The 288,358-nt window shown below is 40.9% G+C and overlaps 2 protein-coding genes and 2 long non-coding RNA genes across 5 annotated transcripts; 2 read left to right on the top strand and 2 right to left on the bottom strand.

Moving 5' to 3' along the window:
* Positions 1-22,072: 22,072 nt before the first annotated feature.
* Positions 22,073-67,963, top strand: LOC129145652 (uncharacterized). The gene is made up of 3 exons (XR_008551515.1): positions 22,073-22,100; positions 30,271-30,404; positions 67,769-67,963. It is a non-coding gene; the product is annotated as an uncharacterized LOC129145652 (long non-coding RNA).
* On the bottom strand, positions 58,576-96,720 carry NDNF (neuron derived neurotrophic factor). 2 transcript variants are annotated; one of them, XM_037509501.2, is made up of 4 exons: positions 96,428-96,720; positions 67,729-67,917; positions 63,275-63,399; positions 58,576-60,559 (listed from the first exon to the last, which is right to left on the bottom strand). In XM_037509501.2, exons 2-4 carry the CDS (start codon positions 67,914-67,916, stop codon positions 59,166-59,168), a joined length of 1,707 nt encoding a protein of 568 aa, XP_037365398.1. In that variant the 5' UTR covers position 67,917; positions 96,428-96,720; the 3' UTR covers positions 58,576-59,165. The 2 variants fall into 2 exon arrangements, with proteins under 2 accessions (XP_037365398.1, XP_037365399.1); XM_037509502.1 differs by lacking the exon at positions 96,428-96,720 and having other exon boundaries at positions 67,729-67,919.
* A 665-nt stretch (positions 96,721-97,385) lies between these two features.
* Positions 97,386-130,640, top strand: LOC119243589 (uncharacterized). Its single transcript, XR_005124765.1, has 4 exons — positions 97,386-97,532; positions 98,026-98,191; positions 106,211-106,325; positions 130,548-130,640. It is a non-coding gene; the product is annotated as an uncharacterized LOC119243589 (long non-coding RNA).
* An 8,251-nt stretch (positions 130,641-138,891) lies between these two features.
* Positions 138,892-236,253, bottom strand: TNIP3 (TNFAIP3 interacting protein 3). The gene is made up of 14 exons (XM_037508356.2): positions 236,239-236,253; positions 216,154-216,235; positions 185,696-185,816; positions 169,506-169,592; positions 166,428-166,508; positions 164,718-164,783; positions 162,788-162,940; positions 159,378-159,506; positions 154,062-154,178; positions 151,993-152,118; positions 150,470-150,520; positions 149,548-149,649; positions 146,712-146,772; positions 138,892-138,923 (listed from the first exon to the last, which is right to left on the bottom strand). The coding sequence occupies exons 2-14, from the start codon at positions 216,183-216,185 to the stop codon at positions 138,892-138,894; spliced, it is 1,158 nt and encodes a 385-aa protein (XP_037364253.2). The 5' UTR covers positions 216,186-216,235; positions 236,239-236,253.
* Between the last annotated feature and the right edge of the window lie 52,105 nt (positions 236,254-288,358).

Here is a 288,358-nt window from a genome sequence, read left to right as displayed (position 1 = left end):
ACCACAAATTCATAAATCAAGATATTTCACCTCACAGTCTTTGTCTGAACCTATCAGGTGCCCATTCTGACCTCAACGCCCTTAAAAAAAAACAGGGAGAAGGAGCCATAAGTCACTGCTTTTGGTTCAAAAGACAATAGTGCTCTCCTAAGAATTCTTGGATGCAAAATCTCTGACTTATGCTACTCTCCCTCTGTGATGAGTGGCAAATATGAAAATCTGTCAACTTTTCTTCCTTTTTTTTTAAACAAATGGCTTTAGCTTTTTAGATCATTCCCCCTTGCTATCTGTTAATTGTGTGTCTGTGACTGATCTTTGTGTATATAAAATAATAAATAGAAAGTTTTACCACTGCCCAGTCCTAAATACATCTTAGTTACACACTTAGAGGAACAGCTAACCTATAGTAGGAACTTGATCAGTATACCCAATTTAATAAAATAAAGAGTAAAATGTTTAAAGGGCTGTCAAATTGCCTTAAATTACATCTTCTCAAGAATATTCTGAACATTCATGAGAAGAATATGGTATAAAAATAATAAGCATTATTTTTTAGAAGTTTTTTTTTTTTTAAAGATTTATTTATTTATTTATACAAGCACTGGGTATAGTCAGAAGTGCGGGAGGGTGAGAGGATTCACCAGAGCCAGAGCAGGGAGCAGAATAGGCAGACTGATGAAGTACATTGCTGAGGGAAGCAGTGGGTGCGGCAGGAGAGGTCTGCTCTCCATGTGGGTTGCTCTGAGGCCGGCAGGGATCCAAACGGTACTGCAGAGGCTGTGGACAGCTTCACAGCGCTGCGCTCATCTGCCTGCGCCACCAGGGGAGGCCCTATATATGAATTTCTTGATCTGCCTTTCATGCTATTTGGACTTCTAGAAATTTTGCACATGAGTCATAAATAAGAGATGTGTCCAAAACAACAACAAAAAGGGCCTCCCCGGTGGCGCAGCAGTTGAGCGCTGGGTTGTAAAGCTGCCCGCGGCCTCTGCCGCGCCGGTTCGATCCCCGGCTGCTCCCCGGCCACTAGAGGAGGGTCCCGCATGGCGTGCAGACCTCTCCAGCTGCCCGCTGCTCCCCTCAGCAGTGTACTTCGGTCCTTCTGCCTGCTCTGCTCCCCACTCTGGCTCTGGTGAATTCTCTCACCCTCCCGCACTTCTGACTGTACCCAGTGCTTGTATAAATAAATAAATAAATCTTAAAAACAAACAAACAAAAAAAAAAAACAACAAAAATAGACGGTAAATTTATTGGTTAAAATAAATTTAGGTTAAAATAAATAAAATAAATTTAGGTTAAAATCCCATGTAGATTTTCTCACTTTTCGTTATAAACGTAAGGAACTTTAGATTACTTAGAAAAACTATTCAGATACCCAAAAAAATCAGCCATAACAATTACCTAAATGATTCAAACACTCTTAAAGATAATCATGTACATCTACAAAAAAAAAAACTATGCATTTTATTTTATTTTTATTTTTTAATTTTTTTCCCTATGCATTTTAGCTACATTTGTATAATCCAATAAAGTGAAAAATAGGTGTTTTGCCTGAATTATCTTGCAATTGTTTGGAATTTTCATCTCACAATCTCACTTCATAACAAAACCTAGTTAACCAGTAGAAAGTTAAAATATTTGCTCTGTATTTTACTTATTGAGGTTGTTGTGGGAAGTATATGAACTGATGGATATAAAGCACAGAATCAAGCACATACTGTGTTCAACAGATGTTAATTATTCTTACTATTTCCTACAGTATTGTAATCCAAGAGCACTTAAGGCTAATCAATGGTAGCTATTGATGGTTAAGATGTATGGGACTGTCCTCTCTTCAAAGTTGAATCATATTGTTTACTTGAAAAAAATCTGGAAGACATTATTTATGGGCAACTAGTCCATCAATTTACTGATGTCAAGTATAAGTTACCCAAAGAAGAGGAGAGGAACATGACTAGAATACAATGGAGAAGCGGCCAAGTATTAATAACCCAGTATAACCAACATAAAAAAAAATGAAGCTAAAATGAAAAATGTAGGACCATGTGCAATTTTGTCTTGAAAAGGTCAGCTTTACTTAGGTGTGGACAGAAGTGTGATGGGCAGATACTAATCCGTCTTTTGCAAAGACAAATAGAAGAAGCACATGGCCTCTGAATGTGTGGACAACACTTTGACAGTGTACTCAGGAAAGATAGGGCCCAGTACTTAATATTTGGCTTTAAAATGTTTTAATGTTTGGAAGTTGAATTAAATGAAAAGCCTTGGAATCTCAACTCTCTTGCCCTTTAAATATCTAAGGCCAGTGGCCTACATTCATATGGATATGTGATATAATATTAAGGGAATTAATTTGTTGTCTTTGAACCAGTGGAAGCAGGCTTTCTCCTCCTAAACTGAGAAAGTTCATATTAAAACAGTTTCTAACTCTTTGGGAGTCTATTAGTAGCTGAGAGTTAGTGATTAAAAAAATGTGAAGAGTTCCTAGACTTTAATTCAATTTTAATTTGCTATTCAGATGTATTTACTTATGCAAAACGTGTGAAAAATCCTCTGAAGACAGTAATCTCAAGTCAGGATCTTTAGTATAAATGACAAACGGTGAAAGATGTTAGGTTATTAAAATATACATTATACTATACATAATTTTTACTATTATTACTATTCATTATATAACAGTGACTGTCTCTTTACTGAAGTGCCCCAAAAACCTATACTCCAGAGACAAGTTATCCAGTGCCCAGAATCACAAGCAATACTGGATTCAAACTTTTCTCCTATATTTATAATTTCCTTTCATTTTAGTGATTGGGATGTTGCTGACAGAAAAAATCAAACAGGGAACATCTGATTCATATTCTTAAAATGCAGGCAGAGAAATTTAGTTACATGCATCTCCTTTTCAATATAATGAAAAGTATCAGTCCCTAACTCTTGAAAAATGATTCTTTTATGACACATCCAACACAGTGTTGTAATTAATATCTTCAGCAAATAAATGAATTACACCTCCTAACAGACTGATGTTTCGATCATCGGTCATTAAAACGGCAAGTGAAGTAAGGTCAGGAAAATGGTAAACTTGGAAGAAACTTTTAGAAGATTTAAATCAATATTGAAAAGAACAAAATTTGACACAGAAGCCACAAGACAAAGACTCCCTAAGTCTTTATAAGGGGTTGCAAATTTTCTGTGGGCTCAGGTGAGCATATGGGAAAGTGCTGAGTGGGTTTTTGGCTGAGTGTCAAGGTTTGGGTCTGGAAGGTGACATCCTACTTAATAAAAATTGTCTTTGACAGCTCTTATACTTCCTCAGCAATAGCTCAGTGCCAGGAGAGTCCCCTTGTGACTTTGGGAGGATGAGGATTAAGGCAAGGATGTGGTGTCCCTGTAAGGCCTGGGCAAGGTTATATGTGGTCTTATGTAGGACACTCTGCTTCTGGAAGAAGGAGCTTCCTGGCCCTTTTTTGCTTCACAGTCTGGTGTTGATAGGAATGGGACAGTTGTAGATATAAGAGCTGGAACGAATCACGTTGACATGAACTCAACACAAACCACATGTTCACTACTGATTTCAAACTTTGCGTTCCTCAAAAAAAATCAAAGACATAATCTACTTTCTTAAACAATTAAATGGGCCTTTTGTCAGTATATGAGGCCACTCCATCCCTGGGGAATCTGCTCTCCCTGATCCCCCAATTTCATAAAGTTGTTTTCTCTGTTTACACTTTTGATGATGAGAAAAACATATGTGTTTTTCCTCTCTAATTGATTTTTATTTACTACGTACAAATGATTTATAAAGATAAAGTGTGGTCACATTTACTTTGAGAAGTCATTTCAGAAACCTATGACTTTGATTAATATTTCAACCTAGTCCGTTCACTTCTTAAGCCTTAGAAACCATAAGCGAATGACCTCCCTCACTAAATTAAGTCTAGGTTTGGTCAGATTTGGAGAATTTTATTTCTGATCAGCAGAAAGATGCTTATTCAAGTCACATTGTGATGTCAGCTTGCTACTCCCATGGAAGAGGCTTTCATTAAAATTATTTCTCAATGTTTTAGTGTTTTCCCTCTATCCTATTCATAGTTTAATTAATATTGCAAAGAATATTGTTTTTCCTCTCATTCCATGGTCCAGAATCCCACTCAGCCTCACAAATCCATACATAAATAAAATTTTCAAAAGAACCAACTGTGTGGGTCATGGACACAGGACACACACTTTGCAGTTTTCATCTGACTTTTATTTTCAAACAAGCCCGCTCTCATTCACCAAACCATTTTGCCTCCATTCCAGGCTTTTACTCTATACATTATTAAAAAGTTCTGTTGTTCTTCCACCATGGGAACATAGACACTTAATTAATTACCATCCTCATTATTTCTTTAAATAATACCCAAAATTATAGGGCAATTTAATACAGGGACTCATCTTTAAAACACTTTACAAACCTAAACTAATTTGCATTGTAATTCCCCAAGAAAGGCTATTATCCTCTCTTTACAAAGGGTGAGCTAAAAGGTTAAGTGAAGAGCTTAAGGCTACTGAATAAGTTAATACCATTTCTGGGAGGAGATCACAGGAGTACCAGGTTCCTGCCTTTAAGCTCCAATTAGAATACCACATCCCCAAGAATGGCTCATTGAAAAGTTTGAATAAGGGTGTATTTTATTCATGGCACTTTCTCCTCTTTAAAAATAAATAAAATATATTGGATCAATTTAATCTTAAGGATTTTTTCCTTAATGAGTGCTTCTTGTAGAATACTTGGAATATACAGAAATAAAGGATGAAACAGTAACCATTCATAAAACTGTGTGTAGATGAATACGTTCTGCACATACTTTTGCTTTTATTTTACATAGTTGGTTATGCTTGAGTTGAGATTTGTAATTTTTTTCATTGAAACCTATATTATAGTCATAACATACCTCATGTCAATTTGTTTTTTTCTAGGTGACAGCAAAGGTAAAACGTCAATAGTGAACAGAAAATAGGTAGAACAGAGTCAAGGATACAACTTAAGCAAATGTCTGATAAAGACTCAGAAAAATGAAGATTCTCTATGTTTCAAATAAAACATAGGCTTGAATGAAGTTTAAAAAAGGTTGGGGTTAGGAGAGAAAAGGGAACTAAACTAGAACAAAAGTAGCAGAGAAGAGTTGCTCAAGAAATTCAAAGGGAAAGGAAATTTTGAAGAGAAAAAAAATGGGATGGTAAGTATAAGATAAAAGACAGAAGTATTGAAAAATAAAAAGAGACAGAAACTGGAGACTAGGGTAAGAATAAGTGCTTGAGGTAGAGGCAGATAAACTCAGATTTAGAAATAAATAGAGGGCCTCCCCCGGTGGCACAGCGGTTGAGCACTGGGCTGGGCTGCAAAGCTGCCCGCAACCCCTGCAGTGCCGCCAGTTAGTGGCGCGCAGACCTCTCCCGCTGCGCCCACTGCTCCCCTCAGCAGTGTACTTCGTCAGCCTGCCTGTTCTGTTCCCTGCTCTGGCTCTGGTGAATTCTCTCACCCTTCCGCGCTTATGACTGTACCCAGTGCTTGTATAAATAAATAAATAAATAAATCTTAAAAAAAAAAAAAAAAACAAAGGGGAAATTTAAAACAACCATGCGAATAGGAAGATGAGTGAAGGGAAACATTTAAAGAAGATATGAATGATTCAAAGAGCCCAATCCCTGGAGAGAATCAGAGTTAGGAAGTGAGAAAGAACATCTGAGTTTTTCAGAGCTCTTCTAACTATATTAAGTTTTTAAGAGTTGAGAATAAAGGGATTTTATTGGAGAATGTACTTGCTAGAAGTTTCATTAGCGATGTTCATGTGAGCATTTACAAACCCTCCTGTTCTTTACATTCACCAACTTCTTGAATATCTTTTTTTTTTTTTTGCATCAGTTGCAAGAGACACACAGCAATGTGAGGAATTATTTTCAATAAATATACCAAACATAAGGCTATGAGTGAAAAGAACACAACCTTGGGTTCTTTAAAGGCAGAAATTGTTTGTTTTATGTTTGCATTTTCTGAACTGAACCTGATAATACTATTAGAAGATGAAACCTATGTGGTATGTACTTAGAACTTACTACCTTTTTTTTTTGGTGTAGAACTGGGGTATAGGCCAGAGGTGCAGGGGGTGAGAGGATTCACAAGAGATGGAGTAGGGAGCAGAACAAGTAGATCTACTGAAATACACTGCTTAGGGGAGCAGTGGGTGAGACAGAAGAGGTCTGCCATGCCATATGTGGGTTAGCTCTTTGGCTGGGGAGTGAACTCAGGTCTTAGAGGTGATAGCTCTGAGACTTAACTCCTAGGCCACCAAGGAGGCCCAGAACTTACTACATTTGAGGTGACCAGTGACCAGCAAATGAATGACATGTGCCTAGTGAATAATGGAATGCTGAGTCAAAGAATCTTTGATTTCTCAGTGTTTTCTCTCCTGCATTTCATCTTACTGCCAGGACAACGACCAAAGTGGAAATTGGTGCTAGAATATTTTAAATACAGAGCGCCAGACAATAATATCAGGTTTAGGGAAGAAAATGGTCAAATAAACTATATAATGGAACATGTTAAAACTACCTCTCCACTTCCCCTCTACGCAGTAACTCTTCAGTGTGCATGGGCTCACCATTAAAATCCAGGAGTGAACTTTGATTGATACGTCAGGTTAATTTCATCTCCTTTGCCAAAGAACAGGTAACTGATGCTCAGGCCAGGTGAGTATAAGACATTTGCCTGGCCATACAGATTATTCAAGGATGGCCTAATCAGCATAAAAGTCAGGACATTTCCTGGGGATTCTGGCATCTCAGCTGACTCTCCTCCTTTTGGGATTGGGATTGAGCCATAAAGCAAAAAGCATAAATTGTCTGTTCGATGCTCTCTTTTATGGCTTAGTTTTCCTGAAGTTGGACCAATACATAGTATTCTGGAGGAGTGCAGAGGAGAGAAAATGATGCTTCTAGAATGAGAAAGGAATGGAAGTTGTTAGGTAGAGGGGAACTGTACTGTGCTCCGGGACAGAGCCCTTGGAAGGAATGTTTGTACAGTACTCACAGGGATGACAGTTTTGAGTCACTAGAACTTTCTGAAAATGTCCATGCAGTATGGCAATAGCAGGTTCAAAAAGACCAGTCCTCCTAGGGACATTTGGGCTATAGCCCTCACTGTCTTATCAGTAACCAGTTTGGAAAAATGGCCAGCAGTGACCCTAAAGAATCTTTCTGATGTGCTGGGATATATAAAAAACTCCAGGATACTTTCTCAGTTTTGCACAGAAGTTCCTAGTAATAACTGAAGCTGAATTAACTTCCAGCTCAACTGGATAAAGCCTTTAAAGAAAATAAACACTTTTTTTTTCATTTTGTTTACTTCAATTTGTGAACTAAAATCATACTCTCATCAGCTGTCTCCTACATTATGCTAAAATCCATAACACCCCAAATAGAGTAGCTTAAACACCTCAGGGACCCAATAGATAATGATGGATGCAGGGATGGATGGATGGATGGACAGGTAGATAGATGGTTATAAAGCATCTTAAACCAGACATGAAAGTAGAGGCTATAATGGTAACCATCCTATAACTTTGAGGATAATGACCAATGATTAAGATTATCCAGATTCTTAATAAGTCTGTAAGAGTCAAACCGAGGTGACTTCTACTGAGAATTACTATGATTAAATTATATAAACTTGTTACCCTATGTCTGCATCATCAAGGCCAAACAAAACTGAGTTGAAAAGAACACAAGAGAACTCTAAATTGCAAAGAGTTCTTGATGACGTGGGTCAGAGCTGTCTGGCCTGTCATCCAAGCACAGCAGAAGTGCAGGTGCAAGCAGGCGGACAGAAGTCAAACAAAAAGCACATGTGATCTTGAAAGACATTGAACATATTCACAGTGAACCAAGTGATTGTTTAACACGCCTTGGCTGATTTTCCCCCATGTAGGACTGTCCATTTGGAAACGTATAAATTAGGTTCTGATCTAGGGACCACTTTGGCCTATCTGTCAATTCTCTCCATTTGGGAGTATAGCTATCCAGTAAACTTATTATGCACTCTTGAAGGAGTCTACACAGTTTTGCAGATCTTAATAACATTATTGAAACTTCTTTTTAAATATAGAAGTTTAAATTCCACGTTGGAAAATTCCCAGAAAATTAAGGCAATTGTAGAACTGAAACTTTTCTAATTGGGAAATGCCAGCTGACCTATGTTGAATGTGAAGTGTTAAGTATTTAGACCCACCCATCATTTATTGAATTATATTAGATGTTGATGAATAACTATAGAGGATAGAAATAATTCTTAAGAGATGGCATTTTCAACAATTGCCAGAAAAGTAATATTTTTATTGGCAAAAGAAAGGAAACATTCTGAGTGTTTTCATAACTAACAGTACTTTGGAAAAAACATTTTCGTTCTTTTTTTTTTAAGATTTATTTATTTATGCATACAAGAGCTGGGGTACAGGCCAGAGGTGCGGGGGTCGGATGAGAGGATTCACCAGAGACAGAGTGGGGAACAGAACAGGCAGAATGACTGAAATACACTGCTGAGGGGAGCAGCGGGCGAGACAGGAGAGGTCTGCTGTGCCATGTGGGTAGCTCCTGGCCAGTGATTGAACTCGTGCTGCAGAGGCTGCGGATTGCTTCATAGTGCAGCGCTTAACCCCTTGTGCCACCAGGGTGGCCCAAAAAAACATTTTCCATACTGTACTTTAGGGCCTCCCCCAGTGGTGCAGGGGGTTGAGTGCCACCCTGTGAAGCTGTACGCAGCCTCTGCAGCGCTGGTTCGATTCCTGGCCAGCCAGGGAGATTCCCACATGGGGCCGCTGACATCTCCCGTCGCGCCCGCTGCTCCCCTCAGCAGTGTCTTCGGTCCCTTTGCCTGTTCTGCTCCCTGTTCTGACTGGTGAATTCTCTACCCCTCCTGCGCCTCTGACCTGTACCGCAGTTCTTGTATAAATAAATAAATCTTTTTTAAGAAAAAAAGAATGTACTTTATGTTAAAAAAAAAAAAACTATCTTTAAACTTTACTCTTTTCCATATATGATGAAGAGGATCATTGACCTCCAAGATGATTTCTCTAGATGACAGAGGAAGTAGAGTCACTACACACTGTCAGAGGAAACATTCTGAACATTCAATAACATTATTAAGACTTGTATATAACTCCACAACAGTGCTGAAGTGGTTGACACCTCTAAAACATATTGCAATTGAAAAGCAAACTTACTGTTGGGTTGTTGGGAAAGTCACGAACATTTTTCCTTGAAAAACATAGAAAAAATACATCACGACTTTTCCAAAACCCAAATATTTATATGGTTTTCAGGACAGCTTGCTCTGGGTCTCTTGGGAATAGCTGAAGAACTGCTACTTGTCTCCAGTTGGATGGTGTTTTTGAATCTTTGTCTACACGAGTCCACTCTGACATTTACCTTCAAACTATCCTTATTGTTCTTAGCCATGACTTATTCAGTTCAAGAGGTAGAGGTGATGGAACAAAAGCACAGTGGCAGGAAAGTGTGCATTATGCCAGCCCAACTAAAGGATCCTGTGTCAGGGAGTCCGTTCAATGTGGTGGGAGTGTGAACTTCAAAACGGTCAATGAGCAGAGGACTGAGGAGACAGGAGGGACTAGAAAAAGTTATATTTTCCTGCTCTAGCTGTGCTTTCAAACTTAGTCAAGGGTCACCTAGACCCCAGTTCTTGTATGCATAAATAAATAAAACAAATCTTTAAATAAAGGGGGGGCCTCTGGTGGCTCAGGGTTTAAAGTCTGAGTGCTACCAAAAGTAATCAAGGGTCAAGGGGAAAGTAAGGTCATACTGCCTGTATTTTCCTGGGAGTCAATTTTTCTCCCTCTCTCCAAGGTAATGGGGAAACTTCTAACTCCCTGAGAAGGCTGTGAATGTCCCAGAACAGGGTAAAGTCAAGTTGGTGGGATTGTAACAGTTTGTCATTTGGCTGCTGTTGCAACAGGGTGGTCCCCAGGAAAGGGGGAGGTTCCCTGCCCCACCCAAGGGAGGGTGGAGCTGAGCAGGAAGAGAGGAAGCTGCAGAAGAGACTGAGGAAGGAAGCAGGATGGAGCCAGGAGACCTGGAGGAGACGCATGGAGCCTAGAAACACGTAAAGAAACTGCGCTTGTCTTTTGGTCGTGGACTGGGTGACACAGATGTGGGTGAGACCTGTGTGGAGGTGACAATGGCAGCTTTTATCTTGATGTTGATTTTGCTCTTTTCCTTCCGGGCTTGTCCAGTTGTTTGTGACCCTTTTCTGTGGGTCCCCACTGGAAGATGTTTTAGACTTGTGGTAGACTTTGGGGCCTTGTTCTGGGCCGATCCCATATGGATGGACTTTTACCCACGAGGGGATGGGTAACTTTGGGTGCTTCATTTAGAAACTAGACTCTTTGCCTTACCTGTATTGTTTCCTAGTTTAATTAAAGTTCCTTCCCATTAAAGTCTCCTATGTTTTGTGTTGATGCGGCGGATGGCAGAACCCATGTAGAATAGGCAGGTTTGCAGGGTTTGGGCTGACCCTCTCCCTGTCCTATAACAGATTTGGCGACCACGAAGATTTAGGACAGAGCCATCCGTGGTTAGTCAGCCCCATGGGGAAATTGGGCTTCCCTATGCCACTGGCTACCATAAGCGCAAATGTGATTTTTGGTTTCTCCGGTGTGTTTGTTTCATATGTCGATTTGCTGTTGAAAAACTGGCTTGGGCTTTGTGAAGATCTGTGTGTCTGTATGTAATTTGTTTGTAGTGACTTGCTAAGACATTTGATTTTGTGGAAATTGTTCTGTGCCGGTTTTACTCAAAAGATTAGGCAGTACATTGGACCATGTGGCCAGATCAAAGATGGCGTCTGAGGCCACTTGGAACTTTTTTTTTCTTTCTTTTTGTAATCTCTGCTGTCTCATTAGCATTTCTAAAGGCAATAATGGTTCTTCAGTGGTATGTTGCTTTGTCTTTGGCTACTTCCTGCTCTCTGCCTGATGGATTTTGCAAGCCAATTGTGGAGCAGTGGTGTTTAAATTAGCAAATGTATGCCTGGGTGTTAAGTAAAGAGTAGCCTTAAGCAGTAACTGGTAATTGCTGGTATCCTTGATGGATTCTTGGAGATAACTTGAATTTTTGCAAAGTCTGGATCAGAAAAATTAACAAGATTTTGTCTGAGTCTGAAAGGATTTGCTATTGTGAATTTTGTCTACACAATTTGTTTTGGCATGTTTGCCATTTTGAATACTGGATTTGTTCAATTGCTGGTGTAAGACAAGATTCTAAGTTTCTGCTTCCTACTGAGGAAGGTCTGTTGTGGAAAGCACTCTTTAGGGTGCATCATGTAACTGTACCAGGTTTTCATACCTGTGTTGTTGTTGTCCCTCCCTAGTGTGGGGGAGGTGTAATCTGTGCTTAGATGTTTAATCTGCTCTTTCAGCTTCTGTCCCAGAGTGGCTAACAGAAGTAAGGAGATGACTCCTTTTAATTGAAAGTTAATTACTGATATTTTGATTTTGCTTTTTCAGGTTCTATTCCAGGAAACCAAGGAGTGCCTGCTTGGTGGCTAACAAGAAATGACTCCTTTTGCTTAAAAGTTAACTGTTACTTTTATTCTTTCAGTTGCTGTACAGAATACCCCAGGATTGACTTCTAATAAAAAGTCTTCAACACTGAAAGCCCTAAGATGATAAACAAGGTCGTGTAACCCTTGTGATTAATAAAACTTTTCCTTCCTATTTCCAAAGTCTTAGGTTTGCAGGATGACAACTGGAAATTTTTCTGCCAGCAACACTCCACATTTTTTTTGGACTTTGATATTTTTTTTCTGAGCCTATGGAGTAAAACTGCAGTTACATGACATATTCCACGTGGCATAACTAAAAAAAAAAACTGTCTTTGTCTATACGTTGAATGTCTGTATGTCCTTGTGTCTAACCGTCTTGACCTCTAGTGATTGACAAATTGGTATACATGGTGCCCACAGACATTGAAAAAAAAAAAAAAAAGTTATGGTTTGATTGTCAACATTGTGCTACTGAACTAAGCCGGTGCCTTCATAGAGATTGAATATTGTTGTTTCTGTTAATTTTCTGATATCTATGGCAAAGCTTCCCAGAAATCTAAATTCAAGTACAAATTTGGTAGCCTGTCATTTGACTGATGCAAGGAAATTTTGTGGAACCTCAGAAGAGCTCCTGAGACACTCCACGAAGTTTCTCCTTTTCCTCCTGGGAAGACATTACATGAATTTGTCCTATTTGGCTTTTACCTAATGAAGTAAAACTGGAAGGGAAGCATTGTCACTTGGGAAAATGGTAAAACTTTGGTATGTACAAAATGTTAACAGTAGTATCTGGTATGTATGTAAATTGTCAGTGGTGATTGTCACCTTGTAATATTGTATAATTCAATTGTTTCACACCTACAGAAATTGTTTCCGGAAATATAGGGAGAAAAGGTCTCAACAGATTCCTATTGATGGAACTGTTGAGAGAAAAAAAAAAAACTTTCCTACAAAGGACTGAATAGACCTGGAAATACACCTGACATTTACTAAGGTTTCTTTGACATAATACTGGAAATTTTTTATGCATTCTGTCCTGAATCCGTGAAGTTTTTGTTTTGTTTTGTTTTGTTTTGAGTAACCAGTATCTGCAGAAAGGTTGTAATTTTTTTTCCAGCAAAACTAACTTGTCACATTTTCTCTCCCCTTGATACCAACACAGCATACAATATAGTGGTAGTAATCTTTTACTACTTATCTCAGAGTCTGTTTTTGCATAACTTCCATAGGGATTTTGTCTGTTTTAACAAAAAATTGGACGTGGTTTGATTGTGTGGCTTTGTGTGGAGCTCTTCCAGAAAGTTGAAAAAGACCTGAATCAAGAAGAGGAGAACCTGTTTGCCTTGTTTGTAGGGTTCCAGAGACCTCCAAAGAAGGTGAGGAAGCTTGCCTCCATTGGCAGGACTGGACAGCCCAGCCAACGAAAATGCCCTGGTACCCTCGAGAAGAGGAAAGCCCAGGTGGAGTCTGATGAGACCAACTTTATACCTGAAGCCTGCATCGACCAGATGCCAACGGTTCGCTCTGATCCTGTATGGAATATTTCAACAAAGCCAGCTAAAATTGCTGTTAGTTATTTCTACTCTGTGATTTTATGCAAAAATAGAAAAATGGTTTAAAAGTAGATCTAGTTTGCAAATTTTTGCTATGCTGTTAAAGTTTGGAATCAAGGTTGAGATAATTCGTTTTTGCATAAGTTGAACCATTTTAACATTTTTTCCCTGTGATTTTGATATATTTGCTATCTTGTTTTAGCTAACGCTCCAATTTTTTTTTTCTTTTGGCTAGTATAATGGACTATTTTTCAGAATGGAAAACTGTCATACTGGACATTCATGGACAATGCTGCTGACTAATTGTTGCTTCTCTTACACACATTGTAACCCTAAAAAAGACTGTCTCCTAAGATTACACCCTGAGATCTGTGCCACCATAGATATGGTGGAATAAAAATTAAAAGGGGGGATTGCAACAGGGTGGTCCCCAGGAAAGGGGGAGGTTCCCTGCCCCCCCAAGGGAGGGTGGAGCTGAGCAGGAAGAGAGGAAGCTGCAGAAGAGACTGAGGAAGGAAGCAGGATGGAGCCAGGAGACCTGGAGGAGACGCATGGAGCCTAGAAACACGTAAAGAAACTGCGCTTGTCTTTTGGTCGTGGACTGGGTGACACAGATGTGGGTGAGACCTGTGTGGAGGTGACAATGGCAGCTTTTATCTTGATGTTGATTTTGCTCTTTTCCTTCCGGGCTTGTCCAGTTGTTTGTGACCCTTTTCTGTGGGTCCCCACTGGAAGATGTTTTAGACTTGTGGTAGACTTTGGGGCCTTGTTCTGGGCCGATCCCATATGGATGGACTTTTACCCACGAGGGGATGGGTAACTTTGGGTGCTTCATTTAGAAACTAGACTCTTTGCCTTACCTGTATTGTTTCCTAGTTTAATTAAAGTTCCTTCCCATTAAAGTCTCCTATGTTTTGTGTTGATGCGGCGGATGGCAGAACCCATGTAGAATAGGCAGGTTTGCAGGGTTTGGGCTGACCCTCTCCTGTCCTATAACACTGTGACCTCAGAGGTGACTGATCCTGAACCTGTAGGGCTCTTCGCAGTCACCCCTGTCAATTTTCCTCTTACTCCTCTTTATCAGGATCATCATTTTCTTTTTCTTAAAGATTTATTTTTTATTCATACCACAGCTGGAGTACAGTCCAGAGGCGCGGGAAGGTGAGAGGATTCACCAGAGACAGAGTGGGAGCAGAACAGGCAAACGGACTGAAAGCACTGCTGAGGGGAGCAGCGGGCGAGGCAGGAGAGGTCTGCCACGCCATGTGGGTATCTCCCTGGTCAGCTGGGAATCGAACCTGCGCTGCAGAGGCTTTGGGCAGCTTCACAACGCTGTGCTCAACCCGCTGGGCCATCAAGGAGGCCCCAGAATCATCATTTTCAAAAGCATTGTAAGACCTGTCACATTGCAGTGGTTACTGTCCAATCTGTGCCTGAAAGCAGTAAATTCACATGTGACAATAACACACCTGGGTTTAGGGCCTCCCCTTCTCACCCACAAAGCACTGGCAGCAGGGAGATGGGGTGTTCAAGGACATCTCCAGGAGACTCAAGTGCTCTTCCTTGACTCAATCTAGGAGGAAATAGCTCAGCAATGTCAGAGCGCTTCTGATGCAGCAACAAAGAATGTCTCTCAATTTACCCTCCAGGCTTAGCCAACTTATTTTTCTTATATTCCAAGGGAAAAGAGCATCCTTAGGAAGATAATGTCGGAACTTTTGACCACCAGATGATATCGAAAGCAAGCTGGCACGAATCAGAACCACCAGAAGAAGCTTGTGTTGTGAGGATGGATATGCTAACCCTTGCCCACCCCTCTCCTACTCACTGTAACGCTAGACAAACAGCCCTGCTTTCTGCGAAAAAGCAGGACAGTGGTCTTTCAGACACTAGTCTGCTATCTTCTCACACTGTCAACAAATTAAAATACTTTCCTTCTCTTCAAACTCTCCTTCCTTTTATTGCCCCAGGGAACATTCCAGTAACAATTCCACTGAGTTTTCCTAACATATCCCCATTTTTTTTTTTTTCACTCTACAAACTCATTACATACTAATGGCTGATGTTGGCAGCTGTCCTTAACAATTTTCTGAACTATATTTGGTCTAAGACTTCTTGATTTGTATATTAGCCCCTTCAAGACATTGCAGTCAAGGGCTGAGATGCATTAAGTCGATGGCACACTGTGGATCCTTTCAGAAGATCATTTTGGCTCAGGTTTGAGAAAAAATATTTTGACATTAGAGACTCCCAAGAAATTTGCTTACAAGCAAATTTGCATTGTTTCCCTTTGCTGGACTATGAAGAATGGACACAGAAGACTGTCTTTGAATGTATAAAGGAAGACAATGAGCCTTAAAATTGGACATGCATACCCTTTGTCTTGCAAACCCTCAGTTTTCTTCCATTGGTCTAAACTGAGGGCAATGAAAGGTGAATGTCACAATGACCCTAGTTCCCTCAAATCCGGGATGACTCTTTCTTTACAGGGACTGAGAGGAATTAGCAAGTAGCTAAAAGGCCTCAAAGGACTGTACTTCAGAAAAGACAATGAAATCCTTTACTGCTTTGTTAGCCTCTGGTTATTCTGTATAATTCAGCTGTGAAAAGTGTTGATCAAGGTTTTTGAACTCATGTGGAAAAGAATAAGGTTGAGAAGAAGAAGAAAACAGAGGACAAAAATCTTGAGGTAAATAAGGTACATTAATTCATTGTTTATCTTAATGATTCGTGGTTAGCTTACTCTGTTAACTGAACATAATTTTTAAAAAAATCTCTGATGGTGTTTCACTTCAGGAAAGACTGCTTCAAGGAAAGTGAAATCCAAATATCAGTTAAAGACTATTTATTATGGAGAATACAAGTTTCCTATTGTTTAGTAATCTAAAGTATTATTTTGTTAGCAAAATAAAGGCATATATTTGGGTTCAAGTAACCTATATATTTACGATGAAACAAGAGATGTAAATTGTTTTTGTTAAACTAGTGAGCCTCTTTGGAGCATATCTACAGAACTTCCAAAAGTGAGATTTTTGATAACTTGTGCTTCTGTGAGGGCTTGTTTATGTGGACCTCAGAGAGAAAAGATGACTGAGAGTGTCCTCAGGGAAGGGGGTGGTCCTCAGGGTGGTCCTCAGGGAAGGGGGAGGCCTCAGGTTCCCTCCCCCACTCTAAGGAAGGGTGGAGCTGGGCATGCAGGAGAAGATAGAAAAGAGAGAAGACCTGGCTCAAAGCTGGAAAGTGAAAAAGAGAGGAAGGAGACCTGGAGGAGACACATGGAGCAGAAAGACATGTGAAGAATCTGCGCCTGCTGCTCAGACTTGGACTTGTACTGGGGACTTGGGGGACATGGAAGGAGACACTTGGAACAGCTGTGAGTGAGAAACCCGTGGGGAGGTTAATAATGGCAGCCTTTATCTTGATTTTGATTTTTCTCCTTCCCTTCTGTTAGGGGGAAAAGGCTGTCCTAAAGCTAATCCCATACAGGCTTTGTGGACTCCACCCCCACCCCAGGCCAAAGCCAAAGACACTGGGAACTCCAAATCCCATCACCACCAAAGGGAAGGTGGCTGGGACCTGAGGGTGGGGTTAATCAGCCAGGTGGATATAAAAGGCAGACACGTGGGCTTTGGGGAATCTCCATTTTGGCTCTCCGCCAGCTCGCAGCGTGCAGCCAGCTCTGAGAGTGCCTTTGGGTTTCCAGGTCATCGGATCGGGTAGGACGCATTAAAGACTTTATTTCCCTATTTTCTCCCTGAGTTGTCCATTTTCCTTATTTCCTTTTCCCTTGTAAATAAACCTTTTATTAACCTTTTGTGTGTGCCTGTAGTGGAGTATTCATAAGTCCCTTTAAAGCGCGCGGGGGAGGACCCACAGCCAGGAACCCGTTTAATATCGGGGTTGCTCTATAACACTTCCAAACTTGCCTGACTCCTTCTGTCCCGTCCTATGGGTCTCCACCAGAAGGTGCCTTAGACTTGTGGCAGGCTTTCAGGCCTCAGAGGCCCTGCTTTGAGCCAACCCTGTTTGGGCAGTTACCTACCAGGGGATGGGTAACTTTGGGTGTCTGGTGTGATAACTATTTTATCTATTCTTTCCCTTCTCCTTATAGTGCACTAATTGTATTAAAGATCCTTCCACTGAAGATCTTACTCACCAGAGCATGTTTTGACTTTATGTGGCAAATGGCAGAATCTATTTAGTGCTGGCAGATTTGGGGGTTCCTGAGGTGCCCCTAACCTTGCCCAATAATAAGAGTATATGAGGTAATGCTAAGTGCTTAGCACCAAGCCTGGTGCATAACAGAATCTTGCTCAAGCTTAGTTATTGACATTGCTAGCACTGCTTTTTATCATCATTATCACCATTGCTCTCTTTATAATTATCAGAGTCAAAAACATTATTTCTGGGGCTTTTAGGTTTGCTTATTCCCTCACTCTCCATGGAGGGAAATTTTCCATTCTCTGAGACCACTCTCACTTTTTGTAAATGTTTATAACTAGAAGAAAATGGGACTAAGTAGGACTTTATTCTAATGAGTTATATAGCTTTTAGCTAGTAGCATCCAAGTAGGTGTTCTCTTACGCATTCAGGGAATGTTCCCTAGTAAAAATTCAGATCCATTTAGCACATGGCTGCTGCCTGAAAATGCACATATCTTAATGTTGAACTCTAGATATGTGGACTAGATTCTTTCTACTTATAGATATTACCAAAGAAAGGGAAGCTAATTTTTGGCACTTTTCCCTTTAGATATTAAATTGAATTTTAAATCTATCTTTACTCTTTAAATTATCCATCACATGTAAACAAATTGTTTTTGAATATTTATCTATTCAATTATTTGCATGTTTTAGCAAAGAATTTAAATCTGCCTTAGGTAATAGCAAGTGCTTTTTATTGAACATATTGAGGTACTTGCAAAGCAACAAGGAAGGCTTCCTCACCAACAGAGGATTGCTCCCAGTTCCTGGTCTCCCAAGCCCTTTTGAGAAGTTACCTTTTTTGTTGTTGTTCCCGACTGGCCAATGGAAAGTGACGGACAAGTGTAACTTATCATCCAATGAATTAACTTGTGCAGACAACCATACGACTGCCACAAGCCAAAGAAATCATTTGAACATTTGGATTCTTTCTAGAACTTTCTGAACTCTGTAAGAAATAGTTAATTTTCTTCAGGCTTTTGTGTTAGCTTGACCAAGAAGAGGAAAAGAATTAGGCCTTTGAGCTTACTTAGTAGTAAATGACAGACAAATCCTAGCCCTAGGAGCAATTCCTTTTCTATTTCCTAAGTCTGACACTACAGTGATATGGCCTCCTTCCCACCCTCCTGCATGAAAGTGCCTCTGGGAGTTACCTTATCCAAGTTCACAATAGAACACCTCATTAGTCATGAACAACACCTATTAAAAAGCCGAAGATTCCTAGAATTCCTCTATAAAATTACTCATCTCAGAATTGTTATTTTTGATTCAAATATATGTTCAGGAACCCAAATTCCAAGCCTACACTAACACCCTGTGATTTGGGTCCTTTAGCTTCTTAGCTTCCCTCATTGTTTAGTGGAACATCATAGGCATGGAGATTGCTGATGACTGTCCCCAGAAAATGCAGTGCAAAAAATGATATGTTTCTGCCCACGAAAACATGTTTGGCAAAAATGCAAAATTAAAACAAGGACGGAATATTAAAATATTTAATTATATCTGCTTCACAGTTAGCCATATGACAGGGAGCATGGCTGTGAGGTGAGAAATGCATGAGGTTGGTACACAAGTCCAGCTGGTTCTAGAAACAGCAATCCTGACCACACACTCTTCAAGGAACTCTGGTCAGGCCTTGTCCACAGCAGGACACGTTTAGATGATGAAGCTGCCAACTAGCTAGCCAAGGCCCTAGGAAACAACTAAGGAAAATATCCTTCAATCTTTTTTTGACTGCAGTGTGTCATCATTAATTTTGCTCTCAGGTTTAAGGAGAGCATTTTTCCCCACCCCATCATAAATCCAACTTTATGTATTTAATGTTAGGTTTTTGGAACTAAAAGAAAATTTTAGTGGCTATCCCTGAAGTGGAAAACTCGCAGCTTAGGGTTTTGACATGTAAAATCTGAGAGAAGTTTTCTAATCCTCATTCTACTTAAAACTCACTTTCCACCAGTATTGTGCTTATGCCCAGGATTGCTTTTGTTCATCCCTCACTGAAATCTGAAAATAACAGAAATCAGAACAGAAATGGAACTAAATCTATGTTATACAGAAATGAGCAATCCTACTTATTTCACCAGGGACACCATAATATACTATTACTACACAGAGAAATTATATGTAATTAATGAGATGACTGGGTATCCTGTCAATGTTGCACTGGACTTATGTCTGATATTCTGGGAATTGCTACAGCTCTTATAAGAGCAAAAGTTAACTTGCAGATTTTTGCTCCTTAGAGATATGCATTGTTTCTATCTGATGGCAACAGATTATGATGAAAGCTAATCATCCTGGGCCTCCCTGGTGGCGCAAGGGGTTGAACGCAGTGCTGTGGAGCTGTCCACGGCCTCTGCTCTGAGCATTTGATCCCCAGCTAGGGAGCTACCCACATGGAGCAGCAGACCTCTCCTGATTTGCCCGCTGCTCCCCTCAGCAGTGTATTTCAGTCAATCCACCTGTTCTGCTCCCCACTCTGTCTCTGGTGAATCCTCTCACCCCTCGTACCTCTGACCTACACCCCAGCTCTTGTATGCAAAAATGAATAAAATAAATCTTTTAAAAAAAGGGTTTTTTTACAATGAAGGTTTTACACACTAAGAGTATGCTTTGTCTTTATGTGGTGGATGGCAGAACCCATTCAGAGCAGGCAGGTTTGAGGGTCCTGGGGTGCTCCTCATTCTGCCTGCTAACATTGATCTCATCGACACCCTGGTGGTAAAATAACAAGAAAAAAATGTGGACCTCCCTGGTGGCGAGGGGTTAAACAATGCACTATGAAGCAATCCCGGCCCGCCAGGGAGCAACCCATATGGCGCAGCAGACCTCTCCTGTCTCGCCCACTGCTCCCCTCAGCAGTGTATTTCAGTCAATCTGCCTGTTCTGTTCCCCGCTCTGTCTCTGGTGAATCTTCTCTTCCCTGCATGTCTGCCCTGTACCCCAGCTCCTGTATGTATAAATAAATACATCTTTAAAAAAAAAAAAAGAAAAAAAAGTCCTTGTCTCTTCCACTTCACCTACCTTTCTGTTAAAAAAAAAAAAAAAAAAAAGAAAAGAAAAAAAAGAAAAAATCCCTAAATTCTGGGAATCCTACCTCCTTTTTACTGCTTAAGCAACATTTCATGGAACCCTCAAGCCCAGGCTACCCGTCTCCCTCTTACATGGCACAGGCCTCGAACTAGCTTCCCTATTTCCGTTTTTGTCTCCCTCTGTTGAGTACATAAACACCCGTGTGCTCTTTAAAAACTATCCTGAGGGCCTCCCTGGTGGCACAGGGGTTAATGACAGAGCTATCAAGCAATCGACAGCCACTGCAGCAAGAGTTCGATGCCCCGCCAGGGAGAAACCCCCATGGCGCAGCAGACCTCTCCTGCCTCGCCCGCTGCTCCCCTCAGCAGTGTATTTCGGTCAGTCTGCCTGTTCTGCTCCCCACTCTGTCTCTGGTGAATCCTCTCACCCCACCACACCTCTGGCCTTTACCCCAGCTCTTGTATGCATAAATAAATAAATCTTTTAAAAAATAAAAAATATTAAAAATAAAAACTATCTTGCTATGGCATGCCCTGTTTAAATTTTTCAATGGCTTTCTGTGTGTCCCCCGACATGAAAACAAACCAGTGTGACTCACCTTTTCAAGACTGTTAATTGAACAAGACAGTTACTTCACCGGCCCCATCACCGATGCTGCCTTTCCAGCCTGGAGGTCAGGATTTAGCGCACATTTCTCCCTTCAGGACAGGTAATGAATATTTTAGGCTTTTCAAGACATCAATCTCTTCTGCAATGACTCACTCTGAAACCAGGGTTCCTCGGCAGCAGGGTGGGCCCCGGGGCAGGAGAGCTGGGAGCTGCTGGAAAAGCAGTGGCTGTTTCCCCTGAAGCACCAGAAGCTGCTGCTGTCGGGCTGCTGGGCCTGGGGCCGGGAGCTCCCGCTGGCTGCCCCCTCCCGCCTCGGGCAGCACCCAGGCCTGCAGGGAGCTGCCCAGGCCCGGGCCGCCTGCTGACAGGGCTGCGGACCGGACCGGACCCGCTGGGCCTGCTGCTGCGCTTCCCTCTGTCTCTTCTGCGCAGGCTCCACAGAGGCGCCCAGGAGGCGCGAGCTGGAGGGGCAGCCGTGGGCAGCAGCTCCTCGGGGTAACTCAGCCCCAGGGGGTCTCGCTGGCCCTCAGGTGGTCCAGTCGTTCGGTAGAAGTGAAGGGGGTCCAGTCAGTCAGGGACCGGCCGGGGAACCTGGACGAGCACAGAAGGCGGCAGGTGGCGGCTGGGGACTCTCGCCGACTGTCCCTGTGCTCTGAGGAGGACAGAAGAAGCCACGGGGCTTGGCACACACCGGCTGCGGCTCCTGCCTCCGGCCCTGCTTCTGACCTCGCCAGAAAGGGGCGCCGGAGGCCCCGGACCTGGCGTCTCAAAGGGCTGCTGTGGTGTGGGGCGGCCGCTCACACAGGGCTGGGCACGCCGGGGCCCCCTGCACGTTGCCGGGCGGCCAGCACTGTGTCTGGGTCACCTTAAGAGCCACTGTCATCCGGCAGCGGCTCCCAGAGCGGCTGCCTCCAGGGCTGTCGGGTCCAGCGTGGGGTGCTGGCCATCCTGACCTTCAGACTGGATGGGGCGGCTGCAGGGTCCCCTCAGTGGCCCCTGGGAGTGCCCCCAGCTGCCATGCACTCCAGCCCTCATTGGCTGGCCTGCGCCATCTTGGAGGAATGACCTTCACTTTGGGACTTCTGGACACTGTGGACACTATCTGAGGTGAGATATCCAGCCACCTATGGCCTTAGAAACTTTGTTTTCCCTGTTTGTTCTATTTATTTCTTTGTTTATTTATGCCTACAAGAACTGGGGTACAGGCCAGAGGTGTAGGGGGTGAGAGGATTCACCAGAGACAGAGTGGGGAGCAGAACAGGCAGACTGACTGAAATCCGCTGCTGAGGGGAGCAGCGGGCAAGACAGGAGAGGTCTGCCGTGCCATGTGGGTAGCTCCCTGGCCGGGAATCGAACTTGTGCTACAGTGGCTGCGGATTGCTTCATAGGTTGCGTCTTATACCCTTGTGCCACCAGGGAGGCCCTTTTCCTGTTTGTTCAATAAACCCCATTGTTTCCTGAGCCTGAGAACCCTGAGGCAATGTTCTCAGGCATTTGTGGCACCTCAGTAGCCTCTTCTGGAGCCCTCTTTCAACTCTGCCATCATAGAGCAAAACAAATCCATAGCCAACCCCATAACAAACCCATAGCTTTAGCTCATACTGCTCTTTCAGCACTGTCAATAGGGTGAACATTTTTCTGCCTCAGGGTTTTTGCAAGTACAGTGCAGTGCCTGGCTTACTTTGAAATAAAAAAAAGCTTGCCATTATTCCCTCACACCTGGCCTGCTTCACACACACACATATATAATTGTACGCCCCCTTCAGGCTTTTGAGAATATGATGCTTTGTGAGAGGTTCACTTCTGGAATATTCTAGATGGAGTGGAGTCCTGGCCTCCTCCCAACCTGGAAAGGAGAACACCTGCCCAAGTGCAGGGAGGTCTGGTGTGGAAGAGCCCTCTGTTGCCAGGCTGGGTAGGAGAGAGCTTTGGAACAACTGACTGTTTGGGATTTCCAAAGGTGGATTTTGGCTTTGAGCTAGGAAATGAGCCACTTTGCGTATGTCTCTGAAAAACTTTTCCGAGTCAGTTTGATGAAACTAGTAAAGCCAAACATTTTTTAATTTAAAAACCATCCTTCATGTTTTTTTTTTTTTTTTAGATACAGTAGTTTTATAATTTTTAAAGATTTATATATGTATTCAACAGTTGGGGTACAGGCCAGAGGTGAGGGGGGCAAGAGGATTCACCAGAGACAGAGGTGGGAGCAGAACAGGCAAAATGACCAAAGCACACTGCTGAGGGGAGCAGCGGGTGAGACAAGAGAGGTCTACCGTGCCATGTGTGCTGCTCCCTGGCTGGCTGGGAATCGAACTTGTGCTGCAGTGGCTGCAGACAGCCCCATAGGTTGCGTCTTAACCCTTGGGCCACCAGGGAGGCTCCATCCTTCATGTTTTAAAAAGAGAAGCACCAGATCTCCTTTCCTGCAGATACAGGGAGTAGAAGATTCCTCCTTGTGGTAACCCTTTTAAGGAAACCAAAGTTAAAACAAACATAGGGCAAGAAACAAACAAATCCCTTTCTAGATCAGGGCTGATGCTCTTTTCAATCATTTCAATGTTGGTTTATCTGTTTTGGTGTGAATCTGCCAGTTCTCTGTTGTCCTTCCACATAAGTTTGTGCCCAAAAAGCTACCACGTTGCAGTAAATGCCAAACATTGATGTTAAGATCAGGTCCCTCTTTGGAAACAAGTCTCTGGCAAAAAGCTGTATGTTCACATGCATATTGTTGCCATCCAAATTCTGAGATACACAAGAATGAAATGCTGTTTGGACTTTTATGCCAAACATAAAGGCTTTTTGAAAATGCTACAGCCAAGACTCTACAGAGCCCATTTTTTAGAGAGGAAACAATGGTTATGCCCTGGAAGGGCATGTTTCTTTTTATGCTCACACACCAGAGGTTGGAGGTTTGCTCACACGGCTCTGTGCTGTGAGTTGGGTAAATGGAGCAGCAGCCCCCAGTCCTGTATTTGCTAGACAAGGAAGCAACGCTGCTATAGAAACCAGTGGGCACTGGGTGGGAGGGGAGTGAGAGAGCGGTTGGTGTCAACAAAAGACCTCAGGGAATGAGGTTACGAGAAGGGCATGGAAGGTAACCCCATTTATAAAGCTTTTTTTAAATTAGAAGTTCTCTTTCTTTAGTTTTAAAAAGATTTATTTTATTTATGCATATAAGAACTGAGGTGCAGGCCAGAGGTGAGGGGGTAAGAGGATTCACCAAAGACAGAGTGGGGAGCAGAACAGACAGATCTACTGAAATGCACTGCTGAGGGGAGCAGTGGGTGAGACAGGAGAGGTCTGCTGCACCATGTCAGGGATCGAACTCATGCTGCTGTGGCTGGCAACAGCTTGATAGTGCTGAGACTTTAACCTCTGCACCACCAGGGAAGCCCTCTTTATAATATAAAGAGACTGCAAAATTACTGCAGTAGCGTTGGTGTACAGCTCTGTACGCGTTCACACCTCTTCACTGAGATGGCATCACACCACACCCACTGCCAAAGTTCCTGAGACCCTCCGCAGCCCACTGGACTTCCCCACCCCCTTTGCGGCCACTACCCCTCTTTTTCTTCTAATTTTGACATTATTGATCATTCTGTTATAGAGCAACCCCGATATTAAACGGGTTCCTGGCTGTGGGTCCTCACCCGCGCGCTTTAAAGGGACTTATGAATACTCTACTTCAGACACACACAAAAGGGTTAATAAAAGGTTTATTTACAAGAGGAAAGGAAATAAGGAAAATGTACAACTCAGGGAGAAAATAGGGAAATAAAGTCTTTAATGCGTCCTACCCGATCCGACGACCTGGAAACCCAAAGTCACTCCCAGAGCTGGCCGGAGGCTCCACGCTGGCCCAGAGCCCAAAATGGAGAGCCCCCAAAGCCCACGTGTCTGCCTTTTGTATCCACCTGGCTGCTTAACCCCACCCTCAGGTCCCAGCCACCTTCCCTTTGGTGGTGATGGGATTTGGAGTTCCCAGTGTCTTTGGCTTTGACCTGGGGTGGGGGTGGAGTCCACAAAGCCTGTATGGAATTTGCTTTGGGACCGCCTTTTCCCCCTAACAATTCCTTTAAGTCAAAATTAACCTATATGGTTTTTAGAGGTAAAAGAGTAAAGTAGATATAGGGGGCATCATTTCCCTGTCCCTCCTTAGAAGACCATGTTCCAACTGAAGGTGGTCCCTAAACCACAGACTGGATTCCACTGACACCCATGATTTTGACATGCGTTCGGGGTGGTAATTATTACAGAGGTTGTCCTCTATAATAACAGGGTGTTCTCCAGTTGGGACAAACAGAATGACCAAATTGCCTTCAGCTGGAAATTGTTATGTCAGAGTGATCTTATGTGATCTTGTGTCTTCTTCATCTGTGTGATCACACTCTCTGCAGCCCAGTCATGTCTCAGGAGGACTTTTGCCACCAGTCCAACATTACCCCCCACCCCCAACTCCTCACTTCAGAAGCCTCTTCAAAACCACCATCAAGAGACATCACTGCCTTCAGGGATGAATGCAAGGCCTCTGAGATCTGCCATCCATAGGCTCTCTAGACAATAATGCTCATCTATTTTTTTCTCTGCCTCCTTCCTTCCATATCCTCTGGCTAAAGATGATTCTCATCCTTAAGCCCTGTTGGGTCTCAGCCCATGCTTTGTAGCTCCTTCTCACAAGGATGCTATTCCCATCTGGGACTGAATATATTCTAAAGATCTCAAAATCTGGGCCTCCCTGGTGGCTCAGGGGTTAAAGGCAGTGTTATCAAGCTACATCACCAGCTGATGCAGCAAGAGTTTCATCCCAGGCCAGGGAGCAATCTACATGGTGGAGCAGACCTCTCCTGACTCGCCTGCTGCTCCCCTCAGCAGTGTATTTCAGTAGATCTGTTAGGCGGAAAGGATGTCCTAAAGCTAATTCCATACAGGCTTTGTAGACTCCACCCCCCACTCCAGACTAAAGCCAAAAGACATTGGGAACTCCAAATCCCATCACCACCAAAGGGAAGGTGGCTGGGACCTGAGGGTGGGGTTAAGCAGTCAGGTGTGGTATAAAGCCAGACATGTGGGCTTTGGAAGGGGTCCCCCATTTTGGCTCTCCGCCAGCTCGCAGCGTCCGGCCAGCTCTGAGAGTGACTTTGGGTTTCCAGGTCGGCGGATCGGGCAGGACGCATTAAAGACTTTATTTCCCTATTTTCTCCCTGAGTTGTACATGTTCCTTATTTCCTTTCCCCTTGTAAATAAACCTTTTATTAACCTTTTGTGTGTGCCTGCAGTAGAGTATTGATAAGTCCTTTGAAGCGCGAGGGTGAGGACCCACAGCCCGGCAACCCGTTCAATATCGGGGCTGCCCTATAACAGATCTACCTGTTCTGCTCCCTGCTCTGTCTCTGGTGAATCCTCTCACCCTCCATGCCTCTGGTCTGTACCCCAGTTCTTGTACGCATAAGTAAATGAATATTTTTTAAAAAATGTCAAAATCTGGCCCCACTAGCTTCCCAGGATGCTTCTCTTGCAGCCTCTGCCTGCGATAATACCTCTTGCACTTTAATCTGTGGTGGTGGGGAGGGATTTCTACATCATCTGGTATTATAGAAAATGCAGTTTGTGGGAATTTTGTGTTTAGTTTCACACCCCCTCTGCTCCACAACATTATTTCTCTGTGTAGCTTTCAGGGGGACAGGGAAGTTTCACAAGTTAATTGCCAAAGTTCTTCCAAGAACTAGAAATCCTGAAATGCATTGAAAATATTTTTTCATTATAGAAAACCATTTTCCCCCCTGTAGTGGATATAATGGATTGCAATTAAAGTCCATTTAACCCTGTGGTAGGGAATCTTCCTGTATTCCTTGCAATAGTGTCTGGAGCCTGGTTTGAGTTTCTGGCTATCAGAAATAGTCAAACAGGGTTTTGATGGCCAGAGATGCAAAAGCTTCTGCCTGTTCAGCTTTCTGCCTGGAGGCATAATCTTTGAGACCTTGGAGTTTTCTTCACAGCCGATTCAGTCACTTTGTGAGTGACAAAATGTAGCTATAACAGTGACAATGACACTGCCTTCTCCCCTGACCTCAGCTCAGGCAAAGGACTTTGTGAATCTAACATTTTAATTGTGGTAAAATATACATAACATAACATGTAGCATCTTAACCATTTCTAAATATCCACTTCGCAGTATTGAGTGTATTTACACTGCTGAGTCCGCATCCGGAAGTTTTTCTTCTGAAATTCTATACCCATTGAAAACATCAAGTCTCCATTTCCCTCCCACTATAGTTCCCAGCAACCACCATTCTGTTTTCTCTTCCTGTGTCATTAACTGTTCTTGATAGCTCATATAAATAGATTCAGCCAGCATTTGTCCTCTTGCAACTGACTTATTTTACTTAGCATAATGTCCTCAAGGCTCATCCCTGGAGCCTCAAGCAGAATCTTCCTCTTAAAAGCTGAGAATAGCCTATTATATGTAAATACCACATTTCTGTGTCCTTTCATCTGTGGGTGGGTTGTTTCATCTCTTGGCCATCTGAAATATTGCTGCCAGGGTATGGGTGTAGACTTTGTGGTCTCAAGTCCCTAATTCCCCTGACAGCCTTCTCAGCAGGGTCCCACAAAAAAAAGGGGGGAGGGGAAAGGATTTTAGGTTAGGTGAGAGAGGCAAAATGACCTGGCAAAGACTTCTCACTTCATTTTGCCTCTCTTACCTGACCTAAAATCCTCCCCCCCCCTTTTTTTTTTTTTTTGTGGGACCCTCGCTGGTGGCCGGAGATTGAACTGGTGCCTCACAACCCAGCGTTCAACCGCTGCGCCACCAGGGGAGGCCCTCCTTCCCCTTTTTAAAAAAGATTTTTAAGAGTTTATTTATGCATACAAGAACTGGGGGACAGGCCAGAGGTGCGGAGAGGTGAGAGGATTCACCAGAGACAGAGTGGGGAGCAGGACAGGTGGATCCACTGAAACACACTGCTGAGGGGAGCAGCAGGTGAGTCAGGAGAGGTCTGCTGCGCCGGATATGGGTCAGCTCCCTGGCCTGGGATCAAACTTTTGCTGCAGAGGCTGCTGATAGCTTCAGAGTGCTGAGGCTTAACCCCTTCCACCATGAGGGAAGCCCAGATCCTTCCCTTCTTTCATCTTTTCTCCTTTCTTCCCTGTCTCCATTTCTTCCTTCTCTCTCCCTTAATCTTTCTGACTCTTACAATATTTTTTTAATTCCTGCAATTGTACCTTGCCTCACTCTCTGGTTAGTTTCAAAATAGTTGCAAGCAACTAAACCTGACTGGGGAGACTAGGACTGGTTATGGTCCTTTTTTGTTTGTGTAGGGACAATCCAGTTATCAATGGAAAATGGGACATGGCAACAGCAAGCGTGACCTAAGTTAGCCTCAGGAATAAAAGTCCCCAAATGCAAGGCTGGCAGAATCTGAGAGGCTGGTGAATGGGCAGAATGGAGGGAATGCAAGGAGTAGAGGGTGAGCTGGTTCTTTCTGATTTCCACAGAGATTTGAAGAAAGATTATAACATTCTGGGCTTTAAATTCTCACTTCAATTAAGTGCAGAGAACCAGGGGCCTCCATGGTGGTGCAGCAGATTAAGCACAGTGCTGTGAAGCTGTCTACAGCCTCTGCAGCGTGGGTTTGATTCCCTGCTGGCCAGGGAGATACCCACATGGTGAGGCAGACCTCTCCTGTCTCGCCTGCTGCTCCCCTCAGAGTATATTTCAGTAGATCCACCTGTTCTGCGCCCCCACTCTGTCTCTAGTGAATCCTGTCAACCTCCTCCGCCTCTGGCCTGTACCCCAGTTCTTGTATAAAAATAAAAAAAAAACTTAAAAAAAAAAGAGCAGAGAACCAGGGGCCTTCTGTGAGTGCTTTCAGAGAGTAGTATCTCTTTGTGTTTCACAGATTATGAAAAATCAGATATAGAGTCCAGCCTGACAAAATAAGTTAAATTCATATTCTTTCCTGGTATATTACATGACATTTAGAGACTGGTTGAGAGCAAGGGAAGCTGAGAATTGGAATGTGGATACTGGGGAATTTAGATTAATCAAAGCGCCCCCAATTTAAGCTTCATTGCACCTTACTTGTCCAAAAAAGAGAAAGCGCCCCCTCCTCTTTCCTAAGGATGAAGGCAGAAAATATTGCTGTTGAGATGGACTTATTAAATTCAATGCAGATGATGCAAAGCCTGAATGGGACCTTCAGAGAGCTTCAGCAGAGCTAAGACAGGCAGGGTTACTGGAGCAGGCAGTAGGCTAGGAGGGGTGATCAGAAAGGCCTGACCTTTCCTGCAGGGAACTCTGACAACAGCTATAGGATAGGGCCTCCCCTGGTGGCGCAGCGGTTGAGTGCTGGGCTGCAAAGCTGCCCGCAGCCTCTGGAGCTCCGGTTGGATCCCGGCCAATCGCAGGCGAAGGTCCCACATGGCGTGCAGACCTCTCCTGCTGTGCCCTCTGCTCCCCTCAGCAGTGTACTTCATCAGTCTGCCTATTCTGTTCCCGGCTCTGGCTCTGGTGAATTCTCTCACCCTCCTGCGCTTCTGACTGACTGTACCCAGTGCTTGTATAAATAAATTAATTAATTAAAGAAAAAACAGCTACAGGATAAATGGGGATCCTTCAATTGAAATAGAAGGGCAAGAGACTAGTTTCTAAAATGTCAGAATTAGCAAACACAGCAGCCTAATTTGACTTATCAGAGGAGAGAGGCATGGTTTCCCACGCAATTTCTGGAGTCCCTTACTGTGGAATGCATTTAAGGAAGTTTATTATGTAGATATTTCTGCTGCAACTAAAGTTGCTATGTATTTAGACTTTTCGGAGATTATTCTCCTTAGCTAACTAAGGCTTATCACATAAACTTGTACAGTCTGGGCTTATGGAGCTTTGGTGACAGTTTTGGCTTGAGATTGTCTCATAGTACACAGAGCAGCTCTCAAACATAACCTGGCTATTTCCTCCATTTATACATACAGATTTTAACAAAATACATGGCTACTAGTAGTATATAAACATTACTAACTGATGAAATAAAGACTATTTTGATGCAAGTGCCAAGAGGAAGCACTTGGAACCATCCTTCCCCGTCAAAAGAGTCAACCAAAAGCAATATCACTTTTCTGGGTGAATGATAGACATTAATGTCATCTTCGAACCTTGAAATCAGTGGAGGTGCTATTTCTTATAATCTTCCCTTTTAACTTTATTTTTGGTCTTGGAAAATAAAAAGGAATTTTTCTGAAATTAATAAGGTGGTGACTCAAATCATAATTGCTGTTCCAGATGTGCTCTATTTACAACACCGCTCCCAGCATATGGTATGCAGCTATTGAGTTGGAAAGTGCTTACACTGCACCAGCTGGAAAGACTTCTCGTGCCCAGAGCCAATCACAACTGGCAGCTTTATGGCTTATAAGGTAGAGCGTAATGTTTATATTTATACACATATGTATATACACATATATGTGCATACACATCTATGCACGTAGATGCATGTATGCATACAGTGTCATATACGGGCCGTAAAAGTGATATATGCTACTTTCAGTACCCTCAAGGCAAATCCCTGTTCTTATGGCTGGTAGCTGAGAAGGAGGACAGGTTGCAGCAATTTATATTTCAGACCATTTTGGAAATCATATTCTGATGTGTCCCAGATTTCAAAAGATCTCTGAACTAGAAAGACTAAACGTTGCTAGGTATCACTCTTTTTGGCACGTAACTATTTTACTAAAGTGTCCAGAATGTTTGCTACTTCTTGCTCACAATAGCCTATCGTAATGGTATCATCAGCATAGTGGACTAATACCCTGTGTGATTCCATGAGGATGAGTTATTTTTTTAATGTGGGGCACAGACATTAACTGTTGTAAGTTTTTGTTTGCTTAGTTTTTTTTAAGTTACTGATCTTAAAAACTCACATTAAATTTACCATCTTTAATCATTTTTAGGTATCCATTCAGTAGTGTTAAGTATATTCACATGGCAGCACAACAAATCTCTCCAACTTTCTCACTTGCAAAACTGAAACTGTATACTCACTAAGAACTTACTCTCTCTCCTGCTCCCCACAGCCCTTGTCAATCATCATCATTCTGTTAATATGTTCTTGATTGCTTTTAATACTTATTATTAATGGAATCAGATATGATTTATTCTTTTGTGACTAGCTTTTTTTGGGTTTAGCATAATGGTCTCAAGATTCTTTCAGGTTGTTGCTTCTGATAGAGTTTCCTTCTTTATCAAGGCTACATAATATTCCCTTGTATATATATATATATATATATATATATATGCACCATATTTTCTTCATTCATCTGACAATGAACATTTGGGTTATTACCACTTCTTGGCTATTGTGGTTAATGCTGCGATGAACATGTAGGTGCAAATATCAATTTAAGATCTTACTTTCATTCTTTTGGTTGTATACCCAGAAGTAGGAGAACAACATTATATAATAATTTTAGGAAACTCTTTCCAGTTTTCCATATTAACAAACACACTGAAATTACCCTATTTCCAAAGATGATTTTTCTTTTCTGTGATCATTATGACAGATGGACTTTATGCTTTCAACGCCTTGGTATCAAGAAGGCTCCCTTGCTTGAGAACCCTTATCTTTATTGTGGTAGAGAGGAAATGTCATGCATTGTAGGTCCACTATTCATTGAGTGGCCTCAACTTTATTTCTTAATGTCTTACTTAATGTAAGACACTTAATGTCTTCACACCTCAATTTGTTTTGCTGCAAATTTAGCTTTTCTGGTGAGGATAGCATGGACTAATACATGTGAAAATGCTTCATAAATGAGAAGGAATTATAATTTATTAATCCATTCATGTATATTTGTGATACTCACAAATTTCTTCAGTCACAGGAGGACTATCCATACCTATCTTCATGGATCTCAATGTAAATAGATTGCCTTCTGTGACTGGAGTTTTAAAAAAAGATAATTTTTAAGGCTCACTAAGAAACTGGAGATAATCATGAAGGAAAAAAGAGCGAGAATGAGTCCTTGTATGTATTTATTTTCCCCACAGAATAAGGCCCTTCCTTACATTCCTTTTTGTGATAGAGTGGGTGAGTCATCTGATGCTGCAGTGGTTGTCTAGTAGCATTTAAGATTCAGGACAGTTCACATCTGCTAAAATACAGACAATTACCAAAGCAAAATGATTATTATTCATTAAAATGACAGAGAAGTCAGGAAACTAGATGAATGCATCTAGGCCATGAAAGCAAGACCCATGATACAGCAGGGTCTGTGTTCGAGAGACAGGTGGAATTTTCCTTCATTGTAGTCCCAGAATTCCCTGCCCAGCTAATGGTATTTATATAGGTGCAACAGGACTGTTAGTTATGACACCTCATGCCCCATGTAGCCAAGACAAATCAAGGGTTAGATGATTATCTGTGATAATCCTTGCTGGTCAATTTGAATTAATTTTTTTGGGGGGAGACTGAAGCGCATTTGCAATGTTACTAACAATATCTTCCTATGTTAGAAACAAATTTCATCCATTTTCTCTCATTCAATTATGTCTCTACTGTTGGAATAATAGTCCATGCTCTATGAATGTTCTACGTTAAGTCAGACCACTTCATGTAGTTCTCTTGAGAAGTCCTTATTCTGTTCACTTTTCAAGTATCTAGCTATCCTCTGAAAGTCTCCAGCTATTATGTTGTATACACAGGAGAATTGTATATTAGTTAAATAGTTATTATAAGTCTGGCATCCCCATGAGTAGTATCTTAGTAGGGTATAGATCATCACAATAGGACTAAGTCATATGTTGATCCCCTGCACTGGCTGCAGATTTTTTGAGTGGAATTAAACAATTTTTGCAAAGCAAGCCAAAGAATCTAAAGAGAAAAGAAACAAAGGGATACAAAATGATACATCTGGTATCTGTAGTCAACTCTGGTGAGGTCAATGCTACTGACATGGCTGCAGAGATTTCAGTGTAATTATTTGATTGACATGTGGTCTGGGTCCAATTTCCCTAAAGCTGAAGATTGCCTTATAAATGTGAGGAAAATTCAGATCCCTGAAGGTACTTGACTAAATTCTGTGACTAGAATGAAATGAAATATTCCTTCTGATATTTCAACTGGTCTATTAAATTTTTGTTAGTAGGATTAGGTGGGAAAATGACAAATCCAGTAATCGACTAGTTCTCTTTTGGTGATAGAGAAAGCTTATGGGAGGTCAGTCATTTAAAATGACTTATATGTGTGCAAACACATTGATGAACCTTTTGGGGCAATTTTAGGGATTCTCAAGGTCTATATCATAATAAGTAAGATTAACAACCTGGCTCCTAATACCTTCTGTTTCTGGGGAATTCTTAAGAATCCCTGGCTAAAGATAGCCTGATAAAACATGTTCGACCAATGGTCAAGGGAAGATGACTTGTGTTTTTTAAATTAGAAAACATGGATTCCAGGGTCAATGCCTAGGATCTGAAAAGCTTTGTTTTTTTGTTTTTCTAATCAAAGTTTGAGTGTCATCTTTTTCCAAAGGACTCAAATTCTGCATTGGAGAACATTCACAACTGCCTAGTAGAATGTTATGGGGGAGCTCCTTACACTTGTTGATAACCCTGGGTGTGTGTTGTAGTACTTGTCCATCTCAACTCGCAATGGAGACTGGGGTGAGGGTCTTAAAAACATGCTGCAGCTGGTAACTTAACGCATAAGGTGAATACTGATAGAACCCCAAAAGTAGTTGACTTCATTGTCTTTAAAGCTAATGAAACACCTTTGGCAAAGTGAAAAGTGAAGTTGAGTATCTATGAAAGCACTACTGATTTTAGTTTTAGAATTTCATTTATTTTCTTTATTTTTCCTGAAGATCAAGAATTAGTAAAAGTCAAGGCTTTGCAAAGTTCATGAATATGAGTCCTTGGAATTGTCTGCCCTGTCACTGGAGAGATGGGCTAATTTTCCCTATATCAGAAATAAACAAACAAAACCCGAAAGTTTTCACTACCACCTTAGTCTTCTTTTCCAGCAACAAAAAGCATCATGAGAATAACCAATGACCCAAAGATCCTACCAACTACTTGTGGGGTTGAAGAGGGCAGGAGCTTGGAGGCTTTGATTTCTGTTCATGCCCCATCTTCACAGCCTTGCAAGAATTATGCCATTGACAAGACATACACTGGGAACATCCTTAGCAATTCTTTCAAAATCATCCAGCCAGTGGTGATTCAATAGCATGACCAATTTAGGTACATGACTACAGAAAAATTAATGCAGCACTTTTCTTGACTGCAGATCAGTTTTGTGACTGCCTTAGTTACCTCCCCAAGGCTTTCTTAATCAGTCAATTCATGGATGTCTTCCTTGACTCTCTCCAAGACTTTTCTTCTTTGAGTGGCATGGCTACAATAATTTTAGTTAATGCTGCATGTTTAGCCCAGCAGCACCTAGGTCATTATCAGGATGTTCTGGAACACTATGCTTTGAATGAGCCTCCCATTTCATCATAACTAAAGTTTGTTTCTATTTTTTATACGCGTTTCTGTAGAAATCAGGACAGCACTTTGATTCTGAAGCATTACCTCCAACAGAGCCCATTTTTCCAAGCTTCCCTCCAGCCCATGTACATCTTTGCCTCTTACTTGTTGCAACCTGGTTTTCTCAGAGGGGAGTGATCATTTTCAATCTGTGATACTATAGCCTGCTTAACATTTTTTATTTCTTATTTTTATGTACAGATAAAATTAAATTAGGATTACCTAAGAGATTTTCCAATAACTTCTCCCACAAAAGTCAAACAATGAAGGGATCTCCTTCCTCACTTAGAGGGTTGTTGGGTTCTGGGTCCTACAGAAACAGAGATATTCAAAAGGGAAAGCCATAATACTCCAGTAGGAAGTCACTGTCAATAGTGCTGACAGTGTCAGAGAAGTGCTGACACTCTGCCCTTTATGAGGAACCCTCAGATTTGTGGAGACCTTTAGAACTGTGTCAGCTGAAGATTTTACTAGCTCTGTTACTTCAATGCCAGGATGCATATGCACCCGCCAACAGGTGATAGTCCCAACGGGTTTCTAATCATTCCTTGTAGCTGAGGCAATACTCCAAAGCCTTCCCAGGACACTCATGGTCAAAACTAAAAGACTTTGTAATAATTAAATATACCTAACATTGTGGGTATTGAAGAGCCTTCCTTTGTTTGCCAAAGAGGTGTGTCTGAAGCTCCCTTTTGATAATTAATCCAGCAACTTCCTAAATCATCTAAATGACTTTTTCTTTACAATGTCCACAGAGATCCTTTGTAAGAAGAGTCCATGCTTTTCTATTTTTACTATTAGTTTCCTCTTGGTAGCCATTTGGGCTGCTTCTGATCTTTAGCTACTAAAATAATAACCTGTGAATCACTGAGGCTATTAAACACAAGTGTCAGTCTGTCCAGAAATGGAATTGCCTTCAGAAATTGCTGGATCTGGGGCAAAAGAATGCTGACAGGGCCTGTTTTACTGTCCATGCCCTGCTCTCTTTTACTTTACTCTAGGTACTCATTTTAAAAATGGAATAAAGAAAGATTTCTATTTTAAATGTGATTGTTCATGTAAATCATTAATACCTACCTACCTATGTATTAATATTAGCTTTCCTGGAACATAGTAAGCAATGAAAAAAATGCCAACTATTATTTTTGTTTTCTTTCTGTTACTTTCAGTAAATTTTATTTATGAGGACTGAATTTGAATCTCTATCCAGAAAGCAAGAACACCTGCATTTGAACAGTGGACAGTAGTTTTTGTGGGCTCTTGCCCCATCATAGCCTGTCCTGCCTTCTCTGGCTTCATATCCTTTTTTGTGACATACATTACAATCAAACCAAACAACCTCTCAATGCCCCCGGCAATGTGAGGGTCACCCTCTCAAGAAACTTCCTAAATTGCCCAGTTAGAAGTACTGTCCCCAGTCCAGTGGATGAAGTTCTTTCTGATTTATGCTAAGGTTTCCTCCATATATTTTCCCTCCTTCTGCCACATGACAGTGGGTCTTGGATGAAAAGGAAGACCATTATTTGAGAAACTAAGGCAGACATAAGAAAAGAACTTCAGCGCCTCCCCTGGTGGCGCAGCGGTTGAGCGCTGGGTTACAAAGCCTCTTCAGCGCTGGTTGGATCCCCAGCCAACGGCAAGGGTCCCACATGGCGCGCAGACCTCTCCTGCCGCCCAGGCCTCTCCTGCTGCCCGCTGCTCCCCTCAGCAGTGTATTTCATCAGTCTGCCTGTTCTGTTCCCCACTCTGGCTCTGGTGAATTCTCTCACCCTCCCCCGCTTCTGACTGTACCCAGTGCTTGTATAAATAAATCTTTAAGAAAAGAAAACTTCAGAGCTTAAGAAAGCAGAATCCAAGTTCTTGTATGCATAAATAAATAAATCTTAAAAAAAAAAGAATGCAGAGATGAAGATCATGGGGGAAAAAACAAACTAGTAGTACATTACAATGTGCCATTCCCAAAATACTGGTGTCTTTTGGAATGATGATTGAACCAGCCACACCACTAGGATTAATAGTAATATAATAAATATTACATTCAATAAAATCTTACTGAGTGCCTGAGCAAGAACTCAAACTCCCTGCCCCGTGGAGCTCACAGCTTAAGGGCAATAATTTTAGTAAAAGTGAAAAGAGAGGCCTCCCTGGTGGCGCAGGGGTTAAAAACAGTGTTCTCAAGCTATGGCCAGCCGAGTTAGATCCCTGGCCTGCCAGGGAGCAACCCACAGGGCGCAGCAGACTTCTCCTGTTTCTCCCCCTGCTCCCCTCAGCAGTGTATTTCAGTGGATCTGCCTGTTCTGCTCCCCATTCTCTCTGGTGGATCCTCTCACCACCTGCACCTCTGGCTTACACCCCAGTTCTTGTATGCATACATAAATAAAATTTTAAAAAAAGTGAAAAAAGAAGCAGACCTGGGTTTGACAACAGAATTGTTGCCACAATTCTGCAGCTTTAGCTCTTTGACCTTCAGGAAGTCACTTACTGTCTCTGAGTCTCTGTGTCCTCATCTGAGAGGTGGGGACTAAAGACCCACCTGACAAGGTCACTGTGAGAACTAAGCATTGGCTCTGTGAGTGCAAAAAATGTAAATCATTGTGCAAATTGGTATAATTATTGTGGGATTTTCTAAGTTACGAAGAATACTGTCAGATTATTTTTATGACAAATCGTTTCTCCCTGAAAGCTATAAATACAGTATCGAAATCCTTTTCGTTTTTTTTATCAGGATTGCTTAATAGTACAGTGCTATCTATATGTAATAACTGTGTCTTTAGTTTTACATGATGAAGAAATAGGACTTGAAAATATCCAAGATTGGGCCTCCCTGGTGGCACGAGGGGTTGGGCACTGCACTATGGGGCAATCCGCAGCCTCTGCAGCGTGGGTTCAATCCCCTGCCAGCCAGAGAAACCCACATGGTAAAGCAGACCTCTCCTGTCTCGCCTGCTGTTCCCCTCAGCAGTGTGTTTTGTCAGTCTGCATGTTCTGTTTCCTGCCTTGACTCTGATGAATCCTCTCTCTCCTCTCACACACACACACACACACACACACACACGCACACACGCGCGCGCGCGCACACACACACCCCACCCCCCACCCGCATCTCTGGCTTGTGCCCCAGCTCTTGTATGCATAAATGGATAAATCTTTTTTTTAAGATTTATTTATTTATTCATTTATTTGTTTATACAAGAACCGGGGTATAGGCCAGATTCGCGTGAGGGTGAGAGGATTCACCAGAGACAGAGTGGAGAACAGAACAGGCAGACTGACTGAAACACACTGCTGAAGGGAGCCGCAGCAGAGACAGGAGAGGTCTGCCGTGCCATGTGGGTATCTCCCTGGCCGGCCGGGAATCGAACCCGCGCTCCCGGGCTGCAGGTAGCTTCACAGTGCTGCACTCAACCACCTGCGCCACCAGGGGAGGCCCAATGGATAAATCTTAAAAAAGAAAGAAAAAGAAAAAAAGGAACTACTTCCTAGGCAGTATGAGAATTAAAAAAATGTATATATCCAAGATCTCTTACTTTTTTAAAATGGCAAGCATGAAAGAAACTTCAGATAAAACTCACAAAGTTTTTACTATCTAGGAAAGACTTCATTTCCTGAAAATTGTTTCCTAAATTCTGCCTAATTTGCTTAACATTATTAAATTTAAGCTATACTGTAATCCCCTTGATTTAAGTATCGTTGAAAACATAAAATGTTGCTTTTCTGTTCTGCCATTTTATTTTCACCAGATATTCTTTAGTGAGCTCATCCCAGCAAAGAGTTCATGGAGTTACATACCATTATGAATTTTACAATTTTATTATTGAAAAGAACATTAGGGTATGTCTGATCCACGCCCTCATTTTACAGTCCTGGAAGCCCAGCTCCTAAAAAGCTAAGTCCTTTTCACCCATGGCCAATGAGGTTAACCTCTGAGCAGGACCTCTGGTTTTCTGACTCCAGCTTCAGTCCTACCAGCTTGGGGTTCACTGCACCTAGCCAGACCTCTCCTTGCCAAATCTGTGCCCTTATATGAGTTTCCCCAGATCCCTGGCGGCTGGAGACATGGAAATGAAAACCCAGTTGTTTTATCGTTAGATGACATCATACTATTTTTCCATTTGAACTTGTCCTTACTCTTTCTTTCCCTTCATCCAGTTGCATTAATTGTCACCCACCATCTTTGAAACAGTCTAGCTCTGGAGTTCAAGAGCAGAAAATAAAGCCTCTCACCTTTGACTTCCTTGTGCTACATTTCTATTTTCATTTAGAAGGAACAGGAGGATATCTTTTGTATCTTAACCTTTTATATTGACTTTTATAGCAACTCATGCTGTTAGCTTATTGCTTGAAGTCTGATTTGAGGCACTATTCAGATTCGAAACCCCTGGGCAGAAAAAAACAACAGGGCAAACAACAAAACTCTCTAGTTGCTTCTTGCTTCTGACTGATCACAGAAGAACTAGAAACTCAAGCTAGCCCTGGGGGCATTCGAGGCTCCTGCTAAATCTACCCCACATTACTCCTGCTAATATTCCTGCTAATACTCCCCCTAAGACAGAGAATCCCTCACTGCAGAGACACTTGTGCAGGTGCCATCCTGCATTTGCTCTGCCCTCCCCGCACACCCCTCCCACTTCTCTGAGCGCCTGCTGCAAGATTCCACATGGGACAATAACTGCCTTCTCAGCACATCCTGATGCCACAGCAGCATCCTCCCTGCTGAGACCACCTTCTGCTTTCCCATTGTGGCCTGTTTCTGCCCGGCTTTGGCAATTATCAGACCTTCAGCTCTGCCTTCAGCTCTGCCTGGAAGTAATTTTCAGTAGCACTCAGAGGCCTGCAAACAACTGGTGTCGCCTAAATTTCATACAGTTGTTATCAGTGATCACTGAGCCTCAGCATGTCAGCAGTAAGAGTTGGTCCCGACTTGTTTCCATAAGAAAATGGACTTTGATAGACAAGAATGTCTTAAAGGACAGCTAAAAGAAGAATTGAATTGTAGGTTAAGCTCTCATCTTTCTATGGTGAATAATAAATGCTATTTTAATTTTTTAAATGACATACCTTTGACCTGCCACCCACAACATCCTCATCTCTCTCTGGTATACCTCAGTTGTATGGTCAGCTTTCAAGGTAACCACACTTTTCCTTCATTTATCGAAGCAATAAATTCTCCATGCTTATTTTGTGATATAGGCTATAGGAAGTCATTGAACTTTTACAGTTTCAAAACACATGTGCTTTCCAAGACCCTGTGGTAGCTGTTTTCCAGAGACTCCGTTCTGGTTTATAAGTAGGTGCAAGCAGTACCAGAGGAAACTTGAGTAAAATTAATGTCAACAAAAAGAAAAAAATAGAAAGGCTCAGGTTAAGTTTCTCGTGGTCTGACACTGTGTTTGCTTTCTTTATATTCCACATGCAAATGACACCATCCAGTACTTATCTTACTCCTTCTGGTTTATTTCACTTAGCATAACCACTTCTAGTTCCATGCATGTTGCTGCAAATTGCATTAGTTTGTTCTTTTTGATTGCTGAGTAGTATTCCATTGTGTATATGTACCACATCTTCTTGATCCACTCATGTTTTGGGACAATAACTGCTGTTTTTAAAGCAAAGCTCCAAGTCTGTATTTTTAATGATCAATATTATTGCAAATTGGAAACCTGCTGAGAAGTGGAAGTGTATGTCTCGATCATCACTGTTACTATTTAAATCTGAAATGCAGGAGGTTTTGATCACTGGAAATACTTTGGAAAAATGATTATGACCACCAGGTCAGAGTTTGTTAACTAATTTGGACTTGTGAATGCAGGAGTGAAACAATGTAGAGAAAAAGCTTTTGAGTAGGGATTGAGGTACCACCTCTGCACTTTGCATGAGCACTGACCACTGGCTTTATCACTCTGGACCTGTCTCCTTAACTTTGAATTAAGAAGCTTGACCGGATTAGCTGAGAGAGCTCATTCAGGATTAATTATGCACAGTGGTCTCTATCTCTGTAGTTTTATGACTTTCTAGAAATTACTCAGTATGGAGGGGTAAGATTGTTTCCTTTCTGTTTCTGAATTGTTGACAAGGTATAGTGTTCATTTTTCATCATTTGAGCCCATCTGTTTCATAACATTGCAGATTTATAACCCTGTTTCAAGGTACCCACTTTATCTCTATTGCAAATGTGGAAGGTCATAGACTGTTTTTAATAAGTTAGGACCAAAACAGCAGGACCATTCCATCAACTTCTCAGAACAGGCATGTGTTAAAGAAACTAATCACAGAAGCTCAAGTCATAACATTAAGCAGACCTCCGAAGAGGGGCATTTACCCTCTATTGCAAGCAGTCATTTTTAATTGGCCATTGGTAGCATGTAATGTTTGCTTAATACATTTAAATGGTATGGTTTGCCAGCTTCTGATGCATGAGAAATTATTAGCACACACTTTTCCTTCTTTTATCAAAGTGATGAATTCTCTGTGTTTATTTTGTGATATAGGCGATAGGAAGTCATTGAACTTTTACAGTTTCAAAACACACGTGCTTTCCAAGACCCAGTGGTAGCTGTTTTCCAGAGACTACAATCTGGTTTGTAAGTAGGTGCAGGCAGTATGAGAGGAAACTTGAGTAAAACTAATGTCAACAACAACGACAAAAAAGGAAGGCTAAAGTTTGCTTATCTAAAATCAGGCTTAGTTTCCAGGCAATTTCCTCTTTTGATCCTGATGTCCACGGTGGTGTCAGCAGCCTGAGTTTATTTATGGCTGCTTGGTATGATCTAGCTACATATAAAAGCCTGGTACCAGGCTTCCCCAAATGTCTGGGTGATAAAGGTTAGTCCAGAGCAGAATTAAGAGGGGAAAGAGCTCTCTTTACTCTGTTCAGCTTGACTTAGCCATAACACAAATGGCTAAAACTTCTATAAGGGATCAGCATGTGTACATAGTGATGTGGGCATGCATTTTATAGATAATAGACACGTTCTAGACAATCATCCGAACAAGGACTGGTAAGTTGAATACGGAAAGAGATGGCTCAGGTCAAAAACTATAAGAGTCTAAAATATTGCTATGGCTGCAGAGCAGCAACTTTTAGTTGTTTCTTAGTGTCTACAGTTAAGACAAAGGTGTAAAACCAAGGAAAGAAATCAACAAGGGAGGAACTTCTACATTCTTGAGTTTGTGGCACTATATACCTAATAGAAAACTCAACAGATTCTTAAACTTTTGTCTTAATATTTGAAAAGTTTTCTCAAGCAAAAGAGTCTTTACCTAAAGGTGAAGATCTAATAGCAAATACAGCAGCAACGGCATCCTTAAAGGTTTTTGCATTTAATAGCAGCTCTCTCTCTCTCTTTTTTATCAATTGGAAATGATGAGGCAATATCTTTTAGGTTTCTAAATTTCATCTCTGTAAAAATAACACTGCCGCCAAAAGATCCTAATGAAAGTTTCCCTGTGACAAGCCTAAACAATGATCCAATAGGAACAAAAATCCAAACTAATGAGAAAATGATGTAAAAGGCCAGCTTTCTGCTCTCCCCACAAAGATTTTAATTACAGAGAAATCAACAGCTGTGCCAGGGGTAACACAGGAGTGCTGGCCATGCAAAATAACACCTTGGAGTGGAATGAATTTAAAGTTAATGGGCTGGAAATATTAGCTTTCCAAGCAATCAACAATAACCCATAAGGGGAAACATGGAACCTTTAATTTGGTTAAGTGTGCTGACCCCAGACTTCTCCATAGCAGCTGATTCCGGGGTGTGTGTAGAATCTTGTGATCCTTGATTCAATGGAACATGATCTTTCACATAACCTGCCTGTCTCAGATCTGGAAAGCCAGGTGCTGTTCAGCCCAGGATCTCATATGCCAGTATATATTTTCCCAGTTACCAAGTCAGTGCTGTGTTAATCACTATAAGAAAGAGATATTCTTTATCATCATTGCCTTCTTCTACAGCTCAACTTACACAAATGATCTAACAAACTTTTTCTTCTAACTTAAAGAGGGTTTATTTATTTATTTTTAAAATTCATTTATTTATACAAGAACCAGGGCACAGGCCAGATGCGTGGGAGGGTGAGAGGATTCACCAGAGACAGAGAGGGGAACAGAACAGGCAGACTGACAAAATACACTGCTGAGGGGAGCAGCGGGCCTGACAGGAGAGGTCTGCCGCTCCTTATGGGACCCTCACCGGCCGGCCGGGATAGAACAGGTGCTTCAGTGGCTGCAGACAGCTTCACAGTGTGGTGCTCAACCACCTGTGCCACCAGGGGAGGCCCTAAAGAGGGTTTATACCTTTTTCTCTTCCTGCTCCTTTCTATATGAAGATTATAATAGAACTTAGATGACTTAAAGCATTTTCTTGTTCATCAGCCCACTAACAAGAAGCCTGGATACGCTGATGAGTACCTGATTTGGCACTCGATCAAAAAGTCAATTCTTTATTGACAATCAAGAATGCCAGAGGCTTCTCAACTGGATTCAACACTGTAAAATAACACAACATAGAAAGGGATGGAGCAGCTGTTTTCAGCTTTTGCAACTAGATAGTAACCCTTCAGCTTTTACCATTGCTTTTAATTTTTTATAGGAGTAGTATGTACACATGACCTATTTCTTGAATATTCTGTTGCACATTGCAAAGTGAAAGAGAATCTCTCCTGTTGAGGGAAGAAAATATGCACTTTGGTTCATCAGTAAGGATGGATTGGCCAGGGGTGGCCCTCTCTGATCACACGCTCAGGGCTTTCTCGTGGCACTCTGTGTAGTGACATGGCTCGTCCGTGAGGGTTTTCTGCCCAGGAGAGCAGCCTGGGTATGTGGAAAAGGCCTGGACACTGGAGTCAGACTTGAATTCAAAGCTCAGCTATATGATCTGAGCAGGTTACTCAGCCCTCTGAGCCTGGGTTTGTTTAACTAAGCCATTTGTCTAAGGTGACCTGCTTAGCAGATGGAGGAGCTGGCCTTGGAACTTATGGCTGTTTGCCTTGAAGCTTGTACTAATTTAAGTTTCATTTTTTTGATGAAGGGGCCTATCTCACATGCAGTCAATGTGGAAGGATATATATATATATATATATATATATATATATATATGGATTTCATTAGAAGGCTCTCTTTCCTTCCTAATGCTATGCAAATTTCTTTTTTTTTTAAAGATTTATTTATTTATTTATACATTTATACAAGCACTGGGTACAGTCAGAAGCGCGGGAGGGTAAGAGAATTCACCAGAGCCAGAGCGGGGAACAGAACAGGCAGACTGACGAAGTACACTGTTGAGGGGAGCAGCGGGCGGCAGGAGAGGTCTGCGCGCCATGTGGGACCCTTGCCCAGTGGCCGGGAATCAAACCGGCGCTGCAGAGGCTGCAGGTAGCTTCGCAACCAAGCACTAAACTGCTGCGCCACGGGGGAGGCCCTGCTCTGCAAATTTCTGGTTCACTTGGTAACAAGTGAATGACCTGGGGATGCCAGGGTCCTTGGCTCTGACAGAATGTGCGTTGTCTGAAGCTCCCATCTGTCCCCATGACCCAGGTTTTGCCAAGAGGTTTTGCCAAGTTGGTATGAAAATGCAGAAGGAAAGACCTTCCCCCTGTTCAATGTGTGCAAACCTCTGAGCCAGGATTTCCAGTTGAGTGAAAAACAAGGCTGGGTCTTGTTGGTTCTTAGTTCCTTTTATTTCATACTTAATGATTGAAATTTCTTATAAAGAATTGGGTGTCTTATTCTTTTCCTCCCCAAGCTAAAATACTCGGGACTCAGAAAATACTTGGGTTTCTCTCTATTGGTTATACATCACTACTGTGGAAGCTGGGAGCCACCTCAGGAGGCATTTACCTCAAACTAGAAAGGATTGTTGAATGTTCTCTGCACTGAAATTTCTGGGCAGTAGTTACAATGTCTGTTTTTTCCCTATTATATGCCCAACCTGTAGCATGATGACTGGTCCATGGAGAGCATGCAGTAAACATTTGCTGAAGGAATGGATAAGTAAGAAGATAGCATCTTAGTTTCAATATGGTTTATATACTTGTCCATTCATTCAAGAAGTATCAGGTAACCACATTCACTGAATACATTCATTTAGATGCTCAGGGGCATAATTTACACCTTGAACATTCTGGTGGATTCACTAGAAAGCTCTATTTTTCAACATTAGACATATGCTGGCAGCATTCTGAGATTTTTCTGAGATGTTGTCATGAGACACATTATTTCTTATAATAAATTTTGGTTTTTTTTTTTAGGACTACGTTAAATGTAAAGGAAAATTGTGAAGAGAAAGTTCCCATATACCCTACATCCAGTTTCTTTTATTTTTAGCATCATATACAAGTAGGGTTTATTTGTCACAACTGATGAATCAGTATTGGCACATTGCCATTAATCAGTGTCCATACTTGATGAGTATTTCCCTCAGTCATTTTTACCTAATGTTCCTTTTCTTTGCCAGAATCCTGTCCAGAACCTACTTTGTATTTGATCACTGTGTCTCTGAGATCACTTTCAACTATGCCCATTTTTCAGAGTTTTCTTGGTTTTTTGTTTTTAGATTTATTTATTTATTTACACATGCACTGGGTACAGTCAGAAGCGTGGGAGGGTGAGAGAATTCACCAGAGCCAGAGCGGGGAGCAGAGCAGGCAGAAGGACTGAAGTACACTGCTGAGGGGAGCAGCGGGCGGCAGGAGAGGTCTGCGTGCCATGTGGAACCCTCCTCCGGTGGCCGGGGAGCAGCCAGGGATCGAACTGGTGCTGCAGAGGCTGCGGGCAGCTTCACAACCCAGCGCTCAACCGTTGTGCCACCGGGGAGGCCCCAGAGTTTCCTTGTTTTTGATGATCTTGACAATTTTGAAGAGTACTTGTCAGGTAATTTGTAGAATGCCCCTCCATCAGAATCTGTCCAATGATTTTTACATGGTTAGATGGGGGCTATGGGCTTGGGGACCGAGGGGTAACGTACCATTTTCAATGCTTCACGTCAAGAATGCTATCAAGGTGACTTATCACTGTTGGTGTTGACCCTCATCTCAGCACCAAGGAAAGACTTGTCAGGTTTTCCTGCTTTCCTTTCTAGATTGACCCTTCCTAGACTGTACACCTTGGAAGTAACCATGGCCCATTCTAACAGTGACAAACTATGCTTTAATTCTGCCTGGGAGATTTGTCTCTTCTTACCAATTTATTTAATCATTTCTTTTTATCAGTATAAACACATGGATATTTCCTTCATACTTTGGGTTTAACCTAACATGACTATGTAATGTGTTTGCTTACCTTGTTCTAGGTTTGACCATGGGGAACGCTTTCAGTTAGCTCCTACGGAACACTCACATAAACTTTTTAAAGCACACCCTTACTTTCTGGTAGTGTAAGATATTCTAGGATTATCTTGTATATTTTCTGTCCCAGTCATAGAATCAGCCATTTCTATAAGAAGCCTTGATTCCATTTTGGAGAATGGTATTAGAAACAGTCTGATATCTGTGTCTCCCCAAAACTGCATGTGTGAAAACCTAATTAGCCCAAGGTGATGGAATTAAGATGTGCAATCTTTGGGTCATGAGGACAGAGCTCATATAAATAGGATTAGGGCCCTATTAGAAGATCCATAGAGCTAGCTTGTTCCCTGGCCACCTGCAACCCATCAGAGGACCCTCACTAGAACCTGATCTTGGACTTTCAGTCTTCAAAACTGTGAGAAATAAATCTGTGTTGTTTTTAAGATACCCAATATAACAAAATCATATCAGCCCAAATGGACTCAGACCAAAACCTAGATCTCAATGTTAGCTGTGCTTTATACCACTGGAGTGTCACACCTTCTAGACTCTCTCAGCTGACAGAACATGGAAATATATGTGTGTAAACTAGTCCATGTAGTTAACACATACTGATCACTTTTCCTATATGGAACCATCTTATCCGTATTAATCTAAGCATGAGTTGAGATAGGATCTTCAGCTCTATTCTGTTACCACACACATGGGTCTAGCCTCGTCTCCTTGCTTATTGGTAAACTTGGGATACAATGGTGAGAAATCTGTCTTCCCCATCTGCCATAACTTACCTAATTGTACAATTCCAGTATACAGGTATTGCACTATTAGAATTGGTAACCCTTAGCCCATGGAAAACAACTTTATGAACTGGTTACAGTGCTATGTACTGTTTCTTCTATCCTAAAACTCCATTCATTTCCAGATTTAGCTAGGTTAGCAAGTAGCTCACCCTCCACCCTTCCACCTCATCCCCTTTACTGGGATATTTCATACATTTGTCATACCATTGGTTTCATAGGTAAAAATCTATATTCTACCCAGGGAGCCCCCTGATCCTAAATGATTTCTTAAAATTTGCATACATAAAGTTATAATGTTATAAAATTTAAAAAATGTAACAAGATAAGTGATGCAGTTAAAAAACCAGTATAAATGCAAAGAAAGCAGAAGAAAGTGATAAAGAAAACAATTTAGACTAAAAAAAACCAGAAAATCTTTTCTTTGAGAAAAGTAAAACAATAGATGGGCTCATGATAAGATTTTAAGAAAATGATAAGACACAAATAATTTTGAAAATTTCAAAGGAAATTGTAAATATGTAGAATGTTTAAAGACCATAATATGATACTATGAACAACTTTGGAGCACTGCATTTAAAAATTTAAATGAAATGACAAATTTTAAAGGACTATATGAATACTGAGCATAGAGAGAGAGAAGAAAAGCATCCCCATTAATTTTGTGAAGCAAAGTTAATCCTTATAAGAAAATAAGAGTATGAGAAAGAAAAATCGAAAGGCCTTCTCATTCTGGAACATGAAATCACACATCTAAGAAATACAATTTATGGTTATTATGTTCCAGTTATGATTTTATAAATAACTTTACATGCTCCTTGCCATTCTATAAAGTACAAGTAATTTTGGGGTGAAAAAATATAATATCAAGATTTGTGTAACAAATCAGATGCTGACATTAAGTATATATTTTATCTTACCCAAAATGCTAATGCAATAACCATGAGTTGTTTCATTTTACTTTTTTAAAAAAAGTTTTATTTGTTTATGCATACAAGTACAGGGGTGTAGAACAGAGGTATGGGGAGGAGGGTAGTGAGAGGATTCACCTGAGAGAGTGGGGAGCAGAACAGGCGGATTGACTGAAATACACTGCTGAGGGGAGCAGCAGGTGAGACAGGAGAGGTCTGCTGCACCATGTGGGTAGTTCCCTGGCCGGGTATCGAACTCATGCTGCAGTGGCTGCGGATAGTTTCATAGTGCTGAGATTTAACCCCTTGTGCCACCAGGGAGGTGGCATTTCACTTTTTTTTTTTAAAGATATTTTCTTTTTTTTTTTTTAAAGATTTATTTATTATTTATAAAAACACTGGGTACAGTCAGAAGCGAAGGGAGGGTGAGAGAATTCACCAGAGCCAGAGCGGGGAGCAGAGCAGGCAGAAGGACCGAAGTACACTGCTGAAGGGAGCAGCGGGCGGCAGGAGAGGTCTGCGTGCCATGTGGGACCCTCCTCCGGTGGCCGGGGAGCAGCCGGGGATCGAACCGGTGCTGCAGAGGCTGCAGGCAGCTTCACAACCCAGCGCTCAACCGCTGCGCCACCGGGGAGGCCCCATTTCACTTTTTTAATGGTCATTTCACTGAGCCAGAATTTGAAATGAGCATGAAATGGGAATTATAAAGGTCTTTGTTCCACCTCTTGTCAGATGAGAGACTCATGACTTATAACCCCCAGAGTACCCAGTTAATGAACTTGAGGCCTCTTTTATGCTTGCTCTGTCTGCCCCTGTTTGGTACATTCCAAAGGTGGCATGAAGATGTTTAGTATTTCACCGTGACTGAATTATATGGGAGTAATGGTGGTAAACAAGTTGGCTTCCCCACTCATTTGACCCCAACCAGGGAACTGATGGTGGTTCCATATGATTGTAAAGAATGGACCTGGTTCCTACCCTTATTGGGTTAGGTGGGTGGAGATAGAGTTTTATGCAGAATATAGTAAAAGAGAAGCCAAGAGATGACCTGCTTTGAACTCACCCTCTTTCACATGCCATTTCTGCAGGGAATGAATGATATTGGCTTTACCTGTCAAAGGCTAACTTGATTGTGGTGGAGCAGAAACACAGCTCATCACCAAAGTGTTTAATATACATGTTAATATAAAAGTTACTTATACTGGGTGTGAGAAATGTTTTCTTTGAACTTGCATTTGAATGCATTGGTCTGATTCTTAGAATCATGTGTGCATTAACTCCTCTGCAATAATCCATATTGTGGTGTGAACATCCCCATAAAGATATTAGTGCAATTAAAGGTGAAGACAAGTTATGCGAGTTCTTTTTTTTTTTCTTTTAAGATTTATTTATTCATGTATACAAGAACTGGGGTAGAGGCCAGATGTGCAGGGGGTGAGAGGATTCACCAGAGACAGAGCGGGGAGCAGAACAGGCAGACTGATTGAAATACACTGCTGAAGGGAGCAGCAGGTGAGACAGGAGAGATCTGCGCCCTGTGGGCATCTCACCAGCCACCGGGGATTGAACCTGCGCTGCAGAGGCTACGGACAGCTTCACAGCGCTCAACTGCCTGTGCCAAGGGAGGCCCCCCTGGAAGTTCTTTACTTGTTTCAGCAAAGAAAATATTCTGATACTTATTAAAATGTAAGGCAGCTTTCATTCAGAAGTTCTATTACTACTGTAGGTACCACTGTAATGAGGTTTTTCAGCAGGGAGAGAGATTGGGTTCAACTGAATACAGCAAAGAAATGTCGAGATTTATAGCCAAGGAATAGGGACATGGGAATAGGGACATGGGTGGGAAATTACTGTGAGCCTGTGGTTACTCTTGCTAAACTGACCTAAGATAGATTATGATGAAAATATTACTTGGAGGGTGGTAAGTTTGTGAGAAGTTTATCAGCTTTGAAGAGTTATCAGATTGAAGATGGAAGATAAAAGGAAGATTCTGGCTAACGTGACTTAATAGTATTTTTTTTAAGATTTATTTTTATTATTCTATGCATACAAGAACTGGGGTACAGGCAGACATACAGGGGGGATAGTATTCAACAGAGACAGAGTGGGGAGCAGAACAGGTGGATTGATGAAATACACTGCTGAGGGGAGCAGCGGGCGAGGCAGGAGAGGTCTGCTGTGCCATGTGGGTAGCTCCCTGGCCAACCGTGCTGCAGAAGCTGTGGATAGCTTCACAGTGCTGTGCTTAACCCCTTGCATCACCAGGGAGACCCTATTTTTGCTAAAATTGGACTCTGTAGACCTTACAAGAGTGCACACTGAAGATCCAGGATTAACCAGCTCAGACCAGCCTGGCTGAAGTTAGGTCAAGGCAGGTCTTCGTACCTGTTAAGAGAGGAAGTTCACATGCATCAAGGAACACTGGAAGCAGGTGATGACTGAGCACTGACACTGGCCACAACCGTGTGTTTATACAGATACACACTTTACACAGACATCTGAGGAGAATGGCTGGGAGAACCAATGTTTAAAAAAACAAAAGAGATCAAGCTGACATGGAAAGTGCACTAAAATAAGTTCAAAAAAAAAAAAACCACAGTTCCAGACTGTGTATTCAGCATAATTCCATGTTTGATAAAAAGAAAGATAATAATAAATATTAGTTTATGAACAGAGAAGGAAAAAACATTGGAATGTAAACAGAATTGTTGAACATAGCATTTTTGGAGGATGGAATTATAGTGGAGGCCCAAATTTCATTGTGTTTTAGTAATGTTGTGGTGTTTGTTTTTTATTACAATGAACATCACCTTAGCAATTTGGAGGAAACTATTCCTTAGCCGTATCCAAGGAAGAGTAGAGCCCAAGCAGCAGCCTCCACCAACACACTGCCCCAAAGGGGATCCATGAATCCTGCATCGACTCCTTCTTCCCTACTCAAGGTGCAAAGTTCACCAGTTTTCAGCCTAAAACTAAGGTAGCTGCTGTGTGAGCTCCTTAAATATCAAGTTCATGGGAAAATTTGTATGGAACAAAGGTGTCAGTAAGTGAATTAGGAGAATATCAATACCAAACACTCAATGTGCAACAAACCAAGTCTTTCATAGAATGACCTTCCAATGCCTGCTTTATGACTTTGGATTCAATACTGAGCTGAGCCTCTTATAGCTGTGTGATATGGGGAACTAGCTTAACCTCTCTGATCCTTGGTTTCTTCATCAGTACAAACTGGAAAAGAATATTATATATGTCATAATGGTGTGATGCCTCAGCTCAGATGATACTCTCAGATCAGAGTTTGATATATTGAAGACCTAGAAGAATAAATATTTGCTATTAAAAAAACACAACAAAAGAAGGCAGACAACTCTTTATGTTAAAATACTAATGCATCACATTAAGTTTTATTGGCATTATATTGTAGATGCATTATATTATATGTGAGCATTCCAGCAAAATTGATATAATAAGACATTTAGACAAATTAGAAGCAAGGCTGCTGTAATGTTGTTTAAGACACCATTAAAATGGAAAATTTCTGCATAATAAGAGGAACTTAGCAATGCCTTGTGAATTCTCTTCCATCTCCAGCTCTCCATACTTAATCATGTCAGAGATAATTTGTTTATACAGACCCAGGGAAAACTTTGAAATGATTTCCACTTCTCCTCATTTTTATCAATCTACTCCTCATGTATTCTATTCTGGAGAAATTCTGGTTCACTAAGAAGCTCTAAAACTCACAATCAAATAAGTAGAAATGGAAAGACACTTTTCATTTAGCTCCAGACTTCACAGAGTTTCTGTCATTTCTTTATTCTTTGGGCTGCTTATCTGTCCAAAGAGATACAATTATATCCTCATCTCAGGGCTGTAAGATAATTAAATAAAGATACGGCACATGCCTGGCACCTTGTATATTCTTAAAAGTTCTGTTAGTTTCCCTGAGTTTTGAAAAGGAAACTTTGAGATCATCACCCTTCTCATTTTATAAATGTGAAAGCTCAAGGTCACCAAAGTTTAAAAAATCACCCCCCAAACTTCCAAGTCTACCCTCTTTCTATTGCCGTCCTTTCTCTAAGAGCTTGTTTAACTTCAATAGAGAAGAGAAAACTCAGTGTAATCAAAAAGTATTCTTTTCTTCTTTTTAATATAGGTAAACCCACAAGAGACTTTTAAAGTAGGAGTGACTTTTATGAAAGGTAATAAGCAGGCTAAGAACTGTTTTAAATCCTCAGAGATATTAAAAACAGAAGTTCTGTTCTTCCAACATTTCCATAGCAGAACATAAGTATTCTGTATGCTTTGGCGCCAAAAACTCCAGAACTAAGTATTTATCTGCACATTTCAACTCAGTCTCCCCGGAATGCAGGCCCATGGAATTGGCAAGGGAATTCATCTACCCTGTTTAGAGCAGCCCAGTTTGCCCTGCACACTTTGGAGGCACAGCTCTCTACAGTTAGCCTAGGGAATTTGCACTGAACAATGTAGATTCTGTGATTCTTCCCCAGCTTTCATATCTCTGTCATCCCTTTCTGTGCCAGAAGATTCTCCATGGATAACCCAAGAGGATTTGTGATCATATGCAGGATGGAAAATTCTGCAACCTCTAATTTAGATCTTGGTCTCTTTCTATGAGGAAGCTTTATTTGACAGGAAGGAGATATTCAATACCACCATTTCATATGAGTTGGCCAACAGAACCTGAATTCTTTACAAATATGTTTAAAATGAGATTTTATCATCACAAAACTGCTTAAATTCTCTTTGGTTGCTTTAAGCATGTATGTGGACTTGTTTGTCCCTCACTTGTCTTACTTGCTTCTTGTCTTGAGTTCTCCTGCTAGAAAAAGCAGGAGACATTACAAATGGCTAAGGCTAGGGTGGCTGCTACACTACCTGGGAACTCCATCATCGGAGATGGGCCTCCTCTGTGACTCCATCCATTGCTCTTAGCCGCCTGCTCATTGAGCAAGTTTTATCTGTTGTCCCAACTATGAAAGGGTTAAGCCACAAGCCAGGTATTTTTGTCATTTGGACCCACACAAGAGCACGAAATGGGTCAGACAAAAACAGAGGCTTCTTAGGCATTTCTATGGTCTTTGAGGATAAAACCCTGCTTCTAAAAACTGCCTGCTGATCTGGCATAGGCTGAAATTTTCCAGCCTGCATGGAAAGGTAGCTGATCCATTAATCTTATATAATAGGTTTGTGTTCATTTTATAGGAAGGCATGAGATGGAACAGTCCTACTGTGTATTCTTGCACTTGCTTCTGTTTATTAGAAACAATTTTTCTCAGAAGCAAAAACTCTGTCAGAGTTATAATTAAATATGGACATGATGGGGTCTTGTCAAATATATCTTAAAATGACTGTTTATATTATCCAGTGCTGCCCTAATTATACAAGTTGGAAGGGTTATACCAAGAAGTAACTATAGACAAGAAATGGATATCTGCTTATTTCCAAATCATGACAATTTGGATATTAATCTTGGCAGATAGTTATACAAAAAGACACTGGAAATATTTTGAAATCACTGTTTAAAACTCACCAGCTTCTGGGGCCTCCCTGGTGGAGCAAGGGGTTAAGACGCAGCCTATGAAGCTGTCCGTGGCCACTGCAGCATAAGTTCAATCCCCGGCCAGGGAGGTGACCCACATGGTGCAGCAGACCTCTCCTGACTCGCCTGCATATTCCCTCAGCAGCATATTTCAGTCAATCTGCCTCTGCCTGTTCTGTTCCCTACTCTGTCTCTGATGAATCCTCTATCCCCCCATACCTCTAGCCTGTATCCCATTTCTTGTGTGCATAAATAAAACTTTAAAAAAAAACCCACCAGCTTCTGACAGTAATAACAGGCTCCAAAACAAAGCAACACATCCATTATACCTCTTAGTTGTAAGATAGTCCTTTTTTTCTGCTCTGACTTTTCTGTTTTATACCTGGGTCTTGAATTCAAAACATTATTTCAGATTCCAAAGTCTTGGGACATATCCATATCCAGGGAGGCTCCTCATGTGTCCCTGGTTCAGAGTCTCAAAGTTCTCTTTTATAGCATTATGTGATGATGAGTTATATTCATATTTTTGTTTTTTCATGGCTCTTTTATTTTTTTAAAGATTTATTTATTTATGCATACAAGAGCTGGGGTAGAGGCCAGAGATGCGGGGGGTGGGGGGTGGTGAGATGATTCACCAGAGACAGAGTGGGGAACAGAACAGGCAGAGTGACTGAAATACACTGCTGTGGGGAGCAGCGGGTGAGTCAGGAGAGGTCTGCTGCACCATGTGAGTAGCTCCCTGGCTGGCTGGGGATCAAACTCGTGCTGCAGTGACTGCAGACAGCCTCACAGGTTGTGTCTTAACCTCTTGCACCACCAGGGAGGCCTTTCATGGCTCTTTTAGTAGGACTCAGTGCCCCTCTCTTCATTTCTCTCCTCCCCCTCTAACACTGAGAGGTACCTAAAGCCACCCCTGCTACATTAGTACATGAACTAGGACAACAGTCATATAGCTCTGCCAATGGTCACCGTGGGCTCTTCAATCATGGAACTGATTATTTGTCTGCAATAGCAATCAATAACTTTCTCTTTCTTTTACACATTGAAAGAAATTTTTTTAAAAGATTTATTTATTTATTTATACAAGATCCAGGGTACAGGCCAGATGTGTGGGAGGGTGAGAGGATTCACCAGACACAGAGCAGGGAACAGAACAGGCAGACTGATGAAATACACTGCTGAGGGGAGCAGTGGGTGTGACAGGAAAGGTCTGCTGCGCCATGTGGGACGCCCGCCGGCCCGCCGGGATTGAACCAGACCTGCAGAGGCTGCTGACAGCTTCACAGTGTGGAGCTCAACCACCTGTGCCACCAGGGGAGGCCCCACATTGAAAGAAAAATTTTAAATATTTCCAAAAGAGATGTACAGGTGGTTATAAAAAGCCACTCTAAGTAATTTCATTGCTAGACTTCAGTGACTAAGTTTGTTTCGCAAAGGTTGGAGAAGGAGAAATAGCAATAAACAGAAAAGTAGGTAATTTTACCCAGGCATGATGAACCATTCCTGGGAAATCAAATGTCAGAATTTTAATAGAGGGAGCTTTATTTTTATTTTACTTTAATAGAGGGAATTGTAATAGGGTGGATGGTGATCTAGGTCGAAATTTCCAGTGTGGGTTTGCATACAGACAGAATCCTGTACCTTCATAAAATGAAGCTATAGTAGATCTCTCATTCTCATTACCCCTCAGTCTCCTTAGAGAAAGAAATTAGATTAAATGATACTTTCTTCCAAGTTTCATTTCCTTTTGCTGTTTTCTCTTTCCCACTTCTGAACAAAACCCACATCCTAAACTACTGTCTATTTTTTGGGCCAAAATTCCACGGGAAGAACAGAAAGACAAGTGTGCCCTGATGCCTCCCAGGTCCCGCAGAAGACTACAAAGGGGGCCAGCTGAAGGCTGCCCGTGGTCACTCCGCACTGCCTGGGGAGAGGCCCAAAGGCTAGTTCCCAGCTGTCTTTATCTCTATCACACCATATCAAAGTGGGGAAGGAAGTGGTGGGAGAGACTCCAAATGACCTTGCTTTTCAAGTTGGAGGCTGGTTTGTTTGATTTTGCTTTGAATCCAGTCAATGAAGAGAGACACGGAACTACAATCTGGGAGAGTTAGGGCACACTCTGGAGTAGAGAAGCACTTAAAATGAAGTCCTGGAGTGAACCTTTTTTTTTTAAAGATTTATTTATTTATACATACAAGAGCTGGGGTACAGGCCAGAGGGTGGGGGTGAGAGGATTCACCGGAGACAGAGTGGGGAGCAGAACAGGCAGATCCACTGAAATACACTGCTGAGGGGAGCAGGGGCAAGACAGGAGAGGTCTGCTGGGCTGTGGGTCACCTCCCTGGCTGGGGATCGAACTTGTGCTGCAGTGGCTAGGGATCGAACTTGTGCTGCAGTGGCTGGGGATAGATTCATACTGTTGGGACTTAACCCCAGGCTCCACCAGGAAGGCCCCCCTGGAGTGAACTTTAAGCTGGGAGTATGGGAATCTGAATTCTAGTCTTAATAGGACCTCAATTTTCTCATCTTTCAAATAGAGTATTCCATCTAGATGACCCCTAAGAGGGGATTGGTAATGTTATGGATGGATCCTGATTGGCTTGTGGTCCATCAATCCCTTGAATTGTATGCAAAAGTTAAGCACAAGTATGTGTGGTTTCATCTGGAACTCAGAAATCTGAAAAGCCACTAAGTTGACTCCAAACTCTGAAGTTCAGCTAGATTTTTTTTTTTTAATTGAAGTCACTTGATTTGTCTTTTCAGGACACCAAAATCCTAATTTTCTTTTTTTTTTTAAGATTTATTTTATTTATTTATGCATACAAAAACTAGGGTATAGGCCAGAGGTGCAAGGGGGAGGGGTAAGGATTCACCAAAGAAAGAGTGGGGGACAGAACAGGCAGATCTACTAAAATACACTGTTGAGGGCAGCAGTGGGCAAAGCTGGAGAGGCCTGCTGCACCATGTGGGTTAGCTCTCTGGTCAGGGATTGAACTCAAGCTATGGTGGCTGGTGATAGTTTGATAGTGCTGAGACATTAACCACTGCGCTGCCAGGGAGGCCCCCCAAATCAGTCCCCTTTAGTACATTGCTCTTAATTTTCTCAAAGGCATTTCTGAATAAGGAAAATAAGGACAATATATATCCTTTCCAGCACTAATCCTTTAATGCATGTTTTAAAAAGTCATCCAGACATTGATTATAAAGTAATTTAGCCAAGAAAATCATCTGTTATAACTTTTTACAGATTTTGAATAGTATTAGATTTTAAAAAAATATCAGGCTCATCGTTAAAGTGATTGACTAATGGTCTTGGAGCCTCAAGTTTGTGTGTGCAAGCAAACCTAGATTAGAATACTTTTTCTCCCTCAAACCAGCAAAATTATCATAACCTTATTTTTTTCCTTACTAGATTGAAGCTGTCAGTTATAGTTTACACACAGTCTTAAGAAATTCTGAAATGGTCTTTATAGTAAGTTGCTTTGAAATCAGAAACAGGACAAAAATTTCCTTTGGGAAGATGATCCACAAGTAACTTTCCCTCCCAAGACTTGGTGAGTTATAGTTTGTACTGATTTCAATCTGGACAATTGTACCATATAACTCAACTCTGAGCATGCTATTTTTATTTTTCTGTTCTTCAGTTTCTTTTTGCACATGAAAAATAAGGATAGTAAACTTAAAACTAATTATCTTCAAAGATTCCTCCCTCCTTATTGATACTATGACTATTGCTGGGATCCTAAATGCCCTATACTCAATAGAACTACTCTGGAACTTATTGAAAACATGGCGGTATTTCCACATTAACTACTTTGGTGTTCTTTTGATAATTAAGAATGAATTTTTCTTTCTTGTTCCCAGTTCACCTGAATGCTCCTAAAACCTGAAGGTATTAGTAAATAAGAGAGCTTTATTTTTAATAGTTTTTCTCTCTTTGTGAGTGATGGAAGTTTCACAATGTGTATTTAATTTTCCTATAATTTTAAAAAGGCAAATTTCACTGGGGCCATGAAAGAATTCTCAGATTTATCCAGATTGTGTAGAAACCACCATCACAGCTGGCTGAAAAGCAAAAACTTGGTTAAATGGACTTGGCCTGGTTCCCAGGGTTTCCCAGGCATTAAGCAATATCTGAGAGTTAAGTCCATCACCTTCAGAAGCTGCAAGGACTCTTTGATTCACTGCAGTCTCCTTTAGTACATTGCTCTGTAATAATAATTATGTGAGTAATATGAGAAAGTTCATTCTCCTTCCAAAGGCATGACATTTATAACTTAGGACATAGCATCTCTGGGATTTTGTCAATTAAAGTCCATTGGTTGGTTATCTGGCCATTGGGTACATAATTCTTAAAAAAAAAAAAAAGAACTAAAAAAAATTATTTTAGTTTTATGTGTGCTATACAGATATGATCAATTTTGATCTGCTATCTGGACACCAAGGGGTTAGATAATCCACATTTAAGGGTAATGTTCTTTTCTAAGGTAAGCCAAACACCACTCATAAAGATAACCACCACCATTACCTTAGCCATAGCGATTCTGCATTCCATGGGAAAGCTACTCATGCATGCCTGCCACATGGCATGGGAAAACACATGAAGGGTCCACAGAGAGGTGAGAGATTCTCTCTGTCCCCACTTAAAGTCAAAGAAGCACTTTGTAATTTAGAATCAGAGAATTCTACAATAGGCAGTGTCTTCCGAGAGAAGGCACTATCTTCCAAGGTCACGTTACCCAAATCTCTCACTGCCTAATTTTATCAGTGTTTGGAAAGGGAAACAAAGGGAAATACGAGATTTTTCCAAAGTCATGTAGCTGAGCTTATCATAAATTCCAGACTTTTCTGAATTCTGGGCCTGTGTTCTTGTATCACCTTAGGGGTGGAAGAGAAAGAAATGACTGCAGAGAAAGAAATGATTTAAAACTGCATCGTTGTGTAGGATCTTTGATAAATGGTCTTTTCTTACTTGATTTATTTGAATGTATGCCTAAATTAATTTTTACAAAATTCACAAAAAATCAAAGTCAAAAGCAGCTGACTATTAATGTGCCAGTTCTCTTATCACTGATCAAAGCCAGGATGGGTCATCGCTAAGTTGCTTAAACTCTATTTTAAAATAGTTATTTTGCTAATGCTCAAGCAGATGGATAATAGTTGGAATATCCACTTTTGTAGTTCAAACATGCTTATTTTTAACACAAATGTTAAATAATTAGGTTGCTATGGACGATTTGTTGAATACTCATGGACTATCATGGTTGGCTTGTCCTGTGCTTTCACAACCAGTCTATGGAAGCTGTCTCCGTGCTCACCGTAGCTAGTTCCTACTCAGTGCCAAAATGCAGATTGTAGTAAGGATCTCTAATGCCATAGTAACTTTAGAGAGAAGCAGCCTGCCTTGTAGCTATGCAAAAGGGTCAACTTGGATACCAAATTACATAAAGGTACTGTGTGGGGGCACAGAATAGAAACTGAAAAACCAAGGTCACACCTTGGGAAAACGAACAGTATATAATCTAATATCTTTAATTTTATGTACACGAATATAATGTATGGCAACTTTGTACATGAGATACATACAGTATTTAAACATTTTACTCAACAGATAAGAATTTACAATAGCAATATAACTGACTAGAGGGCTGTCCACTTCATATACTTAAGATTAGATCTGTTTTTTTAACAGGAAAAGAATTTAATAGTTTACAATCATAGAAACACGGACATTTAAGACAAGACTTTATAAAATAATTTATATATATCCTAGCATCTATAGAGAGGATTTGTGGATGTGTGCAATGAATGGCATATTTTTAAATTGTTAGGTAATAAAATAATTTAGAAGCAGTTCATGCAGTGGTCAAAGCAAGGGATGGCAGTTCCTTCAAGATGTCCTCAGACCCATGCTGGGCATCACCGGGGCACACAAGGACAGGTCTCCTCCAACAATGACGTATACACAAGCTGATATCCTTCCTTCCACCGTACAAGTCCAGCTCACAACTTCGCGCAGCTGTGGGAGTAGTCAGTTTACAGGTAAAGTGATTTAAGGTCTGTCCGGAGTTCTAGGTAATACATTTCTAGACAAGGTAACTAACAGAACTTGCGGGTTTTCACGACTTTACTCTGATACTTCACGGAGTGGCCCCCGTGTCCTATGACATAAACATCCAGCAGGTATGATTTCCCAGGCTGGAGACCTTTGATGGTTTCTGTGGTCACTGCCTTTTGCAGGTTTTGACTGTGGAAATATTTACAGAGCACCTTCTCCGATTTCTTCCTGGTATCGGGCCCGAGGCACTGGTTTTGTTCTCTCCTCTTCTGATCTTCGTTGTAGTTCTCGTCCACTTCCTTTTTGTAGATGCAGAACTTGTTCCTTTCCTGTGTGCCCAGCCAAGCCACAGTGGCCGACGAGCAGGTCCGGAGCTTGTCGAAGGCCTTGATTCTGGTGTCCTCAGGCAGCGAGGGGAATGACTGCTTGGTGGGCCTCGTGGTGGCCAGGATTTTCAACATGGAAGCTCCCTTTTTGTTCCCCTTTAGCCGGATGAGATATTTTGCTTTGGGCTTTCCTCTGAGCTGAAACTGCCGAATGCCCTCCACGTTCTGAGCCAGGAGGAGCTGCCCGTCTCTTCTCACTTGGATCTGGACAGCGTCCAGACAAGAGTGAACGAAGAAGGTGACTTTCTGATGAGAAGAGACCGGAGCAAACCGGAGAAATTTCGCTCCCTTCCTTTTAACAAACACATCTGTCACCTTCCCGTCTTTAAGCTCCAGCGTCTTCTGCTTCGCCTCCTCCTTGGTCCTGGCAAAGGTGCCCACGTAAGCGGTGCTTGTGTTGCTGTTGCTGTTGACCACGAAGACGTCAAAGTAGTACTGCGTGTCGGGTTTCAGATCCGACACGGTGAAGATGTTCTTGTTTCCAATGCAGATTTTCTGAATGTCCACCTTGGGCCGTGTGTACACGTGCCGCCCCAGCTTGGGAGCTGGCTTGGCAAGGAAGCTGCGGTCCTTCCCTGAATTGTCCACAGGAAATCCAAAGTGGGCGAAGTCGAAGGGGCTGAAGTCCAGACCGGGTTTGGGTGCCAGCATGAAAGCGTCATCTGCGCTCAGTTTCGCTTCCACGGCACAGAGGCTTTTGAAATTGTGCTCCTTGTTGATGACCACACAGTACTGGATGGGCTGTCGCAGCAGAGACGCCGTGGGGCTCGGCTTCCAGGCCAGAGTGATGGTCGTGCGTCCCAGGGAGGTGACATCTACTCTTGGGTCATAAGGCAGCTCAGGGTAGGGCTGATCTGACTCCGGGGTGGTGGTGGCATAGACTTTGAAGTGAGTGTCTTTCTCTGTTGAGAGCAGCTCCAGCTGATACAAACCAGACGGCGAGCTGGAAGACAGGAAATACTCCACGTCATTGCCTTTGTAGGAGAACAGCTCTGTGCCCTCCTCATTTATGATCTGCTGCTTCTGCTGCTCCAGAGGCTCTGGGTCTCCTGGAAGACACAAGAGAAACAGGCCACGCATCAGCACGTGCTGTTACTTGTCAAGTTGTGCCTTTCAGAGGAGCTCATTTTTTCTCCATTATAAAAACAATACACATTCCTGTTGAAGATGAGGAAACAGATAAGAACCAGATAAGAGATCATTCAGCCATCCATTCATGATCCAGAGATGGTCCTTTTTTTTTTTTCTTTTAAAGATTTTTATTTATTTATGCGTACAAGAGCTGGGGTGCAGGCCAGAGATACGGGGGGTAAGAGGATTTACCAGAGACAGAGTGGGGAGCAGAACAGGCAGATCTACTGAAATACACTGCTGAGGGGAGAGCAGTAGGCAAGACAGGAGAGGTTTGCTGTGCCCTGTGGGTAGCTCCCTGGCCAGGGATTGAACTCGTGCTGCAGTGGCTGTGGATAGCTTCGGAGTGCTGTGTCTTAACCTCTTGTGCCACCAGGGAGGCCCCAGAGATGGTCCTTTATTAATAATTTGGTTTATTTCCATCCAGTCTTTACTTTACTTTTGCATATTTTGATGCCATTGATAAACTCTTTCAGTTTTTTCTAATTTAACATCTATTCTCATGCATCGGTTCCTAGCAAACCTCCCCTTTTGAATCCTGCCTTTTTCATTTAATGATATATCATCAAATAGTAGCATAGGATAGCTTTTGACCATCATAAAAAAGGCTCATATGTGTGTAAGATTTTCTGAGTTTAAATGATTTCTTCATGATAGACTCCAGTTAGGGGGAAATTTAGGTCAAAAACAATAAAAAAACCTTTTAGAGATGAATCCCTATTGTCCATATGCTTAAGGAAAGGATGCTATAATTTTGCATTAGATCAGCCAGGTATTTTACTAACTTCACTTTGGTTAGTAGGACTGGACAATCTCATTATAATACAGATCATGAAGCAGCAGTAAGAGCAGCTCATTTTCAATGTATAAAAGATGTGCTTAGGCATAATATGGGAAAAGTAATGACGCCAAATAATTTTTTCCATCTTTTATTACTGTAATGTCAGCTATTAAACAGACACCAGTGTATAGAGGTTTCCAAGAATGGGAGGAAGACTGGGTGGTCAGAGTTGGAATGAACCTATTCCAGGTATCACTGCAGGTCCACAATGAGGGATGCAGTTTCCTAACTCCAATCTATGAGATTATCACACTCATCACTTGGCTATTCATTGCTTCTCTCAGTCTCATGGCTGCCTACATGCACGTCCAGGGTTTTCCTGGTTGCAGTTCCCTCCTCGCTGTAAGCTCTGCAGCCCGCAAGCCCCCCTGCGGGACACCAGGTGTAAGCTTCCCCTTGAAGCACTGATGCCTCCAGTCCTAAAAGGGCACAGAAGCCCTTCAGGGCCTCCAGTGGACTCTCCTCATTTCCTTGTATCTTGTAATTTGCATCTTCTTTTTTCAGTTAATATATTTTTTTTGAAGTGCATCATTCTGTCAACATCTTGTGCAGTGCATTAAGTCCACCACTAAAAGTCTAATTCTAGCCCTCATAATACAGTTAATACCTTTTACCTGATTTATTCACCCACCACTTTCCCCTTCCTTTCTGGTAACTACTAATCTGGCCTTAGAGTCTAACATTTTTTTTTTATTTAGTTCATGATTGTTTCTTTATACATCACATATGAGTGAGATCATACAGTGTTTGTCGTTCTCCATCTGACTTAATTCAGTGAGCATAATACCCTCTTGGTCCATTCATGTTGTGGTAAGTAACAGGATTTCATCTTTTTTATAGCTGAGTACTATTCCACTGTGTATATGCACTTAGGTTGTTTCCAGTTCTTGGCTATTGTGAATAATGCTGCCATGAACAAGGGGACATGTATGTCTCTTCATCTACATTCTAACCCATTTTGCCTCCTGATTTTCTTCTCATCTTAGACTTTGCGTGATATGAAATGTCCTTTGTGGACCCCTCTTTGTTTCCACAATTTATTACGCAGGGGTGAGAGATTCAACATTGGGTGCATCATATAATCAAATAGGTCAGTCCCATATTCTAGACCACACCCTCAGCCAATTCAATCAGGACCTCTCAGGGAAGGATCGAAACATCAGTAGTATTTAAAGCTCCCCAAAGTAATTCCAGGGTTCAGGCAACATGGCAAACCAGAGCCAGAGGCTAGTCCAAACCTTTCCCCTTCTCCTTGCTTCTCACTCTCCACAGTTTACCACAACTACCACCATCTGATGCCATCCTCACTCCCTCATCTCCATCCCTACCTCCAGCCTTACATATGCACCTGTGCTGTTTTTGTTAGAAAGATGCATTTAAAAATAATTTTTACTCCAGTAAAATTGTTAATAAAACAGTCATATATTCAGGGGCCTCCCTGGTGGCCTAGGGGTTAAGTCTCAGCACTATCACTGCTACATCCTGAGTTCAAGCCCTAGCATGGAGCTGACTGACACGGCACAACAGATCTCTCCTGTCTGGCCCACTGCTCCCCTCAGCAGTGTATTTCAGTAGATCCACCTGTTCTGTTCCCCACTCTGTCTCTGGTGAATCCTCTCACCTCCTGCATCTCTGACTTACACCCGGGTCTTCCATGCAGAAAAAAAAAGGTCATACATTTATACTCCTCATTGTATTCACTAATTATGCTTCTTGCTACAAGTAGCTGTATGTTTCTCAAGCCTTGAATGCACTGGGTTCACAGGGCTGGGGCAGATATGCCAGAGCTTACCAGAGCCTTCCCCGCTTGCCTCCTCTGGCAGCTCCTGGAGGGTCAGCTTCCACTCCAAAGGTGCATCGCAGGGAGTCACTGTGACTGACAGTGGAGTATTGTCTTCTTCAACAACAAAGAAATACCTGTAGGAAAGTGGACCAATTCAGAGGGAGATCACACATTTGAACACTTAGAATCAAGACTTACAGGGAGAATCACTTGGTTACATTTATTCATTTCAGAGAATAAAACTGTATTTAACACAAATCATGATGCGGTCATCATTAACTGTGCAAGTTCACTAGCTGGAGGTTCTCAATTCACATGTGCCAGCAACACAGTATAAAATAATAAAGAGATATTGAACCACAACTATTTTGACTTAAGAATCAATACCCTTTGTGGGGTATTATTTAACATAAGCCCTGCCATTGTGAAGTAAGTTGTAAGCAGGAAGAATTTCCAGGTTCCCTACAGGAACTGCATTTTTTCCATATATTTGGTCATAAACCTGTTAAGTTACCCTGAGGGCATGCTGACACAATGGCCGACTATTTCTGAAGACACAATTCTAAAATGCATATTGGTTCCTGGCAAAATAACATCGTATTCACATCTTTCCACAAGTGACTTTTATTCATCGTTCTGCTTTTCTTATTTGTGGATAGAGGTGTCTGATCATCATTTAGGAAATATATTCATTTAAAAATATTTATATCTTTTATTTCCCTCCACCAAACCACCTCTGCCCACACCCCATCTTCCTTCCCACCCCCTCCTATTCCTTTTGGTAATCATTATTATCTTCTTTTTGTAAAGTTCACATTTTTATTCCTTCTGCTGTTTGCATGTAATTTTGGGGGCTGTGTATATGTTCTGCAGTTGAGTGAAACCATCCGAAGTCTGTCTTTCACTTTTTGGCTGATTCACTCAACATAATCACCTCGAGGTCCATCTACTTTGTAGGAAGTAATTTTAAAAAGTGAACTTCCCTGTGTCTGTCAGTGGCCAGACACATTTCTCTATCATTTTTCTGTCACTATGATTTTCTGTCGAGTAGGGTTGTGTCCCTGGAGAATTGATGGGTGGTGAGTGAGTCTTTTACACCCCTGGATTTGGACTTCCCAAATTTTATTGTTACATCAACTAGTGGCAAATCAATCAAACTTGAAAAAAAAAGTTTATGTTTTAAAAAGATTTTCTGTTGAATTAAATAATCCAGTGATTTTAAAACAAATTTAAAAAAATCAAAACATTCTGTTCCATGCTTCCCCCTTGGATTTTTTTTAGAGATTTATTTATTTATGCATCCAAGAGCTAGGGTATAGGCCAGAGGTACAGGGGGTGAGAGGATCCACCAGAGACAGAGTGAGGAACAGAACAGGCAGATTGACCGAAGTACACTGCTGAGGGGAGAAGCAGGCGGGCAGGAAGCAGGAGAGGTCTGCGCGCCATGTGGGACCCTCGCCGGTGGCCAGGGATCGAATCGGCGCTACAGACGCTGCAGGCAGCTTCGCAGCCCAGCGCTCAACCACTGCACCACCAGGGGAGGCCCTCAGTGAGCTTTTTTAAGAGTAGAATTTTGGGGCCTCCCTGGTGGTGCAGGCGGATGAGTGCAGCACTGTGAAGCTGTCCACAGCCTCTGCAGTGGGGGTTTGATCCTGGCCAGCTGGGGAGATACCCACAAGGTGCAGCAGACCTCTCCTGTCTCACCTGCTGCTCCCCTCAGCAGTGTATTGCGTCAGTCTGCCTGTTCTGCTCCCCACTCTGTCTCTGGTGAATCCTCTCACCCTCCCGCATATCTGGCCTCCTGGTTCTTGTATAAAAAATATCTTAAGAAAAAAAAAAAAAGAGTAAAATTTTGTTCTTGTTGGCTAGGTTGCATGGGAGATGCCACATAAACACAATTGAACCTATCTATATTACAAATAGGCACCCTAAAATACTTTTTTTTGTATGGAGTAAGTTAAAACCTACTCAAAAATTCTCATCTTCATTTGTTTTTATTTGATGTGGGTAGCAGAGCCAACGGATGCTTAAGCAGATACCAGTGTGCAGGCTCATCTGTTACCTTCTGTTCTCATTTCAAACAAGTAGTGTATTCGCCAGAGTTAAGTAACTGTGTGTCAGTAACTTAAATACAGGTCACAGGCAAACAATAACAAATAAAGCAATGTTTGCATTCCACTAGGTAATCATTATACATATAAAACAGCAGGGAGTTCCTCTAAGTCAACATCTTCATATGGAAGCACTTATGATGAGGGAGAAAAGATCATCTGAATAAACCTTAACAATCTGACAAATATTTGTTGTCTTCCATGCACGAAGCTCTTGCGGAAGTGAGTGGCCACCGGAAGCAACAGGGATGTCTCCAGACACTTACTCACTGGGGAGGGAGACAGATGTCGCGAATATGCCCCCAATTACAATGCCAAGGCTGAGAGAACAATATTTCATGAACTTAGCCTTTGGAGTTTAAGGATGAACATAAGAATAATTAACAAACTTGCTGGTTGTTTCTGTTTGTTGGGACTAAATGTTGTAACAAATGTTACAACAACAATGGGATCTCATCTTCAGTCCTAATACAGACAGTGCCAATGGGTGCCTCCATGGACTGTTTCACCCCTAGAAATGATATTTCTGTTGTGGCTGCAACTCTTAATGACTATAAATTAACATCTAATTCAGTCACTTTTTTTTTTTGTGAGAGAAGTCAAAAAGAATAAACAAAGGAAAAAAATAAAAACAAGGGAGAGAAGGAGCAAGTCCTGACTGCTTTGAAATGCCCTTTAGCAAAAACATGTCTTTTTAAAGACAAAAAAAAAATATGTAATTTTAAGTCACTTCTTAGAACCAAAACTTACTTCATTTTTAAGAGATTGGAAGAGCAAGGATAAATTATGTGACTGATAGAAGCATGTAAGGAGGGATACTGTATTTAAAAAATACTGCAAAGCAAATGCACAAATATATTTGGGAATTAAAGTAATTTTTAAAACTTTTGACGCACTCAAAAATTTCAAAACACCAAGTAATATGAAAAGCAAAATGTGCTCTGTAGGAATTCTGCTGATATGTAAGACTCATCTGAATTCTTGGGACTGACTGCTGTGTTCTTTCCTGTTTTCACAGACTGAGCCTGAGTAAGTGGCAGCAGGCCTTTAAGTTCCTTTATTCACTGTCATCATCTCTGCAATGTGACTTCACTCTTACAAATGTCCTGAGAGTGTCATAGCTATTTTACATGCCACTAACAAGTCAGTTCCTAATCTCATACATTTATTCAAACAAATAATTTAATGTACACAGTGCTGAACTGATACCTAAATTATAGGCTATTTCAATCAAACCAGGTAAACTGATCACCTACTAATCACAGAGGAACCTGATGGTAATGGGACTGGGCCATGAACTGGAGGAGGTTTAGAGCCCCACCTTCCATTATTACTGATATCAGAAGAACAGTGAGGAACAAATTCCAGACCACTGACTGATGTCTCGCCCGCTGCTCCCCTCAGCAGTGTATTTCATCAGTCTGCCTGTTCTGTTCCCCACTCTGTCTCTGGTGGATCCTCTCATCCCCCGCATCTCTGGCCTGTACCCCAACTCTTGTATGCATAAATAAATCTTAAAAAAAATTTAAAAACACATTAGAAAGGTTAAAATGGGATTTTTTTCCCTTAACAGGTTGGGGTGCCTGAGTACCCCTCAGTTTCACCAGGTTTCAATTGTTGTAATTGTTGACATGAACGGAGGTGACAAAAAAAGATACTCTAATGATGTGATACATCTTCTTTGGAAAATGGTTTATTGGTGATACATGACTTTTGTCCTTTTGGATGCCAAAGGCTAAAAGGATTTTTTTTTAAATATAATTATCTAAATCTCAACAATATGTTGTACACTTACAAAGGTAGTTAGTGTGAGGTTTGAGCACTGCAAAGGAAGTAACTTCATCTATATTTGTAATTTTTAAAGGTTAAAATAACTAGAAGTATTACGTGAACCCAGTAGTGTACCTGCTTGAGGAACCATAAATGAATAGCATCCGTTTTTATCATTTGGTGTGATTCTCTCACACCAAATGATATATTGGTCAAATAAATATTATCCTTATAAGACTTAATGCAGACCCTTGAAGACTCATATGCAGTCAATTAATTGCATTTTAATCCTATAGAATCCTCCTTAGAAACCCCTACTGTCCTAAAGCTATGAAAAAAATCACTCTAAAATGTAGAGGGCGGTTAAGGATCACGGCCTCTACCCAAAAGATCACAGTCAGAAAGAATCAAGGAGCCTCTATTTAAAGATGAAAGTTGCATGCCATTTCTTTTTCTTACTCAGAGGAAAAAAAAGACAATGTGATTCTGAGGTTGGTTGCAAGTCTCCCAAACTAAGTTCGAAAGGTGGCTTTCTTTTTAGAGGCAGACATTCTGATAAAAGGAGATCTGCAGAGAGAATACCTCTTAGGTGTGTCTCTAAAGAGATAACTGCTAATTTCAGCTCCATCTGGAATCACTGAGGAATCATGGAAAAATGCCTTGTCCCGGATCTGCATCTGAAAAAGCTCCTCGTCTCGAGTGGGTAACTTCTGGGTCCTTGAGCTGAGTGGTAAGAGCAGCCACAGCAGACACCAGTGGAGCGGCACCATCCTGCAGGGACAGAAATGATCGCTGAGGTTAGTTCTGTGAGCAGACACACTTGGACAAGGGGCAGACTTTCTAAAGATACAGAAACTTAACAGGCAAAACCTTAAAGGTGTATTATGTGTTTTAGATATATGCATGTATTCTTTTTTTACTGTATTGTTTCTTTATTGAGGTAAACTGGTTTACAAGACTGTGTGTGATTCAGAGGTATCAGTTCACAGGATGCTACCACATCACGCCACCAAAGCACCCATAATTCTCCACCATAGTCCACTGGGCCCCCTCCCTGCTCTGCTCTGCACCCCAGTCTTCTCTGGTAGTCTCAATTCTACAGGCAGATTTCTAGGGTTTGTTTCGGTTTAATTTTGTCAGTTCCTTTGTTTTGTTTCTCTCTATTCCACATATGAGTGAAATTATCAGGTATTTGTCTTTCTCTTTCTGGCTTTTCTAGCACTTAGCATCAGCCTCTTCTGTCCCATCCATGTCGTCACAAATGGCAAGAGTTCATTCTTTCGTGCACATACTCCTGAAGACAACTTTCCTTCTAAGTTTTTTTTCCTCAAACTATTTCATGAGGATAAGAATGAAATCACTAGAATTTCAGATAGATTTTGAAACAAAAGGACCCTTGGTGCATTAATTCCTGGGTATTCAGAGAGAAAATCTCCACATTATGGCCGATGCCTATCGGGTCCTTATAGGTATTTGTGTACAAATGTCGCAGAGCTTGAAACATAACAGAAGTCACAGAAACCCACAGATAGCCAGAAAATTTACCACTGCACAATTTTTTTTCATTCATTCTTAAAATTAACTAGTGATGACAGTAATGTAGTGTTATTCCCCATATCAGATTTTCATAAATCGGAGGTTTTTAGAGACTATCGAGTTTGACTCTATCATGGTTTAAGCCATTTTCTCCACATCACAAGTGTTATCTGCCCATGTCTAATTGTTCAATATGACCAGACTCTTCAATACAACATCTATATATAAACCTTGACAATAACAGAAAGTGAATGTGGCCCCCCATTCTCAGATCAAGTAAGATGACATGTATATTTAAGTTATTTGCCTTAACCTCCAACAAAGTATTTTCACTGAGAGAGTTGAGCACGTTTAGCTGACTTTCATCAAGGAGCCTTTAAGTAATTATGGGTCATTCTCTACAGCTGGAGGGATGATCTGCCACCTTGGTGCCCCCACAGGAAGGTGGAGTAGGCAACCTCTTCTCAGGTCAAGGGCAAGGGAAGGCTTGCTTCCTCTGAGAATTTAGTACATTTTTTTTTTTAGAAAGATTTATTCAAAGAGTTGTTTTCCCTTATTTTTTTTTGACAACAGACACGAGGGAAATCCAACCATGTTTTTCTATTTCAGTACTTTAAACACTGAGAAAATCAAATGCAAATATTTACGATGACTCAAAATAAGAGGAAGCCAGTTTTCTTTCTAAATAGATAAGACTGTGAGGTCACCTCAACTTGAAACATCGTTTGACTTTAATTTAGCATGCTTTCAAAAATAGATTTACGCAACTATTCTATTCTATTGTAAATCTATTTTTAGCCAACTAAATCTATTTTTGAAGGGAATTTCCCACCTTAGGAGAATACGAGAGAGCTTGCTCAAAAAGCCCGTTTAACTTTTTCAAGCAGTTTTCTTTTTTGCATTGTTCTGCAGTTTTCTGCAGTGACTCAGGGTTACTATGTGCAAAATGGGGTGATAAATTTACTAACTGCATTACTGAATTTATTCTTCACAATAATCATGTGAAGTAGGAATTGACCACAGAGCTCAAATATTTAGGGTCTAAAATACGTCTCAAGGCCTCCCCTGGTGGTGCAGCGGTTGAGCGCTGGGCTGCAAAGCTGCCCGCAGCCTCTGCAGCACCGGTTCGATCCCCGGCCGCCGGCGAGAGTCCCACATGTTGCGCCCGCTGCTCCCTTCAGCAGTGTATTTCATCAGTCTGCCTATTCTGTTCCCAGCTCTGACTCTGGTGAATTCTCTCACCCTCCTGCACTTCAGACTGTACCCAGTGCTTGTATAAATAAATAAATCTTTAAAAAAAAAAACTAACAAAAAAATTGTCTCAGGAGAGTCACAACAGAGCCTCCCTGTTGGCACAATGTGTTAAGACACAACCTGTGAAGCTATCTGCAGCCACAGCAGCATGAGTTCGATTCCCAGCCAGCCAGGGAGCTACCCACATGGCACAGCAGACCTCTACTGTCTCTCCTGCTGCTCCCCTCAGCAGTGTATTTCAGTCAATCCACCTGTTCTGTTCCCCACTCTGTCTCTGGTGAATCCTCTCACACCCCCACACTTCTGGCTTGTAGCCAGGTTCTTGTATGCATAAATAATCTTAAAAAAAAAAAAAAGCTATAACAACTGCTAAGTTCACTGCAGTACTTTTTCAATGGCTAAGATATGGAAACAACCTAAGTAGCTAACAATAGATGACTGGATATAAAAGATGTGGTTTGTAATCTCAATGGGATACTACTCTCGGGGATCACTGCAACTCAAGAAAGGAGGGTGGTTTTCTTTTCTTTTGATTTTTGTTTATTCATGCATACAAGAACCAGGGTACAGGCCAGATGCGTGGGTGGGTGAGAGGATTCACCAGAGACAGAGCAGGGAGCAGAACAGGCAGACCGACTGAAATACACTGCTGAGGGAAGCAGCGGGTGAGACAGGAGAGGTCTGTCGTGCCATGTGGGTATCTCCCTGGCTGGCCCAGATCAAACCAGCACTGCAGAGGCTGTCTGCAGCCTCTGCAGTGCTGCGCTAAACTGCCTGCACCACCAGGGGAGGCCCAAGGAGGGTGGTTTTCTCTGAAATGTTCCAGGACTTGGATTACTCAGGCTGCTTCCCCTCTTGTCTCCTTCACCTTCTTTGTCTGGCTCCCTCATCCCAGAGAGGAAAAGTGGAGGATAGGTATCATTTAAAATGGTTTTGCAGAAATAGCCAGTGAAAAGATATAAAGCATTTTTTTTTCACTTTTCCATATTGAGCAGATGATGAGTATTTGAAAAGTCCAATAATTTTCAGCAATTTCAACATTTTATCCTATGGAGCCTTTAGTGTAGCTAATGTAAAGTGGTCCAGCTGGCCTTGTTTGCCCACAAACCTGTGGAAATACTTGAGAATTATAAAACAGTCAAATAGCAAGTGAAGAAAATATTAAAGAGATCTTGGCTAACTTCCCAATACATCAACAAAACATCCAGGCTGACCTCCACTACCACAAAACACAATATCCTGAGAGTAAATTCTGCTTGTACATGTGCAGCAGCTCTGCTACTGTCATTGTGCAAAATTAATCTTCAATTACATTTAATTGGCCACTCAATTTACCAATCTTGTTTAAGCTACTGATTCCCTTAGTAAAAATAAAAAATTTCTATTTGAAGTTGTGTTAACAATGGCCACAAGTAAATAAATCTAGTGACTAACACAGCATATAAAAAATAGATATTGAATGAATTCAGTCATGAATCCTAACTGAGAACCTTATCTTAAGAGTAGAAAAATATTTTTTTAATCACTAACAAATGTGCTTTAGTTATCCTGCTTCACTAATGTAAGAAATTTGCAAACCTGGTGAATAAAATATTCCTTTAGGTTTTCATGTAACTGTCTGAAGCTCTCTGAATAGAAGGTATCATAGAAATTAAAATTTTTGCGACCTTCTCAGTAGCCAACAGGTCTATCTACAAGTGAGAAATATAATCAAAGCAAATTCCTCCATGCCACAACCACCAGCCATCAGGGAAGGTCCTACGGGTACCTTGCAGAAACATGAACATATGCGTAAACAATATTGGCCTCTTATATGTAGTACAAAGTATAAAACCTAAAAAGATCAGATTCATCAGCATAAATATGCCACACAAATTATACAATTAAAACAACAACAACCCGGGTCTCCCCAGTGGCGTAGGGGTTGAGCGCTGGGTTGCGAAGCTGCCCACAACCTCTGCAGTGCTGGTTCGATCCCCGGCTGCTCTCTGGCCACCGAAGGAGGGTCCCACATGGTGCGCAGACCTCTCCTGCCGCCCGCTGCTCCCCTCAGCAGTGTACTTCGATCCTTCTGCCTGCTCTGCTCCCCGCTCTGGCTCTGGTGAATTCTCTCACCCTCCCGCACTTCTGACTGTACCCAGTGCTTGTATGTATGTATCAATCAATCAATCAATCAATCAATCTTTAAAAAAAAAAACAACCCACAGTGTCATTATAATACACTTAAAAATATCATAGCACACAATCACATGTAGGCTACAAAGAGTAAGTACATTTACAGTGACTGAAAAGAAGGAATGGCATCCTGACTTCACTTAAGGCAAATGCATCTGGAATAAATGAAATCTAATGTTTAATTACAGAGAGTAGAAAGTACATGAGTATAATTTAGTGAGGATAATTTCAAGAAATGGCCTGCCACAGAGATTTCTGTTATTTTCTTTTCCTTTTTTAAGTGCAAATATTTAGTCTTTTAACTTCTATTTTTAAACTCGAGGGCATTTGTTTTTGTTTGAATCATCCGTGCCACATCTGATAATAAATCTGAAGCATTTGATCTAGCTGTAAAGAAAAAACACAGAGCCCTGATCGGGAGAAAGGCCCCTTGTCTCTGTGGGCAGAGGGGGTCTGTCTGGGTAGTTCCATAGCAGAATGACCAGCTTAGATAAAATGCCTCAAGACAGAGTTAGCTATAAAAAAAGCTCAAATCCAGAAGCTGTTTTGTTGTGTTTTGCAATGAAAATGTTAACTGAAATTAGTTGGATATTCTATACCCAGAAACATCCTCAGCTATGATTCAACATTGGCAGGACATAGACCATCTTGTGATCTGGTATGTTTCCATATTAGAAAAGTGTGAAATCAAGCAGTTGGAGATGCAGACTCCCAGCCACCCGGTAGCAGGGTCCACAGGCACAATTCCATGGCCTAGCGGAACAGAGGCAGCTCTGGGCACAAAACCCATCAACCCACTGCCAAAGTGCTCTACCTGCAGGCTGTCACTGCAGGATGGAATGATGGTCAGGGGGTTTAGAGGTCAGTAACCTCTGGGAACTTCATGTGCACTTCAGCTGCCATACCACCTCTTCCATCACTTCTTTAAAGGACTGACATCTTTCATTCTGGACAGAAATTCAGTTAGTACAAAAAAGCAATGTAAAATTGAAAAGCATGTCAAAGATCCATTCTGTCATCCCCACCCCTCTGATTCTCAGGGTGTGCAGTTCACAGCCTGGCCAGGACCAAGGTGCTCAAGCATGAAAGGTGGCCATTGATGGCCATGTCTGCAGAAGAAGTCCGCAGAAGAACAGCTTGAAAGAAGAACAGACTTTAAAGGAAGTAACCAAATTTTCCCACCATCATGATGTCCATGTAAAGAATAATGAAATGACCTAAATGGCCAAAATAAATGGTATATAGAGAGGCGTCGTCTTTGATCCAGGATGCCAGACCCAGTCTAGTGAAGGAAGGAACAGATCCCTTAAAGTGCATCTGATGGGTGATTGGAAGATATGATGAAATTCTAAAATCACTGGGAGAATCACGGAAAGCTAAACTGTAACAAAATATTGAATATCTTCCTTTACGGAAAACAAAAACCACCTCTGCATTTGCAACCAAGATAGCTGGGATAATTTCCACTATCTTAGGAGAAGCTAATGATTCCTGGAAGAATGAAATCCCCAGAGGGAGGAATAATATGCTCGGTTGCTTTTCTTGCTTTAGTTTGGCAACTAAGCCTTATTTCCTGTTGAACTGCAACAAAATGAAAATGACTTCCTGTGCAATGTTCCCCAAAGCAGGAAACAAATTGCATTCTTGTCCTCTGCTGAACATGGCAGTAGGCCAGAAGCATCTAGCAACACACACTGACCTAGATGGTACGATGGGAATTGTTATGCTCAACAGATACGGAATCCCTGAGGTGTGCACCCTCAAACCCCACTTAAAATACAAAGATATTTAATACGGATGCATACTCTCTGGCTTATTATCAGGCTGAGTGGACATTAACTATACACCAAAGTAGACTGCAATGTGGGGTGACATAGACCAGAGGGAAACAGTGGTTGGGATACTAACTGCAAGAAAGAGTTGAGGTGGAATGGCCAAGAGCTGGTAAAGAGAGAGCAGGATGCAGAGTTGAAGGAGGATAGGGGAGAAGAAAGAACAAGATTTGGGGAAGGGAGAAGGAAGTGGGGGGTCCAGGAGCTAAGACACCCCAGTCCAGCTGCACCAGTATCAGTTAAACAGGTGTAAATTGTGCATCTTCTCTGTGCTGGACCCTGAAGCAGGTGCCCGTAATCCAAGACATCCTCTCTCCTCCAGGTATTGATGGTCTAATAAGTGATGGAGAAAATATTCTTCTGCAGAGATGAAATCAACTGTGAAGGTTGGTAAAAGCAAATACTGCCTTGATAAACAATGACACAACTTAGAAAACGAACAGATGATGGTCTAATGTTTGCAGTCTGTGTCTTAGCAAGTGCTGAAATTCCTGGGAAGAGAGCCTATCAAGTCTAAGATCACGGAGGAAGGTTACTTTTTTAGAGATGGTATTTGCACTGCTTCTCTTCTCCATACCAAATTCCCCTGCATTCTCTTCCCACATCCAAGTTAGGAAACATGGCTCCCTGGAAAAATCATGGGGAGTGAAGACATTTCCTCTGTAGGCAGGAGAACCAACCATGTGGATCCCTTTTTGGCCCAAGGGTTTGCCAAGGAATCCTGTAGCTTCAACTCTTGAGAGACCTGGGTTATTTTATCATATCTTTCCAAAGGTAGAAGCCTAAGACTGAAATGAAGTGTCTTAAGGATACAAACAGGAACTTGAGCTCCTCTCTGTGTATATCTGAAATAAGAAAGAAAAACTAAGGACAGAAGAGAAGAATAATCAACCTACATCTATGGAAACATGTCCCTCCATTGCAAGTACTGAATAGCTGTTGTCACTTAACCTTGGGAGAGTTTGCCACCCCTGCAGTGACAGCACAGAATTGATACGAAATTTTTTAATACTTATTTATATTTACAAGAACTGGAATACAGGCCAGAGGTGCGGGAGGATGAGAGGATTCATCAGAGAGAGAGAGTAGGGAACAGAACAGGCAGATCTACTGAAATACACTGCTGAGGGGAGCAGCAGGCAAGACAGGAGAGGTCTGCTGCGCCATGGGGGTATCTTCCTGGCCAGGGATCGAACTCATGCTCTGGTGGCTGCAGACAGCTTCATGGGCTGTGTCTTAACCCACTGTGCCACCAGGGAGGCCCTGATAGGAATTTTTTTAGGGAGAAAAGACAATTCTTATTGTCTTGGAAATAATCATTAAGACACCACAGGTAAGTTGCTCTATACTTGCAATGGAGGGACATATTTCCATAGATGTAGGTTGATTATTCTTCTCTTCTGTCCTTAGTTTTTCTTTCTTATTTCAGATATACACAGAGAGGAGCTCAAGTTCCTGTTTGTATCCTTAAGACACTTCATTTCAGTCTTAGGCTTCTACCTTTGGAAAGATACGATAAAATAACCCAGGTCTCTCAAGAGTTGAAGCTACAGGATTCCTTGGCAAACCCTTGGGCCAAAAAGGGATCCACATGGTTGGTTCTCCTGCCTACAGAGGAAATGTCTTCACTCCCCATATACTTACTGGGGATGAAGACTATGGCAAGTCCATGATAGTTTTCATAGTTATTTTAGCCAGAAAGGGAACTTTTCAGTAAAAATGCATCAGAACTCTTAGGATACAACTACTATATATAGTCCCAGAAGTTGGAAATCTAGAGAATAAGCATTTGCCAAACACTGATTCTGTAATCCAAACTGAAGTGGGTGATAGACTAAAAGGAAATATCCTAGGAATTCATAATCTACTTTAAAAGACAAAATCTACATATCCAGGTAACAGAGTTGAATAATGCAAAGATATTCACTTATTCACTATTCATTCAACCTACATGGAGTCAGTCCTTGTTACATGCCACGCATTTCTCCTCTGGGGACAGGAAGGACCTCAGGAGGCCAAGATGGTGGAAGCAGCAGACAATGTCTACCCAGATACATAAACAAGAAAATGCCATGGGCTTCCCTGGTGGTGCAAGGGGTTAAGCACCACACTATGAAGCAATCCACAGCCTCTTCAGCCGAGTTTGATCCCTGGCCGGCCAGAGAGCAACCCACATGGCGCAGCAGACCTCTCCTGTCTTGCCCGCTGCTCCTCTGAGTAGTGTACTTTAGTCAATCTGCCTGTTCTGTTCCCACTCTGTCTCTGGTGAATCCTCTCACCCTCCACATCTCTGGCCTATACCCCAGCTCTTGTATGCATAAATAAATAAATCTTAAAAAAAAAAAAACACCAAAAAACAAGAAAATGCCAGAGAATCAAATTAGACCTGTATGAGAGAGAGCGTGATGATAGCCATATTTGATGGAATATTAGAGAAGCTTTCTGGGAGGAAATGATACTCATGCTGACGTATGAATCACAGGAAGCCAGACAAGTCAGGGAAGTGAATGTCAGGGGCAAGAATATTCTGGGCAAAAGTAGCAAAAAGGTCAGGTGAAGGCAACTGTCATCTGTGGGAGACAGGGTGATGCCTTCGTTCAGCTTCTCAGAAGAGATGGAGAGCCATGGGGAACTCAGGGGTGTGTTCTACAGGCAGGGCCCCAGAATGTGCAGGTGACCTGGAAGTGGGACATGAAAAAAGAGCAAATACAGCACTTTGGGAACATTGGTATAATAAAAAAGATAAAACATAAATAATGAAGAGAGGAAAGCAATCAGAAAAATGAAGTTAGTTGAGCAGAATTTCAAGGTGGGATCAAATAATTGATGAATTGCTGGGAAGTTTCTATGTAGTTTTTAAAATCCAGTTCTTTGATTATATAAGGTAATAGAAAAGAGCAGAGTATTGTCTGTGTTAATGGAAACACAGTTGAACACAGGCCAAGGGTGGAAATCTAAGATGGATGGTTTGAAAAAACAAAGAGGACATATCAATTTTTATGGTAGGAAATGGGATTTGTTGGACACCAAAGGTGGATGACATATACTGGTGAAATGCAGGAAAGACACACACACCACATACACACCACACAATTATCATACTACACAGACCATACCACACACACACGCATACATACACACACCAGTAGGTACTTCTTTGAACTTATATTCTGAGTGATGGATGCATAGTATTTGAGGCCAACTCATTTATCAAAAATACCCAGAGGTGGAAGAAGTCCAAAGTCATACTTTATTTCTGGTAAGGGGTTCTTTCTGGGAAGTGAGCAAGAAGCTGAGAGGCAGATATAAAAGTTTACATAGAAAAATCTGAAAGGGGGCCTCCCTGGTGGCGCAAGGGGTTAAGATGCAACCTGTGAATCTATCTGCAGCCTCTGCAACATGAGTTTGATCCCCGGCGAGGGAGCAACCCACATGGCACAGCAGATCTCTCCTGTCTCGTCCGCTGCTCCCCTCAGCAGTGTACTTCGGTCCATCGGCCTGTTCTGTTCCCACCCTCTGTCTCTGGTGAATCCTCTCACCATCAATACCTCTGGCCTGTATCCCTGCTCTTGTATGCATAAATAAATAAATCTTTAAAAAAAACAAAAAATAAAATCTGAAAGGAAAACCTGCTTTTTGGCATGAAGTGACCTGATGTCTTCCTGAGCTATGTCCAAATGGATAAGCTAAATAAAATGTACACAGCTCCTGAGAACCCACGTCTGCTAAGGGTCATGTAACAAAAGGTCAAGGCACCAAGATCAGCACTGTTGACAGAGGACTCTTCCAGGTGATGTGAAAACCTGAGAACGAGGTGGGCTGCACAGGGGTGGGCGAGGGGGAGGCAGAGATGAGGTCAGTGAGGAAAAGCCTAGAAGGGGATCGACTGCAGTCACCGAGATAGGCAGGAAATGGCAGGCCAGAGAAAGCAAAGTGGTGACTGGTGGGGTCCTGAGGATGGGCACGCTGTGAAGCCTGCCACTCTGAGGAGGAAATCCAGAGATCCTCCCTGACATTTTGCAAAGTATTAAGTGTTCACTAAATATTGACTGGTAGAGCAAGCTGATGAATCACTGCATCTTCAAAACTGAGATCATTACTGGTTTTGCTACAAGAATAAAACCAAAAGACAAAAGCAAAAAAAAAAAAAAGCAGAGACAAAAGATCGTAAAACAACAACAACAACAACAAAAAACCAATCCGGTCACTCACCAGTCAACAATGACCACGGCTTCTTACCCACTTTCCACCTCTCTCGGGTCATATGAAGCCACTTCTCAAAGGCTCTGCAAGATCCAAAAGGCTTTTTTGATTCCACTCACCATGCTAAGAAAACCTGGCACTTAAATGATTCAAGTTCAAAGATAGTCCTGTTCTTGTGACAAAACCTGGTTTAAAAAACGCTTTGGTAATGCTGCCAGCTGCGTCTGCAGAACACATGGGCTGCGTCTTCCATAAAGTTTTGATCAAAGAAATCTTTTATAACCCGGCTTCCAGCCACGCAAGATGAAGTGATGCCCGTCATCGAGGCAGTGACGGCAGAACCTGCTCTGATAGAGCCAGCAAGATGGGACGGCAGAGCTCACCAACCAACTCGACAAGTGTTTACTGGGCACCGACTCTGTGCCTGGCACTGCCTGGGACCCTGAGGACATGGCAGTGGACAAGGTATGGGCAGCACCTGCTTGCAGTGTCCTTGGAGAGCTGTGATTCTGCCCTCACACTTCAGTGGCGAAGAGAGAGGTGAAGAAGTCATGCGGGTTCCAGGGAGCAGCACATGCTGATGGAAAGCAAACAGGCATCCGGCCTAAAAGGAGCTCTAGGGAGGAGAACTTGTTGTCTGAGTGGACAAGGAAGCCCTCTCTGAAGAAGTGGTATCTCAGCAGTGACTTGAATGAAATAGAGTCAGGAGGTCAGGACTAGAAGGGACAGATATAGAAACTGAGGAAGACCTACTTGGTGTCCTGGAATTCACATCTGGAAATCTGCCTTACCTGGGAGAGAAGTGCAGCTCCCAGCCACCCTGAGAGACACGGCAGCTGGCCACGGGGACCAAAAGCCCAGAAGACTGGAGCTGAGTAACAAGTGGCCAGGGTGAAAGCCAGCGCCAGGGAGGGGCAGCAGCCGCCATGTTTGAAAGGCCATTTCCAGATGACAGGGAGGTTGGAAGCACTCTGGCTGGCTCAGCTGGTGCCGGTGGCTGGCCAGACATTGCAAGCCTAGGGCTGGAACTCAGTAAAACAGTCTTTTTTTTTTTTAAATATTTTTTTAATTATTATTATTATTTTTATTTATTTATGCAAGCACTGGGTACAGTCAGAAGCAGGGGAGGGTGAAAGAATTCACCAGAGCCAGAGCGGGGAGCAGAGCAGGCAGAAGGACCAAAGTACACTGCTGAGGGGAGCAGCGGGCGGCAGGAGAGGTCTGCGCGCCATGTGGGACCCTCCTCTGGTGGCCGGGGAGCAGCCGGGGATCGAACCTACGTCGCAGAGGCCGCGGGCAGCTTCGCAACCCAGCGCTCAACCGCTGCGCCACCGGGGAGGCCCAGTAAAACAGTCTTAACTGAAAATGCAGTTTAGAGAAGTAGGAGTTTAAACAGAGGAAGGAAGCCTCCTGAATTTCTGCAGTGAGATACCAAAAAGGAGGGAGGGAGGAGAAGAAAATGGAGAAGGAGGGGGGAGGGAAACAAAGGGGGAGAGAGAAAGATATCTCTGGGGAGATTCTTAATAGGATTGAGGAGTGTGGTGTTTATTTACATGGTCTGTTATCTGAGCTCTTGCCCTACACTGTCACTAAGGGAACTGGTGTTTATTAAGCGCCTTTTCAAAGTTCCCCAAGGGCCTCTGGCAGACAAGGCAGAATCCCAGCCCTCCAAGGACACCCAACACTTTGGTTCTTAGGGTCCTTTCTTATCTCATTTGAATTATAGCTATTTATTTATTTTTTTTTTTGGTGGGAGGACCCTCGCCAGCGGCAGGGGAACGAACCGGCACTGCAGAGGCTGCGGGCAGCCTCGCAGCCCAGTGCTCAACCGCTGTGCCACCAGGGGAGGCCCCAAATTATAGCTATTTTTATATTTTTTCTTGTCCCTACAAAAAAGTTTGTCATGTGGCTTACACGAGTTTACACAAGCAAGAGGCCCTTAGGTAGAAATTACTTTTTACTCATGTTTATATCCCTTACAAAGACTTTTTTAGTTCTTCCATAAAATAGACACTCAGGAGATAGATGCTGAATTATACTGCTTTCAAGACATTCATAGCAGAGAGGAAGGTAATCTGAAATCTTTCCCATCAGAAAAATCCCTAAAATTTGTAGTCTATTCAAAGAAGTTTGGGTTGCTTGCCAAAGCCTCAAGGCTGATTCTTAGCTCCAAACCCATTTCCTTTGGGGTCCAGGCATCTGAGCCTCTGTGGTATGAATGGTTCAGTCATGGCTTCTCCAAGCCAGATAGACGCAGGAGTCAGCCTGGAATGTGAAATTGGGCCCTGTTCTTTTCTGTACCAGCACCACTCCGTACCATTGTGGCTGTGCCAGATAATATACCTCCCTGTAAACCTCAATTTCTGTGCTTGTTGACTGAAAGATACCAGGAGTTCCAGGTGAGGCTGCTGAAGGAATACTTGAGATGCTGCAAGAAAACTCAGTACACATTAGCTGGTAAAGATGTAGAAAAAAAGGAAGGCTCATGCACTGTTGATGGAAATGTAAACAGGTACAGCCATGACTGAAAAAAAGTAAGGAGGTTCTTCAACCACATCTAAGTATCTACTAGAAGACTATGAAAACATTAATTCAAAAATACATATGTATCCTCATATTCACGGCAGCTCTATTCACAACAGTCAAGATATGGCAATAGCCAAAGTGCCCATCATTGTATGAATGAGTATAGAAGATGTGGCATATACACAAAGTGGAATACTAGGCCTCCCTGGTGGTGCAGTGGGTTGAGCGCAGTGCTGTGGAGCTGTCCGCAGACTCTGCAGCACAGGTTCGAATCTTGGCCAGCCAGGGAGATACCCACATGGCGCAGCAGACCTCTCCTGTCTCGCCTGCTGCTACCTCAGCAGTGTCTTTGGTCCGTCTGCCTGTTCTGCTCCCCAATCTGTCTCTGGTAAATCCTCTCACCCTCCCAAACCTCTGGCCTGTACCCCAGTTCTTGTATAAATAAAAACAAATCTTAAAAAAACCAAAGTGGAATACTACTCAGCCATGAAAAAGAGAATGTCATGTGTGACATAAAGAAGCCTTGAGAATATTATACTAAGTGAAATAAATGAGGAGGCAGACAAATACTTATTATCTCACTCATTGAGGAAAAGGGGGGGACAATTTAACAAACAAAACAAAACCAAGTTTTTAAACTCTGAGTACCAGAGAGGAAAGATGAAGCTGGAACAGGTAGAAGGGCTGATTAGTTGGTGTTGAACAGTCACATGGTGTGACATAGAGTGTTGTAAACTAATGTTGCCATAATAAAAAGAGAAACAAACCCAGTATATTCTAGTATTATTTCAACCACACAGTCCTGCCAGCTACTAAACTAAGAATTGCCATGGTGTTCAGTTTTTCAATCCCCATGTCCTATTAACTAAGTCCTGCCAATCTTCCTGGTGTGTATTCTTCCAAACTTATTCTCTTTTCTGTATTCAAACCATCAACACCTCAAGTTACCTACTTATTGCAGCTCACCTAGCTCACACACCCATTTCTCACGTCTCTCTTAAGTCACCCTGCACAGTGATGATGACACTGTTCACTTCATAAACATACACTTACCACTCTTCTGCTAAAAGAAAAAAAAGTCAGAGGGTTTCCCATGAACTGGAAGGTGAAGTCCTCCAGTGTAAAACTACAAGCCAAAATCCAAAGTCTTTAAAAAATAACTACAATCAAGGAATTAGAATCCAAATAAAATCCAGTTAGTCTTCTGAAAAAAATCAAGATATAAAATATAACACAAGACCCTTTTCCCTCACTTTTCACTCTACCAAACTCATTTCCTACAGCCTATCCCACAAGCTCATACACTCCCTCTGCTTCCAATGCCAGCATGTGCCTCCAGGCCTGCCACAGGCCACTCCCAGGAGGCCTTTCCTGCTTCTCTGAGTGGTAAATCCCTACTCTCTTCAAGACTCGAGCATCTTCAACCCCCAGGACCCTTAGATGTGTGCTCTGCATGCTCATGCTTCTATAGCAAACCATTTCATGGTGGTTGTTTTTTTTTTTTTTTTTTAATTCTCTTACATCATAGTTCTCCCACCATCATAGCACCTGTGATCTATCACCACAGTCCCTTGTGCTCTTCCCTCCTATTTTTTGACCCTTCTCCCTCCCTTGCTGTTTGTCTCAAGACTACGGTCAGCTTACAAGTTTTGTCCTTTTTTCCTCATCCTTTGTTCGGTTTTTACTATATTCCATCTGTAAGTGAAACACTGCAATATTTTTCTTTCTTGTCTGACTTATTTCACTGAGCATAATCCCATTCCATTCCATCCATGTTGCTGCAAATGGCACAAGTTTATCATTTTGATTGCTGAATAGTATTCCATTGTGTATATATACCACATCTTCTTGGTGAGTGTCCTCTGCACAGCTTTCCATAGTTTCAATTCTGTTCTTACACACTTGAGGTTACACTGGTAGAAAGCAAATCCTCCACATCTCTACAGCTGTTTTAATGCTGCTTGCAGTGCCCCACACCAGGCAGGTGCTCATGACACTTTGTGTGTAATGTGACATGAAGATGAAAACAAACTTGACAATGGTTACTGATTTATGAGATTTGGCTCCTAAGAGATTATATAAATGAAATAGGAAGTAGATGATGATGCTCTTGGTAATTTCCAAGGTGCTAAACTTATAATACTTTATTGTATGAAACCTAAAATGCTGGCAAGCACAGCTTCAACCTTTTGAGGTAGACGTGATGGACATCTTCTGGTGTGGCTGCCATAGAGAGGTGGTGTGTGCATGTATTCCAGGGGCCTGGTAGAAGGGCATATCTTCTCTGTCCTTTAGAGCACAAAAATGTCCTAGTAAGAATACATAGGGCAACCCTCAGGAGGAATCCTTTCCTCCAAAAACATGTCATATCTGAGATCATAATAAGAAGCTATCAAGAAGTCTTTTATTATTGCCAGAGTAATAAATATCATAGACTACAGTAGGAACATTTGAATCCATGAAATTAATCCTATAGTTTCTCAAATACTTGATGATTGCGACGCGTCACCTCTCTCCTCTTCTTCTGGCATTTCTTTCATAGGAGAGCATTAAAACCTACAAAAGAGGCTTTGAGGTGACCTCCAGTGTGAAACCACAGAACAAAATCCAAACAATCTTTTAAAAATAACTACAATCAGGGCCTCCCCTGGTGGTGCAGTGGTTGAGCGCTGGCTGCGAAGCTGCCCGCAGCCTATGCAGCTCCGGTTCGATTCCTGGCCGGCGGCGAGGGTCCCACACGGCACGCAGACCTCTCCTGCTGCGCCCGCTGCTCCCCTCAGCAGTGTATTTCGTCAGTCTGCCTGTTCTGTTCCCCGCTCAGGCTCTGGTGAATTCTCTCACCCTCCCGTGCTTCTGACTATACCCAGTGCTTGTATAAATAAATAAATAAATCTTAAAAAAACCCCACAAAACTACAATCAAAGTATTAGAATCCAAAAAACAAAACCCAGATAGTCATTTTAAAGTAGTCAAGATACAATTCGGATATTATAGTCCATAGATAGATGAGTACGATACATGTAGCAGAGACCTTACATAGTTAAAATGGTTAATTCCTCATGTGTTCTTATTTTCAGAGGTGAGGACACAAAGGTATGTTGTCTTATTTTTATAAAAAGAAGCTAAAGTAACAGTTTTCCAAAATGTACTTTTTCTACCATCCAAATTATAAAATCTAAGGCCAAAATCAAAGGATAAATGTAGAATGGTCGTGTCTTGGAGAGAAGAGAAAACATTTCCCAAGGACACTGGTCCCTGGTAACCTAGTAGTTCAGAGAACCTAGCAGAAAGGAGAATTGCCACATCTTTTCTCTTTTCTGTCTCTCACCCCGGCTCATGTCTCAGTATCTCAGCTCTTCCGCACTTTGGTTGGGTTCAGCCCATTGCATTTTCCTATAAACATATGAATTTATTTTTTGGTCTGTCCTTTACTCTTTTTCATCTTTTACTGTCAAGTAATTTTTAATCATTCATTTAATTACTCAATCATTCATTCTAGTTTGAGGATAGCAAAGAGGCTGCCCAGATCATTGGACTTAGTGTAAGAAGGTCTGAGTTGCAGAAGTTCTGATGGAACCATTATTGGCTTTCATTCTTTGTGAAAGTCTCTTAATCTTGTTTGCATCTCAGTTTCCTCATTTACAAAATGGAGACAATGACTCTCAGTATCCCTACACTGGGAGTAGGGATATCCTTACACAGCTCCCTGGCCGAGGCCTGACCCACATGGTGCAACAGACCTCTCCTGACTCACCCGCAGCTCCCCTCAGCAGTTGTTTCAGTCAGTCTGCCTGTTCTATTCCCTGCTCTGTCTCTAGTGAATCCTCTCACCTCCCACAACTCTGGCCTGCACCCTAATTCTTATATGTATAAATAAATAAATCTTTAAAAAATAAATTTTAAAATGTTTCCATTTATTGACAAGGAGTGTAAACTAGCTTTTCAAACATGTTGCAAAATTGTATTCAACAGCAAGGGACACTGTTATGACTTGCTCTTAAAACAGATATGAAAAGGAGGTTCAGCATCAGATTATATACTACTTGCACCTAAACCAACAGGTAAAGACTAGGTCCCTATTTAGACACAGATTAGAAGCACAGTGGACAGGCCAAGATGTTGACTTTGAAAAATTAACCCACATCATGAGTAGGAAGTTCTTAATATTCCCTTTGTTAGTCTTGATACAACATATCTGAGCACCTCAATATTGTTTAACAAACAGAGCTGGATTAAGGACTCTGGTTCAGAGGTGAGTGTATGCAGGCTATTTAGGCAAAGGATTTAAGATGCACGTGTTGAGATGACAAAGTCAAGGATTAGGCCCAGTTCCTGGGATGTTCTGCATTATTATTGCTGGATTAAGAGATGATTAAAGAACAGGACACTCAAAAGACAGACAATGCACAGAGAGCCTGCAGTCCCTGTTAATGAAGAGTTCTTAGCAAATTCTGATGAAACTATATAAGCATCTGAACCTGAAACAATTAGAGAGAGGTCGTGACACACACCACTGATTCGGTCTGGGAGTTCATGGACAATTCCTTCATCCCTTTGCCCCTGAAAAACTAAAATATATGGTTAGGTGTGGTTTATCCTCTTTTTAGGTTGTTGTTTGTTTGTTTGTTTTAAGAAAAGCATTAAGGAAAAGATGTGAGCTGGTGAAAGATGGGCCTCAACAATGTTCAGTGGTCCTCACAAGAGATAGAGCCTGTCAAGAGGAAAAGACTTCAAAACAGCCTCTGTGCCTGCATTGCTTTGTAAATGTGAATCATCATTAAGTGTAGAAAATGTTTGTCAATGATAGGATGCATTTGGTGGCCGAAGTGCCAATATGGAAGTATGTGTGTATAAATACATCAACTGCGTGGATTATTTTGTTTTAAAGGCTTTAAACTTTTAGAGGATTTGGAATACACTCTCTTATGTGTCAATCATAGCTTTCACTATTCTATTCACATCCAAATTCTTCTAATTTGGGGGGGAATTATTTATTTTGAAAACTTTAGAACAGACCTCACTTCAAATCTCACCTGTCAAAAATGTGATACTATTAATAGAATAAACTATATAGCTGAACTATATTAATTACCACTAATTTTAAAAGGGATCCTGCAACTCACTGATTTTTCAGTATTGCACCTGACATCACTGCAATATGTTTCAATCGACACATGGACTATCTCTTTCAAATATGAGTTATTTTTCTTATTCTTGTTTCTCATTTCTATTCTTATTGAAGAAAATGCTATATTATTTCCTTTTCTTGACAACTTGCCTGAGAGAGAGAGAGAGAGAGAGAGAGAGAGAGATAGAGAGAGAGAGATCAGACTCAACAAAGAGTGTGTTTTAGGGCATTTTAGTACCCACATTTGAATGACTGGCTAATTAGACTAATTAGAAGGAGGACAGAAGAAAGGAAAAGAGCTCTGACTTCAAGAATTGATCTCATGGCTCACTGTACAACCAATAAAGTGATAACACTAGTTTATCTTTTGTGATTAGAGTAGAATTTGTACAAATAGTGGTTGAGAGGAGGGAGACATTTACATCTATTCAGCAATTGATACTCCATTTTACTCTCAATGATTGCTATGGATACAAGCTAAGTGCCCAATACAGATGAATGGGCCAAGAAGATATGGTACATATTCACAACAGAATACTACTCAGCCATTAAAAAACAAAAACAAAAACAAAAACAAAAAAACTAATGCCATTTGCAGCAACATGGATAGAGCTGGAAAGGATTATGCTACATGAAAAATGCCAGAAAGAGAAAGATAAATACCAGATGTTGTCACTTATATATGAAATGTAGAGAAATCAAACAAAAGGTCAAAGACAAACTTAAAAACCAACTCTTGAAAGCTGACCACAGAAATGAGGTACCAAGATGGGGAGAGGGAAGGTGGTGAAAACTGGGGTAGGGAAAGACTACAATGGACTGTGATGGTAGACTACGGGTGTTTTGGTGGTGGGTGTGCTATGGTGACTGCACCTGAGACAGGAAATCCTATACTGTCCAAACACTGACAAGAACGTAAACCAATGGCATTTCAATAAAAAAAAAAAAAAAAGCTTTTGCCTTCTAGAATGAGAAGTATAAGCTTTATTTACTACTGCTCGCCCTTTGTATCATTTTGAGCCAGAATATTTTTTTTAAATGAATACATTTGTGTACCTTTTCTCTTCTTTTTTTTTTTTTTAAGATTTATTTATTCATGCATACAGGCCAGATGTGCGGGAGGGTGAGAGGATTCACCAGAGACAGAGTTGGGAGCAGAACAGGCAGACTGACTGAAATACACTGCTGAGGGGAGCAGGGGGAGAGACAGGAGAGGTCTGCTGCGCTATGTGGATATCTCCCTGGCCAGCTGGGATGGAACTCGTGCTTCAGAGGCTGTGGACAGCTTCACAGCGCTATGCTCAACCACCTGCGCCACCAGAGGAGGGCAATTGAGCCAAAATATTTTTACCCTCAAAAGCAAGTTGTTTGGGTATGACCTTAAATAATGATTAAAATGTGAAAAAGTTTAATTATTCTGTCCTAAAATACTCCCTACTAAGTTAACTATTACCAGAACAAATATATATTTGCCATTTAAGCACCTACAATTAAGAGTTTGTGAATTTTGACAAAATAAATGATATCTTTGAATTACTAAATTATAAAAGAAATTCTAAGCAGAAAGTGCCCATACAAATTAATTTGGCAAATAATATCAATTAAAAATTTAAGACATTTCTGTCAATTTTGCTTCTAAAACCAGAGTTACCACTTTTTTTAAAAAAAGTTTCTGTTAGAGATGTAAACCTATACCCTTAAAGACCTACATTGTTATATAAATCAGCATTACCTCAAGAAATACAACTTTACAAAAGAAAAAATAACATTGTATATGATAGCCAACGCAGGGAAAACCCCTAAGTGCCATGGATGGATGAATGGATAAAATAGATATAACATACTCATATGTATTTATTATTATTCTCTACTTAAGGAAAAATGTATACATGTCTATAAAGACAATGGAATATTATTCAGCATGTAAGAGAAGAAAATCTTTACACTTTCGATGACATGAATGGGTTGAGAGCACATTATGCTAAGTGAAATAAATCAGAGGAAAATGACAAATACTGCATGATTCCACTTATATGTGAAATCTAAAAAAATAAAAAAGGGATAGAAAAATGGATCAGATTTGTGGTAACCAGAGGTGTGAGTGGAGTGGGAGATTGGAGGAAGGTAGTCAAAGGACAAAAGGACAAACTTCCAGGGATAATACATAAGTCCTGGGGCTGCAATGTATATACCATGTTGACTGTAGTTAACACTGCAGTATATTTGAAAGTTCCCAAGAGTAGATCTTAAGTTTTCATCACAATGAAAAAAAAAATTTGGTAACTGTATGAGGAGATGGATGTGAACTTACTGTGGCAATAATTTTATAATACATGTATGTCAAGTCACTATGTAGTATATTGACTTATATAGAGCTTTATGTCAATTATATTTCAATAAATATAAAAAGTAACAAAAATTAATTTCACAGTTTCTGTGAAATTAGTAAGTTTTTTAACTGATAGTTAACTGCATCTCAGCTTACTGCAGAGTAGGAAGATAATTTCTTCACTGGGCTCCTTTGAAGGAAAATGAGAGACATGCAAGTACCTTGTAAATAATCGTGGGTCTACAGTTACCCCAATAAATTATTAATAAATGGAATCATTTCCTTTCACATTGTGAAATTCAGATCACAGAAACAACTGTAACATAATAACTGACAACTTTACTGAAAAACAATGAAATTTCAAATAAAAATTTTAAGATGTAATATAATACACATTTCCATGAGAGTTTTAAGGTCAGAATAACTCTTGAAAAACTGACATATACAGAACATAATAGGATATAACATCTATTGTTAACAGGAATTATGAACTGCTTATACAGATAACTAATACTTGTGAAAATAATAGTTCAAAGATCATCTGTTGTTTCAAATAAGAGTGTCTTTGTCAACAGATGTAGTAAGTGATATTATGAAAACTTATTGTCCTTTTTTTTTTAAGGTATTAGTATATTAATTAATTAATTATTTTTGTGGGACCCTCGCCGGTGGCCGGGGATCGAACTGGTGCTGCAGAGGCTGCGGGCAGCCTCACAACCCAGTGCTCAACCACTGCGCCACCAGGGGAGGCCCTATTGTCCTTCTTTATACATAAAGAAAAGTGTAAATAGATTTACAGGAATTTTTTTCTTACACCATAATGAGACAGAGGACACTCCCTCACAGAGACATGATCAAAAGCTGGGTTCCTCTTCAATATGGTTTTAGAGCAATGGGAAACCTCAACTCCAATTTTTCAAAAGACTCACCTTATCTTGTTTCACTTAGAAGGCAAGTGTTTTAAACACAACATTCAGTGGATCTAACCTTGCAAAGGTAATCTCAAGTGTCCTTTCTAATTCCTCAACTCAAGAATCTATGTGTTAAATTCACACCGATATGGAATGCAAAAGGGTGGGCTGCGTAATTTGTAGGACCCAGTGGAAAATGAAAATTGGTAGAACCCAATGGAAGACCCCCTTGTTCAAAAAAACCAAGAACTTCCTTAAGCGTAGAGTCCTTCGAAGTGAGGCTTATGAAGTGGGCCCTGAGTATAACTCACACTAGAGCATAAGAAATTCAGAACCAATTTCAGAGGCAGAGAACAAAGAGCAGGTATATACTAAGGTAAGTTGACCAAAGGAGAGGCTAAGGGATCCAAAGATCATCCATCCATCCATCCATCATCACTAGTCTCTAAAATTCTCTTAGCTTAGCCTCATTCCAATGTGGCTTTATCCAGCTATTGACATCTTTGTAAACCATTACCTGGTATCAGATTACCCTGTTTCCCAACTCAGGGTGACATTTATATATATAAGGGACACTAAAAAGCAAAACTACTTTAAAAATGAAAACCACCTGTTCTCAGATAGTACTGCATTAGTGCCATGAGACATCTGGGTGAGACTTGGGGTGGGTGGTCTCCCCAATTCTTCTCAGGCCATCTCTCCCAAGACCTGCCCTTTAGTTCACTAGTAGTTAATCTTGCTAATGCAATCCTTAGAGTATTAAATTTTTATCTCCCTTTTAAGGGGCAATTTTATTTTTCCATAAAAAATGTATTTTCTTTTTTTAAAGATTTGTTTATTTATGCATATAAGAACTGGGGTACAGGCCAGAGGTGTGGGGGTGAGAGGATTCACCAGACATAGAGTGGGAAGCAGAACAGGCAGATCTACTGAAATATATTGCTGAGGGGAGCAGCGGGCAAGGCAGGAGAGGTCTGCCACACCATGTGGGTAGCTCATGCTGCAGTGGCTGTGGATAGCTTCATAGTGCTGCATTTTAACCCCTTTTATCACCAGGGAGGCCCAAAATGTATTTTAATTGCACATTTTAGCAAACTTTGAAGGATGGCCCCTAGAATGGAGATAGGGGAGATTCAGGGAGGGTTACCAAGTGTTTTAGTGAGCACTGCTGGTTCTGATCTCTGTCACGGCTGTTGGCAACAAATTTCTCTTCCATGACAGGGTGCAGTGACATCTTAATCCCAATTTGAAGCTTTTGATAATGTCAGGGAATTTTAGTGCAGCTGTAATTTAATGTGAAATTAAATTTATTGAGTGCTATCAACGTGTGAATATTTAGAAGTAAATGATTAAACATAGGTATCCTTAGTGGTAAAAATATATCTATTATTTGACTTTGAATGTATTTATAAACGAGGTAACTAAAATGAGTCAAGTACATTTATATTTGTGCGTGGGGTTTGTGTTTGGTTGGGACTGATAATTTAATCAGAAACACATTTTATTACTGGAATAAAATGCAGAATGTTACACTTGGCAAAGCCTCGAGCCTTAGCGTACAAATGACCCGAACCAAAGAGAATAATCAAAGCCATGTCCTGGGTTCCTATGGCTGGCGATGGTTTACTTTGCACTACAGAGTGACATAAACTGTAAGCATCTGTACCCCAGGGGGCATCTAACACTTGCAGCACCTAAGTTGGAGCAACTAATTCTAAATCAATCAAGCACTTTTTTTTTTTAGATTTATTTATTTTTGTACAAGAACTGGGGTACAGGCCAGAGGTGTGAGAAGGTGAGAGGATTCACCAGAGACAGAGTGGGGAACAGAACAGGCAGACAGACTGAAACACACTGCTGAGGGGAGCAGCAGACTAGTCAGGAGAGGTCTGTCCCGCCATGAGGGTTTCTCCCTGGCCGGGAACCAAACTGGTGCTGCAGAGGCTGTGGACAGCTTCGCAGCGCTGCGCTCAACCCACGGTGCCACCGAGAAGGCCCCGATCAAGCACTTTTACAAAAAATTTTCCTTTTGAAACATAACATTTTCAAATGAGTACCAATATGTTGTCCCACATCTTGATTGCCAACCATCCACATACGGTATTATCTATCTTCATATATAAACACGTGCCCATAGTTTCCACATTATAACTTAAAACACAGATGTCAAAATAGTGATGCCGAAAGCAATAGTGCAAACTTGACAAATTGAACAATGAGTTCTGTTTTTGTGGATTTTCAAAATGATGCATTACGATCTCCTATTTTATCCAGCGTGGTGCATGAAAGGACTTAGCCTCAGAGGACAAGAAGTAGTTACGGCGATTTGTAATTGTTGATAAAACACCCACTTGAATGTGGTCCGTGCTTTTTGGCTAAGTCTTCAGAGTGTGGAATACATGCTGTCTAAGTACACAGCTGGAAGAGGGTGTTTACCCCGGTTTCATGTTAGGGAGAGGAAATTTGTATAATCCCCATCTACTTCAGTTGATCTCCACTATTTGCAATATTGGATGAAATCATTTAATAAGAAGAGACACAAATGCATGTCTCTAACTTAATTTTTATGTGGTTATTATGTTTAAAATCTCCACACTGCAGAGGCAGTGTCTGAGTTTCCCTCAAATGAGTTGATATCCAATCCTATGTAATTGTAATCACATTTCATTGAGCTCCTTCCAAACTTTGTATCACTCCATTATTTCTGAAAATGTTTCTTCTTTTCTCATAACTACATGAAATCCTTTCAAAATATAACCAAAAGAGATACTTGATAAGTTAAAGGAATGCATTCTGCCATACTTTCTCTCTTAAAGATTCATTTCAGATTTTTCATAAGTGAAACTAAAAATACTTCAGAGAAAGATATGAAACATAAAATGTGCCACGTTCAAATTTGCTACAGGAAAAATTAAGAAATGAAAACCAAAACCAATTCAACAAGTTATTGTAGTAAATCTGTTTCCAAAGGATCCAGAAATTGTTGAAGGAATAATGACATCTAATCTTGGATGTTCCTATGCTTTTCTTCTAAACTTGAGGTCTGCAGACGTTAAAGTGAAGTTTAAAGCAAATCTAGCTCAGTGAGTTCTTAAAAAAATTGACATTGTAACAGGACCCTATATCCAGCTGTTCTGTGGTCAACTCTGTCTCTTTATCCCAAAGGCAAAACTCTGCAGAAAGATATTGCTAGTTTTGCTTTTATTCCATAGTGGTCAAATATCTTACTCTTAATTTCTTAAATGTAAAACAAACAATACCTTTTACTTGGATAAGAGTATGCATTTCATATTTTCCAAATATTTCGAAAAGCTAAAATCATAGATCTGTTGGTTTGCCGTTTTTACTAAAATGTCAAAATGCAGCAGGACAGTGTGGATATAGCATTTTGGGGTTTAGATAGTAAGTTTAGGAAGGAAACAACCAAGAACACACCTGCCTTGGGCACTGGCTTGGGCCCTGGTAGGTTCCAGAACAGCAAGTGTCAGGTATCACTTCAGAAGAGATAACATGAATCTGTACACACATCCACACTAACACAGAAAGTAAAACAGAAATATAACTGAATTTATAGTCAACATACCGCTATGTGATGCAATAAAACATTAGCATCTTTGTTTTTCCACGTCATACTATGTGATTCTTTTTAGCACCAGTAATGAAGTACTTATATTTTTCCTAAAAGTTAACGTGTGTTGCAGAACTGCAAGCATCAAGGTGTCAATGTGCATTTGTAATGCAGTGGAAAAATAAAGCAAAATTTAGAACAACATCAGACTTTAAACTGCAAAGTATTTTTAAATAGAGCATTTAAATATTGCAGGAGTTTAACTTTGAAATCAGTTTTCAATACAAGAATTTGATGACGTTTACAATTCTATTTTAATTTGCTTTAGCCGCTCTGCCTACTAAATGATTGTGAACCAACAGGGGAAGAATAAATTATATTGCTCAGGATAACTGTTCCAAAGTAAATGTTTAGTTGTTCTAGATATTGCTTCAAGGTCAAATAAACAATCTGAATGATTTTTGTAGGTCACACTTGCCTGGGACCCACTGCAGATGCCTATGGAATATATTTTCTGGAATATATTGACTGGTTGACGGCAACTGACCCTGGTAAGATTCAGTCAACAGGCTATCATACTCTGGGTATATCTCTCCCCAAAGCAAGACCAGACAAAAAGAAAGGAAGAGAAAAAGACATAACTCTGAAACACTGTCTGGGCACTAAAGTCAACCACCCCATCACTGGGAAATCTAAGGATGAGAGATGAAAGTAATTTTAATCAGTGCAAAGTAGGCGGAATTCACACTACTCCCAAGCTACCGAGCTGAGCTATCAGTCAATTCAGTCACACTAGCTCCATTTCCAATACCTGTCTATTAAAATGAAAAGTACATTATGTCCCAACAACTGTGACAACCAAAACACAATCAGTTTTAAAAGCAAAATTCTGACTTCCAGATAGACTGAGCAGAACCACTGTAGAAAAAAAAAAAACAAAAAACAAAAACAGGAGGACAGTAAGGGACATTTTATTTCTATCATTCCTGTCTTCATTAAAAATAGCAAGGTAGAGATTACAGCATATTGCCCACCCCCACCCTCCCAATCCAGAGAGAGTCTGCCCATAAATCCAGATGAGATTCAAAATCCGAATCACCAGGTTCAAGAAGCAGATTGTAAAAGTCGCTACCCTGAGTTATCCGAAAACTTAAATTTGAAATGTAGTGTTCCTTCAGTCTGGTGCTGCCAAGTCATACTTTACCACATGAATGTTCCAGAGAACTGACACATAAACCAGGGTGGGGGCTTCCCTCATGCTTAGAAGGATATTTTTCAATTATATTTTCTGTTACATCCTAAGAGATAAAAGCTGTATCTGCAAGTGATTAAAGGATGTTTTATATTCATGGTTTCATTTCTGCTGCAATAAATGCGTAATTTAAACCACACATAATTCATAGCAATTTAGGCCCATTACAGAGGTCTAGCTTCTTCTTTTTTTTTTTTTTAAATGTTAGTTACTAATTAAAACTGAGTTTCACTGCTATGCCAGCTTGTGTCTTCATCATACAGGTTTAATGAGTTAAAACCTCCTTACATAAAAATGAAAACAGTAATAAGACAAAGCTGCAAGCTGTTACGTTTTCAGTGTGTGTGGTAAAGATTAAGGACGTTCGCTGGAGGTAGGAGTTTGCAGAGAAAGCACTTGTAATTTCTTTCTCAAAATGAAGAAGTGTAAAGGATTTTTGAGAGAAATGTGGAATAGCACTAATTTCTCATTCCCAGTTGACCCCTCCTCCCCCCAAGAATTTCAACTCATCAGTCACTTTTAAAAGGAGAACCGATGGGGTATTTTAATATAATCCTGAATATAGGTTTAGATTGAAAATGGGAATTGGGACCTTAATTAATTATGTTGCCGAGTGTTTTGAACTTTAAGACAGACTGAGGCCAATGAGGCCATTTCAGAAGTCTGCAGCCTTCTGAAAGTTCACGGATTAAAACTTGGGTAAAATGACAGTATCTTTCTGACATCTGATTAATCCCACATGCAGAACCAGTGTGAGGAATTAATACTTTTTTTTTTTTTTTTTGCTGTTTTCACTTTCTGAAACCACTGTAATAAGAGACTGACATAAAATCAAAACCAAATATAAACACAGTCTGCAGCTAGGGTTACAGCCTTATTATCACTCTTAATAAACAATAATGAATAATAACAAATACTGGCCGCCCCCAGAACACTCCGCTCTGGATGCATTTGCTCTCGCATCCATCCATCACAGCTTTCAGGATAATAAAACAATTCAATCCCATCAAATCCTCACAACCGCTCCCTCGGGAGGGATGTTTTATCTCTACTTCTGCGAGCCCGGGAGGATTTTTCTTGTTTGAAAGGGGCGGAGAAGGGAGCGGGGTCCTATTTATTTCCATTGAGGACTCTCCTGGTTCTCACAGGCGCTCAGGCCGGGGTGGGAGGCCAGGAGGAGGTGTGGAGGTCCCCTCTTGGAGAAAAGGAAAAAAAAAAAAAGGGTTCGGGAAGCCAGGCAGCAGGAGGAGGGGGGGGTAGCTTGGGCAAGAGAGCGGGCACTGCGACTAGATGGAAAAAAAATAATAATAAATTCTTCTTTTGTGGTCTAGCGGAATCGAAAGAAGAGACCTAAACAAACGTACCCACTCCACTAAGTCGCGAAGAAGAATTCTGTTCAAAAAAGATAAAATCCAACCCAGAGACATTTGCTCGGGTTCACTTCCCGCTCAAGGTCTGGGTTTCAGGGCGCTGCCAGCATCCCCAGCAGGAGGTGGACAGCGCCCTGAAGGGGACCTGGAGGGCAAAGCCACCTGCCCCAAGGACAGAGCCGCCTGCGCCCCAGTCCCGGGGCCTCGGCGACCAGCACGGTCTTAGCGCGGGGATGTCGGGGAAGGGGCGCTGGGAGTATGGGGGGACAAGGAGCGTGGTGAAACGAAACCGCACCCCAAATTCAGCAGTTCTCGAAGTGCCCCCAAGAAAACCGCTGGGGCCAGGAACCCCTCGTGGATGCCTGCGTGGCGGGGCCGCCCGGCTCTCAGCGCAGAACCGCAGGGAGCTCCAAATGGAGCGAACCCCGATGCGCCCAGACGGGACCGGGGCACGACGCCTTGTCGCCCCAAGCCCAGCGGGAAGGGCTGCGCCCACAGTGCTCGCTCCGCAGCCCGGGTAAACGCAGGGTCAGGTCCCGGACCGCCCTGCTCAGCTCGGAGAAGTTTCTGCACCGAGGTTTCCCCACCGCGCAAAGACAGACCAGGGGCCAGAGCGGCGGGGGGTGCTCTGGCGCGGCAGCTAGCGATCTTGGGGGGCCCCCGAGCTGCCCGGCTCGGGGGCCGCCGGCCCGGACCCCGCGCCCGACCTGCAGGCGACCAAGGCCCACGCGTTGTTCTCGCCCCCCGGGTTTCGCGCTGCGCGCAGACGCCCTGCCCCCCGAGACCCCAGCCCCGCGGACTCCTGCGAGCGGCGGGCACCGACCCGGGGACCTCGGCAGCTGCCCTCCCCACGGGCGCGCGAAGTTAACTGTCCAGACCAAGTGCGGGATAAAGGGAGAGCGGCTTCCCCGACCCCGCAGCTTGTGCGTAACCGAACCCCAGTATCCTCGGGGGGTGGGGGTGCAGGGTCCCGCCACCTCTGCTAGCCCGGCTCGAGGCCGCCGGCCACCGCGCCAGCCCGGGGAAGCGAGCGAGCCCTGCTCCAGCCCTCGCCCCGCCGCCGCGGAGCAGCCCCTCGGGGTGCCGGCCCGAGCGCCTCACCCCTTCCGAGGGGAGCCCTCGGGTGCGAACCCGCCTCGTGCGGGGCTCGCCGCGGCCGGCTGAGGCGCCCGGGGTGGCTCTGCAATCTGCACTTACCTTTAAAAACGTTTGTTTTGCCGCGGGGGAAGAGGAAAGACTCCCTCCCCTGGAGGTGGGGTGCGACACAGTCCAAATCCGGGGCGCGGGCCGAGATGCTGAGCACCCGGGCTCGGGAACCGCGGTCCTGGGGGGCAGGGGCGCAGGCAGATAAAAGAGAAAAAAAATGAAACCGTGTCCCAAGTGTCCCAACTTTGCGGTCGGCGCTGCAAACTTCAAAGGCGGGCGAGGGCTGGCGGCGCGCGGCCGCCGAAGTTGCCGCGAAGTGGAGCGGGGAGCAGCGCGGGGCTGGGTTTGGGGGGTCCCCAGGCTGAGCCGGGCGGCGGCGGGAGGTCCTTATAAAGGCGGGGGGGCGGGCGGGGGCCGGAGGATGCTGCGCGCGGGCGGGCGGGGGCTCGGCGGGCGGCCGCGCGGGGCTGGAGCGCGGCGCGGGGCTCGGCGGGCGCACGGGCGGCTTCGGCGAGGGTGCGCGGCGCGGCGCGGTCCGCTCTCCGGCGGCTCGGAGCGGGGAGTGTGTGTTCGCTCCCGAATGTCACCGCCGAAGCCCGGAGCCGCCCCCCCCGCCCGCCCCGGCGCTGCCCGCCCGCCCCCGCCCCCTGCCCGCCCCCTGCCCGCCGCGCGCCCCCGAGCGCGCGCACACGGACACGCACCCGCGCCCCGAGCGCGGACCCTCGCGGGCGGCCCCGCGGGGAGCGCCCGGCCTGCGGGTCTCCCCACCCGCCGCCGCGAAGCCGAGGGAGGCCCCCCCCCCGGCCACCCCGGAACGTCTCCAAAACCGGGGAGACCCGGGCGCGCCCTGTCGCTCGGTTAGACAGACCGGGGTGCACAATAGAGGGGCACTGAGGGGCTGAAGTGGGGGGCGGGGTGGGAAGGCGAGTTCCACACAGAAGGCTGGAGGCGGAAAGCAGGGTGTGCCAACTGCTCGCTGCCCCACTTTGGCACCCCCCGCCTGCCCACCGCAGCCTGCAGTCGGGGGCGCCACCCCCGCGCGCCCACCCTGCTCCACCGTTTTGAAACTCAGCAGCTGTTTTAACAATTGAAAAAGCGACCCTACAGGACCAGTGAGAGACGGGGCAGAGTGTGTGAAGCCATTAAGGCTGACTAGGTAATTATGAGAAGAAGTTACCTAATTAGGAACCTGGCCTGGGCACGGGAAAACTGGGGGTGTGTGTGTGTGGGGGGGTGGATGGGGGGCGGGTGGGGGGGCGGCGTGTGATTCAGTGATCTCATTTTCATCACCGCGAACCTAGTTTCCAGAACGGGAATTTTAAGTTTTCAGACTATATTAAGATATAGTGTCAATACTGAGAGCATGGAAAACACTTGCCTCCTCTCATCGCCACAGCGAAATGAAGACAAATGGGTTGGAAATCACCCTTCCCGCGGCCGTTTTAAAAACTCTAGTCTCTTGGTTGGATGCCTGCTCCCAGCACTTGTCCACCGATCCTCAAGTTTTATGGCCCCTAGATCAGTACCGCAGGAGGTGTATTTAGGAAACTGTTTATACTCCACAAAAGAGTTTTTGAAAACCACATTTATTTTTTTTTTCCGCACTGGCGGGGACGTTGGGATCTCTGTGCAAGCTTATTTTTTTGCAGATAAGCCCAAGAGCTACGGCAGGGGATCCCTGGATCCCAGCCCAGAAGATCCAGAGCTGGGGCTCCTGCACCTGAGCTAGGACCCAGAGTCAGTCGCCCTGGCACTCATGAACATTCATTAAGTACCTCCTGTGTACCCTGCATGGCTTGGTGCTGAGATTTAAAGGTAAGAAGTCACACTCACTCTTGGGTGCTCACAGCCTGGTGGGGAGCCAGAGGCATCAAGGAATATGTGACTAGCACTGTTATCAGTGTGCCTGTTCCTTGGGATCATGGAAAAGGAAGTAGCTAACCCCCCCCTTTAGCGGGAACTCTTGGTGAGAGGTCAGTGGGGAGTCCTGAAGGATGAGGAAGAAAAGGCCAAGCAAACAAGGCATGGGGGGAGGGAAGGGCATTCCACAAACAGAGGCAAGTGAACAAGTTAAGACAGTGTCAAAGTCCACGGTGTGTGCTGGGAGCCTGGAGAAGGTAGGTGTGGTTGGGTTGCAGCTGAAGTGAGCACGGCCAGGCCAGGCCACCCTCTTTCCTGCCAATGACCCAGAAATTTCCCAAAGGTTGTGCTAAGTTGAGAAGCCATTAAGGCAAGGACAGGTTTTAAGGTTTGTAAATGTCATCAGACTGAGTTTCGAAGTTACCTGTGGTATCATTGTAGAAGACAAAAAGAAGGTTGCTAACAGTGGAGAGGTTCTTTCCAGAAGAAGACATTAGGCCACAAAAGTGCCAGTGGGAGGTTGTGACAGCTTCTGGGATAGTTAGGAAATGGGATAGACAGGACTTAGTGATTGGATATGGAGGGTAATGATGAGGAGGAGTCGTCTAGACCGACTCCTGGGTTTCTGGCTGGGGCAAGGAGGCAGGTGATGGTACTGTTTGCCAAGAGAAACAACATACAGAGAGGAGCAGTTTGAGGAAGAATGTAAACAAGCTCTGATTTAAACTCATGTGGAACATCTGAAGGCAGCACTGTGTCAGCAGCTGGAAGGAGAACTCGTTGGAGAGAAGATCCCGGCCAGGGGGTTCCACCAGGAGTCATTAGCATTCTTAAGTGAGGGAGAGGATGAAGGCAGCCAGGGAGGGGAGACGTAGGGTGGCATGTGCCAGAGCACCCATGTTCTGGGGTAGGTGGAGGGACAGGAACATGCATGAGAAAGGTGGAGACCAGAGCAGTAGGAGGAGGCAGACTTGAGAGCAGAGTTGATGAAGCCAAAGAAGGAAGGGGCTGGTGGGCATGTGACCCAGCCAAGCAGGATGAAAAGCTCCTGCGATTCTTCCAGATCTCTGGGTGGTGGCCATGCAGCCACTGTGGTCCAGGCAGTGGAATCTTGGGAACAGAGAATGTAATCTCATTACCTAGCGGTGCAGCCTTGAGAGGAGGAGGGTGATGAGAAAAGCAAGTTTGTAGTACTTTGTGGGATGTTTTCTCATGGGAGGCTCTTGGTCCTCATTGCATGATGGGGAGGGAAAGCAGGCAGGGAGAGAAAGCGAATCTACTCTGTTCCTTTTTTTTTTAAAGATTTATTAATTTATGCATACAAGAACTGGGGTGCAGGTCAGAGGTGGGGAAGGGGTGAGAGGATTCACCAGAGACAGAGTGGGGAGCAGAACAGGCAGACTGACTGAAATACACTGCTGAGGGGAGCAGCGGGCGAGACAGGAGAGGTCTGCTGTGCCATGTGGGTCACCTCCATGGCCGAGGATCGAACTCATGCTGCAGTGGCTGCGGATAGCTTCATAGTGCTGTGTCTTAACCCCTTGTGCCACCAGGGAGGCCCCTCTACTCTGTTCTTGAGGGTCTAGTTTCCTCCTCACTACTGTGGGGGCAACAGTGATCCCCCACAGGATTGATGGGGAGTTCACATAGACCAGTGATTGATAGTGATAAAAATGGCCATTAGGAAGAGTCCAGAAGACATGAAAGTGACTTGCATTCAGCCTATCAGTGATAGCCAGGGTCTCTGGGAAAGGTTTTGTTAGCATTCTGTGAAGGATATTTTTATGAAAGTGCCTACAAATCTCCTTGTATTGAACATCAGGGTTTGCATCTATCAATATGCGTCGGGTGTCAGTATACCCATCTTTGCAAAAAATAGGCCATTGGTAAAAACCAGTAGCAACTGTGTATATTTATATCTATAAACGTCTTCATTGTGTTTTGAAAGACTTGGGTGATGTGCCATCTTAGAACATGCATTATTTAGTCACACAGACTTGCGTGTAATTCAAGACTCTGATAATTATTTGCCACAGGACAAAGAGCTGCAGTAGTTCTCTTTTTTTCCAATATAAAAATGGAACAAATTATAGTTCACTTTGAAGATTAGATACTTTAACATATTCAAGGGTTAGGCAGATATTTGATCATGTCTGAATTTACTTTTAGACTGTGATAGTCATGAATACGTAGGCAACTGGAAAAAAGAATTCCAACGTGATTATAAAATCAAGAGTGGAATCAAGTCTATTTAAGGGACCTTCTAGTTCAGTCCTGTGTTAAGGCCGCAGTCCTTCAGGTGTGCTCTGTGGACTCGTAGGTGTTCGTGAGACACCTTCAGGGAAGGTCCACCAGGCCAGAGTTACGATATTCACACTAAGGTGTCATTTGCACTAATAGTGCAAGCAATAGTGGGCAGAGATGCTAGCTCCTCACCAGGAATCAAGGCATCAAACGTTACTAGTTGTTCCTAGAATTTTTGTTGCTACAAGTGTTGGTTTCACTACAAAATGTCTTTGATGGAGCAGGAACAATTATCCATTTTATTAATTTTCAACTCTTGGCTCTGTCCTTTCAGTGATGTGTGGTGAAATGGGAGACACGCATAAACTTCTTTTGCTGTGTCTGAAACTACAGTGTGAATTAAAGCACTTCAGTAATTGAGTTGGGAGCTAAATTAGCTGCTTTTTTCAGGAATTATATTTTTACGTGAAAGGACAACCGACAGACAAATTACAATTATTCAGATGGGGATATTTGGCAGACTTATTTTTCTCAAATGAATGAGGTGGGTCTGTCACTTCAAGGTAAACAACTGGCACTATTTATTTTCAATGAAAAATTTGAGCTTTCCAGTAAAAAATAGAGAATTCAGAAAACTCGTTTTTGCCACTGAGAGCTTAACTGCAGCCCTAATAAGATCTCAATCTTTTTAATTAGTGTGGTTTGGGGATTTGTATAATGATATAATGATATGGACTGACATTTGGAAGAGCTACATAACTCAGTGCTTTCCAAGAGACCAATAACACGTGATGTTTTAAAGTCATTCATAAGGTAAAGGCCCACTCAAAATACAAGATGTTCCAATGAATTTAAATATAATTGAGTATGAAAAGTTAAATATAATCGACTATGAAAGTTACGGTTTCATATTCGTGTTATAGTTGCAGTTGTAGGGTTTAAGAAACTACCACTTGTTGAATTTTGTTACAGCATCAAAGAATATCTAGAATTATTTGAAAAGCTTATTAAAATACTGCTTCATTTTTCAGTGATACATCTGTAAAGATGGATAGTCCTCATTTACTTCAAATAAAATTGTACCAAACTGGGGACAGAAGTGACATGAGAATTCTGCTTCTACTAAGCCAGACAATAAAGAGATTTGCAAAAATAAAAAAAACAATATCATGTTTTCTCATAGGTAGTAGGTATACACTTATTATTTTTAAATGAATTAATGCTGTATTTTAAAATTTCTGCTTTAAATCTGATATATTTGATACTGCTAGAAATAACCCATAGAACAAAAGCTCCTTGGAATTCTCAATAATTTTTCAAACTTCCTAAGAACCACTGCCACATGAAATAGATTTGAAGATCATCAGAGGCTCATTGTAGTTGTCCATAATGAGACGTCTACAACCTCAGTTGTATTGCACAATATATTTATCATTTTATGCAAATATAAATAGTACCCCCTGGTGCATATACTTAACTCCACAGAGTGTTGTAGCTGACCCATCTCTACTCTGGAGACGGGAACAAAAGAACTGGCACAAACCATCAGACAATCCTGATGCTTAATGAAACTATATCCCATCCCCAGATTTCCTTGTGACTTAGCACCAACATTCCTTTGTCTATTGTCTCCATTTCAATCCATTCTCTGCCCCACCCTCTGCATGGTGAGGCATGCTACACAATTCTTGAAGTACTTCTCTAAATTTCCTTCAAAATTAATGATTACCTCTACTTGGATGACTCTTAACACACTTAACCGATGTAAAGCTGAGCTGTGAGCTTGTAGTCACCTTTCTTCCTGAGGGAGTATAGTCACTTAATAAATAGTTGTTAAGTAACTATAGGCAGGTGCTAGGCTAGCTGTGGGGAGTAGAAGAATAAACAGGGTCCTCGCTCTCACTAGACTGAGATGCTTTTTGTGTACTAGGCTCAGGAAATCCTGGGTGCCTGGGGAAGTTCGTCAGAAAGGTGGGCGAGGAGAAGTGGGGAGCCTTTTTATAGAAAGTAACATCTCAATAGAGACCCAAAGATGGGTCAGTCAGTGAGGGTTTGAAGGAAGCAAGATCAACATAGGTTATGACATATTCAGGGAATGTCACCAAATGGAAAGCCTTCATTGTAAACAATTGCCTTAATTTTAAACATATACATAAGATCAACATATCTTTACCATTTCTTCTTTAAGTTTCAGTTTGAGAAGTAGAATTTTAAAATCATTCCAATACATTTAAATGCCTTTAATTTAAATCAGAATTCCTATTTACTGTAACAAAAGGATTGGGCTAAAAAAGGAGTAAAGAGTTCATTAAAAAACAAGCTCAAACAGGATTTTGCACAGGTTCCCAAAGATAGTTTAATCTACTGAAATAATTTAAAAATTTTATTTTATCCCAGATTTATTGAGATATAATTGATGTGAAACATTGTGTAAGCTGAAGGTGTAGAGCATACTGATTTGATATACATGTATGTTGAGACATGATTACCAAAATATAAGGCTAGTTAACAAATCCATGACCATGAATTTACACTTACTTTTATTTGTGGTGTGAACATTTAAGATTTGCTCTCTTAGCAACATTCAAGTATACTATAGAGTATTGTTAACTAACATTAAAAAAAATATTTACATTGTTCAAGGCACTGAGTTCATTGCTAAAAGAGGTATGCAAACATTTCAAGTATAGTATTTGCTCAGGGAAACTCTGTACTAAGGGTTCAGACATATTTTCTTTCCTTCCTTCAGATAGTAAATATTTATTGATTGCCTATTATCTGCTAGGTCCTGAGGATATATTATTAAAAAGACAGATGTCATCCCCACTCGCAGAGAGAGTACGGCACAATAGTGACTTTCAAATACTGCTCACGACATCGGACACCAAAATATAACTGCCAAGGGAGTAGTAAAAATTATAGGATAAAACTTAGTCACAATGGGGGAAAGTTTGAATTAAAGGAGAAGGATATGAGAGCCACAGAAATGTCACTGGGAAGAGTCCAGAGGAAGGGACTACCAAGATGCATTCAGAGGCAGTGAATAGAACAGATTTGCTGGGGTGAATTTTGCTAATGGAATTAATATAGAAAAATACTGAATACGTAGGTTGGTCAGATTGGAGTCACCATATTAGAAGAGAGGTTTGGGCTTCATCCTTTTGGTAAAACCTAAATAAATAAAACTGAAAAAGCAAGCCTTGTTGGTCACACTTAAGAGGCACTATTCTGGCATGTCAAAGAGTCACTCTCGATGGTAATAAATGTGTTTTTCTTACATAAACCCCCTCTTTATTTCACTTTGAAGTATATTATCTGCTCATTTACTGCAGTTTCCATGAACGTTTTTATTAATTGATATAATATAATTTATCATTCATTGATGGAAAACTGAAGTGTTTTACAACGTAAATCTAGAAAGCATTTCCTGAGAGCCTCCTGGGTTCTGAAAGAAGGATCTGTTGATGACACTGACTCTCTACTGTGGCACCTACTTCTTACTATGGGTCTACGCTGGCCAAAGGCAGCATGATGGCTGTGTTCAGTGCCCTGCACCGTACCATGTGTCAGTCTTGTAGCAGTGACAAATGACATGATGTCACAAGCTAGCAACCATGCTGCCAGGGTACTGAAGCTATGTGCACACAAAAATTAAAGAATGAGACAAACTCTGGGACAGACTAGAGTAGAAAAAAGGCTGAACGAATCAGGGGTGGGGGTGTATTCTTGGGTATAATCGGGGGTCCAGGATTAAATGATTCCTATATTGCTATAATTTAGAATCATTTAAAGTTGCTTTATTTTCTACATCCCATGGTCCATTTGGCTAAATAGAGTAACTGGGGTAACTTGGCCCAAGAACCTGATAGTTACATGCCAGTGATATTATAGCACCTAAGGCTGCACAGACACAAAGCATGGTTGTTTGAAAAATGTTGTGAAGCTCAGTGGCACCAGTTCCAGTGGGAAGATTGGGGTGACAGGTCTTGCAAAAATTTTGCAAAAATTGCAAAAATTTTGCAATTAAGTGACCTTGAGTAGTTGTCAAATCCCTCTGAGGCTCTGTTTTCTCATCTGTAAAGTAGGGATAATAAAAATTTCCCAGATTAGGTTATTGTGAGAATTAAACTGTCAGTAGGCTCCAAATAATTGCTAGTTCTTGTTCCATGGATTCTCTTTGCCTTAAAATACATAAAACATTTGCCACTACCTAGTCAGAAAACCATTTGTAAAGCGAAAAAGTCAAATGAATGGAATCATTCAGAACCTGCTCACTAGAATGGCCAATATGAGTCATTTCGTGTTGACTGTGGCATTATACCTAATAATCTCTGTCTAACAGTGTTTCTTGGTTACACCTTAAATCATGCAATAGGGGCCTCCCTGGTGGCGCAAGGGATTAAGATGCAGCCACTGCAGCACAAGTTCGATCCCCAGCCAGGGAGCTACCCACATAGTGCAGCAGACCTCTCCTGCCTCACCCGCTGCTCCCCTCAGCAGTGTATTTCGTCAGTCTGCCTGTTCTGTTCCCCACTCTGTCTCTGGTGAATCTTCTCACCCCCCACCTCTGGCCTGTACCCCAGTTCTTGTATGCATAAATAAATACATCTTTTAAAAAAAAATGCACTAAAAAAGACTCAACACTCCACAGTTCACAGAAGAGGATCCTGAGAGGCAGGGTCTGAGTGACTAGGCTGAGCCTGAGTCTCATTCTGTCAGACTCCAAGCCTGTGCTCTTAGCCAACTTGCCCGGATGTTCTGAGAAATTACTCAGAGTCTCGCTATCAACTGTCTTCACAGTTTCATTTTCTTCTTTGTTGGTGTTGCTGTGTTATGAGAAGTTTTCAAAAGAGGATTTTACCACAGAATTTGAGTTGCTGCCTCTGTAAAAGCAAAGTTAACCACACATACTGTTTTCACGGAAGTATGCCAATTTATCAATTCCAGCCACAAGCCTCTCAGGTCACAAGTTTTGAAGCTTAAACCACAGGAAGGTGGAATTGTCCACACTGATTCAGCTGCTAGAGTCTTGCACTCAAAATCATTTAAATTCCATCCTAGGGACGCAGTGTCGGTCTTTCCTTAGTGCTAGTCCATGAAATAGCTAGTCCATGAAAAAGTAGATAGTATGCACGTGTGCACACACAAACCTCCCCCCTCACCCCACACACACACATTTTACCACACTGTCCAAGAAGATTCACCATGTCCATTTGTAGCTGTTTGCATTCTTAATCCCAGCCCTGGGAAAACACTAACTTGCTTTGTATCTCTGGACTTGCTTGTGGAGTTCAGAAGAGAGAGCCCCAAGTAAATAAGTGGCACTACCATTAAGAAGTGAGACTGTAGGCTCAACACCACTATATATCAATGAGCCTTATTCTATTAGGGTCAATGTGGCGACACTGATTGGGGACTTAATAATAAGGACTAGCATCATTTTAATAATCTTAATATGAGTTGTTTTCATACAAAGGAAACATATGTGTGTGTGTGTGTGTGTATCCACACACACACACACACATACCTTTGATTCAACTGGGTTCCATTACAAAGAACTCCTTAATTGTGGAGCTCAATTATTTAAAACAAAAATCCACCCCTTCATGCACCTTGGGACTGTTTAATCCCTGCTGTTAGTTGAGTGGTTTCCATGTGCCTGCTACTATGATGCCCACTCAGTTCCACAAAAGCCATCTTCAATAACTGCTATTATGATTCCCACTTCAGAGATGAAGCTACCGAGGCAGTCAGAACTCATCATATTTCTCCGTCAAGAAAAGATCTCAACCCAGGCAGTGCCTTTCACTGACCATCTTGCCTCACCTTTCAGAATGGAATCAAGGTAGGCCCCCATCTGTGTGGGGAGATAGCTAAAGCATTCAAGGATAAGCCAAGTCCTGTCATATTGACATCCATTTTTAACTATTTCTCAGTCATTTGATATTTAAAACCTTTTTTTTGAGAAAATAAAACTCTTCTTGATTAGAAGAGCATTATTTACAAATTCCCTTACACTTCTCTGTGTGTGTTATCAGACTCAAATGTATTCCAGATTGGATTAGAGGCAGTAACACTGAATTTTATCACATTGCTACTTTTAAATACCGCAACTGGGAAAGAAATGTATTAATATGTGCCTCATTGCACCAAATCAGATTCTATTATAAAAGTAGATCAAGTATATATCATTACCCTATAAAATTCAAAGTCTGTATGTGCAAGGTAATGAGAAACAGAGGCCGCCCTCATTTTCTGAGTATAACTTCTTAACTCTCATTATGCTCTGTTGAAGAAAAAAATTGCATTATTTTGGGTCATTTAAAAGGGGTTAAGTCATTTTTTTCTGCATAATAAATTATAATTGAATCACTGAAATTATTTTGGGGAAACAGCTCCCATTCCAGCAGTGAATGGAAGACGTGACTCTGAAAAGCTCCTGGTGTGCTAAGGGAAAAATTTGATTTTTTTTCAGAAATATTTCTTTTTTTTTTTTAAGATTTAGTTATTTATACAAGCACTGGGGTACAGGCCAGAGGCGCAGGAGGGTGAGAGGATTCACCAGAGACAGAGCAGGGAGAAGAACAGGTAGACTGACTGAAATATACTGCTGAGAGGAACAGTGGAGGGACAAGAGAGGTCTGCCGCACCATGTGGGAATCTCCCTGGCTGGCTGGGATCGAACCCGCACTGCAGAGTCTGCGGATAGCTTCACAGCGCTACACTCAACCCGCTGCGCCACCAGGCAGGCCTCAGGAAAAATTTGATTTTTGCTAATGTAAACTTAGACTATGTAGTCTTAATCTTCTTCATCCCTTCAGATTAATCCTTATATGACATTTATCTTCACAAATATAACCAATATAGAACCTTACATTTTCTCTTTTGCTTCCTAGCCTCTTATCAGTAGTTTTCTGTATTTTCTAACTCCGTAAATTTCTATTACAGTGATAATTGTAGTGGAATTATATAACTCCCAATCCCCTAACCTTGAAATACACAGTCACACTCTGAGGAAATTCCTATTTTGAAGGAACCACAAATTTAGAGGTGGGACACATTTCTGCAATTAGAAGAGAATAACATCATGAAAATTCAAAAAGGTTGGAACCTCAGAGGTCATTTGAAACACTCAACTGCAAAGATCTCATTTGTACATCTGTCAAAATGTACAAAAATCATCCTTGATTTTGAAAGAACTTTTCAAAGACCTTATCTGTGTGGGAAATTGCCCAGTAACCTATTAGGAATATTTAATTTGTGTTAAACACAGAGTGTTATTCAAGGACATGATATATCTTATATCCAATCAATTCTAAACCAGAATTTTGATAATTTATTGTGTATAAGAGTGTTCTAATGGGAATAATTAATACAAACTAAGTAGGATCCAGAAAGAACTTCAAGTACACTACAGTGCCTGACTCTCTTCATTCCTATATGACAGACACATTTCCACACTTCCTATTTGCTCTTCCTCTTAATTTTCAGGCATGTCCAGAAAGACAAAATCCCAAGGAAGAAACCCAATAAAACCCAGAATAAAGGTAGTGGGAAATAGAAAAGAGAAGAGAGGAAGAGATATCACTAAGAACTTAAGATCGAGAATGAGTAGAAAATAAAAGGCTGGCAGTTAAATCACTAGGGTTAAGAGTAGTGAGTAGAGGGTGTGGACTAGAGGATTTGAGAAGTGACACAGGAAGAAAAAGAGAAGCAAGTGCACTAGAGGACTCCAGAAATGTAAGAGAGAAAGAATAATTTCTGACTTGGCACCAAATCTATGGGACCTATAAGAAAAGGGAGTTGCCTTTTTTTCCCCAAAGATTGATTTATTTATGCATACAAGAACTGGGGTGTAGGGCAGAGGTGAGGGGGGTGAGAGGACTCACCAGAGACAGAGTAGGGAGCAGAACAGACAGAATGACTGAAATACACTGCTGAGGGGAGCTGCGGGAGAGACAGGAGAGGTCTGCTGCACTCTGTGGCTAGGGATGGAACTCTGCTGCAGTGGCTGTGGATAGCTTCATAGTGCTGAGACTTAACCCCTTGCGCCACAGGGAGGCCCAAAGGAGGTTACTTTTAAGTAGGAAGGCAAGCCAAAGATTAGGAAGTCAGACAAGAAAGCAAGACATGGTGTTGGGAAGAAAATGCTTCACTGCATTCACTGGGATAAATATATACAGACACATACCTCATGCAGCCAGTATTTAAGTAATGGGCAAACAAATGACAGAAGGATGACTGTATTTACTAGGGACCAGATTAGCCCATTTCCAGAATTTCTGTCTTGCCACCAGTTAGGAAAACTCCAAACAATTACTTGATTTTCATGAGCAATTTGAGTGAACAAGTCCTTCGGAAGCTGAAGCAGGGAGCATCTTGACGGTAGAGGTTTTTTTTGTTTTGTTTTGTTTTTTTGTTTTTATGTGTGTGTGTGTGTGTGTGTGTTTTGTAAAAGGAGAGAAAGCAAATTAGATTGTATATTTGCACCAAGTGGGCCGTGAGCCAAGAAACCTTACAGCAGATTTTCCCCAAAGTTTTCCATATTTAAACATAACCTCTACTCTTACTTGATTTGTTTAAACTGTAGGCCACCACCTTCTTCTTTTTTTTTTTTTTTTACTAAATAACTTATTTAAAAAGGAAATTAACAACCTAAACAGTAATATCTATTTCAGGTACTAGTTACGTTGTTTTCCCCTCATACTCATTAAAATAAATAAAATATTTGCAATGGAATCACTTAAAATAATATCTCATATCTCTGCTGCTTTGCATGCTTGGGGTGTGTGATAGTCCGAGACTATGAGGAAAGAGGAGGGCTTTTGTCTGGTGGGAGGCCCAGTGGTGGGAGGCCCAAAATGAGCTAAAGGAGGCGGGAAATATGGGAGAGAAAAGAGCATTGCACCCCAAGGTCTGGAAAAAGATAAGGGAAGGAGGCCTGCCTGGAGGGTGCATGGTTATTTGTCTCTTATTCTACTGATCAGAGCAACTTATAGAACCAATAAGAGATGGGGAAGTAGCTTCTATGTCTTGGTAAGACAAATTGTACAAAATTTGTGGCATTTTTTAATGCATCTCAACTCATATAATCACAGGCTCAGAGACTCAACAGAATCATCATAATTCAAAAAATGTAAGATTAATTTGAACTGTCATTTTCATTTTCTTTCAAAGCTAAAACCTGTTTGGGGCTGAGCTCTACAGAAGTAGGTCAGGATGGAGCGGAATCTATAGACAGTTTTATTCTCTCACTGTTATTTCGGGGTACTGATTCTCAGAGAACCTACTTGGCATATGTACACATGCTCACAACAACACACAGCCTCTGAGTCTGCTGTAGATTTCTTGTGCTACTTTGTGAACTAGGAGTCTGTTTTCATAATTATAAGTGTGATGAACCAAATGAAAGTCTTAATTTTATTAAAAACTTGATTTAGTTTAGCCTAAAATAAACATAACCTATATTGTTTTTATGTGGCATCTCTTGGTGGGTGAGGCACCTGATCCAAACATCTCAGGAGACAAGTATTTGCTTCAGATAGAGGAATTGTCCCACCTCAGAGAGGAGGTGGAGAAAGGATTTCTATCTCACTGAATTCATTCTGTGATAGTGTTTTATTGAGTACATGTAGTAGATTTTATTTTTAAAGATTTATTTACTTATTTATACAAGAACTGGGGTACAGGCCAGATTCATGGGAGGGTGAGAAGATTCACCAGAGTCAGAGCGGGGAACAGAACAGGCAGACTGATGAAATACACTGCTGAGGGGAGCAGTGGGCGAGACAGGAGAGGTCTGCTGCACCATGTGGGACTCTTGCTGGTCGACTGGGATTGAACCGGCGCTGCTGAGGCTGCAGACAGCCTCCCAGTGCTGTGCTCAACTACCTGCGCCACCAGTAGATTAATAATACATGCAGTAGATTATTGTTACTTCAAAAGTATAGAAGAGAATGATATGTCAACTGTAGTGACAAATGTTTAAGCAGCAGTGGCATGCACACAGGTCTTCTAACATTCCTTGAATATTTCAAAACATGTCATTGTTAAAATTTGGGAATGATTATGTTTTCTAAATCTAACCATGCATAAGTTTCCCCTTTGAAAATATATATATATGCAGATGGACAGATAGCGATAGATGTGTATGAAATATATAATATTGATGCACATACACCTCTATGAAGTGGAGGTGCCATCTTCCTCATTCCCACCTTGCATTACAAGTCTCAGCGTGCTGTAACCGGACTTCCTGAGTAGGGGGCAAGTGGGAAGGAGCAAGGTGTGTAGATTCAGGGAAGGGGACTTGGAAGACACACGTGGAAGAGAGACATATGCACACTTGGAAGAGATGCTTCATAGAGACGTGTGGGGAGGCTGCTCCTGGCCCTTGCCAGACAGTGGAAGCCATTATCCTGATTCCATGCTAGATAATTATGTGGTACATATTGAATTTTGAGAGTCTTCTCTGTCCCAGTTCTCTTGAAACTGCCTGCTTAACCCCGTACTTATGGTTCCCTGATGAATGGTACTGTAGACTTGTTGCAAGTTTTGGGGCATCCATGTCACTGTTTCAGGCTGACCCTGTTTGGTGAAACATTTTCCCATGAAAATGAGTAACTTGGGGTGTTTTAATGGGAAACTATTCTTTGAAGTCCTTTCTTCCCTCTCTACCCATGTATACCAGTTACATCAGAAGTCTTTAATGTTGGCCTCCCTGGTGCTGCAGGTCTTAAAGTCTCAGCACCATGAAGCTATCACCAGCCACTGCAGCATGAGTTCAATTCCCAGCCAGGGAGCTGACCCACAAGGCACAGCAGACCTCTCCTGTCTCACCCACTGCTCCTCTCAGCAGTGTATTTTGTCAGTCTGCCTGTTCTGTTCCCCACTCTGTCTCTGGTGAATCCTCTCACCCACCACACATCTGACCTATGCCCCAGTCCTCGTATAGATAAATTAATAAAAAGATCTTTGCTTTCACACTAAGAGGCAGCTTCCTTTGCCTTGATGCAGCAGATGTCCTGTTCTGTTTTAGAATATGCACCCCTTAACAGTTTGGGGTCTCTGGATATCCTTCCTTCATGTGCATATCTGTGTGTGTGTGTGTGTGTGTGTTTATAAAACATTTAGGGTTAAGCTCTTTTCACTGTACTTTGTACCCATCTTCTTCTCCCTCCCCTGCTTTGTGGTATTAGAGCAGTAACCCTGCAAATTCCATTTCTGCTTTGCCAGCTGCTCCTAGCCAGGTTCTACCTGGGTGAGGATAGGGAGGTGCATGGCTGGAGGAGGGAAGCAGCACTTACTTCCTCAGCACTTCCTGCTCTCTCTCACTGTGGCTATTTTGCTTCCTTGCTGCCTCAACAGGCACTACTTCTTTAGGAGGCCATGGCTGTGGTAGGATGTCAGATGTTGACCCCAGTTCTCACTGACGGCCTCCTCACTCTCCCTCAGGGACCCCAGCTCAGCATGGCAGCATCATGACCAACTAAGGTCATAATCAGAGATGATGTATCAGCCCCACAGAGCCTCCACTCCATGCCCCGGGGGTTTAATAATCCCTGCTCTTCTCTTCGTGCCACAGAACACCCCTGCTGTCTCAGTGCTACCTCTGTGGGACGTCTATGATCTCTCCTGGCCCTTGGTGTGCCCTGTTCAGTTCTCCCTTACCCCTAGGTATAGTATAGTACCCCTAGGTATAGTAATCCTTTGTGTTAAAGCACAGATGAGGGCTCTGACTTCTGACTGGACCCTGACTGATGCACATTGCACCCAGATGAAAACAGCTCACCTCTTTAGCTACCTTTCTGTGAGCTCCATTCACATGGAAGACTTTTTTTTTAAAGATTTATTTATTTATGCATACAAGAACTGGGGTACAGGCCAGAGGTGTGTGGGGGGGGTGAGAGGATTCACAGAGCCAGAGTGGGGAACAGAACAGGCAGACTGACTGAAATACACTGCCGAGGGGAGCAGCTGGCGAGTCAGGAGAGGTCTGCTGCGCCTTGTGGGTCAGCTCCCTGGCCAGGCATCGAACTCGTGCCACAGTGGCTGTGGATAGCTCCCTAGGCTTCATCTTAACCCCTTGTGCCACCAGGGAGGCACCATATGGAAGTCCTTTTTTTAATAAAGTGACTAAACAGTAGCAAAGATAATTTATGTGATTATAGAGGCTCACACATGTGCCTACCTGGAAAACTTTAAAGAACACAACCTTTAAGAAGTTTCGGGTTTATAGCACTCATTTACAGCTGTTTTCGAAGAACTCTCTAATATTGCAATCACATATTTAATGTAATGTGAACTTCCCCCCCAAAGCTTGAAGAGAACTTTGTAGTACTGACATTTTGAATTGATCTTTCCAATAATTTTGTGAGTCTTAGAAGATGTAAATATTATCCATACATGGTAGCCAGAGTTTAAGATGGTATCAAGTAGGTTGGATTCAAGCAAATAGAGGGGAAAATCCAAGTGAATCATTTTATATGCATCTGGGTTAAGGAAGGGCATTATGACTCTGAGCAGAAGACATAGCAATTTTGGGCTTTACCCCATACCCCCATGCTCCCTGGGGGAATGGTATGATGAGAATGATGACATTTTCAGACTTGGGATGGACTCTCTCTAAGTAGCAGGTAGCTCTTGATAGTAAACACAGTTAACAGCACAAGTAGGCCAGGGCTAGGTGTGCTGGCTTCCAAAGTGTTAAGTGGAACGTTAGGCTGGAAGAAGGTGTCAGGGACAGGTGGAGGGTATTATAAGATGTTACATAATAAATTGCATATAAATATAACATGTAGGAAAGGATAAACCAAAAAATGATAATATGCATTGCCCCCTAGGATGGAATCAGAAAGGCTGGGGAGCTAGAGTGTAGAAGAACCTGCTTTTCACTGTGTACCCATTTGTATTTTTTACATTTTGCATCAAGTTTATATATCATATGTTTACAATAAACAAAACAGGGCCTCCTTGGGGGCCTAGAGGTTAAGTCTCAGAGCTATCAGTGTAATGGCTTGAGTTTGATCCCGGCCAGGGAGCTGACCCACATGACACAGCAGACCCCTCCTGTCTTGCCCACTGCTCCCCTCAGCAGTGTATTTCAAGAAATCCACCTGTTCTGCTCCCCACTCTGTCTCTGGTGAATCCTCTCATCCATGGCACCTTTGGCTTCTACCCCAGTTCTTCTACGCAGAAAAAAAAGACAAAATAAACAAAACAACTAAATGTTAAATTTATATTTGTCTCACCCTTTACAGTTTCCAAATAGCTCTCACTTTCAAAATACCTGCTGCTTCTCACAAAAAGCCTATGAGGCAAAAGTGGCAGATTCTTGTTTTATGCATGAAATAACTGATCCAAGTGTCTGACCTCCTCAGTGTCAGTATAATCAGTCAGTTAAAGCTTAGGTAAAGCACAAGGATTTCTTGCTCCAAATTGTTCTTTCTCATAGCTCACTGCTGTAGGTGTGAGCTGAAGACTTTAAAACACACTGCACAGAAAGAAAACTCTATCTTTACAAGACAATTTCCAGACCAAGTTCTAAGCTAGGTGTCCCTCTATGCCTGGCAGAAAGTCTATTACTACAGACACAGTAGTGAACACATAAAAAAGCAGACCGGGCCTCCCTGGTGGTGCAGGCAGTTGAGCGCCACACTGTGAAGCTGTCCAGAGCCTCTGCAGCGCGGGTTCGATCCCGGCTGGCCGGTGAGAATCCCACATGGCATGGCAGACCTCTCCTGTCTCACCCGCTGCTCCCCTCAGCAGTGTATTTCATCAGTCTGTCTGTTCTGTTCCCCGCTCTGTCTCTGGTGAATCCTCTCACCCTCCCGTGCATCTGGCCTGTACCCCAGTTCTTGTATAAATAAATAAATGTTTAAAAAAAAGCAGAACAAAGCTCCAGCTATATGAACTTAACTAAATGCATTAATATTAGTTAAAAAGTGTATTAATGAGCTTTCCTTTACTAGTCCAGGGCTTAGGATCTTATGTGCCTTATTTGCAATTTCCACTGAAGAATCTAAGCAGATATCCACCCCATTTTGCAGATGGAAAAATTGAGGTATGAAAGTTCAAATAACAACAAACATAGTTAAAAAAAAAAAAACAACAAAAAACTAGGATTTGTCATCAATCTGTTTTTCCCTAAGTCCACTCTTTCTTCAAGGCACTGGGGCTTGTTGCTGTTGTGCATCATAGTACTGTCTCAGAAATAGCCATTTGCATCATGGGGTGTGAAGAGGAGTAGATGAGGTATAGTAGAGGGAAGTAGAGAGACAGAAGAGAGAAGACAGTACTGTGAAAACCACACAGCTGATGAGACTAAGTGTCATAAAAAAGTCCCAGCAAAACTGCTTAAAGGCTCAAAGGAGGAAGAAATCCCAGCCCCCTCTGGGTGAGTGAGCCATGGTTGCATGAGTTAGGAGGTGAAGTAAGCACTGAGGAAGAATTCAGAACTTGAAATATGGAGTCAAAGTGGGGTTGTGAATGGAGGTCATAAAACATGGCAGTGCCAATGTGTGGCTGTATTAAAGACAGGACAGTCTTTAAATTGCCAGTTAGGTACTAAATGCTTTCTAGGGTTAAAACATACTCCTTTTTGTTTATTTCTTCTATGCAGTAAGCCATTTTTGGACAGCTAGAAATGTTAGATTTGATATGAATCCATAAACTTAGCCAGAGAATTCAGTTGCATTTGTGAGGGACTGGAATGGCCCAGCAGAAGGCAAAATGCTTTCTCCAGTGTTGTGGTAGAGGATGAATTCCTTCTTCAATATGAATGTCATAATGTGCAAACACACACACAGGCTCGGTTTAAACTCATGGGATATACAGACTTCCCCCTCTGTGGTCAACTCTCTTATTCTTATTTTTTAAAGGTCAGAGTTGATGACCACAGAAGGAACCAAGTGCTGTGATTTGTCAGTCTGTGCAGACTTGCCCATCTATGCCTGTGTGAGAATACAATGTGATAGAATTTCCCTATCATCCCTTGGTATGATTTCTGTATATGAACATATAATTGACTGGTGTTGATGAAAGCATCATTATCTTATAGTTAATCACATGTGAAATAACAAAACTGTTTCATCACAGAAAGGTTTTGTATTCCAAATGTGGTAAGCTTGATTACTTTCTCAAGTTCATTACACATTATATCTATATCTATATCTATATCATATATATATATTATTGAACACCTATGAGACATCTTTTTTTTAATGGTTTTTTTTTTTTAAGATTTATTTATTTATTTATTTATACAAGCACTGGGTATAGTCAGAAGCGCGGGAGGGTGAGAGAATTCACCAGAGTCAGAGCAGGATGCAGAACAGGCAGAAGGACAGAAGTACACTGCTGAGGGGAGCAGCGGGCGGCAGGAGAGGTCTAGCACGCCATGTGGGGCCCTCCTCTGGTGGCCGGGGAGCAGCCGGGGATCGAACCGGCACTGCAGAGCCTGCAGGCAGCATCGCAACCCAGCGCTCAACCGCTGCGCCACCGGGGAGGCCCCCTATGAGACATCTTTTCAACATATACATGCCACTGCTTTGTACCAGGCACTGTATTAGGCACTGTGATTATGACTGTGCACAAAGTAGATACTCTTCCTGCATATCAACTCCTGAACATGCAATGAATTAAGATCTATAAAGTATAAGTTGCCATCAGCTGTATATAGGAAAAATAACCTGATCCATGTGGGGTAGGTTAGTTGAGATTTTTCTGGAGGAAGAGATGCATAAGCTCAAAGGCATGGTAGATGAGAATTAGCCTTGTGAAAGGGTTGAAAGGCAAGAATAAGGATAATATAGACATATGGGACAGCACATATAAAAGACCCCAAGTGAGAGAGTATGGCATGTTAAGGGAACTCAAAGATCTTCCAGGGCTGGGATATAGAGTTCTAACGGAGTAAACCATGGATGAGGCCAGAGAGGTGAGCAGCAATCAGATTATGTACACTTTGTAAACTCTCTTAAGGAAGTTGGACTTTGTCCTACAAGTCATTAGAGTGATTGATGTGTTTAACCAGGGAGATGATCAGATTTGTATTTGTCAAGTTTACTCAGCCTTTAGTGTGGAAAATGGATTGCCAAAAACTAAGACTCAGGCAGAGTGATGAGTTAGAAGGCCATGGCAGAAATCCAGGTGAGAAATTACAGGAATCTTAACCATGGTAATAAGAAAGAGCTTGAAAAGGGGGTGGAGGACCAACTTTGCGGTTGGTAGAATTAGCAGGGCTCAGTGTTTTATTGCATTTGTGGAATGAGAGAAAGGGACAATCCAGGGAAGATACTCTAGCTTCTGACTTGGGACGCTTGAAAAAATAGTACTGCCATTCAGTGCTATAAGGAACAAAAATAAGCAATCCATTTGGGTGGAGGGAGATAATGTGATGAGTTTGTCTTGGGTACACATGCAATGTCCAAACAGGAAGATCTAGCAGGCAAGTATGTAGGTACAAAGCACAGAAGAGAAATCTAGACCAGAGGCAAAACAAAGATACCTAAGTCCCCAGTATAATGGCATCTGAAGCTGTGGATTAGATAGTCATACAGGCCAGGGCTGAAAACTGACTGAAATCTGCAGTTTAAGAGCTGGGTTGAGACACAGGAGGATTTGCAGAAACATACAGTGTCCTAGAATTTCAATGGGAAAGTGCTCTTGAAAGAGGAAACACTGGTCAAGTGTTAGGTGACTTGGAGAGGCTAAATCAGGAAAGGGTGAAGATGTGCCCACAGGGTTCAGCAACTAGAAGGTCATTGGTGTCTTTTGTGGGGACAGTGACAGGGATAGAAGCCAGACCACACAGGGTTCAGAAAGTACTGGAGTAATGCACTTGGTGACAAGATATATAGAAAAATAGTCTCTCAGGTTGAAAAAAAAAAAACTGCATTAGGAGAGATTTAAGCATGGTTATATCCCCACCGGAAGAAGCCAACAAAGAAAAAGGATAGGCAGAGGCAGGTGAGCCCCAAGAAGGAAGGAAGGAAGTTAAGAGGTAGTGTCCTGTTGGAAGCAGTAGCCTTTATGAGGAGAATGCAGCCCTGACTTCAATTATCAGGAGGCTAGAGCACTGACAGTCCAGGGGAACACAAGGTGGAGATGGGAGATAGTGTGAGAAGAGCTTTCAAGATGCAAGGAGGAATATACAGTGTCTCTTTCATGTTTGAAGAGGGAGATAAATATCAGCAAATGATTCAGTCATTAAGTAGACAGTGGTAAGTGACATCAGAGACCTAAAGGCAGTGAATGACCACTTAGCCTCTGCTTTGGAGTAGAGTCTCATCAGGGAGGTAAAATCTGAGCAATGTCTTCAAGTAAGTGAGGAACTCAAGTGTAAGCCATCACAGGAAAAAAGAATAGTTTCAGCCAAAGAAAACTACCGAGAAAGATGAAGAGAAAATGCTTAGGGAATGGCAAGCAAGTAATGTTTGAACAAAACATGTGAAATAATAGGTGGTGAATCTCAATCTGCAAGTTGAAAGGACTTTGAGGAAAGGAATTCATGTCTGTCAAGGAGTTTTGACTTGGACATGATTTCATAGATGGTGGGAGGAGAGAGGGAGATTTTTTTGTTAATGCTTAAATAGTAGAACATTTAGAGCCTTCCGGTGGTGCAGCGGTTGAGCCCTGGGTTACGAAGCTGCCAGCAGCCTCTGCAGCGCCGGTTTGATCCCCGGCCACCGGGTGAGGATCCCACATGGCACGCAGACCTCTCCTGACGCCCGCTGCTCCCCTCAGCAGTGTACTTCGTCAGTCTGCCTGTTCTGTTCCCCGCTCTGTCTCTGGTGAATTCTCTCACCCTCCTGCACTTCTGACTGTACCCAGTGCTTGTATAAATAAATAAATCAATCTTAAAAAAAAATAGAACATTTAGGACTCAAGTTAGAAAGATGTGACAGCAGACTCAAAAAAAATAAAAAACCTGTGGAAAACACTGAGTACTAAAAAAGATATCAGAATCTGATAAATTTTGATTAATGATTGAAGAGTATCTTATCTAAATGTGTGGACAAAGGAGGGGGTCCCACGGTCATCCCAACACTGACATTTAAGCTGACACTCTCTTGCTTTTACTGCTTAAACGATGAGGCTGACTTCAGTTCCACCTCTCCTGTTTATGCCAGGCGTCAACAATGGGTTGTCATTTATCTTATAAACCAGCCCACTATCCCTTCATAGACTAATCAAGTTGTTTCATTTCCTAGGACTAAGGAATGAGCTTCTAGATGGTTCAAATTACAGAGGTGTTATAAATAAAAATTTACAGGGTGTGAACAGCATTTGTGTTTGTACACATAATATGAAGTTGTAAGCTAATGTTTGAAACTATATTTTGTCCAGTGATTTAAAGGTGAATATAAAATTCCATGTTACTTTTTGAGACCCTAACTGGTTTGCTACATTTTACGAAGTGCATTGTGTGAGGAAGAACGCTTACTCTCACAAATTTAAAAAATAATTTTCAGTGGTGAGGGCTTTGAAAATTACTTGGAGGAGGTATTCTAATGATTTCCATTTAATATAAGGAAAGAAAAACACTCCCCTCAGCTTCCACAAGGAAAAAAGAACCACAGTATTTTAGTGACGTCATGGTGACTCAGATTCCTTTATGAAATATGTATTCTTTGATATTTCCAGTTATTGCCTCAAAGAGTTTGCCAAGGGGCTGACTGATTTCTCTTATCGGTTATGTGGGAAGACATGTGGAGGAAGCTTGTCGCGAAGTTCGATGTTTAAGCTGCCAATAAAATGCATTTACAGTGCATCTTAATTTTGCTCCCTCAGGGCTGTAATTTTTCAAGACAATACATTAATAATGCATCCCCAAGCCATGTTTACTTATAAAACAATATGTGCCATAGGACATTAAGTAAATACTTTAAAATATGAGTCAAAACATAGTAAGAAAATGAAAAATTGCTTTAGAAGCTACCTTAAATATATAAAAGGGGAAACCATGACAAATTTCAGTTAATGAAGGGAATTTTTATATTCATGTCAGCAATGGCAAACAGGGATGGAATAGCCATTTTCAATGTTACTGTGACATTTGCATTAAAAAATGGCAAAATATGCATTTTAAATGCAGCTGTGTGTCCTGGGCTGGGAAAGACTCTTTGATAGACATACCACCTTGAAAGTTTGCGTGTGTTCTTCCACACTTGAGGTTTTATGATCTTTATGATAAGCACTTTAGCCATAAGGTTTTTTATTTAAATCCCTATGAATTGTGTTATTTTTTAAAATTTCTGACTCACTGAGCAAGTTCCCTGATTTTATAACTTAGATATTTCATTTGCTGGCATTAAACCAACTCAGCCTTAACACATCTTAACATCTGAGAGATGAAAGATTTTCAGAATGGAAGCTCTCAAATGGCATGCATTCTAACTGCTCATGTCATTTATATTTTTAAAAAGTTTGCATTCAACCAGGGTCTCTCAAAGAGGGGCTTTGTGGTGGTCTCAGTGGCTGGGATTTGCAGTATAGGCTTCATGCAGGTGACCCTTCACAGGGTCTGCAAAGTTTCCCTAGACATCAGCGTACCAGAATAGACTTGATTCGGAAATTACCTGTGCCAGACAAAATATAGGATTATTAGAGGAGAAGCATTACTGCGAGATTATGAGAACTCTACCTTGCACTTTAGGCACAAGAAAAAGGGATTGGAATATAGTTTACAAACTTTCATTGCTATCAAAATCTTTTGCTGCCATGCTGTTTCAGTTTTATGTGTGAGAGTAATCAATTTGTTAGGAGTGGGAGAGTGTTGGCAAGATTTCTTGGATTCATTTTGGCTCTTTAAAAAGGGAGGTTTTGAGGTTTTAGAAGTGTGAATTGTTTTTCATCAATGTGCAAATAATCGCAGTGTGAACAATCAGATTATCCTTCACCCTTTCTTCCCACAAGTCCTTTGCTGCTATCCACTGTGATTTTAATGCATTAAAAGCTGACTTCATGTGTACTCAACCCTAAGTGCAACTTACAGAATGTAAGAATGTTGTTTCTTTAAATGGCCCATTTTCTAAAGATAATGTTAAATAAAATGTCTGTGTGATAAAAAAAAAAAAAACTTGTTTTAAACAAGGGCATCTTCTATCATTATTTCTGATGTAACTTTCAGTGAGAAAGTTTTAGAAAAAGATTCTTTCCAAGACACATTCTCATTCTCTTGAAACAATAGTTCCATCTAGTGGACATTTTATTTAGAAACAAATCTTGGATTCCAAATAGCAGAGAGCTTTTTTTTTTTTCTTTTCATGAAATCAGCATGAAAGGAAAATATGAAGGATAATGGCAGAGAGAATTTGTTTAAGATATTAAGTCCACAATTAACAAGCAAGAAATTAAATGATTAAATTGGGAAACAAGCCAAGAGAGTTTCCCTGTCAATAAAACATTTGGTTCTGTTTAAGAACAACCTAGAAATTTGGGTTAAAAAAAGTCACTAATCAACGTAGAGGACCGAGTTATACAATGCTGGGGTGACTTTGATGATAAACAAACTATGGCATGATGTTTAAAAGAATTTGTTACAAATATTTTTAAAAAATACTGTTTGGGGAATCATTCATTTATTCATTTCAGCGGCGATATTTATTGACTTTGCCTAAGATACCTACTGGTCACTTTCTAATATATGGGATACTGGCCATTGCTACAGTGAATTTGCAGAAGAGGGGCCACCTCTCAATTTAGGGGTATCATCAGCAGGTGATGGATATGTGGTATACACAAACACACAATGGAATACTACTCGGCTCTAAAAATGAGCTCTTAACGTTTGTGACACCATGAGTGGAACTGGAGGGGATTATGCTAAATGTAAGTCAGAGGAAGAAAGTCAAATACCAGTCATATCAATGAAACAAAGCAAAAGAATGTGGAAGGACACATTATTTCAGGTGCAATAAGGGAAGGTCTTTTTGAACTTAGTTTTTTTTAATTGGAATTTGAACAAAGAACTTTATACAAAGAAAACGGTTTGCACAAGGTCCTTCGGGGAGGTATCGATTCCTGGCTTGGCAACAACCATCCTTTGTCTGTTTGCTCATTGGTGTCTTCCTTCTTGGCTTCCTTTCATGAGAACTGAGTGTTGTTTGTGGACCCAGCACAGCGCAATAGTCTATATCAAGCTGATCAGAGTATTTTTGAGTTGTGATTAAAACTGAATAGCCGGTGGGAGATTGTTTTGCAAAAAACAAGGTGCTTTGTTAAGACTTGAACAGCACAAAATAGACTTTTCTGTCATCCAATCAAGTGCACATAAAATCTGCTAAGTATATTACATGTGAAACCTCAACATACATCCAGACCCTGGGAGGGACAGTTAAAACAGCTCAGTGAATTGGCACCCCTGGGGTTTCTGATACAACTTTTGGGATGTGACTGGAGAATTTGTATTTCTCACAAGTTTCCTGCTACTGCTGATGCAGCTGATCTGGGGACCACACTTTGAGAACCACTGTTTGGGGGCCTCCCTGGTGGCTTAGGGGTTAAGTCTCCACCTGAGTTCGATACCCAACCAAGGAGCTAACCCACATATGGCGCAGCAGACCTTTCCTGTCTCGCCTGCTGCTCTCCTTAGCAGTGTGTTTCAGTGGATCCGCCTGTTCTGCTCCTCACTCTGTCTCTGGTGAAATCCTCCACCCCCAGCACCTCTGGCCTGTACCCCAGTTCTTATACTAAATAAATAAATCTTTAAAAAAAAACCATTTTTTGTAAAAATATAACCATGACATTCCTTAGAAGAAGGAAATCAGTGTTTAAATGACAAAAGTCACAAAGCATAGTGACATGTCACAAAACAGTGTGTAAAGCCACCAGGTGAAGATGACATCTACACCTGAGTAAATGCTCACTCAACCCCTAGGAGATGTAGCCAATTTTACCGGCTTACCCAAGATTTCATACACAGAATGACAGGTGTAATGTGGAAGCATTGCACAAATTTTATTTCAGTGGAAGAGAGCTGATAATATTTTTTCTTCTTTCAAAAAGCAAAACTCAAAACCACATTTTAAGAAATTAAAAACAAAAATACCGATCATCATCTCTTATGATTTCTCCTCTTGTCTCCATCCCCCCCACCCCCCGACCCTCTTCACCTCTGGTAGCTTTACCTCTGTTTGGTTATCACTGTCCTATAGTTTATATTTATTTTGCTGTGTCAGTTCATCCATTTACTTTCCTTATATTGCCCATGTAGGTGAATCAGCCAGTATTTGTCTTTAGATGAAGAATTTGACTTGCTATAATCTCCTTGAATGCCTTCTGTTTTGCTGCCTATGGCAAAATCTCACCATTCGCTGTAGTTGAGCAGTGTTCCACTGTGTATATAGACCACATCTTTCCCCAGCCCCCTATCCCTGGACACATAGACTATGTCCATATCTCAGCTGTTGCACACGATGCTGCAGTGGGTTTTGTATAGAACACGGTTCTTCAAGTTGAGAGCTGATTCTATTAGGCAAGGCTGATGGGGTCATGCAAGTACATGGAGGTTGTAAAAAACCTAAACAAGCTTCTTTTCAATTTTCCATTAAATAAAAAGAATCCTTTCGATATAATGTTGTAAACCAACACTTCCATGAAATTGTTTTAATATCCGAAAAATCAATTTGAGAGCCTATATGTACTCTAGTCATGAATCAAATCAAAGTGTGTACTACATAGATCTTTGAACTTCCCCTCCGTATTTGAAGAACATTGTCTGCTGGAACAGGCACAAAGAGAATAGCATAGAATAGACTTCCTGGTGATTCCACAGGCAGGTCTGGGCACTTGTATGGATCTTAAATCAAAAGCACCACCACTGAGATCCAGCCAGCTACCGCTCACCCGTGCATTATTTAAGCACTCCAAGATGAAGTGGCTTATTTGGCCTCAAATACATCACTGAAATAATTGGAAACAGAAATAGCTTTTGCACACTCTTCTTCTTTCTCTGACTACTGGACATATCTCTTTGGTAAACAGGTTTCACCCTGTGAAAAGATAAGGGTTCAGAACATCTGTAAAATGAACTCAAATTGGTGGAGTTTCCAATATTTATCTGTGAGTGACCAGCTTTCCTTGGTATATATTACTTACAAAAATTGGCCTATTCGTATGTCACCTTAAATCTACAAGCTAATTTGGGGAATCCGTGGGTGATGGGATCCCTATTTCAAATGGGATTAGTTTACAAGAACATGGTTATTCTGAAATATAACTGCTAGATCTGAACATAAAACATGTAGACCCTGAATAAGTATCATAGGAAAGCATTAGCGTCTCGTTAGGAATGCTGTTGGAGGGAGCTGGGGTGTGAGGGTGGAGCCCAGCTCCTTTAAGGGAAGGTAGGGACTATTGAGCTCCCCTCATTAAACAGGACTTAAATGCAGACTCCTGACTGCGAAGGGAGGCCAGCCAGGCTAGGTGAAGGAGGCGGCTCTGCTAACAAGCCTGGTATGGGGGCTTACACAGCAAATCAGCACAATCGACTTCCTTTCTTGTTTCCACTAGGGCTGTTATGTGGAGAGAAGGCCCTGATGGGTTAGTTAGGGATATCCCTTTTGAGGGAGCCCTAGAAAGAAGCCAGATGGTAAAATAAAGACTAGCTGAGATCAATGTGACCCAGCCTCCACAGCACCCTCTGGCTTCAGCTCTGGCATGCTAGAAAATACAGGTCTGTTCCCTTCTCGTTACACACTCTGCTTGTGTGGTGTGGGTATCTCGAATGTCCCCAAGATGTTACGAACAATGCTGAGTTTTATTCGGTTGGACACACACAGGCCCCTCAGTGAGCTCTCTTCCTATGGGGTGAGCATTTCCATGGTGTCTTTCTTCACCCATTGTACGGAGTTGAGAGCTGGGTGACCACAAACTCCTGATGGACTGATAAGGAATGCCTTGCTGTGGCCCGGTTCAGTCAGGTAGCTCATGTTCTTTGAAGCACTTACAGCCTGCTCACCATCTTTATGGTTTCAGAACTTGTGTCCACCTGGAGGATGACCTGGTCCCTACAGTTGCCTACTGCGTGACCATCCCAAAATGCATGTGTAAACGGAAAAGATCAGATTCAAAGCTAGAAAGTTAATATTGCAGGACTGTTTTCATGAGGAGGGTCTGAGGATATCATGTGCACATTTGTAGAGCCTTAGACGAAAAAATGTTTTGAAAAGTGCCATGGGAACAATGGAATAGTATGTGGAGAAAAAGCAGCAGCATGAGGGTCCCGGAGGCTGGAAATGACAGACAGTGAGGAGGTTTGCAGAGTCCACCTTCAGAGCTTCCCAGTTCTGGTTGCTTTGAAGGGATTCCGGAAAGAGATTTGTTTATTGCATCAAAGCAATCAACTTCTCAGAATATCTATTATCGACACTAATACCGGCTCTTCAATTTGCCAAACAAGAATTCTTGCCAGATGTTTGGCATCTGTAAAGTAGTTTTTCTTCTTATCGTCAATCAGTGCCACAAGTTTAGTGATCTGATGCCAATACATTGCGGGGTCTGAATGGCCTTGTCCCTGGTCTCATGTCTCCAACCATCCACTGTGTTTCCCCTCTGCTTTCATTTCATTTCATTTGTATGTCAGTGACACATTGTTGATGTTGTTTACTTTTTTCTTTTTCATATTGTATGATTTTTTTAACTGAGGTAACTGGATTACAACACTGCATATGATTTAGAGGTACAGGTTGATACCTCTTCAGATGTATGTTACCACACCACACGTACCACCAAAGCCCCTGTAATTCCCCATCACAGTCCATTGGGCCGCCTGCCCCTGTTGCCCTCTACCCTCAGCCTTCCCTTTCTGGTAGCCTCCATGCTGCAGTCACATTTCCAGGATTGATTTTGTCTGTTCTCTTGTTTTGTTCCAACTCTGTATCCCACTTGTGAGTGAAATCATCTGGTATTTGTCTTTCCCCTTCTGCCTTATTTCTTAATCCTCCCCCATTCCATCCATGTGGCTGCCAAGGTCAAGATTTTTTTCTTTTTTTTTTTGTAGAAAGCTGAGTAGGGCCTCCCTGGTGGCGCAGCGGTTGAGCGCTGGGTTGCGAAGCTGCCCGCGGCCTCTGCGGCGCCGGTTCGATCCCCGGCTGCTCCCCGGCCACCGGAGGAGGGTCCCACATGGCGCGCAGACCTCTCCTGCCGCCCGCTGCTCCCCTCAGCAGTGTGCTTCATCAGTCTGCCTGCTCTCCTCTCCCCTCTGGCTCTGGTGAATTCTCTCACCCTCCCGCACTTCAGACTGTACCCAGTGCTTGTATAAATAAATAAAATAAATCTTAAAAAAAACCTCACTTTTAGCATGGCGATCTTAACTTTGCTGTTAAAACATTTATAAGGACATCTGAAAAGATTTTTGTGTGGAGTGTTCAGAAACAGAACTCACAAAATTCACAATGGCAAGATCACATAGTCTTGCCCAGTGGTGCCATGTTGAGATTCTCTCAACATGGTTTTGGACACCTCTCCAATGGGCTGGAGCGCTGAGCCCCTGTGCTGTCACCTTAGGAGCACGCACTGCCCCATGACCTTCACTGACCTCTATCTGTTTCACCTTTCCTACTGGCAGGACTTCTGCAGAAGGAAAAGCAATCCCAGCAGAGGCCTGCTTCATACCTCTGTTCCCCTCTCTGGTATTCACCAGGTGTCTTAGCCTGTCCGTGCCACTATAATAAAACACCACAGATTGGGTAGCTTATAAACAACAGAAATTTATTTCTCGCAGTCCTGGAGGCTGGAAGTCCAAGGAGCCAGCAGGTAGGGTTCTGGAGAAGGCCCCTTTCTGGGTTGCAGAACTTTTTACTGCTTCTTACTCTGCTCTCATGTGGCATGAGGATGAGCCAGCTCTTTGGAGCCTCCTGTATAAGGCACTTCTCACATGCTTGAGAGGCCTTGTGACCTAATCGCCCCCTAAGGCCAGACTTCTTAGCCAGTCACCTTACAAAGTAGGAATTGGGGGAGGGACACAGCATTCAGGCCATAGCACCTTCAAGCAGGTTATCTGTTAAGTCAGAAAGGGACACTGATACAGGTTGAATTATGGCAGATGCATATGTTGAAGTCCCAACCTCTAGTATCTCACCATATGACTTAGCTTGGAAATTATACATGACAGGTGTAATTAGCAAAGTTGGGATGAGCTCATCTTGCAGCTGGATGACCCTGACTCCAGCATGACTAATGTCCTTTAAAAAGGGAGACAGTTGTACGCCCGGGGAGAACGCCACGGGAAGATGAAGGCAGAGGCTCTGTGATGCTTCTGCAAACCAAGGAGAGTCAAAAATGGCCAGTAACCCCCATAAGCTGGGGATGAGGCATAGTACAGACTCCTCCTCACAGCCCTCAAAAGAAACAACTCTGTGAGCCCCCATGCCTGGGCTGCAGAACTGCGTGACAATAACGTTCTACAGTTGAAGCCGTGAGGTCTGTGGTCCGGCATGGGCAGTCCGGGTAAATTGGGGTTTTGGGAGGAGGCCCAGAATCTGAGGACCTTAGGTGGGCTCTTTCTTGCTTCTTGTCTTGGATGAGGAAAGAATTCAATGTCAAGACCAAAGTTACAGAAAAGCAAGAGATTTATTGATAGATAGGAAGCAGGGCAGGAAAGTTTTTCTAGTGGAGTGGGGTCCTGAGTGAGTAGCCAGTGAGGAGGCAAAAAGAAGGTGTTTTGAAGTCCAGTGGGCAAGGAGTGGGGGTTTGCCCGCTGGGTGTCTCATTGTTGTCTCCCTTGCTAGACCCATGGGGATCTCCTAGGCTACTGAGACCCACTGAGGGTTCCCACGTTACCTAGCACACTTTTCTGAAACCAGAAAAGTGCCCACTGTTACTGTGCTGTTATGTTGCTGTTCTGAACATTCCTTTTTTAATTGAGTTGGGGCGGGAGGCACCCTCCTGTTCTGCAATTGTTTCTCAATCAGGCTGATAAATGGAGCTGGGGCTTGGGGCACCCTGTTCCTAACTGACTGCCTCTATCCATTTCCTGACTTCCCCCTTCACCAGCCAAGGGACGCAGGCACCAGTGCCTGGCAGCTCTTCCTCCATGCCCCTGCTGAGCTGCGGATCAGCAACCACCTGTCAGGGCTGGCTCAGCTGACGGTGGCTGTGGCTTGTAGCATTTGACAATCTGATGTCCTCAGTGGTGGGGCACGGTCCTTCCTATTAACCTTGGTTAGGTCCAGGTTGGCTAAGAAGTTTCTGAGGCAGGCACATGAAGATGTCATCTCTGCAGCTCTTTTTTCCCTAATTTTTCCAGACTTGGGAAATAGTCTCTCAGGAACTCTAGGCTCAAGTTGTACACCAGTCCCGGGGTAGGGTTAGGGGGAACGTTCTCTTTCCTCATTTTTTTCCACCCTTAACTTGACCCACAGGGATGCCCAGACCTGGGGGTAGTCGGTGGTGTGGGAGCAGGAGCTCATGCTGGGAGCTGTGGAGGGCCTTGCTTTGAGTTCTGTTTCTCCTTGAATTTTGAACTAAATGTTCACTTCTACCCTCAAATTTCGTCACCAGATTAACTCATCTAAATGGATTTGCAGGGTCCAACTAGCGAGTAAAGAATTTAGTTTGAAGTCTGATGTAGGAGGCCTGATGCAGAGCTGTGGTTGAGAAATGCAATGGCAGGGTCGTGTTCTTTGCTGTCTAGCTTCACCAGCGTGCTCACTTCCATCAGAATCATTTTGGGTGCTTGTTCAAAGATGTCAATATCTGGACCCACTTCAGATCTACTGAGTGGATCTCTGGGGAATAATTGTGTATTTGACAGGCTTACTGAGAAACTTCAATGCATGCAAGTTTGAGGAATCTTGTGCTCCACTCTGTGTAACTCTTTGTAGACATGTAAAGCTCTGAAATGTTAGGTTGACAGTGCATTTGAATAAATTAACATTAATGGTATTATTACCACCATGAATAATAACATTCAGCACTACCCTATTTATGCTGTGGTGATAATGTCATTTCTGAGTCTGCTGAATTATGACTAATTGCTACTGTTTTTTGAATGCCTCTTATGTGTCAGGTGATTTACACACATTATTAATATCTTCCTAAATCCTTCTCAGATTTGTAAATCTTGCAATTAAGATCTAGGGAGTCTGTGGCTAAAAAAATAATAATAAGCCTAAATAAAATTGCTCAAGATTGTGCAAGTAGCGAGTGGGAAAGAGCTGGGCTCACATTGGGATCTGACTTCAAATTCTGTGGGTTTCCATAACCCTTGGCCATTATTTTTTTTTTTTTTAAGAAGAAGAGAGATTTATTTTAATATATTTGGAAACAGCCTTACCTTTTTATTTTACAGTTTTGCAAGAGTTAGTAGGGCCTCTTCTATCATAATAGCAAGTTTGGTATTACAAACTCCAGCAAAATCCTGGATATCTTTCCAAGGGATGTAGTTGAGGGATACAGAATTTAACTTTCTCTAGTTTCCTGATGGAAAATGTCTCTACTTTAAATAAAACTACTTTATGGATCTTCTACATTTATGACACCACTTTTACATAAAGAAGCAAAACAAATGAATAAAATAATTTAAACATAAGTAAACTTTTAGAATATAAAACCAAATTAGTGGGTGCCAGAAGGGAAGAGGTAAGAGGGCAGGTAAATCTGGTAGAAGGGATAATTATAGGGTAAAGGGTAGAATTGAACTTTTAATAGTGAATTTACTATTGTATATGCAGTAATATAGGACATATTGAGGCACACATGAAACATAACATTATTTCAGTAAATATGCTTTAAAATGAATAAATATATTGTTCTAATTAGTTTATAGACATTAAATGAATTTCCACCTTCCAGTAAATTGTATTAAGTGGTGGCACCTACTGACCATGTATGATATTGCAATGTGACGTCATTAGAAGCAAAAGCATTTTAAGATTTTAGAGTAGAAAGAAACTATTCTGTAAGTTTGAAAACTAAAGAATGGACATTTCTGGAGTAATATGGTATGTCTGGAGTACAGTAACAGAATGTGTAGATTTCAACTCTAGTCCATAAGTAAGTGTATAAAAACATGTATCATGAGTTAAATTGTAAAATTGACCCGAATTTTTAATCTGTACTGGAAATCTTCCAGCGGATCTATGTTCAAATATATAGTCCCTATTGACATGTCACTGATGGAAAGCTTTAAGAATCTTTGGCTCTAGCTCACTTCTTTTGTGTGAAAGATAAAGAAATGTTCAGGCTCTGGGTCGAGAAGACAGAGTTACAGACTCTTCTTTGCGTCTGAATTCATCACAGGATCTTCACTTGTATTGAATATACCCAATCAAAAGTAGAAATGTTCAATTTAAGGAATCACAAACATGTGGTGCAAAGACTTTTGGAAATGTGGAGTTGCACAATTTTGAATTCATGCAAAATTGGTACTGGTATTAGAATAAACATCTCCCATCTAAGAAATCTTTGTAAGATCTCAAGGAACCGTGAACAACATGTAACAGTTCAAGAGCAAACATTTTTTTTTTTTTTGAACTGAAACATCGTTTTCTTTTTGCTGGAAGTTTTTCAATTTTGTTCTATTTGGAGTAGTTTCGCTCAGGAATTTTCCTTTAACTTCACCATGTACGTGAACAAACAAAACACCAGCACTAGCTTGGTAAAACAGTCAACAGTCTGAGAAATAGCTATTCCATATAATGAAGGATGCTCAGTTGGCCAAAATTTTTTTTAAAGATTTATTTATTTACACATACAAGAACTGGGGAACAGGCCAGAGGTGCGGGAGGGTAAGAGGATTTCCAGAGACAGAGTGGGGAGCAGAACAGGCAGACTGACTGAAATACACTGCTGAGGGGAGCAGCGGGCGAGACAGGAGAGGTCTGCCTCACCATGTGGGTATCTCCCTGGCCAGCCGGGGATGGAACCTGCACTGCAAAGGCTGTAGACAGCTTCACGGTGCTGCACTCAAACCCCTGAGCCCCCAGGAAGGCCCTGGGCCAAATTTTTAAGTTCATAGAATGACTGAATAAGATCATAGGTGAGGCTGTTTATTATTTGATTGCGGCTAGTTAAATCTCAGATTTTTTCTTAACATGCCTTTTGTTTTGCTTTGCTTTATTAGAAAACAAAGGGACTGTGAAACTTCAACAAACAATGAACAGATCATTTCAAAATTTCCAAACAGTTGCTCAAAATAAAGTCATAGACTGCAGTTCACAACAATATGAAATGAAAATGTGTAAAGATGCTTTACTATAACAAATAAACAAACCTGGCTCAAGAGTCTGCAAATTAGCTGCTACCATATTGCTGAGGAAGCTTGCCTTTGGATTGTATTGCAAATAAAATCTTGTCTCAGATAAGATTAAATCACTAAGCCAGAATCACATGACAAAATCGCTAGAAGACAACTTCTTAATCTTCTCTTTGGAAACTTGACAAACATGAAAGGTAAACCTCAAGAAAATTTTCTACTAGAAGACTGGTTATAAATTTTTCTTAGTGTCAAACAAAATGCTGCATCAGGGTATCTTCCAATGACTAATGTCCTAAATCCATATTTAGCTATACTAAAGAGAGCTCAGGCTCCAATCAAATCTGATTCTGAGAATTCTGTGATTCTGTGAATTACTTAACATGTGTTCTCCTCATTACTGAATATTTTCAAATGATATATGTATTCATTAGTTCAGTAAGTATTTCTTGAGGTCCTAGTATGTTTGAGGTTTTCTTCTGAGGCTTGGGTTATATTTGGGAACAAAATAGACAAGATCCAAACCCATGTGAAATTATATGCTAGAGGGGTATGGGGATTAACAAATACTCTAGAGGGAAAAAATCATGAATGATAAACGTAATAAACTAATAGACATACTATGATAGAAGGTGGCAAGTACAGTGGGAGAAAGAGCAGGTCAAAGACTCTGGAGCGTCAAAGATACTGTTTTTTCCCCCCTGTGGACTATAAATTTATGCTTTTAATAGGCCACATTATATACAGGATAGTATGACATATATAGTATATATAGGATAGTATAACATACATAGTCTATATATAGGGTAGTATAATGTACAGTATACACAGGATAGTATAATATACAGTATATATGTAGAATAGTATAATATATAGTGTATATATAGTGTAATGTCAAAAAGATGACAATCACAGCTCCATTATTTTCCTATTTGCCGGGTTGTATAGGAATGACTGGTGTCTTCTACAATTTTCTTTGTAGACCAGTTGCTATTTTTATCTTGGAAACATTCTCATCTAAGAATCTTTAGAATTTTATGATATGTTTGTAATATAAATTTGTCTTTCAGAATGTGTCTAGCTTTTCTTCTGATTCATTCTGTCTGGATTAAGATGAAGTTTGATTTGCATGTTTCAATCCACTTTTGGTCAAGTTGAATGCCATTGTTGCTCCTTATTGTATTTTCCTGGGTTTATATGTAGCTTTGTCTGCCTTTGTATCAATCACCTTCTATTGCCTATCACACCCGTTCCTCCTGAAGCTATGTCTGTGCCAGCAGGATCAATTGCTACCCACCCAGGGGGTATAATTCCTTTTCCTAACCTCAGATATGTCTAGCCTCCCCCTTGCCTGGCCCTTCTTACTGAAGCTAATCCTGTGTCTTCAGGTGATGTGTGATATGATAACCCTTTGAGGGTTTAGTCTCATCTCTTCATAAGCATCTATATAATCTAAATTTACTACAGAATACTCATTTTTTATGCTTCTGTCTTGCAGAGATGAGCCTTTGAAAGGCATCAGGTTTTTATGTCACTTCTATTTATGTTCTGTTTATCCACGTGACTTAAAATATTAACATGCTGGGAACAAGTCACAGTGTGATTTTGCAATTGACAATTTCACATGAAAAGTCTTGAGGTGCCCTACAGTAAAAGTTGGGTCAGATAAAGCATTGCTTACATTTACAAGGACAGGAACTCCTTCCCTGAACAGTTCCTATCTCTCTGCTATCAAATATCCTTTAGGAAGTGTTTGTTACCCTGGAGAAATCTCTTTAACCAGCACAGTAAACAGGAAGGCAAAAAATGTATGGAATTCCACACAAGCGCCAAACATTACACATTTGACTTGATTTTGTGATCTTTACAAAAATGGAGACTTTTTCATATTGTCCTTTGCACAGAAACTGAGGGTCACAAATACTAGACACAGTGGCTCATGGTCACATCTGGTACAGGCAGGAATAGCATCAATACCTGATTCTAAATCCAGTGATCTTTCTGCAAAATGTTGCTGCACACATGCATTATGTTCTTACTTGGGAAAAGTAGAATTTTTTTATGTATGTGTGTTTTTTGAGTTAATTAATTAAGGTAATATTGGGTTACAATACTGTATGTGATTTAGAAATATTGAAGACCACCTCTTCAGGTAAAAGTATATTGCTTGCAGGACTTGAGGATAAAAGCTCTTAAGCTACCTTGATTGCTATTGGTAAAAGAAACTTAATTTTACCTGATGAGTTTTCATCTTCCTGGCTAGCAACTTGTACACACCTTCTCTTCCCAGAAAGTAGAGGATGTGAAGGTGATAGATGCTAAATTATTTGGTAATGAGGCAAGGATGGGTATCCAAAGGTAAATTTCAAAACTTGACATTTATTGTTAATAATCACGTGGAAAACATATAAAACTAGAAGATCCTTAAATGAGTTAAGTCAGAAACATTTATCTTCTATTTCCTTCAATTAAAAAAATTCATTTTAACTTGTAAATTTTGTCAGTAATTAATCTGTATTCTGGGAGTAGCTGTTAATATAGTATAGGGAAAGATGAATTTTTGTCACATTGTTAGCAGCTTATAGAACTAGGAATAATACAAAAATAAAATCTATGTCCTTTTGGGAAAATGGTTCTAGATTTTGCTGATTGTTGTAATAACGTATTTTTGTTAAAAAAACTAACACCATATTGCTAGAATACCTGAATAATGTACTAGTTTTCTCAATTCAAACTGCCAAAATTTTCTGATTATCTCCTTATAAGGAAAATTATAATTCTAGACACATTGAAAGATATAGGATTATTTTAGAAATTTGAAAGAGCATCTGTCTCCCCTGGTCTCAGTGCATCCTCCCCAACTGATAGCATGACTTTTCTTAACAATGAAAACTCTGTTTCTTTTGTGTCACTCATGACTGTGCACATTATACAACCTTATGTCAACAAAGTAAATCTCTAATAAATATTGACAAATAATAACATCCACAAGAGGTAATTGATCAAGATAGAAGTCAGGGTATGTGTAGAATTAACCAATTCCACATTTTGTAATGTACCAGTTCACATAAAATTTAAAGCCATCAGGGATTTTTCCTTGACTTCTGTTTGAGTAGCTGCTTTGTATATGAATTAATATTTTGCTGCAGAATGAATTGTAGTTTATAATGCAAGAGTTTAACTTTGCTGGCAAAGAAATATCATCACCACCACTGACTTTTAAAGCATAATTCATTTGGTATAGTTCTTACACAAAGGAATTGTTTCCTATGACTTATTTATTAACAACCCATTAAAATGTAAATTATTGGTTATATGCAAGTAAGCACTTCAGAAAAAGAAATAAGGAAATGAGACATGGGCTTTGGTGGTTTTGTTTCATTGGAACCTTTCCCAAGGTTGCTTCATTAAAATATCTTCTTAAGGGACTTTGTCAAATTTAGGAGAAAATTCAAATGAAAAATTGTATTTTACTTTTAATCATGGCATTTCCCACTTTCAAGTATATTAAAACATACTGGACAATGATCTAAAGTAATGTTGTGCAAGACTGGCAAGCATAACATTTGAATTATTTAACTTGTCTAATTAAAATGGATCTAATTATACAATATAAGGTTACCGTCATACTACCTTCCATTTTCAAAGATACCTTAAGGAAAAGTATGTGTGTATATATGTGTAAATATAGACTCTCTAAGTTTTATATCCCCCATTTGCAAGTAATTATGATTCTTGTTTCACACTAAAGAAACTAATTGACTTAATTTTGGAGAGATACTGGCTTATTCACAGGGTTGACAGGGAAGCCTTATAATATGGAAAGTGTTTGGGGCTCAGGGAACCACCACTGCCTGCCTCCCCAAGACGCTCGCTGGTGTGAAGTTCATTCTAGCAAAGGATGATCCAGATGGCCTGCTTTATACTACATGGTTGTTCCTTCTTCGAGAGACAGCTGGGCACTTTTGATCAAACTGCATTTAGTAAGGAAAGAAACTTCCTAGAGGATATAGAGGTGCTATTCCAAAAAAAAGATGGAATGAATATTTGGAACCAAGAAAGTGAATCGGGGTTTTGGGAACAGGCCTGGAGTCCGAGGACTCCAGTAAGTGCTTTCTCAGTTCATGTCTTCAGCATGGAAAGAATTCATTGTCGAGACCATAGGTACAGAAAAGCAAGAGACTCATTGATAGACAAGAGGAAGAACAGGAACGCTCTCTCAGTAGAGGGTTCCAAGTGGGTAGCCTCTAATGGGGCAAGGAGTTTGTGCTTAGGTGAGTATAATGAGCAAGGAGTGGGGGTTCAGCTGTTAAATAGCTCCGCGTGTGTCTTTGGCTGATTGTTTGGGGCGTGTGGGGTCCCCTAGGCTACTGAGGCCCACTGAGTCTCCCAGGTAACCTGGTCTGCTTTCCTGAAACTAGCTTTGGTGTGTTGCTTTAGCACTGTGTTACTGTGCTGGTGTTCTGCACATTCTTCTCTTTACCATGTTGCAGGGGGCGGATGGCCCTTCCTGGTCTGCAATTCTCAGTCAGGCTGATAAATGGACTTGGGGGCTTGGGACACCCTGTTCCTAACAGACTGCCTCTACCCATTTCCTAACTTCATCCTTCAAAATTCCTTCTTCCTCTTTGATACTTTTTTTTATTTTATGTATTTTTTTTACATCATTTTTCATTTTTGCATAATGCATGCATTTTCATCTTGGTTACAGTCCCCATACAATTCCCACCCCCCTTATTTTGACTCAAATCCCTTCTTCCCCTTTGATATATATATATATTTTTTGAAGATTTATTTTTATTTATTTATTTATTTATTTATTTATTTATTTATTTATTTATTTATTTATACAAGCACTGGATACAGGCAGAAGCATGGGAGGGTGAGAGAATTCACCAGAGCGGGGAGCAGAGCAGGCAGAATGACCGAAGTACACTGCTGAGGGGAGCAGCGGGCGGCAGGAGAGGTCTGCGCACCATGTGGGACCCTCCTCTGGTGGCTGGGGAGCAGCCGGGGATTGAACTGGTGCTGCAGAGGCTGCGGGCAGCTTCGCAACCCAGCGCTCAACCGCTGCGCCACCGGGAGGCCCCCCCTTTGATATTTTTAATGGACCATTATGCTAACTCTGCTTAGAGGATCAGAAAATCTTCTATTTATTTTTTTGTCATTCTTTGACTATGCATATGTGATAAAAACTATAAAGATTTATAAGGAACAATATTGTCTAATAGTTGTGTTTAAAACATAATTCACAGAGGATATCAGGATATATCCAAAATTGAGATATGGGAACTATTATCCTACTTTTAAATGAAGTAGTTATTGTATATGTAACCCAAAGTTTTTTGTATATGTAACCCTATTACAGTATTTAGGAAAAATGGTGATTTTATTCACAAATATCCACTGGGAGATCATTCCCTTTGGAATCCTCCCCATTTTGCACAACTTATAACAGAGGCACTGGTTGATCTCCCTCTGGATTATCTTTTCAAAAACATTTTTATGGATAGAATGAGTATATCCTTCTGGAGTAAACAGCACAGAGGTTTACTGTCTAGCATAATAAAAACAATGTCTCCTCTGAGATCAGTCTCTCCCCGTGACCCCACAAATTTTCAGGAAAGACTGTACAAACCATGAGAAAATCACTGCAGGGACGAGATGCTGAATTTTGCATCCAGTCTAATCTGAGGTTTGGGGGTCACGGTGCGGTGGTAATACAGAGATGGCATCAAATAATACCACTCTCCTGCGAGAAATGATTACACTTATATGGTCCTTTTCCCACGTAGAACCATCAAAACAAGTATAACTTGCTCTGGTGACCCAGAATGCAGAATTACAGCAGGCACAGAACTGACTGGGTGGTTTGATTCAGTTTTCAATCACGGCTCTGGTATTTTCTTGCCATGAAATCTTAGGAAAAAGACAGAGGCTGTGGCATGGATTAATCATGTGTCTGTAACAAAGAGAATAGTTATCTCCCTCCTGCTGGGTGATGGAGAGCTCAGACTATTAATAAATTAAAGGAAATCATCTGGAAGTTAGTTCACACTTAATATTCACAATGTATTCCAAAAAGCATGAGTGAACCAGAGGCTGGCCTCACTCTCTGACCTAACTACGCCCCAAGGTTGGTTTTTCTTCTGACCTCACATCACAACTAAGACAGAGTGAACACACCTTTCTCTTCATATGAGACTTCAAGTCAAAGATCAAATTCTCCATGATCATCAAAAGCCTTGAACCTGTCTCGTCTTATTTCCTGATGTGGAGAGATCATGGGGTATGACTTTGCCTCCTTTCAAAGGGACACAGCTCCTCCTCACACACTGTGTGTAATAATGAGGCCAGTGCCACACCGAGGGCTGTGGCCTTATAATGAGTAGAGAGAGAAATCCCCAAACAAATGATTCAAGGAAACACAGGAGAGTTTGCTCCTCTCAGGCCGGAGTTGTAGGAATCTGACTTCTTGACATGGCAGCTGGACTCTGAGCAAGGCTTTCTCTGTTCCTCTTCCCCTATTTGCCATCACTCACTGGGAGTTCAGATTCAATTAAGTCCCACTTAAATTGGATTTTTCCCATGACATTAGCATTTGCACAATCTTTGGCAACTTGCTAATTAGTATGAGGGTGGCTTCAGTCATAGTAATAGCATGGCTAAAGCATGATGTCTTCCTGATGTTGAATTGCCCTAGAACGAACCTATAGAGGGATACTTGTGTGGATGTCTAGCTTTTATTCTGTGTGTGGAGGGGATGTGTGTATGTGTGTGTGTGTGGGGGGGGGGTGCAGACTTAATCCACTCTTGGAAGTCGATATTACAACTTTTTCACTGATTTGAGGGAAGGGGAATGAAACAAAAAATTGCCAACTTGTTCAGTGCCACGGACTTGTTAACTCTATTGTTTTTCTGGTTCACTTAGGCGGAGGGGTTGCCCAAGAATGATTTGTCTCCTTAATAAGTGGTAGCAAAAACAAAGCTTTGGAGAATTATTGTAATAGAGGGATAATTCTTTCTCAAGAATTACGTTTGAGTAGCCCAAAACTGAAGCTGAAAGCATTTAACTTCCTATGGTTCTTTCACCTTCCCATTCCAGAAATTGAAAAAAAAAAATAGTTTGAACTGGAATTAAGCAGCATGACTTCTGGAAATTGGAGCTAGGGTGTCAGGGTTGTTTTCTGTGACAGCATCTTAAGCTACAGTGCCTGCTTTTCCTTAGATACTTCTAGAAGTGCAGACATCCCAGAATATGACACTCCCGATGTATCTTCTGACAAAGAGGATTTCCAGTGGAAATCCATATTAAATAATATGGCAGAATCCATATTAAAAGGATGGAGTTAATGCTTTTCCATCTGTTTAGTCTTTGAACATCTGTCAGGCCACTGTGTCACTTAATTGCAATAAAATTTGAGTGTATTCATTTTCCACTTGAATTGGTTTGAGAAGTCAGAGTTATGTTTTTCATTATTACTGAAGCCCTTAGAAAGGAAATACCCAGATTTAATTCAAATTCATGTATCTCTGAACTACTGCTCTATAGTTGAACACGGCAAAAGCCATCAGCATTACACTGGGACTTGTCTTTCCTGATGGATGACTTGTCTTTCTCGTCATCTTACAGAAATGATCTATTTGAAGAACAGTTTCAAGTTTAACATTTTATTAAGATTCAGTCACTCATTTAGTTGAAGAAAGCTTATGTACTTCTTTTTATAGAGGTCAGTGATGCTGAAAAAAGCTAATAGTAGCTAATCAAACCGGTGAAAGAATTGAGTCCCTATAAAAATAATGGGAGCAATGTTAGCAATTTACAACTGCAGACAATTTTCCCGCTGGGAACATATACTTCCATGAACATGCACTGTCACTGCACCCGAGGTGGCATTGCTGAAATCATCTCTGTCAACCCCAGAGCAAAATGCTGGAGGAACTTTGCAGGGGTGGCACATAATCCATCTGCCAAATTGCATTCCAAGGAAACTGTTATATAAGAGTTATATAATGCTGGCTCCTCAGTCTTGGTCAGGATCTCAAGCTCTTACAGCCTCCCCCTCTCTTCATGCCAAAAGGCAACACAGCTAGGCACAGAGCAGGGAGCAGATGAAGTGCAGATGCCACAGACACAAGCCACAGGAAAGAGAAACCGGGGTGTCCTGCCAAGCTCGCCCTTTTCTTGTGTGCTTCTCCTCCAGTGGGGCTTCTACTGACTGACTTTCTTTTCTGAGGAGAAACCTAGGAAAAAGAGCAGGACAATATTTAAGATTAAAACTTAAAGATGTATTTCTCTTCTTCTAATAGAGTGCTGCCGTACATTTTTAGGTGGGCAAATACTCTATTTCTGAGCTCCCCTCAAGCTTACAGTGAGAAACCAAGAGATGGGAAATGAAGGGTTATTATTTTAAACGTTGAGGGATGCTGACCATTTTCGTAAAATCAGCGTGGGCCTCATTCTCATCACGCCTGAAGAAGAATGTTCTAGAATGCTTCTTATATTTTTGGTTTTTGATTTGCTCTAGCATTTTTATGGAAGTTAGTTGTGCATGCTGGAATAGGTTCAGCAGCTCCCCTACAGAAAGATAACTTGCCAAATAACTACTGTTAAAATTTGGTGTTGGTTACCTGAGGGCCAAAATCATAGGAAAGATCTCGGTCCTTAACAAGTGTTCGTGTGCTGTGAAGACCAAGATAACAAAATTTGGTATATTTTACCAATATACCACAGGATTGAGTGCCACACAAGGAAGACAAAATCAAAGAGAGCTACATATTAATGCAAAGAAATAAGGTGTTTCCTCACTGATGATAACTCAGCACATGTTAAATGCTTCATACTTGCTGTCCTGTGGTATTTCAAAGAGTCCTAAGCAAACATTTTGAGAACTGGAAGGTAATAAGTTACTTTTCCATGTTTAAAACACCTCACCTAAGGGAGCTGTTGAGATACCCCTTTCTCAGTGTAGAGCTATTTTTTTTTTCCTTTATTATGTCCACTGAAAACAAAACTTTTTTTTTCACATACCAGGGGCAAATGAATTTAACATGATTCTGTTTGTGAAGATGAACTTCATAGTAACTTGCTATCAGTTCCAAAGAATTTACTTAGGAGTAATATTGTTTGGGAGGGAAGTTCCTGCAGCCCTCCTTAAATTTCTGTTAAAGAAAGCTGCATCTTTTAAATATATGAGATGTAAGGACAATTCTAGTTCTCTTCTGGCACAATCCACAGTAATGTATTTGTGGTTTTAATGTTAAATGCTTGCTTTTGGAGAGAAAAGAACATGACCCCAGACATCTTTCCTAAGTCTCCACTCTCAATAACCCCAAAGAGAAGGATTTCAAGGGGAAACACACCCAGTGAATTCATTTTATTGATATCTGAACTCTGTAGCATGACCCATGCTATCTCTGTTTGACATTTCTTTCTCTTTCCTATACATGCAATTAATGATATGGTTAAAAATAATGAAGATCATAAAAAAATGAAGATTAAAAAAATGTGCTCCTGATATCTACCCCAGGTATCTTAAAACATGAAGGAAAATTAACTGTATTGTAGATTTTGCCATGCTTTTTTGAAATAGGTACACAGTGCTGGGTCTTTCTCCCCATGTTTTAGATGAGTGGAAGTCTTAACAAAAGCAAAGACAAGTTCTGTAAAGGGATGTCGCAATGTCCCCACACAGGTAAGGTAGAAGAGCCTTGAGTGGGGGACCTTCACAGATATATGAAGGTGCTAGAAGAGCTGGCTTTGCCCTGCTAGTTGGTGAAGAACGCCACTTCCTACTGTGTGCCTGACTGTTAGTGGTGTCTGTGATGCTCCATGCTGTTGTGTTCAAGGAGAGCAGGTGAATAGCATGAAGCTACAGTAGACCAAGGAGATCTTGGCAGAGGAGGTATCTTCAAGGGACATGAAAGAGCAGTTGAATCTGAAATTTGGTTGGGATTAAGAGGGGAGGGGGCACCCGTGCAGCAGAGTGCTTGAAAGGTTAGGGGTGGTCCTGCTGTCTACATTCCTGCTGAACTCTCAGTGTGGACACTTAGGCACGAGCAGAAGGGAACTCAATGTTCTTCCTAGTTGGGGCACACTATGTAGTATATACCTTACTTTCCTTCCCTATAGAATTTTATCACTCATCTAAGAGAATTATTGCAATCTTTTTTACCTGGTGGAATTATGACTAGTCTGGACACTGTACATTTTTCTCATTTAGGCCTTATCTATCTAATATCTATTAGACTAACAATTATAAAAAGATACAACCTGAGAAATAAAGGAATAAGCTTTTGACATAGAACATTAACCTATATTTGAATAAAATACAAGCAAGCTATGGCACCATTATCATTTACTTAATGTCCAGCGTGCTTAATAGTTACTCTGTGAACTTTGGAGTGAGACTGCTTGGGTCTGTCCATGGTTTAGCCAACAAATAGTGTGTGGGCTAGCACAAGTCACCTTCTCCCTCTGTTCCTCAATTTCCACATTTATAAAACAGGGACAATAGCAGTACTTGTTTCAGAGGGTTGTTATAAGGTTCTTGCTCTCTCTTATGTTGTTTGTTTTTTCCCTAAGCCCTTCCTCCCCTGAAGCTCTCTAGTGCTAACATTGCTCCTAAATAGCTTTCAGAACTCTGTCTGGTGTCCTTAGTCTTAGAGTTGCTATAAAAATAGACTTAGAGTTGCTATAAAAACCTCATGGGAATTGGGGGTGGGGAGAGAGATGAGAGAGAGAAAGAAAGTGAGAGAGAGAGAGAGAGAGAGAGAAATAGAGAGAGAGAGAGAAAGAGAGACTGACTTACATATATGGCACCTAAAATGTTTCTGGCATATAGTTAGTATTATGGGCTGAATTGTGTCCCCCAAAAGATAGGGCTGCCTTAACTCCTGGTATTTGTGAAGGAGACCTTATTTGGAAACAGACACTTTGCAGATAGAATCATCTTAATATGTAACCATCCTGGATTAACCTGACCTAATACAACTGATGTCCTTATAAGAAGAAACTTTGGCACAGACACTGAGGGAAGATGACTGTGTGAGGAGACAGGCAGAGGTGGGGGTTATGCTGTCTGAAGCCAAGGAACATCTGGGACTCCTAGAGGCTGGAAGAGACAAGAAGGACCCTCCCTTGAGGCTCTGGAAGGAATATGACCCTGCCAGCACCTGCAGCCCAGCCTCCAGAGTGGTGAGGGGCTAAGTTTTAAGCCACCCAGTTTGTGGAATGGTTATGGCAGCCCTAGGAAATGAATCCAGTCAGTGTTCAGCTAACCAGTTATTATTAGACATTTGAACAGGCCAATTATCATAGTTGAGCTTTGATCTATATTGTAAAGAAATCATTATGTTTGTTCTCAACACAATCTCACATGCCTCCATGTCATGCCTTTCCAAATATGTAAGAATTGCGCTCTCCAGCTCATTTGAAAAAGTTAAGCTCTGTACCATATGAAAAATTTGGAAGGTACAGAGTGACTGGCATGCAATCTGGTCAGAAAACATGGGCTTTTGTGGTTTTGCAGAGGAAGAAACAGACATGTTTTCAAGGTTATACTAACTCCACCATAATTTCTAGAAACATGGGTATCATTTCACATCCCATTCTGATAACAGATGATATGGGTTAAAATGTTCTTTGTAGAGTCACATGTTTCTAAAGAGTAAACTATGTCAATTCACTGAACTTTAATGTATAAAAAGTCTATTCTTAAATGCTATGCAGAGAGAAAGCCAAGCAAATCCCAAAAGACTTGAAAACCTTTACTTAAATCTTTACTTCTTGAAAGAAGAGTTGATTTTCAATATGTCCCCAAAACACTCTAAAATAGTCACAGTAACTGAATGTTAGAAAATAGCTCAACTGAGAAATGGTTAATGTGGCACTTAGTACCTACTGATCTCAGTCCCTGCCTAGCGGGACCTTCACTGGCCCCCACACTCTAGAGGACCCTGCTCTGTTCCCCCTCTCATCACACTGCCCCTCACTGAGTGACCCTGTCTTCCTCTGGACCAAGCTCCTGGCAGCTCCCCTCTCCCCAAGCAGAATCTAAAATTCTCTCTCAAGTGGGTCTGTGTCTAGCCTCATGTGGTCCTTGTCGCCAGGGCAACAGGTGCTGTGTACGCAGGGTGGAGAGCATGTATGGGATGTGCAGCTTAGCTGTCCTCCAACCTACTCATAAGACCCAAGACCCTTGACAGTGGGAAGGTGGATGAGAAGAGGATTGGCCGTGGCTTTGACGTGCTGTGCGACAATGTTCTTGCACAGAATTGCTTAGAACCTGGGAATCCTAAGTTTATTCTGGCCTTTCCAGGCATATTTGTCAACAGGTAGATAGACTGCACTTTCTGTTTCTCAGCTTGATTATAATGATTACATAGTTATATACATGAGGTTCTTCATATTCTCTTGTCTTAGGCCTCCAAAATTTTAGATGAGGATCTATTGGTATGTGTAACTCTAAATCATGGACAATTTTGCAAACAGATGTTACATCAATTGAGGTAATAAGCCCTGATGGACTAAGAAAACAAAATATCTAGGAGTTAAATATCTACAATACTAAAATTAGTCAGAATTATGGTTATAGATAAATTATTAAGATTTTTATTTTTACTGAAAACAATTAAATAATTAAAAAAATGTAATCACCCATTACTCTACATTTCAAAAATTGCAAGGCTGCTTCTCTTAACCACTTAATATATAGATCCCAGAGCTGCTATTTCAGGTTAAGTTACCATAAGAAGAATAATTATAAGGGAAGAGACTAAGATAAAAATATAAAGTGCTGCATGTATTGGGGTCAGAAAAGTAAAATTGTCAGGAGTCATAGGAAATTAATAAAATCTAGGACAACCTATAATACACAACATACTAATGAATATTAATTTAAATATCCACATTTCTATAAGGTTCATTTGCATTTAAATATGAGTAAAATATCCTAAGTGTTACACAAACAAAACTTAGATGGGTTTATTTATAGATGATGACATTTTCACCCAGTTTTCCTTCCATTGCACATTTTTTTGATACATTTAGCTGAAAACATAGCAGTTTGGCTATAATACAGTCTTAAAAGTGGAGAATAAATACATAATCATATAATAAAACACTACTATCATAGCAAAACATCTAGATAATCAAAAGATTTCTAAACCTGTATCTGCTTAACAATCACTACTGCAAAGTTATTTTTAAGAATCCTGAGCGCTAGGGTTAGATCTGCAGATCAAAAGAAGGTTTCCAGTTACTATAAATGAAGCCAAAAAGCAGCAAGAATCACAACTGAATTTAAATAATGGCAAAAGCGTAATTCTGACTTCTGCCAGTTCTTATCACCCAGGCTGGAAATTGAACTACCCTCAGCTTGGAAGCTAGTTGAGGAGCAACAGGAATGCCAGACAGGTAGATTTTGGCATGTAAGGGTTTCTTTCCATAGTGTCCCTAATGTGATGAGCCCTTTACTGGACTGGTTCCAGATAAGCCACACTCAGCTGCAGAGCTGGGTTGCTATGGAGAAGGCCATGTTTCAAGTGATAACATACTTGTCAGTTTCACCAGTGCTGCCCATCACAGATTAGTTCATAATACACATGTCACATAGTAATTCTTGCATAGTGATACTCTAAATATCCAGTTAGTAGCACAGGCAATATATGCTGTGAATTCATGGGAAGAACACATCAGAAAAGTTTCAATACTAGTCATATCATTATTCAAGTGAAAGCCCCCATTTTCATCTTTGTATTTATCATTTCAGAAAGTTTTAATATAGAAAGAGGGGTAGGTTTTCAAGGGTACTGTAGGATGCATCTCAAAGCACAGGTTTGGGAGTTCTGTAGCTGGAATTCAATCCCAGGACTAAGTCTTACTAATGGGGTGATTAGATGTGCTATTAAATCAAGTTTCCTCATCTTGAAGTGGAATAATAAAAAAGCCTACTTTATAGTATTGTTATGAAGATTTAAAACAATGTTTTAAAAATAGGTTGGTACATAACACGGGCTTAATTTTTCTGTAATTTTAATCTGTGGACATTGTCACACAACATGTTTATATATCATTATATATATATCAAAATTCAGTGTATTTCTTCCCTGGTCGACACTATCAGCAGTTTCCTATACCGAGTTTAAAATTCTATTTTTGCATATTTATTTAGCTTCTGAAGGTCATCACTGTTTATTTCCATTTTACGTAATTTTTATCTTCTTTCACTTTGCTCCAAGAAGATTCCCATAGTGTATATAAATGGTTTTATGATATTACTGAATTCTCTACTGTGTAATTATATTTTCTAGTGATTAAGCTCCAGGGAGGGAGAAACATTTTTCATATTCATTCCAGACCAATAGAAAATGGAAAATTATAATTGGGTGGCAACTCAGCTATTACACAACAATGGATTTCAAAAACACAGACATTATACAACAATCATTATGGTTAATTGTATGTCTTTCTAATAAAATTCTCCATTATGTCTGGAAACCATGAGCTTCACTCAAACCAATGACTGTATTTGTAATAGAAAGGAAAGGAAAAAGTCCTATGACTTTCTGATAAATACCTAGATATTTTTTTTTTTTTTAATTTTCTAGAGGCATGTCTTATTTATTTATTTATTTATTGTTTGTTTGATACATGCACTGGGTACAGTCAGAAGCGTGGGAGGGTGAGAGAATTCACCAGAGCCAGAGCGGGGAGCAGAGCAGGCAGAAGGACCGAAGTACACTGCTGAGGGGAGCAGCGGGCGGCAGGAGAGGTCTGCGCGCCATGTGGGACCCTCCTCTGGTGGCCGGGGAGCAGCCGGGGATCGAACCGGCTGCAGAGGCTGCAGGCAGCTTCGCAACCCAGCGCTCAACCGCTGCGCCACCAGGGAGGCCCAATACCTAGATATTTTTATAGGGTTCTCACTTTTTTATCTTTCTTTTCTGTGATGTTATTATCAGCTATGACCTTGTCCCTTCCCAGGGTGACTGTGTTCCCTGTCCAGATTATGCACTTCATAACCCCAGGAGGCTCCGTTTACTTAGATTACACTGAAGAGCCCCTTTGACTTGTGAAATTCACAACCTGCAAAGCTACATGTGGTCTCCTAGGTGCCCACTTCCACTCTGTAACAGACCTTTTGTACTAAAAAACTAGAATTCAAAGTTCTCAGCTCTGCACTAAATGAGATCAGACCAGATATAGCCTGAAATTAGAATATGGTTCATCTTCAGCTTTTCTAGACAGACTGAAATCTCTGGAAATGTACCACTTACAACAGCTGTGGGCCCTGCTCTGACGTTATACATGGAGCAGACATTACTGACATTGATCTGAGGTGATGAGAATGGAAGTGGGATTATGATCATAGCCCCTTTGATATAGCACACGCCTGGGGGGCCTTATGACACACAGTAACAAGAAGTTAAAAAGTACAGCAGATTCTGGAGGGAAGGAGAATGAGGAAACCAAAGAAAAATAAGATAAAAGGGGACTCTTAGACATGAGCACTTGATAGCTGACTTTTTAGTTTTTCCCGCATGCACGGACGTGGGTGTTGTGGGCAATCCTGGTCTAACCTTGGAGTCTGACATTTAGTCGTAGGGAACGTACTTTAGAGCCTGTTATTTCCTCTGTCTGTCTGCCCGTGACATTTAGAACATCTGTCCAGCAAACCTAACCTGGAAGAGCGGGTGTACATCATCCTAGGTTGTAGAATCACAGCCCTGTGTCACTGTTATAATGCAACTCCGCTGCAAGTTTTCATTTCTACCCCAGATGGGATACTGACTCCGAGTCTGGACCAGAAACAGAAGCCATGACTGAGATTCAGGCATTTCTGCATTTAAACATTTTCTCTTTCTTCGGGAGTTTGATTTAACCCCAGATGCATCAAATTAGAGATGTGTACGCAACACAACTTTCTAGTAGGTCCTCCCTGAGAATGAATGAATGTACGCTGAGTAAACATCCCCCCAAGATCCCATTAAAATGTAAACATGAAAGAATGCCCAGTACAGCTGTGGTCTTACCATTTGCCTTGTGCTGCACATCTGGCGGAAACTGGTCAGGAGCATACCACTGATAGTCTGGCTGCGTGGAACAATAAAACATTATTATAGCAATATGGACTTCAAACAAAACAGGGCTATGTTAATAATAATATACTGTGTGGTTTTTATTACGCAGGCAACACAAGGGTAGTTTCTTTCCAAGCCTCTTGCCAATCTTGCGCATCTCTCTTACCTCCCTCAGCACTGTTACCACGTCTCTCCACCCCTCCTAAACCCACTCTGTGTTCGGCCAGAATGTCGACTAATTTGGGGTTATGACATGTTTTTTTTTTCTTCAAACAGATGTGTTTTGGATAACTGCAGAAGTATAAACACTTTTGTAAAATTTTACTATAGCTCATAAATAAAACAAAGCAATTTACCATCAACAAATACTCTTTTTAAAGCCCTCCCACAAGGAGGCTAAGGAGAGACCTGGGGTGGGGGTGGAAATTACAAGTTCAGGAAGAAATGCCAACCATTAACTGGGGATGTGGCTTATAGAAGCTCAGGCAGGGAGATCTGCCCCTTTCCTGTTTCTCTGCAGAGCCTACCAGCTCAGGTAGGAGAGACTTGGGAAGCAGTGGAAAGAGAGTGCTGGCTTGAATTTTTCTCTTGGATTTTTTCCCCTAGGTTTACAGCTAGATATTGAACATCAGGGAACATGTCAAACAAATGGCCTTGAATAAATCCTACACTATAGACTGGAATTTCAAGATACAGTTTTCAGGCCAGTATCTTTGTACTGAACCACTTGGAACAGCCTCAATTTTGCCTGCCTGCCTGCCCACAAGGCTGGACTGTCTTCCTGCTCTGAATGTGCACCCCTGCCACCTACTCCCCCGCCCCCCAAATACAAAGCAGACAGACCTTTTGTTCTGTTATTCAATTACCTCCTGAAAATATCTCGGGATCATTTTCTACCTATGAGCCAACAGGGGCCATCTGCAGGGCTGCCTGACCACTGAAAGTAGCCGAAGAGTTCCATTACCTGACAGGACACTCAGAGGGGCTGCCCAAGTACACCCCACCTTGCCCCCACTCTCAGACACCTAGGCTCTTGGCTCCTTTCAGTCCATGAAAAAGCTCCAAGAGGAAATGAGATCACCTCTGTTTTTTATCTCCTCGTTTATTTTTAGATGTCTCACATAACACATAGGATAAGTGACGTGAGCCTCAGTTTTATATTCCAGGAGAGTTGCCAAAAGAAGGTGAATATGCTGTAATTTTACAAGCACAATTGCATGTGCTTGAATTCAGGCTTAGAAATAAGCGTGAAGTATTCTTGTAAAATTAAATCTGAGAGTTTTGGTACATTCTATTGTTATCCCAAGATTTCTTTAAATGAACACTGCTTGAAAACAAGCCATTGGACGTGGCACAGAAACTTTTTTCAAACACAGACCTTTATTTGGACTCTCTCACCCCCTGAAATTGATAGGGAAATTTGGTGAGCTCTTTTAGTAGGTGAACTTCACCCCTCTTCCCATAAATGAAGTTTCAAAGGAAACAGTTTTTTTACTCCTAGAAAAACTTGAATGATTCACTGGTTTTATAGTTAACCATTTACAAGAATATTTCTCCAATTTCCCCACCTGTAGGAGCTCACTCCAAAGTAAATTCCCACAATATTAAGTTTAAGGAATAATAACTGCATTTGGAGATTTGCAGAAATGTTTCTGGTAAAGACTGAAAAGTAAGCAAACAGGTAAAGCGAAAAAGGAAATGAGGGAGGGAGAGGAGACACAAGTGGCTGCCAGCAGCAACCTAACCAGAACCGAAGAATTCTCAATAGTGTTCTGTGTCACACCTGGGCAAGCGAGAGATGCCCGCTCTATCCTGACACCTTTTTCTACCCAATGGTCGTCACATCCCTGAGGTCAAGGCCTGAGTCACACTCCAACACAAAATTCTGGGAAGTGACAGGCAAGCAAGAGAGCCCTCCTGTCGGTAAGAGCTCTGCTTGGAAAAACCCAGTTAACATTTCAGATTCTTTGCATAATTAGAAACACAGTTAAGAAAGACAAAGGGCCGGGTGGGGTGTGGAAGGGGGAGAGTCTGTTTGAGCAAATCCAAAGTGCAGACAAATGGGTCATTTGTTTTTTGTTTTTCTTTTTCTGGATAAAGGTTCTGTCTGTGTAGGCAAAATAGAGAGTGAAGACATGTACCGAGACCTTGGGAGAGAGGGGAGCATGTAAAGCACTGCTCCTGAGAGGAAGGAAGGAAAAGAGTAAAGAAGAAAGGAAGATTTGGGTCTTAGCAGGTTATTCAGGTTGAGTATCCAGATCAATTCCACTCACAGATAATTGCTCCAGGATTCATTTGCTTTTGCCTGGCTAGACACAGACATAGAAGGCAACTCAAGGAAGCTCCTTTACTGGGTTCCTTTAAGAATATTCTTCCAGTTGGAAAACATCAAGAACTGTTGCACAGATGTAGCAATACCCAGTTGTTCAGTATACATTTCCAAGTGAATAAAACATCTCTGGGACTCTTAATCTGTATTCACTTTATGCACAAAAATGCCTTTTTATTAAATTAGGTATGGTGAGAAGAAGGATCTCGATAAAATGTTATCTATGTGGTCAAAGAATTATAGCTCCTTTTGGTACCCTTTAGTCAATTTATTCATGTCTATAAATCCTGTGAATACAGTGTCCCAAAGATGAATCCAGAGTACTTGGCCAGCATACCCAGCACATTAGAGACTGACATCAAATAGGCAATACTTGTGCGCAAACACTGAGACAGGCAGAGTTTCCTATACAAAGAGAATACGAAGCATTTATCTGTTGAAATGAGAGCTCTTACTTACCTGAAGCTTCTGTGGCTCCTGCCTGGCCCCAGGCCCTGGCGGTGTGCTGGGGTCCCTCGGGTGGTGAAAACCAAAGACGCACTTACAGGCTGAGATACCCCTCTGAGGAGAACAATGTTGTCAGTTTGCCAGAGGTGGTTGCCGATTCACTCTGATACTTGCTTTACAACCACAGCTTGGGTTTACATCCTAAGGGTTAGCTCGATTCTTGCATTGTCCTAACTCAAAATAGCTGCCTATCCATGGGGACTCTGGACTGGTCAAGATGAGGCTCATTGGCCGAATTTTATTTACTTAAGTGGAAATTATTATTGTTTTTCCCTTTTAAAGAAATTCAAAGCACTCGAAAGGAAGAGAGTTAACTTTATGTTCCCAGGTTATCTCCACAGAGGGTCCTTGTTAAAAAAGAAGCCATTGAGCCATAAAGTAAGTTTTCTTAAGTTGCAACCAAAGACTCCCTTGGTAGAACTAAAATCCAGGGAAAGAATTAGGAATCAAGAGAGAGAATGTTCATCCCTTAAGACTGAGGGAAGAGAATGCTCCAGTGTGCAACATGCTCTGTTTTCTCAAAAGGCGCAAACGTCTTGGATGTAGCTTTCCCCTGTAGAGTAATGTGAGCAACAGTAAGAAATGCCAAGGAAAAGTATTTCTCAGGCTTTTGTGTGGCTATGAAGAAATCTTGTTTGCACTGTCAGCTCCTGCTCCTGGTGACACACCCCCTGGGTCTTTCAGGAGTGTGAAAAGAGGGTCAAGAGGCCTAGAAGTGTGGGTCATTCTAGATCACCTGCAGGAGAACCTGAATATTCTTTAATTGGGATATGAGGGACAGCTTTACCTGGGAATAAATGTGTCTGGGAAGCTAAAAGTTGTTGGTTCAACTATGATGAGGGGGTTTGGTGAATGTAGGTGAGGATCAGCTTACCTGTTTTAATTGCTTTTCTAGTTTTTCATTCTTCTTCTGATAAGCTTTGATCTATGAACAAAACAAAGGCATTTGTTTATTAAAAAGAATTCAAATCATTTGCTCCAATTTTCATAGTGTTAAGATCCCACTAAGACTGTCCCTTCCTCATAAGCATAATTACACCAAATTGTTCTTAGCTAACACATTTATTTTGTTGATATCCATCAGAAATTACTTTACAGATGACAAAGGGATGAGAATTACTTGCGGATGATAGGCTGTAAGTAGGTGATTACATGTTCCTCTGGCTATATTAGAACTTCTGTAAGGATATTACCAATACTAGAAATTTATCCTAATCTGAACTTAATGTAATAGAGTGAACAAAATTAAAATATGACAAGTGGTAAGATAATTTGTGCAATGACAACTTAAAAGGAATTATGGTAGCATTACAGTGCAGACATAAAAATCAAGAGAATGATTTCCTCATCAAGAGCAATCAGAACATTTTCTCACTTATTATTGTATAAGTAGGCTGCATGAATTATTTTCAGAAAAGCATTTTATTATATTTTATCCCACTTAATTTCTTTAGGGAAAAAAAAGACTGTCAATTTTTCCATGTAAAATTAGGAACTTCAAGTTGATCTTTGAAAACATGTCAGAGAAGAAATTAAATTTAATTCACAATCTATTTTGTATGAGGAAGAGGAAAATGACAAATAGTTTAAAATTTCTTCTAAAACTAAGCATCTTGAGGCTACTGGGCTGCCATAGCGTGTCCCACAGCCATTTCTTATTACTAAAAAGCATTGCATGATTTTGCAAATCAACAATTTTGTGGTTCATTTTCTTAAGCCAAAACTGCATAGCTACATTTTCCTTCTCTCACATCAATATTGACCCATGGAGGCAACTTCCTGAGTCTACTTTGAATATATTCTCTTAGACTTAATTTGGGTATGCTTCCATTTACTATGTTCTGGCCTAGTAAAGTGGTGAGCGTTATCTGCCTTCCTGAAGACTGCTCCAGTTACATTAAATCTAGGAATCCACTGAATAAAATTCTTGGTTTCACTAGATATATAAGTTGATATTTAGAAATTTCTGTGTTTTTGGAAAGCATTCAACATTGCCCATCAAAAAAAAAAAAAATGACAAGAATTTAGAAATGGCTTCACTGTACTTGAATGTTTCAGATATGAATCTCAACAGTAGGTAGGTCCACGCCCATTCCAGCAAGATAAATATTATGAGAAGCAGATCAAAAGAAATAGATTTTATTAGAAAAAACTCTGGAGTCCTATTTCTTGGGTAACTCCTTAATATACTAAAGTTAAAAGAAATCTCCCGTCATTTTCAATTCCTTACAAGATTGCTTAAGAATGATTTCATCTCGGGTGTTAACCTCTCAAAAAAAAAAAAAAAAACATCCAAGGTCAATTAAAAGAAGGCAAAAATTCTTGATTTTTTAAAAAAGATAAAATAAAAATAAACTACATATGTGCAGCTAAGGAGTATTTGGTTTTGACTTATACCTCAAAATTCAGCCTGTTCAACTGGGATCTGGAAGTTTGATTTATTTGTTGCAGTTCCTCTTTCTCTTGATGAAGTCTTTCTCTGTCTGATCGCTCCTCTTTGAAGTCTTCTTCGTATATTTGTACCTAGGAAATATTAACATGATGTTACTGTTAGCTGCCTCCTCTCAAAGACATTTAAATGATTTCAGGAGAGGTGCTAGTGGGCTTTTGCTATTCGAGACATTTCTATCCTCTTTTCATGAATATTTCTTCAAAGTGGGACTCCATCCTGACATACAGGGCAATGATTTTATCTTTCACTTTATGGAGAATGGAAGGTCTCAATTTTTTTCCTTCCATCAGCATGTATCAGGAATTTAGGTGTATAGTAATAACAGTCATTTTGAAAATATTCCCCTCATCCATTATTCTGCTGCATGTTCCAAAATATTCCATACTGTGAGGATCCCCTGTGGTGGATGTGATGTGATGTTCAACTACAATTGACACTTAACAATGACAATACTAAGTGCCATTGTTTTGTGTGAATACAGCTTGAAGTTCTAAAAGACAGCTTACTCTGATATGCCAAAGTCTCCAAATACTTTGAATACAAAATAGAAAGGAAAGCCTTATGTATGGAAAAACACAGAGTGATGGTTGAAAGGTATTCATAAGTCTCACCCCAGTGATTTGACAGGTATATCAAATTTAAAAAAGAAACAGTAATATTTTAATGGAATACCTCTGGAGAGGTACTCCAAATATTGCAGAAGAGTAACTAAACCAAAAAAAAAAAAAAAAAAAGCCAACTATGCAATTTTATGATTGTTTTTAAATGGTACCCTGTTGACTAATGACTTGTAACTATGAAAACAAATGAAGTTTAGGGAATGAAGCAAAGGAATTCCTTTAAGACCATAATTCAAATCACAACTTACATTAGAAATCTATTAACCTAGTACACATTGCAACTTCATCACCAACAGTGCAATCTATCTTAACTAGATAGGAAACTAGACTAGAAGTTTATCCCGAATGTAAGGAAATAGACTCTACAAATAGGGTTGATAGAAGAGAAAATCCAACTTTCCCAAAAATTTTTTAGGTAGACTATTTCCTATATATAAAGGAAATAACTACAACCATAACACAGTTGCTCAATGCTTTTGTGTATTGCATTAAGAATCCTTGTAATTGGCACTTGCTTGGAGCAAAACACCTAATAAATTATACCCAGGGATATCTGAAAAATAATACTTTCCAACCCTTTGTTTTATGACATCCTCTCTTCCATGACTCATCTGCAGCTGACAGTGTGTGCTTCAGGGATGGGAATTCCTAGATGTGGCCTATATTCATCGATAGTGCCATGAACTACTCCAGCCTTTACCTACATTAGTTTATTGAGCCTCTCACAGGAGAAGGCATGTGATATGCATGGCTGGCCCTCAGCTAAGCCAGCTCCTGCCGGCTGAACTAAATTTACACTCAAGTAGTGTGGCCAGAGCTATGACCCCAAAGCACTATGCTGCTGATACATACAGAGGCTTAGGAGGATACCCTGTCCTCTCTGTATATACTGTCCCCTTGGCAACAGATGGGGAAGAGGAAAACACCTTGATGAACTGCTTGGTGATGTCTAAGGTAGATTCAATGTTTTTGTTTTTCAGTGATTATAGTCAGTGCATAGCATTCCCCTTAAAACTGATCTCATTGAAGGTCTGAATGTCTATAGCTACAGAATAACAGCCCACTTGCCACAACTTTCTGGAAAATCCCAGAATTTGGGTTAATGTCTACATAAAACTCTCTAAGCTCAGTACTAATAGAATCTCACTGAAAGGTTAATTATATGCCTCTCTGTTAACAGTGTGATCTTAAGCAAGCCATACAATCCATCTGATACTCAATAAAGTGTGAATTGGACTCACTGATCTACATCCTCTGGTCAAACTTGAACAGTAGGTAATTCCAATGAAAATAAATGCAAAACCCTTGGATGCCAAGGCTTCCAAAAATGTTCAAAGGAGCATGAGGAATGGGACCTATGGTCCTTACACCGTCTGCCACTGTCAACATCTCACCTGCTGTTTGAGAACTTCCATTTCGGTTCTCAGCTCCTTGTGGCTGCACTCCTCAGACTTTCCCAAGCAGTGCTCAGGAAATGGGGAACTCTCAATTTTCAAGGCATCCTGAAGAGCCTGTGGTATGAGAGAAGCATGTTGTTGATCTAAGAGTTACCACGTCATGTGAATTTCCCTATAATTGCTAGTCACCTCAAATGCTCACAAGTAGCAGAATTTTATTTTTAGTGCACAGAAGTAGCACATGCCTGAATAACTTTATTCATTCTGATTCTCAAGAAATACTTTTTTTTTTTTAATTTTTCCAGAATTTCTGTCTTTTCTCCATGATGTTACTCATCTCTCTTTTTTATGCGGGAGGGCATTGGTGTTGAGGCTCCCTCTCTCTAACCAACAGAGCTAGAAAGGAAAACAAAGCTAAAATCTTTCTCTAGATTCTGTGCTTCAGTCAAATATAAACTCTACCAAAAAGACTCAAACTGTAAAGATCATGTGAGTCATCCCTGGGCACTGCCACCAGATCCTGAATCAGTACATCTGAGGGTAGAATCTGAGAATATGCATCCTCAAAAGCTGATGCCATTGGTTTCAGATGACGTTCTGAGTAATATCCTATTCTGCAACCATCCCCCAAAAGAAGGAGGGAAATCCGCAGAAATGCGGACTCAGGCAGATTCACTTTTAAATCTGCTGATCCCTTCTCCTGCCCTGTCCTCTTCAATTCTGATGAGCAACAACTTGGGGTTTCCACCAGGGAGAGAAGAGGTGCAGGAATGAAGAAACACTTAATGTACCAAAATATTATCATCATTGCCGTTAGCCCATGATATTCTTCTATATTCTGCACTTTGTCTAAGTGTAAAAATACATTTCCTCTATTCTGAAGACCTTTGGTTCATAATGAGTTCAGGAAGAACTTACTTCCTCTGTAAATATTTGAGTAGCTGCAATGATGTCCTTTTGGTGACAATATTAATAACTTACTTCCCTGCATTATTATATAGTTGAAAGGTACAGGACAAAAGCAAATTTATGGTGTTGAATATGTGTGGACAGACTGGGGATTTCCTAATAAAATGTCTTAAAGACTACAAGACTGTCAGCCTGATGTCCAATAAATACCAGTTTTTTCAGGAAGCTGTAGGAGAAACAAGACCTTTTTTTTCCTTCGAGAACTTAAACAACATTTGTTTTACAATTGATGTTTTGTTAGAGTTTGTTGCTAAGCCACATCGTCTAGGGAGTACTGTAATAATTATAGTTTTAAAAAATGTGTTCATATCAGCAGAGAGAATCTAGGGTGGGTGAAGCAAATGAGTCAAGACAATCAAATATGCCAGTTTCATACCCTACATGTGTAAATAGACTATTTTTGTGGGTCTCATTATATATGTATTTCTTTTTTTTTTAAGATTTATTTTATTTATCCAAGAGCCGGGGTACAGGCCAGATGTGCGGGAGGGTGAGAGGATTCACCAGAGACAGAGCGGGGAGCAGAGCAGGCAGAAGGACCGAAGTACACTGCTGAGGGGAGCAGCGGGTGAGACAGGAGAGGTCTGCTCTCCATGTGGGTTGCTCTGAGGCCGGCAGGGATCCAAACGGTACTGCAGAAGCTGTGGACAGCTTCACAGCGCTGCGCTCATCTGCCTGCGCCACCAGGGGAGGCCCTATATATGAATTTCTTGATCTGCCTTTCATGCTATTTGGACTTCTAGAAATTTTGCACATGAGTCATAAATAAGAGATGGGTCCAATAACTATTTTATCATGGGGTTTTCCAACTTCCTTGAACAAATACCTGTAACCTGTTCTAGAAGAGTTACTTAATATTAGCACAGACATACTAGACAGACCTAATCATCTCACAAAGGTGAGATGTCAGGCAAATCAGTTTTGCCCTAGTGTGGCTCTGGCTGACTAGCCTCAGGTAATTTCTTTCCCTCTAGTGAAACATCTGGCTTCTCTTCAAGAGCTTGATGAAAACAATGCCCTGGAGTATTTCCCTTCAAAGCAAATAAGTGGATTTGAGTACACAGACTTGTGAGAACTTCTGAAAACCATATGTTAATTACTAAGCTGACATGCTACACATTTCGGCAGGGTGAATGTCTCAGCAGGCGGGGAGCGGAGTGGGGGGGCTGTGCAAGTAGGGTGGGCTCCAGACACCATGCTGGGATGATGCTGTGTACCATCAGCTCCCAAAGCAAACTTCTGAGCAACTAGTCCATACCAAGGGGGGGTAAAAAAGAAAAGAACTATCCGCAGTATAAAACAGAATCATAATACCTTACATTTCATTAGACATGAATACAAATGCTAAATGAGAAACACTTTTTACAACTCATCACTTCATAGCTATGTTTCTGAAGTGACAGCTTAAGATACAGATATGAAGGATGCCACCTTTTCTGGTTTGAACACCCTTGAACACTCAGACGTAATGAGTTATGGTTGTTACAGCACAATAATCAGGTCCAGATTGGCTATTGAACATATTATGCACTAGCTAATTAAGTGTATTAATTAATTCATCCATTCAATAAATGTTTAAGAACATACTCTGAGCCGGGCCCTAAGCTAGGACCCAGGAGTGGTATAAAACATAAAAGAATATATAATATAAAAGTAAAAAAAATATAAAACTCAAGGTCACATTATGGTTATTGTTTTTGTGAGTCTCTTCCTTCAAATAACCATGTTAAAATGATATTCTATTACTACATTATTATAAAGATGAGTATAAGAATATGAAAACTTTTTTTGCAAACTGAAAGTTTCCTTTTTTCTTTGATTTTAAGAGAAATTAAGCATATTCATGGGCATCTAAAAGTATTATGGGTCTTTGACTGTACCTGAAGCATCTAAAAAAGAGGTACCCCTGCAAGAAATCCTACCTTCACCAAACTTATAATCAAGTTTGGGAGACAGGAAACAAATAAGATAATACATATGATACATTAGATAGTAGTAAGTTCCTAGGAAAAATTATAAAGTAAACACAAGGAGTGGAGTATGTTATTTTAATTAGGATGGCAGAAAAATCCTCTTTGAGAAGGTGGCTTTGGTAGAAAGGCCTGAATTTTACTCAACTTATTTTTTCTCATTGAGAGGTTACATTATAAACACCAGAATTATAAAATCCATATTTTTTAAAGATTTATTTATTTATATATACAAGAACTGGGGTGTAAGCCAGAGGTGAAGGGGGTGAGAGGATTCACCAGAGAGAGCGGGGAGCAGAACATTGCAGCAGATCTACTGAAATGCACTGCTGAGGGGAGCAGCAGGCAGGGCAGGAGAGGTCTGCTGCGCAGTGTGGGTTGCTCCCTGGCTGGCTGGAGATCAAACTCATGCTGCAGTGGCTGGTGATAGCTTGATAGTGCTGTCTTTAACCCCTGTGTCACCAGGGAGGGCCCACAATTCATATTTTTCTAACTTTAGAATTTTTTCTGCTATAAATACAAATATAGAAAACTGAAGGCTCACCTGAACAAGGGCAGAGAGAGTTCTCAACTGTTCTAATTTCTACAGGTTTTATATCCTGTGCCTATGGCTGGCTAAATGAACTGGAAAATGTAGAATAGCTTACGTCCAAAATGTGAAGGATTTCAAATATAATCTCAATCAATGTCAGTTCCTCTACTGACAGTTCACTGATGGAGAATTTCCAGCAGAGACTAAAAGGGAGAATTCATTTGCCCTGAATTTATATCTATGAACATAATTTTTCTAAGAGGATAGAGAAGTACATTGTGTATGAACCCAATCTCCACTTTCCCATTGTCTCCCGAGTAATAATTTGCCTAGCAAACAGGTCAAATAAAGCATCACATTTGTGGGGCCTCCCTTGTGGCTCAAGGGGTTAAGATGCAACCTATGAAGCTCTCCACAGCCACTGCTTCATGAGTTCGATTTCCTGCGCTAGCCAGGGAGCTACCCACATGGTGCAGCAGACCTGTTCTGACTCACACGCTGCTCCCCTCAGCAGTGTATTTCAGTCAGTCTGCCTGTTCTGCTCCCCGCTCTGTCTCTGGTGAATCCTCTCACCCCCACACATCTGGACTGTACTCCAGTTCTTGTATGCATAAATAAATAAATCTTTTAAAAATATTTTAAAAAAGCATCACATTTGTAAAGCACTCTGTGAACTACATAACCATTTGGGGTGGGGAGTATTTGGTGACTTTGGGGCTCTGTTTAACTACAACATAGCTCGTTGTCCAAAATACAGACACTAAACACATTTTCAAGGCCAGTCAATCACCTACTGTTACTCTAGAAGATGATTTCTGTAACCTTTATCAAGAAGTACTGAAAGATGGGCCTTCCCTGGTGGCACAGCGGTTGAGAGCTGGACTGAAGCCTCTGCAACGCCGGTTTCATCCCTGGTGGCGAGGGTCCCACAAAGCGTGATGGACCTCTCCTGCTGCCCCCGCTGCTCCCCTCAGCAGTGTATTTTGTCAGTCTGCCTGTTCTGTTCCCTGCTCTGTCTCCAGTGGATTCTCTCACCCTCCCGCGCTTGTGACTGTACCCAGTGCTTGTATAGATAAATAAATTAATAAATCTTTTAAAAAAAATTGAAAGATGCCCATCCTGACTCAGCCATGCATTACACATATTCCTATGGCTCTTGAAGAAAGTCAACAGTCAAAGGTTTCATTTTCTTCCCTGATTAACGTCAAGGATCCTTTCTGGTAGCAAATTAATCAATAAGTCCTTAAACACACACATACACACACACACACACACACACATCATCATCATCATCATCATCACTCTTTAACAATACCCGAGTAGAGGTGGCCCCTTTGAATAGTTAAGGTGGAGGCATTAAACCCATTCATTTTCCTGTAGAACTCTTCTGCCACCCCTCCATTAAAGGTGAATGTGAAGATAATTCTGCGAAGGCAGCCTTCTCAGGCTTGTGGTTGGCACTTAATATACTTCCCTGCAGTTAGTATCACACCTAGCTCCATAGTGCTGATCTTAAAGAGCAGTCTGTTTTCTCAGGAAACTTCTGTGGTTGACCAAGAGATACGCTATTTTGACAAACACCCACTTGCTTTATGTGGTTCTTCAAACTAAAAAGAAGATTTTACTTTTATTATTTCTTCTCACTTCTTTGCAGGACCTAGAATCCCCTAAAGTGTCCTTAGCCAAATATGGGTGAAAGATGTAGATAGGAGTGGTTTATAAAATTGCAGAGAAACTCCTGTGCTAGCCTGAGAGCCACAGGACAGCTTTGGTGCTGAATCAGGAAAATGATCTTTGTGCAGAGACCTCTCTCCAGATCGCCCCACTAGCCCCGCCCCATACCTTATTGAGCCGCTTAATTTCACATTCATAATGTTCCTTCTTCTTGGCTGCAAGAGCATTTTTTTCCTTCAAAACCTTATTCTCTTTCTTCAACTCTTGTAATTCCTCAGTTAGTATCCCCTTTTCCTTCTGGAGTAAAGAACAAGAAAATAATACCAAGATATTATTATAGGAATTCTTCTGAAATACAATAAAAACAGGATCTGCTACATTTTCACTTCAAATTCTATTTGCAGAGACGGTTAGGACAGGAGGAGTTTTTTTTTTTTCCTTAATCCTTAGTGTAACTAGTTTTTGTGGCCCCAGAAAAGGCTCCTCACAATCCCCAGTCTTCACTTTTCTTTTTTTTTAAAGATTGATTGATGTGTAGAAGAACTGGGTATAGGCCAGAGGTGCCAGATGTGGGGAGTGGTGACAGGATTCACCAGAGACAAAGTAGGGAGCAGAACAGGTGGATGTACTGAAATACTCTGCTGAGGGGAGCAGGGGGTGAGTCAGGAAAGGTCTGCTGCACCATGTGGGTAGCTCCCTGGCAGGGATCAAACTCAGGCAGTAGCAGTGATAGCGCTGAGCCCATGTTCACTCTCAACGATCAAATAGATCTGAAGAATCAGCTAGTTGCCAAGTGCTCATAATAGGTAATGGATAAGTGACTCTGTAAAAATAAATGAAAGTCCTAGAAAGAAAATAGCATCATTGCAACCAACATACTGAATATCTCAAAGCCCAATCTTGCATCATTTTGGACTGGAGATAGGAAAAAGAGGATAGAACTTAAGATCAATCAAACACTTCTCTAGTGAGAATTACTCAAAACACTATATTGCTGTAATTATTTCTTTTAAAAAATGTAGGTCATCTAGTCCAACTAATACCACTCTTCCATTTCAGATCATCTTCAAGGAGGCTGTAACTCTTACTATTATTTTCTAGATAGTAAACTTTGTGTGGTATGAATTGGACTTTTAATGAGATTGCAATGTTAACCAAGTAAAAGAAATACTCCAGAATTTAGTTGATTCAAGATAACAAAATAGCTAATGTACATGTCAAAGCTTATTATTTTAGTGTTTTAGTTTCTTTATATGTAGTTTGTTTCTTTTAAGAAACCTATCTTAGAGGATTCATTTTCCTAAAAAATGAAAGCATTTCTATTGGCCTGTATTTAAATAAAATGGCCTATACCTGTACAAAATTTAGAAGAGATATTTTTAAAACAGAAAGGGAAAATGGAGCTGTCGAATCTGGGTAAAAGGAATCTATGTTGGCTATTGAGGGTCAGCTGCAGATGTTATCCAAGGTCCTGGGCATGTCAAGCAGCCCACTTCATCTGCCTCCAAGTAGAAAGTGAAACTAAGCTGGTCAGCCCCACACCACCCAGGGTTGAAATTCACCCAATCACTGCAGGCCTAACTCTTCACATGCTTCTTATGTAATTGCACCAATCAGAAATTGACTGACTTTTAGCCAAATTTGCATAGCGGACCTGAGTGTGACCTAGCCCACATTTTCTTTATATATGTAAGTCCTCTACATCTCCCCAAACTCCAGGCAGGGGTCAAAGGCTTCTTCGGTTTTTGTCTTAAGCTGCAGTCCTAAAGCCCTGGACAGAAACTATGGTTCCTGTTCCATCTCGACCAGGTTTCAGTTCCTGATTTCATAACACGAACCAAATAATTGTCAAATGAGCATAATTTAGGAGAAAATTATTTCAACTAGAAAATAGTACCAACTATATGAGGAAAAAAAAAAAAAAAACAACTGCAGGGCCTCCCTGGTAGTATAGGTGGTTGAGTGCTGCACTGTGAGGCTGTCTGCAGCCTCTGCAGTGCGGGTTTGATCCCAGCTGGCCGTCGAGAATCCCACATGGCATGGCAGACCTCTCCTGTCTTGCCCGCTGCTCCCCTCAGCAGTGTATTTCAAGTGTATTTCAGTCAGTCTGCCTGTTCTGTTCCCCACTCTGTCTCTGGTAAATCCTCTCAACCTCCCCCCCTCTCCCCCGTATGTCTGACCTGTATCCTGGTTCTTGTATGAATAAATAAATCTTTAAAAAAAAAACAACAACAAACAACTGCGGTGATTCATGGTCAGTGTGTGAATGAAGAGGGACAGAACTGAGGCATGATAGAAAGGGAAATGCCAAACCCATTTTCCTGACTCACTGTCACAAAGATATCCTTAGCCAGGTAGGGAACTCTGGGATGACAATGTCAGCAGTGATTTTTACACAATGCCTTAACATTTGTGCATTTTTTTAAGATTTATTTATTTATGCATGCAAGAACTGAGGTACAGGCCAGAGGGTTGGGAGATGGTGAAAGGATTCACCAGAGACAGAGTGGGGAGCAGAACAGGCAGACTGACTGAAATACACTGCTGAGGGGAGCAGCGGGTGAGACAAGAGAGGTCTGCTGTGCCATGTGGGTATCTCCCTGGCTGGAGATCGAACTCATGCTGCAATGGCTGTGGAAAGTTTCATAGGTTGCATCTCAACCCCTTGTGCCACCAAGGAGGCCCAACATTTGCACATTTTTAAAAATACAACCAATGCCTGGCTGTTTCAGTCACAAGACTTCACCTGAGACTATTTGCATGTCTTTTTTTTTCTTAATAAAAATGAGAAGCCACTAGAGCTCAGTTTTTCTTCCCTTTTGCCCACTGCATTATCCAGGAGTCCAATGACTGAAAGTAAAGCCAGGAGTCTGTTTTAGGAGAATCTTATCACCTCAATGGCCACCTTCTACTTTTCAGCACAGTAATGATTAACTGAGGCTTAGGATCTGGAGGCAGGTCTCAAGTTCCCTTTTTTGCAGGCATTATGTTATCAATGTTAGCAAATCACCAGCCCCCTGCAGCTCACTTTTCTCATTTCTAAAATAGCAAAAATATGCTTTCCTCAGAGGTGGGCTACAAGGTTAACAGATAATGAGGGCAAAATATTATTTAAAAAATATTATTTAAAACACATAAGTTTCGGTGTTCATCTTGGTAAGCTGATATGGTACCTACTTCATGGTATGTGCTGCATTATGAAACTTTAACCTTTAAAATTACAAAAGTCATGCTCATTTGTAAGCTTTCTGTCAGCTGAAAGGCAACTGTCCAAATGTAAGGTAGTATCATATTATCCTTAACACTAGTAATGAAAATCATAAATATGGGTAAAAGTAAAAGCAGAAAATTTTTCTCCTCCTAGAGAAATGCCTAGGAAGTTATCACCAAATCTTGGGAACAGTTCTCTCTGCTGAAAGGCATCTCCTTCCTTCAGATTCCAGAGAAGTGACCCCTCTCTGTGTCTCTGGAGACTTGCACAACCCTAGCCCCTCGCACATTATTGCTGGGCAGTGAGATGATTTTAATGGAGCGCTGGCTTTCCAGCAAGAGCCACCCGCCCTCCCCACACCACCCACCACTTTGCGATGCAGAATCTCCATGGTCAGGTCATTCTTTCGGGTGCTCTCTCTCTGCCACTGTTGATACTCCTTCTTCAGCTGTTGCTGCTCCTTCTTCATGGTGCTGAGTGATCTTTCCGAGGCATCCAGTTTCATTTTCAGCTCCGCCACCTGAGGAAGTCATGAGCAGACAATTGTAGACCTCTTCAGAAACGCCCCACTTCCTGAGGGTCTCGCACAGATCAGAATATTTGAATTTAAAAAGGTGCTTCCATTGTGCAAAAATGAAAAATGATGTAAAAATGTGTAAAATTAAAAAAATAATAATAATAAATAAAAAAGGTGCTTCCCCTTAGCAGCCCAAGGAACACCTGGAGGCCTCCAGTTCCTCCCTCTTTTCTCCAAATCGCACCCTTTGAGGCAGAATAAAGACTTGGACCTTGCACTAAGCTGGTCTTTCTATTCTCCACTCTCATTAGCCTTGCCTGATCTACAAGGGGCTGGGGGGGAGGGATGGGGATTTGGGGGTACAGTATCAGTGAATGTTTCCACCCCAGAGCAAACACACTTGGTCTTTCACTCCTCAGTAACCTGCAGTGCTTGACCTACTACTAGAGGGCAGATTAGACTGAGGAATGGTCTAGAAGCTGTGGCAATGGTGCATCACCAGAGATGAGAATGACACACCCTGTGAACCCGCTGACCTGCTACTAGATGGCAGATTAGACTGAGGAATGGTCTAGAAGCTGTGGCAATGGTGCATCACCAGAGATGAGAATGACACACCCTGTGAACGCGCCAGGTGCAGGGGATGGAGCCCTGCTTTTGCATCTGTGCTCGTGCCCCCAGTCTTTACAGTTTGGAAACCCCAAGGCTACACCAGATTGAAAAATCACAAGGTGACAGGGACTGTGGCCTGGTGTAGAGGAAATAGTATCCTGCATTGCCTAAATTTAGTCCTTCTAAGTATCAAAATGGGGAAGTAAAGAGCAATACCCTGTATTCCTCATTTGTGGTCAGGTTTCTTAATTCGGAATTACACAGGGGGATTTACTTTTATTTCCTCTCTTTTTGAACATGGAATGATTTTAAGTCACAAACAGAACATTTATCTATTAAAACATATCGTCTCTAAAAAAATGCCTTTGTCACCAAAGCCAACGCTTCTGGACAGAGAACTTCAGAGAGAAGAGGGGATGTCCCCACTTTCCCTCACACTTTCACTGTCACCACTGTTTGTTTCTTTATCTGTGGAAAATGGTTTTTGCTACCTCATTGAAAGATGAGAAACCTAGTTTTGCATAAAAATAGCATGAACTTTAAACCATGTGTCAGCTCACATATACCTGCGTACTTACGGCTGTGTGCAAGGAAGCCAAGCCCAGGCTACTCTGTCAGCTTTGATAAATGTACGTAGAAAGACTAGAACTCTCTCTGGAGGCTCTCTGTAGTGCCTTTTTTTTTTTAAAAAAAAAAAGATTTTATTTATTTATACAAGCACTGGGGTACAGGCCAGAGGCGTGGGAGGGTGAGAGAATTCACCAGAGACAGAACAGGGAGCAGAACAGGCAGAAGGACCAAAGTACACTGCTGAGGGGAGCAGTGGGCGTGGCAGGAGAGGTCTGCTCCTCCATGTGGGAATCGCCCTGCCTGGCCAGGAATCGAACCAGCACTGCAGTGGCTGTGGACAGCTTCACAGCACTGTGTTCAACCTGCTGCACCACCAGGGAGGCCCTTTAGTGCCCTTTTGCCAGGCTCAAGACAATTCAGATGTTATTCATTAATCTTCAAAGCAATAGGCCTATAATGCACTTGGTACCCTCTCCCCCATTATTTCAACAGCTGACACCCCACAAATCTCCTTCATGTGAAATCAATGAGAATCTTCCCATGCTTGACCCGCCCACATCATTGACTTCAACAAATACCACAGGAGAAAGGTCTTTACCTGTCTTTCATAGGACTCTTTCATAGTTCTAAATTGCTGGTCCCATTGCTGGTTCACTTCCAGGAGCTGGAAATGTTAAAATGTAGCAAATCAATCAAGGATCTCTGTCCATTCAGGAGTTTGGCCAAAATTAAACCACATTTGAAGTATCTTAAGTAGGGGGGCCATGGAGAAGACAGTATGTCTTCCGCCAAGTTCTGGTTGGGCTGGGATGATTTAATGGAGCACACTCTCACATTTTCATAACTGGTTCACATATGAAAAGCTAGCGAGTCTCAGGTAGGACTTGGTTAGTAGGCTAAATAGTTTATCAGTAACTTTTCACTTATTTTAATTTTTATCTTCTTTGTTCAACCAGAATCTGGCAGATTTATACATATCCTTTCTATAAGATTTTATTAAGATATGAAGGTTTTTAAAAAACTTCTCCATATTTTCCTAAAGACTTACATTGCTGACCATAATGAAATATTTCTTCCAGTTTTTAAAAAGCAGAATTTATGATAACAAATTCTAAAACCCCTTAACAGAGCATCCTTTCCCTATAATATCATGCTTTTAAAAAACAACACATAATTTGTAGTATGTAGTCATTGAATGACTAATACCACCTTTTCACAAAGTAAAGATTTTCAAGGAATAGTTTTGTTATAAGACATTAGTGCGACATAATTTTGGCTCCAACCAATTTGAAGTTTTAAGACAAAGTGCTAAGTAGAAGGGAAAAAAGCAGTATGACCTGTGTTTTAGTTTTCTTAGAAGGGAAGTCTACAAATTCCTACACTGAAAGAAATTCCAACACATATCAATATGGGACAGACATCGAGAAGAGAGTCACAGTGACAAAATCTAGGAGGACTTTCTCCTAATTAGCAAATAAGCATGCCGGTTTTAGGTAACTTGGGCTGGAAACAGATATGAGAAGTTAGTATTAGACTATATGATGTTATGTAAAGATACCTCATTTGTTAGCATTTGGGGGGTTATCATTTCTATGCTATGGTATCATTACTCTGCTATAGTTCAGGGATTTTCCAGAAGGGCCTGCCATTTTATGCAGTATCAAAGAGGGGGAGTAGACACTACAGAAGAGAAAGTGAACAATGTTCTTTGTAGAATGGCTTAGGAAAGGAATTACAAAATTGACAGCATACACAGTGCTAAAATTGTTCCACTTGTCACTTCTTCCTCTGTCAAGAAGAAAAAAGAGGTTCTAATATTCATTCAACTCAGAAAAAAACAGAACTTGAAGTCATAGCCATCGTAATCCCAAATTGTAGAAACAAACCTTGTGGAAACTAACATTTTTCTTTGCTCCTTAACCTTCTGGATGCCTAACTCATGAGCTTATAGCACCTAAGTCAACTGTACTTAAAAGCCTTTGACAGTTTGAGTTTCAAGGTGTGTCAAATTGTAGGGATGCAAAGGGCACAGGTGATAATCTCACATGGTCCATGTGGAGGAAACTCTAAGTATGGAGCACATTTAGATTTTAATTATCAGATTTATGATGTCATTTGGGCAAACACTTATCAAGTAAGAGGTATGTAGGTGAATAAAAAAAAGCATTTGTTCTCAAAATAATATAGACCAGTATCCCTGAAGCCAATAACGTGAGCCTGTACAAGGAGCATAAGGCAGCAGGTGAGATACTCCTTATTCTCAGCATTAGTCCAATATTAGTTGCTTCCGTTAATATTTCTAGATTACCTCTTTTCTCTGCTTTTCGAAGCACCTTATCTTTTGTTCAAGAGAATCTGTCAAGTTCTTTCTTCTCGATGGTTGAGTACACTTAAAAAAAAAAAGTGAAATAGAATAAACAGGTGAAATGCTGACCAGCATTTATTCAACTCTTATGTTGTGATTTATAGACATGTCTTATTGTAGCTGTGACAACCCTCTCCCCCTAGTCCCTCAGAAACCTGCTGATGAGTAAGCTTTATTTTATATTTCTTCATCTGAATCAATTACCAAAATAATTTTCTAATAAATTATAAATATATCTGTACTATATGCAGCAAGAAATTAGGATTTCATGAATTTGGATTTCAGCTGCTTTTCCCAAAAAATGAAAATTTGTGTTCATAGAAATCAGGCAAGTCTCATGAATACACTTTAGGTATTTACACAGTACATATTTCTAAAAAGCATTTTTATAGATGTGTCCATGATCTTAAGTGACCCTGGGAAAAATCAGAGGAATGATAGCACATCAAGAAAAAAAAAAAACTGCAAAAGGGCAGCAAACTGATTCTTAAGTGTTAATAAATAAGTTACCTCAATGCCGCCATACAATTACATTGTAGAGGTGAGTGAAGATTTTCTGTATTGTGGAATTTTAGCTAGTCTTTGAATAAAACCATTAGGTTACAAGTCTGTATTAATAATACATTATTGACACCATATAAGAGTTAACCACCTTTTTTAGTTTATTTTTCCCCCCAGCAGTGGGGTGTTCATTGAAATCAAACCCAGCAATTCTGGAAACTGCCTCCGCTCTGTCTAAATCGACCACCAACAAAGCTCATTTAAGTGCTATTTCCCCTTCTAACTCAATAGTCTTGTTCCTCTGTCATCTCTGAGTCACATAAGTAATGTAATGAATCCAGTGATGAGGGTCGTCCCCAGCTCTGCTGTTCAGTTTTAGGTTCAGTAATTATTGTGGATCATGAAATTGCTTAAAGAGATTCACCAACAATTAAGGAATATTTTCAAAACATGTTGGTCTTTGCCAGAAACGTTTACAGGAAATGCTCTTTGGCAATATCATGGGATTTCAAGACTTTTTTTTTTAATTAAATGATTTATAAAACTATTTTGCTCTCTACTTACCTATGTCGCAACATTTTAGGGTTTGAGGATACTTTACATCTCTATTGATGCTGTTCTTAGTTGTCTTAGCTTCTTCCTATTCAGACCCGTGTGTAATTAAGATCACGTTTTAAGAGACAGTGCTCCATCGGTCAGTCAATTACAAGTGATCGCATTGGCTTCTGAACTGGGTTTCCCCCTTTTTAGGAAGATTTTGAAGAACCCACTGTGGTTCAGAACAGACTAAATATTAGACAGCTTTTATCTGGAAATGTGGTACCTGCCCTACTTTGTGTGCTCTGAACTCAGCAAAGCAGAAGCGTAACGACACTGGATTCTAGCCCAGTGGTCTCACCACAGAAGCACATCACAGACATGTGGGAGCTTACTAAATTTAGCACAGAATTTCTGAACCTGAATCAGAATTTCTGAGAAAATGCCATAGCACCTCTATGTTCTCTGTAATAAATTTTATTTTTTAAAGCAGTTTTAGGTTCACTGCAAAATTGAGGGGAACGTACCAAGACTCCCCATATACCCTCTGCACCCTCACATAGGTAGTCTTCCAGTTATCAGCATCCCCCACCAGGGTGGAACCTTTACAACAGCCTGCATGGCCTTTGTCACCCAAACTGGTAGTTTACATTAAGGTTCAGTCTCGGTGGCCTCTCTAGGGGTTTGGACAAATGCATAATGACATATATCCATAGTTACTATATCATACAGAATAGTCTCACTGCCCTAAATATCCTTTGTGCTTACCTACTCACCTCAACTCTGCTTTTAATAACTTTCATGGGATATCATGATTCATACTAAACTTCAAGCCTCTCCCATTTCACACTATGCTTTGGAACACAAATTCAGTGTTCTAAAAAACCTCCTTTCTATTTGTAATATAGACCCAAAAAAAAACTACCCAGCAGACATTCGTATGACCCTGCTTTCTGATAACCTGGACTAAGAGTAATTAGATGTGTATTTTCTTGGCCTTACATAATTTTATCTGAAAAAATTTAAATAATTTGACCCTTGATTTTTATTTTATAATGGCAAATATTTAAAAGCTAGACTAAATCTGCAAGAGAGAGGAAAGTATAGGAATAGTTTGTTAAGCCATCTATATGTCACCAGGAATTTCTCTGGAGATTAATCAACATTTTACCAGGGTTCATATCACAAGTGTATATTCAAGTGAAGCAAAATCAAACACAACGTTTTAGAGGGACTTTTTTTTTTTCATTTGTATTTGCTTGCCTTTCACAGTCACTAATGAAGGCATCTATTATTGCTATAAATTCAAAGATTTATCATCAAGCCAGAACTTACAGATCAATTATTCTTAAGTGTAATCTGTGTTTAAATTATCTGGCTATTTCTTTCTCATATCACACAGAGTGACAACTAAGATATTAAGATTCTGACTCAAATGAAATATCTAAATGAATGAAAGAGTTTCATTAAGTTTCTTATATATATGCCTTGGTTATCTAAAAAACAACTTTTATAAAGCACATTAATTTATTCAGTTAGGAAGAATCTGTAGCAGTAAACAGTAATTGAACAAATACTTTGGTATTGTGTATACAAAATTATTTTACTATGGACTACTGTTACAATGTCTTCTATTGATCATCTCATCAACATATTATTCTTTCTTAATCTTACATTGAAGCACATTTCTCTAAATCAAGAGCAGAATATGAAGCCCATAGAGTTGGGGAGCTTAAAGGAATTTGGACAGGATATAATCTCACTTGGTAAAAGAAGAAACAGCTTAGAGAGGTCAGTGGAAAGGCAGTGACCACCCAGATACCTTTTCTTTGTTAAATAACACTGGTTAAAATTATAGAGCAGATCATAGCTAAAGAAAGCAAGCTGGTCAATTCTGCTCTTATTAATCACTGCCTAGTTAACCATGAGAAGTGCCATAGTGCTAGCTGTGGCCAATTCCTCCCCTAGAACATGTGTTCTTACCTCTGCAACCTCTGTAGCACTTTTTGCAGCTTTCATTCTACTCGTATCCTGTACACTGTGTGCCATGCAAGCAGTTTTTCCTGGAATCTTGGAAAGCAGGAAAAAAAAAAAGAGAGAGAGAGAGATGTTTCCGATGGTTTCTTTTTAGGGTAAGACGAAATACGAAATACACCAAATTTTGAAGACCACACAAGGGTTAACAGCAATAATTTTTCATTAAGAAGGAACAGAAGTAACTCTGTATGTGAATTACACAGAATAAGATTATGAGCACAGCAACCGTGGCTTTAATTTTTCTTCTCTTCCAAATAGGGATTTCCCAGGATTTCTCAAGTAGCCCGTGACTAAGACAGGCAGATTAACCTTACTATGGTATGTAAATTGTCATTCTTCCTTTACTGGTAGTTTCTCCCACTGCAGGAGGAAGTTACCACAGAAAGCCTGGACAAAAGCATATCTTTCTTCAGTAGTCTACCTATCATAACTTTATTGTACTTCCCAGAGCAATTAAGTAACTGATGACTTTTTGACAGCAGAGTTCCTTGATTCCCCAAAGGCAAGATTTTCTGGCAGTGCCTTATAATCTGAGCTTCGCCTTGAGAACTTAGTGAGTCATTCATAATTCTAGAAGTGCTACTCATTCTTAGGGACTGAAAGAGAAAATAACTCCTTACAATGAAAATGGGCATTATTTGCCAATTCACTCTTCTCTGTTGGCCGAAGTTTAAACTTGGTTCTCAAGTTTATGATTGTGTTTTTTTGTGGTCAGCTCCAGATTTTCTCCATGACTTGTTGGAAATGAAATATATCTTACACTACTAGCATTTTAGCTTTAATTCATTTACTCTTGTTATTTTACAAGGCACTGAGACAGCAGTAGGTAGTGCAGTTAAACTACATCCTGGGATGCTGTAGAGCAGAAAACCCTTGGGAGAGAGGGAGGCAAATAGGCAAGCACAGAAAAAGGAAGGAAGGTGTGGCTGAAAGGAGACGAGAAAGAATTGTGGCCAATCATTTAATTTACATTTCCGTTATACTGTCACATGAGACAGCCACATCTGTGGAGAATAAATCCTAAATCTCATAAAATTCAAATTATTTATAAGGTCACTAAATGGGGGTGTCCAAGCTTTGGTCCTCCTCTTTCTGTGTCTTCTGCCTCTCCCCAATTCCCAGTGCCTCAGGCAAACTGAATTCCTTGTGTGTACTGAAATGACTCATGTGTCCTAATACATGCTGTTTTCTCCCTTTGAAAAAGTGCCCTCCCTGAGCCCCAAAACCCAACTTGGTCATCAGGGGGTCTTTGGAAGTGCCACTTTTGCCCGACCTCTTCTGACCTCCTGTAAGTGTCTCCACTGACCTCTCAGCTGGCATTATGACTTGTTTCTCTACGTGTTGTGTATTCACGTCTATCCACAGTACCGCAGCTCAGACCATGTGTCCAACACATTGTGCTGAATGAGTAAACTGATCAACAGCTATATACTAAATTTAGAGTTTTTATTAAGGAAGGGTGTGTGTGTCTGTTTACTTTCTGCTGGTTCCTTGGTCTGTTTGAAGGTATGCTTGAGTGAAATGGAGTGATGTTTCCTTAAGCAATATCCAAAAAATACAGGTGGGAATCAAATTGTTCAGAGTCCCAAAAGTAAAAGTGATGACTCACAGATGATCTGATTTTAGAGAATATAAAAGAGATTTCCTGAAGATTCACACTCCATTAACACTAAAATCTGCTCATCAGAAAAGAAAAAAATACATTGTAAGAATATTTTTCTTACATACATACACACACACACACACACACACCCCATAATTACATAGTTATGGTTTAGTTCATGGCAGCCTCATCTGTGTATTCGGTAATAGTAACCCAGTGGATGACATAACATTGGCCTAGAGAAGTGATTTGAAAGAACGTCCTCTTACCAGGAAGCACTCTCCTTGGCACTATGACTTTTGGGGTCCTGGTGTAGAGACTGTGTTGAGCCCATCATGGTATGATGGCTCTGTTGACTGGAAATTCTATACCTTAGCATTTTTTTTCATTACATTTCCTTTGCCTCTTCTGCCATGCAGCTTAACATAAACATATTTTCTATTAGCTCTAAAGAGCCATGTGATTTATGAATAAACAGTAACTCTCTGGAGAGCCCCAACTTGGGTTTGAGAAAAAGGAACTTGCACTAGGCCCCTCCTAAGAATAAACTGGATATTTTCTGTGACATACACCCTCTCTGTCTCACCTCCACATCCTCACATGTGCTGTTTGCTTCACGAGACTGGCTTTTAGCCAAGCTCTGTTTCAGGGGAAGTCTTACTTTACCAGCTTCAATAACTCAGAGAAACACACATGTCACTTCGTATTTCCAAAGCAGTTTTGAAGTGTGCTCACTTCTCAAATGACTAGGATACCACATAGAAGAAAATAATTAATGAAGAGAAATACAGTGAAGGAAAAGACCAAGGAATTACCGGTCACTGGTTTATAACTATCATTTGAATGGATGATTATTTTCTATAAAATTAGGCCCAGAGAGGTCTTCACATTTCTATGAATGCTTGGAGGCATATGTGGCAGGAAAGAAAAACCTAGCTTTTTTCCTTTTAGAATGAGGCTTGAAAAACTTCATTTGCTCCCGGAATTTATCTGCATGAACACTGGAGTGAATGTGCCATCTGGCTTGTAGAAAGCAGCCAGTGACCATGAAAAGATCTGACTTTCACCAGCTCATCCAGATTCCTGTCTGCTCTGCTGTTCCAGTACTTGTGACTTTGGGAAGATGCTTATGGCCACTGAGGATCGATTTCCACATTTGTAGTGTATAGATAATACTGTTCTCTGCCTAGGATAATGCATGTAAGAACTGAGATAAAAGTAGCAAAACCTTAAAGAGAAGGCCATCAAATCAACTCATTTATGCAGTAAATAATGCAACCACAGGGAAAGGACTGTGAATCACTAATGCATCATCACTAGGCACTCGATCCTGAATAGGTTCCAAATGAAAATAAGCAGAGGTCCCTGCTTCTGATGAAATAAGTGTATACTTACATATGCACGTGCATGTGTGCACATGCACACCCACATGTAAGAAATCAGAGGGGCCTCCCTGGGGATGCAGGGGTTTAAGTCTCAGAGCTATCAAGCTATCGCCAACCACTAAAGCACAAGTTCGATCCCTGGCCAGGGAGCTACCCACATAGCTACCACACAGCAGAGCAGACCTCTCCTGTCTTGCCTGCTGCTCCCCTCAGCAGTGTATTTCTTCAGTCTGCCTGTTCTGTTCCCCACTCTGTCTCTGGTGAGTCCTCTCACCTCCCGCACCTCTGGCCTGTACCCCGGTTCTTGTATAAATAAATAAATCTTTTTAAAAAAGTAATATTCAGAATATTGAACCAACTTGTGGCAATCAAAATATTTAAATTTTACGATCACATCATCTGGGGCACTCAGGACAAACTACTCACATCCCTGTATTAATTGCCCAACTGTCATCTCAATTTCCTGATCATCCCCCCGAAACTTGTCTTCCACGTCATCATCAGTGACAACTTTCATTCTCCATACTGAACATCATGGGGTCATCCTTGCCTTCTCTATTTCTGCATCCAATGTTCGTGAGCATTATGTGGACACTTAGAAGACAGGTCCAGAAAGAAGAGAAGCCCATTGCCATAGAGGCTAAAGATTGAGTGATAGGGTACAATACATGTGTCTTTGTAAGTGACTTCTTCAAAAATAGGAACTTTCATGTTTGCTTCCTGACTTTGTCCACATGGAAGCATGTCAAGAGTGCATCCAGTAGTGGCTGCTATCTGTCTTTGTCAAACCCCAGTCCTACCACTTGTTAGTTAGGTGAGCTTGGGCAAGATGCTTATTAGCATCTTCGGGTTGACCACACCTTTTATTTTTTTTAAATTGCATTTTTTAAGGATTTATGTATTTATCCAAGAACCGGGGTACAGGCTAGATGCAGGAGAGGGTGAGAGGATTCACCAGAGACAGAGCAGGGAATAGAACAGGCAGACTGATGAAATACACTGCTGAGTGGAGCAGCGGGCAAGACAGGAGAGGTCTGCTTTGCCCACCAGCTGGGATCGAACTGTTGCTGTAGAGGCTGCGGACAGCTTCACAGTGTGGCGCTCAACCACCTGTGCCACCAGGGAGGCCCTAAATTGTTTTTTCTCATTGAGGTGACATGGGTTTTCAGCACTGTATGTGATTTAGGGGTATAGGTTCACCCGTTTTCAGATGTATGTCACCACACCCCACTCACCATCAGAGTACACTAGTCCTCCACCAGAGTCCATAGGGTCCCCTCCCACTCAAGTAGCCTCAGTGCTACAGATTTCAAGGGTTTGTTTAGGTGTAATTCTGCCTGTTCCTTCACTTTGTTCTTTTTTATGACTGTCTTACCTGCATTATTGCAATGACATAATGGCCTCCTTGACACACTCCGCTCCTCCCCCAGCTATAATCAATTCAGTAGTCACCTGGAATCTTTTTTTTTTTTTTTCTTTTTTAAAAGATTTATTTATTTATGCATACAAGAATTGGGGTACAGGCCAAAGGTGCAGGGGGTGTTAGGATTTACCAGAGACAGGGTGGGCAACAGAACAGGTAGTTTGACTAAAATACACTGCTGAGGGGAGCAGTGGGTGAGTCAGGTGAGGTCTGCTGCACCATCACCTGGAATCTTTTTAATGTGTCATTGCATCTCACTTCTCTGTTCAAAACCTTTCAGCAGCTTCCCCTCTCACTCAGAGAGAAAGCAGAAGTCCTTCTAGTGGACCACAAGGTCCGACATGGTCCAGCCTATGCTCCCTGACCTCTTTCTCAGTCTCCTTCCATTTGCTTACTCTGCTTTGTCCTAGGACCAGCTTTCTTCCAGAAGATCTCATGGCTCACCCCCTTCCCTTCAAGGGCAGTTTCTCATGTTGTCTCTTTCATGAGGCCTTACCTGCCCTCCCTATTTACAACTAACTGTTCATCCCAGCACGTTGCATCCACTGTCCCCCTCTATTTTCCCACAGTATGTGTATAATATACTAAAATTTTTGTTCTTTTTTGGTTGCCTCCCCCCAATAGAATGTGAAACCCATGATCACAGTTTTAATTTGTTGGGTTCACTCTATATTTCTCAAACCTAAAGTAGGGCCAATTACTTTAGTGCCTGTGCATATGCATATAATGCTCAGACACACATACACCGCACCCCAAACCCAATCTGTGAAAAGAGGACAAACTGAAGAGACAACATAATCCATGTCTCACCTCTTCCACTTTCCAACCTCCATAGAAAAGAGCTTGAGGGAAAAATGGTTAAAGAATCAGGGAAAAAAGAGCACCTGGCTGTTGTAAGTTATGCTAAGGAAATGGAACCCTGCTCCCCTACTTCCAGGGACTCACCCATCACCCGACTGCTCAGGTCAAGCATCCAAGAGCAGAGACAGCTTCGGCCTCACTCCCTGGGTTCAGTCTGGGGAAGGTCAGTTGTTGAAGAGAATTTCCACATGCCACCTTGCTACACAGCTGAGATTCTGTGGCCCATCCAGGTAGAAAGGTCCTGAGACAGCTTAACCCCAGAGTGGTGTGGGAGCAGAGCCAGATGTTTCCTTTTCTGAGAAAGATGCATAAATGTTTAACTGCAGTTCAGTGGGTCTGTGGAACCTGCTTTGAACCACACTCCATCTTGTCTCTAACTGCCAGGCTGAGACTTCTGGGTGAGTTGCTGAGCCAGCCTGAGGAAAAATGAGGAGACCACACGGCAGCCTTCTGTCTTACGACTCTTGGCAACCAATCATAGAAAGACAAATGGGCTTAAGAATCAATCCAGAAATTTCAAAACAGATGACCTAAGTTCACCTCACTTTCTTGTTTGAGCCTTTAAAATCCCCTGTTTCCTTTCCCTGGTGAAGTGCACCTTTGGACTACCTCTTGGTTGTAGATCATGATCATGATCCTTATTCTCATATACATGTTTTCTTGATAATATTACAGCCTAATTATTCCTCAGATAGACTGAGAAGGATGCAGTTTTTACCACATGGGCCTGGGACAGGACACAAATTGACTGGAAGCACCACTGAGTGCCAGTGAGGGTATAGGCCAGTGGAAAGACCACCAGGAGTATAGTACATCAGTGCCAATGGCCATGTAAGATGGTGGAGTTTTGCAGCCTTCCTTCACCCTAATGTTGCTTAAAAAATTCCAGGATAAACAGAAAACTTTAAATTTTAGACCCATAATATATTTCCCCCCTGAAAGCATGTCCCATGTAATATTTTGTTGTTTATCTGAAATTCAAACTCAACTGGACATTAGATATTTTTATTTGCCACATATAACAACCCTGCTCCACCCAGACTGCTTGCATGATCTGCTTTACAGATCCCAGGTTCCACCCAGGGGAGAAGGAGCAAGAGGAAAGAAATATACATATGACTGAACTGACAAAGTAAATTGCTTGAGAAAGCATTGAAGCTACTGAGATTACCCAGCAGTCAACTAGATTAAAATACTTTCTAAATGGCAGAATCGGTCCTAGACTGAACCTAAATTCAGTTTAGAAAACAAAGAAAATCATAATTTTGCACACATGGGTTCTTTGGCTTGAAACAGCTTATCGGCTTCAATTTGAACTTCATCAGCCTTGTGAGATTGTCACGAGAGGCATCTTTCATGTTAATGAGGATCAAGTTGAAGTTTGGAGATGTGAAATGACTTGCCCATGGTCATTACAGTACTCCTGTCTTAGTCCTCTCAAAGAACATTTCACCTTTGTGGAGAGATATGAATAATACAGCTAAAAATTCTCGGATGAAACATCATATACTAGTTTGATGAAGGAGTCTTCCTATAAAGAATCTAATTCTGGAAAGTTTCCAGAGAATGTAAACTGGCTTGGCCTGAGAGGTCATATCTAAACAAAATCTTACACTTATCCCTTGCTTGCAGTTAATATCTACTGCCAACAACTTGTGATCAGAGAAGAGAAACTTAGCCTTCAAATATTATAATCCTATATCTGAATTAAAAAAAAAATCTCTTTTTTTACGAGACATTAACCCCTGATCCCTCCTTATCAATACATTTGTTTTTCTCTTGTGTTTCACTCTTGTGTTGCTCTCATCTTCAGTTACAGATGCATTCTTAAAATGAATATTAATTGATAATCAACTGTGGGTACTATGATAATAAACTCTAGAATATAAAGATGAGCAAAACAGACATGTTTTTCACATATTCCCTGCCTTTTAAAAGTAAAATGTTAAGTTTGAAGGGACTGTTGATGCTGGAGTTCTCTCTACATCATTTCTCCCAACTGATCAGCTTGGACATCTCAAGTAGCAGAGACTACTCTTCCTGAGGTGATACATTTCAACATCATATCCATAGACATTCCATTTTTAAGTAACAAAAAAGTATAATACTTTATAAGGATTAAGAAAGATGATGTAGTAGAAGAAGCTGAGAGAGAAGCAAAAAAAAAAAAAGAAAGAAAAAGAAAGATGATGTAGGAATAAAGGCACAGTGCTGACTCAATAGAAACACATGTGATGTGGACTCTATCAGGAGTATTCTTATCTGAAAATGCTAATCTGAAAAATTGCAAAATTTGCTAACTAATCTTTCATGATAAAATTTATTTTAAAAATCAAATCTCCTTCAGTGGAGGAAGTAAAAATCTACAAGTTGCTCTTATTTTGGGGTTACTTATCCCATAATTCTATAGCGAAAGATATTTATATACTTTTTGGATCAAGTCTCACTCTCCTCACAAGTGCAAAATAAAAAGTCTTATAATACATTTCTCCTAGAAGGCAGACATTAGATGATATGAGCATTGACATCGGTGACCATTTGCTAGTACTTTCTCCACACCCACAAAAGAAATTGTTTCCAACCAAACCAGAAATGGGAAGGGTTGCTTGAGAAAGAAGGCTTATTGAGGCATTAGATTCCAAAATCCAGCTTGGATTTGGAGTTCCCTCTGAGAGATCCACAGCCTGTCACAAAGTTAACAGATCAAGAACATAAGAACACATTTGCTAAACAACTCTTGTGAACGTGTTACACATTATTCATGGTATCTCTCAAGCCAAATATTTTGCTTCCTGAATATTGTCACAAGTTTACAAATTTCTTCACTCAGAGGCTCATATTATTCTTCCTTTTGCATAATAAGACATATCTAAAGTTGTTTCAGATTTCCTTGCCAAATTTATACAAGTCTGGGAGAAGACAATAAAGGTAGAATAATAATTCCAAAAGTTAGGATAATGTTTGTGATTTCAGGTGTCTGTTCACTAGAAATGCTGAGACTCCAAATGTTCTTCTCCTTGCAGTTCACAGGATACATTATGTTCTTTTAAATAGTTAAAATTATAAAATTGATTATGTCCCTCTTCACCCACATGCCACTCTTCTCCTCAAAACTTGGCAGTTTCCTCCACCAACCCTCCCTAGTGTTCTTATGTTCTCCTCTGACCACTCAAGTACCTACAGTAGATCTACCAGGAATGTTATTTCCTCTGAAGCAAAAGAAATCCCCTACTACCAACTGCTTACATCTTCCAAAGGACAACCCTCATCATTGGTTTTCTAGAACTCCTCTCTGGAACTTGGGACAAATCTTGCAATGATGGAACAGACAAGATTTGAATACAAAGAAAGAATTCATTTTGGTGCCTGAGTCCAATTTTAGTTAATGGATTCATGTCTATTTTCCTTTGGTGCATGGTGATATATCTTATTATAAAACAGAGTTCAAGGTGGGGCATACACAGCACAATCTCTGTATGTGGATGTAAAACTGATATTCCTGCATAGTGAAAGATCTTTAAAACTTCTGTAATGAATGGAAGGGTGAGTATTTCCGGGATTGGTCATGAGGTTAACCTAACTCTATGGTGATATTTTGGGAACTACAATCTGGCCTCTTTACCCACTAATGTGTTTAGGTTTGAGACTTAATTATACTTTTCCAATTAGAAGAATGAGACTTATAGCTGAACTAATAGATAAGAGAAGGATCCAAAGCTTATTTAATAGACTTCAAGTAGATTGCCAGCTGTGAGCTTCATAAGCCATAGGTGCAACAACTCAGCTAAGAACAGGTCTTCTTGGTTGCCTGAGAAATTGGAGCAGACACTTTTCCAGAGTCACTCTGTCCATTTTCTTTCTATCAAACATTTCCTAACAATAAGTAAACAGGTCCTAACATAACAATGCAACATTTTTTTTTTCTAATGGAAAATAAATAATGGCATTCCAAGAAGTATGAGAAAAACATTAAAGAAAAACTTGAGGTCAGGTTAATCCTACTAACATAATACCAATAATAATAATAATAATAATAATAATAATAAGTTTTATTATTATTATCATTAGAAATGACATTGTTTAAGCCTTCATACTTACAAAGTACTTTCACATTTCACAACCCATTTAACAGATAAGAAAACAAGATTTTGATCATCAAAACTTATCTTGATTAAAATAGTGAGCTTAGCTTTCAAAAAGGGGAAGTAAAGAAAAGGAAACTAGTTTTTTTTTTTTTTCCCAACAATGATTACAGAAAACGTGTGTCAACTTACTGTACTTTATAAGATGTTTTTTTCCTCATAGTCTATCTAAGTTTCATAAATTCATTTTACTTTCTGAGTCATCCAAAGCTCTTTCCCAAGAAAGTGCTTTTTTTTTAATTCAACCTTGGAAAGAATGTCCTGATCTAAAATGTACCACCAGTTATTAGGAAATCCTCCCTCAACTTCTACCACAGTTATTGAAAGCCAATTGCTGGTGCTATCTATCACTTATGTAAAATCAAAAAAGGAAGAAAAAAATGCAGAGATAATACAAGGCCTTTTACTACATTCAATTCTGCTGGATTTTTAAAAACATTGGACACATTTCATTTATACGCCCAAGTTGCATTCTTGTTTTCAAGCATTACTGGAAATGTATTTGTTTGTTGAAGAAATATATTGTATATTTGTATACTTGTAGACATACAGTAACCAGGTCAGAATTTAATGTTCCTATATTAATTTTCTCAGAGCATTTGGGTCTTGTCTTCATTTTGTTTAACTTCCATTTAACACTCATATTGTAATCTGAATAGTACTCTTACTTAGACAATTATTTCCTTTGCCTACAAGACATTCAATGCCCTCTGTTCCCCAATTTTCTATTTAAGGTCTCCCAGATGATTAAAGCATTCTTTTATACTGATGGACTTCCTCATGCTCATCAATAATATTTTTCTGTTTCCTCAAAGTAATGAGTCACTCTGTCTATTTTCTGTTGTAGTAATTCTCCCTCTTATTCTTGGCAAAGGTAGTTGAGCAAAAATGGAACTTGACATATGTCTCAGGCCCTTTCATTAAATTGTATTTATTTATTCAGCTACCCTCTTCCCATCTCATAATGTCATAAAGAAATTCATTTCCTCTCCTGGAAAGGGCGTCTACTTACCATTCTTCTGCTTACTTCATTAGTGGGAAAATCAAAGATGCTCTCCACAGGCTCCCTTGTCATTGGCTCACCCTTGTCTTACCCAAAAAAGAAATTTTCCTGTAACTTTTTCATTTCTTTCACTATCTCAGTGAGAATGTAAAACTATACCTTTTATTCTGAAGGCAGGATTTCCTTCTGCAGAGGGCTATTGTGTAAATAGTAATTCAGCAGAGATTCCAGCTGGAAACTAAGCTGTGTTTATTCAAGGTATCAACTATTTGACGGTATCTTCGGATGATAATTGAGGAGTATATGCCAGGAGTCTGTTGGGATGAAGAGAGCTTCCCAGGGGTTGTTCCTGCAACACTTACTTTTGGAAAGAGGAAAAGCATAGTGGCTTGATTTAAGGGTGATACTGTAAGCCCTGGAAAGGGAGCCAACTGCCCCCTTCCTAATACCAGCTTGAGTTCCAACCAATGGCTAAATGGCCCTTGTCTGAGGGGTTATTCAAAGCAGAAAGTATAGGGAAATGGTTCAAGCCCAATTCCTAATTAGCTGTAGGATCATGAAATTAATTGAGCTCAGTTTCCCCATCTACAGAAGGGTAAAGGTTCAATGAGCTAATATAGAGAAATGCTTTGCAAAGTTCTGATCCACAGTAGTTGCTCAACAGATGACAGCTAATATCTGAACAATGAAAAACTGCGCGATTGTTCTGCATATCTCTGCCAGACACTGGATATATGATGTGGCACAGGGGGGATCTGTGCACTTGCAGTTGGGAAAGGAAAGTTCCTTCCAGTGAAGTGGAGAATGTAACAGTGTTAGCTGCATGTGGGGCTTTGGAGGGCATATCACATTTGGGGCATACTTCGCACAGCGAGTGGGGCCATTCTGGTACCGAGAATGGTGTGGCTGATGTCTAGAAGCAGTAGTGGCAGGAGAGCACCTAAGCCAGGATGAGCAAGACCAAGTGGTGGCTTCCCCACAAGAGATGAGAGACTGGGTTTGGGCGTGTGAATTCGATGGTCTTCTGGAGACTTTCAAAATGATATGTGGAGGGATTCTAGAGACAAGTTGACTATAAGTTTAGCATTACCATGGCTTAGAAAGTCAAACACATTGCTTAACACTGGTACCTTCTGGAAAAATCTACATGCTTATGCTTTCTAGCTTCACATAACATTTTCTACCCCATCCTCAAAAGTCTATGACTAATGGTGAAAATACATTTATATACAGAAAATTATAAAATCAAGGTGGCAAAGCCGATGAAGTATAAAGAAGGTAAAGATTTAGGACAGAGCACAGAGGGACTCTGTGGGACTGCAGAAGGTAGTTGAGTAATTAAACTCAAACCATGTAAGGTTTGAGTTGACATTAAAGACAGTTCATCCAATGGGGAAGGAAGCAAGGATTTCCATAAAGGAAATGTGAAAAGGCACAGAACATGAAACTGTGTGGTCTGTTAAGTGATTATGGGGTGGGTTAAATACAAGGAACATTTTAGGGAGTTCCAGAAAATGTAGAAGATAGCATGACACTAAGAAAAATATGTACAAGTCTGACATCCAATCCCGAGTCTAGATTTTTACAACTTGGTGATTTTAGGAAGCATAAAAAAAAATATTTCTATGAACTTTAGTTTCCTCATCTGGGAATTGTGAATAAAAATGGTTATGTTTGAAGTGTTGCTGTAGATAGCAAACAATATAAAATATTTACCTCCTTACCTGTTATGACAGGTGCCCAACAAACATTAACTCCTCTTTCTAATGTTTTGCTTTAAATGAAGTTAGGGGCTGAAATATGGAGGGCTTTATAGAGCAAGCAAAGCATTTGGCTTTTATGATACAGGTAAAGGAAGCTTTATTTTAGGTTTTGGACACTTGTGCATCAACAAGATCTGTGTTGGTAAATGTGAATTCATGCAGAGGAAACTAAGGAAGGGCAGCCAGTTAGACCATTGGGAATGAATAATGAGATAATGAATATCGGAGCTAAGAAAGACTAGTAAGAATGAAGGAAAGGTGGGCCTCCCAGGTGGCACAGGGGTTAAGCACTGCACTATGAAGAAATCTGCAGCCTCTGCAGCACGAGTTCGATGCCCGGCTGGCCAAGGAGCTACCCACATGGCGCAGCAGACCTCTGCTGTCTTGCCCACTGCTCCTCAGCAGTGTATTTTGTCAGTCTGCCTGTTCTGCTTCCCACTCTGTCTCTGGTGAATCCTCTCACCCCCACATCTCTGGCCTGTACCAGAGCTCTTGTATGCATAAATAAATAAATCTTTAAAAAAAATGAAGGAAAAGAACAAAGTCTGAAGGCAGTGAGATGACAGAATAAGTAAGCCCCTGAGAACCCAGGTGAAGGAAAGGTGCCAACATTCCATGAATGGTGCCCCTTGGGATTGTATATCTTAGTGGTCCTGGAGGAATCCTTGTTATGTCCTCACTGGGAGAGGAATCCGGGTATGTCCTAACTGCAGGAGAGGTAGAGGGCTGGGGTAGGAACCAAGTATTTCTTGCAGAAAAGACAGTGAGCTCACTGTTGGCTGTGTTGAGTGAAGTTGACATGCACGTAGAAAAGAACCCCATGCTTTGTAATGTGTCTGGAGTCATGGGCCTGTATCTTGTTGTTGTTGTTTTTAAGATTTCTTTATTTATTTATACAAGCACTGGGTACAGTCAGAAGCGCGGGAGGGTGAGAGAATTCACCAGGGCCAGAGCGGGGAGCAGAACAGGCAAATTGACAACATACACTGCTGAGGGGAGCAGCGGGCAGCAGGAGAGGTCTGTCGCGCCATGTGGGACCCTTGCTGGTGGCTGGGGATCAAACTGCCGCTGCAGAGGCTGCGGGCAGCTTTGCAGCCCAGTGCTCAAACGCTGCACCACCAGGGGAGGCCCGCCTGTATCTTGTTTAATGTGGCAAGGGCTAAAGCCAGATTCCTGGGTAACATTGATAAAACAGGCAGGGGATGTAAGACAAACTAGGGAAGGTGAGTGAGAAGGGATGAACAGAGGTAAAAAAGGTGTGTATGTGGGGGGGGGGGTTACAATTACAGATGTCAGTGGAGTAAGGCATATGAATTAGTGAAAATGTCAAAATGCAGATGCGAGGACATTTTGCAAACATGGGTATGAAATGACCATTGCAGTTATCAGGAGAGAGGTGCTGAGTGCTGGGGTAAGGGTTGGGAACGTCTAGAACACTGTGAGCAGCAGGCTTGGCTAATGACATGTAAAAGTGAATTAGAACACTTCACATAAGAGAACATGAGGCCTCCTCAAAAACAGATGACTGGATCAAGAAGATGTGGTACATATACACCATGGAATATTACTCAGCAATCAAAAAAGATAAACACATGCAATTTGCAGCAACATGGATGGAGCTGGAAGGGATCATGCTCAGCGAAATAAGCCAAAAAGAAAAAGAAAAATACCGGATGGTCTCACTCATAGCAGGAATCTAGAAAACTTAAATAAGGGACCAGGAAAAAGAATAACTATAAGAAAGTAAAAATCAAAATCAACAAACAACTATGAACCAGAGACACTCTATGGGAGGTGGGGGGCGGGGAGGGGAGGGATTGGGGTCAAAATAAGGGGGTCACAATTGTATGGGGAATATAAAAATAAAATTTATAATAAAAAAAAGTGGAGGGGAATGGAGCATGCTTTACTCGGGTGAGCGGTGATGGAGGTCTTGAAGATACTGGAACCCAGACACTGTTTAGTGATTGCTCTTAAGGAGTGGCTTTCAGGCTGCACGTGGTCTTCACTGCTACTCAGTGACTCCTTTTGTTTCCTCCTCTCTCTTCCAGGGGCCATCTCACATCTTCCCCAATTTTCTTAAACCCTAGAACTCACTTCATATCTTCATCTCAGATGTCACAAGAAAAATAAAAAAAAAAAAAATTAGCCAGGAACATGTTATCCTTTGCCTGGTTATGTGGAGTATAAGAAAATGAGCAAATGACAATGAAAATGTGGAGGTTTTTACCTTGTAAGGAGAAACCCAGAAGACAGAATGAACAGGAAGTGAGGGGAGGCATTTTGGGGGCTGATGTACAGAGAATATGAGGATCAGGGCAATGGAGGGAATTAAAATTCTCACCATTAAAGACAAGAAGGCCCCATTAGAGAAAAATACCCATTTCCTTGAAGGAAGAGGTTCTTATTGGAAGTTAGAGCTCTGTGTAGGAGGTTGGGCATGAGGATGAGAAGAAAGGAAGGCAAGAGAGGCCTTCCTTTCTAACCCCCAAGCATTAATAAATAGTCATTTCTACTTCGAAGAAATAAACTGGTTTTTTTTTTTGGGGGAGGGGTGGATGGGGAATGAGTTTGTATATAGGAAAAAGTGCATAGGTACAGAACATGCATAATACACTTTATTAAATGAACACAAGAAAAAGGCCCAGGAGTATCCTATAACAGCAGAAAAGGTGGGTTCACAAGCAGGGTGCTGTGCATGGGACAGAGGAACACCAAGACTACAGAGGCTGAAACACTGCAGGAGTCTTGGGCTTTGAGATTTCCAAGGCAGATTTAGGTATCATGAGGCCTGATGTTTATGTAATCCCAAAGCCTCCTTTAAGAGAAAAAGATACCAACATATGAATGCAAATTAGGTACAAAAGGAAATATTTGTTTAGGGGAATCCAAACTTCGTCAGCTCCATAGTAAATCTGTGTCGACGTGATTTTTATGGTTTTCTCTGTGCTTAGTGTAATTCTCAAACAGGGAGCAGGTTTTACTTAAGAATTAAAAACCAAAGTCAAAGCAAAAGTTCTGTAATTGTTTTTGATGTCAGCCCTGCTTTCAAATCTACTTACTTTGCTTCGGGGTGAGGGGAAGTGATTGTTAGACATGGCTTCTAATTGGAGGGACAGAAATGCATAAGAGTTTCTGCTGTCATTTATGATACAATTTTTGAAAGTCATCCATAAAATTCCTAGCTGGAGCTTACCCTTGAATTTCATTTGCTTGGATGAAGCATCATAGACAAATATTCTGAAAGAAGAGGAAATTCAAAGGCAAACAACTCTAATCAGGAAAGCCTTGTTTTTTTCCTCTAAAAAGATGACTTTAGTTGTGCTGATTTTAGTAATCCAGTTTAAGTGGATTAACATAAATTTGGGTGTTTTTTAAAGATTTATTTGTTTATGCATACAAGAACTGGGTGCAGGCCAGAGGTGTGGAGAGTGAGAGGATTCACCAGAGACAGAGTAGGGAGCAGAATGGGCAGACTGACTGAAATACACTGCTGAGGGGAGCAGCAGGCAAGTCAGGAGAGGTCTGCTGGGCCCTGTGGGTTCACCCTGGAGGGGATCAAACTTGTGCTGCAGTGGCTGCAGATAGCATCATAGGCTGCATCTTATCCCCTTGCGCCACCAGGGAGCACCGGATTTACATAAGTTTGGTTGCACCCCCAAAGGGTTGTTGTCACTATAATAGACATTCTGGTAGCATGATCTCTTCGATTTCCTGTAGTCACGGGTGCCGGATATACCACACTTTAAACTGGAAAGAGCTGTCTGCTGAAGGGTTTCTTTAGTAACAGGAAGTGATTGTGTAAAAGAAGTTGTATACTGGTTTGCATTATCTTCTCAGCCATCAAGGAAGCACATTACTATAAGTGACTAGGGGACTGTCCCCATGCATTTTTCTTGGTTTACAAACTGTTGAAGGATGTATTGAGAAAAAGTAGATAAAAGGTGTTTTCTTACCTTCAGAGGACATGAGTTTTTGTTGCCTAGCAGGGTCCCTGGGGTGACTGCTGTTGTGCAAGGAGAGCCATTTTTCCCGATCAGATCACGGATTTTATTGTCCAGCTCCACACTTTCACATCTGCCCACATGGGAAAGTCACATTTCACAAAGGTCATATTTAAAAACCTATACAAGGGTACAGTGAGTTGCAACATGGACATGTTACTTGTGTATGCCATTGTGTATGTATTTGTGGGTGCCATCCCTCCAGGGTCTCCAGAATCTCCACTGTCACTTTGTACTCACTCATTGGTCCGTGCCATAAGAGCACTTTAAGCGCTGGAATCTCATCTTCACTTACTTGCATATTTGTACAGTCATAGAGTAAGAGATAGACAAGTTTCGGGATTTTCAGAGTCTAATCGTGACAAGAACTGAGCCCTCACCATGAATCAGCTGATTTGCATGCATCTTCTCATTCAATGGACATTACAATCCACTGTTAACTGCATTTTCCAGATGCCACACAGTGGGAACTAGAAAATCAGCTTATATAGTGAACATAACAGTAGGATCTGGGGTGAGTCCCACATGTCTATGAATCCAATTTCTCAATGATTAAAAGGGGAAATAATGTTATATTGTGAGGCAATCAGTAGGATTGATGACATTTAAGATTTACTCTTTTAGTCACTGAAGCACACAATAGAATATTATTACCTCTACTCATCAAGTTGTATATTATATCCCCAGAACTAACTTATTTTCTAAATGGAAGTTTGTACCTTTTGACCCCCTCCACCCATTTTTTTCCTGCCTCCTCTGACAGTCCCCAACCTGTTCTGTATATCTATGAAGTTATTGTTTTTGTTGTGATTTTGTTTTAAGGTTCTGAATATAAGTATTTCTCTTTCTTTGACTTACTTCACATAACATAATGCTCTTAAAATTACCTATCAATATACTGACATAATGGCAAGCAGGCCTCTCCTGTCTCACCCGCTGCTCCCCTCAGCAGTTTATTTCGTCAGTCTGCCTGTTCTGTTCCCTGCTCTGTCTCTGGTGAATCATCTCACCCTCCCGTGCATCTGACCTGTATCCCAGCTCTTGTATAAGTAAAAAATAAATCTTTAAAAAATATGTATTGACATAAATGGCACATTTTCCTTTTTTATGACTGAATAATATTCCATGGTGTGTATGTATATTTAGATCTAGTTACATTCTTTTTTTTATTTTAAATTTTTTACATCATAGTTCATTTTTAAACAATATTCGCTTCCCCCCACCCCCTCAGGTGTTGTCCCCATAGAGTTTCCTTCACCAATGCACCTGTGCACCATCACCTCAGTCCCCTGTGCTCCTCCTTCCCTCACTCTGATCCCTCTCCCTCCTCCTCCCCGGCGGTATGTCTCTGACTTATAATGGTCTGTTTTTGCTTTATTGTGTTTTGTATTGTTATTATTATTTCTCATTGATGTCTTATTTGGTTTCCCTACATTCCTGCTATAAATGAAACCATCTGATATTTATCTTTTTCCTTCTGGCTTATTTCATGAGCATAATTTCTTCTAGCTCCATCCACATTGCTGTGAATGGCATGAGTTTATCTTTTTTGATTGCTGAGTAATATTCCATGGTGTATATGGACCACATCTTCTTGATCCAGTCATCTCTTTTTGGGCATTTGGGTTGTTTCCAGGTTTTACCTTATCTAGTTGTATTCTTTTTTTTTTTTTTTTTTAAGATTTTTTTTTTTTTAATAGAGGCATGTTTATTTATTTATTTATTTGTTTGTGTTTTGTTTATACATGCACTGGGTACAGTCAGAAGCGCGGAGGGTGAAAGAATTCACCAGAGCCAGAGTAGGGAGCAGAGCAGGCAGAAGGACCGAAGCACACTGCTGAGGGGAGCAGCGGGCGGCAGGAGAGGTCTGCGCGCCATGTGGGACCCTCCTCCGGTGGCCGGGGAGCAGCCAGGGATCGAACCGGTGCCACAGAGGCCGCGGGCAGCTTTGCAACCCAGCGCTCTACCGCTGCGCCACCTGGGAGGCCCTCTAGTTGTATTCTTAATCTAACATTATGACCCAAGGCTTGGAGTACAGTTAAAAAACCAAAAGCACTCTGTAAAACTTTTACTCACTCATACTCATAGAACAAATTCTACATAACTTTGTGCTAGTTTTACTAGCTCCCTAGTATTCTCACTGTAAGACTCCTGATTCTACTTAGTTGACTAGGTGAGGGTATGGCTCTGGTGATCAATACTTCCAGCCTGACTCCTTAATTATCCTTATTGTGCAGGCTGGAAACTTGAACCTTGGGGAGGCTGATTACCTTCTCTAAGGTCACTTGACTGATAAGGTGCATGGCTGGAGCTCATGACTTTTTACTCTGTCATTGGACTGTTGGTGATTTTAGGACTTTCACTATAATAAGATTGTAGTAGTATTCTTGGATAACTGGGTTTTCCATTTTGATAGGCATTTCTCTCCAGTTCCAAAGACAGCAACCTACTAGTGCCTGCAACTAAAATGTAATGACTTATAAGGGCAGATGATGGGAGAGGTTTGGGAGACAGGATATGAGGTTCAGGTGTCTCGCCCACAGCCTGTCTTTTATGTGGCGACTTTTATTTCCTAAATTGTGAGTTCTTGAGTAGAATCCATGCATGGGACTGAAGCATGATGATTTGAATCATTCTAATCAAATTAAATACAAAATGATATATGTGTTATGGGCTTATGGTCTGTTACTGGTGAATGGATCTATAGTTTTTATCAAGATCTTGATCTCTACCCACAAGCTAAAAATCACTGACCCAACTTGCTAGCATAAGTCATGAGTGACCATGTTAAAAATCAGATCACTGTGGCTTTCCTTGTCTAAGTCTACATTTTAAATTTTTGCCACAGAGGCACTATGAAAATTCAGATATGACTCTGAGTCAAACACTATTACTAAAGTCTTTATTTGAGGTGGTCTCCTTACTAAATGGCCAGTAAACAGAGAATTATAGAAACAATAGTACTTGCTAAGAGTTCTTCTGGATGCGTGTGATAGACTGAGTGCAGACCCTTAGTTTATTCATAGGTTACTTCTAATTTACATGGATATAAATCTTTGTTACCATGTCCCTATCCTGCCCTTCACTCACAACATAGAAAGTAAATAGAAATGCTATAACAGGAAGTAGATTTAACAATAGATTACTTAAATTATGCTCATGTGACAATGAAGCTTTAACCAAAAAAAAGTTTCCTTTGAGTTATGTGTAAAGTGTGAGCGGTTTCCCCTAGAATAACACTGAGAAGTTATGATCTGCCCAAGAGAGAAAAGGGAAAGAAGTAAATAGGTCTCAGGTATACTTAGAAACTTCAGACATTCATTATTGATTCAAGGGTGTCCAGTACAGAGGTCTTCAGACGATCACCCAAACAGCAGGGCACAGGACACACTTGAATGTCTTTGCTTAATAGGCTCATTGAAGAATTATTTAATTATTTAAATATTACTACTAGATTAGAATCTAGACATTATTAATTGTAGAATCCCCTCTGGTGGAAAAGATAATTTCAGAGGTTATGGTTTACTGCCTTAAGGGCACTAGCCAATGTTGTATGTAATCTAACCATTTCACTCTAATATTTATTAAGTTGCCAATAAATACCCACCCCGTAGAATGCTATTTGAAAGAGTCATCTTTCTGGAGACCTCATTAGCTGTTAAGATGAATGAAAACCATCCATGAACTTGCGTTAGGTTTGTGTTTGTATGTAGTCATGCTTTTAACTTTTTAATTGTTGTAGGCCCCTACCACAGGATAGCTACACTTTTGGACCACTGCATTTCCAGATGCCAATGATGACTCATGATGAGCGTGCAACCCCAAACCACCACACTTGGTTTTATGGTTATGAGCGAGATTGCCTCATTAGTGTTGGCAAGTAGTAGAAATTCCTGAAGAATTTGTCAATAGCCTAAGCAGGTAACCACAATCCTGGAAATAACCTGAAGACCATTGAATTCATATCTTGCATTTAAAAGAGGAGAAATGAGGCTAAAGGGGTTCAATGAATGTCAGGGAAGCCAGGGCCAGGCCTTAGGAGGCTAGTGTTTTTCCTTCCTCCACACACTCGCCCACCTCAAATGACCACACTTCCTCTCAGTCTGCTGCCAAGGTCACATACTATTCTTTGGGCTTTTGTCACAAGCCAAGTCTTTTCAGGGAAGATTCTGGAGAACAAAGCACATTTCCAAATATAAGACAAGAGAAAATCCATAGCAGGTTGTTCTACAATGGAAATGCTTCCAGATGTTCAAAGACCAGGAATTGCAACCTTTTGTGGCCCAGAATGAGAAGTGCTATCTAAAGGACTAAGAGAAGCATCAGTTTTCAGGTTTTACTTTTTCTTATTGTGATGAGTACTCTGAATATGCACCTGCCTATCTGAGGGAGAAAGAAATTATTTTAAAATTTTGCTCTGTGTAGATGTGTTTTAGATGAGTAAGTCCTGGTATCTTAATTATTTTAGTAATTGAGTACTTTGGCAGTTGTAGCTTAAGAAAGTTGAAGAAGAGAAAAGATTGGCTCAGAGAATTTTTAGAGTAGCATTGGCAGTGGGCAACAATGAATACTTCTAAAGTTTCACTGAAGTCTGTGTGGCTTAAAAATTAAGTGGATCTACAAATGGGCTTTGCATATCTGAAAGCCAGAGGAGGGGAGGGACTATTTCTTGTGAATCTGGCGTCTGTTGCTGCCTTCATCTCCATTGCTGGCTGGCTCCAGGTTGATTTGCTCTCTGCTTTTGTCATGTGCCAGGCCACTGCACGGAGGCCACATACCTCTACAAACCTCTGTGGCCTCTCTGGGGAGAAGCAGGCAGAGGAGCTGGAGACATAGTGGCTGCAGGTGTGGCTTAGGTCCTGAAAGGTTACCAGTGAGCAAAGTTCGGTAGAAACCACATCCTCCCACAGCTATCCTCCTGAGATAGGCTTGGCCTCCTTCTGGGGACTGTTCTGCCAGGGAGGGGAGGGGACACTCGCTCACAAGAGCAGAGCGACAGATTGAGACAGGATATGGCATCTGTGAAGACTTGCCCTTTGACAGGAGGTATCCATGCACACCTTGGACTTTCTGCCTGGTTCAGTGTTAGCCATCCTGCAGTTCTCAACTTAAATATGGGGGGTGGAGGTGGAGAACCAAGGTTGAACTGAACTTGAGGTTGCACATGATTGTCCAGCTATTTTCATAGCATACCATATTTTCTCCATTAAGCAGTTTATCACACTTTATTGTAAATATGAGTTCACTCACAACTAATTTCCACTAGTGTGAAGACCCTGGAGGCGGGGTCAACTTGCTTCCCATTGTATCTCTAGAGCCTTGCAGTGATTATGACACATTTGACAGGAGACTATATAGTCAGGAACAACTAGATCTGAGGTCTTCCACGACTGAAGGAAGAAGCTTATGTTAAAAATCATGTACGGGATATGCCGCTGTTCTCTTTCAATTCATTTTCTCCCTGGTATTCCTGCTATTTTTTCCCTCCCTCCTCTCCATACATTACTTCTGTAAAAAGGGGTAGTAGACAAAGGCTTAATAGCTATGAATATTGTAACAGAGGGAAACACCTTTCTGCACCAAGCCACTGAGTTTCTGGAGGGAGAGTTTCATTGGGTGTCTTTTATTGCGTTTCTTAGAATTTCATTGCGTTTCTTTAGAATTGGGAAGTATCAATATTTTCCAACTCCCTGGAATTAAACCTGTAGTCAGGTCAGTATTGGAGAAGAAATAGAAGTAAGAATAATACTTTAACCGAAGGCAAGTGCAGTTGTCTCCTAATAAGCTCCCTGAGCTTTTATTAAGAGGAAAGTGGTCTCATCATCTAGCTCATGGGTAGGCTAAGTGGGCAAGACAAATGTATATCAAGATGTGTTTCTCTCCTCTGGGAAGTACAGAAAAAGGAGGCAAATGTAGAAATCACGCAAACACAGCTACTCTTCCTCCCCAATTGGAAAATGACTCAAAATGTACCCCCTGACAGGGATTCAGGAAGAACAGAGTGCAATAGCTTTGTGGGTTCATGGGGTCTGGAGTCTTTGGTGGCTTAAAATCATAACAGATTGTAATTGGGCTTATTACCCTCAAAATTGTTTTTTTTCTTAAGATATCATTCTCTTATCATAAGTAGTAAATAATCTGAAAGATTCAGGTGATAGGAAACTTAATTCTTAAGTATGAAGAAAAAGGCAAGTCTCTACTTTTTGATCAAGAAAAACTTGGCACTCACATGTTAATGCCTCTGTACCATCTTTCACAGGGTAAATATATTTATGTCGATTTATTGATGAACTAATGGAAGAGAATGAAATTTAGCTAGCTATTCACACACAAGAAAATTATATATTTTATTGTTAATGTTGAAGAATGGCAGAACATGCCACTTCAGCATGAGGATTATTTTGAGCTACAGGGTATTTCAAAATAACATAGGCAAGGAAGAGCTTTCTAATCCCCTCTATCTTCCTGAAAACAGAAGATTCTGTTTTCTTGTGAAAAGATGTACTCCCTGTACTAGGAGGAAAAACATTCTTATCACCAAGGATAGGAAGTTAAGACTGAGAAAATTATGAACAAACAGACCTCATTAAAAATAATTCTTGGGGCCTCCCCTGGTGGCACAACAGGTTGAGCACTGGGTTGCGAAGCTGCGCACAGCCCCTGCAGCACTGGTTTGATCCTGGCCAGCTGGCAAGGGTCCCACATGGCATGGCAGACCTCTCCTGTATACCCACTGCTCCCCTCAGCAGTGTATTTCTTCAGTCTGCCTGTTCTGTTCCCCACTCTGTCTCTGGTGAGTCCTCTCACCCTCCCGCACATCTGGCCTGTACCCTGGTTCGTGTATAAATAAATAAATAAATAAATCTTAAAAAAAAGATTAAAAAAAATAATTCTTGTGCTTCCCTGGTGGTGCAAGGGGTTAAGATGCAACCTCTGAAGCTGTCCACAGCCACTGAAGCACGAGTTTGAACCCCGGTGAGTGAGCTACCCACATGGCACAGCAGACCCCTTCTGTCTTGCCTGCTGCTCCCCTCAGCAGTGTATTTCAGTAGATCTGCCTGTTTTGCTCCCCACTCTGTCTCTGGTGAATCCTCTCATCCTCCCTCACACCTGGCCTGTACTCCGGTTCTTGTGTGCATGAATAAATAAACCTTAAAAAAAAAAGCTATTTGTATTAAAATAAATAAATAAATTAATTAATTTCCCCCTAGTATCACATGATTACTTGTTGACTGTATATTTAGGTAAAAAAAAAAAAATTATCATACAATAACAAAAACAATACCAGCTTTACTCTCGTTAAAGCTGAAGTTCATCAGGACAAATATTTGGGAGCACTTTTTAAAGAATTGAAGTGTAAAAAAATCTCATGTATAAATAATTAGGGTTGTTTTTGCTAAAAGGTAGGTGTCTTGGACGATCAGTTCAAGAAAATTTACTTAGTCCAACTTAGTCATGCACAGATGGAAACACTAGCAATACATATTTCCAGATCAGACCATGGCAATTCAAGCAAGTATAGCAAGAGCGAGAACCCCATATGAATTTTCTAAAATGAGTCCAGTGGGTGACTGGTGATCCATCTTGCTTTTTTTTTTTTTAAGATTTATTTATTTAGATAAGAACTGGGGTACCGGTCAGAGGCTCAGAGGGTGAGAGAATTCACCAGAAACAGAGCGGGAAGCAGAACAGGCAGACAACCGAAAACACTGCTGAGGGGAGCAGCGGGCGAGGCAGGAGAGGTCTGCCGTGCCATGTGGGAATCTCCCTGGCCGGCTGTGAATTGAACCTGCACTGCAGAGGCTGCAGATAGCTTTGCAGCATGGCACTCAACATGCTGCGCCACTGGGGAGGCCCCCAGCTTGCTTTTTGGGAATCAAAAAGGCAATAGTAGGACTTTTCTTTTTTTTTTTTAAAGGAACAACCATTAATTAATTAAATTCAAATTTCTTTCAATCATAGCAAAAACACAGAAAAATATTTAAAAATATTGCAAAGATGGTAAGATTAGAGATGCTTTTAATAAGTATAACTGAGGTATAAAATATTTTATATACCATATAATGTATATAAAAATGTTAAGTAGTATTTAATTTATATCAGTTTAAATGGAAATCTTCTGCATCTGTCTTAGAATTTTGCTTCAAGACATAATTACAATTCTTTATTTTTGTTTATCATTTCTTGATTTTTGACAGCATGTGTACAGATACGGAGCCAGGTCAATACTGATGTGTGAGGCAGCTTGGAATCTGAATCTGCACCTGATTCATCTACAGATGTTGAAGAAAAAAATGGATGAATTATGAAGATGTTTCGTCTGCATGAAACTGTGGTAATATTTTATAATTGTTTTTCCAAAGGTCACAAGCTTACAAATGACAACTGAATGTCTTTTTTGATCTTCTGACAGCATGTTCCCAAACCCTTTCTATGTTGCTCATAAAATGCAAGCTACTTTTTTTTTCAGATCCCTGGCCTGAGTTTTGTTAACAGAGTTACCTAAAATGCTGAATCAAGTCCTGATAAATTATGGTTATGGTGAGTAATTGTGTTTAATAAGAACTGTTTCTGAAGACCCATATTACATCACTCGTTTGTAGCTGGGAATATTGCACTGACTAAAGGATACCTCTAGAGAGCACTCTGCATTCAGTTCAGGAAGAAGAGAGTTTCTGGTATTGCTCATATTTTCTGTTACGGTTTCATTTTTGAGAGAAGGAGGGAGGGAGAGAGGAAACATAATTATTTTTGTTTTTCTTCTTATAAATATTTTAACAAAAGAATATTTCCCTTTCAATAACCTTTTTTTAAAAGTTGCAACAATTGTTTAACATGTATGTAATAGAATTATATCAAATAGCTTAGGCCTATATCACGGTGAGTTTATGTTATTGAAGATTTCAAAGGCCCATATTCATTTTTTGTGGAGTTCATATGGATGTAAAATTGGTAAAATAGGGTTTTAATTAGTGCCAGAAATTAAGAAACTGTTTAAGTACAGGGCTAGTGGCGCAATGGATAACGTGTCAGACTATAGATCAGAAGAAACTATTTGAATATGAGGCAATCTCTGCATCAAAATAATAAGAATGCACTATAGCTCATTAAAGTACCAAATCATTAATTTATACTTATAAAAAAGTTTAAATAAACATAAATGAGGAAGATATTTCTTTACAATGGAAAGACTACTAATAAATCTAGAAGAAATGATGCTATCACCAAATCACTAATTAGCAACCATCACAGAAATAATTCAAATGAGAACTATCAATGTATGCAAAAACAAGCAACTGAAATTTTATTAAGGAATGGGATATTTACATAATTTTATAGGAACCCCCAATTTAGTGACTATTATAGGAAGTACTGAAGAAATGCTTCACATTGGGGTGTCTTGGCAAACACCACCTTATCACCATATTAAAATGATCAAGGTTAAAACCATCTCTAATGAGGAAAGTCTAAACTTCCCACCTGATAGGGCACCTTAAAAAATGTAGCTTCACATCTGTGGTATTCCTGGCGAAATCCATACTCTGAATGTAAATGTAGGGAAACATTGCAAAAGCAGGAGACATTCTGCAGACTGTCAGGCTGTAATCGTTTAAGTGATCAGTTAATGAACATCAAGCAGTCTGGGAAACAGTCCTGGACTGGGAGACCATGAAAACTGAATCCCTTCTGTGATCTTGGACTGGCTGCCTCTTTCCTAGGAAAATGTGGAACAAGATAACTGGCAAGAACACTGAATGGGTTTGAGGGTCAGATGGTGGAACTACATCATTTTTCATTCTCTAATTTTGATGAGAAGGGGTTCAGGTTATACCACTCCCAAAATAGACCACTTTGATATATGGATTATTTTGAGCTGGTGACAAGCATAGACAAATGGAGGAACAGTTCTCTGCTCCCCTTTGTTCTGTCTGTAAACAGAGCATCAATTTCCTCCCGGAGATGAGAGCAGCAGCAGGGTGAGTCTGCAGAAAGCAAACTTTACCAACATGGCCCTGGGCTCCTACTGGCTCTGTGTGGTTTCGCTACAATGAAGTGTCCCCAGAAACCCAGAAACCCAAACCTTCTTTCCCTCATTATGGAGGTTTATAAACTCCCGAGTCCAGTTGCTTTTTTGGGTTTCATTTCTTTTCTGTGATCTCCATGGGCATATATATATATATATATATATATATATATATATATACACACACACACACACACACACACACACACACACACACACACACACTAGGTGTATATTCCTAGTCTCCTGTTAGCAGTGCTTGTTAGTTCATTTAATAGCCCTTGACAGTGAACTTAAAAAGATAGAGGACAAGTTTTCCTCCCTGACAGGTGATTATGTGGTGGTTACAGGGGAGAATTCCTTGGTTGTAGGAAATGCAAACTAAATCAGAAGCATCCACTGGTAACTTATTTTCAAGTGACTCAAGGAAAAAAAAAGATTTTTTATATACCTTAGAAATTTTTGGTAAGTTTGAAACTATTTAAAAATTTAAAAAAAGTTTTTTTCATATTAAACCTAAGAAATAAAATCTGATTTGAAATTTAAATTACACATGCTCAATCTAGAAATTCTTTTATTAAAATGAAATACATGTTTTGCTATGAAATACGTGTTTTGCCAATAAATCTGTAAGGTTTGTGAAATTACTGCAAACCAAAACACAGCAAAAGATGATTTAATGTTTTGATTTTCTGAAAGAATGTGGAGGAAGAGCCTGTGTGTGAATCAAATGACTTTGATTTTTCACTTTACTTTTCAAGATATTCAAGATTTATACTTTTCAAGATTTGTGTTCCTACACAAATGTTCTTTGTAATACCCAAGTCTAAGCTCAAGTTTACATAGGCTGTGCCCTAAGACCAGCTATAAAGCTACCCAACCACAAATAGGTATTCCCCAGACAATTGTGAAGGAATTTGAAGGTAAACTTGGGAATCCCCTTCAAAATATTTTAGTCACCATGAAAGAGAAAGGATTGTTAATATTATTTTAGATAACAAGGCCATATAAGAAAGTCGAAGACCTTAGAGAGGTCTTAGATGAGCAGAGGAATTTTGTGTTATAGACTATTATGAAAGTAATTTCAACCATGGAAAGAAAAGTTTCTGTGTAGATAAACGTTGTTTGACTGAATAAACATCCACATGAAAACTTCACTAAGATTATAAGCAATGGCAATTTTTAAAGATTTAGTTAATTGAAAATGTCAATGCTCTAAAAATATTCTAGAAAAAGGTGAAAGGCATGGATAACAGACATTTTTCTGGGTGCATATAAATACTTGCTTTCTCTCAAGGATCTGCACTGGGGAAGGCTTCATTTTTGTTTCACGTAAATTACAGGAAAGGAAAGGTATGCAATAACATCTTTAAAGTGATTCAAACCAAAATCCTAAGGCAAAAAATAATGTATTGCAAGAAGACAAAAGCTTAACAATATAGGCTGAAAGACAGAACATGACTTTCATGGTGAAGAACTGAATTCAGAGAAAAGATCACCCAAAACACCTGGTTCCAATATCTGTGGTCTAAAATTTCAGTTACAAAAAGGTATGAGTCATTATAGATTGTTTGCTTAAGCCATAATCCTCAGGATACAACTGCATTTTAGAAAAAAAAAATAATTCACTGTATTTTATCATTCATCCATCCATCAAATAATTATTGAACACCTATTAATTGCCAGACACTTTTCTTGATGGATGGCACATTATACTCATAATATAAAAAGGAAAATACCGAGCCATTGCTAGCCTGGGTAAAAACCCGACAGAGTCCGTAAGCCAAATAAGTTCCCAAGCCTGCAGACACATCCCACAATGAAGAAGAAAATGAAACAAGGCCTCCAGTCCAAGAGCACCCGGTATTGAAAGTTAACCAATCACTGCTTGACACGCTTTCCACCAGTCAAAACTGCACTGACTAAAAAAACCTCATTTGCATGCAGTGGCTTGGGTTTCTTGGTCTATAATATCAGTGAATAACAAAAACCAAATCTCTGATCTTGTGGAGTTGACATGCCAGGATTCTATAAAACAAAGCAAAACAACAGCAACACTAAACACCTAATAGTATCCTGTGTCTCAAGAATCTGACACTGAATTTGCTGTCAAACTCACTGATAAACATGACTCAGGAGAGATCTCCTGAAGGCCAACTATGCCCACCAAGAAGAAGAGTTTCTTCAAGCTAATTTAAAACTTACTATCATTTGGAAACTACAAGGTGGTTGAAAGAGTATTGAGAAAATCATGGAACAGCTAGAACTACCTATCTCAGAAGTGACTGTGGTCTGTGCCCTCTCCTTACAGTTTTATGTCATAAAACACATGTAGCCCTGAGGTTTCTAAAACTTTTAAGTGAAAATGAATAATGGATGGGCAATATGAAAGAGATCATCCTAACATGTAAACCTTCTAAAGAGACCTTTCGAAAAGAATCTATATTCTCCACGATGAGTGGAGGTACCACATTGTACAAAGCTAAGTGGAAATTTAGAGAAAGTGTAAAACAAAATGACTTGAGAGAACCCAGATGCGACATGGCAGGTTCAAGTGAAAGTATTGAGCAGAGACAAGAAAGGAGAGAGACAGTTTAAACCAAAACCAGAAAGAGAAAACCCAGAGACAGGACACCTGGGAAGTTCTTGTGGAGTTGGTGGGAGCCACAGGCTTGGAAAAATACTAAGGTATGACAGCAAGAGCTGGAAACAGTTTAGTAAAATATTCATAACATCTTTACAATCTTGAGCTTAAAGAAACATCAGTGAAGCTGGTTATTACTTCAACAGCAGTTTTCCTTTAAAAGTAGAAGTCAGGTCTTCTTTCTTTTTCCTAATAAACCTGTCCTTTTAGAAACTAAAAAAATTACAAATAAAAGTAGAAGGCAGGCATGGAGTGGTTAAGAAAAAAGAATCTTGCTGCTCTTGTAGCCTGCAGAGAAGCCTGGCTGACCTGGTAAATAGGCAGGAGATAGGAGGACTCCACCTGTACTGGCTGGAGTAAGGGTGAATGAATTAGAAAAAACAATATGTGGCTACTGGTAGCCACTGATTGATGAATGACTTAATGACTCACAAGCTGAGAGCTGTAAGTGTCTAACTGAATGGATGTTTAGCTTCCAAATACCCCCACAATCAACTGGAACTGATTGTGTATGTCAGGCTGCCCAGTCAGAGAAGAGAAGCAGGTCATGCAAATCCAAGTTCACTGAGTTCAGAGGTGAAGCCTCTTTTAATACCACCCAATAAGAAAGGAAGCTAAGGAAGTTCCTTCTGTTTGAGGTGACTTCAGAGCAGATAGCCTGTCGGGATCCTAAGTGTGTACAGTTGTGTAAGCTGCTGTGTTTGAACACCCGGTTCAGGCTGGGTGTAGTCTTGCTAGCAGTTTACTTGGTGGCCAGGAGCCCACACATGGGGCTGTACACACCCCAAAAGAAGGAGCACCTGTTTTCCAGTTACCCTGCAGGCTAGCATATTCCTGGCCATGGTAACTCCAGTGCCACCAGAGGTAGCACTGGCAACATTCTCATTTGTTTTGATTGTATTTTGAGATCCTGTGACCACTTTGAATGGGTACCATTACTCCTGCCAATTGGGCACAGTCCTGCCAACTTCCTCTTGCCTTTATTCTCACCCAAATAGGTAATCCCACCACACCTGAGGCTACCGCAGGAGGGTTTCCTAGAACAACGGCAGCCAGGCTTTACAGGGCAGCCTCTAGAAACATCCCATATTCCCTTTGCAAAATCTTCAGTTACAACTAGGACACTTCTTCACGGTCCAAGATTTCTCAAAAACTAAATGGTAGGGGCCTCGGTCTTCTTTATTTAGACCCAATTTCTCAAAACTGTACCTAGTTAGAACTTGTCAGGCTGAGGGGGTTTTCCACATTTCTGAGCAATGTTTTTCATCTTTAGACAGCACTTGGCAGTTGGCAGCTGTGGAAACACTAGCAACCTCAGGATCTAAAACACCCCTTAACACACATGCCCTGACCAGTGGGCTCCCAACTCCTTGGAGCTCTTGGTAACCACCAACAAGACTGACTTGAAAACAGCCCTTTCCTATGACAGAACAATCTAGTTCAAAGAGAACTGTGATAGACATTACTGCCCCAGTGATTGATTTAATAATCAGGGAATGGCAGTCAGCAAACACAGGCACTTGGCTACCCTTTTCTCAGCAGATTTTGTTTGTTTGTTTCTGCTTTTATTCCCTCAGAGAATTTTTGTTCCTTTTCATCCAACAGATTTCTAGAGTCCCAGCCAGCTGGCCATTCCAAATCTTCTGCTTGGGCTATACTGAGAGAAAAAGCAAAACTGCACTGGGAAATTGCTTCACTTAGGTGGAACTCAAGGCCGAAGGAAGTGCCACAAAGCGAAACTGGTTCTTTGGATCTGCTAGGTGAGAGTGAAAGTAAAGGTCACTTTTTGGTAAGAGCCTCTCAATGCTAGTAAAAGTGGAACTGTATGTTGGGGAAGAGAGTAGGAGTTGAAGGTCAAGGGGGAAATTTGGTGTCTGCAGTCACTCTGGTTAACTTGTGAATGGACTCGACACTACATCCGTGGATGATTCTGATGAGCTTGGATGAGTAGGGGGCAGGAGAGGAAGTTTTGGGGTGTGAGGAAAGTCCAGCAAATGTGCTTAATCAAATGTTCCATGAAAGGGAACAACTGGGTAGCCAGGCTGATGCTTTATTTGGTGCTTGGAAGGACCCCCCAGGAGAGCTCACCACAGAAACTGCAAAGCTGTTCCATGCAAGATGGCGTGTGCTCACTGACAGACTCCAGAGTGGAACATCTGGTTGTTAAGCATGTGTTTAAAATCCGTTTCCAAGCATTGTTGTGTATGCTTCACAAAACAAAGCACAGATCAAAAACCCCAAACAGAAAAGTATAAGCCTCAGAAGAAAATACGATTCTTCACTATGACCCTCATGTTTTTTTTTTGCCTTAGGCAGATGTAGAACTGCAGTGTTTATAAGTTTTCCACATAAACCTATCATTGCTTCATGCAACACACACATCTTTCTTCAGATTACGCTCCATGCCTGTGTTGTCATGGAAAGAGACCTGGATTCTAGATGTACATCTGTCACCAACGAGCTGTGATTTGGGCAAGTACTTATTTATATTAATTAATGTATCCATTCATTTATTCAGTGGCCATAGACTGAATCCTGCTGCATGCCCGGAAATCTTGTTTTTTGTTTTTTTTTTAAAGATTTATTTATTTATTTATACAAGCACTGGGTACAGTCAGAAGTGCAGGAGGGTGAGAGAATTCACCAGAGCCAGAGTGGGGAGCAGAGCAGGCAGACTGACGAAGTACACTGCTGAGGGGAGCAGCGGGAGTGGCAGGAGAGGTCTGCGCACCATGTGGGACCCTCGCTGAGGGCTGGGGATTGAACTGGCACTGCAGAGGCTGCAGGCAGCTTCTCAGCCCAGAGCTCAACTGCTGCGCCACCTGGGGAGGCCCATGGAAATCTTGTTTTACTCTTACTTAAAGGACGTCCCCTCCATCAACTCAAAGTTGAAATCATATAATTGGATATTAAATTTCACTTTGCTTTTGGAGATTGGACATAAAAATCTACAACCTTGGATGTGATACATAAACTCATTTAGCAGAGTATTGGGCCTTGTGTCTTCAAATAATAGCTTATTTTTTATTGGAATTTTTCAGACGAAAAAAGTGTGTTTCTTTTAACAAGTGAACATCAGAGGAGATAAAAAGAAAAAAGTTAATAATTTTATTCTCCCCTCAGTTCTATCTTTCTGTGATAATCATTACTAACACCAGTCTTCTTCCACATTTTTTTCTATACTCATATAAATAGAAGTATTTATAAAATATTTTATTTTTAAAAAGAAATATATCGCATACATTACTTTGTTAATTATTTGGTTATTTTGCATTTATCTGTACATTCCTCCAGATTCAAACATATGGCCACTTTTTTTAACTGTCAATAGTATTTTAAAATTACAAATGTGCCAATTATAGTTAATAGTTTCCTTATGATGGAATATCAGATGATTTCTTATTAATTTTTTTTCTTTTTATTTTGGCTGTCATAATAATAGCAGTAATAGAAATACTGGTATTTTACTTACATGAAAAGATTTACCAATGCTAGATTGTTGGGTCAGATGATATGAACACAAGCTTTTAATAATGCTTCTAGGTCACTCTACGATTGCTTATAGAAATTTTCATTTCTATCAGGTAGGTGTGAGAATTCTCATTTTCATATAATTGAAGTCAGCTCCTGATGTACTATATCTTTACCAACAATGGGCATTCCATTTTTTTAAATTTGTATTTTCTTAATTATCAGTGATGTTCATATGTCAATACTTTTATTATTCATTTGCTAGTTCATTTCTGTAATTGTTAGTTCTGGCTCTTGACTGACTTTTCTTTATGGGTCTGTCTTCTTTTGCCCATTTTCAGTAGTTATTTTTTTAGTTGGCATTTTAACAGGTAGTAGGTGTTGTAGAGAAAATACAAAGAAAGGTAAGTGCGATCAGGACTGAGAGTATGGACTAAGGAGGTGGGGAGTCCAGTTTTGATAGTGGTGATCAAAGGCAGCTGAGAAGTGCTATTTGAATAAGCCTCGCAGGTGAAAGAATGAACCTTGAGGTTAATTGGGAAGAATATTTCCTATAGAGCTGATCATGCCCAAACCTGAAGGCAAAAACTTGCCTGTGTGTCCAACGAGCATGACTGGAGTAGTGGAGCAGGAGGGACTCGGTGCAAGCAGGGTTTGTGGGTACTGTAAAAAGCTTGGCTTTCCCAGGGAGGGAAGAGGGTTTTCAGCAAAGGAGCGATATGATAGTGCTTGTATTTTGGAAAGATCATTCTGGTTGCTGGTTTTAGGATAACCTGTAGGCAGACAAGATAAAGGAATGGAGACTATTTGGAAAACTATTGAAGTGATTTAGGTTAGAGGTGCTAGTTAAGAGAGGTAGTGGGGGATATGGAAAGAAAATGGTGGATTCTGGGTACATTTAAAATTTAACCAGTATTGGTGAGAGGGAAAGCAGAGAGGAGAAAAAGGAAGAATGCCTCTGAATTCTGTTAGATAAAGGAACTGGAAAAAATGGAATTGGACTTGATTGAGTTAGGAAAGACAAAGGAACAAATTTCAGGTGGTTAGAGAAATTAGGGTTGTTTTTTTTTTAAGCCTCCTCTTTGGAATGGCTTTCAGACATCCAGCAGACGCACTGAGTAATAAGTAGATGAATATGCAAGATTTGAATAAGCCTTTTGATAAACACTTTACGTGTACCATCTCATTTAATTCTCACTTTAACATAAGGAAGCTGTGGTTACTGGCTAATCTTTAGGTAACTTAGATATGATGATGATCAACTTGTTCTTTAAAAATCACTTACAAATGATTCATTATTGTGACAAGGCATTGTATCATAGACACATTATTTAACATGATGATTCTATAAATACAAATGGATTTAAAGATATCAGAATTCTAGACTTGAATATATCCTGAGGGTTTACGTGTGTGTGTGTGTGTGTGTGTGTCCTAAGTCTCTGAGTATACGATGCCATTTAATTCTGTATTTTGTATTTATGGGGTTGTCTCTTGACATTTTGACTAAAATAGAAATTTAACCATCAGCTCCAAAGGGCAAAAGAGTGAAGAGAGTAAAAAGAGTTGGTCAGGTTGAGGAAAACCTCACTGGAAAAGAACAGTCATGGAGCAATGTGTGCTCACATTGGTGAGCACACCATGTGTGTGGTCTGGGGATTTTTTACTGTTTATTTGGCATTGTTAAGTGCTGGCAACTGAAGGAGAACCCAGAGTGTTCAGAGAATTGATCAGAAATGCAGAGAAAAGCAGCCTCAAGATCACTGAATAACAATGATCAATGATGTATTTTAACTCAGGGCATGAAGAAAACATTAAGCTTTGACAAATATGAAGCAGAAACTTCTAAATCACAAGGAGAAGTTAATAAATCTCAGAAAAATTAAAGAAAATTCCATTCAAGTGAAATTCGTTCAAGCATGATAGCAACCAGGATAGAATAAAATATTTCTAGTAGTTCAGAGACAGCAGATTAAGCAATTAACTGCAGGGATGCTGTTACTTTACAACTCACTCTGCACAATTTCATGTCTGCCGATTTTTGAGCGTCCTATTTAACTGCTCTAACACTGGGTTAAGTTATAGTGAAAACAATAATAAACCTGCAGATTTGGGGTAGTTTCTCAGGAGGAGTGGCGGCAGCTTAGACCTGGAAGCCAAAAACCGGGCATGCTAGAATACACATTTTACTCATGCTTTATTCCTGGTTCTTGGTATGGTGCTCATAAAACCCCTAGAATTTCCTGAATGATAGGAGTGTCTTATTATTCATAGGAGCTCCATTTTTTTTGGTTTTGTTTTTGTTATTCATACATTGTGAGACCTTCGAGTATACAATGTCTAATGATCTGTTGTTTCTTTTAATATTCCTTTATTCCTGGTGTTTAAAAATGCAAATATGGATTAATGAAGAAAACAGGACTTGTAACCAATTTCATTGTCCTTATTAATTTGATGTCTCCAAACTGTATGAATTCTAAGATTTTTTTCCAAATTATGTTTAATGAGGTAAAGTAGGCTTGTTTATATCTTTGGTTCTTTGGTTCGGCTGCAAACCTCTACAAGTGTATATTCTCACACCCGCCTTTTGACCTCTCCTTCCTTGATGCTAATAAGGTGGTTCAAGATACAGCTCAGGCTGTATCTTGGCTGAAAGCTGGTCACCAGAAATACCAAAATCTTGATTAGAGGTTAGAAACCTCCAACCCATTTCCCTCTCTCCAAGGAAGGGGGGTTGACTGGAGATCAGGCTATAAAAGCTCTTACACAGAAGATTTGAATAGCTTCCAGGCTGGTGAATGTGCAGATGTGCTGGGAAGGTGATACCCCAGAGAAGGCAGGGAGCTCAGTGCCCACTCACCCTAAACCCATAAAGCCTTGCCCTGTCCTCCTCTTTGCTCTGGCTGTCTCTGACTTTATCCTTTATAAGAAACCTGTGAATGTAAGTGAAGCATTTTCATGAGTTCTGTGAGTTGTTCTAGTGAGCAATCTAGCCTGAGGGAGGAGGTGTGGCACCCCCCAGATGAGAACTAGTCAAGGGTAGAGATGGATCCCTGGACCTGTGAGTGGTGAGTGGAGCCGGCATGCAGGCAGTCTGCTAGTCTGAGCCCTTCCCCAACCCCACGTTGTGTCAGAACTGAGTTGAGGGCCTCCCTGGTGGTGCAACGGGTTGAACCCAGTGCTGGGAAGCTGTCCGCAGTCTCTGCAGTGCGGGTTCGATTGCCAGTGGGCCAGGGAGATACCCACATGGCAATGCAGACCTCTCCTTTGTTTCCCACTGCTCCCTTCTGCAGTGTTTTCTGTCGTCTGCCTATTCTGCTCCCTGCTCTGTCTCTGGTGAATTCTCTCACCCTCCCATGCCTCTGGCCTGTACCCCAGTTCTTGTATAAATAAATAAATCTTTGAGAAAAAAAACTGAATTGAATTGTTGGGCTTCCACTTGGTGTTGGAGAATTAGTGTGGACGGTCTTCATTTGCTGTCAGAAAAAATACATCACGATGGGTGTAAGCAGCACTTATGTGAACACGACAATATTATACATAGGAGTTGTGAGCCCAGAAAACCAGAGGCTCCAGATTAGCCTGGTAAATTGCTATCAGTAACATTATGATCCTTCTCACACTATTTCATTTGGAGCTCTGAAACTCTATAAAATAACTGCAGAGGAATCAAACTCCTCTCCTTTGACCCCACATCAGGGGAATAAATGCCAGTTACATCATTTTACAGTGTTATTTATAGTCATGCACACAACAGATATTTATTCAAGTTCACTCTGGTCCAAGCAAGAACTGTCCTAAATGCTTCTGATAATACATTGGTTATTATAAAAAAAAAAAAAAAAGTCAGTGGCAGTTTTTGGTATTGTATAGAATTGTACCTAGTTTTACATGATTGCATGGAAAGAGAAAATTATTGAAATTTGAAATATTTTTAAGGCAAACTGTGTCCTATACCATAGCTTAAGTTGGTTGGTGGATGGTTGCTTTAAATATATCTGAACAATGATTAAGTGCTCCCTACATGTCAGGGCATTATCCACTCCTACCAACTATTATTTTCCCATCAGGAAGATGAGAAAACCAAGGTTTTAGAGAGATTAAATAATTTATGTGAAAGTGTGCTCATGCAGTCTGACTCAAAACACCACACTGCTAACCACAGCACTGTTTTTAAGTGGTCATTGAGAAAGTGGATATACTTTAACTTGTAAATAAATAAGAACTTATTGTAAATAAATAAATAAATAAGAACTGCTGTTATCAGCTTGACTTAAAAGGATAGGGGTGACTTGCCCAGAACCACTGATGACAGGGCTTTTACCCTCTCCTAATAAATTATACTACGTAATAAAAAATGATTGCTATCCTACACAGATGAAATTAATCCTTATATGCTGGAACATTTTTCATAGGCTTCAACTGAATCAGGTTTGGTAATCTTAGCATTACCAACCACAGAGTACCTGTGGTTCCCTCAGGGGATACTTGTCAGTATATTCTCTGGCCTGCTAATGCCTGTTAGGTATTAGCAGTGGCATGATCTAAATTCTTCCACACTTCTCCCAAAATCCTTACAGATCTACAGGAAGAACAAATGAAATCCATAATGGGACTGTTGCATCATAAGTGTCTTAGTCAGATCGGGCTGCTGTAACAAAATAGGTGACTAAACAACAGAAATTTATTTCTCAAATCTAGACACTTGGAAGTCCAAGTTCATGGGGCCAGCAAAGTAGGTTTCATTTCAGGGCCTCTTCTCTTAGCTTGAGATGATGCTCCTTGCTGTGTGCTCATAGGGTCTTGCACGCCTACATGCACACACAGGGAAAGAGCCAGCCTTTTGGTCTCTCTTCTTCTAAGGGTCCTCATCCCATTGTATGTGGGGCCCACTCTTAGGACCTCATTTAGCTTTAATTATCTCCTAAACCCCCTATCGCCAATTGCAGTCTTGGTTGAGGGCTTCCACATGTGGATTTGGGGTGAATGCAATTTAGTCCCTTAACAATAATGGACAGAGAATACTTCAAATTTTAATCCCAAACCAACAGAACCAGATTTGGAAACTATGCTAGAGCAGGGTCTGGTGAAGACTGGATTGAAAAGATAAGAAAACTGTGGGGGTCAACAGGTGATGAATTAATATCTCCCCTAGAAAGAAAACGTTTCATCATTTGAAAGCAGACACATGAAAGAACCAATTCTTTATACTATTGCTCCTATTTCATGTAGATATCAGGATTGTTGTATCCTTCTGGGTGCAATTTATATTTTGGAATATTTCATCTAGTAGACAAGGAGAAGTGATAAAATCATCCATGCTATTTACCAATGATAATGAATTAGTGGATATTGGCAATTATCAGGGGCTGATAGCATAAAAAAGAGAGATAGGCAAACATAATTTCCCACTGGAGTACACAGAATGACCTATAAAATAGTTTTGCCAAGTGAATTAACAAAATCTGATTCTGACCAAGCCATTGAGATATAAGAGAAAATTTGCAGCCTTGGCAAGCTACCCCTGTGGAGAAAAGGAGGAGGTTTGAAGGAGGAAGCATGTGGAGTCTGCGTGGCAGAAGGATATACGAAAGCAGTGGAATTGATTCCTGGACTTAATATATATATATATATATATATATTATATATATTATATATATATAATATATATATATCTGCCTTGACTGTATCAACTACCAAAGCAAGAGTGTTTATCTTTACCAACAGAGGAGGGCACTTTTGAACTAAGAAAGCTACTAAGACACTCTATATCTCCATGAGCCTAGCATTAATTATCAGTCCATGAAAATATACCATGTTTCAAAATAATGAAAAATGACAGGCAACGTCCATTCAAACCACAAAAGTAAAACAGAAAATGAGAATCAAGAGATTTCCACTAAAGAGAGTATGTTCTAAAAAGAAAGCATGTAGTAGAGGAAAACTGTAAGAAAACCCCAATGGCAACACACGTTAAATCTCTCTAAATATTAAACACTTTTGAGAGATAAAAGAGAACCTTAAATTATAAAATTAAAAAATTCTGTACAGAAGTGGACAAAAAGCACAATTTAAAGTGAGACCTGACCAAATTTAGGAAAGAAACTGAAGGAAAAACATAGCAGTCATCTCATAGGGGAAGACCATATTAGAAATTGTCCAATGGAGAAGAGATTTGATTGCAAATATAGAAAGAGACTTTGAGTAGAGGGACAAAGAGAAAATGAAGAACTAAATAGGATGGGAAGAAAAATTCTAGATATAGAACAGCAAAAGTAATTCTATTTATATCTTGAATTTTCCTGAATAAGAACAACAAAGAATTGAAGTAGGACTATTGTTCAAACTATAATCAAAGAAAAAAAGAACCACATATCTTAGAAATTGCAGGACAGGGGTTAGTATTTAAGTGCTGAATTCTAAAGAGTGAGAAAAGATGTGGTCCTCTAGGAAAAAGATAGCAAGCAACCTATAAAATTTCTGGAGAGAAACATGAAATTAGACAATGAAACAGCATTATAAAAATTGTAGGGGAGTATAAGTAAGGAATTTTGCATTGAACTAAGCTGCATTACACATGTCAAAATAAAATGAAATGTTGGCAGAAAGGCTGCTAATGAATAATAAAAGAATAAATCTAAGAATATACCCAACTAAACTAAAACAAATGTGAGGACAATTATGAAAAGTATCATACAAATGGCATGTATCCTGACAAAATGAAAGTAATTTTTAAAAGATAGAAAAGGGAGAAAAGTGAAATTTTTAATAAGTATGTTGCTTGCTGTGCAAGTTATTGATTAGAAATCAAAACATAATTTCAGTCTAAGCAACAAAACAGTAGAAACCTAATTAAGGAGGTTCAGAAAATTAAATTTTATTTTATTTTATTTTATTTTATTTTTTGAAAAGTTTATTTATTTATTTATACAAGAACTGGGGTACAGGCCAGATGCACAGGAGGGCAAGAGGATTCACCAGAGACAGAGCGGGGAACAGAACAGGCAGACTGACAAAATACACTGCTGAGGGGAGCAGCGGGTGCAACTGGAGAGGTCTGCTGTGCCATGTGGGACCCTCACCGGCCGGCCAGGATCAAGCCGGTGCTGCAGAGGCTGAAGATAGATTCACAGCGCTGCACTCAACCGCCTGTACCACGAAGGGAGGCCCTCCAGAAAATTTTAAAGAATTACTAGGACTGAGTTAGGCGACTACTTAAACAAAAACACATCCTTTCCTAAATGCAAAAATAAATATTAAAAGTGAACAAAAAGGGCATCTAATATTAATATTAAATAGTAAGAATGGACAGCAAACATGCTGTTTACACCAACAAAGGTAAATGTACATAATTCAGCTGTTAATGTAAAGATTTTCAGTGTGACTTACAAAGCAAAACTGAAATCTTTGTTGAACAGTAGAGACATACCCAGACCAAATGATTCAGTGAAGCTGAAAGTCAGGGATTTAGCTAAGAAGGCGTAGCAGACAATGAGTGCAGCAAAAAGAGGGAGGGTTGTTATCGGTAAAGTAGGCTTCAGTGCAAGACATTAGTGACAAGTGACCACTCTATTAAATTAACTGGAAATAAAAAAACACTTGATGATTCACCATGTCACAGGCCATGAACTTAAGTGTCAGAAACATTACATCTTAGTAGTCTTTAAACACCACATCTCACTTAGATTCTTAAAGTATGATCTTGATTTACTGTGTCAGTAATAAATGGAAAAGCCTATTAATATGTCTGTCATGCACATGAACTCTTCTGTGAATCTCAAAGCCCAGTTAAAATCCCAACAAATGAATTCTTGAAACCATCTTTAACCCACATGGGCAGAGGAGAAAATAGTAGTTGAGATTTTTTTTTTTAATCAATTTTTGGAGAAGAAAAGCAGAAGTCGTAACTTCTGGAACAGAGGAAGTTAAAAACCTGTGACTTTAGAAGCGAAGTTACCAAGAAGTGTGGAAGTTGGCTCCGTAGAAGCTCTGAGAGGCTGAACACTCAAAAGAGCTGAAGAGAAAACTGAAAACATGGGGACAGATTTGCTATCTGATTTTGGAGTATCTGTGCCTTTGAGGTCTCTCTTCTCGTGAACTCACACAGCCAGACAACTGTCTTTAATACTCAGCAAGGGCCAGAGCTGATTATTTTGGGAAGAAGAAATCAAAAGTCTCTGAATTCACCGACAGGAGGTTCAGAGAACCGGGGGTGAGGGAGGCCTGCAAATCTGCAAAGTAAACTATACTATAAGAGCCCAAGATGTCTTCTCAGTTTACTCTGAATATCTACAGTCCTGTGTCTCCATGACTACAAATGTAAAAATCCTCACCAGAAATACTGAATAACCAGAAAAGATCCAAAATTCTAAAGAAACTTTTAGGAAGTTCTAGAAAAGAAGACACTCTTTAGGTCAAAGATTAATCATCCAGATTGGAGAGGACACAGAACTCATGAAGTGTGGGTGCTGGGGGAGGAAAAATAAGGGCATTGCCTGGAGTTTGTCTCATTGTCAGTGAGCTGAAGTAGGGGAGCAGCTTTTAGCTCCAGGAAAGGATAGTGTTGTTTAGACAGACATTTTAGCCAGAGCTCGGTACTTGGTTCAACAAGATACAATATTTGGATCGATAATAATATAGAAAGACTGCTCTTTTTCCTCTGGAGGGAAGGTAAACTGGTGTTCTTCGGCTTGAGAGCACTGGAAGGAGATCTCAGAAGCCTTAACTTTTTGTACGTGTACACTCCACCATTAATGTTTTTAGGAATTTACTCTCACAAAACAAAAGTGAATGTGCAAAAAGATTTAAATGCACGTATGTTTATTGCAGCATTGTTCCTTACAGTAAAAGATTGAATTCAACCAAAATGTCTCACACTGGGACTCTAAATAAATTTAACACAGCATTGAAACTGCATACTATACAGATAAGTATTTACCTGGGGAATTATTGATACTTACACCTGCTTATAAAAACTTTCAAAAGTTTGAAAGTTAGACTTGAAACTTTCAAAAGTTTTCAAACACTCTGGTTGCATTTTTAAAGAAAGAGGTTAGAGAGATGAAAACTTCATCAGTGCCGGGTTTATTAGTCATGTTCAGAAAACTGCAGGCTAAATTCATCTCCACTCAGGCGCTCCTTCAGCAAACTTCCAGAACACTGACTATGCAATCCTCATTGTAAAGGATTCTTTTCCCATAATGAACAATTAACCACCCAGAAGATAGGACACAAGAAATTGGAAATAACCGAGAATCATATGCTGAAGTACACTTTCCAGTGTAGCTTGTAAACTTACTTAAAATTGGAGATAAACAAACCATGTGAAATAGTAAACCAAGCTGAGTCCAATGATGAAAAATAGCCTCCCCAGCAGTGTATCATTCAAGTATTAATAGTAGTGACAGTGCAGGCTGTCAAGCTCATCTGAGTTTTGCTGCTAATCATTACATTTCCCTTCTTGTTTGTGTTGTGAATAAGTAGTGATATAGTACTGAGATCTAGACTAAGAAAAGGCAAATCACCCAAGTTACCTGAAGTTTTATTTTGTTTTTAAAATGTGGGTGTTTTATGACATTGAAAAATATAACCTGGTACTATAGAGAGAATAATGGAATTTATGTGATTGTAACTATGAAAGTAAAGACATTTGGAAAGCAACTATCCTGGCTTCACAGTATTTAGTGAAATGGAAAATTGATTTCTAGTCCAGTTGCCCTGGAAATTGAGCTGACATGAGATTTATGTAATTATAATCCTGTCTAACAGCAGTATATTTAGGATATAAAGTGATTGCTACAGTCCTAGGTGGGCACAAATATTAGCAAATGATACAAGTGACTAAAAGCACTTCAAGCACATTCTGATTTTAAACTTTATAAAGCAAACCTATGTTCAAACAGAGACACACAGTACTTGAAGCAAAAGCCTACCAGACATGAAAATTCCCACTTGCTGAAGGCATTAAATTAAAATTTTCAGTTAATATAAAGGAATAAAAGAGAAGGACCAACATCAAACCACGCTAAATTTTCCAAACACGAATCCCTTCACCCTCTTCCCCCACTGCCCGATTTATTCACTTCTTTACATGTCAGAGCATCATGAAGTCTTGAGTTTATTATTCTAGAATCTCTAGAAATCAAAACTGTGCTAATGCAATAGCTCCCTCGTGTTAACTGTCTTTAAACCTCATCAAGTCCAGCCCATTGCCTGAAGGTACTGCCTTTGAAGGATCTGTGTATTTAATCACCAAGTTCTAGAAGCCTTTTCCCTAAGCTCTGAAGCTTTGCAGAAGATGTCACCAGAGAAAGAACAGACTTCCAGCTCTTTCAACTGGCCTACAATAGACCTTCAAGCAAGCTCTGTGCCTCCACAGTTAATATCAAACACTGAGGTAAAAGCTGGCAGACCCAGTGCCCAGATACATAAATTTTATGCTGGGAGGCAATCTGAGTCCTTTTCAGATAAATCATGAGTGGATTCTTTGGGGGAATTCTCCTTTAATATTCTTTCCAACAAAATCTCTCTCTAAGCACTTCTTACCACATAGTAGGAGCTTTATCAGTGATTGTTGCATTGAATCAGAAAAAAAGAGTTTAGGTAGGCACAAAGAATTAAAAAAAGATAGAATCAAAGATACACTACAGATGTCTTCTGAGGCATTCTATATAAACTCGACTTGAGCATGTAAAGTCGGTGTTTATCCCAGGTATGTTGTTTGCATGGAAGAGGTTTTCTGAAATGTACTTTATAGAATCTGTCTGAAAACACAGGTTTTCCAAAACCCCCTTGTCTTAAATACCTATGACTTTATTCACCCAATAACAGTTCATTTTATTTCATATATTACTCATAAACATATGGTTAGGATGCTACTTTCTTATTTGAGCAAGAGAATTAAGCTGTTTTCCAGAAAGCCTCTATGACTTTGGTGTTTATTAGTTAGAAGAAGTATAATTTCTGAAAAACTGACAAATAGGTTTTGTGAACTTTAATACTGAAACTATTGAAGTTAAAGCATGACTAAGAATTAGTAAAATTTATCAGAAGAAAATGATGATGGTTTGTGATGTTCCATGAGTCATGAAAAACACTTATTCAGCACTTTGACATCAATTTCTCTTCTGACAAAACAATAAGGGTGGAGAGAAAATAATCTGTGTGTCTGAAAAAGATGATAATATGAACCCCATAGTGTGGCTGGTGACTGTAAATTACCTTTTATTCTGCCTTTACTGAGTATTTTGATTTAGGGTCAGGTGATATGGAGGTGAAAAATAAAGAGGCCAAAAGAATTGTAAAAAAGCTGATGATTTCATAAAACAGATTATTTTAGCTTTTTCTTACCACATCTATAGTCTTGCTCCAACGAAAACATCTGCCTGTCACCCCATAAACGTCCCTAAACTCTTTATGAGCAAAAAAAAAAAAAGGAGCTTTAAGGGCCATTTAATAGCCAGCAGCTTGTGGCTGCCAAGTATTGCATCTGCGTGGGAATGTTCTCTTCACATGGGAAAAATATCCTCTATTGTTGACTTTTTTTGAAGTACACCGATGTTTTGCATAAAGACATTTGAATGCTTTGAATATGGGAAGAGACACAGGGCCACCTAAGTACTTCTGAAACAGGAAGAACTAAGATTGTACTGGATGGTGCTTTTAATTGCAGGTTGACTAAGGGCTGACATGAATGGCCTTGGGGCCAGAGCACAGGGCTGCTTCAGGAGATCTTATGTTCATTTTATTATTCTGAGATACCTTTACCTGAGGTTAAAATGAATCACAATGGTTGCTCTCATTAGGCTATAATTATAATTTTCTGGAAACATCCTCCATTTCAAAAAATACAGTTTTTAAATAAATGTTAGGACAAGGAAACATCTGCTTAAAAAAAAAGAAAGAAAGAAAGGACTGGCATTCTAAGGAGGACCCCAGGAGCACAGCGTGTGCTGGGGCTGCTGTTACAAACTGCTTCAGAGGGCCTCCCCAGTGGCGCAGCGGTCGAGTGCTGAGCTGCGAAGCTGCCTGCAGCGCCGGTTCGATCCCCGGCCACCAAAGGAGGGTCCTACATGGCACGCAGACCTCTCCTGCCACCCACTGCTCCCCTCAGCAGTGTACTTCGTTAGTCTGCCTGTTCTGTTCCCCGCTCTGCCTCTGGTGAATTCTCTCACCCTCCCGCACTTCTGACTGTACCCAGTGCTTGTATAAATAAATAAATAAATCTTAAAAAAAAAAAAAAAAACCTGCTTCAGAGTCTGGGAAGAGGGACTGTCTAAACTAGAAAAAACTTTTACTTTGATAATCACCCAGGAGTATCCATGTTGTTCCTCCCACTCTTTTATTTTGAAAAGAAGCTTGATCTGACAAACAGAATACCATATATATATATATATATAAAACTTATAAATTGGCAAATTTTTACCCCTCTAGAACCTAAAGGGGCTTACTTAGAAAGCAGTCTGTTCAGGAAATAAGGAGGGAACGACTCAGAACTCACTGTTCTGTTCCTGCCCTGTGGTCTCTCATCTCCCCTCTCTCTTCTCTCTGTCTCACACCTCCAAAGACAAAGACATGAGCTACAGCATCTGCCTCATCCACACAATCTTCTCCTGGACCCCCAAGTCATACACACCATCAAGGCTAATCTAAAAACCACTTACAGAGCATTTTTAATTACTGTCAAAGATCCCACTCTCTTTCTCTCAGCAGTACAAATTTTTGACTCTGTGGAAAATGAATATGTTAACTGCTGAACTCTGTAATTTTCATCATTGGTTAATGGAAAATCATCTAAACATCGTTCAGTAGAATAGGATTCAGGAGCTTACAGCGTCCTTAGAATTCTTCATGTGGAAGGAAATGGTGTGTGGGCGGGTATGTCTAACTTTTTGTAGAGAGGCTTCACTGAAGAAAGAGCTAAGGGCAAACATTCCTCCAAAATACAAAATGATGGACCTTCCTTCCTTCTTTCTCCTTTTTTCCTTTCTTCTCTTTCATTCTTTTTATTTAAACTGGTAAAATTTGCCAAATATGGACCTCAGCTACCAAAAGAGGATAGAGTATCATCTGTCCTAAAAATCACTGAACATCGTATGTTTTCTTCTATTCTTCTATTAGCCATAGTATCTTAGAGTTTTATCAGTATAATCAATTAATCCTCAGACTACCTCTGTGGTATAAATTTTATTTTTTTAAGATTTATTTTATTTATTTCTGCATACAAGAACTGGGGTGCAGGCCAGAGGTGTGTGGGGGGGCGGTGAGAGGACTCACCAGAGACAGTGGGGGACAGAACAGGTGGATCTACTGAAATACACTGCTGAGGGGAGCAGGGGGTGAGATAGGAGAGGTCTGCATCACCCTATGTGGGTGGTTAGCTCCCTGGCTGAGGGATCAAACTCAGGCCATCAAGGTGATAGCACTGAGACTTAACCCCTAGGCCACCAGGGAGACCCATCCTTCAAGCATCTCTTGATGCTCACAGCAAGGATTCTCACTGTCCTCAAATTCCCAGAGCAGTGTATCTGTGCTCTCTTTTATGAGGCTGACATTCTATGATGTATTATAATTAGGCATGCACATAGTTTTAGCTGTCTACACTGAAGACAGGTAGGGGTTCATCATATGCAAGCAGCTAGCACATTCTCTTGGACATTAGAGGTGCCAAGTAACTCAGAGAAAAAAACTAAATGGGCCAACGAGCAGTGTCAGTCTTGAGATAAGACAAAAAGTTGACAGAATGTTCGAAGTGGCTAAGGAAGGGATGTTTTGATAAGGGACTTAGTGAACTTGTCACCTTCGATCAGAGCTAAGGATTAAATAAGTCAGGAGAGAAGATATAGATGCCTCTTCACCTTATTAATGAAATACAGTTGTTTCCTAGTAGAAAATCTGTGCTCTCCAAGAGACATTACCTTAAATGCCAAACTTGTCAAGAGAATTTACCAAGTACCCCAAAAACCAGTTAACCCCCAGAGCGTGTCGTAAGCCTTGCCCCTTGGATAACAGTGAAAGGAAATGTGGTCAAATCGTCGATGTTGTTATCCACCATCTTTTGCTTATCTACCCTCTGTGGTTCCATCCACACACAGGCATTTCTGCTCCTCCCAGGCTCATCATCTCTGACAGAGGACAGAGAATATTAGAATATTCTTAGAATATTCTAGGATATTTCTATTAGAATTTTTCTATGAGAATAGTTATATAAGAATATTTCTGCAGGATTGTACATTGTACATTCTACATCTCCTGCATCCAGGTCATTATTACCTTTCAGAATCTTCAGGCTGATTGGTCAACATCACCACTTCCTCTTCGTGCTTCTTGTCTACATGAGGTGTCCACAGGGGGTCTAAAAGAAAAAAGAAATACAAAAGGCATGAGGCCCAGACGTGTCTCAAGGGGAGATAACTTTGTCAGTCACTGGAGGAGAAAACCACCTGTTAAATGCATTTTCATCAAAAGCCATGTTTTTATTCTCATGTCCTGTTTTTAGCCCTCTCAGTTATGAGAAGACAGACCACAAACTCGCCTCCTGCCTAGTTTCCATCAAAGGTAAATCGCTGGGTGTAAACATACAGACTCAGTCTTTGAGTGAAGGAAGAGTCTCGTGACAGGGAGAAATTGTCCAGGAACACGTCAAAGAAAGCCAGACACTCCAACACGCAAGGCATAAACTCTTAGGGCTGTCAGACTGACATGTTTGTAGTTCAATTAGCATGGACACAGAATGAGCTCTGTAGTTGTCTACAGTCCTGGTGACAATAAGACCTTTTTTTTTTTTTTTCTTCAGAAAACCCCACCCATTCCATCTTTCTCTCCAACAGAACTCAGTGACTTTCATGTTATTTGGGATACCAAGGGAACTGGCCATGTGACCCTTACAAGAGGAGGAGATTTTGAGGAACTATCTTTAAGACAGAATTTTTTCATTATCTTTTTTTTTCTATTTAACGCTATTTTCAACTTAAGCACCTAACTGTTGTCAAACATTACACAGACATCGTGGTACCCCATGGGATTTGGAGTAGAACCCCGATCTGGAAGCATTTGAAGACTTGTGTATATTTTAAAGCCAATTCCTGCAGGCACTTAACACATTTTCTTTGCATCTGGAAACCACTAATTGCAGTGATCCCATTAGAAAATATAGGCAGCTCAGGTCTGTGGGAAACTTTCAGCCAACTTGTCTGCATTTTGTGAGTTTTTATTTAATTGCAACAACCACCAAAAAAGGTTTGTTTGTTAAAATGCTCCAAGAAGGATTTGTTTCAGCTATTGGCAAGCTGTTTGTGCATACTGTGGGAGGGTGGCTTTTTAACTTTGTTTTGTTTTCAGCTTGTGACAGCTGTTTAAAAGGCATCTGTTACCACCATGGTAGCCAGTTCCTAGATGAACGCCAATGCCTTTCAGGATTGCGGTAGGAACTAGACCACCAACTAGCAGGGCTATCTGTTAACCATGTCAAATCGCAAACGTCCTCAGTCTCTTTCCGGGGCACTCTGGAAATACAGTTCTGTGAATGCATCCAAGAGGCAGGCAGGTGCCTGACAAAGAGCGACCAAGAATGAGTGACTGAGAATGAGCGACTATTTTGTAAATTCTGGAAGATGAGGTTTTTCAATTTTAATTCATTCAGTAAAATTGTAATGAAGCTTAAAAAAAAGTCTTCAATGATTATTTTGGAACTTACTTTAAAAATGCTAATTTCAGGCCTCCCTAGTGGCACAAGGGGGTAAGATGTAACCTATGAAGATATCCACAGCCTCTATGGATAGATCCCCGGCTAGGGAGCTGACTCACATGGCACAGCAGATATCTCCTGCCTTGCCTGCTGCTCCTCTCAGCAGTGTATTTCAGTCAGTCTGCCTCTTCTGCTCCCCATTTATTTTCTGATGAATCCTCTCACCCTCCCCACACCTCTGGCCTGTACCCCAGTTCTTGTATGCATAAACAAATAAATCTTTTTAAAAAATGCTAATTTACCAGCAGATCTGAATGCACATGGAGTCCTAGAGTATCAGAAAAAACAGAGAAACTGAGGCCTTAGTGAATACTGTAAGAGTTCTTACACCATCATTTTACAGCAGAGGAAGTGGAAGCCCAGAGAAGACAAATGATTTGACAAATGATTTGACTGGCTGATCTATGATTACACATCAGGTCCCTTGACCTGGTCCATGATTGTCTATGGTTAGTTAATATTGAGCATTATACGATGAAATTTAAAGTTTAAGATAAGTTCTAATTTTACTACTGAGATATTAACAGTAATGCACAAATATTTTATTGCAAAATAAATGTTATAAAAATATTTCTTGGCAGTGACATTATATTTGAATTTTGGTGGTAAACAACAGGAAAACAGCATGTGGGTAGGAAAATTTCCTGACTTACAATTCTGTAGTGTAAGATTCATAAATAATTCCTCAGAGGCACTGAAAACAAACCAGATAGGTCTCAAAGGTATTAGCTGACTGTACATTGTGTTTCTTTCTAAATAGACTTTTCTTATGCTGGAACTTTACACTTGTCATTATTATATACAGGGACTCAAAAATATTTTTTATTAAAGATTTATTTTTATTTTTGTATGCATACAAGAACTGGGGTGTAGGCCACAGTTACAATGGGTGAAGGGGGAGTGAGAGAATTTATCAGAGACAGAGTGGGGCATAGAATAGGTAGCTCTACTAAAACACACTGCTGAGGGGGCAGCAGGCGAAGCAGGAGAAGTCTGCTATACCATGTGGGTCAGCTCCCTGGCTGGGGATGGAACTCATGCCTCAGTGGCTACAGTGGCTGGTGATAGCTTGATAGCACTGAGACTTTAACCCCTGTGCCACCAGAGAGGCCCAGGAACTCAATATATTAAGTTGTGCTAATCAGAAAAGTCAATATCCCAGACATCATTTTAACTTCCAATAGTTTATGCATTTCCCCTGATGTGTTTTTCTAATAGAACAATAATGACAAAGTCAATCAGAAAAAGACACCCAGTCATTAAAAGGCTTCTCTTTTAAGTTGAAGCAAATAAATAAAATCAAGCAAACCCTGGGGATACAGGGCATTTTCTAATACAGTGCCTCATTTGGTTTTGATTATAGAAAAAATGAACAATTTTAGAGTACTCCTAAGTAGCACACATTTGTATTCCTCCCTGAACTTCATCTCCACTGATTCAAATCAAGGTACCTCTAAGCCATAAGAAAAATTATACTGAAGTTTCTTCTATAGTTTTTCACTGAGCAATAGCACAAAATCAGACTGGAGGACTTGTTGAGCTTTTATGGACTGGTGTGGAGATATGAAAATAGACAGAAGCAGCACCATTTACAATAGCTATGCTATGGAAACAACCCAAATGCCCAAAAATAGATGACTGGATCAAGAAGATGTGGTCCATATACACCATGGAATATTACTCAGCAATCAAAAAGATAAACACATGCAGTTTTCAGTAACAAGGACGGAGCTAGAAGGGATCATGCTCAGCAAAATAAGTCAGAAGGAAAAAAGAAAAAATACCGGATGGTCTCACTCATCAGGAATTTAGAAAACCTAAATAAGGGACAAGGAAAAACAAAGTAAAAATCAAAATCAACAAGCAACTATAAAGCATAGACACACTGGGGTGGGGGGGTTGAGGAGAGGAAGGATTAGGGTCAAAATAAGGGGGGGAGCAATTGTATGGGGAATATAACCAAATGAAAATGCATACATTGTACAAAAATGAAAAATGATGTACAAATTAATATAAAATAAAATATTAAAAATAAAAAATTCTGCATTTCCACATAAATAAATATTGATCCAAAAAATACCAAACAACAGGCAGAAGCAAAATATTGTCCCTCCTACAGTAAACCAGCTCTGCTTGCCATTCTTCCAGTCCAGAACATTGTACCATACTTTGATTGTGGCTTATTAATTTCTCACAGGATGTAATTTTGATATTTTTATACCTTAACAGGAAAAAATTTCTGAAACACATACTAAATGTGACAACCAAAGTTAAACATGGGCACGGGAGGACTTCCATGAAAGCAAATTGTTTCAGAATGCCAAAAAGTAGAAAGATACAGGAGAAGATGGCCTGCCAGATCCCTCCAAACATTTGCACATTCAAAGCGAATTTCAGAAATTTCATACCGAAGCACTTAAACTTGAGCCAGACACATTTTTACTGCTTGGTGATAGTGTCTGTTGGTAATACTCCTGTTTCTGTTAGCTTTTAAGTAAAAAAAAATAATCCTCCTTTCTTTCATCTGTGACATTTATCCTTTCTCTTGCAGACTCATCTGAGAAGCCATAATTTTGCCCAGATGTGTTCACATATGATCCAGGGGACATAGACCTTGTCTTTGCATGTTATCTTTGTTGATAAGGGCTCTGACCATAATGCAGCTATTCTATGCCAGCTAAGCTATGGATTAAATACTGACATCTCTCTTCTGAACCTGTTATTGTCAACCCCGCTCTGAAACAGGTTGCCTGACTGTGGGTCCTCACCTGCATGTTGAAAGGGACTTACACTGCAGGCACACACAAAAAGGTAACAAAAGGCTAATTTACAAGGGAAGGGGATGTGGACATGTAAAATTCAGAGAGAAAAGAGGGAGATACATTCTTAAATGCTTCCTACCCATTCTGCCAACCTGGAATCCCAAATGACCTGCCAAGACCAAACCTGCCTGGCCAAGAGCATGAGCCAAGTGAGTCCGACCCCACTAACGTGGCTGGCTATATTCTCAAAAAGAAAAACATGGCTGCTTAACTCCACCCTTAGGTCCTCACAACTTCCCTTTGGGGATCCTGGGATTTGTAGTTCCCAGTGTCTTGATGAAGTGGGAGTGGCATACACAAAGCCTGTATGGAATTGGCTCAGGACATCCTTTCCCCCTAACAAAACTTTCTAGAGCTACAACACAACCTTTTGAAAAATTTTGGAAAAGGCCTAAGTTATCAGGTCAATGTTTGGTAAATAAGGTGAATAAAATAAAGCTAACTAATAGCATGGTCTAAAAATATCATAGGGTGAATAGTCAAAAAGCTGACTTCCTTCCCTTGTTTGTAAGGGTTTGTAAACTTTAAAAATACCTCATAGCATAGCAATTAAAAGCAGGATGGGAGCAGAGATCTCCCAAGTATACTCTCTGCTCTGCTGGTGTCTCTTGTGAGAGAATAACCTTTTTGTTCCTCTGCTGCTTCTTTGATAAAATGGGGATATGTAGTGATTTCAGGCTTTTCTGCCCTTGCCATTGGGATTGCCCTGCCCGATGGGGCACCTGCATTTTGTCACATTGTTATAGTTGTATTATTTACTTCTGTGGGCCATGACTGTAGTTTTGAGATATTCCTGGAGGGAAGCAGAGGCAGGAGAAAGAAGCAGGGGAGAAAGAAGGCTAGAGAAGCCCACAGCGGAGACTTGCTGGGGGCTTGGAAGACTGCCGGCCTTCTGGGCCCCCCGGCACCCCTGCCTGCAGTGTTCCTGGTTGCTGCACAACATGTAAAAGCACAATAAAAGCCTGAGAAAGCCACTGGGGGCTCCAGGACACTCCTTTACTGGCCTGCATAGAATCATGGAAAACCTGCAATGTGCCCATCCTGGCACTACAGGATATTAACAGTACGCGCCTCATTAGGGCTGTAATGAGGCTTCAAGGTACTGAAGTGGGTTTCCCCAATACGGAAAGTAGAACTTTTTTATGAAACCTCTCCTATGGTAGAAGGAACAAATGTGAAACAAGCTATCACCATTAATTTCTATGGAAAAATTTGAACATTCCAAGACACTAAATATATGCTACCAGGGGACTCCCTGGTGGTATAAGGAGTTAAGTGTCGTCACTATGAAGCTATCTGCAACTACCCCAGAATGAGCTCAATCCCCGGCCAGGGAGATGCCCACATGGCGCAGCAGACCTCTCCTGTCTCACCTGCTGCTCCCCTCAGCAGTGTATTTCAGTAGATCTGCCTGTTCTGTTCCCCACTCTGTCTTTGGTGAGTATTCTCACCCTCCCTTGCATCTGGCCTGTACCCCAGTTCTTGTATACACAAATAAATGAATTTCTAAAAAAATATCCTACCAAATCATATCAAATAACATCTAAAACCTAAAATAACACAAGCATACAGTTAAAAGTAGGAGTGATATGTATAAGGTGGTTCTTGGGGAAGTGACATGGGATGCCACTCTCGCTGGGGGTGCCACCGCCTCTAGAACCGGTGCTGCAAACCGGGGCTCCTGCTGTTTTCATTTTTCACCTTTGGCTATAAAAGTGGAAATCCTCTTTTCATTTCTTTTGGTTAGTGAAAACAGGTGCCATTGTAGGTCTTTTGTAAAAGTGAAGCAGCATAATATGAACTTCCATAATAATTGGGGGGTACCTGATGATCTAAAACTAATACAGTGCTGCCTGGCATGTAGTTCCTGTGCCATAATTGTAAATGGGCCGTAAGAGGAAGGGGGTACATAATTATGATCACTTCATCATCTTGACTTAGAGTGGGTGGGAGAAACTCATTCTGGGAAAGCATGATGTATGGGGCGGGGAGAATAGGTTAAGTGATTACTTCTAAAATTTTGACTCAAATTCTATTCTGAGATTTCATGTAAAGAAATAGATGCTCGGGCCTCCCTGCAGTTCCAGTGCTTTTTAAGTATCAAGCTATCGCCAGCCACTGCAGCATGAATTTGAGTCCCAACCAGGGAGCTGACCCACATATGGCACTGCCGACCTCTCCTGTTTAGCCCGCTGCTCCCCTCAGCAGTGTATTTCAGTCAGTCTGCCTGTTCTGTTCCCCATTCTGTCTCTGGTGAATCCTCTTAACTGCTCCCACCCCCACATCTGGCCTACACATCAGTTTTTCCATGCATAAAATAAATAAATCTTTTTTTTTTTTTAAAGAAATGGGTACTTGGCTTCAAAGAATTCATCATCGTGTTGAGAAAATAGGATACCAAGTCCTGCAGGCCCAAGTCCACGTGTTTATTTTCATGTTCTCAGGACCCAGTGTGGGCATCTAGCCCACAGTGAGAATCTAATAATTTAAGAGTATAGGAATGAAGGAACAATACCTGGTTATAGAAGAGAGCTAAAATTAAAAATTAGTGTTAACAGTGAAAGTTTGAGGATAGTAAAACTTATTAAGGTCAATAGTGGTTGTCCAGACAGTTTTAGTAGATTAAACTGTTTTATTTTTTCCACTTTTTTAAAGATTTATTTATTTATGCATATGAGAACTAGGATACAGACCAGAGGTTTGTGTGTGTGTGGGGGGGCGGTTAAGAAGATTCACCAGAGACAGAGTGGGGGGCAGAACAGGTGGATTGAGGGCAGCAGCGGGTAAGCCAGGAGAGGTCTGCTGCACCATATTGGTAGCTCCCTGGCAGGGGATCGAATTCATACTGCGGTGGCTGCGGACAGCTTCATAGGTTGTGCCTTAACCCCTTATACCACCAGGGAGGCCCTTTTTATATCATCCACTTTTTTATATCAAGGATTTGAAATCAAGAGGGCTTAAAATTTTGCTTGAAGTTGGCTTTTGTAACTTTGTTTTCCGGGGAGGAGGCTAGAATAACCACCCATAATTTCCGAGAACCAAAAGATTTATAATTAAAGATCACAGAGGTTAGTGTACCTAGCTGGCAGACAGCATCCTCTAAGCTAAAAGCAAAACACATTTTTTTGGTTCCATCATTTTGTTACTCTTTTGTTACTTTCCTCTCTCTCTGTCTCTGTCTCTCTCTCTGTCTCTCTCTCTCTCTTTTCCTTTCTCCTCCTCCTCCTGGCTTGAAGGGTTATTATTTTTTTTCCACTGTTCAAGAAACAGCTGTTCTTTCTGTTTAACTTAACCAGAAGATGTCCAGGATTCTTGGATGGATTTCAGTGCATCAGTAAAGATCATAAGCTATTTGATTATTTAAGCAGAAGTTTACACAATCCACAGTTCCAAAATAACCCAACTTTAGAGGATAAACTTACTTTTGGAAGTAAACCAATTTTCATGAGCTTTTCACCATTTGTGGTGACAGCTTTTAATGCACTTGGAGATCTAAAGTCAGGTTCAAGGGCTAGGGTGTGAAGATTACCAGTTGAGTGAAATTCTGCGAGAGTAGGTTTTACAGACCTTGAGAATGTCATGTTAAAATTTGCCAAAGAACTATTCTACCATTGTGTAAGTTTGTTATGTTGGTTGAATTTGTTATAGCATTGAAATGTATCAAAATATATGTGCAGTCAGAGGCATAAGTGCTTTACTTAAGGCAGAAAGAACCAGAGACTGACAAGTGATTTTTATGTATATATAAAATGTCCTTCCTCTGGAGTATAGTTTAAGACTCATAACACTTACCTAGAAACCCTGTTTTGTTTTAGTTCTGCCTTTACTAAGTTCAAAATCAAAAGTTGACCAAGTACAGTCCATTTAGGATGAACTGTCCTAGGGAATACTAAGCCATCATGAACATTATTTTCTTTCTATTTATACATGACAAATAATAAAGATTTATATAACATAATATGCTAAAAACATGCATTCTTATAAATTAGATCTAGGGGCGCACTTACTGATTTTCTTAGAAATGGTGTTTTGGTGTCTAAAATACATAGTTTTTTTTTCTTTTTCTTTTTGTCTTTTATATATTTTATATCATTTTTCATTTTTGCACAATGTATGCATTTTCATCTTGGTTATAGTCCCCGTAAAATTCCCACCCTCCCTTGTTTTGATCCTACTCCCTCCCCCCACCCCCATATTATGTCTCTGGTTTATGGTTGCTTGTTGATTTTGATTTTATTATAATTAGTCTTTTTCCTGGTCCCTTATTTAGGTTTTCTAAATTCCTGCTATGAGTGAGACCATCCGTTCTTTTTCTTTTTCTTTCTGTTTTATTTTGCTGAGCGTGGAGCTTCCGTATGATCCAGCAAGTCTACTCCTAGGTATTTACCCAAATGACACAGAAACATTAATTCAAAGAGGCACCTGCTCCCCTATGTTTATAGCAGCACTATTTACAATAGCTAAGCTTTGGAAACAACCCAAATGCCCAAAAATAGATGACTGGATTAAGAAGATATGGTACATATACACCATGGAATATTATTCAGCCATCAAGAAAGCTTTTTTTCTTGATGACATGGAGATCGACAGGTAATCAAATATGGTTGAAATGGGCCTCTGAGGCTCATACAACATATTTCTTGCCACTTGGAATACGGCTGCCCTGTCTTCTTTCCCAGTTAGAATCTACTGATGGTATTTTACCTGGGTTTTCTTGCAATCAACAAAGCAAGCCTCTGTGAATTCTGGTTTTCGTTTCTTTACAAGGGAATTAAACTCTTAAGACATTTATAGAACTGTCTAAAAACTGGATGCTCTTAGGTCCTGATGCTAGTTTTCCATTCTTTTATATTTGCCTCATCCACATCTAATATAAATTTGACAACTCACCTTTATTGGGTGTTTCCAAAGTACACCAGGAAACTCGCATGGCATGGCAGTGACTATTCTTTCATCTTTTTTTTTTTTATACTCATGTATCGTCAGCTTATATAAATTTTACTAAAATTATGCAATTGCAAAAAAAAAAGTCACAGCAAGTAGGCTAGGGGGAACAATCAAGATTGACTTTTGGTCAACAAAGTGCTCAACTTTTAGAGGCAGAAATAAGTGAAATCCCTTTGCTGTGCTCACTTAGCCTGCCTGGGGCTTAGCCTGTATGTTTTACAGAGAGAATCAGGAGTGTGGTTGACCTGTACTGACTTGACTAAGTGGAGGTTGGAAAAAGAAGTAGTTTCACTCAGGAGTGGGGAAATGCCAGCACGGTCGGGGAGATAACATAAATTGGTGAAATTAAGTGGTGGTAGACCTGTGGTGGATGAGGCCTGCCGAAAGACTTTAAAATTAAGTTTTCTAAAGTGAGGAAACAAGACAGGATGTTCTTTAAAAACTACTCCTCTTTATTTCAGCAACTATTGAATGTCTATTTTTTTCATAGCCTATGATAACTTCCAGAGCATTAACATATTTGCTGCCAACATGAAGATAATAATGCATAACAGTTTTGAAAAACTTACTAATATTAGCAAGAAAGAGATGTGAAAATACAAAGCACTTGATAGGAACCTGATTTTTATTAAGTTTTTTTTTTTTTTTTTTTCCTGGGCCCAGTTCCTAAATTAACTATGTGTGTGATTTTTTTTTTTTAAAGAAAATTCATGCAATTTATTTTTCTCTGTTCTTTTAGAATAAAGGACTGTGAAATGTTTAATGAAGACTTGGTATATGTCTCTTGATTTTTTTTCTTTTATATTTTTACATCATGTTTCACTTTTGCACAATGTGTGCATTTTCATGTTGGTTATAGTCCCCGTAAAATTCCCATCCCCCTTGTTTTGATCCTACTCCCTTCTCCCCTGCTGTTGTGTGTCTCTGGTTTATAGTTGCTTGTTGATTTTGATTTTTACTTTATTATAATTAGTTTTTTTTCCTGATTCCTTATTTAGGTTTTCTAAATTCCTGCTAGGAGTGAGATCATCCGTTATTTTTCTTTTTCTTTCTGGCTTATTTCACTGTGTGGCATTTCCTCAATCTGCTAAAAATGGAGCTGCCATATGATCCAGCAATTCCACTCCTAGGTATTTACCCAAAGGACACAAAAACATTGATTCAAAAGGGCACCTGCACTCCTATGTTTATTGTAGCACTATTTACAACAGCTAACCTATGGAAACAACCCAAATGCCCAAACTTAGATGATGGGATCAAGAAAATGTGGTACATATACACAATGGAATATTACTCAGCAATCAAAAAAGATAAACTCATGCCATGTGCAGCAACATGGATGGAACTAGAAGGGATCGTGCTAGGTGTGTGATTTTTAAGCCTACTAATTATTTTCTACAGGTTTCAGTCCTATTTTGAAGAGTCAAGGACCACCTGGATTATTTCTAATGGCCCTTGAATTCTAAAATTCTGTGGTTATCATTGCCAGATATTTACTATCAGCATTGGGGACAGTGACCAGGATTATGTTGAGTTATTGTTTAGGGCTGGAAGGGAATGCAGCGCTATTGTCTGCCATTTGATTCTCTTTAAAGCAGAATAGAGAGACTTGCACAAACTGAAGAATGAATTCAGAAGCTAAAGGAACAAACTTTTCTTTATGCTTAGTTTTGTTTATGCTTTATGTTCTATTATTTTGACAGTAAGAAATAACTCCAAGTGTTTTCAAACCAATGCTTGCAAGCCACTGACAATATCTTTCATTGTTGCCTGGACCACTCGAGTTGCATGGTCTCTGCTCTGCCCTTCCCCACTCTTGGCCCCTTCAGTCTCCTCTCCATGTTGCAGACTTAGGGTTCTTTTCATAGCACATACGGGATCTTGTCATTTTCCCTCTCTTTATCCCCACGATCAAAACATCTTCGTAGTTTCCCATCAAAGTGAGCAGATTCCTTATCCTAGATCGGGGCTGGCACATTCAAATGGGTCACTGTTTTGTAGGAGATCATGGCTCTTGGTCGTGTGGGGATTCTCTTCGTATTGCAAAATGCTTAACATCACTGACCTGCTATTGTTGTAATAATGAACAAATGCTCCCCTCGCCCCTGTTGACCCCAAAGCGCTTTCCTGTCTTCTCTTGCACTATGTATGGGTTTTTTTTCTCAGCTCCTTGAAGTTACCATGCTCCTTGAAACTGCAGTTCCTTTTTCTTTGCTGTTCTCAAAATAACTCATTCCTAAATTTCCAGCATGTACACATTCCTTTAATGTACACTTTTACAACTGCATGCACCACCCCTTGATAGTTATGTCTGTCAAAGCTGCAAGTTCATTATTTTGATATGTGTCTAGTTATTTGCTTAAGGCCATTCTTCTCCATTAGATTGTAAAGTCTGTAATTTTATGTGTATTTGGTTCACAGCCTCAGTATTTAGTGCAGTGTCTGTATATGCTAAATATTCCACAAACATTGAATTAATGAATGAACAAAGATTATGCCAGCAATTAGTTGTACATGGCACTGTGACATTTTTAATACAAAATTTTGAATGTGGTTTCCTAAAAATATATTTGAAACTCAGTTTAGTCTGATGCTTTAAACATAGAACAATCAGTTATATTGTTTAAAAAAACTTTATCCCTAGAGCTCTTGATCAAAGCCATTGTGTCTCTCAAGGAATTTAAAAGAAAAAGAAAACAGGAATCCACCTAGGAACCCTCAAATTGGCGTCCAGCAAGCAAGCCTATCAGATCACTATAAAATCAGCTCAAATTTAGGGGCCTCCCTGGTGGTGCAGGAGATTTAGTACCCTGCTGTGAAGCTGTCCGCAGCCTCTGCAGCGTGGGTTTGATCCTGGCCGGCCAGTGAGAATCCCACATGGCGTGGCAGACCTCTCCTGTCTCACCTGCTGCTCTCCTCAGCAGTGTGTTTCTTCAGTCTGCCTGTTCTGTTCCCCGCTATGTCTCTGGTGAATCCTCTCACCCTCCCACGCATCTGGCCTGTACCCCAGCACTTGTATGGATGAAAGATAAATCTTTTAAAAAAAATCAACTCAAATTTATAAGCAAAAACTAAGAGGCTATTAAAATGTTTCAGATAATTTCCATGCAAATTAAACAAGTATTTATGTTTTTAAAAACATGATAATGTCAGTAAAGAAAGTTAGGTGTATGTTTTAGATTTTTATTCATTTATTTCCTTTAGCAAATAAGATTTCTATGTTTGAGAAGACTGTAAGGCCCTTTGATGACAGTGTCGAAGGAACTGGAGGAGAGGAAAAATATATAGCACCCTCATTTACTGTAATGGCTCAAGGGAAATTGAGAACAAGAAAGAGATTTTTGGCTGTGCATTGTTTGGCTAAACCAGAAGAACTGCTTTTTTTTTTTTTTCTTTCCATTTCATATTTCTGAGAAAGGTGTTAAATTGGGGGACTTTGATGATCTATTTCCTTCTAAGAAGTTTTCTTGTGTTAAAGCAAAAAAAAAAAAAAAATTTTTTTTGCCATCACTGATTTTTTATTGTTCAATCACATCAGGGCACTGGCACTATCTGTATATGAAAAACTGATGGTTAGGCACTGAAATTAGAAAAATTCCTCAATCAGGAGTATGAGATTTTCTCACTAGTTTCCTGGTCCCTGGATAAGATACATATCATCATCGCTGAAAGAAGAGACCAGACCCTGTAAGGGCTAAGATCCTTCCCACAGAGAGGTGCTGTGAGATTGATCATCCTAGGAATGTTTATATTGCAATATTGCTCTGGACACGTGTAAGAGAGGCTTACTGAAATATGACCAGTGGTCTGTTCTCGCCCCATAGAGATCAGCTTGTTCATAGACTGACCCTTCACTTTACAAGCGAGAAAAGGATGTACTTATTCTGGGTCTTTACCCACCTCTATCTTGGAACTATTCTTTGTGGTTTTCTATTACTGGGTTTCGTTGAAGTCCCCTCAATTTTAAATTCACCTTTCTGAACCATGTGTATTGGAAAGATGACTGATTTAAGAGTAGAAGATGTGGGTCCCCATCTGCCTCTTACTCAACGAGCTTTGTGACCTTGGGAAAATTATTTAAGCTCTCTGAACCCCAATCTCCTCATCTGCAAAGTAAGAATAATACTTCTTTTCTTCCAAGGGGAGAACATAGAGATTAAACCAGAGACTGCATTTAAAAGAAGCCTTAACTTGCCTGTACTATCAGGAGATTTGTCTAAAGTAGATTGGTAAATAGTAAGCAATTTTTAAAAAGTTTGCAGTTAAAATGAGGCCTAAGGTTTAATCCTCGGCAGGAAGTGTTCAGTTGACAATAAGTAAATATGGTGGAATTTAGTTTTTGTTAACATACAAAACTCCTTGCAAAGGCTGTAGAGAATGATTTGTGTGAAACATGAATGGGATTGTATCTGTCATTATTTATGAATACTGATTGTTTTACTGATAAAAATAATATGGATGTGTTTGTTTAATGTGAATATACTTCTAGAGAGTATATTCTCTTTTTTTTAAAGATTTATTTATTTTATGCATACAAGAGCTGGGATACAGGCCAGAAGTGTGGGAGGTGAGAAGATTCACTAGAGACAGAGCAGGGAACAGAACGGGTAGATTGGCTGAAGTACACTGCTGAGGGGAGCAGTGGGCGAGTAAGAAGAGGTCTGCTGTGCCATGTGGGTTGCTCCCTGGCTGTCCAGGAACAAGTCCGGGAACCGTCGTGCTGCAGTGGCTGCAGACAGGTTCATAGGCTGCGCCCCAACCCCTTGCACCACCAGGGAGGCCCTCGAGAGTATATTCTGACCTCACCACATTCTTAGTAATAGAAGAAGCCTTGTCAGAAACTATACTTTCAAAATAATATTTGAGGGTGATTATTACAAAGAAGCAATTGGGATAAATTTAATTATCTGTGACTACACAGAAATTCACATTGTATGTTTTAACATCCAGGTGATTATCCTTAGTTCAACATACATGCATGTGTATTTGTATAACTATGCCATCTCACATGCAAAAAGGGAAATAAATCAGAGCTTATTTAATTATAATATGAAGTAATAATAATAATTAATAATAAACTGCTTCCTGATATTTTAATACCCACTTTCTGATGTGACTTGACCCAGGTACACTGGATTTCAGAAGTAGAGTTTTTCAACTTTACAAGTGAAATTCGAGATCTTCTCATGTGAGTCTCTGAGTCACTATTGTCTTAATGTGAATATGCTGTCTAGTCAGAAATTTTCCTTTATTTTGATACACATTTAGGCAGGATTCAATTTGTCTACACTTAACACTTCAAAGTTGAGACTCTTCCTACTCATATCCAAAATTATAAATCAAGTTTGATAGTTTTGAAACGGTTCCAATATTTTAGCATTCCTCTCTATACAAGATTAATTCAAAAGGAAAGCACATTTTCCTGTTGTTTAGGCTGAACAATTTTTTGCTTATTTTCAAATCTCCAGTTGCCTTGCCTTTGAATTTAAAAAATGTAAATCATCTTCCCCGAAGACTTTTGAGCAGCTCCTTCTAGTAAAGAGCTTGTGAAAAATGCTCATGTATTCTCTAAAATTATAGAAAAAGGGTGAATTTGGCAACCTACTGAAGAAAATACTGACTGTAGCTTGTCATTATACAATCTGTCTGAGAATCATCTGGCAATAACCAACTTTATTTTATCAATATTTATTCCCATCTGAAGGAAATATTTCACCATATTTTATGCAAGGTGTAATGTAAAACTAGGAGTCACTTATACTCAAGGGTATTTTATGAATTAATGCTAGTACTTAATATGTTACAGTATATGTTCTTTCTTTTGGCAGAATTTATACATGTCAGATTAGCAAAAAATATGAAGTAAGTATCTTTGATTACTCACCATAATAATCTGTTAACTGTACACTAACTGCCCACTGTGACTGTTCTTTGTCACAGTATTTTTACTTTCTTAGCTAAATCAGGGCATCCGTTCGTTGGAGCAGTCCGTGTTTTGCAGCCGCTAGCATAATATTCACCCATATGTTGTTTTTATTTTGAAAACCATGGGGGTATTTAATCTTGGCAGTATTTTCAAATGAAATTAATTTTTTACTCATGCTCTGTGTAATTTCTGTAGAAAGGCCCTTTTTAATCTCACCTCTTAAAACCTTGAGGACATATGTGTGTCAAATCTACATTTTTTTATAATTCTAAGTCCTTCATCTGTCGTGAACCAGTATTTGAGGCAGCCAAACTGTCCCATTTCCAAACAGATGAGAGAGCAACTGTGGCTAAGGTTTTCCCCTGAGTATTCTTCGTGATCTAATCTTAACGAGGAAGCAAAGTTTAGAAATTGATAGTTAAAGCAATAAAGTCTTAAAGAGCAGTTTTTAAAAGTTAACAGTTAAAGGAGACCTAGGTTTAATCCTCTGCGGGAAGTGTTCAGCCAGCAAAAGACTCAATAAGCATCTTTGACCTCCCTCCAGCCTCCTCTCCCCACTACCTGGGTGAGGAGACCTAAACCCCAGTGGAGAAGTCAGGTCAGGAAACCCAGGACCGGGACCCACTAAACATGTGGCGCCAACATCTGCACTTCCTAATCTGGGGGACCCAGGCGTTTCAGATTCCTTCAAGAGGAGGAATTGAGCTGAGCACTCAATTTCCCATGTTTAAAAAGTATTATCTTCCTCACTCAAACCTCATTTATTGAGACATGGTCGAGTGACAACAAATAGTAATGGAAAGGTTGTATTGGAAGGCCAGTGATAGAGTAATTAAAATGTAGATGTAGTGCAGAGAGAGCAAAGAGCAGGAGCAAGCTAAAGTGTGGTGTGTGTGTTGCTGGAGACAAGGAGGGGGTGTTGGGGGAAGAGAACAAGCACATAGAAAAGAAAGGAGGAAATGAGAATATATTTCCCATTATACCCTTTTTTTTTTTTGGACTTGAAAAATATCATCGCATTTCTGACTTCTTAAAAAAAGCCTCAGAAACTGAGGTGAGCATACTCTTGTTTCTTGCCACTATGCTAAAGCCCCCTAAAAGAAGCCTCGTGCTGGGAGACAGCTGGTAGAAGCCTTGCCACTTAAAAGAGAGCTTTTGGGATTCTGCTGCACTCTCTGAGCTTCCCAAGAAGAACGAAGCCCTGAACATTTCACAGCAGGACATTTTGTGGCTAAACCACGCACTTAAAGTTACTAGATTCTTGAAACATTCTCACTGTGCCCACGGGCATCCAGTCAACCTTGGTGCAATGCTGGCTTTTAAAATGAACCCTCTCTGGAAGTCAGCTTGATTGCTTATATTTAAATTATGCCTAGGGACGTTTATTTTCTCATCTCCTTTGGAAAAAAATTAACTCTAAAAAAACCATTCCAGGGACTTTATATTTAGAAATGTAGTAGTTTATGCTTTCCACATGGTTCTCAGCCACATGGCTCTACAGTAGCACAGCGAATACAATAAAGGATACCTATGATAGCCTCCTACACACACACACACACACACACACACACACTGCCTCCTCCTGCACTGATCACTGCTTCATCAGAATCATTGAACCCTGCAAGAGGGCAAATTATAACATAGCTACTTCAATGAGTACTTATATTACATTGTTATTCACAGAATTGTTAGCAATAGTAAGTAGGATAGCCATTCATTTAGTTCCATATGTCATTTTAAAAGCTTACTTTATCTGGCATGAACAAAAGGGCTAACTGGTCAAAACTCTACACATCTTAGAAAAGGAGATCACACATTGTACGAGTTCTCATTTCCCAGCCAGAACACATGAAACCATCCCTGAACTTATATTACCAGACTCATAATCAGTCACACATCCATTTTAATATTTTATGCTCCAGGCATCTTAAAAAAGAAATTAAGTTAAAGCAAACTGTAAGTCAGCGAAATGAAAGTAAACGAGACACGAATAAAGCACATTTACTCACCAAGTTCTAGACTGAAAGTCCCTCTGAGATCTAGGTAAGTGCTACAAGGTCTAAGAAAGATGTAGAGCTTGTCTTCTCAGCTCTTTGAATCAAATAGTTACTAAGTGGTTTATGTAGAAACATATATTTTGAAAGGTTAATCCACCCATACACAGGGAAACCCCTTTTTTAAGAAAGTCACTCCCCGGCCAAGAGGCTATTAATATTCACCTCTCCACTACAAATACAACCTACAGATGAAAGATTCACAACCTGTGTGAACATACCACAGAGGATTCCCTCTTAGTTTGTGTTGTAATGGAAACACACACACAAAAAAAAACAACACACCTCTTCAGGCAGCTGGGGGTACTGCAGGAAATTCACCTGCCCACTTCATGGAAAAGTTCTATCAGCTTAATAAGGCCACAACACAAACATGAATGTAGAATTAGTATAATTTACTGTAAGGACCACATAGGTCACATACTCATTTCTAGGAATGTTCCTATCTCTTTCCCTGAGAGAGCTTGCACCCAGGTTAACATTTAAATCCTCCCCCTTTAAAGTAACATAGAAATATGCCCACTACCTTTAAAAAAAGGGGGGTGGTGTTGCTGAGTGTTTTCTATGTAGAAGGGAAATTCTATTTTTAGTCTCCATTGCTTCTCTGGGGTCCTGGGGTAGGAATTGTATCTAGATTTTCTCATCATGCTGGAAAATAATCTGCGTAATTATCAGCAGTAGGAAACCTCTCCAAAAGAATTTTTAAAAATCGGTGACTTTCTGGGAATAAAATCATTGCTGATGAAGTATACAGTAGTCACTATATATACTTATTTATACCATGTTTTATTTACATTAATATTTATTGTTTCTATTGGAGTATTCCTTTTCCCATAGGCATGGTGAGATTAAGTAAATGTCAGATAGCATGTTGGCAATAAGCTTGGAGAAGCAAGAATATGTCAGATTTTGCTTGGTCCCCTTAAGTTCGCATCACAGCAGGCTTCCTACTTCGGAAAAATAATTGACGCCATGAGTTAATGATGGTCTAGTTTCTATAACTTTGAGAGGTCAGTGGATCACAAGGGAACTTCAACATTGTCTTTCTTAAGACAGAATGTCATACATGTTAGCCAGGGGTGGTAAAGTCCTGAATGTTAGATTTTTGTTCTGTCTTTAAACAAAAATTAAAAATTAAAATTAAAAATTAAAAAAAAATTCAGAAGAAAAATAGTCCCCTGTGCCACATAACTTGCACATGCAGCTAACCTAAAAGATTCTCAACAGGAACTAGGAAGTAAACAATCCTTAATCTGAGTTATTAAAAGAAACTATTTGATTTGAAAACACTACTTTTCAAGCTCTCCTAAAGTCTTTTGAGAATGTCTTTTTCTAGGTCTTTTGAATTAATACAAAAAGCTATTTTCCCTGTTTGTTTTTTTCCAAGTGAGAAAAAGAATTAATGTTTTATGAGAATATGCCATTTTAGTGTGATTCCAAAAGAGAGAGTAGAAATTCATCAGCCAACAGTAAGGAGATTGAAAGTTCTAGAAACTGCAGACTGAACTAATGTCTTCCATCCCTGAAAGTACTTTTAAAATTACAGAGGGTTGTACAAATGCATGATGTAACTGCTGTTATTAAAACTTAGACCTCTTCCCAAAGGACCTGTGTTGTCTTAAGCCTGCACCTCTTTTTTTGATGATGACATAAATTAAAGGGTGTAGACAAAGCAGAGAAGTCTGTTTCAGAGTCTCCTGAAGGTTAAACAGGAAGGTTATTTCCATTAAAAACTATGAGGGCTGGAAGGGCATGCAATTGTTATTCACCTCATGGAAATGTTGGAGAAAGAGCATCTGTAAACCCTAGGACAGACCTTGTCTGCCTCCCATGCTTCTAACTGTAAAGGGGTCGTGGGCAGTTCTAGAACACCACGGTGAAATACAGGCATTACTGGTCCATAAATCACTGCATTGCTTCTTCTGTACATCTAAGTCACCTCATTGCAACTGCAAGCAAAAGCTGGCCGTCTGCTGACCGAATGATTTTTGTACTGTTTGCCAAATAGCATTCGTTTAGTGATTTACCTTTAGGGAAAAATAAGGAAATGAGTTGGAAAAAAAATTAATAAAACTCGAAGACTAGCACCCACAGTGACTGATCCAAAATGAATTTCACCTGGCTTGAGGGTTACGAATGTCTCTGGGAAAAGGGAGAAAATGAGGTTGGTGAAGTAAGACAAGGCCGCGTAGTGTTGAGTTTGGGAAGGAGAAAGCCCTTTGCTTTCTCTGGAAGTAATATTAAAGGGTAAGGACGTTGCCATGATTTAGACTTGAGAAAGGGCAAGTCGGGCCTGTTTCTCAAGATGAGCTGGAGGTCTCGCTCAGCGGTGAGGCTCCCAGGTCACAGCACATGCTTCCTGCACAGCCTCAGGGAGGTAGGCCAAGTGCTTCCACATGCTTGCCTGCTGGAGAGGTGCCAGCGCTCCCAGCCCCCGTCTCTGCCAGATTCAGGCTTCTATCCCTCTTAGCTTCCCAGCACCCCAGTTTCCAAATCATGAATAAGAACGGAAGTTGAGGGCCACCCCGGTGGTGCAGCGAATGAGTGCTGGGTTGCGAAGCTGCCCGCAGCTTCTGCAGCATGGGTTCGATCCCCGGCCGCAGGCGAGGGTCCCACATGGCGCGACAGACCTCTCCTGCCATGCCCGCAGCTCCCCTCAGCAGTGTACTTCGTCAGTCTGCCTGCTCTGCTCCCCACTGTCTCTGGTGAATGCTCTCACCCTCCCGCGCTTCTGACTGTACCCGGTGCTTGTATAAATAAATAAATAAATAAATAAATAAATAAATAAATAAATAAATAAATAAATGAATCTTAAAAAAAAAAACAAAAGAACGGAAGTTGAAAGGATGGTAGTGCCCATACCTCCGTTGAGAAATTCATTTTCCAAGGTTTCATCTCCTTAAGGTGTCCTAAGGAATGTGGTGATGCCCACCTGGCAGTGTTGTCCTGTTAAATTATAGTTTCCCCAGGGAGTTGTTTAAACTACTGTTTGTTGGGTGAGAGCTGGCTGAGGCTTAGGGATATTATATGGCCTCTCAGAGTCCTTCAAGAGGGAGGCCGTGGCCTCTTGCCAAAGTGTGGCCTTTATTGAGAGTGTTCCATTACAACTTCAGAACCTCAGCTGTAATTCTACTTAAAGACAGAGAAGACTGTGCCAGGAACCTCAGCTGATTGGATTGCAAATCAGAAGGGTTACATTATTTCTTGGGCACGCCTGTCTCCTAGCCCAGTTTGTTAGGAACAAACTTTAGTGTTAATTGGATATCTATTCATTAAACTCTGGGAACATTTAAACTCATGAGATAGTGGTTAAATTTGATATTTTTGGTTCATTTTTAAAAATTTCTGATAGAACTTGGATTTAAGGATTTGAGTGGGTTTTGCATTTTGCTGAGTGTGTGTGTGTGTGTGTGTGTGTTTTGTAGTACTGCTATGGATAGCAAAGAACTAAACAGCCTATGGTTCCAACCATTAAAATATCAGAGTTCTGCTTTTCCCTAAGAAGTGGAACTATTGTTGTGAAAAATTCTGCCAAAACCAGGAAATATCAGGTAAACAACTGGGAGAGAGAAGGGGCATAAATCTCCTTTCTAAAGAGGATGAAAGGATGGATATGAGTCACGGATGTAGATAAATCAGAAATGCAGCTGTGTGGGACTGAAGTCCAGTTATCGTTGTAAGTCAGACCCGAAAGATGTGGTGAACTTTAAAGGCCTTCCAGGTGCTCATGGAGAAGAGAGGCTCCAGGAGCACATTCTGACACTCAGAGCTAGGACTTTTATCCTCACAACTGTAGCTCTTCCTGTTTTCAGTACACAGGAATCTATTCTCACATGAATATATTTCCAAATTCGCAAACCATACCTGTTTTCAACATTAGACTTGCTTTTGATCATTCCTATCTTACAGGAATTACCACCCAAAGAGCATTAACTTAGAAGTCAGATGTGCTGGACCCCAAATTCTCTATGACCAACTTCAATAATTGACTTATTCTCCATCCATGTGAGAGTAGTTTCAGGGACTGGAAGCCCTACACATCCTATTCGAAAGGACAGCTTTCCTATGTCAACTTTTCAATTGTTTGCAGTTGAAAATCTGAAACAGATAACTTCTGATCATCAGCTGTCATTTCTACTTTCTCGGGCCCTCATTTAGTCAGTTGTCATGTGACTTTTAGATTTTAACCCCAAATCTATAGTGTTGTAGGCTTGATGCAATTGGGAGTAGGCAGGAACTTTAAAACTGTAAAAACAGTTACTAAAATGATTGACTTTATGCATATTTTAAGGAAAAGTCATTCACTATGCTGAAATTCAGAAGGGGCCCTCATCGCTTTATCCAAAAGGACTCGAATGATTATGTAACAAATGTAAACCTTTGCCTGTGGTACTTTGAAACTCACAAAATAAGTTTAAGGTTTATATTGGAAATTATTTTATATGCCAAGGAGAAAAATCCTGAGCTCCATTAATACAAGTTCAATTTAAACCAGTGTGTTATGGCAGTCATCCTGTCAACATTACAAATCAAGTTTATTTAACACCTTATCTAAAAATGAGATTGATACAAATGATGCCTAAAAATCCTATCCAGGCCAAAGGTTCGATAATTTGGCATTATCCAAAATAGCAAAGAATGCATTAATGTTTTCATTTTTTTTGTTTTGTTTTTAAGTTCCCTTGTGTAATTGAGAGAAACTAGCTCAAAATATATGACTTTCCCATTGTTCTACAGTGTTTACTTGAGTTGAGTCTACTTATAGAAGTATAGTAACTCTTTAAGTTCTTAAACCCAAGTGTCAAAGACCTAGAATGAGTTGGACCCCCAACTCAATTAAAAAGTTATATACTTAAATGCCTTGCTTGCCATTCAGGACTAAGTAGACTAATGGAAAAACCCTTCTCATCACATCCTTGGCTGTTCTGTAAAACTATTCAATAGTAAGGTTAAGTTCTTCACTCTTAAGACACATTTTTCTATTTTACAAAGATGCTAGAGTTTCAGAGAGTCAGGTTTAGCCAAGCACTCAAAATAGTAACTTTTCTTTAATTTTTTCAAGTATCAATACTAAACAGAGGAATCCTGCAATAAGCTGCATTAAATGATATTTTGTGGAAAGAGGAAACAAGGAGAAGTAATTTTTGATATTAGTCTGTAACTTCCAAAGATAACTATTTTTTATAAAATTTGGCACATTTTCTTCCAATTATTTTCTTCTCCCAAAACTCCATATCCTTGTTGCCCAGCCCTTTAGTCAAGAAACAGATAAGATGAAAGAGATATCCTTTAAATAACAACCTATCCACGGTAGGGTTTATGAATTCCTTAGGGTGAGGAGTCCTGTTCACGATCCATTTCATTCTAATGAAGTCAGATTAAGTGAATGCACACACAAAAGAAGGTCAAGGTTCACTGCAGGGTGTGGAGATAGAGATGAAGTTGTGCTGGGGTGTGTGCTGGTTGACATTTGGGGAAGCTGTTTTGTTCCACCACTAGGTTCCTGTTGGTTGAGTCTGACTTAAGAAGCTTTACATCATTTCCAGCTTTCAACCCCCCCATTTTCTGTAATTGGATTCCCCTCCTTTATCCTGCTCCTGAATGACTGCTGCTGCCTCATCTTTTCCTACCTCACCTCAGGGTGGGAATGTCAAGCTCATCCAGTCATCCTTGGCTGTACATAAACTCCACCTGGACCTGGTCTCTTTCTCCTTCATCAAGCTTCTTCCTGTCACCTCTCCCAGTTGATCTGTGGTGGTTTCCTTCCACCTGAATGGGAAGCCACGGAGATCCTGATTACCGATCCTCTGGATGGCTTGTGCTTGTGTGGTGAGGTCACCCTATGTGCTTTGTGTATCTCTGAGTCGGGGAGCTTCCCTGGCACCCCTCATCTGGCTGTTATTTGTTCTCAGGTGCTAGGCTTTCTTCCTGTCTTGTATCACAGGAATGGTTTAACAGGACTTAGAGGCTTTTCCTTAAAATCTTAGAGGTGCTGTCTCTAAATGCTTTAGTTTATGGTAGAACTGCCTATGCCCATAGTTCAAAGTCGGCTTGACTACAAGTCACATAGTAGCAGCCACTTCTGTAAGGAAAGTGGGCTCTATTCATGAAAAAGAGTCATCACTCTATAATATTTGAAACAAGAAGGATACCATCCTAACTATTTTGCCATTTCTCAGGAAATTTAGTGCTTTGTGAGTATGGGGTAAAAAAGCGATGAATCTTCATAACTTTACAGGAAAGATACTGTTTCCCTTGAGTTATTAGGACTGTGAAGTAAATTTAGTTCTACTTAGAGAACAGAGCTCAGAATTGTTGTTGAGGGATATTTGTTCCTCTTTGGTAATGTTTATTCCTTGACTGGGGAGATGTATGCTGCTTTTATTGGGTATTCACCCTGAAGATAGGCTCATGTTGGTAGCATAGAGATTTCTGTAGTAGAATCTCCCAAAGCCTTTCCTTTTTCTCAGCTGATACTTTTAACAAGCACATTCTTCATAAGTTTTTCAGGAATTGTCATCAGTCTACTTGCTGGTTAGAGCTTGCACACTTGTGAAGGTAACGGTACTATAACTTAAAGATGAAGCTTATTGCATCAAATAATTTGAAAGCTCTGATACAGTGAAGTAATGGGCCATTAACAGGACTATTTTCAGAGCAATTGTAAAATCCACATCAAAGTGAAATACCATCTGCCCTGAGTTTGATTATATCGAGAGGAGGTGTAGCTACAAATTGCCCTGCTATATTGAGTAGCAGAAGCTGCATTCTTGCCCTGACCCTCAACCTCATTGCTTGTCTCCTGACTGCTCACTGGGCTTTCACACCACAATTTCTTCATCTCCAGCCTGTTTTCTCCAGTGGGGAACATCCTCTTAACCAACTCACACACCATATGCTGAGCTTGCACTTCCAGGTCCCTACATTCTGGCTCTGCACTCTCTAACCTCTGCATCACTCTTCACGTCGGGGCAAGACAGCGTTGTAACCTGTGACTTCTGATGTGTATGTAGCCACCAAGTGAGTTATGGCTTACCTGGTGCTTACCTGTAAGGTAGGACTTTGGAATAGGAAGGAACCTGTCTTAAGGACTATAGAAATAGCATCATCTCTCCCACCGCTCCCCAGTGCACATGATACTGGGGTGCAGGAGGAGACCTGATTTCTGGAATTAGGTCAAAGAAGCTTGTACCAATATTGTGGATAAAGAGGAAGCACCTCCTCGGGTTGTGGTGACAGGCAGTAGAGACAGAAAGTAAACACACAGCAATGACCCACAGTAATGGGGAGCAAAAGATTTCCTAAGATGCCAGTGAGTCTTAGCTTCACCATCTTCTCAAAGCACTAGAGAAATTAGGAGTGCCTGGGTGATCTCCATCTGCTCCTTTTTTATTAGCATTGCCCACCAGAAGCCTTTTCAGAGGTAGGATCATGGAAACAACAGAAAGGTGATGAAAATGGAATGTGCTGGGGCCACTTCTAGTTTTGATTTCATTTCCTTTCTACAGTTGTGTGCTAGTAGGTCTATACAAATGCAAAGTTCCTGGGTATCTATTATGTTAATATTTTCATGTCCATAAATACAAAGCATACATAATATGACAGTTGGAGAGTGTTTGGGTCTTTGATAGAGTGAAAGCTAAATATGTTAACAAAGATTGAAAGTTGATTCACTCAGTTTTGAGAGAAAAAAAGAAATTCGGACTATCAATTCCTTCCTGGAAGTGCTCCCATGATGGGGGTGGGGGTGGGGGGTGCATTCTCTACTGAGATAATTTTGAGCCATAATCTAAAATTGAATGAAGCAAAGGGAGAAATTATGTCCTTGGCAAAAGCCATGAACAGTATGACCCAGGGCCTTGGAGAATTTCAAATGAAATGCTGAATTTAATATACTGAATCACATAGTATCTTTACTTTTATGATGGAGCAATTCAATAAGATATTTACAGGAACACGTGGTCTGAAGGATAAAATGTGTGTAAATACAGTCTTAATAAGGTATTGTGTTTGCCGGTGCAAGTTGATACAAACTCAAGTGCTGTTTTAATAAGAACGAAACCGCTTTTGAACGTGCATGTAAAAAAGCAGAGACAGAAGAACAGACCAAAAAACAACTAACTAAACATCTAGCGGAGCTAGATGAGGGGAACCCACGCTGGACTATGAAGTGCCCTGACAACCTCCGCTTCCCACACAGATCGTAACCCCCTCCTGCTACTCCCACCTCTGCCCTGTGTAGGAGTTTATCTATTCTAGCTATCACTTTGCTTAGAGTAAAAACGACTTTTCTAAAAAATACCTTCATGGTTACTGAAAGCTGAGGAGGAATACTTCATTAATCATGTGTCATGACTCATAGTTTAAAGACTTAGCTAGTCAAAAGAAGAAGTAAAACTATCACTATATGCCGATGATATAATATACACAGAGAACCCTAAAAACTCTACAGAAAAACTAATTAAAATAATCAAACAGTTTAGTAAAGTAGCAGGATACAAAATCAACATACAAAAATCAGTAACTTTCCTATATGCAAACAATGGCTGAAGAAGAAGAAATTAAAAAAAAAATCCCATTTACAATTGTACCAAAAAAAATCAAATACATGGGAATAAACCTAACAAAGGAGGTGAAAGACCTATACAAAGAAAAATTATAAAACACTGTTAAAAGATATAGAAGAAGACGCAAAAATGAAAAGACACCCCCTGCTCATGGATTAGAAGAATTAATGTTATCAAAATGGCCATCCTACTGAAAGAAAACTAATGAAGTATTTCATCTAGAAAGTGTCATTATGATGTGGACAAAATGAAATGAAAGCAATCATTATACAGTGAGAAAAATCAAGCCCCAAGGAAATCTTACAGAGGCTGACTGGCTAAGTCTTTTTTTTTTTTTTCCTATTTCTCTCTATAAATTTTACATCATTGTTATTTTTGTACACTTTGCTTTCTCCTTTCAGGAGATGCAACACAATTCCTATATAAATCTCAATGGCATTCTTTAAAGAAATAGAAGAAATATTGATGAAATTCATATGGAGCCACAAAAACCCTCAAATAGTCAAAGCTTTCCTGACTAAAGAGGAGGAGAATGTCAAACTATAATACAAAGCCATAATTATTAAAACAGTGTGATACTGGAACAAAAACAAACACAGACCCATGGAATTGAATAGAAAACCCAGAAATAAAGCCACACATATATGGAAAAGTAATCTTTGACAAAGGAGAAAAGAATAGAACAAGGGCAGTTTGTTCAATAAATGGTGCTGGAGAAACTAGACCACCACATGTAAAAGAATGAAACTAGACTACTACCTCACACCATGCACAAAAACCAGCTCAAAATGGATAAAAGATTTGAACATAAGACCTGAAACCATAAAATATATAGAAGAAAACATAGGCAAAACATTGCATGATATACATCTTAGAAACATCTTTAAAGACTCATCCCTCAAAACAAAGAAAGTGAAGGAAAAGATAAATAGCTGGGATTTCATCAAACTAAAAATCTTTTGGACAGCAAAAGAGACAATAAACAAAACAAGGAGACACCCTGCTGATTAGGAGAAAATATTTATACTCCACACAATGAATAGGGACTGATCACAAAGATCTACAAAGAGCTCACACATGACTCAACAAAAACAAAGTAAATAATCCAGTCAAAAGATGGGCAGAAGAGCTAAAGAGACACTTCTCCAAAGAGGAAATGCAAATGGTCAACAGGTATATGAAAAAAATGCTCAGAATCACTTATCATCAGGGAAATGCAAATCAAAACCACAGTGAAATACTACCTCACACGTGAGAATGGCACATATTAAAAAAAAAAAAACAAAAAAACTGGCAACAACAAATACTGGTGAGGATGTGGAGCAAAAAGAAACTCTTATACTGCTAGGAAGAATGCAAAATGGTCCATTCACTACGGGAAGCTGCGTGGAGGTTCCTCAAATTATTAAAAATGGAGCTACCAGATGACCCAGCAATTCCACTCCTAGGAATCTGCCCAAAGGACACAAAAAACATTCATTTGAAAGGAAACCTGCACCCTCATGTTTATTGCAGCACTATTTACAATAGCTAAGATATGGAAACAACCAAACCTGATGACTGGATCAAGAAGATATGGTATATATACACAATAGGATACTGTTCAGCAATCAAAAAAAAAAAAAAAAGATAAACTCATGCCATTTGCAGCTGGAAGGAGCTGGAGGGAATTTTGCTCAGTGAAATAAGTCAGAAGGAAAAAGAAAAATATTAGATTGTTTCACTTATAGGAGGAATATAGGGGAACCAAATAAGGGATGGGATGGGGGGAAGGCGAAACTAGCAGGCAACTATAAACCAGAGACATTCATCAGGGAAGGGAGAGGGATTAAAACAGGAAAAATACAAGAGACTGTGGAGATGATTCACGGGTGACTTGGTGGCGGGAATTTTATGGGGACTGCACCTCAGAGGAGAAAGCAAAGTGTACAAAGATGAACAATGATGAAATATATGTAGAGAGAAATAGAGGAATAAAAAAGCCAGGAATAAAAGAGCCAGTCAGCCTCTGTAAATTTTCCTTGGGGCTCAATTTTTCTCATTGCATAATGATTGCTTTCATTTCATTTTGTCCACATCATAATGGCACTTTCCAGATGAAATACTTCATTAGTTTTCTGAACTCAAAGTTTTGCAGGGGGCATAGCGTAGAAGATTTTGATGGTGCTTTTATTTATGCTTCCACTAAAAATGTTTTTAAAAAGAGAAGATCTTTCAAAATGGACCACCGTGTGCAAAACACTCAAGAGTCTAGAATGAGTTTCAAAGAGGCAAGACATTTAGATGACAGAAATGAGCCTGTGCTGCTGACTTCAGCCATCCATCTACTGGTTCGTGTATCCAGGATGCTTCTGGGGTGCTGAAGACTTGATTAAGCCTGCCTAGCATGGGTGCTGATATATAAAAAAATGAAGTACAAATGATGATTTTATGGGAAACATTTTATTTTGAAAGTTTTTCTAACCCTTTCATGTGAGCAATTAAAATGCAGGCAATTTTATAAAAACCTGGCATGAGGGCCTCCCCAGTGGTGCAGCAGGTTGAGCGCAGTGCTGTGAAGCGGTCACAGCCTCTGCAGCGCGGGTTCAATTCCCGGCCGGCCAGGGAGATACCCACATGGCACAGCAGACCTCTCCTGCCTCGCCTGCTGCTCCCCTCAACAGGTCCGTCTGCCTGTTCTGCCCCCTGCTCTGTCTCTGGTGAATTATCTCACCCTCTGGTGGTGCCTCTGACCTGTACCCCAGTTCTTGTATAAATAAATCAGTCTTAAAAAAAAAAAAAAAAAAAACCTGGCATGAGAAATGAGCCAGATGGTGGGATAGGAAAATATCTGCCTGTATTTCCTTTGAAGGGTGTGGATGTTCATTTGGCTTTTGATTCTCAAAGCTTGTTAACAAAGACATGGGACTGATACTCAACTTTTCCTGAGGTCTAACGCCCTGTCTGGTGCTGTAGAAAACCCCACAGTCTCATGGAAACTTTCCTCTGCGATTCTCCTGTGCTCCTTTTCTTCCACAAACTATAGCTATCACTCTTTCTTTCTTCTTTTCTTTCTTTGTCTGGCTGCATTTCTGTTGATTGATTTACATAAATATATATGTAATCAAAGTACCATTGTATTATAACATCGTATAATTTCACGTGTTCATGGAAAATCAGCATTGTATATAGTACATTAAGTTCCCAGCTAAAAGTTCAATTCAATCCTGCGGCAGACTTTTGTTCCCTTTTACCTGATTTATCTCTCCTCTTTCCTCTTCCTTTCTGGTAACCCTAAAAGGGTTTATAATCCAAACACTTATTTTTATTTTACTTGTTCATTTAAAATGTCATTTTCTATACTTTCTAGGGCATAAGGCAACATGCAAAGAAAGTGAAAAAAATCCCATTTATCAAATTGATAAGATAAGGGAAATTTAAACCCCCCAGAAAAACATAATTGCAACAAATAATATCAGGAAAATTATAATCTATCATTCATTTTTTTAATGTTCTAGCATAGGGTAACATTTCTTCAATATCGATAAACTGTACAGAATTAAAAATCCTCTGTGGATTTATTTTCTGATCTGAAAAAAAAAATATGTCTTTCCCCCAGTTTTAACAAGGTATACCTGACAGATGAGGAGATACTGTATGTTGGCTTGGTCATCAGAAATAGCGTGGGACAGGGCCTCCCTTGTGGCAGGCAGTCGAGCGCCACACTGTGAAGCTCTCCGTAGCCTCTGCAGCGCGGGTTCGATCCCGGCCGGCCAGCAAGGGTCCCACATAGCGCAGCAGACCTCTCCTGTCTTGCCTGCTGCTCCCCTCAGCAGTGTATTACATCAGTCTGCCTGTTCTGCTCCCCGCTCTGTCTCTGGTGAATCCTCTCACCCTCCCGTGCATCTGGCCTGTACCCCAGCTCTTGTATAAAAATAAATAAATCTTAAAAAAGGGGGGGGGCCTCCCCTGGTGGCACAGCAGTTGAGCGCTGGGCTGCAAAGCTGCCCGCAGCCTCTGCAGTGCCAGTTTGATCTCTGGCTGCTAGGGAGGGTCCCACATGGCACACAGACCTCTCCTGCCGTGCCCGCTGCACCCCTCAGCAGTGTATTTCAACAGTCTGCCTGTTCTGTTCCCTGCTCTGGCTCTGGTGAATGCCCTCCCTCGCTTCTGACTGTGCCCAGTGCTTGTATAAATAAATAAATAAATCTTAAAAAAAAAAAAAGAAAGAAATAGCCTGGGACAGATATTGCAGTGGAAATGGAGCAGAACATGAACAGAAGCTGCCCCAGGTTTATCTGACATCCACCCTTCAATGTGATTTCTCTATATTAGTCTCACATAGTTGGAAACTAGTCCTTTGGAGAATAATTTTACCTATTCCCTTTGTGAAAGATGATGTCTCTAAGACACACTTTTCAATGTCGTATTTGAAAATATCAAAGTGAGTGCTAAATTATTAACAAAACACATTCCATAACTAATTTTAATATAACAAAGTTAAGTTTCACGTCTGCATTGATTAAAGTGATGGGATTTCTCCAATGGAATTTCTCCACTTAATACTGACCTTTTGCTTTGTTCGATGCTCTAGCTTATAACTCATTAACATTTTAGCAGGAAAATGGTGAGTGTTTCTGTGACAAGTTCACACACTTGGTTAAAATCAGTCACTCTGTTGAATGTCAGGGGATCATATCACCGCTATTGTAATAGGCATTATGTGGGTGAGGTAAAGCAGTTTTTGAATAAAGTAAAGCTTCTTTTTACTTCAAATTTCTATATTATCAATAATCTGAAGAGTTTGTAGATGAATAATACCAGGAATGAAAATTTGTCACCTGGCTTCAATTTTTAAAAACATGTTTATATCTACTTCTGCAAAAGTGTTTAAATGTTTGCCTTAACTTATTCCACAAATGTGGTTTTCCCCCAAATCATTTCTTTTTTCTGCTTACATGCATTGAATTTTCTTTCATCAGTTTTTCATCAACTCTGTTTATTTTTAATACTGAAATGTCTTGTAGCATGTAAGATAAAACCATGATGCATACAAATGAGTGGGGGAAAACTCAGTCTTTACAACTGCCTGCAGAGAGTAACATTATTAACTAATTTTCTCTCTTTGGGTTGAAGGGGAAGGTTAGGTAGTTGAAAAATACCAATTTTGTTTTCTGCCTCTCATTCACTCAGCCAGGTTTTATTGAGCACGTACTATATGCCAGGTACTGTTTAGGTGGGCTCAGCAGTACGGAGAACAAAATCCCACACCTCCATGGATCATGCTATATACTGGAGGGAGACAGGGCATTAACAAGATGCAGACTGTATCTGCTGGTGATAAAGAATTTGCAGAAACATCAGATCTAGAAGGGGAGGGGTATAGCACTTGGGAGGTCAGAGAAGGCTTCATTGATAAGGTGACATCCCAGCCAAGATAAGGAGGAGGTGGAGGATTGAGCATATGGGGATCTTGAGAGAGAACACTCCAGAGGGCACAGCGAGAGCAAAGGCCCTGGGGCAGGGCATGCCAAGTGTGCTGAAGAGAAGACTAGAGTGAGGGTGAACCAGTGACAGATTACACAGGGCTCTTGGGTCTTCCAAAACCATTGGCTTTTACTCTGGAAATGCTAAAAGACACTGGAGTGTTTCCAAGCAGGGAATGACATAATCTGACTTTGCTTTCAAAAGAATCATTGTAGTTGCTACTTTGAGAATAGCTTCTGGGGGAGTAAATGTAGAAACGGGACCAGTAGGGAGGCTTACGATGTCTTCGACCAGTGGAGTGGACTGAAGTCAGCCCCAACAGGGTTTGTGCTGAAGCAGCTAGGGGATGTTCAGGGGTTTCGGTGTGGGCCAGGCATGAGTGGTGCTACATTTACTAAGATGAGGAGGCCGGTGTGGGAGGAGGTTGGAGTTGAAAGAGGAAGAAGTAGAATTCAGTTACAGTTAAAATGCTCGTGGGGCAGCCATGCGAAACCACAATAGGTAGCTCTGTATCTTCAATGGGATAGAGGAGAGAAGTCAGAACTGTGCGATCGGGAAGATTTTGCATATAGATGGCACTTAAATCCTGGGGTGACGTGAGATCTCACATGGACACAGTGAGCCTAGGAAGGATGCAGCCACTGAGCCCCAGTGTCCTCCAGCATCAGAAAAATAGGGAAGAGGAGGGGCCAGGAAAGAAAAGGGAACAAGCGTCTATTTCATTAGGAGGATGATTAGGGGCCCTGGAGGCCAAATGAAGAAAACATATCAAGGAGGAGAGAGGCTCTGCTGTGCTCAGGCTCCTGATGAGCACATTTATGAGCATATGAGCTGCCTGCATATTTCCCATTGGGTTTTAAAAAGTGCAGTTCATTTGGTGACCTTGATAAGTGCTGTTTTGCTGGAGAGTTCAGGTGAAGGGCAGATTGGACAGAGTTAGATTTAAAAAAAAAAAAAAACATAGTAGAGTTTGGGAGTCAAACACGTTTTTAGGGTGTGCTGCTGTTCAGCTGACCATCTTGGACTCAGCCCCGATGGGCCGAAGGACAGAGTAGAAACTGGCCTGGCATCTCTGGAACCACTACCTAATGGTGACCAGAACTCTCCCACTCACTCGGAGAGTCAGCAAAAAGCACAGCAGAGAGTTTTCTATATATGGAGAGAAAGTGGAAATTGGTATGATTAATTTTTAATTCTGTTCTCCCACTCTTTTGCAAGCTGTTTCTTTTCTCTGCCTTTATTATTTCCCCTGGACAGAAGCATTAATTATTGCCACCCACATGCCTCTATAAATGACTGTGACATTAGTAAGTGGAATCAAGCGCCTCATACAGCCAAAGTGAGCGCCCTGATAAAGCTCTGGCCTGTGTGAGCGTGGAGCTGAAGGCAGGCGTCCAGACCTATCAGCACAGACACAGCTAGAAAGCGAAGCAGCAGGGACAGATTCAGGCAATCCCCAGGAGGAATGTAGATAGACAGTGTCAAGGATTGAGAGTGTGTATGGCAAGTGGGAGAAGCTGCCAGAAACATGTTCAAGGTAGAACGGCCCAACATGGCTCAGGAGTGAGGCCAGGTCTTCAGCTCACGAATGACCCCAGTAGTTCATCGCTGACTTTTGTGGAAATACTCATTTCTCATCTAAGTCATCCCCAGCTATCTGGAACATTCTCTTGACTCACCTTCCACAGACAAGTCAGAAGCTGGCTAGACCCAGAATCTCCAGGCCACAGCTGATATCTGATAGAATGTGTCTCTCATTGAGAAGCCCCTGCATTTCTGGCCCTGGGGCCAACCCTGGTGCACACCCAGGCAGAAAGGATGGCAAATTGCCTCAGCTACCCGATCCTTTTCTCTTAACTCTGCTTTTCTCCTCAAAGGCAGGAGATTTTTTACTGCAAGTGACAAGAAATCAAAATCAACTTACAAGAAAATCACTGGTTTGTGTAACTTGCCATTCCAGCCAGAGTCGAAGCTGTTCCAGGCACCTTGCTCCCTGACATCCTGGGGTGGTGCGCACTGCATATAACCATGGTCTTTACTAGAAAGATTGTTGGTTATTTTAGAAAATCTAAGATTCTGTGGTATCCACAAATTACGATAGAGGTGGAGTCTTAGATTAGGTTGTGGCTATCTAACTTAAAAATCACATTGAAATCCTTTACATCTCCTGTGTAATTTTCTTCTGCATTGCTTTCACCTCCTGCTAGCCTTGAGGTTGGATTCAGTCTACTCCCTCAATTTCCACCCTATGTAAATTCTTCTCTGGAAAGCATGATGAGCAATGCGACCTTACCAGTGATTTTGCTCAAAAGTCTACAGGAGAACTTGCATTATACAGCACTTGGTATTTCACCCCTGAATCACATGAAGTTTTTCTCGGTGTCTCTCCTCAGTTACCAGCCTTTGGCTGTTTCTCTAGCCATCCTTACCCTATGAAGTCTTAACTCTCTCTCCCCGAACCCTCCTAAGAACGGTAGAACTCTGTCATCTCTGGCTGGTAGGAAAGATCTGGCGGTGGGATCCTTCCTAGTGCCAACTGCAGGTTGGTGCCCCCTGCTGGCAGCTGTCCATCACCATTTAGCTATGTATTACTGGGATGTCCTGTGACTCCAAGACTCTCCTGGAAGATTTCTTTTCTGGAAGATTTGCATTATCTTGATGACTTATTGTTAAAGGATTTTACTTTAATTTGAGATATGTGAAAAGTAGCAGAGGACAAGAGGAAGATTCTGGGGTATGGTTGCAGTAAAAACCATCTCCCCAGTTTTTACATAATGTTAAGGGCATGTACAGCCAGACTTTGTAAGCACCGTGCTGTGTCCTTAGGCAAGGATTCTCCTAGAAGTGGATTGTCTTCTCTTGTGTGAAGCAATTCGTCAGAACCACAGCTCATTGACTGGAGACACTGACTACAAGGGCCCTCGGCTTGTGACCTTGAACTCTAAAAGGGTTTCTCATAAAAGGGTTTCTCTGACTGCTACTGTTACTGATTTAAAACCACAGTTGTACTTTTGCTACATAAAATTAGAGCGAAGTGAAAAATCACTCACCACCTCACCACCCCTCCCCGTTGTTATTTTTTAAAGGAAACATAAATGTGTTTCAAAAATTCAAACAGTGCTGAGAATAATAAAATGAAAATCAGTAAATGGTTCTTGCCTCATTTTTCCCCCAGAATAACCACGATTAACTAGTGTCAAGTTTCGTTTATGCATGTACCCACAACAGGGCTGCCTCTTGCTTCTTGCTTTTTGCACTTAAAAATACATTTTGGAGATCTTTCTGTGGCAACAGGTGGACATACAATCCAGCAATTGTTATCTTAGCCCAGTTTCCATCCAAGAGCATGGCCTGAGATAAAGGCTTTTGAACAAGTAGTTTATTGGAAGACACTCCAGGGTTGACGAAGAGAGGCTGAGGAAGGGCAACAGACACCCCCACCATGGTCACCCAATGTCCCAAACCTGTTGGTGTTCACACTTTTGTGTAGTCTCTTCCCATATGGTTGATGTCACCAGGAGCAGAAAGCAGAAGTGATGGTGCCATCCTTCTAAAATGAGGTCTTGAAAGACACATGGTTTCCTGACGGTGCCCCCCATTGGCCTCACTCTTAGCTTGATCACTCTGGGTCGAGGAGCCAGCTGCCACTGGGTGTGCATTAGTCCCCTGTGAGCAACCATGTGCTCCCGCTTACAACCACACAAATACATTTGGAGCTGTAGCCTCCAGCCCCAGCCCAGCCCCCTGATGAGTGAAGCCCCCACTGAACTCCTCAGGAGACACCCCAAGCGAGAACCACCCAGGTGAAGTTGAGTTTGATTGATCAACTGTACAGATTGTGAGAATGACTATCTGTTGCTGTCAGTCGCTAAGTTTCGAGGCAATGTGTTATGCAGCAGTAAATTGCTAATGCAAGAGGTCAATACAATGTGTGTTGGGAGAAGTGTGTCCATCAGCCCCATGCTTCATGGTCAGACACGTTGCCTTTGTCAATTTTCCAGTCCATCCAGGGTAAACATATGTGCCAGGAGGGTTCCCATGGGAACCCCAAACCTAATCGTGAGGCACCTGACATGGTTCAAAGCAGGGCTGGCAGGTTTGAGACCTGATCCAAATCACGGGCTTCAGAGCAGTAGCTTGGCGAGCAGGCCAGAGGTATCTGATACAACCACACACTCCTCCTGTCCGCATATATCCATCTGAGGTCCCATTTTAACATAACCATTCTTCATCGGTGTTTTTGAAAATATTGAAAATGAATACATTCCCCACCATTAACTCTTTACCTCACGTGATAAGTAGTTCCCTCATTCATGTGTATGTTACCTACTTCTAGCTGAATTTATAAATCAATCATTTTAATTAAGAAAGTTATCTTTCAGCTTGCAATCCATTACATTAGTAAAGGGCCATAATTCTAACTGACAGGACTTCAAGGAATCCGAACAATTTCAGGTCTCCTCATTGTTAAGAAGCTTCTCCCAGGTCCCTTTGGAGCCTGTGATTAAGCAAGAGAAATCGAGCACTTGGGGGCCCTGATGGATTGAGATGAATCACCACTTCCTTCTGCACATCAGAAATTGCAGTGGAATTCAACTGTAAGAGATGTTGAAATGTTGGCATTTTTCTCGTAGGCTGAATCTTGTGCTAATTTTCTTTGATTATAGGGTTTCTCAAAATGACCTTTTCAGTTTTTTGAGGTCAACCTGAAGTGTACCATGGGGTTCTCGGGAAAAGCAGACATGCTGAAATGGGGCAGTCTGACTTTGTGAATCTTTTCTGAAATTGGACAGAGAGCTTTGTTGGCAGAAACCACCTTTTAAATAGAGGCAGTGACTCAACTTCTGAAGGAGAAGCTGGGTTCTCAGGCGGCTGGCTCTGGGGTGGGCAGAGAGAGAACTCATTTCAGGACAGCGCAGGAAGTTACTTAATGCTGTTTATGAGTCAAAAGAGAGCACGGTCGGTTGTGTTTGAACTCTCTTATCTAGTCACACCTCCACATCGATATTTTAATGTGTGTGCAGGAGATGTGTACACATGTGTTCCTGTTCATCTGTGCCCTCTGTTTTGCTTTGGAAGGAACCCCTCACCCCCAGTCTCCTATGTTCTTTAGGATCTGGAGTGATGAGTCAGGACTGCCTGTTGCTTTGAAAATGAGGACTTTCTAGGTTAGAGATTAATTATTTATTTGTTATTTGTTGACGCACATGGTTGACAACACTGTATTGAGAATTTTTTTTTAATTATCACTGTACATTCCTTTCTCTTTAGGTGAGTGGGATCATATGTAAGTGTATATCATGCAGAGAATATTTGACCAGGGAATGAAAAAGATAGCCTGTTTCTAAAATACACCTCGGTGCTAGCCACTTTATACATTATTTTATTTAATCCATAAACAGATATCATGTTTCTCTCTGAAAAACTGAAAATGGTAACATGGCTAAGTGAGGTTCAGATATTTCTCCAGCACCTCCCTGGTGGCACAAGGGGTTAGCACAGCACTGTGAAGTTATCCGTAGCCTCTGCAGCATGAGTTCGATCCCCAGCCAGGGAGCTACCCACACGGTGCAGCAGACCTCTCTTGTCTCTCCCACTGCTTCCCTCAGCAGTGTGTTTCAGTCAGTCTGCCTGTTCTGCTCTCTACTCTGTCTCTGGTGAATCCTCTCACTCCCCACACACGCCTCTGGTCTGTACCCCAGTTCTTGTATGCATAAATAAATAAATCTAAAAAAAAAAAAAGATTTCTCCAGCATGAACATGGCCGTACGGGGCTGGAGTTGGGCATTGAGGCTTTGCCTGATCAGAATCTGAGGTCTTTTCCATCATGTGACATTTCCAGTAAGACCTCCTTCACCATCTTTGCCTTTGCCAAGCTCTGAACAGTGAGATTCTTAAAGAACTCTGAAAATCAGTCAGGTTTCAAGATTATTTAACTAGATTTTATTTTTTATCAGGAACCATATGGTTCTGGCTGCTGGAAGTAAAAATGCTACATAATATTCAGAAACCATGTTTGGTATCATGAGTCCTATCTCTGTTCAAGCACTGATTATTGCCCCATTTTTCACAGACTATCCACTTCTTTGCATGAAGAAGCACAGGAGATGCGGATAATTCATGCTTAGTTAGAAATTGATTTAGATTATCTGTATCTGATTAAGGGCTTTCCTTTGTCAGACTAGAATGTCTTGGGGAAATTTTAGAGAATTCTGCTAGGTAAAAACTATTCCACTAGTAGCTTCTTGGGAGCAAAGAAGAACTGCCAAGCAGCTGAGAATAAAGTAGGTTCACCCCCTAACATCCCCACAGCCATCATCCTATCTGTAAATTGTGCCTCCTTAATTCTAAAAGGGGCTCCTATCAGCAGAAATTAGGTGATATTGTTGACGGTTTCAAGATAATTTTATCGATACTGTTCTTTGATATCATATTAAAGCAGAATACTTCCAGATGTCATTACTACTTTAAGAGTTCTGCCTTCCTTCCTCGAAAAGGAAGAGCCCAAGTTAAACGAGGCACCAGTGCGACAGAAACCTTCTCCAAATGGATGGATTGGAGAACTGTCTTCAACTCATCTATTCCATCCTATTTGGTCTGTTAGTTAACCCACTTTTTTTTTTTTTAAGATCCATTTTAAAAATCAAAGTAATAAAGTGATCACTGCCAATTTCTGTTTGATAAACCAGTGGAGAAAGTTAAAAGGGTAAATGGCAACGAACCACAAATTAATCCACAACCACTGAATGCAGAGAGTTCCCTAAGGTTCTGTGTCTGGTCCTCCCAGCTGCGTTTGGTTTGAACAAGATAAAGTTGCAGCTTTGTAGGATGCTTGACTTTGCAGTTACATGTCTTTCCGTGAAATAACAATGCAGAAATTCAGTGTTCAAATTATCAGGGCATTGGGCTTGCAATGTAGTGAAATCAAAGCTAACTTTCTCAAGATAGAATTTCTTGGAGTCTAATGACAAAAATCCGCTCTACCTTAATAAAACCCAGATAGCTGTTGAAGCAACAGTAATTATCCTTCTAAATGTGTCATTGCGTTTCCCAGAACTAAATTTGGTCAAAATACACAAGGGGTTGTATAGACACTCTCTCTCTTTAAATTAGTCCCCAAATAATTCTGTGACACAGAGCAAGGGAATAACCAGAGTCATAAAATAAAACATAAACATCATTTATACTACCCCTACTGTTTACAATTGTTTCTACTACTCTTATGAATAATAATTGCAATTTATTGTGCCTGACCTTGTGTCAGTTTTGTGCATGCCAAAGCATTGGTTCTTGCTACTGCCACCTATCTGTTTTCTTTTACTACTTACATCCTAATTTTATATTTATATTTATTTTACAAATCAGTCTGATGTGCTTTAACAGCTGCACATGACAGGTGACAACATCTTACAATATATTAAGTATTTCATATTCATGTGTGGAATTCAGTACTGATTTTTACAGTGGTGATTACTTGAATGTTGAGCTTCAAACAGTTTCTTTTTCTTTTTACTTTTATTATTTTTTAAAATTTTCTTACATCATAGTTCATTTTTTGTCCGGTATTTGATTTCTCCCCTCAGGCATAATTCCCATAGATCTCCCACCACCATATCACCTGTGAACTGTCGCCACAGTCCCTTGTGCTCTTCCCTCCCCTGTATTGAGTCCTCTCCTCCCCCTTCCCTGCTGTATACCTCAGATCTATAATTTACCTTCTAGTTTTTGTCTTTTTTTTTTTCCTTTGACACTTTGTTTGGTTCCCCTATACTCCTCCTGTAAGTGAAACCATCCAATATTTTTATTTTTATTTTTTTAAGATTTACTTATTTATTTATACAAGCAGTGGGTACAGTCAGAAGCATGGGAGGGTGAGAGGATTCACCAGAGCCAGAGCAGGGAACAGAACAGGCAGACCGACAAAGCACACTGCTGAGGGGAGCAGCGGGCATGGCAGGAGAGGTCTGTCGTGCCATGTGGGACCATCGCCTGTGACTGGGGATCAAACCGGCACTGCAGAGGCTGCGGGCAGCTTCACAGCCCACCGCTCAACCATTGCACCACCAGGGGAGGCCCCAATAATTTTCTTTTTCCTTCTGACTTATTTCACTGAGCATAATCCCTTCCAACTCCGTCCATGTTACTGAAAATGAAATGAGTTTATCTTTTTTGATTGCTGAGTAATATTCCATTTTGTATATATACCACATTTTTTAATCCAGTCATCTGTAAAACGGTTCCTTTAACATAAGAACATTTAATAATATTTTTAAAGCATCAAATCAAAAGTCAGCCTGAGTTAGATAATTTTGATTTGGATATTGATATCGTTACTTTTATTTTGCATTCTCATGGTTGTGAAAACAGATGAAAATTAACTTAAAACATTTATGAAGAAAAATTTAATTAACTTTTTTTTTTAAGGGTCAGGAAAAAAGACAAAACTTGCAAGCTGGCCATAGATCTGAGGTATAAAGCTGGAGAGGGTGAGGAAAAGGGATCAAAACAAGGGAGGGGAGAGCACAGGGGACTGTGGTAATGGATCACAGGTGATGTGGTGGTGGGAGAACTATGGGAACTACACCTGAGGAGAGAAATCAAATACTGTACAAAAACAATAACATAAGAAAGCAAATAAATTTAATTAAAAAAATGAAAGATGCCCTTCAACCATCAAGAAATTTTTTTGTTTTTACTTTATATTTGTATAAAACACATTAAAATTTTGTATACTTTCATTGCAACTATAGTTATTTCTTCAATCACTTGGATTCTGTCAGTAGAACACAAATTATTAAGGTATTTTGATGACATTAACATAATTAGTAGGTTTACTGAAATAAAGTGCAAAATTAGAATTAATATAAAATTATGATTTATGTCTTCAGCACTCCAAATGTTGTCAATCAATGTAATACTCAGATTATCACTTGATTAAATTCATACAAACTACAGTTCTACAGATTTTTTTTAAAAGATTTATTTATTTATTTATACAAGCACTGGGTATAGTCAGAAGCGCGGGAGGGTGAGAGAATTCACCAGAGCCAGAGCGGGGAGCAGAACAGGCAGACCAAAGAAATACACTGCTGAGGGGAGCAGTGGGTGCGGCAGGAGAGGTCTGCGCGCCATGTGAGACCCTCATTGGTGGCCGGGGACCGAACCGGTGCTGCAGAGGCTGCGGGCAGCTTCGCAGCCCAGCGCTCAACCTCTGTGCCACCAGGGGAGGCCCTCTACAGATATTTTTTATTTTGTTGTGGTGAAGACATGTTTGTCAGGATGGAAATACAGAACTTGTATTTGTTCCTGTTATTTCTGGCTTCTAAAAGTTTAGTTGTAGTAGGTTGACCTCCATTTGTTTTCTTGCCCAGGGCGCTGCAAGGAGTAAGGTGGGCCTGAGGAGAGCCTTTTCTCTTCTGGAGCATCCATTAAATCCCAGTATCTAGTGCTGGGCTCAGAGATCCCCTCACCTGACCCCTTGAAGTTACCCGTGGAGGAACCACAATGACTGACTGCTCCCCTTTGTCAAACTGTAACATTGTCTGCGGCAACAAAAAGTGGAGGACTTAACACCAGTAGAGTGTGTTAAGTCTCCTGCACACAGCAAGCAGTGCCTAGGTTCTCTCTTGCTCACTCATCTTGGACTATAAGTCTTGCCCCCACAGCCAATTGCATGAAGTCAATTTGTTCCTCAGGCTCATAGGAATTCATCTTGAGTCCCTGCCCAAGAGACCTGTCGTGAGCTCTTTCTTTAACTTAAGCATCTCTTAATAGCACTATGCATTTGTATTTTTTTGTTTGTTTGTTTTTAATATTTTATTTTATATAATTCTTACATCATTTTTCATTTTTGCACAATATATGCATTTTCATTTTGGTTATATTCCCCATACAATTGCACCCCACCTAATTTTGACCGTAATCCTTCCTCTCTCTGCCCCCCTCCCTGTAGTGTGTCTCTGGTTTATAGTTGCTTGTTGATTTTGATTTTTACTTTGTATTAATTAGCCTTTTTCCTGGTCCCTTATTCAGGTTTTCTAAATTCCTGCTATGAGTGAGACCATCCGCTATTTTTCTTTTTCTTTCTGACTTATTTCACTGAGCACGATCCCTTCTAGCTAGCTATGGAAAGAACCCAAATGCCCAAAAATAGATGACTGGATCAAGATGTAGTACATATACACCATGGAATATTACTCATCATTCAAAAAAGATAAACACATGCAGTTAGCAGCATGCATTTGTATGGTATCAGTGTCGGCTAATTGTGAAAGTGGTTTGAGGTCACAATTATGGTAGTGCAGAAGTCTGAGACTAGAAGCAGCCAGGCTGGCACCACTGAGTGATGGTTGCCCCCAATCTAAGAGAGACTGGTCTAGAGATGATTGCCTGAGAGGAAGTGGCAGAGAGAGTAAGGCCATAACCTCCAGGATTACTTCCCCCCTCCACCTCTGTCCAGAGTTCCCCAGGGTCCAAAGTAAAGACGTGATCCCAGCCTGTCTCCCAGATGGAGAACAGGGTGGAAGGATGACATTTGACTTACAATCAGCAGCTGTGGGCCCTTCCATCAGAGGTGTTGACATCCACATACTCAGCTTCCACATACATAAACTGTGGCAGTAGTATGTGTCTTGTTTACCAATTGGCTTTATTGTACTGATAAAAGAAATTCATATTTATGAACAAATGCCATAAAAAATAGTCTCTGTGAGGTCACTTTTTCCATTCAAAACCTAGTTCATTAAGTGTCGATGTCATGGAACCAGTCAAAATTATGAAAAAGTAATTTCCCCTGAAAAGCTATTTGATTTGGACTTTCCAAATCACTGACAATTTCACTACTCTGTGTTTTCAGCAAAACTACACATTTAGCGTTTACATAGAGGCTGAAGCTCTCCCCCAAAATACCAAGAACACCACAAGTTTCCTTTGTTGTCATTTGTGTTGTGATTTTAATTATTTCTTGACATTTCAGAAGCGAAAGCTTTGGCTTCCAGTCTCTTTGACTTCAACAGAGGAACCCACTAGCTCAGTAGCTATTCACTTTTCTCTTAGCCTGGGGTCTCTTTTACCCAGGAGAAGATGAAGATGAAGTGTTTCAGTCTAAGTGGAAAGTCAAGTGGAGAAAAGTTTGAACTCTATTTTCATTATTTCACAAAGAAGAAAAACCTCTCTCTGTCAAGCTTTCTGACTGATTACAACTCTTCATTGCTAAATATTTTGAAAAATTAAACTCCAGAGTCCATTTGTCATTGTGGAACTGGAATGCCTCAACCCTTGTCTCCTGGAAGGAAGATTATCTGGTTTAGACCTCATGTCAGTAATCATGAACACACAGCCATGATGGAAGGCAAGTCAAGGTAGGATTGATTCTAGGGATCCTAACAAATTCACCCCCAAATCCTTGCATTTTGTAAAATCAGCATGTGGTAGAGATGGGCACTGCCATGGTAATATGGATATAAACAATCACACTACTGTGGTTTACTAGGAGAAATAAAGTTCTCCCCACTTTTAGACCTTCACCAGATCATTACTAGAAGGTTGTTACAACACTCATTTGGAGATGCTGTCATTGAAAATAAGAAAACCTAAAAAGTAAACAGAAATCAAAAGTAACATAAGGTTAAGAAGGTCCTTTGATGAAGTCTGATGGTCTGCTTTGGGTTGGTGGAGAAGCGTGAAAAAATTCATTGACAGCCTTCAAATAATGGAAAGTTTTGCATAGGAGGCATGCATTTCTTTCTTACCGTCTTGACTGGTCTTCCTTATTTTGCCTCAATTTTTTCTTTCCATCTTCTCCCCAATTCTATATTCTCAGCAACCTCAAAGTCAATTCCTTATTAATCCTAAGAACTTCAGCTGCAGACTTTGGCAGTATTCAGCAATGCACATTATCGTTCAGGGACCAGAGGCAGATGACTGTTGTTAAAAGACTGTCTTCATCTTGCCTGGTTACCTAATTTGTCTGGCAGCCAGCAAGGTGTAGTCTAATCTTGGCTGGTTTCACCTATGACAACCAAAGAGACCGGGCTGTGCCTGAGATCTCTCTCTCTCCCACACACAGGCCTACATTTTTGTTAAAGAGGTAGAATTGTAGGCTGAGGTGGTGCAAGCACTGTAAGTCTTTAGTTGCTTCATTTACTAATATTCTACTCACCAAATCAAGTCATGTCGTTAAGCCCAAAGGGACCATACAGTTATGTGACAAAGCTGTGGCTATAAACAGGAGTGAAAATGGGGGCCATTTGGAAATATCATGAGTCACTTAAATATCAACACTATAAATACACCCCTATATAGGATTGCACACTCCTGGCATCTCCAGATTTCTTTGGCAAACTGATAATGGGACAGAACTGCAGTAGAGAATGATTATGGGTTTGATACGTGAATGTCAGGATATAGAACTAATAACCAGTAACTTTAAAGTATTAAACATCATTCAAATTCTCTCCGTATTGCTAAAAAATTATCATCAAATCATCCATTGTTTTATTTATTATCTTACTTCCAATCATACCTTCAAACTTAAGAGACTGTGTGTGTGTGTGTCTGTGTGTGTGTGGGGGGGGGGCTGAGAAATGCTCAGATAGCCCAGTATTATTAACTGAAATTTGTTTCATAATTAATTGATATAACCCTTGTGGTAAATGCTTTTTATTCATTACGATCAATGAACACAGAAAACAAAGTTAAATAAAAGATGGAAAGGAATAACGAATTGTCAATATGCTGGGGTAGAAGGCAGGAAGGTGCTGGACAGACAGCCTAACAAGCTGCCAGAGGGTGGCATGATATCAGTGCATAGGGGCACTGTGGGCCTCTGACCGCGAAGCCATTGTCACCCTTACTCCAGGACCTAGGGGGCCCGTGCTGCGGGATTTGCCAGAGGCAGCTGTCCTTAGCATTCTGTAGCCTACAACTCCAGCAACTCTCTCTGTTGGAATCCATCCCTTTATATCCTGGTCTCCATGGTGCAGCCTGAGTGTTATTTCCTAAATCACTCCAACAATTGTATTACTCTCTGGTTTAGCTTCCTGCAGTGGCTTCCAAATTGGAGTTTCCAAATGAAACTGCTTAGTACTCCATGATCAGACACTCATGTGCCTAGTCATCTTTTAGCAACTCCTCTTCATTCTGGTGGGTTTGTTTGTTTGTTTGTTTGTTTGTTTGTTTTTTTAAAGACAACCAGCCAAACTAGTCAGGGAAATGTTTCCTGTTTGTGCTGCAGGGTCAATCTTAGGATTATTTGGACACACTCTGCTCTCTGCAAGCCCAGTGTCCCTCCAAACGGCCCTACCCTGCCCTGCACCCCACACCTACACACCTTCCCATCCTTGTCTCCATTTCCAGTTCAGGCTGGATTCAGATGACACCCTTTCCAGCCCTCCAGCTGACTCAGTGCCTGCCCTCCGGAGCAGGTAGAGCTCAGTGATGAACTTGTCAATGTACATGCGTGTTTCTCCCCTAAGATGCAAGGTTCCTGAGGCCAGGAATTGTGCCTGCCTGGGATGGCAACTCAGGTGACTAGCACAGTGCCTGACACAGAAGGACCCAATATGTATTGTTTCAAACTGAGAATTATCATCAAAGAAAACTAAGGATAATTAAATACTGATTCTATTATAACCAGAGATCTTCTGAATGTAGTCAGCGGATCAGCACTGCACTCAACTTGTAGGAAGCAGCTGGGAACAACACGTCTCCAGTATGCAAAAGATAAGAGCACCTTGTGTCTTTCTCATGCCCAAGGACATGGTGAGTCATATCAAGCGGGTGGTCTTTGCTGGAAGAACCACATCTGTGTTCTGTGAACCCCACTGTCATTTCAAATTAGCTGTCGGCTCCGGGTGTGGACTTTACTGGCAGTCATTAATATACAGCTTGACCCAGGAAGCACTTTCCTTCTCTCGGGCTACCTGTTATCAGACCAGATCATGCTCAGGCAATTCTTTCATGATTGCTTCGAGCCATTTTTTAAAGATTTATTTATTTATGCATACAAGATCTGGGGTACAGGCCAAAGGTGTGGGGAGTGAGAGGATTCACCAGAGACAGAGTGGGGAACAGAACAGGCAGACTGACCAAAATACACTGCTGAGGGGAGCAGCAGGTGAGTCAGGAGAGGTCTGCTGCACCACGTAGTTGGCTCCCTTGCCAGGGATCAAACTCATGCTACAGTGGACAGCTTCATAGATTGTGTCTCAACTCCTTGCGCCACCAGGGAGGCCCTCTAGTCATTCTTTAAGCACAAAAGTTGGAACCCCTATGTATGTATGCATAAAAGTGGAGTAAGCTATTTATTCAAAGTTGATCAGCAAGTAATTGCCAGGATTGGAAACCAAAATTCATGCTCATCACCCATAAACCATCCTGGTACTTCGGCTATCCCCATAATCCACGGGATTTCTTTGCCTATAAATAATGGTGGAATTTTTGTGTCGGTAGAAAGTGTGGATTAATAGGAGAGGGCATGGCAGAACTGAATACAGAGAATATTTAATAAGCACCAACAGTATGTTGAGTGCTACTATGAACTTGCCCTGTTGCAAGCATTGGATCCATAGTAAAAGATGGAGTCTCACATGCTCTTCATCCTGAAAGAACATACATCGTGACTCAGCATTTCTTAAACTATCGCTTATGATCCATTACAAGGTGGTAATATAGATGTTGTGCAATAGATCTATGTTAGTTTTGGGAAAAAATGTTAATGTAGAATGGAATATAAATGATGAGAGCCTATCACATGTAGTAAGGGTAAGTTTTCTTTCAGCCACGTCTGTGGTATGTGAACACTGCACTGCAGTGTTATTTCTTACTGTGATTATGCTTCTGTGTTACCAAAGGACATGGGACTTTATAGGGCAATGTTGGAAATTAGAGGGGGTTTGTTTTATGTGTCATTTAATGTAATAATTTGTGTGTGTGTGTGTGTGTGTGTGTGTAATTGATCCCTTCTTTTTCCAGAAGCTAGGGATTTAGTCATCTTGTAGACATATTCAGAATAGGAAGGTAACAAATGAGAAGATGATGTAAAGAAAACAGAAGGCAGTAACTTATTAAAGCCATACGTAAGGCTAATCTCTCTCAAATGCATTTCAGGAAGTTCTAAAGACTTACAACCTGGGGGACACAATTTCAGCTTTAAATTTTGTGCTCATGAAAAGAACAAGAAAGGGAAGTGCCATCAATTGCATCAGACATCTAAAAGATCAAGCACAGGAACACATCTGGAACCACAGGAAGGCCAGAAAGTAATTCGTCCCCAGGGTCCTCACTGGGACAGATTCTAAAATTCAATACAGGGCATCCCTGGTTGTGCAAGGGGTTGAGACGCTGCCTGTGGAGCTGCCTGCAGCCTCTGTGGCATGAGTTCAATCCCCAGCTGGCCAGGGAGCTACCCACATGGCGCAGCAGACCTCTTCTGTATGGCCCACTGCTCCCCTCAGCAGTGTACTTCGGGCAATCTGCCTATTCTGCTCCATGCTCTGTCTCTGGTGAACTCTCTCACCCCTCACACCTCTGGCCTGTGCCCCAGCTCTTGTATGTATATATAAATAAATCTTTAAAAAAAAATTCAATACAGGTTCTCCATGGCAAGCACTTAGCTCCATGACTAGGCTCTATGGCTAACTGAAATTATTTCTTTTCTTCATGTCCAAACTTAGAACACTCTCCAGGCTCAAATGTTCCACAGTAAGAATTGGCATAGAAGAAGTCTCAAGAAAATCTAGGAAAAGTGCCATTAGTCCAACAGCTCCTACACTTGGTACTGACTAGTCCAAATCATCTTTCCTAAAATGCTTCTTCAGACTGCAGTTATTCTAGCATTGACAATAATCTGCATAGTTTAATACTTAGATTCAATTTTGCTCCTTAAACTTAGCAAAATTTATATTCATAATGAGGTAAAATTTCCTTAAAGCTTACTCACTCTAAGTTGCATAAAAACAAACTTGCTACTTGAGAAAGTTGGCAAAAATGTAAAATTCTCTAAGCAGAAAATGATCGACTTTTATCTCTCATTATGAGTATTTCTTATACCCCGCGGACGAAATGTCAAATTACTAACCCAGGTTTTTAGTAATCATTATTAAAATAATGATAGAAGTCAATTTCCCTAGGGGATAAAATGTCTGAAATTTTCAGAGGATGCAGAACAGAGCTACTAGGATGACTGCTCTGGGGCCGTTTGGTGGTTGTGATGAAAGAGAGGCCTTGCCAGGATTTTAGCTTTCAAATCGTCAACCTGCTGCCTACAAATACACCGATTTCCTGAGAATCGCATGGTTAGAACAGACACTAAATGAACACACTTGCCTGATTGTCAGCTGCCAGGGGTCCCAAGTCACAGTATTCGTGCCCTCAGCAACGTGGTTTGTGAGCAAGGAGACAGCGCTCTTGACTTGGTGTTGGCTCCACTTCCCTGATCCCTTCCTGTCTGATCTTGCCCTTCCAAGGGCCAACCAGGAAACGCAGTGTAACTATCTGAAAGGAGCATATTCCCTGGGCATGGAAAGCGTTTCTAAAGGAATAGCATTTGTCTCCTAAATTCTGTTTTGTTTTGTTTTGTTTTTCACTTGATTTGAGCAAGGTATGAAAAGAAGGTTGGAAGGAGGCGACTAGCACACCTCCATCTGCAGGCTAGGGCGCACCATGCATAATGTTGCCAGGAGAGCCAGCTCACCTGTGCTAGCTCACCTGTTCAGAGCAGGACCCCGACAAGGGCACATGGCGATAACCGTGACATCCCCAGTGCAACCGCTTCCCTCAGTGGGTTTATCTCAAGGGAAGAACAACCAAGAATTGACTGCATTTTTTTCTCTTATCGGAGCCTTTAAACATGTCCATCTGTAGATTCCCCTCACATCTTGCAAATTTTTTAGACAGGTCCCATAGTTTCAGGTGTGCCTTTTTCCAGTATGTAGGACTTGCCTTCAGGCTTGAGAACCTTCTGGTCCAGTCCAGTTCAGCACTTGAATCTTACATGCTTGGTGTCAACATTGTAATCTTAGTGTCACTTTGGTCACAGGGCCTGGGGACTTCTGTGGGGAGGAGGGAGGACCTGCTTTTCCAAATGGCTTTGTAGCTCCGCTGCTCCATGCGTGCTCTGCTCACTGGGGTGCTGCAGCCAGAGGTCGGGGTAGCACCAGGATGCAAGCTCTGAGCTCCCTCGGGCTGTGTACTGGTCTCCCAGCTGGTGCCTCTGTGAGGCTGCAGAACTAGCAGGCCTGAGAGCACATTCATGAGTTTCTTCAGCAGGCTTTCTGGGTAGTTTTATGAAATCAGGAGTGACTCCTGGTTGACTTCCAAACAAGGGAAAATACAGTCTTTCCTTTGTTTACTCAGGAGTTGCAGTCCTGAAAGAGTAGAGTATGTTAGAAGGGAGCCAAAAATACTTGATGTTTGCATGTACAATGGCGTTAAGTTGCAAGTTCAGAGAATTGTACAGACACGTTTCGCTGATGGGACATATGAAGGTTGTGGGGGGAAATGGGGCAGTTCTCTGCTGTGTGGGACTGTCCTGGACACCGTAGATGTCAAGCAGCCCCACCTCCTCCCACTAAATGTTAGGGGCAGCCCCCCCCACCCCCTCATCTTTGTGACTGCCAAAATTACCCCTCAAATTTCCAGAAACACTGCATAGAGGAGTTATTCTGCCATCGTTGAGACCTCTCGTAGCTACTTTTTAAGCAAGTATGCCCTCCTGTCTTCACCTCTGAGTATTTGGCTGAATGTCGAAGACAACCATTCTGAGAAAAACCATTCTAGGACAAATGCCAGCAGGACTTCACATTCAAGCACGAGTCCTGTGCGGTGCACCAAGAATATGAAGTCTCACAAAGTTATGTTAAACGTTTGCAAGTGAGGAAACTCAGAACCGTGAAATCATGAATGTGAGGTCAGGATTTGAGTAAACCTCATCAGCTACAATCCTGCTACTGTGCAAAGCCAGCATCAGAATTTGAATCCTAGTCTCCCAAATGCAATGCATTAAAATAACTAAATTCATTTATCTGAGAAACACAGAAAACATTCCCCAAAAGGAATGAAACATCACATTATAAAATGGAGCCAGTGATAATGCTTATAAAGTGCCTGCCATCAAGTTCAACAACTGCCTAAGGATGGATACAAAATTTTTCCAGGGAAATAATTTCAACTACCAGGTGATAGTTCAGTTTGTCTAAAAGACAAACTAGAGAAACTCTTTTTCCTTGACTTTGGCTCTACCTAACTCTCTGAACCTCCATGTCCCTATTATCTATTTCCCCCATTTGGCATTTAAAATGTATCATCTTGTACTGTTATTCATCTTTTCATGTTCTTTTTCTCTGCCCACCTTAATTGCTGGCTCCTCAGAGCACAGACTGTTTCTTGTTGCTTTGTGTTTCCTAGTGTGTATCTAAACAAGGTCTGTAAACCAGTGAGTCTTTTATTTTTCCTTTTATTGTTGCTACATGAAATGCTAATATTTTGCATTATTTAGCCAATTATTTAGCAAGTCATGGAGTTATAATGGCCTGGTCGGCACAGAGCTCCTCCCTTACATGTTAATCATGTCCTCACTTGATATTTTCTGGTGCTTTGTGCCTTCTCCTCTTCATTCTTGCTATTACATTTATTGCCAATTTTGTTTCCTGTTGTGGAAATTAGTTCTGAGTACTTTCAATTGGAGAAACTCTATGACATTCCTCTTGATCTCTGGAAAAGAGCCAGAGAAGCACTTTTCATCGAGTTTCCTACCTGCCAGTAGTTGAGGACACCTTGTTACCCATTTTACAGGTGTATTGGTATGTTCAGTCCCTTCAGTGCAGGTGTGAGCATGATGGACCCTAACAGCATGGCAAGTGAAACAATTGCTTACAAAAAAGGATGGCATCCGATCACAAAGATTCTCTGCAAAGGGAGCAGGGGAACAGACTGCATGTGTACCATGCTTTGTTCTGAGATCATCACAATGGCCAGATGTGAGCATGCAGATGTCATCTAGTGACTATCACTGTGGTTCTCAGCTGGGTTTCCTGCCCGCCCCCCCACCCCGACCCTTAGAGATACTTGTCAATGCCTTGAGACATTGGGGCATACAACTGCACTGCATAGAAGCCAGGGATGCTAAGAAACATCCCCCAGGTGCAGAGACCATCCCCCCCAAGCCTAGCATTACCCAGACCAAAATGTCAAATGCCAGGGTTGAGAAATTCTGCATATCAGCTCTGTTTTAATGCTTTTTTTAAAAAATTCTGTTTATTGAGGTGACAATGGCTTACAAGCAATACATGATTTAGAATAGGTTCACACCTCCTCAGATGCATGTTATCACACCACACTCACCACCAAGGCATCCACTGTCTCCACCATAGTGCAGTTGGCCCCTTCTACCCTTTGCTCTCCACCCCCAGGTCTCCTTGTGGCACCTTCAGTTCTGCAGTCAGATTTCTATGGTCTGTGTTGGTTTAGTTTTGTCAGTTTCTTTGTTTGGTTTCTCTATAATCCACATATAAGTGACACCATCCAGTGTCTGTCTTTCTCCTTCTGGTTTACTTAGTTTAGTATAATCCCTTCCACACCGTCCATGTTGTCGCAGACGATAAGAGTTCATCTTATTTTGATAGCTGAGCAGTAATACTGCTGTTCTCTTACACTATTGAATGCAGGACTCTTCCGAGTACTTTTCAGAATCTGAATTTTTCTTGTTTACCTATTTTCCCTTGTGTTTCTTCCACTTTGAATCCATTGGCCACCTCCAAATCTCACAATCATCCCTGCTTGGGAAGATTTTTTTAGTCAGGTCCATGACTTCTTTCCATTTCATTAATTCTTTTTCCCCTGAGATTTTTTCTTGGTCTTTCTTTCTTTCTTTCCTCATTTTGCTGATTATGTTTTGGTTTCTGTGCATTAAACAAACAGCCCCTGCTCCCAGCCTTGAAGGCGTGGTCTCTCAGGGATGAGTCTTATCACTGAACCCTGCCCCTGCTCTTGGCTGTCTTGCAAATCTCTGCAAGCAGACTATTTCATTTTAATATCTGCCAGCAGTTGAGGGTGTGCCAGGACCCATCAGCATCCCAAAGGGGATGATCTCAGTCAGCACCTAGATTCAGGGACTGGAAGCCAGACCCTCTAGCATCAGCTTTTAAAATATGCAAATATATATATAGTCCTGTCTTATCACTAACATAAGCCCCATTGGCCCCTCTGGATGGGCGATGTAGAGGTTTCCCCTGGGGCAGCCACACACACTGGGCACCCCCTGGCCTTTACTCCCTCTGGTGTGTAAAAGTCCCCATCGTGTAAAAGCTCCCCCTGGCATGTAAAGGCTCCCCCTGGTGTGTAAAAGCTCCCCTAGTGTGTAAAAGCTCCCCCTGGCATGTAAAAGCTCCCCTAGTATGTAAAAGGTCCCCCTGGCATGTAAAAGCTATCCCTCTGCAGGTCTGGTCTTGAGCTTCTGAGGCGTGCAGAAAGATGGCACCTCGAAACCCCCAAACGTGCACGCTTTAAAGGGATCCTGCCACCCATGCACACAAATGCAAAGCAGACGCGTCATGTGGGAGACCTCGACAGGAGTTAAAGTGCATAGCAGGGAGAGAAGAGAGGATGTTACTAATACTTTCTCAACAAAAACACCCCAAACTACCCATCCCTTCATGAGCAAATGCTCAGCCAAACAAGTTGGCCCAAAGCGGGGCCACTGAAGCCCTAATGTTGGCTACGGGTCAGTTTCTGGTGGGGACCAGAAGAAAGGGGTTCTGAAGCAGATCCTGGAAAACTGGGACTAAAGCAGACACCACATCAGGATCACGACAGCATCGTCAGCCTCCCACCGTGTCTCTCCCCCACGTGTTTTCTGTGTCTTCTCAGCAGGACTAGGGTGCACATTGGGCTGCAGAAACAAGGCCTCTCCTGCTTGGCCCAGCTGCTCTCCATGTTGTATCGCTTCACCTGTCTGTGTAACAACGCCTTCATGAAGTGGGTTGGGGAACATGGAATGTCTCCCAACAAGGGGAGCTTCTTTCATATGTAGCTGGAAACTCTGTTTGTGGAATGAGGTGAGTTCTAGAACCTCTCCAAATGTTTCTTTATGCCTCAAGGATAAAGGCTAAACTCTGCTCCTATTGCAGCAATCTCCTCTCTGACACTCGTTCTTGATAATTCCAGTCTAGGCCTGTGCCCCACTCCCTCCCTGCTTCACCATCTACAAAGCAGCACCTCATGTGTGCTACACCCTGATGCCATCCCTCTGTCTAGGAATAGCTTTCATGCTCACCCCTCTCATGCATGTGTCTTTGCTTTGATCAAATAACCCTGCGTTAATGAAGTTTCAGTTGCTATATGCTAGGTAATAAATAGTCCCTTCATTTGGTGGATTGCAGCCTTTATCGTTTCTCTCATGCTTACGGGTCTGCAGGTCAACAAGAGCAGCTCTGTTTCTGGCTGTGGGCCAGTTTTACAGCTGCCCCTCATGCCTCTCTCTCTGTGGGACTTTGGCTACCTGGCTGCATTTTCCTCCTAGTGGATGGCAGATCAGGAGGAGCTGTCAATCCATACAAGCATTGTAAAGTTCAATGCAAGGCACAAGGCCAAGCACAGAGTCTTTGGGGTGGAGAAGCCTGCCTGTCTATTCAACTGTCTGCGTTACATGAAGCCCCATGGAAAGTGATGTGGTTGCATAATTCTGTGATACAAATCGAACTGGCCCCTAATCTTCATCTCTGTAAAGCTTTCCCTTGCCCAGGCCCTCAGCAGAACTGCTTCTTTCTTTGTGGGTCCACTCCACAATAGAGATAGTGTCACCACCAAGTTGGTTCAAGTCCTGATGCCCAGTTAGACCAAATGTCATGTTTGAAGCAGGGCAACTTTTTATTAAGCAGAAAAGGGCACCACCCAATAGGAGTCTCAGCTCTAGTCCACCACCCAAATGAAGGGTTTTTGAGATTTTTTGCGGGAGTTGGTATGTGCCAGGGTTGGGCAAGGAATTTTACTGTTTTAAGAAAGTTCATAAATCAGGAAGGAAATTAAGAACTTGGGCATCCCGGTGCCTCTAAGGTAAGGTCCTTTCATCCTGTGGATTGCTGCTACGCAGCTTCCTGCATTACAGTCTCATCATCAGACTTCCTCTGCTGGAGATAAAATTTTACTCTCAGGAAGGTTAGTTAGAGACTGCAGCTCCTTGTATTGAATGTCAATAATCTCATAAAAGCTTGTAATGTCAGCTCCTTTCTTCCAACATCTTACCTTCTTTTATTGGGAGTGAACACCTTGTTCTATTCATCTTTGTGTTTTTAGGGTGAATCACAGACCCTGCCACTTGTTAATGTACAGTTGTTGAATTAATTTTTTTTTTCACCAAGTACACTGACCAAAAGAGTCTCAGTGACTATGAAAGTCTAAATGGATCTTGTAAACCCTTCACCAGCATAGATTAAGCAGTGGCAGAGCATTGCATCAAGGTCATCAAGTGAGGAGGGTCTTTTTTTAGCCATCTGTCTTCGATAGCATAAAATAAAGACATCCAAGGCAGAGACCATTGGGTACGTGTGCCTGGTTTCTGGTGAAAGTGGGGGGTGGGGTGGATGTTTAGGCCTGCCTTAGACATGGGTGGGGAGTCCCCAGACATGGGTGGGGACTTGCCACTGACAGAGGAGGCTTTGGTACAGGGAAAATGTGTATAGGAGGAGGGAACCTCAAATGAAAAATAGTCCTAAAGCCATATTCATGGCAACATTTTGTGCAACCCCTTAAATGAGGAAGTAGGTACTTCTTAAACAAAAGTTAGACTGCTCAGTAAAGAAAAAGGGACATTGCTTTTATGTTTTGGTAGATATTGAAAGATTGTGTTTATCAGATAGGGTTCAATAATTTTTGAGGCTACATTTAATTAAAATTCATTTTTATGCTTTCTGTAGTCTGCATCATGTCTGTACTTGATGTCAATACAAACTCTTTGTTGTCATTATCGACTTCTGCTTTGTTTACCAAGTAATTATTATTTTGTTTCATTTAACTAAAGTAGATTGTGTGAGATGGGGAAAATATGATTGAATCGATAAGAAACAAAAGATTAAAATATCAAATTCCTTTATGCATCATAAGACTTATTTTTTATTGTCTTATGAAAGAGGAGTAAAAGTTGGGAAAATTCATTGACTCTGATCCTCCAGGTCAGGGTTCGGTTTGGTTTTGTTTTTTCACCATCCTAAAATCTGCAAAGGTTTCTCTATAGAATTAGGGCCCCTAACTCTAGCTCATAGTAATAGTTAGCTCAAATTAAGAGCTCATGCTTCTTAACAAAGATCCATTTTCCCTTTGAGTTAAGTTTTTATCTGTCCTATTAAAAAAAAAAAAAGCTAGCCTAAGCCCCCCAAAATCCCAGATTTCTAGCAAGAGCAAGGGTTTGCTTGCTTTGAGTGACCTATCATTCTGTTTTCAAGCTGCCTGCGTCCAGATCCCACCATCTTCACGGAATCAGCTTTCATCAGATTTGCCAAAACCTCTTTTGGGCCCAGCACTTCAGTCTGTGCTGCTCGCCCTTTGACGCCATATCTTCTCTCCTCTACAGACTCTTTTCCCTATGACTTATCTCCTCTCCTCAACCCTCCAGAATGCCTTTGGCTCCCATCTCCTTGCTATTAATGCCCACATTCATTATGGCAGTGAGACACCCCTAGGCCCTTGACTCCTCTACCCCCAGAGCTCCAGGTCACTATAGTCTCAGCCAACCAGACATACCCACCTGGTGGTTCCCAAAGGCTCAAATTCAATTTGTTCCATATCCCACAGAGTGGGGTATTCAATATTCACCCATCTGCCCAAGTCACAATCATGGAAATCCTTTTTGGCTCCTTTCTCTTCTTTGCCCTTTACTCCAATCAGTGATTATTTGCTTTTCTTCCTTAACATCTCTTGAGCTAATCTATATCTTCTTGTCTCAACCTGACCATCCCCACGGTCAGGCTGACATTATTTTCAACTCAACTTACAGCTACCGCCTTGTAAGCACTCAACTCGCCCCAGACTGAGCCACTCCTAAATCATTGTCTGTGTAACTGGGATGCTTTTCTTTAATACAAATCATGTCTGCTTTAAGCCTTTTCAGAGTTCCCTATTGACCTCATACTAGAACCAACAAATCTTAAGTTGTTATAAAAACCCTCATGACACAACTCAGATGTGTCCCTGGTATCATCAGATATCATGCTTCCCAATTATTTCCCACATAAAATTGACTTCTCCAGACATACTGAATGGCTTCCATTTTCTAAGATATGTGGTACTTTCTCTTGCCAGGACTTAAAGCATGTTCTTTCTTTTCTCCTGCACAAACCTTTCCTCCCCATAGGACCACAAATATTGCTGCCACTGTACCCCTGCCTGACTCCCATTCAGGAGTTAGAAGCTATGGACAGTAATACACAGAAACCCTATTTAAATGAGGTCTGGAGGCTAGAAAAAGAGGTCATAAGTCAGCAAACTCAGGATCTGAAACCCACGGGAAGTGATGCTGTTTCCTCCTTCCTTGGAACTGAGGGGGAGGCCCTCCAGGGCTGGCCACAGGTTTGAGTAGTTCATGTGGATCTTGCCGCGGATGCATTGTGCATCCCACTCTCTTGTCTGTGGTTTCCAAATAAGTCCATTTTGTTGTTTAACTGTTTTTTGTTTGAAACCCACGCCACGCCCAGTGTGGATGCTCACAGCTCTCTGCATTTACCCCTTTGCACCACTTTTGTGCTTTGCTGAAATATTTTTGTATCCTTCTTGTCTTGCAGTCTGTAACTTCCTTGAAGCAAAGGAGGTAACTTATTTTTTGTTGACTCTCTTTCACTTCTTAAATATTTGTTGAGTGAACATAAACATGAGGCTAGAATCAAAAGATTCGTAAAAAGCTAGATGTCTGAAAAGTAAGTTAGCTCCTCTTGTTATCCTCCGAGAAGATACTGCTCAATGTCTTGATGACTTGGAAAAGCTCCTTTTCTTCCCTCTTACACAGGGTAGCTTAACAAAATCAGTCCACCTTTGCTTAAACAACACACATAGTAAGCTGCTCTTAATACATCTCTTTCTTTTGTTTGCTCCTCTGTAAAATGCAATTTTTGCCTTAATTGTAGATGTTACAAGTCACGCGCCTCTATCCACTGTACCTGCATTCTGCTGCTGTCTGCTCTAAACTCGGTGGTCCTTAATCATGCTGACCATGTGGCACAGTTACAGGCACAGACTCTGGAACCAGGCCGAGGATTTAAAACTTACCTCCTCCACTTACTGCTGTGTGATCATTGGAAGGTTACTTAACTTCTCTGTACTTCAGCCTATGAAGTGGAGTTCATGGGATTATTGTGAAATTTCAGTGACTTACTAGATATAAAGCACTAAGAGCAGAATCTCGTACTTATAAGCACTGTGTATGTGTTGTTATCATTTATGCAGCATCAATGTCTTCAGCATGCTTTCTTATTCTTTCACTACTGTGTTATTCTTTATACTATATTAGACCATCTTGTTGTTTTACTCTCTCTCTTATATTAAACAGTAACTCCTGTGGACAGGCACCCTGTTCTAAACTTCCTTACACTCCTAAAAGCACCTAGACCAGGGCAAGTGGTGGGGTAGTTCATAAAATTCAGATAACTGTTGCCAAACGTGGGCCCGATACCCAGTGGCAAAAGAAGAATGCCACTGGTTTTGGAGAAGAGAACCAGTTTAATATGAGGTTGCCTGGCAGGAGACTGGAGGCAGGACCCTCAAATCATTCTCCCTGGCGATGGAACTCTGGGCAGTGTTTATGTGACTGAAGAACATGTATAGAAAATGCAAGTTTCTATATATTGCTTTTTGCACAGTCATGATGTAGCCCAAGTTTGGATCCAAAAATACCATAGGCTGAGCCCCTCCTCCTTCCTTCTAAATGTTGTCCATGTCACCATGTATCAGGCATTTTGGTTCCGTCTTCTGTGCTATTTTTGGTCTAGGCAGAGAGATGTCATCTTGAGGGCAATGAGCACTGTTCTGGGCTTGAGCTCTGACACACAACTTGTCAACTTACACAAGATTGGTTTTTTTCCTTGCTTACAATGGGTAGGGGTATTTTTGTTTCATTGTTGCAAGCCCACCCTGCTGTTCTTACCACGTAAGCAGAAGTGAGAAGATAGCCACGACCAGTGTGGGTTTGACATCATTAGGGTTTGACATGGAACCTGACTGTTCTCATTCACTAACTCAGGATGCTAATATGTTCATGCCTCTTAATGATTAAGACTTAATCAAAGCCCTTCTGTTCGCCTTGGGAAGTTGCATGTTCCAGGAAGAGTCGGCTGCACGTCCGAGCCCCAGGCAGTGGCTGCTGCCTGTGGATCTTGCACACAGCGGTGTCTGTGTTAATCAATAGGTTTGTCACCTGGACATGCCCCAAAAAGTTTATCAAAGAAAGGGAAGTTTATTATATGCAGATAATGGTGACAAAGAATGTGAATTTCTCCACAGACTGTCTCCCTGGGTAACAGCTGGGAAGGGTGTTTAAGGAGAATGCGGGCAAACTGGAGATAAAAGTTTTTGGTGATTGGATGTTGGAAGTATTGGGTGTTGCTGGTCGAGGGATTGCTCAGGTGGGGTTCCTGCTTCCATGTACCTTGCATGTTCAGAAAATGGCGGCTCAGCTCTTCCCCTGAGCTGCAATTATAGGATGATAATGAGACTGATGTGAACTTCAGGTTACAAAGGAAAGAAATAAGCATGCTCTGGGTTGTTTATGGCTTTATGGCCAATGGATTGTTTAAGTCAGACAAGGTGGTTTGAATCTTACTATCTTTACAGACTGAACTATATGGTTTAACTAGGTTGTTCTGCTTTTAAGTAAATCAAGTAAAATTCTAACTACCTTGTCAAAGTCAGTAATGAGGCACCTTAACCCTTTGTTTTCCAGCAATTTGAGGTCCTAGAATTAATGGTCTTAACTATTCGCTTCCTGCTTCTCTGTGGTTCTGGTTTGGCAACAGCTTCTGTCCACCCTCAAGGGCAGCCGTGCTGGACTCCCTCATCCCGGCATTGTTCTCAAGCTGTCTGCTCTGACAGAGTCCAGAGGGGCTGCCCATCTTAGACAAGCCTTGAGCTATTCCAGAATCAGTCCCCAAACCCACCTTTTGGGCACTCAGATTTTTCCTGCTTCCTTTTAAATACTAAAACTGGTTCAGGTTTTCTGAGTTCAGGTTCCAGGTAGGGCTTCCTCATTTCACCATAGACTTTTTCTATGATTGCAGGGGCTAGAGGCTGGGGAATGGGTCTCTCTCCTTTCCTTCCAGGAAATGTCCTTATGCAAATGATTCTACCCCTTCTTTAAACCCCACACCCCAGATGGTGAGCCACATCTCCAAAAAGCAAAACATAACCAAACAAACCAGATGACTTAAAATCAAAAGACTCTCTGAATCTGATTCATAGGTCAAGGGAAAGTTACGTGTCTTGGCCATTCAGCATATTCTCAACTCTCCCTTCTGGCAACCCTCCCTCTGTGCGCTCGCTAAGGTGACCTGACAGACTGGAGGTACAAGGCGATTGGTGGCTGCTAGACCTCCTCACCTAGACCTCCTTTTAAAAGGCCTGTTGGTTGTGATTCTTTCTCGTATTTTCTCATTTAGACTTTAATGCATCACAATCGCACAAGACTCAGACTAGAAAATGCCAGAAAGCAATAGATAAAATCCCATGAGGACAAGCCAGCCATACCTAGCAGGGACTGTTCCAGTTTTAAAGGCATGACATTTAAATGCAGTGGGGGAATATAAAAATAAAATTTAATATTAAAAAAAAAAAAGAGTCCATTTGGAAGTCAAAAAAAAAAAATATTTTATGTTGGGGGCCTCCCTGGTGGTGCAAGGGGTTAAGATGCAACCTATGAAGCTCTCTGCAGCCACTGCAGCACGAGTTCGATCCCAGGGCCAGGGAGCAACCCACATGGCGCAGCAGACCTCTCCTGACCCACCCACTGCTCCCCTCAGCAGTGTATTTCAGTCAATCCACCTGTTCTGTTCCCCACTGTCTCAGGTGAATCCTCTCATCTCCCACACCTCTGGCCTGTACCCCAATTCTTGTATGCATAAATAAATAAATCTTTAAAAAAATATTTTGTTAAAAAAAAAAATAAATGCAGTTTTTGTCTCAATTATGGATTTTATATTAGTCATGAGATACATGGTAAAGCTGTTGTGGGAAAAATATATAGAACCAGGATTCTGTGTCAAACGGCTCGTCACACGGGAGGGTCCGACATTCAGCGCTTCACCAGCAGACACTGAAACCACCTGTCAAGCTGCAGAGAGACACCCACAGTTACTGTTTAGAAGCAAACCTGATTCTATGGGTTTGCCAATATGAGACTTTAATGTCCTTTAGTTTCTAAATGAAGCACCCAAAGTTACCCGCTTGCCTCTGTCAAGCTGCAGAGAGACACTGGAATTTCTGAACATGGAAATGAGTTTACAGTATGCAATACTCCTGGGTTGTTGAAGAAGATAAGAAACGTCTGAGGACTGTTTTCACTTGCATACAAGACAAAGTGTGAGCTTGCCCCCCTGTGGAGGAAGCGCTGTGAGAACTGTGGTGTGTGCCTTTCCCAGGTTAGTCACAGGTACATGCTTCTGAGTGGTCTCTGGAAAATGGCATAATCATTGATTCTTCCAGTTCCATGTTTATCTCCTCACCCAACGATGAGGTTAGGTTTTATGGGAGTCTGCCAGACTCCCTGGGAAAGCAGGAAAAGAGGAGGTAGTCTGCAGGCTTTAGAAACAGCACAGCACATGGCCTGGGGCATAGAAGAGGGAACAGAACAGACCCTGGCAGCCACCTCATATCCTAGGATGGCGACCATGTATTTGGGTAAATAGACTGATGCATTTCACTTCCTGCTCCCTCTGAAGCCTCCTACCCCCTAAGCTGAGTTCTGAGGTTTGCAGGGGAAGGAAAGAGCTGGTCCTCCAAGAATCTGAGAGCTCTCTTGCATCTTAAAGGTGATTTTCTTCAGGCTATAGCAAGACAAGAGTGCTGAAGCAATTCTTCATCAAAATTCTTCTGTATTAGACATAACAAAATTCTGACTTGATAGAGCTGAACCTTAAGTTTTCTTTTTTTTTTTTTTTACTTTTTTAAAATAATTTTATTTTATTTTAATTATTTTTAAGATATTTTTTATTTATACATGCACTGGGTACAGCCAGAAGCGCTGGAGGGTGAGGGAATTCACCAGAGCCAGAGCGGAGAGCAGAACAGGCAGACTGACGAAGTACATTGCTGAGGGGAGCAGCGGGCAGCAAGAGAGGTCTGCACGCCATGTCGAACCGGTGCTGCAGAGGCTGTGGGCAGCTTCGCAACCCAGCGCTTAACCGCTGCGCCCCCAGGGAGGCCCTGAACCTTAAGTTTTCTGTAGGAACATCCCTTAGCTAAGAGGAAGAAAAATAGGAAAACCCACCTCTTCCCGTTTTGCTGATTTGGGAGAGAAGATGGGCGTAGAAAACTGGAAACAGTTAGGGATACACCACCTTCAGATGCCCCATCTCCGAGCAACAGTCCTAGATGTAGAAAGCAGTCTAAATAATTTGAGAACAATGCACTACACACACACACCACCACACTGCCACCACACCACAACCATCACCACCATCATCTCTGTCACCACCACAACCATCACCACCAGCAACAAGAAACAGAGAGACTTTTGTATCTTTCTTGCTTGGGGACCCATAGCCCTGGGTGGCCACAAGGTTAGAGTTGAGGGGGTCTGAATATAATTTTCAGAGTCCCCCTCAAATTCTGTGTGATATAAATGTTTTTCAAAACATCTCACATTCCCTCTGGACATGGAAAGTAGACCGCATCCAGGCCCTCCTCATTGTCAAAGGAGGGCCACAACAGTGCAGGCAAAATGTCCCTGGATCCAGGACCACAGACAGTGTCAAGTAGGAGCTGTGTTTAGCCTCAGGAACAGATATGGAATCAGTAAGACCCAAGGTAGAACCAAGTGAGCTCGGAGGGGACCTGAGAACAGTTTTCTCTCAAAGTTAAATTTGGTGCCAGAAGGTTGTGCAGGACTCAGGAGAATGAGATGCTGTGTGGAAACCAGAACTGCTAAAGGGTCTACAAGGACCTGTGCAGAGACCCCAGTAACCCCACTTCTCTGTTGCTCTAAGGTGATGCAAGCTCTGTGTTCCCAGCTTACAGTGAGGGGAGTTTGCCTGTCGGTGACATCTCTGATGTCACTGGGGTTGGAGAGGAGGCATTTTCTGAAAGACCAAGTATTACTCAGAGGGTATTTGTGTTCGTAGTAACTGCTGTGTAATAGTTACAATACCAACTTGGTGTACCTAGTTGGAGTGATTTTCTCCATGGCCCAGATGGGTCAGAGCTCAGAAGGAAGGTCAGATGAGTTCTGGAAAAGGTAGAAACTAAGTTTTGATCAAACATCCAAGTAAACCTGTGTTTCTATAGTTCTTTTCTGAAAATACCCACAGGGCATTTCCTATGCTTTCTTAAAGTGAATGATTCTTTGCAGTAATGGAATCTGTCTCAGAAAACCTCTACCTGCTGGAGGGGATTGTTGTGCCCCCACTGAAGGTAGTGGGGGGACCCTCATGATTGACTGTTCTCATTTCTTGATCTCTGCATTTCCTTCCCTCCCTCCCAGATGCATCCTTTTTTTTTTGTTATCACCAACTTGTCTGTGTTATTATTCTCAAGTTTCACAGATAACAGCCAAGCTTTGAAAACATAATACAACATATTAATAGAATTTAAAACCAGTTTAGTTTTAGCTGAAACAAACATTTTTCTGTACAGTAAATTTTTAAACTAGCATTTGCAATAATCTGATCTAATTTGTTTTATTTATTTATTTTTTAAAATAAATTTTATTTTTATATTCTCCATACAATTGCAACCCCTTTTTTGTAAAGGAGTTAGCTGTATCCGGGAGAAAACCATTGTTACTACTACTGTTGTGAAGTCAATTAAAACAATGCAAAGCCTTTCAGAAGTCTCTGGTAGGAGCCAGTGTTCCAGCTATCGTTTATGGGGCTGAGCCTGTGGTTAGGAGATGCCTGTTGGAGTGATGGAGCTGGGTTCCCGGCCCTGACGTCACACTGCGTGCAGTCTGCCCCAAGTCCCCAGGTCTGGGACTTGGGGAACTTTCAGGGCTGTGGTTTAATTCCTGTTTAGTGACAATTTCCCTGTTGCTACAACTTTTGACCTATGCATTATGAAAATAGAAACCCCAGTCAACTTAGTTACATTATCAGGGTGTGTTTTCCTTTTAGATTTTTATCTAAAATTTTGTTTTATTAAATTTTTACCTCCTTCATGCAGTTTTCATATGACTTTGGTTGGTCGAAGAGTGAAACAAGGCCAAGGAAATAGATTAAATACAGACCTATATTGTTTTCATTTCTGTATTTGGTTTTTACAAATTATCGAGGACTTGAGTCATGAGAGAAGCTCACAGGTTTGGAAAATTATTTGGTGGGGCAGAAATGTCCCAGTAATTGCCTAGTTATCACACTTTGTCAGGACTTCTTGTATGTGTCAAACTTTATATGCCATATTTCTTTGCCTTCCTCATTCCAATAAGTACCGAGTTCTCCTTTCATCCCGATGCTCCAGGCAATGCAACATCACTTTGCCATTAGTGATTGCTCTTCACTCACTTATTGCTACCGGATTAGAAAACTTTTCCTGAGCACCCAGACCTGTGATAGATAATGTACCTGCAGAGGTTAATAAAGTCTAACTCCAGCCTTCAAAGGGTTCAGTGTAAGTAAGAGACTATTCCAGAAAAACAGAGGACTATTGCTAATATCTCATTACAGCCAAATGAGATATTGCTAATATCTCATTACAGGTGAAACCTATGTAAGCAACACGCTTGCCCGCATGAAGTGCCATCTGTGTCCACAAACCAGAAATTTTCGTTCAGGGTAATTTACACATGCAGTTCAGAAGTAGATGGGAATTTACACTGTAACCCCACGCCCTCATTAATAAATACCGAGACAAATCATTTTGACTAAACTGCAAGACATTAGCACCAGGCTCCAACCATTGGCGCTAACTGGCCTGCCTTGGTCTGAAACATATCTAAGATTTCACAAAAGAAAACATTGTAGATGTGGAGAAGTGAAGAGAGTCAGAAAAGTTCCTTTAAAATACCGTTGTCAAAGAAATAATCCAGGTGACCGGGATGTCTGGCAAGAATTACCCCAACTGGTGGCAAGAGACACAGGGTGGTAGCCTGTAGAGCTTTTCCTCAATTTGTCCCCCTAATTTCCACCCCTCCCTGCCCCATCCAGCCAAGGTCCTTGTCCTTACTTTCTAATTACATGCTTTCTTCTTCTTCTACTTCTAAGCCTTCCTGTAACTTCATTTTCCAAATTTGAAAAACCGTTTTTTTTTTTCTTTATGCATCTCACCATTTCCCACTTTTGAAATTGCACATGTTCGCTAACACACTTCTCACTCAACCTCCTCCGCCGTGTTGAGCAGAAGCCAAGAGAACTGAGTTTTCATACTAGTTCTGCCCCGACCAGCTGTTCAACAACTTACTAGCCTCACAGGGTCACCTTGGCCTCACGTGTCAAGTGAGGGGACCTGAGTCTTGGATCTGCCTGTTGTTGAGGATCCACGCTCAGCCACCTGCCACTCAGAGAGACAAGAGCTGGCATTAGGAAGGCTTAGTTTATGGAGAAAACTGGTATTTCTGAATTGATGATGAACTCATGTCCTAGAGAAGCCATCTGGAATCTTGGGACTCCTGCTAGGGTTTTTCATGAGGACATCTTGAGAAGAAGCCAAGTTTGGCTGCTACTCTGTAAGGTTTACTATCTGTGTAGTAGAATGTACATATCCAGCTAATGTCATTGATTATCACCTAAATATTAGATGAGACCTGTTACAAGGAAACGGAATGCATTGCCTGTCCTCCAACACTTTCCCAAGCTCCTGTGCAGGGTTATGTCTGCAGTGACCCTACACCCCAATTACAGGGCACTGTCCCACATGCTGTGCTCCTGTTGTCTTTATGATTAGAGCCTCATTTTCTCTCTAAAGTGTCCTGATTTAGATAATAACTTACACAGGCTTCCTAGTTTTGGGTCCGGAGTAAATGATCTGTACTTGTGTGGCAAAAATCCAACTACCTTACCTTTCCATGCCTCTGTAAAGTGACCATGTCATTACCTGTTGGATGAATGTCATGGCCATTCACATTTCTAGCACACATCTGGCTTATGACAGAAGGGAGTTGATGAACTGAGTCTTGCTGAATTTCTTTCATTTCTTATAGAAAAATAAGAAAAGGGTGTTTCTTTATAAAATAATGCCAATGTGGCGTGCTCTATTCCCCACTTTACTGTGCACACACTCACGCGCTTACACACACACACACACACACACACACACACACAAACACTGAGCAGTTTACCTGCAGTGTTCTGGCAGGCTGACAGGTAACTCTTCATAGTCAATCAAGCCACTGCATACTGATCCATAAGGTAAACACTTGGCCTATTTTAATATAATGATGAATATAGATGCCAGCTAAACAAAATGTTAGTTAAATATTCATAAGAGTACAGATTTTGCTTAACTGATGTCATTGAGTAATTGTGTACCATTCATTCATTGTTAGGAAGAGATGGCCTTTCAGTAATGGCTCATGTTTTATTTACAAAGGAATTCTACTTTATAGTGTCATCAAGAGCTATAGGGCTATGCATTATGCTGGAAAAGCTCTGCCCTCTAATATTAATAATGATAACAGTAACTAAATAGTTGCTAAATTTGATTTTCTTTTCCTGAATGGAGGGTATTACCTTAACCACTTCATCGGCAATGCCTTACTTCATCTCACAGCCACCCTGCATCAGACATGCTGAAGGAGATTGTGAGACCAGTTTTGTGGGAGATCTCCATCTACCTACCAATAAGTTCTAAGCATTTTTTGGTGAGTTTTCCAATGACATACTCTTATGAGTCTCTGCTTCAGTGTTCATGTTCTTTATGAGTGTGGATTGCTGCATGTGGAAATTACACATTACTTATTTTAGTCACAAAGTAGATACGGAGTGATAGGAAGTAGGAGCTGTAAAATGCTCTCCCTATAAACCCTAAGATGATAGCAGAGAGGTAAGTTACTAATTAAAAATTTTGTCTGTCTAAATCTGATGATGGAAATATTAATCAGAAGAAAATTGTGTGTAGAATTAAGTGAGAATTTTATGTGAAGGCATGGGACCAGAGTTTAATACGGTGTGTGGGTAGTACTGGAAACCCTCAGAAAAATCCCCTGCATGGCTCTGAGGCTTTCTTACAAGGCCATCACATTTTTCCTTCTAACGTTGGGGTCAACAGACTTTTATCTGTTGTCAGAAAAGGTGTACCAATGGTATCCATGCTTTTTCAAGAGCAAACCAAACCAATCTTCTTGTATTACCTGCAGGGCATGAACAAATAATTCCTGCAAATCTCCTTAAAATTTATTTAAATGTTGCCCCAAATTTTATGTGTGTGTATATATATATATATGTATATATGTACATACACACATGTGCACATGCATAATCATATATAAATGTATACATATATCATATATATACATATAATCAAAAAGTTGATTTTTTTCTCTGTGTAGTCCAAATATGACAGAAAAATTGTGCTGGGTATTACTCTGGCTTTACCGAGTGCTAAAGATATTAAAGAGAACCAAAAACTATAATTCCAGCCATTTGGAGGAACAGTACCCAGTTATTCCCACAATGGATTGGCCTCTGTCATTGATGGGATGAAGCATCTGAGCTCTCATCTATTGACAAGCGAGTGTTACAACCTAAGGTCTCAGAAGTGTTGACATCAAGAACAAGTGTTCTCCCCTTGTGCATTTGCATGGCATTACATTTGACAGAGCAATAAAAGGAGAATCAAACTTTTTGACTAGCCCCTAGACCCCTTGGTGTCCCACATTTTTCTAAAGTATGGTCGTAAAAAGGATCGGCTACAAATGGAACCCAGAATGGGGAGGGATCCCAAATTTTGGCAGTCTCTAAATTAATGGCCTATCTCCCATAGGCCAGATAGAAGTGTGGAACCCTTGTCCTAGCCTGAGGGTCTGGAGAAGTAGATACTTTCAGCTGCTACCTCCCTACAATCTGAATGCCCCCAACTGAGTGACTGAATGTTCTAAGCAACATTCAAATTGAAAGAGTCTATTGAAAACTTCTACCCTGAAATCCCAAGAACGTTCTGTCATTTACTGAGATTGCCATACTCATTTCTTCAGCAAATCACAAAACTGCTGACTTTATTGCATTCCTCTGGGTTCAAGGGGACATGGAAAAGGAATGAGAGGATGATGTAATGAAGCAACTGAGCAAACTTACAACCCCAATCCATTTTTATTTTGGGGTCCAGCCTTGACTAAGTTCTTGGGAAAAAAATCCTTAAGGAGAAATGGTAGAGATATTTTATGAATTTCTCACAGTTCTATTCCAATTTAATATAAAAAAATTATCACTCCTATTTTAATAAGAGAAATCTGAAGCTTGAGAGAAAATTAACTTGCAAAGCCAGGTCTTTAACCAAGGTCTGTACTTTTTCTCAAGTGCATCCTCCTAATCACCCATTTTTTTTTTCATTTAAGATGTATTCATCCTTTCATCTGTGGTAGTGATTTTGATGCACAGAAAATTTGGCAGATAACTTTTTCATCCCCTTATCTCTAGAATAGGAGTAATAGTCCATCTGCTCTGTAAAGGCTGGGACTTTACCAGCCCTAACATCACAAAAGGCACCTTTTTCAGTTACTAATAATCTAACAGGCTCACCATCTATACCAAATTTTTATTATTGTATGAACCCTGAAAGGGTCATAAAGATCAAATAAAACTATCTTCTTCTGGAGGTTCAAAAGAATACTTAAAGTTCATAGTGATCCCAATAGATTACAGGGGTCTGCATGGTAAAAACTTATTTTTTATGAGTCATTTCTGATCCTAAAGGTTTCAAAAAATCTGATGGAAAACTAAGAAAATGAGCCTACTTAAAAAAAAATAGGAAGCTAGTCTAAAATGGAATAAAGGATTGCATTTTCTAAAATATCCTTCATTTATCTCCCTTTTTGGCTGTAGAATTAAATGGGTTTCAAATAATGTTTGGTTGAGGCCCTTTAAGGATAAGACACATGTAACATATTTACTTTTCAGAAGGAAATATAGTTCATAGCTAAATAAAACTATTCTGACCTTAGTCTATATGGTGGTTAAATAATAAAAATTGACAATACTTGGAACCAGAGAAGAGGAATTGATGAATTGGAGAAGGAAATGAATTCTGTGTCAGCTAGAGTTTTCTAAAACAGAAACTGTTTTTTTTTTTTTTATTTTAGAACAAGTTTAGAAACTTTTCTTGCCCATTTTGAAAGTGGACTGTAAAGAAGATACTCTTCTTGACATTAGTAATAATAATAGCAATCTCACAGAGAGAGATATAGGCACGAATCAATGAAGCTACTCCTGACACACTGCAGGCAGCATTTTTCAGACTATATTAGGCAAGAACAATTGTTAAGTTCCATGTGTGCTTTCACGTAGTGGCCAGAACATAGAAATGCAGTTTCACAAAACACTAGTCTTAGTGTTTACATGCAGTTTACATACAGAAATAATTTTTAATTCTCTGAAATTGATATTAAAAATTATAGTGCTATGAAAAGCTTTATTCTAATACAGACCTCACAAAAAATAAAGGGTGTAGAAAACAGAAGAAAGTCTGAAATATTATTCAAAAGCCCAATAAAGTGTTGGAGACAAAAGAGACACGAGGTAAGTTAGCCTGGAGGTACGAACTTGGAGATGATCCAGAAGTAGTAGATAAGTAGGTAAGAATTTGACCATGATTAGTAAGTTAAAGAAAGTGGAGGGAAATTTGGACAAAATAGATGAAAAGATGGATGGTCACAATAAAGAGCTAGAGTCTATAAAAAAGAATCAAGCAAACATGCTAGAAATGCAAACTCCAGAATGTGAAATTAAATATTTTTCAACAGTTTTAAAAGCAGGTTGAACAAATGAGATAAAACTATAGACTCAAAATGGGTAAATAGGAAATATTCAAGAAACAGAAAAAAAGAAGAAATGGAAGTAACAGAACAAAACATGTAAGAGCTGTGAGACATGATTAAAGTGTCTAACATACTTATTTATCTGGGTCCTGAAGGAGGGGAAGGAGATTAGAACAAGAGGATGATTTTAAAAAATAATAACCAAAGCTTTTCAAAACTTTGAAAAATCGAAAAACAGCCCACTGATTTATGAATTTCATGAACCTCAAGCCTGATAAAGCTTCAGCTCTTATTTTATTTATTTTTTATTTTTTATTTTTTAAAGATTTATTTATTTATTTATACAAGTATTGGGTACAGTCAGAAGCATGGGAGGGTGAGAGAATCCACCAGAGCCAGAGCAGGGAGCAGAACAGGCAGACTGACGAAGTAAACTGCTGAGGGGAGCAGTGGGCGGCAGGAGAGGTCTGCGCGCCATGTGGGACCCTCGCCCAGCGGCCAGGAATCGAACCAGCGCTGCAGAGGCTGTGGGCGGCTTCGCAGCCCAGCGCTCAACCGCTGCGCCACCGGGGAGGCCCTTCAGCTCTAATTTTAAAAACTAACAAAAGAAAAATTAAAACTGGGGGTGGGGGATCCACATTACCTTGAGGGGAAAAAAATAGTAAAACAGCACTGATCGAAACTATATGCTAAAGACATTATTAAAGAACTGAGAGAGAAAAACCAAACAAAATCTTCCAACCCAACATTCTATATATAATGAAGATATCCTTCAAAAGATTGAAGAAACATATATTTTTAGATACCCAAAGCTGAGAGAATTATAGCTAGTAAAACATCAATGCAGGCTGTATTGAAAGGGATTCCTCATAATCGTCCTAGATGAGAAAACAAAGGCATAAGAACAGAAGCTCAAGAAGAGCTCGTAACTTGTGCAGGTGAGACAACAATGTGAAAAAGATAGTAAAGGGTGAATTATAATCTCCTTAGTGTATTTGGGAAATAGTAAAAATAGACTGCTGTCACAGTCACATTTTATAATTTCTAGAGTTGCCTCTGAAATAATGATAGAAACATTAATAACAGAAGAAGCTAATAGAGCAAACAAAATCCACTAATAAGGTATGACTTAGTAATGCAAAAGAAGTAGGATCCTTAGTAAAGAATAAAAGGATTATCGACTGACTTTTACTTAATACAAGCTTGAATTATCAATATTTGACTCAGACCTTCAATTTGGGCTTTTCATGTTATTTTAATATCCTATTAGATGTAACATCTGCTTTATGGCAATTTCCACTTTATTTCCCACTATCATAACAGTACCATGACTTGGAATTGTTGTTCTTTATATGTCAATTTAAATTGTAAAAACTAAATTACTCTGGTGTGTGTAAGATCCCATAGCTGTCTCATTTCACACGACACAATTTATCACAAAGTTTACAACACCAAGACATGGATATAAATCTGCAGCATGTGCAATACCCGAAGAGACCAGCTCATAAAGAATTATGCCAGCACAAAGATTATTATTTTTCTCCCAAAGCCTCACCCATTCCTCTACTAGATGTTGCCAGGAGGTGAACATGATGGTATTCTTAAGATCCGTAAAAGAACGTGAGAAAATAGTGTTATCAAGGTGTCATCAGAAACCAGTAAAGGGATTTAGATTCCAGAGTTTCAAAATCCAGATCTCTCCATTTCTCACCTTCAATTCACCCTTCAGTTAATCTCCAATTTTATTAATGCAACTGTTTTAAAATTGTATCAAAGTCTTATGAGGGTAGCCATATTCTTTTAGCTTCCTTACATCAGTTTTCTTACTCCTTCTCTATCGGTCAGACTTCCAAACTCACTCATTTCCATGTCAGGAAATACAGGTGGTCAAGTCTTCAGACCTAACTGCATCATCATATCTGCAGGATTGGACTCGTCAAGTTTTTGTTTTAAAATACAGAAAACCACTCTTTCAGGCTGTGCTACTTTTTTTTTTTTAAGTACAAATGAATGAAAATTTCTACATACTGAAAAATGTACTCAGGCCCCACAAACTTTCTTTGAAGTGCTAGATGATCCTGGCATTGGAAAGTCAGAGACCCCTACCCGACCCCCATGGTGGTGGTTGGGTGGATGTCCTGAGCATGTTGTTGGATGGGACCGTTTATCAATCTGAGTGTGTTACCAGTGCCACTGCACACTTTCACAATAGGTGTTATGTCTAAGTTACTGGGGTTTTCTGAGAATTACTAGTCTTCCACTGATTATCCAAATTTTGTGTGTTACCACTGCAATTGCACACTTTCACAATAGGTGTTATGTCTAAGTTACTGGGGTTTTCTGAGAATTACTAGTCTTCCACCGATTTTCAAAATTTTCAGATTTGCTGGAAGATTTCAGGAGTTAAAAGGAATGAATGCACAGTAGCCTGTTTTCTTCAGGGACATTGTCAGCTTCTGACTAGGTTATTGGGTCTCCAAATTTATCTTTATTTTGTTTGACTTTATTGCTTACTTTCATATCTTCTTTAATTTTTCTTCAAAATGAAAGTTTTGAGGGAATGATTTATTCCATAAAGCAAAAGTCAGATAGACTAAACCAGTGTTTTCTTACGGAGGTCGTAAAAGGGCATCTGGGAAAGCGAAAGAGAAAGCATCTTGTCATTCTCTCCCAGGCAACTCTCGCCCAGTTCCCACAGGCTGACTAACTCTTGAGCAGGCTGTCAAGTTTTTCTCTCATCCCAGGTGATCCCTGAAGGGAGCAAACCGTTGTGCACTGGGTAGTGAAGAGCAACCCCCTCAAGTGTTAAAGCCCAGGGCTTCTCTCTTGGGGACACGTGCTCTTGTGGCCCACGATCCCCAGACGTGTTTTTACCTTTACTTTCCGGACAAAGAGGCAGTTCTCCAACATGTCACCACAGAGCAAACTTGAAGAGCCTTAGCTCTGACCCAACCATGTGCCAGAGTTTCCAGATGATCTTTAAAATTACCCTGCCCAGAGTCCTCCTAAAGGCAATGCTGCTTCTGCCCTGCCACTGTGCAGCAATAGCGCCACCTACAGAACAACGTGTGAAAATGGGGCTGACGTGAAATGTGTTTGTGTATATGTGTATATGTGTTTCTGTATGCAACAGGTGGACTTGTTTTTTGTGTGTTTTTTTAAACTATTAATAGTCAGTTTTATTTAATTCTGGGGAAAGAAGGAATATAAAACAGAATAAAAAAAGAAATTTATAATAGATGAAACACTCTCCAGATAGGGCATGTATGGTGACAAGCGAGATGGGTTCTGGAACGGGCAGGTGTGGTGGTGGCCTCCTGACTGGTCATCTTCCAGATTGCAGCAGAGGAAGAAACTTATCATCAGGCCATTTAGACCTTATTCCTAATCCCTAAAGCCCTCTCCTCTAACCCTTCCAAAAATTCTGGGAGTCAACCCACTACTGCCTCTTTTCACCTACTGTGACTAGAGGGTTTTTACTACCTTTAACCTAACCCTAACTCGACAGGATAACACAGAAGTGAAGTAGGTTACTGATGGGGGAGAGGAGTGGCTCCTGACTCCAGCTGCAGCTGCCACAAAAAGCAAATGCCAGCAAAGCTGGGCTGCTCTGCAGAGACAGCACCTGCAGCAGCAGGAGCCCTGCTCACGATTCCATGCATGTCCTTAAATGGTTACAGAGTAACTTGGGCCTCCCTGGTGGCACAGCAGTTGAGCGCTGGGCTGCAAAGCTGCCCTCTGCAGTGCCGGTTGGATCCCCGGCTACCGGCAGGGTCCCACACAGTGCTCAGACCTCTCTTGCTGTGCCTGCTGCTCCCCTCAGCAGTGAACTTCGTCAGTCTGCCTGTTCTGTTCCCCA

The sequence above is a fragment of the Talpa occidentalis genome, unplaced genomic scaffold (genome assembly GCF_014898055.3).
Source record: "Talpa occidentalis isolate TD23 unplaced genomic scaffold, MPIMG_talOcc4v2.1 talOcc4.13, whole genome shotgun sequence".
NCBI lineage: Eukaryota > Metazoa > Chordata > Mammalia > Eulipotyphla > Talpidae > Talpa > Talpa occidentalis.
Note: the sequence above shows the minus strand (reverse complement) of the source record. Positions and strands in the feature narration are given on the sequence as shown.

Bases quoted from the DNA above. Each gene is read 5' to 3' on its own strand.
- TNIP3 (XM_037508356.2), bottom strand. From the start codon at position 216,185: ATGTTGACCAATCAGCCTGAAGATTCTGAAAG. The intron at 150,521-151,992 runs GTATAAGTCAAA...TTTTGTTCATAG, and splicing joins TGAACAGGCTGAATTTTGAG to ATCAAAGCTTATCAGAAGAA. The intron at 146,773-149,547 runs GTAAGTAAGAGC...TGTTCCACGCAG, and splicing joins AGGAGCCACAGAAGCTTCAG to CCAGACTATCAGTGGTATGC.
- NDNF (XM_037509501.2), bottom strand. From the start codon at position 67,916: ATGGTGCCGCTCCACTGGTGTCTGCTGTGGCTGCTCTTACCACTCAGC. The intron at 63,400-67,728 runs GTATTCTCTCTG...ACTTTCCTACAG, and splicing joins TTTAGAGACACACCTAAGAG to GTATTTCTTTGTTGTTGAAG. The intron at 60,560-63,274 runs GTAAGCTCTGGC...TGTGTCTTCCAG, and splicing joins GGCAAGCGGGGAAGGCTCTG to GAGACCCAGAGCCTCTGGAG.